This window comes from Sciurus carolinensis, chromosome 3 (genome assembly GCF_902686445.1).
Source record: "Sciurus carolinensis chromosome 3, mSciCar1.2, whole genome shotgun sequence".
Taxonomy (NCBI): domain Eukaryota; kingdom Metazoa; phylum Chordata; class Mammalia; order Rodentia; family Sciuridae; genus Sciurus; species Sciurus carolinensis.
In genome coordinates this window covers 176,297,003-176,553,371 of record NC_062215.1, presented here as the reverse complement: position 1 = coordinate 176,553,371, position 256,369 = coordinate 176,297,003, and the positions used below count along the sequence as shown (strand labels likewise).

Sequence of the window (256,369 nt, the reverse complement as noted above, 5' to 3'; positions counted from 1 at the left end):
TGACTATCTATTATGGTTTTGATATGAGGTGTCCCTGCAAAGCTCCTGTACTAACATGGGAGGCGAAATGATTAGGTTATGAGAACTGAAATCTAATCTGTGGATTAATCCATTTGATGGATTAATAATTTGAATGGATTACTGGGTGGTAACTACAGGCAGGGGGGTATGGCTCAGGAAGTGGGTCACTGGGGGTGTGCCTTGGGAATTATATTTATCTGTATATATAATATTTGAATGTATTTAATTTATTTTATTTTAGTTTAAATCTTTGAATGAAGGAATTATTAGTTTTGTCCTTGACTCATCCCACTCTCTCTCTGCTCCTTGGTTGCCATGAGCTGAGCAGTGATCCTCCAGCATGCCCTTCTGCCATGATGTTCTGCCTCGCCTTGGGCCCAGAGCAATGGAGTCAGTCTACCATAGACTGAACCTCTGAAACTTTGAATCCAAAATAAACTTTTCCTCCTCTAAGTTGCTCTTGTCAGGTACTTTGTTCACAGCAGTGCAGAGTTGACTAACACACCATCTGTCTAACATATACTATAGCTAGAGACCTAGGTTCGCATCTATTTTGTGTAGGTTCAGGCACACATTGGTCAACATCAGGGCTCTACTCTGAGAAGTGTGTTGTTAGGCTATGTTGTCATTGTGTGAACGTCACAAGGTGGACTTACACTGGCCAGAGGGTGTCACCTACTGCACACCTGTGCCATGTGGTACAGCCTAGCACTCCAAGGCTGCAAGCCTGAACAGCATGCTCCTGTGCTGATGGTAGGCAAATGTGACCCAGTGACATTTGTCTGTGTAAACATTCCTAAACACAGGACAGGTACAGCACAGATCTGATAGAAAAAGGCAAAAATGGAGGGTACTTAGCATGAAGGGAGCTGCGGGCCCGGCAGGGCTCTGGGTGGGGGAGCGGTGAGTGAATGTGAAGGCCCGGACCTCACTGTGCTGCAGTAGACTTTGGGAGCACTGTCCCATAAGCCACACTATGTGCTGCGGTAGACTTTGGGAGCACTGTCCCATAAGCCACACTATGTGCTGCGGTAGACTTTGGGAGCACTGTCCCATAAGCCACACTATGTGCTGCGGTAGACTTTGGGAGCACTGTCCCATAAGCCACACTATGTGCTGCGGTAGACTTTGGGAGCACTGTCCCATAAGCCACACTATGTGCTGCGGTAGACTTTGGAGCACTGTCCCATAAGCCACACTATGTGCTGCGGTAGACTTTGGGAGCACCGTCGCATAAGCTACACTAGGTCGAGTTAACAATTTTTCTTTCTTTAGCAAGAAAAACAAACCTTATATAACTTTTTTTCTTTGTAAACTTTTAAAATGTTCTTATTTTGAGTTTTGTAATCACAACTTAAAACAAACACTATACAGATGTAGAAAAAAACTTTATATCCTTCTTCAATAATCTCTTTTCTATTTTAAAATGTTTTTAGCTAATTTTTTTTTTTTTTTTTGCCCTCGAAACTTTGTCGTTGCTGTTGTTGAAAACAAAGACACAAACACACACATTAGCCTAGGCCCACCCACGCAGGCTAGGATGGTCAATGTCACTGTCCTCCACCTCTGCCTCCTGTCCCTCTGGGGGATCTTTGGGGCACTGACACACCCTGAGCCATCCTCTCCTGTGACACCGAGGGACCCACTGAAGGGTCTTCCTGAGGAGGCATCTCTTTTCAGAAGTAAGTCCTTGGTAGATTTTAGTTTTTCATCGTGAGTTTGCTTGCAGGCAGATGATGGGCCACGAACCTTCCTCACGACTTGAAGCCTTTTTAGGAGCTTGTTGGGGTCTGCCAAGGCTTCTGCTGACCCTTCACTGTGACTCTCCCGGGGGCTTCTGCGCCTACGGTTTCCTTATCCCTCGCTCTTCTTCAGTTGTGTTCCTGCTCCAGTTCCAACTTCTCACGGGTCCCTTCCTCGGAAGCCACCTCTGGAAGCTCCAAATATCACCCTCAGTCACACCCAGGGTGAAGTTGCTTCATCTCGGTCCCAATAGGTCTCAGACCTACTGCTGAGTTTTGCACTTTTCAGCTTGGAAAATCCTTTGGAGTCGTGGCGGAACCTCTTGAGTGTCTTCTTCCTCGTGCCATCTGCACCCTCCCTGGTGGTGTCCCCAGCAAGGTTCTTGGTGAAGTCATGGACACAGTCCTTCTAGGATTGTGTCAGAGCCTTAGTGTACCCTCAGTTGCAGCAACGACCTTAAAAGCTTCTGTGACTCCTTGAGCCATTGGTGGGATCAAAGAGATGGAGTTTGGAGGAAGAAACACCACTTGGATTTGGGGATGAGGCTCCTCAACACGAGGAGGCTGTGCGGGAGCATTATCAACAACGAGCACACTCTGGAAAGGTCTTTTGTCTCCCAACAGTGCTTCTCTGGCATGGCAATTCAGGAGGGCATCTTGGAAGGGAGCTGAGAGGTCCAGGACCTCTGCGGCTGTAGGACACCGGTGTGCTTGAAGGCCCTGGAGCTCTCGTGTGTGACAGTGCTCTCACAGGCGTGCATTCACTGCCTGCTGACGTTGGAGCTGCCCTCTCGTCACAGGGCATGCACTGTGAACGCTGGTGGGAATGCAGGGGCACAAATCTGCTGCGCTGCCCACCCCGTAGAAGTAGAGCAATGCAATATGTATGGGGCAGAATACTGAATAATGACTGAAAACAACTGTAAAGGCTCAGGTGTCTACATTGTGCATTTTATTATTATTCCGCTTATGATAAAAGTTTCCTATAAAGCAACTTGCTGGGTCGTGCTAGCTGCAGCCTCACACATGGTGTGTTGGCTGCGTCTCTAGACAGTGGCGTTTTCTCCTGTACTTGAGTCAGTCTGTGTTGTTGGGTTCCTCGTGGCCTTGACAGCCACAGGCTAGACCACAGAGCCTAGATGTGCAGGAGGCTAAAATATCTAGGTCCGTGTGGGTTCATCCTGTGACATTTGCACTGTGACAAAGTTGCCTGACACCACAGTGCTCAGAACACACCCCTTCGGCAAGCCACGTGTGGCTCTGTATGGACCTCCTTTTGGTTCTGGAGAACCCCAGCTAGAGAGGAGTGAATACTAGACTGTGACGCTGAGCAGCTGCTCACTGACGGGGATCCCGTGCCCTGAGCCTGATAAAAGGCATCCTGTGCTGCTGAAGAGGAAGGAGGACCGCTCCCAGGGAGCCTCCTGTGATCGGGATTCTGTTCCCAGCTGGGAGCCCAGGGCAGGGAGCACCACCCAGGCTCCCGCTTACTGCCATCAGGAGGACCATCAGGGAAGACCAGTCAGAGACAGGAGTGGATGCCCAACTCTCCCCTGCCCTGCCGGCCCCTCCCAAGTCAAGGGCTGGGACACTTATGAGCGGTGAAGTCGACTGACCTGCTGGAGGAGTCCTGCAGAGCCGGGCACCTCCAAACCAAGGGGGTCACACTCCTGATGGTCAGCCAGGAAGGGAGGACTCCCACTGCAGCTCCCTCTCTCTTGCCCCGCCCCCCCAGCTTTCCCCATCTGTCTTTTCTCTCTCTCATCATACCTCTCTCTCCATCCAGCCCGGTTTCTGTCCTTCCTCCAGCAGTGCCTCTCCCCAGCGTTCCCTCCCAGTTGCTTCCTGAGTTCCGTCAGGTCTCCTGGCTCTGCCCGCCTTCCCATTCCACGTCCGGGTCCACATCTGTACTGGCCCCTCTAGAGCGGGCCTTTCTGAACCCACCAAGGCTCCTGCACGCACAGATTTCATTCAGACGTGCAGAGCGAGTTTTAACCGTCTGTGGAACATTGGGCTGGTTTTCCCATAGGTTCTTGGCTCCTGGCTTCCTGGGGCATGCTGTATCCTGAGGATGGGAAGGCGAGGTCTCAATTCCCCCTGCATCTCTGAGAACTGTATTTCAGAGCTACAAATCAGACCCTGAATTACACTCTCAGGAGCAAGACCAGGATCTGAATCTCAGCTTCGCCACTAGTATTTAACATCTCCTGATTTCAGGCTGTGTGTCTGAGAATGTGTGACGACATCTGTGTTTAAGGATGTGAGATTATGCCTGGCACTGAGTGGGTGGGTGCTCAGGATGAGGGAGGTGGCCCACCTGACAAGAACCTGTAGGACAGAGCCTTCGTGGGCTCCAGCAGGCAGCCAGCTCAGATGTCACAGCCCTGATGTGAAGGAAGGAAGACTACCTTCTCTAAATGTGCTCTTTAACAGCAGCCAGGACCCTAGGTCAGGCTCCGAGGCCACTAGGGGGCGCCTTGAACTCTGTCCTTCCTTCATGAAAGAATTCCAGACCCATGGGTCACTTTCTAAGGAAAGCCCAGCAGAAACCCAGGCAATTTTCCAAGGGGGTCAAGGGCCCATGGAGTCCACAATTGTGCTCGAGGGCATCTGTGAATACCAAAGGCCTGGCAGTGAGCAGCTCTGCCCTTTGAAGAAGATGGAAAATCCATCAGGCTTGAACTGTGACAAGAATTAGCATCAATTTCAGAAGGAACTGGATAAGACAGAGCCATAGCCTCAAAAAAATCTGCCTTTTATTAAGATTGAAAAAGACACAGGAAAATATTTTTAATGCAACGTAAAGTGAAAAAGAACCAGGAAACTGATTAGGGATACATTATGATTCCAACTATGGAAAAAAATTATACCAGAAAAATGCCGTGGGGACATAGAATTAGGTGGCATACCTGGGAGCAAAGTTTTCTTCCTCTACTCCCCAAGATTTCCTTTACTGACCACATACTACTTTTGTTATAACAATAATTAGACAGATAAAAGCCAGTCGTGTCGTGTAAAATCCCACTGGAATGGCTGGGTTCTGCAGACGCCCCAGGACTGTGCCCCTGCCCACCCCATCAAACGTCTCTCAACATCCCTAAGAAAGAGGCCAGTGTTTTTTTCTTTTATCTTCTTTTCCCAGCTGAGAAACAATACAGGCTCACAGTAGAATTCAACCCACACCAAAGGACTTTCTGCTGGCCAAGACCTCACTCCTGTTTCTCCAGGGCCAGTGTCTTGTGTAGTCTCTCAAATTTTTCTAAGGACACACCACCCTATTTTTGCAAGGTTTTTTTTTTTTTTCTTTTTTCTTTTTTTGTTTTTAGCATCTTAAGCACCTTTTCTTTTTCTCTTTATGGGATTTCTAATTTTTTTAAAATGTCTGTCACATTCTTTTAAAGACACATACACACAATGTTCTACCAACCTCCTACAGTGGAAGATTGAGGTTGCTTGCTGTTATAAGCCAGTATGTTCCCAGGATAAACCCCACAAGAGAACTGGGACCGAGGGTTGTGTGCATGTTTCAGCTCTGCTTGATGACGCTCTACTGTCTTCTAAAGCAGTTGTACCAGTTGACAAGTCCATTGTGGGTGAGAATTGGGGTTTCATATCTCCTTAGACTCAGAGGGGCATTTGTGGAGTGTCCCACTTTAAGAAAGTGACATGGTTGGAAACCCTCCTATTACAACTGGATCTTGAATGTCCCCCGGAGGCCCATGTGTTGGAGGCTTGGTCTTCAGCCATGCTGCTGTTGGGAAGTGTTGCAACATTTATGAGGTGGGGCCTCGTGGAAAGTAGTTAGGTCATTTGGAGTGTGCCCTCGAAGGAGAGACTGAGACCCTGGCTTCCTCCTGTCTCTCTTTGATTCCTGGCCACCATGAGGTGAGCAGCTCCTCTGCCATATACTCCCACCATGACGTACTGTGCCACCACAGCCCTAGAGTACCAGGGCTGAGTGACCATGTGCCCACATAAACCTTTCCTTCAGAGTTGATTATCTGGTATTTTGTCACAGTAAAGGAAAGCTGACTACTGATGAAACCAATTTAAAAAAAAAAAAGGGTCTTGGTGACTTGTGTTTCAAAAAGATTGTCTTTCATCACAGTATTCACTCAAAGAATGAGCTCTCCTCTTGGATTTATGATATGATTTGAATTTTTAAAAAATGTATACATTCATTTTCTAGAACGCTGGCTGGGTTTGTTTCGTGCTGAGTATGAAGGGGCTAACCTGCTGGCCTCTCTGTGGTCTGTATCTTCATTGTGCTAAGCCCACACATAGCATGTGAAGTCAGACTGGCCTGTAATATTCTACCTACCCAGTGTCGTAACTTGGTGACCATAGCTGTCACCCCTCTCCTGGTTTTTCTCAGGGTCAGATTTTACAAAATCTAGACTGAAAAGAACTTCCAGCTTCACCTCCCCCCAAACTTGTCTTGGTCATGTCACTCCCTGATGAACACCTTCTGTTATGGCTTAGATATGAGGTGTCCCCCCAAAGCTCCTGTGTTAGTGCAGCAGATAAAATGATTGGGTTGTGAGAGCTGTAACCTCATTAGTCCACCCTACTTTTAATGGACTGCAGGCAGGCAGAGAGTGGCTGCAGGAGATGGTCACTGGGGGCATGCCCTGGAAGGGTGCATCTACTCTATGGACCCTTCCTCTCTCTCTCTGCTCCCTGATGCTGCCATGAGCTGAGGAGCTGTTCTCCACTGGGCCCACCCGCCATGATGTTCTCCCTAACCTTGGGCTCAGAGCAATGGAGTTGGCCACCTATTGACTGAAATCTCTGAAACTGTGAGTCCCAAATAAACTTTCCCTCCTCCGAGTTCTTCTTGTCAGGTGTTTGGTCACAGTGATGAAGGCTGACTAAAGCACCTTTCCAAGGTTCCTTGCCTGTGGGGCAAGGTTGGCGTTCAAGTTCCTCAGAGGCTCTCAGTCAATCCCGTCTGCTTCTTTCCTTATTCCATCCTACTCCTGGGAGCCGTGGAGCCCTTCCTACTCAGTGCCTGGTTCTAGCATCTTCCGCCAGCTCTGCCCACGATAGCTGTGAACCTGGTTTGCAACCCAAATCTCAGCCTGAGTCTCACCCCTCCTCCCTGACCACAGTCCTCACCTCTGCCAGCCCAGCGTCTGCCCCTCCACCTCGTTCTTCTGGTCTCACTTCCATAGGCTCAGTGGCCACACTGCCAGAGGGCCCTCCAGGTCCCCCAGCCCCTTCTCTCCTGCCACACCTGCCCTGAGAAACTCCAGCCAGACTCTCCTCCCGAAGGGACTGGGAACTGTTCCAGAGAAACACCCCTCCCAAGTTCAGTCCCAGCACAACCCTTGCTTCCAGCATGGTGGCCAGAGATGTCCCTTGTCTCCAATGGCTGCCACATGAAGGTTTCCTTACCGCATCTCCCCATGCTCCTCAGTCCAACTCACTTCTAGAAGCCATAAAAAGTTCAAACCTCTAAGCCAGGTGAGTGGAACACACCTGTAACTCCAGGCTGAGGCAGGAGGATTGCAAGTTCAAGGTCAGCCTGGGCAACTTAGTGGGGTCCCGTCCCAAAGTTAAAAAATAAAAAGGGCTGGGGATGTAACTCAGTGGTAGAGTGCCCATGGGTTCAATCCCCAGTACCAGAAAGGAAAAAAAAAAAAAAAGAGAAAGAAAGAAAAAGAACAATAAATTCAAACCTCTGACTTTCCTGCCCACGAATGGATGGGTCCTCCGGGTCACCTTCCCCTGCAGCCGAGTCTGCCTCCTCCCCAGTGTTCCCTGTTCCTCCAGGGTACTCTTGCCACCTGCTGGGACCAGCTTCCAGAGCTGCCCCTCACTCCTGGACTTTGTTCCTCTCTTCCCCACCCACTCCTTTTCCTCACTCTAGAATCAGCCTAAGGTTTTTCCATCTTACAAGAATGAGAATTAAAAAGGCTTCCTGCCTGAGGTCCGCAGCCTTGGCTATGAATCTTCAGGCCTCATCCCAGAGCAGTTAAATAGGAGTCTCCAGGTGGAGCCTGGACCTCGCCAATGGGTCCTCTGCACTTGACTGACGATCTTCAGAGGAAGTTGTCCTCACTCAGTGTCACAGTGTCATCACCTCCTGTGACAGACTCCCGTGGCCCTCATGAAACCTTCCCCACCCCTCTTGGTCCTCATCTCACTGACCTCAGCAGGTGACCCTGCAGGCCTCGCTCTCCCGCCCAGTTTTGCTCTTCCCCCAAGTCCTCCGCCCTCCTCCCCGACCGTCTCTCCCCCAGCCTCTCATCCAGGTACCTCCTGGCTTTTGTTCTCAGCCTTATCCTTGGTCTAGTCCAAACCCTTCCAGGCCCTCTTCCCCACCGGAGGCTTCCAAATCTGTGTTCCAGCCCTAACCTCGTTCCCGGGCTCCCAGCCACACTTCCTGCTGCCTGTGTGGATAATCCTCTGGGAACTTACACCCTACTCATTTTTCCATCTTTACATCAAAAACCTGTTCCTTCACATGCATCGCCCATCCAGAGCACTGCCACCAAACTGACTTCTCCTGCGCCAGAAAGAGGTGACATCCTCATCCCCACCCCCTCTCTCACCACCCACACCCGATGGATCATGCGGTTCTCGAAGGCCTTGGAATCCTCTTCCTCCGAGGCAGCCCTGCCTCCGTCCTGCCCTGGCGTCACTTGTCCCTGGGCTATTTCAAGAGGCCTCCCCTGGCCTGTCCTCCTTGGGCACTAACCCGCCTGCATGGGACTGTCCTGCACACCCACCCGGGCTCTCTTTCTAAAATGCAACCCTGAGAGCCACGTGGCAGGGTTCAATCCCGCGGTGCTGCGCCAACCAAGGATGAGATGCTGGCTCTGGGCGGGTCACGGCCGCTCCTCTAGCCGGGCACCTTGCTGACTTCCTGATCCCCACCCCAACACTCCCTCGCACCCAGTACCACTCAGCCAGCACCCCGTGTGCATCTTCTTGTCCACATGTTCCACAGACGGCGGCCGGGAGCCTGTCCCAGAGGTGCAGCAGGGAGACCCCTGCCCTCCTGGGGCTCCTGTGTGCACTTGTTGCCCTGTGCCCTGAGACTCGTCCAGGGTCTTAGCCCCCCGTCACAGCTTGTCACTCTCCTCCTTGGCCAGGTGAGGAAAGGGTGGACTGAGCCTGGCCTCCCGGAGCACCCTCCCCTGTGGGATGGTGGCAACAGGTCTTTCTGTGCCTCAGTGACTCGCTCTGTGAAATGGGGGTGACCATAGTAGCCGGTCTCATCCAGTCGCTAAGAGGATCAAGTGGGGAGCACTTGCAGAGGGCCTAGGGCAGGCCCGGTGCAGGGCAGCCTCTCAGACGCCGCTTCTGCCTCTTCCCCTCAGCATGTGCAGAACGTGGGAGTTCAATAGATGACTTCCGGCTGGACGGATGGAGCGAAAAGTCAAGTCCTTAGCACATTGGAGTTTAGGTTCTCATGGAAAACCAAGTGGCCCTTCTACTATAAGACCACACTTGGAATGTCACTGGAAGTTCAAAAAAGAAGAGAAAATCCCCACGTGGGTGTCACGTGGCGCAGGTAACAACATCTTCCTGGGCTCCTCCTGACCCGAGCCTCCTCAGGCACTGGGGAGAGCTGGACTGCGTAACCATCAGGTGCAGGAAGAGATGGCGTTGGGACTGGGACCTTTGAGCTTCTGGTCCAGGGTGGAGTTGGGGAGGGGTCTAAAGGGCCCTCTAGAGGGTGTGACTTTGAGCAAGGTGACACCAGCCTCCTCAGGCCTCTGTGTTCAGAAGAACAAAGTTAGGCCAGGTAATACCCAGGGCCCTTCTGACCGTGATTCTAGAACTTTCTCTGTTTGTTCACTTCTGCCCTTTTCTCTAGACTCTAAAACCACATCTGGGAGAAAGCAGGGACCACAATTTATGAATTAAAGAGCAAATGCATGACTTCATATTTCTGGAGTTCAGGTGTTTAAAAGTATCAAACAGATGGTGTGGGAATGCGGCTCATTTGTAAAGTGCCTATCACTTGTGAGGTTCTGAGATCAATCCCTAGCACCGCCAAAAAAAAAAAAAAAAGTGGCTTAAAGAAGAAAGTCACTTCAGGTTACTTTAACTCACAATTGAAGTTTGTGCTCTGTATTTACAAATAACACATTTTGGCAGATTTCAAGTGTTTTATCTTTGGTTCTTTAATACCTTTTAAAAGGATTCCAGTAACAGAAATAATCCCAAATAAGGACCAAGATTTACTCACAAAGATGTTCATCTCAGTGTTATTTATAACAGAAAAAAGTGGTGGTGACTTCGGCTCCCAACACTGAAACAGCAGTGAGGTAGTCCATGGCGTGTCTCTGGCACATCACCTTTTGGTGGCAATAACTGGGAGGAAGTGCTGACCATGTAATGTCAGGTGTGTGGGGCCAGGGAGAAAGCAGGATCCTACCTCAATTTCAGAGCATGATCTTAGTTTGGGAGGAAAAGGAAAATTCACAGATAAAAGACCAGAAGAAAATGTGGTTAGTGGGATTCTGGGTGATTTTTTTCCCTGGTTCTTCACATCTCCAAATGTTTGGCATCTATTACTTTGAAACATTCTGCTAAAAGCAGTACAAAATCGGAGTTTGAAAAAGTAGTACCTTGCCAAAAGTACAGTCAGCTTTCTCACCTCTTCTTGAGCAGCACATTTAAATCCTGGAGGCCTTCCTCTCCTCTTCACTCTTTGGGGATGAGATGTGGATGGCCGTGTGGTCGCGGCCCTGAATCCTCACGATGCAGCACAGGGGCTCTGAGCTCCCTGGCTCTTTTTGGCTCTTGGGGAGTCGCTGCCTTCTCAGGCTGTCGACAAGAAAGGGTGAATCTGTTTCTCAGCTCTTCATACTCTGGCAATTCTGCACCGAAGGGCTGACAGACTGAGCCAACATTGTCCCACTCCTCTGGTGAGGACAGTGATAGGGCCTCCAGTGGCTCTGGGCACAGCTATGAACAGGCAAAGCAGGACTCCACTTCCCAGACCCAGAGACCCTGTGTGCTTCATGGATGTTCCAATAGGGATGAGGGAGTCTTCTGGAACAGATGTGGGAATGTGGATCTGGGATCAGAAAATCCAGTTGGTCTCCTGACCCTGCCTCTAACTAGCTGTGTGAGATGGAGGAAGTCACTGGACCCAATGGGACACCTTTTCACCCACCTGCCAATTGAGTAGGTCAGACTTTATATACTTTAAGGTCACGTCCATCTCTAAAGGGCTGAGATTTCTTGACTTGCTGTTATGACCTTAACTCTAAGAACCAACAGGTTTAGATTAGTCTTTATGGCCAGTATGCTGATGCCTTGGTCTCAGCTGCTGTGGGAGGATCAGATCCTCCTTATCAGCACCACTGGGTTTAGTAGACCACACTGCCTCCATTCCAGTAGGGCCAGGCTGTGTGACATCCCAGGTGACAGCTCTGGGGACCTGCTAAGTCCTCTCTCTCCTCACCTGAGCCTCACTTGTCTTCAGCTGGGGCCTTCTTGGCTTCAGTCCCTTAGCTAACACTCTTCCCAGGCCTCCAGGGAAGTCTTCCAGGAAGACACCGGAGCGTCTCCATTAGAAGGAACTACAGGCCATTTGGGGGAGGGGCTGGAATGAGTCCCAGCCAGGAGGTTCCTTTAGGAAGAACAGACATGAAGAGCTGTCCCTGAGAGGAGAGGCCAGAGCTGAGCCTCTACATGCACACGTGTACGTTAAGGCATGTGTGTGTGTGTGTCGGCATGCATGTGTGTGCTCGCGTGTCTGCACCTGTGCACACACGTGTGCCTGGCTTTGGCAAGGTCAGAATTCTTCCGGGAGGAAGCAGACTGACGTGGCTGTGGCAGGCCCCACTAAAAGATGACTGATAGCTTTTTCATTTTCTGTGCTGACTTCTCGTTGGCTAGTGTACCCCCGTCCTCACATGCCTGATAAACGGGGTGGCTTAAGAGAACGCATGTTTCTTCTCTTAGAGTTCCGAGGGCAGGCTCCAAAGTCAGTGTCCCGGGCTGGAGTCAGTGGGAGCAGCTTCCAGGTCCTGGCAGAGGCGGGGGCAGAATCCCTTCTGCCTTCCCGCTGCTGGGGCTGCATTCCCTGTCTTCATCAAAGCCAGCAGCACAGCATGTGGCTTTGGGGTCACATGACCTCCCTCTCCAGTCACCACTGCCTCTCATAAGGACACTTGTGATTATGCGTCCACGTGATCCCCTTCAGGATAATCTCCCATCTCAAAGGTAAGGACGTCTTGTCTGCGAAGTCCCTTTTGCCAAGTGAGGAAGCATTCACAGCTTCCAGGGATCAGGAGAGGGACACCTTTAGGAAGGCCATGATTCCGCTGACCACATGGGCTTCCTCAGGGCCTTGGCTTGCCTCCCTAGTGGCAGATGTTCTAGCTTTCGGATCCCCCCTCCCTGCAACTTCCCCTCCTCAGTGGCTCCACCCCAGCCCAAGGCCATATCAGGAGGTGATATTAAAGATGGTGTCCAAAGAGACGGTCGCACAGGCTAGTTGCTCAGCGGGGAGGCCGGCCGTAGGAGCCTCAGTCAAATGTCTGCAAGAACCAGGGCCACAGGGCTCCACACCTGGAGCTCAGTTCTCCCTGGCCTGAGCTGAAGGAGTGCCTGGCTTCCCTGAATCCTGCTGTGTTGGGTTCTGCTTGTCTGTCCAACAGCTGGGATGTTGACAAGGGCTGGTTCCCCAGTCTCCAGCTGGGGTCTGGCTCACGCCGGCCCATGCACATCCCAAGAATTGGCTGGACTCCAAGTTGGCCTGTCCCACTTCCTACCTCACAACATGTTAAAAGCCTGGAACTCTGGGGTAACCGATCTGGGGCCACCCTCTTGAGCTCCAGAATGACTCCTGACTTTTGCACACCAGCAATCCACGCTTGAAGCACAACTTTTTGCATTTGTGTATTCATCTATTTGCTTAGAAAGTGGCTTTTTGGGACAGGTGGGGGAGGGAAGGCCTGCTGGCCCTGTGTGTCAGTCTGCGTGAATGTGTCTTTGAGAATACTGAATGGTTACAGTAAAAGTTATGCCCTAACTGCACTAAAAGTATCACAAACTAGATCCTAGAACAGATAAAGAATGTTAGTGAAAACCTGGTGAAATCCGAATAAAGACTAAAGTTAGTCACTAGTCACAGATCAACGTTAATCTCTCAGTTTTGACAAATGCACCAGAGTTATGTAAGATGCTAACACAGGGGAAACTGGGTGTGGGGTATCGTCAGAACACTCTGCTCTAGCTTTGCAACTTTTCTATAAAATCTAAAAGTCTTCCAAAATAAAAAGTCTATTCAAAAATTTCATTCCAAAGTTTTGAAACCTAATAGTATACATTGCTGTCAAACTTAAACTAGCAAATGAATGATTCAGTTCCACTTTTATCTTTTAATGAGGCAAGGTACATGGATCTCAAGTGGACAGCTCATGGGATTTCGTGTTTGGAATTACCCCCATCACCAGCCCCAGATCCAGAGATCTTTCTGGAACCTGGAAGTCTCCCCTCACACTCCCAGTCAACAGCTCCTGCCACCGGAAGTGGCAACCCTTCTGATTTATGTACCATAGTTTTACCTGTTTTTGTGAACTTCATATAAATAGAAAGTCAAGTATGTACTCTTTAATAAAGTATAGACTTTTTTTTTTTCTTTTTGGTACTGGGACTTGAACTGAGGGGCACTTAACCATTGAGCCACATCCCCAGCCCCTTTTTATATTTTATTTAGAGACAGGGTCTCACTGAGTTGCTTAGGACCTCCCTAAACGGCTGAGGCTGACTTTGAGCTCCTACCTCAGCCTCCCACATCCCTGGAATTACAGGCGGGACCCCTGCACCTGGCTAAGTGTACACTCTTTTATGAAGTTGTGGGCTGTGCTGGCTTCTGTCACTCAACACACTATCCGATGATAGTTCATGCAACGGTGTGTGACAGTAGCTCATTTCTTTATTATGCCTCTCGGGTCAGGCACCACCTCTGTTCCTGCCTCACCTCCACCTGCCTAAACAGATGAGTAGCTTTGCCAGAGAAGTAAATGGCGCAGCCTCTGGCACAGTCCTTGGAATCTTTGTCTTGAAACTCCCAGCTGGCCCAGGACAGTCCAGGTACAACTGGACTCTCACAAGTGTCTCCGTTGGATAATACACCACAGGGTCACCCACCTTCAGCCTCTGAGGTCTGCTGTCCTGGCCGCCACTCAAGTGCTCTAGCTCCCAGGCTCCGCCCACCCCAACCTCTTTTGAGTGGTTCAGAGGACACCAGGTGGTTGTCCCCGAATGGAGGGGCTAACATCCCATTCCAGGCCCCAATTCCTCGCCCTTTCAGCTGGCTTTCTTTTCTTTTCTTTTTTTCTTTTTCTTTTTTTAATTTTTATTGTAAACAAATGGGATACATGTTGTTTCTGTTTGTACATGGAGTAACAGCATACCATTTGCATAATCATACATTTACATAGGGTAATGATGTTTGATTCATTCTGTTATTTTTTTCCTTCCCCCCGACCCCTCCCACCCCTCTTTTCCCTCTATACAGTCCCTCCTTCCTCCATTCTTGCCCCCCTCCCACCCCCCATTATGTGTCATCATCCGCTTATCAGTGAGATCATTCGTCTTTTGGATTTTTGAGATTGGCTTATCTCACTTAGCATGATATTCTCCAATTTCATCCATTTGCCTGCAAATGCCATCATTTTATTATTCTTTATAGCTGAGTAATGTTCCATTGTATATATATACCACAGTTTCTTTATCCATTCATCAATTGAAGGACATCAAAGTTGCTTCCACAGTCTGACTATTATGAATTGAGCAGCTGTGAACACTGATGTGGCTGCATCTCTGTAGTATGCTGATTTTAAGTCCTTTGGGTATAGGCCGAGGAGTGAGATAGCTGGGTCAAATGGTGGGTCCATTCCAAGTTTTCTAAGGAATCTCCATACTGCTTTCCAGAGTGGCTGCTCTAATTTGCAGCCCCACCAGCAATGTACGAGTGTACCTTTTTCCCCACATCCTCTCCTCAGCTGGCTTTCTTACAAACCCCACAAGGAGAAGCAGCATCCTGACATGAGGCCAGTGCCTAGGACCACCAAGGGGACCAAAACCATGCCTTGACACCACCCCCCCCCACTTGCCCAGACAAAGATGTCACTCAGTTGTAAGAACCTTTGACTGTTGTCACTGTGCCAATTAGAAGGGCTCTGGCAGGAGCAAGGGACAAATTTTCCACAAGACACAGGACAAAGGCCGTAAAAATTCCCAGGGATCAGAGAGGTGTCAGCCTCCTCCGCCCAGGCTGGGCGGGGGCAGCCTTCTCTCTACATCTGTTTCAAGGCAAGAACCACAAGCCCAGCACCCTAGCCGTCTCTTCAGTGTCACAGGCTCTCCCTGTCACCGTGAAAAGCAAGTGTCCTAAAGCAGCCCTGTACCAGGAATCACAGCTAACTGCCCCCACCCCACCCAATTCTTCCAAACTATCTGATCCATCTGAACCTCATTCTTGCCTCCAGCTACACCACCTGTGCAAAAGCAAAATGCTTATGACTGTAGTGGTGGCCCCCAAATTTACACCCGCATCCTAACCCCCAGCATCTGCCAACATGAGCTGACTGGGAAAAAGTGTCTCTACAGATGTAGTTGAGCATCTTGGAGGTGAGCTCATCCTGGTTTGTCCAGTGACAAGCTTCCTTGCGAGTGACTGGGGAGAACACGCAGGAGAAGCTCATGTGAAGACTGAGGCCAAGACGGGCGCCAGGTGGCCCCAAGAATTGCCGGGATCCACCTGAAGCTGGAAGGGGCAGCTGGAGGGAGTGTGGCCCTGCAAACAGCCTGATTTCAGGCTTCTCGCCTGTGGAGTGGCGAGGACACGTTGCTGTTGTTTTATGCCACCAAGTTTGAGATAATTTGTTGTGGCTGCCCCAAGGAAGGAACACAGTGACTTAAGTGAGCTTGATTATTCTCGACCCTGCCTAACCTTTCAGCAAAGCTGTTTCCCAGGCTGTCTGCTCTGAAGTATCAACAAGAACACGCACACAGACACACACACACACCACTCTGCAAATCCACATCCTCAGCTTAGCCTTTCCTCAGGCATATCAGGAGTATCTGCCGGGAAGAAATGGATTGGACTAGGTCATTTATCAAGAACACAAAATAATTAATGTGTGTGTGTGTGTGTGTGTGTGTGTGTCTGTGTGTGTGTGTGGCGGGGGAGACCGACTAGGCAGGCTGAGCTGTGCAGCCTGGCAGTCACCGTGCAGAGCGACAGTCACCGTGCAGAGTGACAGCCACTGGGCAGGCTGTCTTGCCTTGCTGCCAAGGGGCTAGGAAAGCCAGACTTCTTTGATTTCTGGGATGTAAATAGAACCTTCTGGGAAGACTGGAACAAGGAAGGAGGCAAAGAGCCAAGAAGCAGACTTCTCTGCACACTTAATGGAGGGACCCAGAGCTGACCTCCGGGGACACTGAGAAATCCTCAGCCCCGCCATGGGCACCTAGACCTGGGCCGGGCAGTGTGGCCAGCAGGTGGCTGGCTCCCGGAGCTGGGACTTGGGCCGGGAAGGCCTGTTTCAGGGTGAACAGGAGGAAAACAATCTCTGCGTAGTCTTCTGCCTCGTAGAGACACCCGAACTGGGCCGAGCCGTCGGGGCCGCGCCCCATGCTCTGTAGGTCTGAGTAGGCGCAGCTGCCAGTGGCCAGCAGGACAGGCTGCGACCAGGCAGCAGGCTCGGGGGGCCTGGTGTTGAGGTACACGCCCAGGTTGCGCCTCCGCCGGGGGTCAGTGGGGTGAGTGTAGAGCAACCACTGGGCTGGGCAGCTGGGGCTGGGGAAGGCCACCACACTCCCATGACAGCCGTGGGGCGGCTCGGGCAGCTTTCTGGCCTCCTGGGCCCCCCAGAAGTCCAGCCCCGAATTGGCACTCTGGGCCTGCACCCGGGCCCCGTGGGAGCTCCTGGCATTGAGGTACACCACCCTGTGACCCCTGGGCCCCACCTCTGCCACTTGGCACTCCAGAGAGTCTTGGCCCACGAAGTTCCCCCTCTGCCATGTGCAGCCGTGGTCATGGCTGAGGAAGCAGAAGGCGGCTGGGGAGGGCGTGTGGAGGTGGGGAAGGTTCCGGTAGGCGTAGGCGGGCACCACGAGGCTCCGTGTCTGGTTGTGCAGCTGCAGACAGTGCCCAGGGCCCACCGCAAACGTGGCCCACTCCTTGTGGGCTGGGCCAATGGCCGAGCTGGTGATGTCGCTGGCCGGGCTCCAGGTCTTGCCGTGGTCAGTGCTGGTGACGTGGCACAGCCGCACCATGTTGACCCCAGTCTGCAGCTGGTGATGCTCAGAGACCTGCCCAGGGACGGCAATGAAGAAGAGGAAGAGGGTCCCGGTCTGCTCGTCGTACAGGGGGCTGGGGTTCATGGACCGGTGGCCCTCCAGCTGGGCTTGGGTCACCAGCTCCTGAGCTTGCCACTGGACGTGGGGGAGGGGAGGAAGGAGAAGCGGTGTTGAAGCAGGCGACCCAGTCAGGAGCCACACTCGGGGGTGGTGGGCGGTGCGTCTCACCGGCTGGACCAAAGCCAGGAGAACCGGCACCTCTTCACCCCCACTGAGACCCCCTCCGGGCACCGGGCTGGAGGCCCCCTCCCACCCCACCCCGCTCCCTCCTGGGGCCCACTTTTCACTAAGCAGCTCGGTTACTTCCACTCCCATCAACGCTCATTTACAGATGGTCACAATGGGCCAGGCCCGGAGACACAGCTGACTTGGGCAGAAGCCCTGACAGCGTCACCTGGTGTCCTTGATGTACCAGCCCAGTCCAGCTTGAACTGCAAAGCTTTAGTGGAGGCCTCAACACACCGACCAGTGCAAGACGGAATCTGTTGACCCCTCCCAGCTCCTACACACAGTACTCCAGTAATGCAGCCTACGAGGGGGTCGCCCCAGGACATGGAGGGCTCATACTGACCTTCTTTAATGCCCGTCTGCCATGCATGCCACGGCTCTGCCGTCCATCCCCACCCATTGACAGTTCCCCCCGTGAGGGATTCTAATCCCAGATGCTGTGCCCAGGCACTGCCTCATCTGATCTCCTAACCCTGGGGGACAAGTGTTAGTAATGCCATCGCACACCTGGGGAAAGAGAGGCTCCCACAGGGTGGAGTGGCCCAAGGCCATCCCTCTGGTAAGGATGGAACCAGGACTTGAACCCAGGTCCATCTGCTTTGAATCCCATGAATATGTACCATCATCATGTGTCAACCAAATCCAAACTTTGCTTTGAATAACTACTATGTAGTAATGACCACAAAGTAATGATGATAATAACAGTAAACCCTTCAAATATGATAAGTCAGCCTTGGGTATCTATCAAGATTACGATTTGGAACTTTTGGACACAGCAATCACCCCACCCCGCTCCCCAGGTTAATTGCACTCAAAGACCCAGTTATATGGTAATGAAATGTTCCTCCCTGGGGTCTCAGGATGCTGGGAAACTCAGCTGGTCAGCAATAAAGCAGAGAGCCAGGCCAGCAGGCCCTGCTCTCTGGTGAAGCTTGGCGGGGTGCCCATGGGTGATCACTAGGATTGCTGAGGGTATCCCACCGCTGAAGGGTTCCTGCTCCCTCTTGGGCTTCAGCATGTCTGTTCTGTCCCCCGACCTTGGCCATGGAAGGATCAAATCACCCGCGTTCTGTGAGATCCAGGCCTAGATCCCCTGCCCACACCAGCAAAGGGGTGTGTGTGGAACAACCCCAGCGGAGTGACCAAGCACGGCTGCCTTACCTGGACCCGGTGGGCAGCCGCGTCATAGTCTCCTCTGCGCAGAACGATCAGCTCCGCGTGCTCGTCCTTCTTGCTGGTTCGCTTCTCCGCGAAGGCCAGCAGGGTCTTCTGGCGGGCCAGGTAGAGCAGGGCGGGGATTCTGTAGGCATGGGCTCCTGACTGGAACAGGCTCTCCCGCTGCAGGACTGGGCAGGGCGCCATGGGGCTAGGGGGCAGGCAGAAAGGGAAGATGCATCCCTGCAGCCACACCCGTGTCAGGGGCCAAGACAGGAGGCGCTCCCGCCACAGGTGGGCCAGCCCTGTGCAGGGGGCCATCCTCTCCCCACCGACTTCCTTCTCCTTTCACACATTCCAAGACCCTGTCTGCCCATGCTGCACGTGCCGCCTGGAGCTGGCAGGGCTCCATTCCAAGACTCCGTGGGAGCATTTGGAAAGTGCGCTTCGTATTAGATGTTTGCTATAAATTAACCAATCTCCTTACGAAACACTCGGCGGCTTTGCCAGAACCAACGTGAGTCTGATGTTAAACCTCGGGTAGGGTAGGGGCACGCGGCACTCGCAGTGTGGCATTCTGCAGCTGTCCAACTGCCAGGAAATGACACATGGGAGTTGCTTTTTATAACTCCAGAGCCCTAGAAAGTTGTTTTAGAAAAAAAGAAAGAAAAAGCCTCAATTCTCAGGGCTCTGCTCCTCAGTTGCCTGGGGCTAAGTCCCAGCACCTCCGCCGTGTGGGCTGAGCCCTGGTGCAGGGAGAAAGAGAGACAGCCTCCTGACTGCTACCTGGCTGGGAGGAGCCCCCAGAGGTGCACGAACAACAACAATAGGTATCCAGCTGAAAAGGGCAGGCAGGGCAAGGAGATCGTGGCCTCTCCTTCAGGGACACTAATTCCCAGCAGGCCGCTCGTCCTCAGCAGAAACAAGGTGCCCTGGAAGTCATCTCCAGGAAGGCAGGACATAAACACCAGGTGGACACTATCGTAGCTGGGGATAGCAAGGTTGCTGAGCCCCTGGGGTCAGCTGAGCTTTCCCCGACCGCACCTTAGCCAGCTTCTCCCTCTGCTCAGGGCCCTTCCTGACAGACCTCCTGACAGAACCCCATCAGAGCTGCCAGCCTTCGGGGGAGCCCTGTCCACGACGTGGCCTCTGGGGACAGGCATGCCAGTGTGGGGTCGGCAAGGGGCACACAGGCTTTCCTCTCTATATCTTTTTTCCCACCCTGTACATGTATTATCTACTTAAAATTTCATGTTTTTTGAGTCTATCAGTCTATCATGTCTATCAGTCTGTTATCCAAGTCCTCGTGAACACTATTATTTAGACAATGTGAAAATATAAAACCCAGAGGGGCCAAAGCTACACCAGAAAAGAAGAGCGCTCTTGCCTGACAAGGTCGGAGGCACTGCGTCTTCGTGACCGGCCTGGACCGCGGACTCTAATCCGAGAAAACAGACCCGGTAGAACTTATAAACTGCACATGGGGACGGACCAAATCTGATTAAAAGTTTTAAAAACAGGCAGGAGAAGATGCGGTTCAGCTGTGTTCTCTTAGGAACTTGATCAAGGGCCTATTTCAGTGACACGCAGTTGACTCTGGCAAACACGTCCCTGATGAAAACTCAACAGTGTTGGTATAATCTGACGGCGAGGTTTACATAAAAAAATGTCCTCAGGGCCCAGACTTTCTCTACCCAGTACGATGAGCTGGCAACCTAGGGGGTCAGCCGAGGACATTCACCAAGAAGCTCCAACGGGGACAGCAAGGTGGCGGAGTCTGGAAGAGGACTCCAGTAGGCGAGCAGGTCCCTGGGGTCCAGAGGGGACCACCAAGTAGGAGTGGGGTGTGCACGAAGGCCTAGGCAGGGGAAGGGGGTGGCCTGTAAGGTGCATGTGACAACAGTTGGTGGATCCAGCTTTAGAGAGAAGACGGGGCTGGGAGAGGTGGGGCCTCGGGCTGTGGCACCCTGCAGAAATGACCATTCCCAATTTGCACCATCGATGCACAAATCCGTATCACATACAATTCAGTTTTTAAGAGCAGGATTCAGTGGTGTGTTAGGATTTTCATAAGATTGGGTCCTGGTAGAGTCGGGGCCACCGTGAGAAACAGGCCCCCTTAGGACTGAGGGCCGTCAGGCTAGCTCTCAGTCTTGTGGGGTCAACAGCCGTACAAGGAGATCAGGAGGGAGGGGCACCGGTGGCTGACGCTGTGGGAGTGAGGTAACACTCCAGGGTGGAGCCTGGGGCTCAGCTCAGCCTCCTGAGACCGTGGTCGGCGGAAATGCCAGCTGCAGCCAGGCCGCCGGGTCTGTAGTTCTGAAAAGAATATCAGAGACTTTCCGGGTGACGAGGGCAGCAGCAGGTGGTGAGGGGCAAGTTCAGGTCTAGAATGGTCACCAAGTAACCCGCAGTGACGTCCAGCATAGTAACGCACAGCCCTGGGTGGAGATCTAAGTGGGCCATGAGACGTGTCACCTGAAGAAGCACGCAGGCAGGACTGGCGTCCACTCCACATGTGACCACGTCAAAGACCGAGCCCCTGGCTACCCCGCAGGTGCCAGAAGGGCTGTTCCCCTTGTCCTTGCCTCAGCCAGCCTGGGCTCTCTGTCCCCAGTGCTGGCTCCCTCTGGCAGAGCAGACATCCTTAATAAAGCCTCACCTGCACCCCATTCCTTCCAGGCCCATCTCCCCTTCTACAACCCTGGATCCAAGAACTCGAGTTCAGTAACCACTAACTGATTCCAGAATATTTTCATCACCCCATGAGCAGTCACTCTCTATTACCCAGTAATCTTCTCTTTCTCTCTCTCCCTCTCTGGATTTGCCTATTCAGGACAATTTCTATAAGGCAATTATATGTGGTCTTGTGTATGGCTTCTTTCACCTATCGTGATGTTTCCAGGGTTCATTCATGTTGTAGCTCATAGCAGTACTTCATTCCTTTTTATGGCTGAGTGCTATTCCATTGTATGGATATACCACTGCTCTGCTGTAAATGTTTGTGTCTTTCCAAAATTCGTGTTGAAACTTAATCCCCAGGTGGGGCCTTTAGGAGGTGGTGCAGTCCTCAGGGCTACGCACCTATTAATAGGATTATGGCTCTGATGAGAGGGCTGGAGAGAGGACCCTTCCTTTCCCTTCTGCCAGCATTTGTTCCCTCCAGACTAGGCAGCACAGGACACCATCTTAGAGGCAACGAGCAGCCCTCACCAGACACTGAACTGCCAGCACCTTGTTCTTGGACTTCCTAGCCTCCAAACTGTGAGAAAAAAAATTCTATTGTTCGTAAATTACTCAGTCTGTGGTATTTATTATAGTGGCCCCAAATGGATGGAAACAACCACATTTATTTATCCATCATTTGACGGACATTTGGGTTGTTTTCAGTTTTGGGCTATTGTGACTAATGCTGCTACGGGACATTCGTGCCACGTTCTGGGTGGACATGTTTTCCATTCTCTTGAGTGTGTGCCTAGGAGTGGAATTGCATGGTCACATGGTGATTCTGTTTGACTCTTTGAGAACCGCCGGAACCTTCCACAGTAGCTGTCCCATTTAGGGTTCTCATTGGCAGACGAGGGGCTCCAATTTGTCCACATTCCCATCAGCTTGGTTACCTTGCCATTCTGAATCCAGCTGTCCTAGTGGATGGGCAAGGGCATCTTGGGATTTTGAGTCTCTTCCCTGGTGAGAAATGATTCTGAGTATCTTTGCTTGGGCTCACTAGCACAGAGCTGCTGTTAGCCTGGAGGGAACGGGAAAGGTTTTTGGCAAGGGAGTGATCCAACCTGATGATTAATTTTTAGAAAGTCTCTCCTGTTTTCAGGGGGAAGGATGAGGGAAGTGAGTGTGTTGCAATTTTCCAGGTGAGAGCATAAAATCCTGGGGATGCAGAGAGAGTGGTGACTCGGGGAGCCCCTCTCCTGTAGACAGGGACAGCAGAACCAACAGGCTTTGGAGGGCAGTTTAGGAGTTGAGAATTGGTTTTCACAGTGTGAGTCTTCCAGATTCCTGCTTTTGTCTCCAACCTCCTCAGGAGGCGACGGTTTGACTCATTCTTGTCCCAAGTACTCATTGTGTCCCCACCTGTGCCCAGCAGTCCTTCTGGAACTCGGGCTATGTCACGCAGCCTGGTGGAGTTTGCATTCTGTGGGGCTGGGAGGGTTACTATTGTTGCCAAACCCCTAGATGATGCTCTGGAGAGCCAGGGCCCACCTGAGCACCCAGCAGGCATTGCTTCACTGACCCGCACATGTCCTGCCCTCTGGACAACCTCGGAGACTCAGATCCGCGCGTGCAGGGCTGTGGACGCCCGCTGGCTGCAGCCCCCACAGGCCTCTGATCTCTAAGCGTTTGTCCCTTATGTGTTTAAAGACAAAGGTGTGCCCAAGGAAGTCAGGGGAGGGGGACGTCAGGGTCAGCTGAGGGCTGACCCCTACCCCTGCAACCACCCTGCACTGGCTCAGACTCTCACCCGCCCTGGCAGTACCCACCCTCGAATACTAATGCCAAACACCCGAGGTCCTCGCCAAGCGCTGGGGGGCTCTTTCGTACTCACCCATGTTTTCTCAATGCTTGCAAATAGTATTTATCAATTGTGTTACTTTGTAAAACATTTTGTTACTTATGATTGACAAACATTTGTTCATTTAATCCTCATGACACCCCCATGAAGTAGGTGTCTTTAAAAGCCCTTTGTACAAAGGGGAACCCAAGTTTGCTCAGCCCTTAAGTGGCCAAGTGAAGACCAAAGACGCTCCTGACCCTGCGGCATTTCCGCCCAGAGTACTGCCACTTCCTGCACCGGGGTACGTTCCCAGGGAGGCTCCGGCACCCCTGTGGACAGCAGGAGCACCTTGACCCTGCTCTGGCTCCAAACGTGGCAGTCACTGAGGCTGACGCAGTAGGAACAGAATTGAGTCAGTATCAAACTTGGGACACTGACACTGGTTCCCCGACTAGAAGGGAACTGGGTAGGGCGGCTGCAGAGGCATCATCCGCCGCTGCTGGGCGAGCCCGACGGGGCTGGTGGGGAGCCAGAACCGAGCGCCTCCTGGAGCCCAAGCCAGGCTCGCTGTCGTAGCCAGGCAGTTAGAGAGATGATGCTATCAGGTTGAACTCTGAGAAACTACCATATTGTAGGTCAAAAATCGTGGCACGGAAACAATTTCATAAGGCCTCACTAAGGATACCAGAAGCTGACCTGCTGGTGGCCTTGCAGATGCCACACCCAGAGCCCCACATCCTACACCAGGAAGTTCGCTTCTCCCACACGCCGGGAGGCAGGCATCAGCCCTCCCCTCACAGAGGTGGGGGAACTAAGAACTGGGTCAGGGAGGCGAGAGATGGCTTCACCAGAAGCTCACCGTCTGGGCTGGTGGAGACCGGGGGATCTGAGCCTGGATCTGCCAGATTCCACAACCCACGCTCCCAACCACTGGACCCTCCTGCCACAAGACCCACAGCTGGCTGGGACTCTAATATCTGAATGTTCTGTGAAGTTCCTTCCAGAAGACATACAGCAGAGGGTCCCTGCGCACCTTCCCTCCTTCTCCTGTTGGGAGCACAGCTTGGCAGGCACCTTGGAAACCAGAGACCTCATTGCCAGCATTCACTTGCCAACTTCAGGGAGAAGCTGGAGAACTCACAAATCGATAATGAGCACCTTCTGTGTGCAGGGAAACGATGAAGAGCCAAGCCCTGGCGCTGCCCTCCAGACTCCCGCAGTCCCAGAGAAAAGCCACTAATTATAGGGAATGAGGAAGAGGTGCACTTTGCTGCTTTTCCCAGAGGAACAGCCTTTGTTCTCGAGTCTAGTTTCAGGTGGGACATTGCCTGTTGGCTCCTTCCCTGGAATAGTGCCTTCCCTCCAGGGGGCAGGCGGCTGCTGTGTTGGGCCCCCTAACAGCACAAGCAGCCCAAACCCGTGGGGCCACCAGCCTCCCAAATGGTCAGTTTCTTTCCCCAGAAAAACCCACTCAGGAGTGGATTCAACAACTCAGCTGAGACCCGCACTTGCTGGCACTCCCACCCCCACGCTGACCCGGGCAGCCAGGCCTCCTCGGGACGTTCAGACCAGCAATCACTTGAGGGCAGAATCGGGAGTGCTCCTGAGATGCTGACCTGATCCTCCCCACACGTTCCCCACCCTTCATGTCCTCTAAACATGCCAGAATAGAGTGGGGTGCTCCACCAGTGGCCAGTTGAGGTGCCACAAGCTGGTAGACTCATCGAAACTGCCATCACCAGTGACTTTTCCAAACATCGCACCACCAGGTGAAAATTACCTCATAGGAAGAGCTCTTGTTTATGTCAACAAAGGAACATGTGGGTCGATTAAGAGATAAGCCTACCTCAGGGAGGTGTCCAGGCCGGAGCCCGGGGCTGGTGGTGAAGTCGGGGTGCGTGAGCAGAGGCAGTGGTCGCCTGGCTGGAAGGCCTGCAGGTCTCCCGCGTTGCCCTGGCTGCCCTGCCGGTCGCGGGCCCCTCTGTTGGTCCATGCCTATATACTTCAGGGAGTCCTCACGTCTGCCTCCCACTCGTTTGACCAAGCACGCGCCAGCGACGCTGTCAGCCCTACAGGCCCAGCCCCGGCCCAATTAGGAGGCTGCCTCTCCTGAGCTGGGAAGAAGTCTGCCTGAATCAGAATTCCATCATGCCTGAATCAGAGGGCGAGCCAGGCAGCCTGAGTCAAGTTTGCCTCTTAAAAATGGATGCATTGAGCAACCGATGGGCACAGAGGGAATGGACTCCCCCAGGCCTGGGAAGGTGCAGGATTAGAGAAGTGCATGGGACATGTGCACAGGGTGGCCAGCAGCACAGCCTTGCACAGAGGCCACCGCACCCTACACAGAAAATACTCCTGCCACCAACCGCCTGTCCAGACTGGACAGACGCCACCATTGTCACCAGTCCCGTGACGAGGGTTACTTTCCCAGCATGATTTGCACAATTCCCCTCCTTTTGCCTCTGAAGTCTCCCTCGCCCTGCCCCTTTGAGGATGCCCATGATTCCCATTCGCAAAGCCAATCCCAGATACATCTCATTATTCTCCAGAGTCTCTCTGTCATTTAAAGTTTGACAGCTACAGAGATCAGAGAACTTGGTTGCCTTGTGAGCTCTGCAAGCTGTATCTAGAAGTTTCTGATTCATCATGGGTGGCTGATGAATGCTCATCAGTAAGCAGATGAGTGTCACCTTCCAGGCGGGGTGACCCACCTGAATCCGTAAGCCAGCACACGGCAGGCCCATGAGCTCTTAGCCCTGCTGACAAACCCCTTTCTTCCGTATCCACCGTAGCCATGTCCAAGGCTCCATGGCTATTCCCAGGGTACAAGTGGAAACCATAAAGCACCTTGTCCCAGACCACCACACACAGCACATGTGAGGCTACAAAGCTGGAAGAGCCAAAAGGCAGTCAAGTTCAGTTCAAAGCACGCTTTCTGCTTAGTCTTAAGTCAGAAGGTGGGGGAGCCTCCTTCTTTTCCCCTTCCCTCGGCTGGACAGTCCTTTCACAGTCTCTTCAGTCGGCTGCTCAGCTCCAAAGGGTTTGCTGGCTCACACTTGCCTCGCCCCTCTTGTCCTGGAAGGTCGCCTGACTCCCCCCAGGAAAGAACTGCTCCAGGTTCCTGCTCTGGTTCCGCCCTCTCGCCAGTTCTGAGAGAGAGGGTCAAATCAGTCTGATGTTGGAAATTATCTTTGAAAACCCCACGCAGGGGTCAGTTCTCAAGAAGGGTCCCCGAAAACCACTGGACTCGGACCTTCGTCCATGGGAGGCCAGGTGATCCTCTTGAAGCTGACGCCCTTTGCATCCTTATTTTTCTGCCAGCTAATTGACGGGGCCGTGGACGAGTTGTTTTTAAGTGTGTTTAGTGTAGAGGACTAAAGAAACCGAGACGCATACAAAATGGGGCATTAGACAGCTGATTAACTGAAATCATGTTTTAAAGGCTAGATAATGCAAGAAAAAATGCTGAGATGACATGAATTACAAAAAATAGGACAGGAGGTGCTGTATTAGCTAAAATATGCTTTTATACATTTATTATATACTTAAAAGTCTATATTAAAAAAATGAAAACAAACAAAATAAGTATTGCTACATCCCCCAAACTTAGTACAGTGTCTCAAACAAAGCAGTTAGTAAATATCTGTTGAATGTAGAATGAATAAACATTGTAATTAATTTTAATTAATAGGATTACAAATGATGTTTATTTTCTTCCTTGTGCTCTTCCAAGCACATGCAGATTTTATTATCATTTAAAAGTCATCACTTTTTAAATAATTGTAAGTAATATAGTGAAAGACTTTGAAATCCAGCTCCTGGGTGCTCATGGCTCTATCCGAGACAGATCACCAAGTGGGAAAATATGATTTCAAAAGGACCTAAAGGGTCGGTACACATGGACCTGGTTCCACACACAAATTTTTAACTTAAGTTTGACCACAAAGTTGCAATTGATTAAATGTTCAAAAATATTGATGTTGGAGGGCTCAGTCTGTATCCCCCCAGCATCTACTCCCCCAAAATACCAGTCCTGTGCAGCCAAAGCATGCGAACTGAGGAGGAGCAGAGAAGATCCTCGTCCAAGTCTCAAGCTCCACGAGCTCATTGTTTAGGTGGGGAAGAAACTAACCCACAGGAAGAAGTGAAGGCAGGGACCCAGCACAGTGGGCCAGAGGGCAATGGTGCAGATCGAGGGGTGGGGTGGGGGTAGAAAACCTCCTGGAGGGGCCACAAGAGCCGGCGAGGCCAGGAAGAAACGCAGAACGTCCAGGAGCAGACACAGCGGTTCAGCCGAGCGCCCAGGGCCGGCTCCCAGCGGGCCCCGAGTCTGAGGAAGGGTGCCTGCTTGCCGGGTCACCGTGACTTTGAGGTCATCCTTTTCTCCTCGAAGGTTTTTTGTTTGTGTTTTCTTCTTGGATACTGTGCAGCTCCGTGGGGACCGTCCAGGGTGAACCAGTTCCATTCACCTTGCCTAGGACTCAGTGTGCTCCTTAAAACGCTGAGCTCGTGTCCTTTGGTTCTGAGAAGTCCTCAGAGTTTTCTTTGAATATCATCTTTCCTCCACGTTTAATTCTCTCCTCCTCAACAACCTGCTAAATGCCTGTTGGGTTTTTTTGATTTATTCTACTGGTGTTTTTAAACTTCTTTCATCCTTTCCATCTCTTTACCTCCTGGTGCTTCCTTCTGGGTGACTTTTGAAGATTTATTTTCCACATCTTTGAATAACTTTAAGTTATTCCCAGTTAGGAGTTTTAATGCAATATTTCTTAGTCTTATAATTTCTACTTAGTTCTTTGAATCTACTTTAAAATTTTTTTAAATTGTCTATTTTACTTCTTTTTCTCTTTAAGCACTTCATACATGTTTTTAGCTTTACATACAAGAATTTATTTAATTCCAACAGCGACCCTGTGAAACAGGTACTGTTTATCATCTCCATTTTACAAAAGAAAAAATGAGGCAAAGGCTGGTTATGTAACTAGTCCAAAGTCACGCTGTTAATAATTGGTAGAATTGGACTTGAAACTAAAAACAAAGGAGTTTGTGCTGTTATGTGCTGAATTGCATAACCCCCAAATTCCCATGTTGAAGACATCATAGGTCTTTAAAGGTAAAATGAGGTTGTGGGGAGGGGCCCTAATCAATGGACCAGTGTCCTTATAAAAGGAAGATATTAGACACAAACATACACACAGAAAAGAGAAACCATGTGAAGACAAAGAGAGAAGGCAGTCACCTGTGTGCCAAGGAGAGAGACCTCAGAAGCAACCAAACCTGCCGGCACCTTGATCCTGAATTTCTAACCTCCAGGACTGTGAGACAAAAATATTTCTCTCATTTAAGTCCTGCCAACCTGTGGTGTTGTGTTATGGCGGCCCTAGCAATACATCACCTTCTCCGCACACAAATGTTTTAACCTTTTCCTCCAGCCACACTCAGGTATTTTTGGATGCCTAGCTTGCTCAATCTCATTATTGTCTGACTGTGAACAAAAGAAATTTAATTGTCGTACTTTGGAATCTCATGAAAGTAATAATTCGACATACCTGTTTTTTATTTTTGTATTATTTCTATTTCCTCATTTGTCAACACTCCCATTTTTGTGGGATTCCTTTCTTCTGTTGGGCTTCCTCAAGTGTTTTATAATTGTTTTACAATTTTTGTGTGTGAGTTCATCTTCTACGGGAATTATCTTTCCAGTGTGATGCCCCACTCATGCCCTGGATTGTGGAGCCCTCCCCTTAGTTGCCTCTACCTGTCTTAAGGGTTCGCAGGCTCTCGAATTTCTTTTTCAGTTTCCATCTTATAATTTCTGGATATCACAAGGGGCTAAAAGTTAGACCCCATGTGTGGATCTAACTTGTTCTTCATTTTCTTGGGTAATTTTATTTCTACCTGTGGCCTGGAGCATTTTTTCCATTTCTGAGCTGTAATCCCTCCTCAAGCTTCCTGCTGTGTTCAGGTCCAGAGACTCTGATTATTTATTGTTTCCCCATAACAGTTAATTTAAAACAAATAAGCAAGATAGGGACAAAGTACTCAGCTCACCAGGATCAATACAGAATCACCTATTTGGGCTGGGGAGATAGCTCAGTTGGTAGAGTGCTTGCCTCGCAAGCACAAGGCCCTGGGTTCAATCCCCAGCACCACAAAAACAAACAGAATCACCTATTTATTTGTGTCACTTGGAGATTTACCTTTCTTGATTTAGAATGGAAATATATATATATATATATATATATATATATATATATATATCACAAAATTATGTCCAGCATTTCTGTCTGTTCAGGAAAATTTGTGTGACCTTGGACAAACCGACTAACCTCTATTTATCTGGATTTCTTGTTATAGTCTATAGAAATGATTAAACAAGTTTATCCGGGAAAGTGCTTAGAACAAACTCACAGGTAGTCAGTACATGTTCGACACATTCCTGCTTCTAATCAGTTATTTTTCTTGACCAGGTCTAGCCTGTTACCTTTAAGTTTTATTATATTTTTTAATAACCACAGGAATTAAAAAAAAATTCAAACACTTAGATTCTTCTCTTCTTCCAACTCCTAAAAGCAAACTCAACCTGAGAAGTTATCAATAAAAAAAATTCTTTTATAATGAATTGAACTTATTACACAATGCATCATTTTAATAATCACTTTAAATCAATTGGTTTGTGATTATTAAGCCCATTAATGGTCTATCAAAAATGATCACCCAGGAAAGCATCATGAAAGCTTTGAGTCAAGGGCACCCAGGCCTTAAAATGATTTCTCAGTAGCACCCCAGAATATTCCTACAGCAGGACAGCAGCCAGCCAGTAAGCACAGAGAACTCAAAAGTGCGCTGAATCAGAAAACCGCCAGGACAATGACACAGGACAGCATGCGCAGGCTGTGACCCTGCACGTGTGTGCGTGAGGGACGGGGAGGAGAGAGGGAGAGACTGTGCCCCGATGGAACGTTTCTGGAAGGGTACTCGTGAACTGTTAGCAGAGGTTATGTAAAATGTTTTTCAGCAAGAAAGCGACAGGAGCAGGTCTGTGTCGGCAGATCCAGCTGAGTACTGAGTGGGGTGGGCGGGGAGGGCAGAAGTGAACTGGGGAGACGGAAGCCGGGACACCCTGCAGTAGTACTGGGGCCGACTCTGTGGTGACGGAGTGGAGGAGAAGGGAAGCTAGGTGCAGTCTGGAACACTCCCAGTGCCCCCCAGGGCCGGGCAGTACATGTGCTAGGTGCCCAGTAAATGTTTGAAACAAACAGAGTCCAGTAGGCAACTTCAGTCCCTGCAGGCATCCCACTGGGCCCCTCAGGACCCCAGCCTCACTGACCCACCGCCGGTGCCTCCCCCTACTCAGAGTTCACTCCCTCGGCTCTAGGTGGGAAGATGGGTTCCCAGGCAGGTGAGACCAGGCCTCGCGCCATCCTGTGCCTCTTCCTGCCCTGCCCACCCACGAGTGCGAAAGCAGTTCCCACTCCACCCTCTTGCCCCTGACTCACTCCATCGCAAGAACCAAATAGTACGTGAGGCAGACAGAACTCTGAGCCACGCCGTGAAGGGAGCGAGGACCAGGGTCTCAAATTTGACAGCCAAGGGCCAGCTGAAGGAAGGAGGAGAACCCTGGGACAAGCACTCAGCAACGCCTCCTCAAGCCCCACATGGGTGAAGGCTCTACTGGACGCCTTTGGTGGCAGAGCTCAGTGAAGTGGAAGTGGGAATAATTCATTTATTCTGGTATCTTAGGAGCCTAATGTGTGTTCTGCTCAAAAGTTTATTGAATGAATGAAGGGGTGGATGGATGGAGGGACTGACAGATGGACAAACCCATGGATGGATGAAATGAGGGATGGGTGGATGGTTGAGAAAGTACTTAGATCTGGCTTGCAGAGACAAAACTGAAACCAACATTTTGTGACAATCAGATGACTGTAATAGACAGCTTTCCATGATGGCCTCAGCGATCCCCCTCCTGGTATCCATGCCTGTGTGTGATCCTCTACCTGTGAATGGGGCTGTGACTGAGGAATTCCTCCTAAGGAGCAGAATGCAGCCAAAGTGATGAACTGTCACTTCCACAGCGAGATCGCAAGAGCCTGTGACTGCCATCTTTCTGGGCTCCATGCCCACTCTGAAGAAGCGAGTCGCCCCAGTGGAAGGGCCCACGTGGCAGGAGACTGGGACAGGCCTCCAGCCACCCACCAGAGGGGAGCTGAGGTCCTTGGGGAACTCAATCCTGCCAATAGGCCCAGGGACTCCCAGTGGGGCCTTGAAATGAGACCTCAGGGCTGCCCCGCCTCCCCGTTCCCATTGATTGCAGCCTGTGAGAAAACTGAGCAGAGAGTCTGTGCCCAGATGCCTGACCCACAGAAACCAGATTGTAAGTGTGTGTGGATTCATGCCACCACACTTTGGGTTAATCTGTTACCAGCAACAGATAGCTAAACAATGGTTCATTTGAGGTTTGTATAAAGATGGGCATTGTGGAAATTAAACTTGGCAAATGATGATAGTGGTTAAGAGCCCAGGTTTTTGTACTGAGTTTGAATTCTGGACCCTCAACATACTAGCTGTGTGATTTTGGGCAAAATGATGAACTCCTCTGAGCCTGTGCTTCTTTTAAATGGGCCTAATTCTCTGCTCACACCGACAGCACCAGGATTATGTAGATTATGCTCTGAACCTAGCCCCGGGCCTGTCATGCAGTGAGCACGGAATAGAAGGAAACTGTTTGCAGTAATGATCAATAATGATGACGATGGGGCAGGACTCCTCCCAAAGCAATAGTGCTCCTGCCTTGAAGTGGTCAAGCCGAGGCCAGACGGTCATGAGCAAGAAGAGAATGGAATGTCAGAGCGGACCCCAAAGCCTTCCTGAATCTCAGAGTCAACAGCGGGCCCGGCCCAGGCCAGGTGTGCCCAGGACCTTCTTGGTGAGACGACCTGTATTACCTTTCTCCAGGGGGTCCTGCCAGCATTCCCAGCCTTCACCTCCAGGGGCACCTTCCCTCCTGCATGGCCTCCAGGACAGGTGTATGGCCACCACCCTGGCTGGGCCCTCGGCACCCGGCAAGGTAAATACAGGAAGTGATTGTTATGGGCATGGGGCCAGCTGTGGGCCAAGGCGAGTCTGAAGGTCAGGAAGGCTTCCTGGGGAGGCTTTTCCCAGAGAGGACAGAGCACTTTCCTGTGGCCCTCTGGGACGGCGCAGAGAGCCTGTGGATTTACCTGGGCACAGCAGGTCTGCTCTGTGGCTTCAGCTCCTGGCAGCACAGTGGACGGGGAGGAAGAGCTGTTAGGGGTCCAACCTCCAGGGGCTCCTCGCTGGCAGGTGAGCGAATGGCTTTGATTTTTCTTAATGAAATGAGATGAAAATAGAAATTAAATAGAGTCCCCCGCGGGGACAGGCAGGAGCGTAGAGTGCCACACACCCATTTGCTGAGAAAGCCTGGCTCTCAAGCTCGAGATCCGGGCTGTCGTGCCTGTGCCTCACCCCTCTGGGGTCTCAGTTTCACATCTGTGACACCCAGTAATGATTCCTTCTAGCTCGTCTCCTGTCTGTGTGGGGGCAGTTGGGACAACAAGTAGGAGTGGCTGCCTGACTTGCAGTGCCCTGTACCTGATGAGCCCACAGGGCCCCCGCTAAATTGCAAGGGCTTCCACCGTGGCAGCACCGTGCTGAGCCCCACGGGCAGGCTGAGAACAGGGCTGGCGCTGCCCTGCCACCTGCCCTGGAAAGAAACGTACGTGGAGACTGTGAAGTGCTTGAATCAGTGACGGAAGTGCACCAGGGCAGCAGAAGTCATCCTCAAGTGACAGACCACTGCTCCAGGGCCATTTCAGTAGGACCAAAGAACCTACCCCTCAGAATCAAGCCAAAGCCTGGTGGGACTCCGCTGTGGTTTCCTCGATGGGAGTTGGAAGGCTCTGATTTCCATCTTGATCAAGTCTGGGGATGTTCCCAGGCCACTGGCTGCATAGAGCTGGGACCGGCGATTCGCGTGCTTTGGGCTATTCTGCAGCTTCTGCTGGTCACTGACATATTTTTGCCTTTTGGGGAAATGAGGATCTTAAAGCAGTGAGACCGCTGGTGGGAGTGCTCCGGGTGGGTCCCTTGTCACCCACCCCTCCCCTCCCCTCTGTTTTCCCACTTGATTTCCCCTCCTTTCCCACCTGCCCATGCCTCGGGCTGCCTCAGGCCCTGCTTGGCACTGTCTCCAGGGAGTCTTGAGCTTTCTGGTCCATGAAGGTTGACAGTGGACCACCTCTCTCAACCCCACTCCCCACTCCACCCCTTCCTGACCCCAAATTGCCTTGGAATCCCCCCGGGGGTCTCTGAAGTAGAAATAGCAGCCCCAGCCCGAGGGACAGATGCTTACCAGCTCCACTTCCTCAGCCCAGAAAGCTCAACCCCTGAGCAAACCAGCCTGGAATGTGTGTGACCACCGAGAGTCCCCAAGGGGTCCACATCCAGCCACCCATGCCTACTGGCTCCAGCAAAAGACACAGGGGCCAGTGTCTGTGTCAATAAACCAGCGAGCGGGCAGCCCTGTCAGCGGTGACCCCACCCTGGACAGGCATCCTCTAGCATTCCCGGCCCCCGGTGCCTCCCCAGCTAAGGGCGGCTCGACGCTCTGAGGGTAGGCAGCCTTGCCTCATTTTATTGCTTCATCCACCGATTGCTGAGTGCCTGCCATTGTGAAGTTTGGAAGGGGGCTGGGGACACAGGTGGGATGATGGTGGTCTTCAGACAGGTGGAGGGGATAAGGTAGGGCTATGCCCCCGCCTCCTGGGACCAGGCTAGAGGGGAGCTCAGACCACGCCCTGACACCAAGGACAGTTATTGGGGTCATGGAACTGAGAGATCCCTGCTGAGCTGATCCTGAGTGTGCCTTTTCCAAGCCCCCTAACCCCCTGTGGAACGTTTAGGGGGCTGCTGGGCAGAGCAGGTTGAGCCTGGGAAGGAATTTCTTGTTTCTCTTGTCCACTTTTGGAGATATCAGATCACAGGTGGGAGCTCCGCCTCAGGACTGGAGGAAATGCCCAAGGAGGCCACCAGCTTGTCCCTGCTTCCTCTGGGTGACAGCAGTCCCTGAAGCCCAACTCTCTGGGAGACACCACTGTGTCTCAGCAGTCTTCCTTCGGGGAAAGAGCTCGGTGGCTGATGGAGGACCTGGGAGCTGGGTCAGGCCGGCGTTCTATCCTTCCACCTCAACTTGCCTGAACTTTGGAGTGGGAAAAAAAAAAAAAAACCACATGTTCAAATGAGAGGGATGTGGGTCATCCAAGGAATGACCAGGGAGGCCTGCAGGGAGGAGATGACATTTGAGCTGGGCATCTTTGAACAATCTTATATCACTTATCAATTATTTTATAGGAGGTCGAGGATAGTAGACGGGTATAGCTTTAAGGCTCTGACTTGAAAATAAGTCTGCCATTTTCCCCACACTCACCCTGATTGAACATTGCAAGTTCTTTAAATAGCACGTTCATCCAATGGCATATTCCTGGTGAAGGGAGAGCACAGTCTTGGCAAGGTGGGATGGAGCCTCCCAGGAGAAGCATGAGAAGGGTGGGGATGTGAAGGAACAGGTTTGCTGGAGCAGAGGGAAGGTGGAAGGGATGCCCCAGCCCGTGACACTTGGACCCCAGAGTTCACACAGGTCAGAGTGGGTGGGTGCATGGCCAAGGTGTCTCATGGGAAACTCATCCCTCACTTCCCTACCCAGCTCTGTGGCTCTGCCTCAGTCACCTTCAGTCTCAGCTGGAGCTTTGTGCACCAGCCTTGGGATCTCCCAGGACTGGAAGCTCTGATCATCAGTCACCCAATTTTGGATGAGCTTAGAAACATGGGCACTAATTCATTATTAATGAGTGTGTTTCCTATTAAAGACAAACTTCAATACCCAGGCTTGCTGGAAGGACAAGCAATTTGGACTGTACCCTTATTAAAACAGTTAGGGATGGAGGGCGATAAGGAAGGAAGGGGAACATGGCCCAAGGACCTTGACCCCAGTTCCCATCCGGAAGTGGCAAGAGTCATTCCCAGGTCTGTCTTGGGAGCCTTGCTCCACCCTGTGTATGCATTAATTCAGCCTGCTAGTATGGACAGTTCAGTCCAACACGACCGTGAATCCTGAGAAAGCACTTCCTTCATCCGGGCAGCAAGATGGCCTGTACTGCTCTGGGCCCTGCGAGGGGAGGTCCAGCAGGGGTCAAAGGGTGTAAAACACTTGCCTCTCCCAAGTTCCCACCTTCATTTCAGTTCCCAGCTGCTTCCTTCTGGCTTACTGCCCTCCTAAAGAGTAGGAAAACCCCATGTTTCTACTCAGAGCTAATCCAATCAGCATTCTTGCACCCAAACAGATTCCTGTGCAATCCCACCAGGGGCAAAAATTTCCAATTTTTAGAACATGGGCTCTATTTTTTCATGGTGCTGTCTGGTTTCGAGCCCACTGGGAAAGCGCAAGCATCTATAAAGACATGTTTTGCTCTCATCTGAGTGATAAGAACATTCCAGGGTGGATTCTTGGGGGTTGGAGGGAAGGCTTCTTTCTGCTGAGCTCCTTTTCAGGAAATTAGCTTTGAACCTTAAAATAATTCTCAGGTTCCTTGTTTCTGGATTTAAAAGGACCTCTGGCACAGGGACAAGTCTTCATCAGCAGTGCCTGTAGCTCTCTGTGGGTTTCTGGTCTCTTTGGAGTTTGTTCCAAGTCAAAAGCGATGTCCCTTAGAGTCGGTTAACTTGGGTTCCAAGTCAAAGGTAAGAAACGTTTCTAGCTCAGGGTCAGAATGCAGCCACGTTGACGCTCAAAGAGAAACAGACCCACCAAGATTGTTTTGGGGAAAACATTGTTATAGCTGATCTCTGTGTTCATTGGAGAAATATCTCAGAAATTGCCAAAGAGAAGTGGCATGGGAGGTTAACCGGAATCTTTTCATGGGAGCACTATTTAGGGTCAGGTCTTTGTGAATGCCCTCCCTTGCTGGGTCTTCCCGGGCATGAATGCCTGCTTATTGTCTCCTTGACCCACCCTTGCTTTCTTACTGATTCTGGGCACACTGGGTCCTGGAGGGGTTGCCCTGGGGCTCCTGTAGGGTTTAGCCTTTTGTAGGAGGAGTGTGATGTGAGCAGATAGGCGTTGAGACATGGAGGGAGTGGTCCTGAGGGTCAGGGACCTTTAAGTCCCAGCTTCGAACCTGGATTCATGGACCTGGGGGCGGGGTAAGGACAGCCTCGGGGCACTGTTCCCTAATCCCATGCCCATGTGGGAACACACGTGAGGAGCTGCTCTGCCAGGTCCAGCCTTCCTGTTCCCATGGGGCAAACAGAGCCTCCCAGGGCACAGGGAGCAGCGGTGGGTGTATGTGTGTGTGTGTGTGTGTGTGTGTGTGTGTGTGCACCAGTTTGCAGGGAGGGGGAGAAAGTTGAGTGTGAGACTCTGGCAGCCCCAAAACCAACTAGCTTACTGGTGAGTTTCCCACAATGGCAAATGGATCCATCCATGTCAGCTCTGATCCACACTAAAGGCTGCCCAGGGAACTTTTGAGGGCAACAAGGCCCACGCTAGTCTTGAAGAAGGAATGCCTCTGTTGATTGACAAAGGAATGGGGAAGGGTGATCAGCGTGCACCTCCCCTGCCAGCAGGGAGGACGGGGTTTGGAGGTCTACACGCAGACGGATGCTTGGGCACCCAGGAAGAAGGCCACGACTTATCTGTGCAGACCTTGAGCAGGTGGGCCGGTGGAGTCTCTGCTTCCTTGTCTTTAGATACAAGAGCGTGGTGAAGCCGTTTCTAAGTCCCTGAGTAGCCAGGGGGTCGTGGACAGAAAGGGGTGTCACCAGTCATAAACCACCCAACCCTGCATCCGTGGGGCAGTGTCTGAGTACCCTGACCCCGAGACAATCCTTGGTCGGTCACTCCGGGCATGGTGAGTGGGCTTGGAATTCTTTGGCCTGGTGCAGATCTAAACCTGCATCGACCACACAGGCCTTCATCTGCCTGGAGACTCCTCGGCTTTACGTGTAGGTGGAGGGCGAAGGCTTGAAGAAAGTGATGGTGGAGAGACACCATGCGTAAGGGCACAGCAGTAGGTGCCCCGTGCTGGGAGCCGGTGGTAGGGGTGGGTGAGGCATAGCCTGGGGCACAGGTAGGGGTCCAGGCTCTGGGGGCAGAGCGGGGTGCTGTTAATAGCATGCTGAGCAGTCAGGTGGGATCTGACACCTCAGCACGCAGCACACAGTAAGTGCTCAGTAAGAATTGCTTAACAAGCAACCGCAGGCTCCTGAGAAGCAACGTCCACGCAGCCCTCAAGAAAGAGGCAGAACCGGGCAAGGGAAACCAAGGCAAACCCAGCGCAGGAGACAGCATAGCTGTTCAGAGGAGGAGAGGCCCGGGAGCCGCTGGGTTCATTCTGAGCACTTGGAAGTCATAAGCAGGAGCACGATATGACACAGTGGGGCTTTATTTCAGAAAACCAGACTTGGGCACTTCCTGCGGTTCCCAGCAATTACCCCCTCTTTCTGCCTCATGGTCCTGATGAGCATCCTCCATAGCACTTGAAGAGGAAGGGGGCTTTGTCTCTAAAAGCTGCACAGTTCTGGGGCCCGAGGGCATGTTGCTGCCCAGAGGAGCCCTGAGTCAAGATGCAGAAGCTCTGCTGTGAAGTGGGCAGGGGCGGACCAGCTGGAGGCTGCAGGCTCCCCAGAGGATGCAGGACATTGGGGGACATGCAGATGTGACGGTGTCGGCATAGAGGGGTCTTTGGGAAGACAGGAGGGGGTCACTGAGGAGAAGGGAAAGGAGTAAGAGGACTGCAGAAGCGGCTGGGTAGGGTCCCCCCACTGTCTCCAGCTTTCTCAGGGACATTTGAGACCAGGTCAGCAGGGACCGTAGGAGGCTAGAGGTCTCAGAGCAGACACGACATGACTGCTACAGAGAGCAGGGGGACTTGCTGGAGAAAGCAAGCTGACTTGTTGACCGGTCTTGCATAGTGATCACGAATCAACTATGACATCTGTCTGCTCTTGACCAGGCCAGGAGGCCAGAAATGCCAACATACATTAAGTCCTGCTCTATTGAAAAGAAGAAAACTCAGGGGTCACAGTAGTGACCAAGTGGGAGCAACTAACTGGGCCTAGGGCACAACCTCTGACATTTGGTCAATATGACTTGAGCATCTATGCTGTGTGACCTTCGAGGGCATCAGAGATCCCCACAGCTGGAGCTCAGTCTGGGGGTTCCTGAGTAACCTGCTGCCACTTTTGCTTGGCACTTGCTTGTCATGTTGTGACCATCTGGCCTGCTGGTTCATTCCCCCACTAGGCCGAGACTTTGCACCTTCGTTTGCCCAGGGCCTGGCCTGGGAAATGGGTACTCAGTAAATACTTGCTAGGTAGGGGAAGGAACCAGTGGAGGAGCAGCCACGTGGGTGGACTTCAGCAGGGTGGGCAGGGCAGGGAGCCTTAGAGGACATTAGTGAAGAGGACCCGGGGAGGGGGCAGCAGCTACCAGGTGACGCTACAGCAAGAACCCCAGGTTCAACCAAGGCTGGAAGCCATCATCAGAACCCTCAGGAGATGGGTGGAGAGGGAGAGAGAGGATGCAGGTGGCTCAGATGCAGGCCAGGATAGCCTGTAGGGAGGGGCACCCAGGGCTCTGCTGTTTCAGGGGCCAGAACTCTGGAGACGGGGCACTCCCCTCCGTGTGGGGAGGCCCCAAGCACCTTCCAGAGTCGTTCTGTGTGCAGCAGGCATGTCCTGCCAACCCCCCAGAAACGTTTGGGTCATTTGTGACTAAAGCGCAGTCTCAGGGACGCAGGGAACTCGTGTCAGAAAAACAGGACAGCAGCATCCCAGGACACTGGCTTGCCGCCCTCCCGGGGCTGGAGGAAGGCTGTGTCCTGCCCTGGACGTTGCCCACACTCTCTCTGCACACATTCTCCAGGGAGGGTCTGCCTCACAGAGGCCAGTCCAAGAAGGTGGCGGCCACCGGGGTGGTTGGAAGGCACCTGCTCCATGTCCCAACTGGTCTGAGTCCCGCTGCAGGGCTCCCGGGGAGGACCTCAGAATCTGCGTCTCTGTAAAGCTGCTGCTCAAAACTGACCATGCAGGCAGGCAGCGGGAAGAGGGCCTGGTTCAGGACCGAGGAGGCTGGTGACAGTGCTGGCTCAGCCAGGTTAGCTCAACCCTCCGATTCTTGTCACTCAAACCCAGAAGTTGCAAAAGTAAAAGGACTTTATCTGGGCCTTGGGGATTGCAGATTGGGAGACAAGGGCTCAGGGAGCAGCTCTGTCTCAGGATTCGGAGGAGGGCAGGGAAAGTGGGCGCTTGTATGCTGTGAAGGATCGGGGGCCGCGTGGCCCACAGAGGACTACGCAGGAATGGACCCGCTGAAGGGAATGTCCGTAAGTGAGAGTCCATGACCTCTGGGTGTGCACCCTGAGACCCTGAGCCTCTGGGCGCAGTGCGTTTGTCTGGTTCAGGTGGTTGCAGAGGCCTGGGTCAAGGGTGGAGGTGGCCAGGTTCACGTGCGGGCAGCAGAGGCTGGAGCTGCGCGGGTTGCTTCCACATGCGCTCCGGTCTCCACTTTGGAAAACGCTTTCCGAGTTGCTTTCGTTGTAATTTTCCTTTTATTTTCACATTCCTGAATGTCAATCGTTTGCCTTCCATGTTTACAATTTTTTTACTGCACCCGTGTGCCACCTGTACTGTTGAGACTTTGCACAGATTGGCTTCAAACGAAATTCCTTACTTTATTTATTTTCATCCTGAGCATTAGTGTCTGCGAAGTCACAGGTGTGATATGCAAATTGGATTTTTTTCTAGAACACATAAAAATATGCAACAATTACATTTTTGAACATCTGACCTCTTAAAAATCACCTTGCAGGGCTGGGGCAGTGGCCCAGTGGTAGAGGGCCTGCCTCGCACGTGTGAGGCCCTGGGTTCCATCCTCAGCACCACATATAAATAAATAAAATAAAGGTATTGTGTCCATCTACACCTAAAATTATTTTTAAAAAATCTCCTTGCTGCCACGGGTTCAACTCCCATTCAGCTGGAAGGAGGACGGGGACCTTCTAGAGTTTGCCCAAATCCTGTAACTATTTTAGATGAAAGTCAGTTGAGAGAAACCACAGTCCTTCAACGCCCCTGCCCTGATAGTTTGTTTCTTTAAAAATGAAACCAAAATGGAAATTCTGGCCTTTGTGCCCTGGTTTCCCTCCATGGCTCTGCCTCCCTCCAGCGTTCTGTCCCCATGGTCTGTCCCTGCTCTCTTCTCTGCCCACCATCAAGGGCCTCCATGGTCTCGATTCCTCTGGCCCACAAACACTGGGCATAAACCTCAGTTTTCCTGGCCTTACCCAGGGCCTGAGCAACTCCCACCTACAGGCTTCTGGGGAGACTCTGGCATTTTGAATGCTTCTAGCACAGATACGAGAAGGTTCCAGAGGGGAAGGGAGGCCAGGGAAGGTTTGTTTTGTGGACGATGAGAACTGGTAGGAAGTGGCCCCCTGGCTGTTCTGCTGAGCCCAGGTCAGGGTCCGCCTTGCTGTGGGACCCTCAGGGTCATCGCGGTCTTCACTTCGCAAAGAGGGATTCTGATGGGCTCAGCCCAGCCTCTGGGTGATTCCTCTGGGACCAAAGGTCCACTCTATTCTGGTCAGTTATGTCCTGGGGTTTAGGCCGTGGCACCCGGGCTGCCAGCTCTCTAGGGTTAGGAGAGGCACAAACTCCCTAAGATGGGAACAGGAAAGAAGGATGGCTACCTCTAGTACAAATACTGGTTCCCCAGTGCCATTTTGAAAAATTGGGTTGGCCATGGAGTCTGTGGGAGGTATTTAGGGCTAGATGAGGTCATGAGGGTAGGGCCCTCATAATGGGATTAGTGTCCTTATAAGAGAAGGAAAATAAAACCATCTCCCTCCTCTCCCCATGCACACACTGAGGAAAGGACTCATGAGGACAAAGGGAGAAGGCGGACCAGGAGGAGGCCCCTCCCCAGAGCCCAACCCTGCTGGTCAGACTTCCAGCCTCCAGAACTGTGAGATAATAAATTTCTGTTGCTGAAGTCCCCCGCCTGTGGCATTTTGTTATGGCAGCCCCAGACTAAGGCACCAATATTGGCCCTGTCATTTTTAGTAGGCTTTTTATAAACCCCCTTGAACGTGGGCTAATGAATGAGTTCAGAGCCGCGGCAACATGCACATGGTCCCGCTACCAGAGCCCAACAAAGACCCAGTGTAGGGCAGGAAGCTCCGGCACGTAAACCTCCCAGTGTGGCTGTGGAAATGACTGCCCACTTGCCCAGAGTCTGTTTTCCCTGCCTGGGCACCTGGCAGGCCTGGCCTCCTCCCTCTGGAACAAGCTGACCTTGCCCACAGGCGGATGGAGCTTGCCAAGGGCGGCAGCCTGAGGCGGCTCACCCTAGGAGTGGTCTTTGTCCCAGACTCACTCCCTCCTGTGGCTCACGCCCTGTCTGAAGGCAGACAGGGGCCCACAATCACTGCTGTAGGCAGGCGACTGCTTAGGAAGGTAGGTTGAGGTGTCCCCTCTTGCCATCCCCTCTGAGCAGCCGTTGTCACCAGCATGCTCCGTGCCCTGAGGGGACGGGCTCCCAGCAGCTCCACCAGCCAGCCCCCTGAGACAGGGCACAGATTTTGCTGCCTGGGACAGAGCTGGGGGTGAGGTGGGGGAGCTGATGGACATTTATATTCTCAAACTCCACACCCACTTTTTATACTGAACATTCTATATATTTTACCACCTTTCATTCTTTTATTTAAAATATATTTTTAGATAACTTTAATTCTATATTCACCAAAAAAAATATAAGAAATTTAAATAAGTAGAACGTTCCTTCAGTCCCAAAGGCGGGAGGAGCAGCCTGGGAGAACTGCCTCTGGTTGGTCAGGCACGCCAACACACAGAGGGCTGCAGAAGGGACAGAGGATGATGAGGTTGTGAGGAAATTCTCTTCTGCCTGCTCTGCTGGGGCCCCGAGTGAGGGCCACAGGGGTCTCACTGTGGGACCCCTGTGCTCAGCGTGGGTGGACAGAGTGCTCTCGCCGAGGACCCAGGCTGAACTTCGTGGATGAACTAGGAGGTGGTGTCACCCGGCAGATGGATTCCAAGGCTCCAGGGGCATGTCAAGTACCAAGGAGACCAGCCCCAGATGTGGGGGGCACACCTTCTCTCCCCCATCTAATCTCGGGTGTCCTTCCGCTGCAGAACCTCAGAGGAAGAGAGCGGACTCACCTCACACCTACGGGCTGCCCAAGAGTGAGCTGGAGGAGACCACCGCCCCACCTGCCCTCACTCACTAGGGCGCGGGGGACAGGCCTCCACAGCCACACTGGGGAGACATCTGTGCCTGCTTAAGCCCCTCGGGGGCCCAGGCGCCCCTGTGGAGGCCGCACACGGGTAGAGAAGGGTCTGGCCCAGCAGACTGCAGTCGGCAGCCTGGAGCTCAGTTTCCGGAGTGAGCCCCACTAGTCTTGTCCTGGCCACCTGCTGCTCCGTCCTGGGCTTCCTGCCCTTGATCTTTGTTCTTTGGTGAGGACAGCTGTGTGGCCATCTTTCCTCGGGGACCTGGCAGCCCCAGGTTGAAATCCCACCTCAGTCACTTAGGAGCCATGTGATCTCAGGCAAGTTACTGAGTGTCCCTGAACTTCAGACTCCTTGTTTGTTAATAGAGGACAAACAATAGTCACCTCATCTCCCTGTCCCAGGGATGTTGTAAGGAACAAAGAAGTCAGGAAAACACCAGAACCGAAAGAGCTGCGTGTCCCTCTGGGAGAGTGGAAAGAACAGTCTTCGGCTCAGGGTGTGTCCTCTCCAGGAGGGTTTGGCTCAGTCGCCGCCTTCTCCATGGTGGTGACATGGTGGTGTGGAAGGGAGGGAGTCGACTGACACTATGTGCAGTGTGACACTGGGGCCCTTCTGCCCACGGTCTGACCCATTATGTTCCAGAAATCTCCACTGTGGGCCCAAGGAGGGTGCCTATCCCGAAGGGGTCAGAAGGCCCTGGCTGGGGTGTCCAGTGCTCAAACCAGGAGGTCCAAGGACTCAAGGCACAGGGTCTTGGCAGGCACAGGACCACAGAGAATTAAACGCTGTCTCTGGATAACTACAGAAGCCCTGTCAGCTCAGGACTCCGAGCTGGTCTTGACCTGGCGCTGGGAACACCAGGGTCTCCACACCATCCCTCCAAACCTCCTGCCCCTTAAAGAAGTCCAGAGCAGCAACGGCAGGCCAGGCTCCCTTTCCAGAGAAAGGGGATTCTCCAGGTGCAGTCCCCAGCTGCTGAGAACCGTCACAGGGCACGTTCTTCCTGAATCGAGCCCTGTGTTAATCCTCCAGGGGACTCTGTGGCTTACCCAGGTGAGAGCCACTGCTGCATAGGACAAGGACCAGTTAGAACAACTTGGGACAACAACATGGACGAATCTCACAAGTGTAATGTCACAGAAAGAAGCCAGATACCAAAAAGAAGGTCTGAATGACCCCGTTACATAACCACCCAACCGGGCAAAAGGAGTGAATGCTGTTAGCAGCGAGTTCCCCACAGCAGGGTGGACGGGGCGGGCCCTGGGGAGCTCTGGGCGGCAGCAATGCTGTCCTTTTGAATCTGGTTCTGGTTACAAAGCATGCTTGTTTTGCAAACATTCAGTAATCGGCACTTAATACGAGCACTTTCTGTGTCCTGCTGAAGTTTTAAAATTATTTAACCATGCCAAGGGCTACACTAGATTGCCACCATCCCCTTCACTGTGCATCGTCATGAACGCTGACGAGTGGGTGACATCACACGGGGTGACCTGGCCCCACTCCAGAGAGCCACAAGTCAGGCATTCTATTACCCTCGATGGAAAAGGTTTCCCAAATCCAACCTAAAAGCAGCCTCAACGGACCCAGGCCAAGCTGGCTAATTAGAACCAGAGAGAAGCAGCCGAGGAGCAACACAGCTAAGACCAAAGCTGCCATTTTTGGTAAACGCTGCTGCTTCCACATTATTCCTGGTCTGTAGATGGTGTTTCCAGAAAATGAGCTGCCTCAATCACCTTGCTGGGCATTTCACCTGGAGCTCATCTTTGGGCTAGTCCAGGAAGCCGGGTCTCAGGAGGGGAGACACAGGGTGCATGTTTGATTGACTCTGTCCAGGGCTGGAGTCAAGGCCAAAAGAAGAGTCTGGTGCCACCCGCCAAGGAGCTTTCCAGGCCTTGACAACGTGGAATGCGCCTTTGTGGCTCCGTTGCCTTCTGCCTGTAGACCGCGTAGATCCAGGTCTGCTCGGTGGCCCTGCTGAGGGCCACTCCCTCACCACTGGCCTGCTGTCTACTCAGGGTGGGCAATTAGTTAACAGCCACACAGGCGAGCCACCTATATGCTGAACTAGGAACTCAGCCCCAACTAATTGCCCCCAAGTGTTGGTCAAGGGATGGTGTGCCTCTCCTTCTGAAAGGCCTCTAAAGTCTCCCTTGGCTCAGGCAGAAGCCCTTCTGCGTGCTCTTATCAGCCCTAGGATTCAGGATCCCTGCCAAGCCAACAGGAGGCCCGAGGGAAAGCAGCTGGCCTGACTCATGAACCTTGGGGGCCAAGCCCAGATGACCAGCCCTGCCTGTCCCCCTGCACTGCTTCCCCGAGTGTCCAATGGCAAGACTTGGGAACACCTGAATTCTTTCTCAGTATGTCTCATGGCTTGGGAGGAAAACATGTAGTGCTTGATTCCTTTGCCGTTTACCTGGAAATTTTATTTTGAGGATCTAAACAGGTATTTCCCCTCAACTCTTAACCAATGTTCGGAACTTTCATTGGCACGCTTCCTTCTGGCAATAACAACTTATTTGAGATGTAATTTGCATCTCATACAATTCACCCATTTTAAGTGTACAATTAATTGGTTTTTAGTACATTCACAAAGATGTGCCTCTGTCACCAAATCAGTTGGGAACATTCTCTTTTCTTCCCAAAGGAAAACCTATTCTCATTAGCAGCTACCAACTCCCCGTTTCTCACAACCTCTCAGGGCCCAAGCACGTGTAAGAATCTACTTTCTGGCTCTGTGGAGCTTCCTGTTCTGAATGTCTCATGGAAACGCAATCATGTGGTCCCTAGTGAATGGCTTCTTTCACTAAGCAAAGTGTTTTCAAGGTTCATTCATGTTATGGATCCCATCAATACTTATTCTTATGGCTGAATAATATTCCATTGGGTGGGCATTCCACGTTAGTCATTCACTATTGGGCGGATATTTGGGGTATTTCCACTTGTTTCCAGTTATGGACTCATGTTGCTTTAAACCTTTTTGTACAACCTTTTTGTATTTATGTATGTTTTATTTCTCTTGGGAATATGCTTGGGAATAAAATCCCTGGGTCATCTGATAGCTCTGTTTAATCTTTTGAGGAACTACCAGACTATTTTCTAAAGTGCAGTATCTCAGGGTTCCAGGTTCACATTCTCACCAACAACTGTTATTATCTGTCTTTATTCTAATCACCTTGGTGGGTATAAAATGAGTATAAAATGGCATCTCGTTGTGGTTTTGCTTTGCATTTCCCTGATGACTAACAATGTTGAGCAATGTTAAGTGCTCATTGGTCAGATTTTCTTTGGATATTCTTTTTCAATGGATTTTTAAGAATTTTTTTTTATACATGATTTCATGTTATCTGTGAAGAGAGATAGTTTAATTCTTCCATTCCAATATGAATAACTCTTTTCCCCCTTGGCTAGCTCTGGCTAGAAGCTCCCTCACTATGTTGAGAGTGGACAACCTCATCTTCAGTCCTTCATGATTAAGTTTGATGTTACTGTGAAGTTTACAGATGCCCTTTATCAAGTTGAGAAAGTTTTCTTTCATACCTGGTTTGTTGAGTGTTTTATCATGAAAAGGTATTGAATTTGTCAGACTCTATTTGAGGCCATAAGTCCATCGAAATGATCATGTGGTTTTTGACATTTATTCCATTCAAATGATGTATTACATTAATTGATATTGTAGATCAAACCAACCTTGCATTCTTGGGATAAATTCTATTTGGTCATATTGTGTAATCCTTTCTGTATATCTCTAGGTTCAGTTTACTAGTATTTTCTTGAGGACTTTTTCTTCTGTATTAACAAGAGATATTGGTCTTGTGACATTTTTGTTTGGCTTGTAATCTGTTTTTTATAGTTGCAAGGTTTTTTTCTATAAAATAACATTTTGCAGATAAGAATTCATTTCTGAAATGGTCATTCTATATGAATATCACATTCCTTTTTTTATTGTAGCACTTCATGGCATTTAAGATGAAGGCTGTGTTTTTTACCTGTATTTTCAAATTGTCTGAGCTAATCTAATCTGTCTGTCCTGCAGATGAACTTCATAATAATTTCTTGAAAACATTCTGATAAGTTTTCTGTATTTTGGAAACTATTTATTATCATGAACATAAAATTTGCTGTGAAAAATAAAGTTTATTAAGTTAAAAACATTATGTATTACCTTGGTGAAAACTGACATCTTAAATATTCTGACTTCCTGTCCAAGAAAACCCCATACTTCTCTAAACATGAGAGCCTTTTTTCATCTATCAGATTTTTCCTTTTGTATAAGATGTTGGTATTTATCAAGATGGTTTTCATATGGGAGTTCCATTTTTAATTTTTTTTTTTTTTTTTTTTTTTTTTTTGGAGCTGGGGATCGAACCAAGAGCCTTGTGCCTGCAAGGCAAGCACTCTACCAACTGAGCTATCTCCCCAGCCCATTTTTAATTTTTTAAAGACATTCATGTGTTCAATAGTTTCAGTTGGATCTTTTGTTTTTTCTAGGCATAAAAACTTTATCACTTATAAATCATGATTATTTCATCTTTCTTTCTGATAACTTATTTGCCTTATGTCTCATTGTGTTGGTCCAAACCTCAAGAACAGGTTAACCACGATGAAGTTTTTCCCGCATCCTCACCAACACTCGCCTTGGGTCTTGACGGCAGCTGTCCCACGAGGCAGGAGTGATGCCTTGGGGTTCTGACCTGCAGTCCCCCGGTGATTAGGGAGCACCTTTTCATACACTTTTGCCAGATTTCCTGTCTTTGTTTCTTAAGAACTTTAAGGCACACATCAGTCACCCGCCAGCTTCTTCATCTCACTGGTTACTATTAGCATATTAAGTGGAAGAGCCCCACGGACCCACTGTGACCTGGAGCCTCGATTTTAGCCTCCATTGCGAGGTAGCTGTCTTCCCTCTGTCTGATGGTGCTGGGATTTTAGTGGGAAGCTGAGAGCAGGGTTAGCTCAAGCTACTGGCTCTCCCAAGATTCACTCTGGTCTTCTGACAATAAGAGACAGATTCTGAAATTCCCTCGCCCATGTGAAAGAGGAGAGGGAGGAGGTGGGCCAGACATCAGGCATGGGGGAAGGTTCTCTCAACCGGTCCAAAGAAATGCTTTCTTTTTGCAGTTTGACCATCTCAGGTGTTCATTACAGTAACAGAAAGCTCTGGTCCTGGTCTTTTTAGCTCTGTCACGCTCCAGCAAACAGGGAGGTGACTGGGGGATGCTGGGGGCTTTCCCAATTCTCCCATTCACTCCATTTCCCAATTCCTCATTGCCTGGTTTTTGTTCATTAGGCCCCTTACACTGAGCACCTACTATGTGCAAATATGCAGACTTACAAAGCATTAGTTTTCAAATCTCCTGTTCCATGAGCTTATTTTAAAATTCTCTCACCTACGCCTTTTCTGGAAACATAAAATTAGAATCATTCTTTAAAAAGTTCCATTGTGTGACCCCTCCCCACCCTGCCCTAGGCCTGCCAGGCCTGCAGGCTCCCTTCCCAGAGTCCCTTCTCCCATCTCCTTCGCCGCACACTCTGCCACCCTTCCCCCATGCTCATCTCTGGCCACTTCTGCCATCTGGGGCCTCTCACTTGTCTCTTCACCTCTGGCTTCGCTCCTGTGTCAAGGGCTCTCTTCATGATGAGGGTTATGTATAGAAGGGTGCCCCGGTCCTCCCTGGCATCTCTTCCTTCCTGTGAAATAGAAGTTCTCTCAGCTTCTCTGAACCACGGTCCGATCCCCAGGCCTCGGCTTCCTGTGGCACCATCAGGAGAGGGATGCCGTGCGCACTTGACCTTCACTTCTCTGCATGTGAATTTCGCCCATTTCTAATCCACTTCCTGTTTTGCACGTGGATGTTGCAGGCTGCTAGGTGAGTGGCCGACAGCAGCCCGGCGAGGGACCAGGCAGCTGCTGGAGTTCAGAGGCCTGGAACTCAGCAGCGGTGTGGACTCGAACGTTCGAATCTCACCGTTTCAGTGTTCTCAGCTAGGAGAGATGCTGGTGGATCGGAGACTGTGACTGGGGCTGGGCTGGAGCTCGTGGCAGAGCTTTGCCTAGCACGTGCGTCATCCCGGGTTCCAATCCAGCACTGCAAAAACAAACAGGCTGGGCTGGCGCTCAGTTGTTACTGTAATGGTTACTCTAACCCCCTCTTACCTTTCCAGGTCACTTCCTGGTTAGTTCCAGCCCTAGGCTGGATCCTGCACAATGGACAGTTTTCAAGTCCAGTTTCCCAGCACGGGGGCCATTTCTCTCCCATCTTGGGCAGAGTCTCCTTCCAATTCCAACTCGCTTTCCCAGAGCAGTAGTTCAACAGCCTGATGGGAAGCCAGGGTTCACCTTTACTTTCCTCCCTCATTAGCCAAGAACAAGCCAACAAATCCTGTTCAGAAAGGGGACTCCCATCATGCCCTGCCTGGCTCCCTGGCTTCCGTCTTCAGGTCTTGCTCAAAGGTAGCAGGGAGGCTTCCAGGCCACCACCTGACCCAGCACCCCCACCCCACCCCGACACCCCTGCCGCTACCACCTCGTTTCCAGATAGGAGAGGCTCCTGCCTGTGCCCGTCCCTGGGCACCAAACCACCACCGTCTGCACTGGCCTGGTCTTGGTTCTGAAAGGTGCCCACTTCCTTCCCTCATGGCTGGGAGACGTCCCCTCTACCTCCTGAAGCTACCACTGTCCCCAAGTAGCCACGACATAGAGGGGGCAGAGCCAGAGGGCGGCAGGGCCTTGCTCCAACACCCCACCCACCCTTCTTGTGCCCCCTTTCTGTCCCCCCCCAACTTGCTCCCACTTTCTGAATTCCCACTTTTGAATTTCCCGAGATCCTTCTCTCCTTCTCTTCGGGTATTTCTCCCCGCTCCTGTCCTCTGTGCAAACTCAGAACATGCTCTCTGCGAGGTGTTGGCAGCTCTGGCCTTTCACAGCCATGGTGGGTGTTTGGGATCCGCAAACGTCCTCTGCTCCAGTACCTTCTTGCCAGCCCCTCTCTACTGCCTGAAATCCTTTGACCCAGGAGGGAAAGAAAGTCTTTGCTATTGATATCCAGGCAAGCCTTGCCTTTACCTGGGAGGTGGCCAAGCTCCATTCAGGACCAGGAATGGCTGTGAAATTGCACAGGTGTCCTGGGATCTGCGACCTGCCTCTCCTGTAAGGCTGCTGGCGGGTGAGGGTGGCCTCCAGGAGCCCCATCCCTCCTCTTCCTGAGGGGGCCTGCCAGCCCTTTCTGTTATCCTGAGACCCCCCCTCACTCTCCTCCATCTCTCAGGCCTCCCTTGCCACAGGCTCACCTAGATGGCTGGCAGGTCTCACTTCACCACAGTATCCTGGGTCCCCTCCCTGAAGAGATGGGAGAGGCCTCAGGGTCACTTGCTGAGCCACTGCTCCAGGTGCTCCTGGCTGGAGCTGCCGGCCCTTCCCTGGAAACTCCTGCTCCCTGTCGGGCCCAGGTTGGAGCCGAGGGCCAGCTCCAGGGACTGGCCTCTGGTGGAGTTCCCCAGCTCAGCTCCCCTGGAGCTTCGGCCTCCCTGTGACCTGCTCCTCATTGGAACCTTCTCTGCAAAGGATCCTCCCCCTCCCACTGCTCTCTGCCTTGTAGCCATCGCTCCTTCCCTGACCCCTGCGAGCTTCCGGAAGGCTGGGCCTCCTCCCGTCGAGCTGTCCAGGGCGGTCAGCTTCGCAGGCGTCTCCTGCAGGCTTGCTGAAGGCCCTCATTCCTGGGTGGGAATCTTTCCCACTGCTTTCTTCATTCCTTGGGAAGAAGCAGAAGGGGATAGTGGAGGACAGCACCTGCTCCAGCCCCCTGTCTCTACTCCTGGACCCCCTTCCTGCCGGCTCCAACCCCCGGGTCTTCTTTTGCCTCTGACAAAGATGCTTCCCAGACCCAGCCAGAGGGAGGGCGGCCATGGAGGAGCAAGCCCAGGTGGCTCCTCCCTGCTCCACCTGCTGTGGGTGCTGGGTTCTGACCCTCTCTACCTTGCTTGAGGTGGATGCTGGGTTCTGACCCTCTCTACCTTGCTTGAAGTGGTCCAGGGGCTGGCAATATGGGCGTTCCCCAAGAGCTCGTCAAAGAATGCAGCCTCAGGGCCACCCGGCCCTCCTGAATCAGAATCACAGTTTCAGCCAGATCAGGTGGTTTCTGCAGTGAAAGTCTGACAAGGCAGGTCTGGAGCTTTGCTTCCTGGCCCATGTGTCCCCCTGCCCCACCCTGGGGACTGGCTTCAGTTGTCACAGCGGGCCTGCAGCCAGCTCCCAGTTCCCTCCCACCACCTTCCCTCAAGTGCCCTGACCTCTAGGCTGCTGACTCATACAGGAGGCCCTGGCCCTCCGTCCAGTGCTGAGGCTCAGCAGACACCCTTGGCTCATGGGCCTGAGCCTCACCATGAGCGCTGAGGGACACAAGAGATGGCCGCAGCTGCCTCTGATTCACCCAGGCCCGTCTGCTGCCAGTATGTAGAAGAGTTTCTTTGGCCCACATTTTCCAGAGAATGAGTCAGGCAGATGGGGTGTGACCCCTGCCTCACCATTACCAGCGGTGTGATCCTGGGCATGTAACTAGAGCTCTCGGGCTGCAGCTTCCCGTCTGTAAAGCGAGGTTAAGGACGGTATTGACCTCACGCGGTGGCCGTGGGGCTCGCCTAAGGTCATCTGTCCATCCATTCTTTGTTGTGAACAGCAAAGGTTCACAGAGTGCTATCGGGTGCCCAACAGACAGACCAGGGACCACAGACTGACAGAAAACACACGTGTTCTTATGTGGGCTGGTGGTCACTGAGGTCTACTGAGTGGATGGATGGATGGGTGCTCTGCAAGCGTGCCCTCACTCCTGGCCCCTTGGTCACTTCTAGTCAGAAGGCTGTCCCCATGCATCTCCACCCTGAAGTCAGTTCTGAATCAGAAAGACACAACCACTGAGGAGGTCGAGGGAAACATTAAGATGGGGTGGCATGAAGGGCCACCAAGTCTAACGGACACAGAAGAACCCAAGCAATTACAAAAAGATTCCAGGCCCTGGTGTGGTGGTGCACACCTGTGATCCCAGAGGTCTGGGAGGCTGAGGCAGGAGGATCGCGAGTTCAAAGCCAGCCTCAGCAAAAGCAAGGCGCTAAGCAATTCAGTGAGACCCTGTCTCTAAATAAAACACAGAATAGGGCTGGGGATGTGGCTCACTGGTTGAGTGACCCTGAGTTCAATCCCTCATACAAAAAAAAAAAAAAAAAACAAATTCCAGACTTAGAGCACATTGGCCTGAAATAACCAATAATTGAAGCAGGATTAGAGTTGTTTTTCAGGGAGTTTTACAGGTTCTGAGTGTGTGTGTGTAAAGTTCTTAAAGATGGTAAGATTTGGGGATACATTTTCTCAGGGCTCAGAGCCTTCTCATTTAAAGAAAATGACTTGGATGGCTTAAGATCAATCGCAGGCTCTTGGACTGTTGTCATACCGCCAGTGTCCTCTAGGGTACTCTGAACCTTCCTAGATCATTGCACTTGAGCGACAAAGGAGCTGCCAAGAACCCCAACCTGCTGCGTGCGTCCTGGACAGGAAACTCAGGGCTGACTTGCCCAGTGCTGTGATTCCAGGCAGCTGGAGGCAGGAGCCTGTCCCCTGGTCGCCAGCCCAGGGCCCTTGGAAGTACGTCCGGCAGCGATCCATGCATCCTGGCACTGCAGAGAATGCCTTTAACAAGCCAGTAGAAAATGCGGCACACCCAGCTGAAAGGCCCCCCGCTGCCTAGTCCCACCTCCATCCATGAGGATCAGAGCTCAACCAGGAGGGAGCTTACGCAGATCAGGGGTCCCCAGGGGCTGGGCTGCAGGGCAGTCAACTGCAGTGGAGCCCTCAAGAGCCCCCTGGGGCTGGGACTTGATGGCGTGGGGCCCATGAGCTTTACTGGCGTCAAAACTCACAAGGCTGCACACTAGACAGGGCTCCTTCTACTCTGCATAAATCATACCTCGACCTTTTAAAAAAATGCAGCCTAAAATGATAATGGTGATGATCACGATAATGACAATGATCTCGAATGCCAAAACAGTCCAGGTTAGGGCCACACACCTAGGCCTTTGGGACCTGGAAGCAGGAGGAGGCCACACAGGCACATTATGTAACCCCAGCCTGTGGGGCAGCCATGGGGTGGGGGCCCTCGGCGTCCCCAGCTGTCTTACATGGCTCTATCATGGACTTGGCTACCAGCTGATCACAGGAGGCTTGTCCCCAGGGCTCATCTCTAAAGGCACTATCGTGACACCTGTCCCTGGCTGACACCTCTCTCACCTTGCCTCGGCTTTCGAGTCTACGTGTGCAAGTCCCCTCACGATGCTACCCTGGCATTCTTTCCCGTGTTTTTGATGCTCTTTTTCTGTAGAATTAGTCAGGAAATGTTTACTTGAAAGTTAGTTATACGGACCACTTTAAGCATTTTCTCCAAAGTGCATCCTACAAAGAGTATAAACAAGCCTCAATTATAAAATGATATGTGAATGTATCCAAATTACAGTGGTTAAGCTGCAATTTTCATTGACAAAGACGTGGTTGGCAGGATGTGCAGATTATTCCAAATTTCATCAAATCAGAATGGGAGTGTAATTCCATACTCTGAATGGAATATTTAGCCCAATGACTAACTGAAAATTGTTCTCTTTTTATTCTAAAGCCCTCAAAACCAGCAAAGTCTGGGGAGGTTGGGAACCTCCAATTCTTCTGCTGAGAAGCCATTAGCTCTATTTCCATGGAGACCACAGAACTGGAAGATTTGGAAAAGTCCTGGAAGAACTCAGGGATTGATTCATGGAAGGTTGACAAGGAATCAGCCAGGGTGAGACCTGAGCTGCTTCCAAAAAAAGAGGAGAGGCCCCACGCTGAGCCAGAGAGCCAGGACAAAGAACCCCGCCGCCACATGCCCCTGCAGAGAAACTCCATCTTCAACCGCACCGTGAGACACAGAAGCAGAGCCAAGGTCAGAAGTGCCCCTGAGCAGAACTCCAGCCAGCTGGCAGGTCAGTGCCAGGGACAGAGGTCGAAGCTGTGCCTTCACATCCCGTTAGAGTGATTAGTGCTAGAAGGTTCTCATGAAATGAAAGGAGAATAAAAGACACTGAGAATCTCCAGAGGCAGGCGTAACAAGGTGGCCGTTTTGAAGTCACTGTGTGCAGGATATGGATTCCCCGACACGAAGGCATGTCTCACTAGGAGAACCTTGATCTCAATGACACAGTCGGGCTGACTTTTACTTAAAGACCAACAGGCTAACTTCCCCAGTGGCTCATGCCTTTCAGGAGGGGGGATCAGACCCCACTAAGGAATTTCCTCAGGGGTGACATTCTCTCCTGTCTTCTCCCTGTCACTGTGAGGATCAGAGTTTCTGCTGTCCTGAAAATGAGTGAGAGTAAAACCTTGGGTCTTCTTAGCACCAGGACCCCTTAGCCTCTTAGACCCATTCCTGGCACATTTTGTCTGCCCAAAACATATTTTTGAGCAGAACAAAGCCCAGAAACCTTTACCCCTGGGGTGTGTGAAGGCTGCAGACCCCCTCCCTAGTGATCTGCCCCCAGTGCTGCACATGAAGATGGTCTCCTGGCCCCTGGGGCATGGCAGCTGCTGCCAGGCGTATGTGGGAGGCAGCGACCCTGCTGGTCCAGGGGCTTCGTTACCTCATCCAAAGCTATCCTTTAGCGAACATCAGAAGCTTTTGCCTAAGTGAAGCTATTCTCAAAAGAGAGCCATAAAACAACAGTGCCATGGTTTCTCTTGATTCTGGGGTTGGTCAGGGGTTCCCCTGTCTAGGCCTGATTTCCTGACCTCTGCTGTCAGCCCATGGCTCATCTGGGGCTGGAGGACTAGAAGGTGGCTCAGCTCTCTGTGGCCAGCAAGTGGCCCAAGGAGGGCCTCAGCCCCAGCTGGTGTCTCTTCCTCCCGCTTGTGGCTGGGGCTTATCACGCGGCAGAGGATTCTCGGAGGCCAGGGAAGCTGCAGGGCTCCTCCAGCTTCACTCAGAGCATCATGGCCACTGACAGTACATTCTCCTTGTTAAAGCAGTCCCCAAGGCCAGCCCAGGCGAAGAGGGATGGGGAAGCCAGCCCCACCGCTTGATGGCGGCAATTTGTGTTTGCTGGAATCTTCCAGAAACACTCACAAAATCCTGTGTCCAGAACCGAGTGAAGTGAGAGCAACACAACTACTGAAGTCCTGTAGTCACAGGGTGACTGGGACCAAATCACCCCTCAACTTTTGTGTGTGCTTGAAAATGTCTACCAAAAGTTTAAAACATACCTCACACACAGAGGAAGTTGGAGTCTCTGCCTTCAGGAACCCGTGATAGAATGATGTCACTTTTTTGCAAGCCTCATGCCAAAGTGGTAAAGGTGAAGAATGAGACCTTTCTGGTGGGGGTCCGGAAAGGTTCCCCCAAGAGGATGGCATTTTAGGAGAGTCTTGAAGGATGAGTAAGAACCTGGACAGACAGGCAGTGGGGAGCCAACTGGGTGGAGCACGGGTAGTCCAAAGGGGCTGTGCTAGGCAGGCATTCCCAGGGCAATCTCACCACGCCCACTTTGCAGATGAACAAAGCAACACAAAACAAAAGCCAAATCATAGCTGGTGAGTGGTTCAGCTTACACTGCAGTTCAGATCCTCTAGTCCTAAAACGTGTGCAGACAGAGAAGTGGGCTAGAACACTGTCCAACAGAAATCTAATGCAAGGCACGTTGCTTATTTTAATTTTTCCAGTGGTCACATTAAAAAATTATGAAGAAGCAGGTGAAATTAACTTTAACAATGCTTTTTATGTAACCTAACATATCCCAAATGTTATCATCACATTGTGCAGTTAATCAATGAGATACTTTACATCCTTTTTCCACGCTGCCTTTGAAATCTGTTGGGTATTTTACATCCCAATCCTCTCAATTTATTTGCCAAATTTTCATCAGAAATACTTGATCTGGATTTAGATTTCATAAAATGTACAGTCGGAAGAGTAGATTTACAAATTGTTCCTGGGACGCTGGGCGCAGGGCGGTTTCTGCAGTGGGAGAAAAACCGGGCGTGGGGCTGAGTCTGAAATGACAGGGTCAATGGGAAAGAGCCTTGGGTCTGTGGCGGCTCCAAGCCCAGCCAGAAATGCTGATCACGACAGGGTCATCTCACCTCCTGCCACCCCCAACGGCACCACTGATGCCCAGCCCATAGGTATAAGATGCATGGCTTTATTGTCAAGATCAATTCCTCCTTTCTCCTCCCTGGCATTAGATGGCCCAGCATTGCCTGACCCCAAATCCAAGGAGAAAATGCTCTTTTCCGTCTCTCTGATGAGAAAGGACACAGGACGGACGAGGAACTGTTAAGAGCAGACAAAAATGGGCTGAGGCTGCTCTGGTCCACTGTACAACCAGAAGTCTCGTGCTGTGGGTCCACAATGTGGGACCCGGCTCTGGAAGGTGCAGGACACTCCCCTGCCAAATGGGGGCCTTTCAAAAACATCCTTCAGCATTGCCCCCGGGCCCACCCAGGGGTGATGTGACAATCTAGGAGAAGGCAGCTGAACTTAGTGTTTAATGTTGAAAGGATCCAGACATCATGAAATCAGCTGTGAAAAGATGCACAGGGTGTAGAGGATTTTGTCCGATGGAAATGATACCACCAGGGTTCTGGATTTGTTTTCCTCAAAGATGTTACCAGGTTTCCTTCAGGGGTGAGAGGAGAAAGCACCCTCCTCACTGCCCTTACCTCCCCTTCCAGGGTGCCAGTCGCTGTTGCCCTATTCTTGGAATTGCCTGTAGTCGGGAGATGAGTATTTTCTAACTGGCTCCATTTCTCAAATTTCACAGATTCACAGGAAAATGGGAAGTCTGTAAATGAGCCCCTGACCTTGAATCTTCCGCAGAGCAGAAAGCCTCTCTGGAGGATACCAAGACAGATGGGGCCGGGAGCCCAGAACCAAAGGTAAGCCATGGCAAGCCACCAGGAAGGGCGGTTCGCACGGAGATGTGGCGGGCATCAGTGCCGTGAAGCCCGGCGGGGCGGCGAGGGGTCATGTTTTAACAGACCAATGACTCATGTCAAAAAACAAAAAGTAACTCCTCTGTTTCCTCATTTAAAAATAAAAAGGGCCAGGAGCAATGTTGCTCATCTGTAATCCCAGCTAGTCAGGAGGCTGAGGCAGGAGGATCCAAAGTTCAAGGCCAGCCTGTGCAATTTAGCAAGACCCTCTCTCAAGATAAAAAATAAAAAGGGCTTGGGGCGTAGCTCACTAGTGGAGCTCCCTGGGTCCAATCCCCAGTACTGGGGAAGAAAATCCTTGCTTTGCACGTTTGAGGACCTGGTTCAATCCCCAGTATGAGAAAACACACACACACACACACACACACACACACACACACAGGCACATGCAACCATTTTTTAATTTCATCACAAAAGAAAGTTTAGATATTATATACATTGAGAAATGGAAGAATAAAATTGCCTGAAGGATAGAGGAAGGGGAGGGGCCAGGGTCCCTGTACCCCCTTTAAGGGCGCACCCCCATGTGACCAGAAGACTCCCACTAGGTCCCTCTTCGTGAAGAGGTGGGGGACCAAGTCTTTAATACATGGGCCTTTGTGGGACACCTTCCCAAACCATCGTAGACTCTGCTTGCTTTGCACTTATCAATGGAGGTTTCATGATCTAAATCTAACAGGCCAAAAAATACCATCATCACTGCCAACAAAAGCCCACCTGTCACAAGACCAGTAACAGTGAAGGGGACTCAAGCACTTATTGCATGCAGAGTTCCAAATGTCCTACCTCGAGGTCTTGTTGTGATTGTCACTATGTTAGTGTCTTCCCAAAGGTCATTTTAACTTCTTTATCAAATGTCGTTTTATGTCACACTAAATGTATAGATCTTGGGTCCACAGCTTGCATGCATACTCCTGTTGAAAATAAAAAACCCATATGCACATATGACCATCAACCAAGTACAGTGCACGCCCTTGGCCCCAGGAGGCCCCACAGGCCCCCGACATGACCATCCTCTGCCTTCCAACACCATCACATTAGTTGCATTGGTTCTTAAACTTCATGCAAATGGGATCACACAGCATGTACCCTGTGGCGTCTGATTTATTTTACCCAACATAATATTTTTTAGGTCCATGTGGTTCAGATTATTTTTTTTTATTGCTAAGAAGTAAGACCACAATTTGTTTATCCATCCATTCTTTTGTTTTTGTTTTTCTTTTGGGTGCTGGGGATAGAACCCAAGGGTGCTTAACCACTGGGCCACATCCCCAGCCCTTTTGTTTTTTATTTTGAGTCAGGATCTCACTAAGTTACCTAAGGCCTTACAGGGTTGCTGAGGCTGGTTTTGAACTCATGGTCCTCCTGCCTCAGTCTCCCAAGCTGCTGGGATTACAGGTGTGAGCCGCCATGCCTGGCTTGTGGTAGTGGATATCTGGATTGCCGGTTTCCAGCTGTCTTCCTTTCCTTTTAAAGAATAATCTTAGTTGGCTTTATTTTCAATTCTAGAATTGGGCACCAGTTCATTCCATGGGAGAGAATAAGCATTCCTCCACTTTTCCTCTGCCATGAGGGTAGTTGCCATGACATCCCCAGATGAGCCTTTTTGTGGATGTACACCTTCGTTTTTCTGGACTACATCCCCAGGAGTGCAGTTGCTGGGTCTTAGGGTAGGTGTATGTTTAACTTTTTTAGAAATAGTCAGATTAGGGCTGGAGCTGTGGCTCAGTGGTAGAGCGCTTGCCTGGCATGTGTGAGGCCCTGGGTTCCATCCTCAGCACCGTATATAAATAAATAAACAAAAGATCCATTGACAACCCAAAAATATTTTAAAAAAGAAGTAGCCGAATAATTTCCAAACATGGTTGTATTCTGTCACCCACCCACAGCGAGGTATCAAAGATCCCTTGTTCTGCTTCCTCTGCCACACTTGGAACCGGCGGCCTCTGTACTTGCACCTTGCTGTACATTGTGGTTTCTCCGGTGGTCCCAATGTGTGTCCTCAGTGACCACCATGTCGAGCATCTCCTCACTGGCCTTCCAGTATTTTCTTCACTGTACTGCATGTTTATTTGCTGATTATTCATTTTTTATTTTTAATTTATAGTTTTTTATATATCCCTGGTCAGATATTCCAAATATATTTTCTACCAGTCTATAGCTTATCTTTTAATAAGCAGAAAACTTTGATTTTGAGGCAGACTAACAGCAATCTTTTTTATTGTTTATTATTTTCTATGTTATCTAACAGATATTTGACCACAGCAAAGACAGGAAGAAATTCTGTGTTTTCTTACAGGATTTTATGTGTTTAGCTCTCATATTCATGTCCCTATGGTCCATGTGGATGTCCAGTGACTCCAGCACCATTTATTTAAAGAGTCTCTGTCCCCCTCAATGAATTATATTGATGCCTTTTTAAAAAATTCCCTAACTGTAGATATGTGGGTCTATTTCTGGACTTTGATTCTATTTCATTGATCTAATTATCTATCCTTATGCAAACACCAGAATGTCTTAAATTCTGTAGATTTTTGCAAAGTCTTTAAGTCTGCTAGAGTAAGTCCTCCTACTTTGTTCTTTTTAAAGATAGTTTTGACTATTTTAAGTCTTATATTTCCATATACATTTTAGAATCAGTGTGTCAGTTCTACCCCCCCAAATGTCTGCTAGAATTTCAGTTGAAATTTTATTGTTCAGATAGATAAATCTGGGGATCTTTCACACTTAAATACTGGCATTTTAAATTGTTTAACCTATGAACACATCCTAGCTTTCCATTTATTTGCTTATTTTAAAAGCACAGCAATGATTTGTAGGTTTTAGCTTAAAAATTTTACGCATACTCTAATTAAATTTGTTCCCAGGTAGTTTATACTTTTTGATCCTATTTTCAAAGCCAGTGTTTGTCATTTCGTTTGTAAATTGCTTTTGAGCAAAATACACTGGTCATAGGTAAAAATATAATTAATTTTTCCGCATTCACCTGGCATCCAGTGATCATGATAAACTTGCTTATTACTTCTCATTGCTTGTGCGTCCTTTTGGATTTCTGTGCACACCATCATGCCATCTGTAAACACAATTTCACTTCTTTCTTTCCAGTCTTCATACCTTCTATTTGTTTTTCCTGCCATATTGCACAAGCAAGGACTTGCATTACGATGTTGAATAGAAGTGGTGACAGCAGACATCCTTGGCTTATTCCCTGGTCAAGCTTGCTTTGATTGTGAACATCAGAAGCCCACTCAAACTTTTTCAAGTGAAAGAGGGATACTGTAAGAGTGCTGAATTCTCAAAGACTTCAAGTGCAAGAGATGAAGCCCATCTTCACAGGAATGGAAAGGGCGTTGAAAGCAGAGTCACGTTATGCTGTTCTCCAGGGTCACTAGCCCACTCCTCCTTACTTCTCTGGTGACCCGTTCTGTTCTCCTACATATCTCTCAGACCAGCTTCTTCTCTTGTCTGTCAGTTTGCATGTGACCTTCATGGCAGCCTTTGTCAGTATGACCTTTCAACTTGCCTCCCCATCCTCTGGGAGCAGGGGCTTCCTTTCATCTGTCTTAGAGAAAAAGAATTTCTAGGGAATAGAGTCCAATTGGCCATCCTTGGGCCAGATGTTTATCTCTAGAACAATAAGCTAAAAGAACAGGGGACAGGATTAAAGGAGCCCGTCCACATCATCAGCAGGAAGTATGTGGGGGAATTAAGGAGAGCCGGCATTATGTAGAGTCCAGGTCTCACACACAGAAGAATGCCAAAGGGTACTTGGGTGAGGGGAGAAGCAGCAGACAGAGGTAATGAGTGGGGAGTGGAGGCTGCAGATTAAGGATTGGAGTCTTTGAGACCTAAGGTGGGTGTAGAAACCAGCCCTCTAGAGGTTTAGGAGCTTGGGTGGTGCTGATCTAAGGTCAGTACCTCTTTTCAGAGGTTCTACAATAGTCTGCAGCTCACCCAGGGAGATTCTGCAAGTCCTCTTCCACAGTCCGTCAAGCAGTGGGAGTCACAGTGCTACCGGGAAGGGTGGCAGGACAGAGGCACAGTGGCAGTAGAAAGAAGCTCTGCACAGAGGATTGTAGGGGAAGAGCAGGGTGGGTGGGGGCTGACGTTTGTTACATGCACCCTCATTATCCCCAATTCACAGAAAAGAAAACCAAGACTCGACAAAATTCAGTACCTGGCCCAAGTTTGTACAGCTAATGAGACAGCCATACCATGAACACAGAGACCCCGGGGGCTCCCACAGCCCAGGCTGCCAATGGGGACATGGCCAGGGTACTCCTGGCTATGAGAAGGAGGTATCCCTGTTAACCTGGCTGCAGGGGCAAAGGCCAGAGGCCTAGGGATCCCTCACCCCCAGCACAGCACTGGCCTTGTTCCTTCCTCAGAGACCCTTAGTCAAGTTGAGATGTCATAAGTTGGGTCTTTATTTATGCATGTGCAATGTCATGAATCAGGGTTCTAATCCCCCAAATCCTCTCATGCCATGAAAGCACCAAATTTATTTGAATACATGTAATATTTAATATATATTTATTTGTGTATAATATATTACACACATAGTAAAACAACACGTGCTTTTCTAACCTGATATTTAGTGTGTACAACTAAGTCACATCATGAAATTTCGTGTGGGCAATTTTCCTGCGTCAGCTGAGTGAGCATCAGCCTTCCTTTCCTGGCAACCGGCTGGGGGCGCTGCAGGCGCTCTCTCCCACCCCTCGGGGCCGTCAGCCTGCACTAAACTCAATGTCACATCAGGGCAGTCCTCAGCGGGCAGCCAGGGCAGCCTCAGGGTGCACAGCTCTGCTCTAACTGGTTGCCAGATATTGTGACTATTATCCCTAGATCCTACTCAAAAAATGCCATGAATTCCTTTAATACCACCAAGACTGCATCTTTGCTGATGCTGGGTGAGAACCAACGTCCATGCTGAACACGGTATGTGTTTCCGTGGAAATGTGTAAGTGGCATGTGCCTTTACCCTGGGGGCAGCTGGTCAGAAGTTCACCAATGTCTGTTTGGGTTATTATTATGAGAGTCTTGCTGTAAGAGAATCTGTAAATACCAGGGACAAATACTGAACTATTGGGGGCTGCCTCTTATTCAAGGAAGCTGCTTGGGGGTTAGTTCATGAACAACCATTCAGGGCAAGAGAGGAGCGGAGGAAATGTAGCCTGACTCCAACCAGTCGTGAGCTCCAACTGCCAGTGTAAGGAGATGCAGGAGAGAGCCATGGGTTAAGTGGCTCCATGCAAATGCCATCCAAACAGGAGTTATGCCCCAGTTTCTCATCGAACAAACTGCAAAGGAAAGCCACAAGGAGGAGGAGGCAGTTGAAAGAGATTAGAGAAAGATGGGGCGATTGCTGTGTATGAATCTTATTTGAACCCTTTCACAGACAAGCAACCTGTGTGGGAAAGGTTCAAAGATGACCAGGGACATCGGATGACTGGACGTCGAACGATGTGAAGAAATCCTTGTCGATTTCCCTGGGGGCACTAGTGGCATTAGAACTGGGTTTTAGCGACATGTAACTCTTCCATCTTTTAGAGATACATCCTGAATGTTTTGGATAAAATGATATGATGTCTGGCATTTGCTCCAAAATAATCCAAGCCAGGGAAGGAGTGGGTGGAAGTGGAGATGAAGGCCAGGAGTTGAGAGGTGTTGGAGCTGGGTGGTGAGTCTTTGGGGAATTCATTATACTTTTCTGGCGACTTGGGTATATGCTTAAAATTTTCCACAGTAAAAAGTTTAATTTTTATTGTTTGTTTTTTAAAGCTTAATTATTTTATTTTATTTTTGTTGTGCTAGGGGTTGAGTCTGGTCCTTGCTCAAGTCCTCTACCACTGAGCTACATCTCCTGCCCACTAAAGCTTATTAAAAAAAAAAAAATACACACACACACACACATATATAAAATAAATAGCAGGGGGCTGGGGAGATAGCTCAGCTGGTAGAGTGCTTGCCTCGCGAGCACAAGGCCCTGAGTTCGATCCCCAGTACCGCAAAAAAAAATAAAAATAAAAAGAAATAAAATAAAATAAAATAAATAGCAGAAACTCAAGTTAAGTGACCCTTCATCCTGATCTCCATGGCCTTATCTCTTTATCCAAGAGGTTGCAGAATCATCAGCTCTTACTGTTGACCATAGTGGCCCCAGGGGCATTGATTCCAGGCTCCTTGGGGCAGGACCCGCACCAGGTTTTCTTCCCTCCTGGGTACCTGGCACATGCCTGAGATACACCAAAGGTGCTCAACCCTTGCAAATGATTGCCACATGCATACATGCAGACTCCCAAGCAGAGGCTGTGACCTTTGACCTTTTGAAGACACACCTATACAGTCTGGTCCAGGAATGACCCAGGACTGTGGGGAACAAGGGTCTTACAAAACCAAGTCACATGTCACCAAAACAGGTGACTGCTCCTGCAGGAATGTAGCTTCCCTGACTCAGGGACCCGCCTGCCTGCTGCCGGTTAGTGAGAAGCTTTTTTCACCTTCTCTGCCCAGACAGAAGACCTAGTGCCTCCCAACAAAGGCACCAAGGGTGCCTTGTGAAGTGACTTTCCCCTGGCATGCCTCCACCCTGACCCGGCTGCTACCTGAGGTCCCTGCACAGACCCCCACCACACACACACAAGCTTGTGGACTGTAGGCAAAGGCACTGGCACTCAGAAGACTCTCAGGCCCCTTGGACACAGTGACTGAAGCGAGGCTGGGAGCTTCAATTTCTGAATTTGTTTCTATTTTTACACTGTCTCAGAACAAATATAACTGTGACTTATGTTTCACAGTTTATGCAGCTAATTTCATATACTTTGACAGCTATATCTTATTTTCAGCACTTCTGAGTTTTTTCCCCTTCTGGAAATTGAAGGGCACATTCCCCACCTCCCCACAAGGTCTCATGGACGTCGGATGCAGGGCAAGGGGCCCTCTCAGGCGTGGCCCTTGAGGGACACCTACCTACACCAACAGCAGGCGCTGCCCTGCTGTTGAGAGACCCAAGCCGGCCGGAGACCAGACAGGCTCAGGAGCTCGGAAGGCATGAAGGGGTCTGGCAGTAGCCTGCCTGGGGGACCGTACACTCCTTGTCACTTACAGTAGCAGCAGCAACAACAGTAGCGAAGTCCGCGGTGGCAGTGCAAGGGCGGACGCCAGACGAGGCCGGCCCGCGGATTGGTGCACTGGCCGCCGTCCTTAGCTCGCTGCGCCGTCCACAGGGGCTTGCTCGGCCCTGCCTTGGGTCTTCGTGCACCTTACCTGTTGGTCTTTTAAAACTTCAGCCTCCTCCCTCCACACTGAAGGTCCGCCCTGGTTTTCCCTGCTCCTGTTGCCTTTTTAATGTCCCCTTGTGTTTTAGTTTCCAGGAGTCACCGCTGTGACCTTCTGGCCCTCTGGCTTCACTTCAGCCAGATCTTCCCCCTCTTGTTTCATGTTATCTTACTATTTAAATTCCTAATGGGGGGAGTTATTTTGTTTCTTATTTCCTTTTAACTACAAGCCTTTGTGCGCTCTTTGATTTTGCTTACTTGACTGATGATGACTAGCTTTTCAGTAATCTAATTTTGATTAACTTAGACCAAATTTAACTGTTTTTCTTAAACTACTACTTCATGCATGATATCAATGACAACTCTGTTCCTTCTCTTTGTCACAGCTTTGTATCATGTTGGTCATATCTTTTTCTAATTATTTTGAAGTCTCAATTCGAAAATTTCCCCTAACAGTCTGGCTCTGGGGAGGACGTGGAGGTCGAGTTTGTAGACCGGGACCTGTTTCTCTCAGCTTGGAAACCTGAAGGAGCTCAGCCGGGTCCTGGGGGTGGATCCTGGACAGTGTGGCCCAGTGGGCGGGGCTTGGGTCCTGTTCCTACCGCTCTCAGTTCGCTTGCTATTGCGGGAACACAAGCCTAGAGTGGGTCTTTTAAAAAGAAAAGGAACTCGTCTCTTGCAGTTCTAGAGGGGCGCCACGCACGGTGAGCACCTTCCTGCTGCATGTGACACAGCAGGGCATTGCACGGTGACAGCGCAGGCCTCTCTTTCTCTTCTTGTGAAGCCACTGCTGCTAACATCAGGACCCCACCCTCACAACCCCGTCCAACCTCATAAACTCCTCCCAGAGTTCCCAGCCCAAGGCAGCGGATGGACAGATGAACAAGTGAATGGCCTGGCGGGAAGCCCCCGCGCCCCGTCCCAGGCGGTAGAAGAAAGCGCCGACCTTGAGTCTGAGGCTGTGATCCGGGACCAGCTACCCAGGGCTCCATGCCGCCAGCGCACAGCCTGAGCTGCGTTGCGCTGGACCCTGGCCGCAGGTGAAGTCGCTGCACAGGCCGTCTGTCCTTTCTCCACACAGCAAGGGGAAGCGGGTAGTTTGGAGTCAGCTGCTCTGAAACAGAGATCACTGTCTGGGGCAGCTGCGTCCCCCCTCCACTTGAGGCGTCCACTCGTTGTGAGTTCACTCATTTGACAGATATTTATTGAGCACCTCCACTGTTCCGAGCGCTGGTTCCTATCAGAAGAGTCCTTATTTGGTGACTGAGGTGACAGCAGACACCTCCCAGGCAGTCTCCCAGGAAGCCCCCGGGCCACAAAGCCCGTCGGGCCTTAGTGTGCAGCTCTGGTGCATACCTGCTTGGCAGTATTTCTGGGTCTCAGCTGTCCCATCATGCCCCGTGGAGGGATCGGCTTATGTCCCAGAGCCCAGGCTGATTTCAGGGGGAGAGCCTGGCCCAGGGCAGATACCCCAGGCAGGTAGTGGGGACACTGAGGACTTTGGTCTCATTTCCTCAGCTTCATGAAGGGGCCGGTGTCAATGCTAGCAACAAATGTGCTTCACACTTTTTAAAAAAAAAAAGCATGTCAATCATCTTCTGACTTGACCTATCTTTTTAGCAAGTTGGTTGTATAGGAATAGCCATCTCAAAGCTATTTGGATAATATCAAGAGGCAGTAGACCAATCACTTTTCAAACACAGTTTGATCGAGACAATTGATCACATTCCCAAGACTTTCCAGCAGTAAGGTAGTTGAGTCAAGAAACAGGGACCCCCAAATTTTTGTGGTGAATAACAGCATTTCCAAGCAGAGTGATATGAAATGAATGGAAGGAATATTAAAAATTGTAGCAGTCATCGAGAGAGGAATCAATACCTCTATTCAAACGGTTGAGCTGCTCCTGGAGATCAGCTCTGGGAATCCCAGCACTTATGTCCACAGGGGACCGGAGAACAGTGTTCAAGAAAATAAAGTGAATGCCTTTGATCAGAGGTACTCCTAGGCTAGGTACGGTGATACCCGCCTATAATCCCAGGGTCTCGGGAGGCTGAGGCAGAAGGATTGCAAGTTCAAAGCTAGTCTCAGCAACTTAGCAAGGTCCTAAGTAAGTCTGTGAGACCCTGTCTCTAAATAAAATATAAAAAGGGCTGGGTATCGCGTTCCCTCTGCCCGCAGAGAGAGACACGACAAACGTCTGAAGCTTTGGAAGTTTATTGTGCACAGTCTTCCTTTCTTTCCCTCTTTTCTATCCCTTTCTCTCTTTTCTTTCTGTCGCTCTCTTTCCCTCTGCTTAACTCTCGCCTGCTCCGGTCGCTCTGCTTCTCCCGCTCGGCTCACACCTGCTTCGGCCGCTCCGCTTCTCCCACTCGGCTCTCGCCCTCGCTCGCACTCTTCTTCCTCGCTTCTACTCCTACTCTCAGCTTCTCCTCTTCTCTCAGCTTCTTCCCCTACTCCCCCACCCCTCAAGCTTATATACACTTCAACCAATCAGGGGAGAGCACACGAGGTAAACGCGTGGACAGCTGCAGGCATAGAATAGGTACACGAGGGGGGCATGCTCTAATCACATCGTTAACTAGCCAATCATTGGAATTCGCTGGTTGTTTACTGTATAGCTGGCCGCTTTTGGCTCAGCGCCAGGCGCCATCTTGACCGTGCCCAAGGCTGGGGGTCCCGGAAACCCCGACAGCTGGGGATGTAGCTCAGTGATTGAGCACCCCTGGGTTCAATCCCCAGTACAAAAAAAAAAAAAAAAAGGATTGGTCAGTGTATTCCACAGGGTACCCGGAAGAATCAATGGAAGAGCGTGTGGATGGCAGGCTGATCAGTCCTAGCCACAAGGCAGGAGCATGGTAAATAGTGTCCTTTGGAACTGGACAGCTTGCCTCTCCCTTATAAGAACATGGTTCTCAGGTTTTGTCCTGGGAGTTCTTGCTTACATTTGCAGACCTCATCGGCCTTATTCTGGCTTTATTTCTGAAGATCCACCTTAATCATCAGGCAGAAGCGCTGGCAAGCAGAGTCTTTGCCTGAGGCTCCAACCCCAGTGCTCTACCTCCTACAGAGCCCTGCTAAGGCCACTGGAAAACCCCACAGCCCACCTGTCCTTTGGAGAATCTGGGTCCCCCTGCACTGCACCACGCTGTCCTAGGGCTGGGTGCTGGGACTCCACATCTGTATTTTCCCTCCACTCTTTGGACTCTGGCAGAAATGTCTCCCTGAGCTGCATTTTGATATCACGCCGCTGGCCTGTGTGAAGCAATGCCATAAAGAATTGCCACTCAAGCTGCCCTGAACACCAGCACCACTGAGCACGTTCTTCAGGCAGAACAAAGGCCTGTGGGAGAAGGACTTGTTTTGCCCCTAAACAATGAACTGGGGAATGGAGAGGGGGTGTGGGCTGTAGAGAAGAGTGACAGATGTGGCCCTCGGCATGCTGGTGGCTCTCAAGAGCAGTAGCGCATGCAACCCTCCCCACTTCCTTCTCTGATGTGTTTAATTGGCGCTCTTGGCCCTGAACCTGACACGCCAGTCATGCAGCTGTAAAACCTCTAAATTAAGATCTTGACTTGCCGTGTGGAAGAATAGCAGCTCTTCTTAGCCAGGTTTAATTACAATGCCCAGATTCAGGTCTTCCCAGGTTGCAAAGTGGTGTGTATGCTGAGAAGGCTGTCCCGCCTCGAACGGCAGGCAGCTGAGAACTGTGTGTGAACAGAAGGAAGGACGGGCTGGAGGCTGGCGTCGAATAGCAATGAACCTTTGCATCTACAAAGGAGCCCGGGAGGTGCCTAGGTTGAGGCCTGTATTCTGCAAGCAGCTCAAGGCCCCCTGGAGAGATCGAAAGGACCAGCAGCTTTGTCAGAAAGGTCTCAATATCTGTCCACTTTGGGATCCACTCTGGTGAGTGCCAACATAAAATGGGACAGTGGAAATGGTTGTCTTTGTCACTTTTGTGGCAAAAAGCTAAAGGAACGTGTAGTGGCTCACCTCCAAGTTGGCCCCTGATGGCCCCTCAGCCCAGTATTCACACCTTCCTTCTGGTGTAAATCAACTCATGCCAGATCACCTGCTCTGGCAGCTTCCAAGTCTTTCCATGTTGTGGGGACACTCATGGTGAGGGCAAGCAGATGCATGAGCTTAGAAGTGGAGCCAGCAGCTTGACCACAACCTCAGGAAGGAGTGACAACCCCAGGCTCCCTGACCCACAGGAGCTAGGGGACAGAATCAATGTCAGTGTAAGCTGCAAAGTCTTGGGGATGCTTGTTACACAGCAATAGGTAACCAACACACTGGGAATATTTTAGAAACTAGGAATAGTAGGTAATTCCACTTTCGCACATCCCATGCTAGGCAGAATGCTGGCACCAAGTCCCCCAATCCCTGCCTATCTCCTGTCCCCATGCCTGGGAGTGACCTGCCCTCCACCCCCTGTACCCTCCTGAGGCAGTGACCAGCAGCAGCAAATCCCAGCTGCCTGACTGAAACAGTGGGGGGACCCTGGGCTGTTCATGCTAGGCCTTCTCCCCACCCTGTCCTGCTTCCCACTCCCTCCTTGGCCGCTCCTTCTAGCTCTTCCTTCAAGAATCACTGCACGTGAATCTCAAGGGCACCTGACCCATGACCCCAGGGTTAAAATCCAGCCTCCCAGAAACAAGGAAAGGTCTTACTGAAATTTCTCTTGAAAATTACCAGATTCTTAAAGAAATACTTCCATTCCCCAAATTAGCAAAGAGCATTTTTAAACAAAGAAAATGGATGTTTACAATTTTAAATGTGTAATTTAGCCATTCATTTTTCAAAAATTATTTACTAGGCCTCTAGGATGGGAAGGACAATAAACAAATTGTTTAGAGACTATGAAGACAAGATGTTATGCCCCCAAAGAGAACAGTCTTTGGAGAATGTGCCCGTGTCGGATCATCAGCACCTGTGTCTGAGGCTTTGGCTTTCTGTATGGCATCCTCAGAGATGGACAGCGCCAACTCTGTGGCTGGGGCCTGACCCTCTCATGTTAGCGAGAAACAGTCTGAACTGATAGACCAGGTGAGTCTGGTTTTGACAGTGACAGTTTCAGATCAAATTGTCTCTGGCAGGGGTAAGGGACAGACAGTGGTGACAGGACCTCCCAGAAACGACCCATGTTCCCAGGAGCTGTTCAGAACTGAGGCGCCTCCCCTCCCCCACCCTGTTCACGTGACCCAAGGCATGTGCTCCATCTCCAGTGAGGTTTTGCCCCTTGGTTGCCTCTTCTGGAAAATCGAATTCTGCTGTCTTGCCAGCAGAGGGAGAGTTACCAGCACCCCGCCCCATACTCAGGGGAGACTGGGCTGGGATTCGGTGGTCAGTGGCTGCTGCAGAGCTGACCCTCAGCTGCATTCAGTTCCCATCAACCATCATGGATGCTGGGACTCACGCATCCCTCCAAAATTGGTTCCTTCCCGAGGAAGTGGGCCATGTTCAGTGTGTATCTCCACATGTACAAAACTTTCACACAAACAGCACAGCTCACTGCAGTTACAAGTCAGCCGGGAAAACAAACATCCTACAATCGAAACCAGGAGGAAACGTGAATAGATCATTCACAAGAGTATGGGAAAAATCAACTTCACTTGTAAAGAAAAATGCAGAATAAAAGAAGACATCATTTTTCAGCTGTCAAATTAGCACTTCCAAAAGAAACTCTAATACGGATGCCGGGAAGGGTGTGGAGGAACGCCACTGGGCAGACGGGCTTGACCTCCGCAACTTCATGATGTAGGTGAAGAGCAACCTTCCACCAAAACTCTACCCTGCCAGACGGAAACCAGACGATGAGGTTTAGCACTGAGCTGTGCTCAGCTGGAGGTGGCCTATGAATGCTCACTGAGCACCCACTGGGATCCTGGTACTTTGTTCTGGTGCTGGGATTGAGCGGCGAATAAAAGGGAGGAAAGCCATGCCTCTGTGGGGCTCCCAGGCCAACCGTCCCAGCACCCAAAGCCCCCAGCTTGGAAAGGCGACTGGCAAAGGTCCTCCCTCCCTCGGCCTCTGTGCCACCCACCCCCAACATTTTATAGCTCACTGCACTTGAACTTGATTTTTAGTACATTCCTTTAAATCAAATGTGCTACTTCTCTACTTTATTTTTCCTCTGCAACTTGTGTGTGTGTGTGTGTGTGTGTGTGTGTGTGTGTGTGTGTGTGTGTTTTGCTGGGGATGGAACCCAGGGCCTCACACATGCTGGGCAAGTGCTCTACCAATTGACTATATACCCAGACTTTCACCAAGGTTTTAGGAAAAAAATTTTTTTTAGAGAAATTGAAAGACTAGTGCAGTGAACTTTCCTATACCCTCAATCTAGATTCCAAAGATTACTAATCTGCTGCATATCTGGATTCTCTTTTCCCTTTCTCCTTCCTCTATTTTATCTAAATTTTATGAAAGTAAATCACAGACAAGATAATTCTTCACTCCCAAATTTCTAGCATGCAGCTTAGAATAAGAATGTCCCAGGCTGGGCAGGGTGGCACACTCCTGTAATCCCCATGACTCAGGAGGCTGAGGTAGGAGGATTTAAGTTTGAAGCCAGTCTCAGCAACTTAGAGAGGCCCTAAGCAACTCAATGAGATCCTGTCTCTAAGTGAAATATAAAAAAAAGACTGGGGATGTGGCTCAGTAGTTAAGCACCTCTGGGTTCAATTCCTGCCAACAACAACAACAACAACAAAAAAAAAGTCCCTCAACACAATTATAGTGCCACCTCATACCTAAGAAAATCAACAGTCATCCATAATAAATCTGATACCTACATTCAAAGGCTCCCCAATCTTCCTCAAAATGTCTTTGGAGCTGGGCTTTGTGAATCAAGTCTAATCAGTCGTCAGTCACTGCATTTGATGATTTGCTGTCTTTAGATTCCTGTCATCTAAAGGGACCCTCCATTTTTTTCCATGCCTGACTTTTGGGAAGTCCAGGTTTATGGTCTCATGCAATGGTCCCAGGATGGACTGGTCTCACTACTTTCTCGTGGACTATTCAACTTGTTCCTTTACTCCCGGTGTAGCCTTTAAACTGAGCATTCTCCTTGCTTGATTAGATTCAAGCCAAACATTTTTAGCAAAATGCATCCAAGTGTTGTATACTCCAAACTGCATCCACATGGGACACTGATGTGAGGTTGGCTCACAATTCCCTTTTATGAAATTTGATAATTTGGTTAATTTAGAAGTGGCCAGATTGTTCTGCAGTAAAGGTACAATTTTGCCTTTTGCTGCAAATAAGTTATTAGTATCATGCAAATATCCTCTTTCCTGTTAAACTTTTACCCAATGACTTTTTAAAAATTTTTTTATTTAGTTGTATATGGATACAATACCTTTATTTTTATGTGGTGCTGAGGACGGAACCCAGTGCCTCACACGTGTTAGATAAGTGCTCTACCACTGAGCCACAAGCCCAGACCCTCACCCAATGACTTTTAACATCAGACAATGATCCTTCCTGCGTCAACAATTACATCGGGAATTGCAAAATAGTGATGTTCTGGCATTCTTTCTAGTTATCTTAGTTAATTTGCTTTTGAGGAAAAAAACCTCCTTTGTTTTCTCATTTATTTTGTTATTTGAGTCCATCACTATGGACTCGTGGTTGTTGTTGTTGTTTTAATTTGATGCATGTAATTCATCACTGTTATATTCCTTCTAACAAACTGCCACAAACGTGGCCAGTGAAAGTCCCTCCAAGCTGACTGTGACATCTCTTTGATGTAGCTCCTCCTGGCTTTGAGTACTTCCTTTCTGACTGAGTGAGGTACTTCATTTACTTTTTCCACATTCTGTATCCCAAATGTGGAATCAGCCTTTTTTCCAAGGACCCCTAGCTCCTTTTGGTGGAGAATGGTATTTAGAAACCAACAGTTGAGTTCTGAGTGTGCTCATTACCACGGGTAGGTCAATGCTTCTGGGGCACTGTAGTGCACAGACCTAGGAAATGGTATATGTGTGTGTGTGTCCATCCAGTGCCCAGTGTTCCTTCCTTCTTAACTCTACCTGTTCCATATTGACATCTTCCTTTTCTGACAGTAGATATATCATAGAATATTGATTTGTTTTAAAACTTCAGAAGATTTTCAAAAGTACTCTACCTGTTCCATAACCAATAGCAAATCTATTGTATTAGTCTCTTAGGGATTCTGTAACAAAGTTCTCAGAATTCTAGAGACCAGGAGTCCAAAGCAAGGCATTGGCAGGCCATGCTCCCTGGGAAGGCCATGGGGGAGAGTCTGCTCCCTGCCTCTCTCCTGGCATCCAGTGGCCACTATGACCCTGGGCACTCCTTGGCTTTGCCACATGCATCATTCCAATCCCTGGCAAGGTCTTCAGGGAGCTCTGTCCCAATTCTCGTCTTCCTATAAGAATACCCTCAATGGACACTGAATCCAGTATGACCTCATCTTAACTTGATCACATTAGCAAAGACCCTACTTCCAAATCAAATCACACTCACAGGTAGCAGGGTGAGGACTGGAACATATCTTTTCAGGGGACAAATTCAACCCACCTTATCTACTAAGTGAAGTTTAAGATTTCTTTGCTTCTTCTTTTTTACTTTTTATTTTTTCAGTTCTAGAAAAGATTTCAAAAAGGGTATTTAGTACTGTGCTTAAAAATCACTCAGAGCTGGGTGCGGTGACACACGCCTGTAATTCCAGCGGCTCAGGAGGCTGGCACAGGAGGATCGTGAATTCAAAGCCAGCAAGAGCATGGTGCTAAGCAACTCAGTGAGATCCTGTCTCTAAATAAAATACAAAATGGGGCTGGGGCTGTGACTCAGTGGTCGAGTGCCCCTGAGTTCAATCCCCAGTACCCTACCCCGCTGCAAAAAAAAAAAAAAAGTCACTCGAGTTGACTGTATTTGTTTATTTGGAGGCTGGGGATGGACCCAGGCCTCCTGCATGTCATGCACTTCAGCCTAGTGGCTCTACGGGAGTTATATCCCACCAATATCCTTCCCATAGGGACCAGGGCTGCTTCCAACACACGGCTCTCAAAAACGATGTGGCAGTGCATGAGCTGGGGCATGCCTAGCATAGTCCCCAGGGCCTGCTGCTGCAGGGCAGGGGCAGCCGATGTGTGACCCCAGGAGTTTTTGTCCATTTCTCTCCCACAGGGGCTGGATGGCTTTGTCCTCTCTGCAGCAGTGCATGCCGGAGTCTGTTTCCCTGACTCTTAGTTCAGTGGTCATGATGGATTTCAGTCCAGAATCTCAGAGCACTCCATCTCGATGACGGCCTCAGTGGAGAGGCAGAGCGTGTGCAGTGCTGGGACTCGGCCTGGTGTGGGGAAGGGCGATGCCTGCTCAGGTGTTCTTCCGTTCAGCTGTCATTCCTCTGACTCATGCTGTGGAGGAAGCTCTCCCCTCTCCTGGTAAGATCCATCACTTCTAACAGAAACACTCAGCTGGAGACAGGCTGGACTCGCCTTCTTTTTCAAGAAACAAATGCCAGTTTCACAGTAGAAGCCTGTATTTCTGCAAGCCAAAGACCCTCCTTCGAGACCCCATGGAGGAGGAAAGAAGGACTATTAAGGACTGTCTTTATAGCCTAAGCTCAGCAGAGAAATGGGCTCGGAGATCCCACTGGCTGTGATAAATAAAGGCCATTCTAAGGGCAGAGCAACATTTTAGAAATAGCAATGACTTTACACGCAATCTTCACTGCGTGGAAACGAGACATGGCCTTAAAATTAGGAAAAGCAGCAGCCACCGGTCAGTCCAGGAGAGGGGCAAACAATGGGTGGTAAAGAGCAACAACGAAACTCACTGCTTGGCTGGTAAACTGACTTTCTCCCTGGAAAATAATGGTCCTTTAACCTAGGTGCAATCACCTTTTAAAAGAGCAGAAAGGAGAGAAGTTTATATTAATGAATGAGAGGAAAATGGTTTGTAAGATGTTTCTGTGACTGTGATTTATTGAGCAGCCCTGGGAAGGTCGCAGATCAGCCTCACTGAGCAGATACGTTCAGAACCTCAGGGCAAGCCTGGTGCCATGCCCAGCACAGGGGGGGACAGAAGCCAGGGGCCACGCCCAGTCTCCATGCACAGCCCAGTAGGCCTGAGAGCTAGCTTTCTAATAAAGTGATCGGGGACCTGAGGATGCCCAGCCAGCTGCAGGTGGGAGGAGGCAACTGCACACAGCTGGAATGGAGCCCTGGTAGTACCAGCTGGGGTGGGCCCCACTGCCCCTGCTGATGGGCAATTTCTTATGAGTACTCTGGTGATACCATGGCTTCAGTAGAAATGGCAGTCACATTCTTGTTAGGACTCGTACACATGGATTTATGGAAGGAAAAGGAATTTCTGGAAAAGGGACTATTTTCATAACCAGGCAGATTGGAATATCTGATAAGTGCCTTAATGTTAATGATGTCAGGAAGCAATTACTGTAAAATTTGAATTCGTGATTCTTTTCTGAATTCATGAAGAGCTTTTTCAGAGACAGATTTATGTAACAAATTGAGATCCCCTCCTGCCCCCCCATCCTCAGGTACGTGGAGAGAATACCAATAGCCCCGCCCCCTTTCCCAGGTTCATCAGAAACCCTCGTGGTGACGTGAACACTTTGAACTCATGCTCTAAATTTATGCACATTAAGCGATTGATGTTGTTTTTAAAGTAACTTTCCTCCCTTGTTACATAAGTGACACATTTATTGTAGAAAAATTTCAAACATATGAGTAAAAAGAGGAAAATTCCCTCAGAATCCAGCCAACCAGCTACAAGTAATGCAAAATATTTTTGGTGATTGTTCTACCAGTCTTTTTAAAAGACTGTGTACATGCTTAAAATTCCATACATAAAATTCTACTTATAAACCAAATAAGACCACACTACCATCCAGTTTAGAAGTCTACTTTATTTAAAATATGAACATTTTTCCATATTATTAAATATTCTTCTAAAATGATTTTTTTGTTTTGGTACTAGAGATTGAATCCAGGGGCACTTTACCACTGAGCTACATTCCCAGTCCTTTTTTTATATTTTATTTTCAGACAGGGTTTCACTAAGTTGCTGATGCTGGCCCTGAACTTGTGATCCTCCTGCCTCAGCCTCCTAAGTGACTGGAAATACAGGCATGTGCCACTGCACCCAGCTCTTCTGAAATCTTCTTTTAATGGTACAATATCCCATAATTTAAATAGTCAATCTTCTGTTATTGGACATCTAGGTGGCTTCAAATATTGCACTGTTATAAATAACAGTGTTATTATTAATAACACCATTATAATAGACATCCTTACAGGACTTTTTTTCCCCCACAGACTTAATAGTTTGTTAGGATTCAGTTCTAGAGGTAGAGTCTCCTTGCCAAAGAGCATGAACATTCATGGATTTAAGGTATGTGTTGTCAGATGGCCCCTGGGGAAAGGTTAAATCAATTCACACTTCCACTCTCAGAAGTCAGTGACAATTTCCATGCAGTGGTGACCACCAGCTGCTCATTTTCAAAACTCTTGGATTGCTGTGTTGCTAGTATGTTCTGGAATGCTGTGCTTTTTCCCTGTCGCATCTGTGTATTTGGTGCTCATTTGTACACTGCTGTGGCGGTTCCTTAACAGACTCTTTGAAGTGGAAATACCAGCAGTAGCTCAAAGCTGTGAAGTTCAGGGGAGAAAGGTATTCTGTCGACATTCCAGGGGCAGGCCAGGGCTGGCATCGAGCTCCAACATCTCAGAACACGGCCCATCGCCATCAAAAGCATACCTGTCTTTCTAGGAGACCCCGAAACCTTGAACCGATAGTCCTGGTAGCTCATCAGAGAGATCCCCTTCTCCAGGATGCGAGGGCAAGGTGGTTGTTTCAATAGGAAATAGGAAGCTCTCTCGGGACTTCTTAAAATGGAGAGTATTTCTCTAAAATTCAGAGACCTTCCTGGAATAAGGTCTGGACCCTTTCTAACTACTAATTTTCTTGACTGCCTGCTACTCCTTCAAACCTGCTTGTGAACAGACAGCTTTTTCTTTCTGGTTCACACCCTAAGCAGCTTTGCTATGTCTGGCGAATGGCCAAGGAAATGCACTCTCCATTACCACCATGAATGTATCGCAGCGCTAAATGTAGCCTACCTAGAGAAATGATGATGATGATGATGACGCTGTCTCTTTCTGTGTGTGCAGCACACGATAGTTTGCAAAGTGCTCTCACTAACACAGGACTAACTTAGGTCTGACTGTTTATAAGAGGACTTGGAATGAATCAACTTAGATGGAGGCGGGTGGCTAGTCTTTACATTCCGAGCTCTGATTAACAATCTCTAACCCCCGTGGCACAGCCTAAAGTGTTAACTATGTGCTCCTAGACAACCCCTAATCTTATTTACGCTAAATTCCACCCCACATCTTTGGGAACCATGGTGTCATCCTGTCAGTACCCCTGCTTCAGGTTGCTCCTATTGGTCAAAATCCATGACGCTGACCACAGCCCAAACCCCAGGCCCTGTGTCAGCCTCCTTGGTTAGAAACACTCCACAGAAACCCATACTTCTGGCCCCCGCTTTCCAGGTTCGGATCAGCACATGAACCTCATGGCCACTTATCCATGAGTTGTTTTGGGGAAGCTGTTTTGGGAAATACACTTCCATTTATTCTATACCTGCAAATTGTCTGCATCTCATAATTTAAGATCATGTCCACCATTTGTCCCAGTCTTTTAAGGATACTGCTAAGAACATGTGAACCATCAAAATGCTTTGGAAATTCCAATGTTTCACTAGCCAAGCAACATCTTCCAGGCTGCCTCTCATGTTTGGAAGTGGAACAAACTTTCTGGCCACCTATTTTTGATTCAGAAAATGTACTCATCATAGCAATGTCAAATTTTCGGCAATTAGGCCCTAGGATTATGGGCCTGCTTCCCGGAGTGGCTGAAGCCATCCAGGGCCAGCATTTCTCCTCGAACCAGACGGGGCTTTGTCTGCATCTCCTCACCCCTCCAGCCTTTTTCCTATTTAACCAAAAGTACAACTGTCCACCCTGGCAACCATGTCCAAAAAGGACAAAAACAAAAACAAACCACTCCTTGCCTCACCAAATACTAAATCCAGTTTCAATAGGTTTGGGGACTCACCACCACAAATCCAGCTGCCTCCCTCAAGCCTGCAGCACCAGGCCCTGCCGCCGTTCCCTGCCAGTTCCCAAAGAGGTCGGCCAAAGAGACACTCCTTGATCAGAGGCCCAAGATGTCAGAGCAGGGAAGGCCAGTACACAGCAAGGCCCCCGTGGCCTCTTTCCTGAACATGCTGGGGATTGGAGATGAGTGACATTTTCATAGCTGCTCCCCAAAATCTCAGCAATAGCAGAGAGGTGACAGCAAAGTGAGGGCCACGGGAGTTCTCAGGAGGGACCCACTCTCGTCTGGGCAGGGCCAGCCTGGACTGGACATGAACCCCATTGAGCTCAAGTTACCAACAAGGCACTGGGGAGTCACTGAAGATAGCAGATGCTGGGATCAGTGATGCTGGAGGCTAATTTACCTGGCAGCCATGGTTAGGGCAGATGGAAGGTGGAGGGGAGACAGGGGAAAGGAGGTTGGGGAGGAAAGTGACGCCACACGCTAGGTCAAGCTAGAGGCTTGCAAAGGGAGGCCCAGCCCCAAGACACCCTCACCACTGACACCAGTGGCAGAGCTTGGGGATCTGCAGGTCACCCTCAGTTTTCATCACTGGGACTCGAGGAACCCACCGAAGGTGGCTATTCTCAGCATATGGTCGGCTACCCAGAGGCGTCCAAATTAGATTCAGCCAAGGGAAAAGACAGGCAGAGACCAGGAGAGTTCAGCGCACGGAGCATCCCGTGGTCTCCTGGGGTCAAGGGCAATGCTGACTTCCCTGGTAGCAGCGAGTGACAATATGCACCGGGCACTGTCAGCCTTGGTTGGCAATCTTGGGGTGAAATCTTGTCACCCATCAAGTGTGAGCTCCGGGCTTCTTGGAGCTGCAGGGAGAGGGCCCCTCCAGACACAGCCTGTCCTTTCCTTCGCTCTCTCCTTAGCTGTGGGGGCCAAGCAACTCTGGAGGCTGAGCTGTCTGTAGATGCTGCTGTATCCACCTGGGTTAGTTTTATTGATTTTCAAAGCAATTAGAAGTCTTTTGAGATTGAAACTACTGCTTACATATTTAAAAGATAGTTAATTAAAAGCTATCAAATGACTGTTTCTACAAGTTTACAAGTTGAGGAATGTCTTCTAATTACAAAAAAAAAAAAAATAGAAAGAAAAAAAAATCCAAGGTATTTTCCTACGAGATTAAGGATGCAAATGATCTTAACACTTGGTAGTCTGCTAGCAACCATGTGCACCTGGAAACAGGATGAGTAGAAATTTGTAGTTCCTGGGAGGGGGTGCAGCTCAGAGGCAAATCGTTTGTCTAGTGTAGACAAGACTCTGGGCCCAATCCCCAGCATGATTTATACATAATTTTCCATAAGTAATTCGTATATGTGTGTGTGTGTATGTGTGTGTGTGTGTATGTGTGTATGTGTGTGTGTGTGTGTGTGTGTGTATGTGTGTGTGTGTGTGTATGTGTGTGTATGTGTGTGTGTGTGTGTATGTGTGTGTGTGTGTGTGTGTGTGTGTATGCAGTTCCTTATTCCACACAATGTAGTCTTCATTTACTATCATATGTTCCCAAATTGGCCACTACCCAGCTGTCAGATCTTGTACTTGTCATTTAGCTCTCAATCCTGCTTCTGTAAAATTGAACTGTTGGACTACATTATCCTTATGTTTCCTTCCTCTTCTAGAAATTCTCCCTCAGGATCAATAAAAAATTTATAAACATAAAGATTCCTGAAAGCTGAGGTGGCTACATAAATTTTAAAAATCCACTTTGTTGCCAAAGGAAGAAATCAATAACCCTCAGATTAAATACCTAAGATAACTAGATATGTCTTTTTGAAGGCAGACCACTAATCCATTCACAAATATTTAGAGAGCACCTACTATGTGCTAGCCAGGTACAAATATTTGAATATTTCTCAGTACTTTATTTTGTGAATGATTCAGAGCAAAATGTCAGTTAGGCAGAGATTTTAATAATAGGCTGCCTAATAAGCACTAAATATGATAGAAAATAGAACATGGGAATTAAGCTTAAGGTTACATGCCTCAGAACTCAGTGACTTTTCTAAACCAATTTTATAATTAAGGTGATATTTTTAGCTTATTTTTCAATTGGAAGATTTTATCATGCTCATCTTAATATATGTAATTTCAGTTTGATATTTTCAGATTTTTTTTTTAAAGTTGAATCCTTTCTTTTTGGTGCAGCAGAGTGGGAAGGTAACAGCTTCCCTTTAGTGTCACAGGAAATTTAAGGGCTGACACCGCCATACCAACCAACAGGCCCTACCCATGGCCACACAGTGCTCTTCCCAAGATCCCCTGTGAGCAGAGCATTACAGTGCCAGGCCGTGAGGGCCGTGAAAGCAGAGGGGGCTGCAGGGGACAACCCTTCAGGTGGAAGTCACCTGGTGGGAAGGAGCGCTTAGAAAAGCCACTGAGCCTGGGAAAGTATGGAGAAGCCAAGACCTCAGAAGAGCAGGGGAGGGCAGGGCCCACCCCCTGCTGACAGGTGTGTGGAGTGGCTGATGGCTTTGCCCTCAGGAGACAGGACTCCAACAGAAGTGCTTAAGTAGGGGCAGAGGACAAAATGAGACCCATAGTTTAGAAAGCGGAGGAGAGAAAGAGGGACCAGGAAGAGAAGAGACTTCAACAGTCCAAATACCAAAGGTGAGGGTGCTGCTCTGAGGGACTCTAGGGATGCAGGGAGCATGTTAGCCATTGACACATGGAGAGACAGGAGGCACGAAAGTCGAGACCACCTGGAAGGTTCTCCCTGGCCTCCTGGCAGAGTCCCCAGGCTGGGGAAGAGCAGCCTCCACCTCTGTTTTGAAGGGCTTGACCCCCACTCCCAAACAAAGAACTGTGGTTTGAGCCACACAAGGGAGCCTTGGCATGTCATGCGTGGGACCAACCACAGAGTGCCACAGCATGGGCAGCACCCCATCAAGCAGTGGGGGCATTGCCATCCAAGTGGCCCCTGAAGGTGGGACCACCTCTCCACTGGCCCTGACATGCAACCTGTCAGGCAGAGAGCACGTGCCCTGCTTCAAGATGGCATCGAGTTTGCCTTACCAAGTTCTTTTGCTTGCTTGGGTCTCGCCCTCTTTTTCTTCTTTCCCACTCCTCCCTTTTGTATTTTAGAATATCATAATTTGTTTGGCTTCAGAGTTTCACAGCTAGAGAGGATTATTGCCTCAGGACAAATCAGACTTGAGTTTCACCCATATTTGATATAGATGATATTTAGATGAGACTCTGTACTTCAGAGTTGATGCTGGAACGAGGCAAGACTTTGGGCTTATTGGGATGGAATGAATGTATACTGCATGCAAGGACATGAATCGTGGGGCACAGGTGGACTATTGTGGACTGAATGTTTGTGTCCCCCAAAATTCCCATGTTGAAAATCTTACTTCAAATATTATGGGGCTAGGAGGTGGGACCTTCGAGAAGGTCCTTTATAAGGACGTGCCCTCATAAACGGGACTGGTGCTGTTTCACAGAGACCCCTGGGAGGTTCTCACCTGCTTCTGACATGCGGGGTACATGAGAAGCCAGCCAATGGCAACTCAGATCCTCCCAGCACCTGCCCGGGTTGTCAAGCTGTGACCTCAGATCCCCAGCCTCCAGGGCTGTAGAAACCAGTTCCTGTCGTTTCCAAGACGCCCAATCTATGGCATGTTGTCATGAACAGAGGATATCCAGGTGGACATGGCTAGTGAGTAGACAAAAATGCGGGGGAGAGGGAGGACAAGCTGGGGGTTCCTGACTCCATGTAAAGCATTCCAGAAGGCAGGTGCTTGACTTGGAAAGAGACCTGACTGGTGTCTCTCAAATATCCTGAGGCCTGAGAGCAAGAGGCATCGAAACTGTCCATTCAGGCCCCTCCCAGAGCAGAAAGCTGAGCGGCAGCCTTGGGAGCTGGGTTTCAACCAAGAGCAGCATACATTCCCAAAGCTGGAGCAGGGCAAGTTGAAAAGGGCAGGGGCAGGGGCAGGGGTGACCCACTGGCACCTGGGAAGGGCAGTTCCCTTCCCTGCAAGAGGCCCTTGGGCCTAAGCTTCCTGCTTTCCTTGGCCTGCCCAACCCTCTCTGCAGAAGAACACCTGCCTTGTTCCAGACTGGCTAAGGATCCCTGAAAGCCAACCAATTGACAGGATCTGAACCCCTCCCGCCAGCACTATATGCCTTAAAAAAAAAAAAAAAAAAAAAAAAGATTGTGTTAATTTTAATTTTAACCAATGTGAAGGGGAAACTGCAGAGGAAGACTCTCCTCACTTTTCTCGGTCCCCATCCCCACCCGCCGGGGACCCTAAGCGTAAAAAAAAAAAAAAAAAAAAAAAAAAAAAAAAAAATTGGTCCTGACTGCAAATCAAGACTGCTTTACCTGGGAGCCCAACAAGGGAAGCAGGCTGCCCCAGAAAAAGACACTGTCCAGTGTGCCAGTGGCACGCAGGATGGAATCCTCCAGATTTCCCAGGTCACTTCTGGGCAGGCAGCAGGATCACGGGGCGGAGGCAGTTGGCTTGGTCTCATGCCCTCCACTGCACCTCGCGGAGGGGAACATTCGCCTCCTCCTCGTTTCGGTCACCTAGTTTTGCTTTCTGCATCCGTGAGCAGACCCGACTACCTAACGAAGGAGCGGAGTCCAAGAGTCAACGTGACCAGTCAGGGAAACCAGGCAGAGGCTGAGGGGCACTTCGTTTCCCCTCTTGCGCATCCAAACCCAGCCCTGGCCCGCCAGGGTCTCTGAGTAGCTGGGAGCCGGTGGTCCTGCGGCCAGACCCGCAGGGGGAGGGGTCTCCGCGCTCGCCCCCTTCCCATTCTAAGTGTCAGGAGCCAGTGCGCAGGGGTCCTGGAAGACCCGAGTCTCTGCCTCGCACGGGGAACCGAGGGAGGCACCTCGAGCGCCTCGACACATTCCCCAAGGCCGGGCTCGGGACAGCTGAGGCAGGGTCGCCAAGCCGCCAGCCTGCGGGAAACTTCGCAGGGTGCCCGACGTGGGCAAGGGGGCGGTTCAAGAGTACTGGGGCACCTTCCAGGAACCCGGCGGAGCAGCGGCCACCGCACGCAGGGGCGGCAGGCGGAGACGCCTCTCGCGGGCCCCACACTGTCCTGGCTCTCTCCGGGTTGGAAGCGGTCGCCGGCAGGAGGAGGCGCCGCGGGGCGCGGGGTCCCAGGCGCAGTTCAAGCCGCGGGGCCCGAATCGCTCCCGGCCCGAGCGCCCCCGCCCCTCCGCAACCCGGCCTCGCCCCCGCCGCGCACGCCCCTCCCGCCTCCCCCCGTTGCCGTGGCAACCCCGGGAGCCTCCAGGCGCGCGCGCGCCCGCGGGAGCGCTCGACAGCGGCGGCGGCGGCGGCGGCAGCTCCGGCTCCAGCCGCGCGCTGCGACCTCACTCCGGAGCCCGCGCGTCGCCCCCGGCCCAGCCCCGGGCCCCAGCGCGGCCCCCCGCCGGCCCCTGCTCCCGCCCCGCCGCCGGCCCCCATGGAGCTGCTGGCTGCAGCCTTCAGCGCCGCCTGCGCCGTGGACCACGACAGCTCCACCTCGGAGAGCGACGCGCGCGATTCGGCGGCGGGACACCTGCCCGGCAGGTGAGGACCGGTGGTCATCCCGGTTCCAGCGCGCTGCTCCCGCGTGCTTCCTTTCTGCTTGCGCCCCAGCGACGGTCACCGACCCGCAAGGCCTATCCCCAGTCCCTGGGCCACGGGTCCCGCCGCTCCCCACTCCTACGCGGGCCCACGTCGGGCGCGCATCCGGCAGGAGTAGGGCTGCTTCCCTGCCCCAGCCATGGCACCCCAATTGCTCCCCAGGATCGCCTCCAGTGCCTGTGCCCCGGACGCCCTGGGCGTGCGCGTCCCGCATGGCATCCTCTCCGCCTTTAGTGTCCCTGGGACTGAAGGATCGGGCCGAAAGAGCCCGGGGTCTGAATGACTGCGAGGAGCCCGGGGTGGCCTGCCGGCTGGGGGACCCGTCGGGGCGGCCTTTCGGCGCCACGGAGCGAGCGGGCAGGGCGCGCCAAGTTTCCGACGACTGCCCGCGAGCTCGAAAAACATGAAGGTTTGGGCGGGCTGGTGTGGGAATGAATCACCCCGTCGCGCCCTGGTGCAGGGACAAAAAAGGCCTTTGGGCCCGCCCGGCTGGGACGGGCAGTGGCTGCTGTGGCCCCTCCGCCTGGACGGCCTGAGGCAGGGAGCCGTTGGCCAGCAGCCGATTGTGCAGACGCCTCTGGCAAGCCGACCAAGGTGTGTCGTTGCTTAAAAATAACCAGCCTTGCCGTCCTCCCTCTCTGGCAGCGAGTCATCCTCCACCCCGGGAAATGGGACCACGCCCGAGGAGTGCCCGGCCCTGGCGGACAGCCCCACCACCCTCACCCAGGCCCTGCAGATGATCCATCCCATTCCTGCCGACTCCTGGAGAAACCTCATTGAACAAATAGGTGGGTGTCCCTGGTTGCCACAGAGCTCCGTTTGGGAAATGTGGGTGCCAGGTGGACACTGGGAATCTTCTGGCTCAGGGGTTGAGGTTTTTGATATCTGTGGTTCTGAATGGTCCATAGTCAGAACTGCCACATTTTATTAGTGCTGTGCTGTTGGTCTGATTTAGCAAATGAATTTCTCTCCTGCTGATTCTGGAGAGGTCTGTTGTCCCTACCCTACTGAGCAACAGCTCTCTGTCCAGTCACTTCTGCTAGAAAGACCAGAGGTGACGCAGTACTGCGGAACCTTGCAGAATGAGCCTTCCTTGAGCTCCAGGCAGGTGGTGGCCTGGGAAGGGCAGGGAGTGGCCTGGGAAGACCAGGGCGTGGGCTCAGAGTTAGAACGGAGAGGCAGGTGTGTGGAGGGCCTGCCTCTGGGAGAGCCAGGCTGACTTCCAGAGACTTGGCAGGGCAGGAAAGAGAAAGTAGAGAAAGAGGGAGCCCCAGAAGCCCCTGAATTAGGAAGGGAAACCTCTCCTGGAATATGGCCCTGGGAGACAACACACAGGGAACAGCACACGAGGGTCCACCTCCTACGGAGCACCAAGAATTCACAGAGGGGGCTGAGACAGTGTCCAAAGAACTCCAGCCGTTGCATTAAAAAATTGATCATGACATCAGATTAGTACTCATATCTCACCAAGGGCACCAGCGAATGGACCTGGAGTTTCCATTCATCTGCAAGTGGTACTGGCTGCTTAGAAAATATTCTTCCATCTTACCAGAGCAGCTGACAGTCTACTTGTTAAAATAAAAATTCTAGATTTGGAAGTTTTCTTACCTAAATATACCATTATTGCCTGTAGTCCCAAACACTGGAACAGACAGTGTGTCCTCAGAGTGGAAATGGAGCTTCTGTCCCTACAGGAGACCTGGCACTTGGGAGACCTTTCAGTGCAGCCCGCTCCTGGCTGGCAGGGAGCTTTCTAACCAGACCCTGAGAGGAGTGAGCCCCTGGGAAACTGAGGGGGTGGAGTGTGCACTTCATGCTGTTAAGCTGCTCCTACTCCCAGAATTTTGTCTCCCTGCATGTCAGGTAGAGGGTGGTGGTGGCTTTTCATTTTGTTTGCTGGGGAAGTGGAGAGGGGCCAATCTGAAACTGATACCTGATTTTGAACCCGGAGGTGCTTAACTATTGAGCCACATCCCCAGCTCTTTCTTGTATTTTATTTAGAGACAGGGTCTCACTGAGTTGCTTAGGGCCTAAGTTATGAGGCTGGCCTCAAACTTGTGATCCTCCTGCCTCAGCCTCCTGAGCTACTGGAATTATGGACGTGTGCCACCATGTCTAGCAGAAATTCTGATTTTGTAACAAAAACTTTCTCCCAATACTCTGCCACTTTGTCCTTTGTAAGAGAGCCACCTCCCTCTGTCTCAGCATGTGATGGAAACTTTGGCTTCCCCCTCTTGAAGGGGCTCCTCTGTGGCTAGGATCAGGGTCATGATCAGGAAGGAATTGGGGTGGGGAGGGTTCAAAGCCCCCATCTGCTTTCCAGGAGGCTGAGTGCTTCCCCTGGAGCTGCAGAAGCTCCAGGCTGGAGTCAGGGCCCCTGAGTTGTGCTTCTGCTCTTCGTGGGCCTCAGTTTCCTTTCCTGAGAGACAGCAGAGACTCTGAGGTTCTGAGCCTTTCCTCCCACAGCCCCCTGTATCTGCTGGTGTCGTGGGGAGCATGTTTCCCTGATTCCCATAGGTCTCTATGGATGGGTGAGTGACAGCACAGAGCTGTCCCATGTCATCTCACAGCCTTCACTGGAGACTCGATGCCTGTGCCGAGCCACCCCCGTCCACAGCCCAGCTGCCCTCAGCTATGTGAATGAAGTGGTCCTTTGCCGGGTGTCAGGAAAGGACAGCAGGTTCCTGAGGACATCGTGAAATTTAGGGGACAGAAAGTAGAATGAATTTGTTTGCATTCTGTGGACCACTGTTTTGGATTTTGCAGGGGCCACCACTCAGGCCAGACAGAATGTTTAGTGAGTACACAGCTGTCGTCACACTGGCTGTGGTCCCAGAGGTCACAGCCTGAGCCCTGGAGTGGTGTGTGTGTGTGTGTGTGTGTGTGTGTGAGAGAGAGAGAGAGAGAGAGAGAGATTGCCTATGCTCAGCACATAGAATTTCTCACTAAATTCTAAATTAATTCCCTGCCCTTTACACAATTGTATTTGAAGAATTGAAAGAAAAAGGAATCCTCTTCAGGAGGAGAGATATGGAATGACTCAGGAGGCTTTGACCCGAGGAGCTGGGGCTTACCCTCCTTCTCCAGCCACCCTGGTTCAGATCTTTTAACAAGAAGAGTTGGGAACTGCGCTTTCCATTTGCACATGCATGTAATACCAAGTGCCAGGGTTTATAGGGAAAGTTAACTTCCATATAAAGTTGTGCTTACCGAACACACAAATATAAAATAGGAAAGCATGTCATATTAACACTACAGGGATCTGGGGTGTAGCTCAGTGTAGAGCAGTTGTCTAGCACATGTGAAGCCCTGCATTTGATCCCCAGCACTGCAAAAAAAATTTTTTTAAGTACAATACACTGAATACAGAAATTTCTCAGATTAACATGTAGCTCCCAGATAAACCTACTGTATTTGGTGGTCTGAATTCGATTATACAGTAATCTGAATTTAAGGCAAACAAAAGGTTATGAAAATAGTTACAATAGCATGTCAGATAACTCCATAATCATAGTAACTCCAGAAAAAAAATTGCAGTTCAAATTTATGTTCTAAATATATACCTCAGGAAAAAGTATGCATTTTTTAAATTCTAAAATTATTTTGGCTATAATTAACAGAATAGCTACCAAAAAGTGATCTTAAATGATGAAGGCAGCCCATGTCAGTCAACGAGCTGAGAGGCGGGAAGGTCCAGAGTCGGTTCGGCTCCCAAACAGGCACCTGGGTGCTTCTCCTCCTCAATGTCCTGTCAAGCCCCAGGCTTCATATCCTCTAGCAATGGTCCATGGCAGCAGGAAGGGCATTGTCCTTTAGTGTTTCCTGGGGAGGGACATCTTTGTGAGAAGCCCTTAGACTATGTCTCCTTTTTCTTTCTCTCCTTGACCAGTGTCTTAATCCATTCCAACTGCTCTAAATACCTTTTTGGTTGCTATAACAAGACGACTGAGATGGGGTACTCATACAGAACAGAGATCTATTAGCTTACGGTTCAGAGGTCTGAGAGCATGGTGCCACTCTCTGCTCAGCTCTGGTGAAGGTTCCCTGGTAACATAACATGGCGGATGGCGGTGTGATGGGAGTGAGCGTGAGAGGCGAAACCGCCTGCAAAAGATTCTGGGGCCAGGCTCACTGTTTTAGAACCCATTCTTTTTTTCTTTTCTTTTCTTTTCTTTCTTTCTTTTTTTTTTTTTTTTTTTTCAGTTGTAGATGAACACAGTACCTTTATTTATTTATTTTTATGTGGTGCTGGGGATCGAACCCAGTGCCTCACATGTGCGAGGCAAGTGCTCTACCACTGAGCCACAAACCCAAGTCCCAAGGACAACCCATTCTTAAACTGAGTTTCTTGTGGAGCCTTTAAGAGGAGGTGCCCATGGTCTGGATCCTTCTACCAGGCCCCTCTCAACTCCACCACACTGGGGACCAAGCCTCCAGCATGGGGACAAGTCCTATCCAAACCATAACACTGGGTGATTTGTTATGGTTCTGGACGTTGGGAGGTCCAGGACTGGAGCTCAGCTGATTCCACGTCTGGTGAGGGCTCAAGTGACCCTTTCCAGGAGTCCTCACGAGGCAGGAGGGACAAGGCAGCTCCCTCCAACCTCTCTTGAGGGCAATTTTCTGTTCATGGAACTCACTTCCCAAAACACTTCATCTCTTAGAACTACCGCCCTGGGCATTAGGTCCCAGCATATGAACTTGCTGGTGCCACATGCCCATGCCCAAACCCAGCCTTGGCAAGGGGTGGGGAGCTATCCCAGAAGATGTCCCTCAGTCAACACTCACTCACTTCTCGGAGCACAGAATGGATGGCACCCAAACCAAACCCCTGCCCTACCCCTGGAAAGCCAGGGTGTGAGGGATGGAGGAGAGGCCCTGATGGCATCTCCGCAGCGTGATTAAGGAATTATTCTCGACCAGCTACCCACAGTGCTGATGTCTCCTCCGAGCACAGGCGCCAAAGAGAGAAGCTGGAGGGAGTGCTTGCGCCTGCGTAGAGATGTGCTTCGGGACCAGCAGAAGGCCTAAGTTAGACACTGCGGTGAACCTTGGAAACTGCATGTTTGAGGACCTACTAGATGCAAATTAGGTATTGAAAGGTGAAACCAAGTGGAAGCTCCATAAGCATCGTGTCAGAAGCTCAGGAAGACAATTAGCTTGATGGCACCGTCATGTATCATCACTGAGCCCATTTATGTGGTGACATTTGACTGTCCTTACAGATTTTCAACCTGAGTTGCTTTTAGCATAGACTGATTTTCATTCCTTTGTCAATGAACTCCGTATTGTGTTCTGCTGGATGGTCATGGAGCATCCAAAGTCACCTAATTTAATCCACAGATGGATTTCTGAGGTTCCTGCTCATGTAGATAACTTCTCCAGCACATTTACCCGGATTCAGAGGCAGTCTGCTTCTCTTTCTTACCCTTTCCTGCTGTTCGGACACACCTAGCATTTAGATAAAGAAAGAACGCAGCTCTCGTCTGACCTGCGCTGAAAAGGGAGCGCTTTCCGTGTGGTGCATTTATCCACACCAGAACTTTTCTGGAGAATTGTCTTTGTTTTATAGATGGGCAAACCTAGGGGTCCTGGCCACTGACCCCAGGTCAGACAAGTAAGTCCAGCTGCCCAGCGGGGCTTCTCCACTGGGGGCACCACCCTATCACCAGCCACAGGCTCCACCTGTGTTCCTTGTCCTCTCAAATGGTGCCACCTTTTGCGGAGCTGGTGACCTGGATTTTACCCAGTACCAGCCATTGCTCTTCCTTGGACTGTCCCCGCATCGGGCTCTGTGCTCTGTCCCCACCAGCACTTTACTTGCCATCCTGAGACCTGCTGTGGCCTCTCCTACCAGTCCGTGGTTCTGCTGAATGCAACCCAGGCATGCTTGCCTGAGGTCTCCTGGGGCCTCCTGGCCACTCGGGCAGAGTCCTGTCTCTGTGTGTGACTGACAAGACCCTGGGGCTGACCCCTGTCCCAGATCCTTACGGAAGGCCAGGTCATGTGTAGGGACAGGACCCTCTGCCCACAGCCAGAAACCCTGAGTGGGGTTTTCCTTGGGGAGCTGCTGCATTTATGCCGACCCCTCTGTACCCCGAGTCTTCCTTGAGATTTGGGCACGTTTATTTCGGCACTGGCTGGCGAAGGCATCTGAGGTTGTGCAGAAGAGATGTGTCCCTCAGACTCTTCAGGTTGTGAGACAGGGATTTTTCCCTCAGTGTGGACATTCACCACTACTCCCATGTCCCGAATGGATGTGCTTGAGGGCTGATCCCGAAGCATCCAAAGCTGCGGAAAGACCCCTGCTGGGATGTGGACATATAGCTGGGACGTTCCAGCTGTGCTTACCCACACCAAGGGCCCCCTTCCTGTTTTGCGGCGTATACATGAAGAGAGCACGCATTCTTTGTGTTTTGAATCGGGGGCTTTTCTTATTAGTTGGAGAAAACTTGCACATGCCGGTCTTCCCTGTGAGGGAGGTGAGGCTGTTTGTGCTGTGGTCTGGGAGCCTGTGCCCAGGGGGCGGGGGAGTCTGCCTTTCTCCATGTGCTCCTCTGTGGAGTGACCCCTCGAAGTAAGAGCGTGACATGATAGTGAGTTGGAATGATCGTTATCAAAAATCTTGTTCTTTTTAAAATGGAACCCTTTTTGATTTCAGGGCTCCTATATCAGGAATACCGAGATAAATCGACCCTCCAAGAAATCGAGGCCAGGAGGCAACAGGATGCAGAGCTACAGGGCAGTGCAGACGGGTCCCCGGCCAGCGAGGACACCCCGGAGGAGGAGGAGGAGGAGGAGGAACCGGCAAGCCCACCCGAGAGGAGGGCTCTGCCCCAGATCTGCCTGCTCAGCAACCCCCACTCGAGGTTCAACCTCTGGCAGGACCTTCCAGAGATCCAGAGCAGCGGGGTGCTGGAGATCCTTCAGCCCGAGGAGGTCAAACTACAGGAGGTAAGGGCGCGGGGGCTTCTCTTGGTCCCAGCTGATGGGGGTACTTCCTCTGGGGGCTGAGGTCCTGCTCTGTTCCATCAGAAGGATGACTGGCAGGGTTCGTCCATCAGGACACGTGGGGAAAGAAAGCATTATTTCATGGGCACTAAAAGCACCCATTGCCTCTAGGACGGCCCTGCCCAGGGCTGAGGCTCTGAGGCTCTGAGGTGGGGCGTGTCCTCAGGTGGGAAGACGGTGTTCGCGCACCCTTCTCTAGTCCCGTGGGTGTTCCTGGTACAGCACCAGGCGATGCTGAGCTTGTCGTGACGGTGAAATCACCCCAGCCTCCTCTGGGTGACAGGAATCTTCTGTACTTTTTTCATTCCTGTTCTTGTCCCCCAACTTTATTTTGGGGCCATTTGAACTTCAGATGAGTGGGGCCGCTGAGAGAAATCCCCGGGTGTGGCCACCCCCGCCTTCCGAAGTGCTGCAGAAATCAGGGCTTGAGTCTCCCGCCCGGGTCTGTGGTCCAGCTGCTTGACTGACCTGGGGCAGGCTGAGGCAGTCACGGGAGTGCCTGGGTCAACTGACAGGGAGAAACGGTGGAACAGGGACAGAGCAGGTGGCTGGGAATCTCAGTGCTTATTTTAATTGAACAAAGAAAGTTGTGTGATTTAGATAGAAAAGGGTATGGTCAACAGTGAGGAGAGAGGATGGAAAGGAACCGCGGACACACGTGTGTGTGAATCGTATTGTGTGTGTGTTTGTGGGGTGCTGGGGAGGGAAGCCAGGGCCTTGGGTGTGCTAGGCCTGTGCTTTGCCACTGAGCTACACCCCGACCCTCTTGTTGTTTATTTAAAAAGCACAACAGCCCAGCTGCTTGGGAGGCTGAGGCAGGAGGATCTCTTCAGCTCAGGAGTTCTAGGCCCTCCTGGACAACATAGTGAGACCCATCTCTTTTTAAAAAATTAAAGAAAATAAGACTCAAACATGGTAGACTGCATCCATTGTGAATGATCAAGACAGGGGATGGCTCCTGATCTGCATCCTCTAACTCAGACTCCGTTTTCAGGGTAGGTCTGCTGGTAGGGAAGGTTTGATAAAATCGGATTTTTGAAGGACCACCAGGGATTCACCTGGGTGACCTCTTGCCCAGTAGAATCAGGAAAAATGTGTTTAAATGCTGACATTCCTCTTGGTTCTTGAGTAGGGGTTTGTAAATGGCTTCATCAAAAGCTTATCTGTTTTATGAGACTTCTGATATAAAGCGTAGAGTTCAGTCATGATGTGTAGAACTTAAAAGAAAGCATAACCCTTTCACAACATAAACGTAGCCAGAGGCAGAGGAAGAGGGCCCTTATACACTACATAGAAAAGCAGAGCAAGCCACTAAGAAGCACAGGAAACAGCCTGAAATAAGGTGGCAGAATTGATAACAAGCCCGTCAGTTGTAACAATAAACGTAAACTGCTGAAGCTCCTCCATTAAAGGTGGAAATCCCCCCACGGGCTAGGAAAGTAAATGCCTTTGTAATTATCGGTAGAATCACAGGGCCAGCAAGTTAGCTGAGCGAGCAGGAGTCATCTCGTGCTGTTGAAGGTGTCCTTTACGTGGATAAAGGCACGACTGTAAGTATTTTTAAATTGCATCTGTAACTCACTGCTGCACTTTCATCACCTTAAAAAAAATGCAAACAAACGTGTCGTCCTGGGCCTTTTCTTTGACCTGAGGTTCCTGTGGGAGGACCAGCTTCATCTAATTTACCTCTCCTGATAAAGCACAGCCTTAAGGCGTCGTCCGATTTTGGAGTTTGGACACTCAGGGACGCTGTCCCCAGTGTTGCCCGCGAGGTTTTGGCCTCACCTTAGCGGCAGCTGGATGGGTTTGGGGGTGTTAGCAACTTGCCCTCCCTGGACCCCTCAGAGCTTTCAGCTTAGTTTTTACCGAAGGACCCCCGGGGCGCCGACAGCCCCTGGTTCTCAACGCCAGGTGATATCCCGCATCTCAGGTCAAGTTGAGGGAGGGACGCAGGTGGCTGTGGGGCAAGAGGTGTGTGCGGGGTCTGCCCAGAGCCCTCCATGGGCCCGCATGGCGCAGGTGGCCGCGGCAAGGCAGGGAGCACAGCTGGCTGAGGAGAGCTCCTGCGCGTGGCCTCCTAGCGCCCACGTGAGAGGAGCTGCAGGAGAGGACCTCTCAGATGAAGTGCATTTTAGACGCTAGTGGATCCCGCCACGTCACCGTGCAGTAGGCGTCTGAGTGGAGCATCCCGAATCCGAAAATCCGAAATGTGAAATGCTCCCAAATCAGACTTCTGGGGTGCTGACAGACCACAAGTGGAAAATGGACACCCCGAAACTGCGCTTCGTGTGTTAAATCATTTAAGATATTTTAAATGAAATTGCCTCCAGGCTGTGTGTGTGAGGCTTTTTGAAACATAAATGACCTCCACGTTAGGCCTGGGTCCCATCCCCAAAATACCTCATGGTGTCTCTGCAAGCATTCCAACGCCCCCCAAACCTGACGCGCTTCTGCTCCCAGCATTTGAGATCGGGACCACTCGTGAGGGCCATTTCCACCGCCCTCCCGCCTCCGTTCCGAACGCCCTGGCTTTCTCCGACCTGTTGGATACACTCCTGCCTTGCTTCCCCTGCCCGTCCCCGATGACTCGCAAGCTTGAACACCTTTTCATGCAATTATTGTTTCCCTTTCCTTGTCTGTTTTATTTTTCGTCCTTTTTAATTGGTTTGTTCACATCGGTGTTCTTGATGGTGGGCAGCCTGCCATGGGTCCTGGGTGTTGACGCTCGCATGGAGTCTGGGTGGGGATGGGGCAGGTGCTTTTCATTCTCAGCTCCACTACATCTCAGCTGTGTGACCTTGGGAAATACATGTGACTTCTCTGTGCCTCAGTTGCCTTATCTGTAAAATGAAGATGCTGTAGTTCATTTTCTGTTGCTAAAATAGTACCTGAGACCAGGTAGTGGATAAAGAAGAAGTTTACATGGTTCCGGAGGCTGGGAAGGTCAAGATTGGGTACTGAGTCTGGTGATGGCCCAGGGCTGCTTCAAGAGAGGAGGGGCAAGAGAGGAGGCAGGCAAGAGAGGAGGGGGCACTGAATTCCCCCAAGAGCTGATCCCCTTGAGAGGAAAGCACAAATCCACTCAAGAGGGCCATGGCCACACGCCTCCCAGCACTGCTGCAGCAGGGTGGGGTCTCCGTGTGAGTCTTGGTGGGGACAAAGGGATTTCCCACTGCAGGGGTTCCCAGCAGCCACCTCTGGGCCTGGGCAGTTGCTGTGGAGCTGGCCGCCTGCTCTGGCTTTGCTGTGAATTCTCTTCATGAAAATCTGTCACTCTTTTCCCTGGAGTCTGATCCGATGCTCCTGGATCAGGGAGGCCGATCCCCACAGCACAGTGGGAAGGTCCCCCGTGGGGACTGCTGTGCCCTGGCATGTGGGGTCCAGCACACAGAGCCTGGGGCCGCCCTGCTCTTGTAACCCTGGCCCCAGCAGGAGTGGCCCCACCTCCAGGAAGCAGTGGGGCCCGCGGGCCACCAGTGCCTGAGAAGGGACAATGGCTGCCTGAAAATATTGTCCCTGGACTCTGTCCTCTCAAGCTGTGGTGGACACTGACTGCTGGACACACCACCAAACACTGGTTCTCTATTAATTAAACCAAAACGTGCAGCCTGTTAAACGGTGGTTGCAGGGTCCAGGCCAGAGTCTGTCACTACGATTCCCTGCAACGAGAAGTAAACGCTATTACAACCTCAAATCAGAACCGTGGCCGCTGCTTCTAGCCTTGGAGACGAGGATGTTCTAATATTTGGGACCGTTTCAGAGATGGGAGGGCGCCGTGTGCGCCAGGCGGCGGGATGGGGCGTGGGGGCTGCATTCGGGTAAAAATGCTCCCCTCCGGCTTTCCTGACTGAGTAGGGGAGAGATGCAGACCGGAGGAACTTCTCCGGGGCCAGCCGGAGGCTCTCGGAGAAGACCCCCAACACGCTCTGAGGAGACCGCTGGGGCTGACCCCAAGAAGAGGCCGTGTGAGTCGGAGGAGAGGAGCGGTTTTCCAGGAAAATACAAGCTCCCCAAACTGACTCAGCTGTAGTCCCAGCTGCTCTGGAGGCTGAGGCAGGAGGATCACTTGAGCCCAAGAGTTCAAGGCCAACAGAGTGAGACCCCATCTCTTAATTCATTAAATAAATTTTAAAAATAAAAGTGGTAAAAACACACAGAACTCACTGGCAGAAGAGATGCTGTGCTGATGGTTCATGTTCCCAGTGCTGGAGAGCCGCTGTCACAGCAGGAAGAACACTACAAGGGAAAGGTCCCACGCTGTGCTGGCGCGGTCTGTGCCTGCAGTGGTCGCCAGCCTCAGCATAACGAGGTCCACCGCTGAGTGTCTGACCAGCTCAGGCCTCTTGCCCGTCAGTCCGGACAGCCGGTGGTGCTGGGGCAGAGTTCAAGGGCTAGACAATGACCACTGTGGGTCTCGGTCAAGACCACTCAGCCCTGCTGCCCAGGTGGGACAGTCGTGCGCACAGGAGGGCCTGTGCCGCGTGCAGGAAAACCCGATTTACTAACCCACGGGCTGCCCTTTGCCAATCCCCGGGCTCCAGCCTGAGAAGGACGGAGATGCACTCACTATCCGAAGGTAGCACGATCCTGATCACCAAACCCGACCTTCACAGACGCGGACATGAGAAGCAGTTTAAACCCGCGGTCCGAGGTGAAGACGTGCTGAGAGGCTCCTCCCTCAGGAATCAGTGGGACCCAGAGCCCGGGGCCGGGGCTCCGAGGTAGAGCGCTTGCCTGGCATGTGTGAGGTTGGTTTGGTTCTTAACACCACATAGAAATAAAATCAAAATAAAAGTCCATTGACAACTGAAAAAAAAAATATTAAAAAAGATCAACAGGAACGTGGAAGAGCTGAACACCATGAACCAGCTGGAGCGAGTGAACTTTTATAGACCACTCCACCCAACCATAGCAGAGTACGGTTTTTTTCCCCCCAAATACACATAGAATAGTCACCAGGGTAAACCATATCTCGCCTGAACAAATGCATAAGAACTGAAATCATACAAACTGTTTTCTGACTCGAGTGAATTAAAATAGAAATCAGTCACATAAAGATAACTGGAAAATGGCTGAGGGTGCAGCTCCGTGGTATGTACTTACCCAGCATGCACAAGGCCCTGGCTTCCATCCCCAGCACCACGGGGAACAAAATATCCAAACACTTGGAAAATAGACAACACACTTACAAACAATCCCTGGGCCCACTAGGAAGATGAACACACAAAAATTTGCTATTGTCACATATGTTGGCAAAACCCAGATTTCAATCGATTAAAAAGCTTTTATTAATAAGAATAAGATAAGCACCCCAAAGAAAAATGGGCAAAAAAATTCACACAGAAGGAGAACAATGGCCAGTGAATAAATGAAAAAGAAACCAAACTCACTAATAATCAAAGAAATTCCAGCATTGAGTTACTTACTGCCTTCTGCATTTCAAAATAACAGAGATTTTTAACACATAACTACATTTAAAGCCTAGTGCTGAGTTGGGTGCCGTGGCGTACGCCTGTAATCCCAGTAGCTCAGGAGGCTGAGGCAGGAGGATCATGAATTTAAAGCCAGCCTCAGCAAAAGCGAGGCCCTAAGCAACTCAGTGAGACCCTGTCTCTAAATAAAATACAAATAGTGCTGAGGATGTGACTCAGTAGTCGAATGCCCCTGAATTCAATCCCTGGTACCCTCCCCAAAACAGCCTAGCCCTGGGGGGATTTTTAAATGAGCATTCTCTAACATCACTGATAAGAAGAGTATAGCAATAATTGTACCAAAATCTCAATAACATTATGTTTGTACACTTTCCAGAATTTCTCTCTAGAAATTTGTCTTGCAAAATAATCCTATGTGTGCAAAAGTATTTATTTATTAGGATGAGGGAAAGAAACCTAAATATGCAAAGCAGGGGAATTATTTAGTAAGCCAGTATATAGCTATTCAAAGACACAAGCATTAAAAAAACATGTTTTCAAAGAATAAAATAGCAAATATTCATGACATATAACTTTTTTTGTTGGTTTTGTTTGTTTTAGTTTTGGGTTTTTTTGGGGGGGTACCACGGATTAACTCAGGAGCACTCCACCACTGAGCCACACCCCCAGCCCTGTTTTATATTTTATTTGGAGATAGGGCCTCACTGAGTTGCTCAGCACCTTGCTCTTGTTGAGGCTGGGTTTGATCTTCCTGCCTCTGCCTCCCAAGCTTCTGGGATTACAGGCGTACACCACGACGCCTAGCAGTATATATATATATAAAACATTTTTAAAAAGTGAAATAGAACATTCATCTATAATAGAGTGTACATAGAAAATTAAAACTCCGTACATTTTTGCTATTTCCCCCGGATCAGATGAAGATATTTGAAGACAAAGGAGGCCGATCGGAGAAGCCACGTAGTTCCATTCAGTGGTGGGACGGAGGACACACAGGCTTCAGTGTGTCTGGCTGAGTTTTTGGAGTTGACTTTTCATATTTAAGAGGTTAAGGTGAACTTTCTGCCTTGATAATGAACACAAAGCTGAGCTCTTCTGATTCTGCGTTCCCACTCTTTGGGGTCCTGTGTCAAAGCAGGCCGGGCGGCCCCTGCTGTGCAGCCGGGTCTGCCACCAGACTCCTCTCCGTCTTTCAGCTGCACAGCTCTGGGTGAGCTCCAGGCACACGGGAGGACGACCCACCACCGGGTCTTCCGGCAGACCTGAGTCTGAATCATGGAAGAATCAGGATTTAAGAGCAGAACTGTTCCTCTGTGAGCAGAAGTCGGCTGCGGTTGGAGAGCGCCCCGCGGAGGGCTTTCTCCGTTTAGCATTGGTTTCCTGACTTCTGAAGCTCTTGGTTCCCAGCCTCCTCTGGGCGATGGTTTTTGACTTGCTGAGAATGAGACCGGTGGAGAAAGTAGTTGGAATAAATTCAGATGAAAAGGTCAGGAAGGGCAAGTTAGGAGGGGTAGGCTTCCTGGTGGGCAGGTCAGGGGGCTGTTCCAGAACCGGTAGGAAGGGGTGGGACACAGAATCAAAGAATAAAGAGCGAGGAGGAGGAGAACGTGACCTCGGAGGGAGGGAGGGCGGGTGGAGCAAACCCACTTGATGGGAGACAGCCTGCGCAGCCACTCCTTCAGCCTGGTGGTGTGTCCCCAGCTGGCAGGACCTGTCTCTGCTGGTTGGTCTCCAGCACTGGGTGTGTAGGGCTGGAGACGGGAGCAGGGAGTGATGTCTTGAGAATCTCCAGGGGAACAGGGACACACAGGTACTCTCAGGTGGGGCAGCTGGCCAGGCTGACACGGGGGGTGACGGCAAGTCCCCAGCATGCCCGGACAGGCTTTGGACCCTGTCGTGCTGGGGCAGAAGGGAGGTGGCCCAGTCAGCGTCTGCTCGGCCCCTAACACCAGCACTGGGGTTTATGCTGCAGCCTGCTTTCACTGCTTAGGACTAACATGTATTTCCTTTTTTGCCCCCAAAAGAAAAAGAAAATTGCTTAGGGTTTTTAATATGATGGGCCTATCAGAAACATAAATTGTGATTGCTGTGTTACTAACCAGCCTGCCCTGAATCTCTGTCTCTGGGAAGACCTTACCCATTCAGCAAGAGCGTTCTAACTGGGAGGGCCTCTCTTAAGGTGGGTGGTAGCCATCACCCCAAAAGTCAGATTTCTCTTTGATCTGATGGTCTATTTGATACAGAAAACGAACACCAATAAGTGTTTTAACCAAGTAGTGAAATTGGCAGGTATCGTTTTTTGAAATGAATATTTTGGATACATGGTTTATGCAGAGAAAGCATGAACTTTCTGAGCTGCCGGGGTCCCTCCTCCGCCACGCGTTACGTGTTCGGTGTTCCAGGTAGAAGGCGTGAGCATGCACTGTTGCATCAGTGATAAGCTGCTGTCTGCATTGCTCTGAGCCCAGCTTCCTTGATACTTGGCAAAATACTTATCATGTCTCTCTAGAGCAAACTTTTTTTTTTTTTGTACCCGGGATTGAACCCAGGGACACTTACCCACTGAGCCACATCCCTAGCCCTTTTAATGTTTTTCTTTTGACACAGGGTCTTGCTAGTTGCTTAGGTCTTCACTAAGTTGCTGAGGCTGACTGAAGGTGAGAGTCTCCTGGGCTGCTGAATTACAGGCTTGTGCCACTGTGCCTGGTAGCAATTCTTTTTTTTTTTTTTTTTTTTTTTTTTTTGCAGCTTTTTGGGGCTCTGTTGTTTTTATGTTCCATTGTTTATATGTTCCATTATTTAACCAGTCCCTGTTGATGGACATTTGTAGTTAGAAAGGATGTGTCTCAGGGATGTTCGTTGCAGCGTTATTTAAAATCATACAAAGTATGAACGAGTCCCGATGGGGACTGCTGAGTGGACTGATGGGTTACAGGACACATGTTTGTAAATTGGAGAAGACACCGCCCTGCTGTCCCCACATCTGACTGCGGTGGGCGTGCCCACCCCCACCATCAATGTAGCACATGATCCAGCGATTTTACCTCGACTCTCCTGCTGGATGAAAAGTGGATCTCGTTGTGGTTTTAATCTGCATCCCTCTAACTGTGAGGAAGAATGAACATGGTTTTTCATGTATACCTATTTTTAATATATAAATTTTTTGCAAACTGCTTTGTTACTGGGTCGTCTTAAGGAAACTTAATAATCAGCCTGTGATGGCCTTGCCAGGGCTGGGCTTGGACTGGCAGTGGGTGCTGGCACCTGCACCCAGGGCTGCTGTTAAGTTGGGGCTGTGCCTGATCACACAGCAGCACTAGAAGTAGTTGTCACTTGGGCCCCCGCCCACTGGCACCTGCCTGGGCTCCGGGACCTTGCCCGTGTCACCCGGGCGGGGCCGGCTTAGCAGGAGCAGTGGTGGACACACCTGGGGCGTACTGTGGTTATTGGCAGATCTCAAGCGCGATCGTCAAGAGCTGAGGGGGCCATTTGGGGGCCCAGCTGTGATTCATAAAATCTGTATTGGTCTCCGAGTCGTCCCCCAAGGATGACGATCCTAGGCTGGTGGAATACACGCCCGAGGGGCGAGGAGCCGCCTGGTGCAGCCTGGCCAGAGCCGGGGCCGTCAGGCAGCCTCGCACTCGCACCACGCCCACTCACTCTTAGCGCACGCTGTCCTGCTCACGCGCGCCCAACCCTGCCTGCTCCTGGCGTGCCACAGCCGCCCAACCCCAGGGTCTTCCTCACACCTGCTGTCTCTGCTCCCCGGGGCTCAAGCTCTGTGGTGGCAGCAGGGACTGTGCCTGGTCACCTGGGAACTCAGGCCTACACCCTGGACACGCAGATGTCCCGTGAGCACTCTAGCACCAACGGATGCTGGAGTGAAGGTAGTGAGCAGGCGGGACGGCCTGCGTCCCTTGTTAGCCCCGTTCACCCTGCAGAGGCCTCGGCCGCTGATAGTGAAGTTGTGTGGACGAGGAAAGGGCGACCATATTGTCGTCACAAATACCCTGCCAGAGGAGACTTTGCAGATGACTGATCGCCTATAAATGGATAGCGAGGGGGCGAGTGCTGGGTGAAGGGGCCCAGCCAGCCGCACGTCACCCCTGGGAGGCCAGGCCTGGCTGCCCTGTCCTCCGGTGTCAGGATGACGATGCCTGGGTGGCACTTGCATGCGTAATCGGGGTGCTGTGGTCAGCAGACCCCTCTCCTGTGCTGCTGTGGTTTGGCTCAGCGCCTGCCCCACACCCATGACGCCCGCCTGAATCAGCTTCACTAGTTGTGCGTGCTTGCAGCTTGGGAGCCGCAACGGCGTGACGTTTTCTTCAGAAACTTAAATTTAGTAGCAGGAAAGTGAGTTCCCAACTGATCTGTGGCAGAGAAGTGGCCTCCCTTGCGCCAGGCTGGGTGTAGGCAGAGGGAGCAGACCAAAGGCTAGCTGGGGCTCAGTGCTGGGCCGTAGTTGGGCCCCTCGGGAGCCCAGGCCCGTGCTTTGTGTGGATGCTCATCTTAAGGTGGACCGGGCGGTTGTGCTGCAAGGACGGTTACCGAGAGGCCACCACTTGGATCAGCGTCTTGGTTCTCACTGTCATGGTCTCAAGTCAGGTGCAACCTGGTGGCCCCGGGCCCGTAATTGGTGGCTCAGTCCTGGAGGATGTCACTTTCAACTGGGTTGCTGGGCAGGTCTGCCCTGCAGGACATCCCTGACTTACAAATCTGTCCCTCATCCTACAGTGCTTTGCCAGGCAAGGCTGCAAGTGACCGCAGACACCCAGTTAACCCTGCCCGGCTGCAGTCTGGCACGGGAGGGCCCGGGCAGAGCCTAGAACTCGGAAAACCCACGATTGCGTCTCAACTCCACCCTGGAGGGTGTGACTTTGGGAACTTTGCTTCGGCTCCTGCTTCCTTCTGTGCCTGCTTCCTGGGGGACCTTGGGTTTCAGTGGAACAGCTGTACGAAGCCCCCTCTCCCCAGGGCCTGTGCATTCTCCCTCCCTCCCTCCTGACCCCTGGAGCTGGAGCTTGCTGGACCTGGGAAGGGGCCAGAGCCCCTGCCATCACCACGGCTCTGTCCTCCCATCCTCCTCTTCCCCGCTGTGGGGTCTCCAAGGACTGCCATGACAAATTACCACAGCCTGGCAGCACGGAAACTGAAACATATTCACCCATAGATATGGACGCCAGAGGCCTGCGGTGGGGCTTCTGCAGGCCACTCCCCTCTTGGGGACAGTCCTTGCCTCTTCCAGCTCTGGCAGCTCTGGGCGCCCCTTGATGTGTCGCACCTCCCAGCCTTTCCTCTGCCCCGTGTGTATTTGCGTCACATCTCCCTGTCCCTCTGTTATGGACATGCCTGGCATTAGGTTTAGGACCCACCCCAAATCCAGAATGCCCTCACCCTGAGATCCTTAACTCACTCACATCTGCAAAGACCTTTTTCCAAACCAGGTCACATTTCTTCACAGGCTCAGGGGACTAGAACATGGGCATGGCCTTGGGGTGGGGACACCACTCAACCCGTCACACTGTCCCTCTGGGGACGCAGCCACCCTAGGTGATAAACAGTGGAGGATGACAGGGAGAGGAAGGTGGGGAGGTTCCAGCTGGGCTCAGGAAAGCCACGGAGGTCATTTGTAAGCACTGAAGGCAGATGGGCCAGGGCCGCTGCCTGCGATTTGCAGAGTGACACTTGGGAGGACAGAGTTTGGTCAGTTTTGTTGTGTTCACAGCCTCAGTAGATAAACAATAAATAAATATGCACACGTGTACATGCACGCACACACACGCACGAGCATGTGCACTCACACGCACACATGTACGCACATTCACATGCACACATGTATGCACATGCACACTCGTGCATTCACACACATACACACATGCACATGCATTCACACACATGTACACACACATGTGTATGCACATACAGATGGAAAGGAGGTGCCTTAGAAAACTTACTATAGATTTCTCTTTTCAAAATGAAGATTGCACTATTTATTACATTGTAAAATTCAACCTTAAAAGAAACAATATAGGCTCATTTTCTAACTTTCAGACAATTCAAAAAGTAAAAAGGAAACAGTCACCCCAAATCCCTCCCTGCTGGTGCCCAGTGTTTCATGGTGGCCCCTTTCCTTCTAGATGTTTTTCTGACCATGTGGAGTCGGGAACCCTCGACCCACTGACTTTCCCTCCTGACCGCAGTGAAAGGGGACAGGAGCCCCTTTGCAGCTGCCAGCCCCATCCTGTGGCTGACCTCGCGTGCTATCCCTTGCTCCGTGTCCTGGACCTTGGCTTGTCCCCCACTGTGCACATGGCAAAGGGTCGTTGGGAGTGTGCTCTCACAGGGGGGTCGCTGAGCCCTTGCGCACAGGGCCACTTGCCTCCTTGGGATGGGGCACCATTGCTGTCCCAGACCAGCACAGGGCAGCAGCCAGCTCGCAGGCCGCTGGGCCTCTCTGTGCCTCTGAGCCCAAGAAGGCACTTGGGCCTCCCTGGATGGCAAATCGAGGCAGTGACCACAGGCTCCTGTGTCCTGTCCCCGCCTCCCCTGGCAGGCCATGTTCGAGCTGGTCACCTCCGAGGCCTCCTACTACAAGAGCCTGAACCTGCTGGTGTCCCACTTCATGGAGAACGAGCGGATGAAGAAGATCCTGCACCCGTCGGAGGCTCACATCCTCTTCTCCAACGTCATGGACGTCCTGGCCGTGAGCGAGCGGTGAGAGCCGGGCAGCGCCTCTGACCTTCCCCCTCTGGTGCCGCCTGACCCACGGGCTGCTCTGCTTCTGATTGTTTGGGATTTTCCATAATGAAATACAATTGATAATGACAGAAATCTGAGATCCACCTCCCCTCCCAGCAGGGTGGCCAGTGGGTGCCGCAAGTCCCTTCCCGTCAACCACACATCCTAGGGTCTCCATGGAGCCGTGGCCTGGAGGATCCCCACCCTGAACTGGGGCCGCATTGAGTGGGCCCCACTTGTCCACTGCATCTCTCCCTCAGGGGGGTCCTCAGCCAGTCCCCTGGCTGGTCAGTGTCCCCTGGGCCCTCCTACAGGTACAAAGCCCTGGCTCATTCCCGTGGGCCGAGACTTGCCAGGGTGCGAGGGCCGCCAGGCCTCGGCCTCCCCCGTCCTATGGATGGCGCGTGCCCTGGTTGTGGGAAGTGGTTTTGGGAACTGGGCTTGTGGCTGGGCTGGCTGAAGTCACGGTGAGCTCAGTGGAGGAGGGAGAGACACCCATTGGTTCCTTCAAAGAAGAAATGAACTCCTGGCATTTCATCAGGATAAGAGGCCCCTCACCAGCTCACTGAGGCCTGGGCAGCTTGGCTGCGAGAGGCCACGTGGGGGGCGCTGGCCAAGGCTGCCCGCAGACGTGGGCCCGGGGTGTGCCACCTCACACGTGGCCTCTGCCCCATGGCAGCCCCGTCTGGATGGCTCTGGACTTGAGGGCTCACCGAGGCACGAGCAGCCTGCGCGACACCACGGCCTCTGCCTCTGCACTTCTTATCCGTGTGCCGATCCCTGTGTCCCTGTGGAAGGTCCAGACAGACGTGCAGAAGTAAAGACGCCTGGGCAGGGAGCCCTGTGCGGTGGCCCCCGGCTTCCTCAGTGACGGGCACAGGGCAGCCCGGGTTCCCCGTTCCTCCCTCCCGCTGTGGGCCATGCTGAAGCTAGTCCCCGTGGTCATTTCACTGCCTCCACAAACGCAGACGTGCGTACCAGGCAGGGGCGAGGCGCCTCTCTCCCCTCCCCATGCTTGCGTCCGTCTGACTCAGATGTGCCCAGTGTGCTGCCTGTGTGCAGAGTACGGGCCAATCTCCTGGACCCGTGCGCTGCTCGGTCCCCAGGGCGCGTCCTGAGCCGGCTGCCCTTGCAGGTTTCTGCTGGAGCTGGAGCACCGGATGGAGGAGAACATCGTCATCTCCGACGTGTGCGACATCGTGTACCACTACGCGGCCAACCACTTCTCCGTCTACATCACCTACGTGAGCAACCAGACCTACCAGGAGAGGACCTACAAGCAGCTGCTGTGAGTGTCCCCGCCCTCCCGGTCCTGGGGGGCACAGGTTGGCCAGGCTGGTGACAGCCTCCAGACCTGCCACCTTCCAGGCTGGACCAGCGCCCAGACCTGGCCCTTCCCGGAGCCTTGCTCCACTGGACCCAAAGTGAGTCAGTTGTATCCCCCAGGCCTGGCCCAGAACACCAAGCAGAGCCCTGTGCACTCAGGAAAGAGGGTGAGGCCAAGAGGACAATTCCAGGGCCAGGAGATTGAAAAAGGAGCACTGAACTAGCAAGAAGGGCCAGGCCAGGGTGGAAAGCCGTCCTGGCGGTCACCCCGCAGTGGCCTTGCCTTTATGGCTAATCCACCCGTGTCATGACTTCTTTGAGGTTTCAGTTGACAAGATGATGTTTCAGTCACCTTGCCTCTGTTGAGTTTTTGCATTGGTCACACTTAAGGTGCTGGGGTCAGCCAGGAAGGCACTGAGCTCCACTCGGGAATGTCGAGGGACTTTCTGAACGGTGTCAGAGAATGGTGTCCCTGTCAGAGAAAGGCAGAACTTCTGAGAAGCCTTTATTTGGGGAGGAGGAATTAGGATTGCAGCCGGGACAGACACGCAGGCTGAGGTGACCTCTGGTTTGTCCTGAGAACAAAGGCAAGATCGGGGTTTCCTGAGGACAGAGGGGTCCTCACACATTGCGAGAGCTGCAAGCTCGTTCAGCAGAGGATGCCATGCCATGCTGGTCTTGTGGTCATAGTTCCGAGGACAGCTGCTAAGACGAGAACACAGCCTCAGACACAGGGTGGCCGGCTGCACTGGCCTCCCAGGGCAGCTCCCGAGATGAGAGCCGGTGACCGCAGAGTCCTCTTTGGCCTCTCAACTCCATGTCAGCCGGTATGAGAAGAATGTTTTCACTTGTTTACTCGATGTCCGTGTAGTGCCTGACGGTGACACTTGGCTGGCTTTTCTGCCAAACCCTTTGGTTTACAGGTCAGCGTTTTGAAGTGTGCGTATCCAGGCGCTCAGGTGCTCGGAATTGGAACCTGAGGGCCTCAGGACGCTGTTTCTGAGGTCGGGCATTGAGAAGACAAGCACCCAGCGGATAGGTTCCTAGGCGCAGCAGGGTCCAGGAGACCCTGGGGTGGCCTTCCCCATGCCACGTGAGCATAGGCCACCGGCCTGAGCAGCAGCGGCAGACCCACTGCCCCAGCACGTGCCGCTGGGGCCTGACGCTCTCCTCCCACAGCCTCCCCGGGCCTCATCAGTGCCGGCCCGGCCCACCTGTCAGAAATAGCTCAGGCTCTCCTGGCAGGTGATCCGAGCCTGCTGCCTGTTCCCGTCACTACGTGGGTTTACCTCGCCACGGTGTCCTGCTGAGTGAAATCATCTAATTGTGTGTCTGATTCACAGACTTGGCCACACAAAGACTTCTCGCCCTCCCACACGCCACATACTTTGCAGAGACTTCCTGGGCTGGGCCTGCGCAGGCACTATTGTTGTTTGACTCGTACATGAGCAGTTTACTTCCCATTGAGGGGGGGACTCGACACGTTTTCCACACCCGTGGTTTCTGGCCCCGGGAGGCTGTCCCTGGGGAGGAAGCCTCAGTTTGCACCTCCTGCAGAAACCCACCGCTGTGTCTTGTCCCCAGCCAGGAGAAGGCGGCTTTCCGGGAGCTGATCGCGCAGCTGGAGCTCGACCCCAAGTGCAGAGGCCTGCCCTTCTCCTCCTTCCTCATCCTGCCCTTCCAGAGGATCACGCGCCTCAAGCTGCTGGTGCAGGTGCTGCTGCCCCGCTGGCGCTCGCTGGGCCCCCGTACCACGCGGTTGCCTTCGGTCATCCCAGAGCTCTGTCGGCTTTCTAGGGAGTCCATTAGTTCCACAAGTACTAGTTAAGCTCCTACTGTGTGCCAAGCATCTCCCTGAGGCGGGGCTCAGCTGGAGAGACCAGCAAACACACACAACCCAGAAGTGGTTGTGACCATGAGGACAGTTATGGGGTCACCAAGCAGAGGTGATGCCCTCACCATTGCCAGTTGCGGGGGCAGGCAAAGAAAGACAAATGACATTCAAGCCGAATCTTGGTTTGGGAGGAGCCAACCAGGCAGCCATCTGAAGGAAGGAGCATTCTATGTAGAGAGGACCCGACACACAAAGGCCCTGGGGCAGCAGGGTTCATGGACAGAAGGACCAGCCTTGAGCCCAGGAACAAGGTGGGAGTGGCCCTGTGGAGGTGTGGGCGGAGGCGAGTGAGGGGCCTTGGGACATCCTCTGCGTGGTCCTCACCTGATCTGATGGACGCTTTCCGGGGCTCTCCGTGGCAGCTGCAGAGCAAGGGCGGAGGGGAAGCGGTGCCGGGGAAGAGGTGTTACCCTTGGCCTGGGGGGTGTGAGCCCTGGAGCCCTGCAGGGCACTCAGTGAGCTGAAATCAGTGACAAAGGCTCCTTTTAGCCTGAGCAGCTCGGTGTCCCCAGGGAGGCCAGGAGGGCGGAGTCAGGGCTGGAACTAGTGGGGCTGGTTGAGCCCTTGAGCAGCTGAGCATCCACGTGCAGGTTAGAGGGAGAGGTCAGGCGGGTGCTCTTGGCCTCTGGGTAGTATTTAGTAGAGGAGACCACCCAGGACCGAGAGGAAGAGGCAAGACCAGGCCTTGGGACAGAGCCCCACCTGCCTGAGAGGGAGCAACCAGGGCGAGGGAGGAACCAAGACAGGTGCAGCCACAGAGCCTGCAGAGGGCAGGACCGGCGGGGCCGCTGCAGCCGGCCTCCCGGGCCAGGACCGCAGCTGGCCGGTGTGGCCGATCCGGTCCTGAGCCTTGGAGGCCACTGCAGCTGAGCAGATGAAGGGGCTGTGAGAGGCCCGCTGGGGCTCCGAGATGATGCTCTGGAGCCACAGCTGTGGAAGGTCAGAGGTCAGGCACCCGGAGGCGAAAGCCAAGGGGCAGCTGGCTCAGGAGCAGAGGCGAGGCGGGAGGCGGCTGGGAGGGGGCCTCAGAAGCACAGGGAGCAGAAGAAGGAGGGGTAGCACGTGGCCCAGCGGACTCAGCCGTGGGATAGAGGACAGAGGAAAGCTTTCAACTGGGAAAACCGGAAGCAGAGATAGTGACCGTTTCTGCATGCAGAGGCAACAACCATGAAGGCATTCTGTAGGAGAAGAGCGTACATGGACAGATAAGACCTTAATCATGTGGATGGAAGCCAGTGAAGGGCTGAAACCCACCTGAGCAGGGTGTCGGGACCCTGGGGAAGGGCTCAGAGGAAGTGTGTTCAGGGATGCAGTCCACCTGGAACTGCAGCTCAGCACCGGGGGCTCCGGGGGCACCGGGGACACGCTGAGATGAGCTCGCAGCAGGCCAAAGGACCAACGCAGGCCAAAGGACTGCCGCTGTCCTCCATGCGAGGCCCCCAGTGAGACCCTGTGGGATGGAACTTTTGCTTTGATGAGAAAAGACAGTCTGGACAGCACTGGGAGCCGGGAGCTGGATTTGGGATGCGGGGAACAGTTAATGCGGGGTTTGTGACCAGCCCCGTGTGGGGAGGAAGGAGCACAGGTCTCTGGCCTGGCTGCTGGGAGGGAGGGCCGGGAGGGGCCCAGGAGAGAGGCGGGCGATGCCCTGGTGCTTGGTGGCCTGGGGACTGGGAGGGGAGCCAGACACCCAGACCTCCTGGGACAAAAGCAGGTTGGCACAAACACTGGACCTGGGAGGAGGGCCAGGCAGAAGCCCTGCACAGCCCACGGCTCCCTGGCACAGGGGAAAGCGCCCTGGCATGACCTTCTGCTGATTGAAGAAAATCGGACATTTGGAGAAAAGGCAGTTGATTATTGACCGGGCCCACGGCACTCTGGGAAGGGTTGGGGAGCCGCGGGCGTTTGGCGCCCGCTGGGACGGGGCAGACCTGGACCGCGTTATCCTACACCTGAGCGGGTTTGGTCTGGGGACTCTCAGGCCTGGGCGGCAGACTCCACCCTTGGAGTGTGTCACAGACACAGCAGGCGCTGGGCTGCCTTGGCAGGAGGCAACCATGGCCCAGGGGGAGCGGGAGGGAAGGTTGGAGGCAGGAAACTCAACTCCACCTGTCCCTACCCGCAGAACATTCTGAAGAGGGTGGAAGAAAGCTCCGAGCGCGAAGGTACTGCCCTGGATGCCCACAGGGAACTGGAGATGGTGAGTCCCTTCCTCCTTTCATGTGTCCCAGCGGGCCACTTCCCCCACCTAGGCCACCCTCCCGCCAGTCCCCCGCTTCAGAACACGCGCCTCGTTTTAAGATTCACTTTTGCAATCAAGAAAAGTCACCGGAGCTAAAAATGCATCCGATGGTGCTTAAGCAGAGCTTCATCCCTCGAGACCCCTCAGCACCTTCATCCATTAATTTGTTCATGGTGGATGGGGCAGCAGCCACAAGGCACTCGGGGACATTCTTTACCTCATGGAACTCTGCCACCATCCACAGGACCCAGGCCTCTGTCAGCTGCCTGGTGTTGCTCATGGCAAGTGTCAAGGGACCCCATGGACCCCCGGCTTGTCTTTGCCTCTTTCCTCAAGTCAGATGCAATCTCTTTTCCCTCCCATGGGGGGACTTGTACGTAGGCAAGCTCTTTGTCCCAACCCTGTCCCTCCACACCTCCTTCCCATCCCTCAAGACTCATGTGTCTCTTGGGAGGACTCATTGGCTGTGCCCCAGAGCTCTGGGCTTTCTCTGTGGGTGATGGAGGGCCTTCTCCTGATCCTCAGAGAGAGGGACTCCTAGAAGTGTCCGGAGGCAGCTGTGTGGGAGGGGTCAGCGACCCGTCTGCATCCTCAGGAGCTCCTGGGGCTCCGTCCTGTGCTCCGAGGCTGGCATTACTGCAGCGGGGAGCCAGTTTGGGGCTGCTGTGTGGGACGGCCCTGCTGGGCTCTGGGCTACCATGATGGTGAGAGCAGGTGTGGGGAGTGTGACTGTCACCCAGGGACAGAAACTTCTCCTTTGGTGGACCTGTGGCACGGTTCTGGGCCGTGGCGGGACACCAGGACTCCTTAGCTCAGTGCGGCCCGTTCCCTGTTTGGGCAGTACTCCTCCTGATCCTTTCAGGGCAAAGCTGCAGCTGCCAAGGGACTGGTCAGGGAGGCTCAGCCACCTGCTGGCTGGGCCACCTGTCAGGTGTCTGTCCCCAAGGCAGCGCCTCCGTGCGTACCCGATCCACGTGCCTTGGTGCCAGCCACGCTAGGCTGCGGGAGGCGAGTCCCCAGGCTGCCACGCCTGTCAGAGGCCGCATGCCCCAGACAGGTCTCCCTGCCATCAGCCCAGGACAGGGGACACTTTAAAATAGGTTCTTTTCTGCTTTCATGTCCCTTTTGCATTTAACGAAAGGCATACTCTGTTTCACATAGCTTACTTTTTTAAAGTAGATGGCTTTCTTCTAATTATTGAAAGTAATGCTCAACATAAGAAAATCCAGAAGACACTCATGAGCAAAAACAAGAGCACTAAGGTGCCCGGCCGTCCTGTCCCCAACTTCCAGCAGGCCTCCATGCCCTCCCCACGGAGCCGGCACGCACACGCACATGCACACGCGTGTACACGCACGCACACACACACACACACATGCACACACTCTTGCTTTCAAATGGGAGTTTAGTTTCTGGCTCCCATCAGTTTAGTGGATGCAGAGTTCATGGCGTTGTCCGTGGTTTCGCGGGTGTTCGGTGATTACTTTATTCAGTCCCACATGTTCCCACGCGCGTGCAGCCTGCCGCTGCCCTGGGCCCCACGAGCCAGTGCAGATCTTTGTTCCTTCAGAATGAGGACCCCGCTTGCTGGGTTCGCGGGGTACCATGCGTACCCTCGGCGGGCAAGAGGCCAACCTGGAGCCTGTGGTGCTTCTTCTAGCCCAGCTGACACTGTGGCTCATTGTGAAGTGTCCTCTGGGGACAAGGCGTGAAAGGCCACCAGAGTCTCAGGTTTTCACATAGAGAAAGGACTGGCTGGGGATGGCGGGTGGGCTGGCCTGAGGCAACCCCTCTCGTCCCAGGTGGTGAAGGCGTGCAATGAGGGCGTCAGGAAAATGAGCCGCACGGAGCAGATGATCAGCATCCAGAAGAAGATGGAGTTCAAGATCAAGGTGAGCCTGGGCGGGAGTCAGCCCACATCTGCCCTGCGCCCAGCCCCATGTGCCCAGACCTGCCCCAGAGGCACAGGGGGCACCCAGCCCGGGCCACCTCCCTGCCCCACGGAAGCCAGGGCTCCTGGCCCCGCTCTTCCTCTAGAAGCGCTGCCTGCCAGCCCCAGCCCCTCGTTACTGACCTTGAGCAGTCAGTCCATGGTGAGAATCATGGCTACGCCAGGATTCTCACGTCTGAGGATTTTCAGGCTACCAACCTTCCCCCCAAACTTTGCACAAAACTCCAGCCATTACTGAAACCCCGAGGACCCCTGGAGCCTGCAATTCTGGTGACGGGCGCCTGGCATACAGCGCCCCCCAGGGGCCCCAGAGGTGGGCCTGCTGTGGGAGCTGAGCCCCATCCTGTGGGAGAGGAGAGGTGTTTTCTGGGCTGACGCTGGTGCCCCACTCCCACCCTGAGCCACACAGCAGGGCGAGCGCCGTACCCTGTAGGCCGGGCCTCCTCCCTCTTTGGTAGCTCTTTCCTCTTCCTTGTGAACTTAGCCACCCCAGCTCTGCATGAAACATGCAGCGCACATGCCCACACACTCAGTGCACACGCCTATTGCACACATGCTTATGTGTGTAGTGCACACATGCAGTGCACATGCTCACATGCAATTCACACACGCAGCACACACATGCTCACACTCAGTGCACATACCTACTGTACACATGCACACATAGTACATACATGTAGTGCACATATCTCACACACAGTGCACACGTTTATAGACAGTGCACACACAGCACACATATGTTCACACTGCACACATGCAGCACATGTGCTCGCACAATGCACACACAGCACACATACTCACACACTCAGTGCACACATACTCACACACTCAGTGCACACATGCTCACACACAGTACACACACACAGCACACACATGCTCACACAGTGCACACATGCTCACACTCTGCACACACACAGCCCACATACTCACACACTCAGTGCACTCATGCAGCACACACATGCTCCCATATGCAGTGCATACACTCGGCGCACACATGCTCACACAGTGCACACACACAGCACACATGCTTACACATGCAGTATTCACATGCAGTGCACATGCATGCATGGCACACACACAGTGGTACACTCACGTATAAGAAGCACACAGCACACACATCAACAGCACCAACACATGCCCCAGAAGCCCATGTGTGGATAGGTCCACACCACAGCACACATGCACAGAACACCATGCGTGCGCAGAAGCACACATACACATAAAACACACTCACTCGAGGGACACAGATTCACACACACACTCACACCCGCTGCTGCGTGCCTGCACCGGCTGCCCTCGCGTCACTCTAGTGTCCCCGTCACGGTGCAGGGGCCGGGGCCGGCAGGAGGGTGCAGACCCTGACCCCGCTGCCCCCCGCAGTCGGTGCCCATCATCTCGCACTCCCGCTGGCTGCTGAAGCAGGGCGAGCTGCAGCAGATGTCGGGCCCCAAGACCTCCCGCACCCTGCGGACCAAGAAGCTCTTCCGAGAGATTTACCTCTTCCTCTTCAACGACCTGCTGGTGATCTGCCGCCAGATCCCTGGGTGAGCGGGTGCTGAAGGGCACACCGTGGGCCCAGGAAACCAGGGAGGTGGCAGGACAGAGCTCGGGCTTTGGTGTCAGGTTTGGAGGTCTGCCCTGCTGCTGTCCAGTGCGGGTCTTTACCTAGCCTTCAGGAGCCTCAGTTTCCCCTGCTGTGAGGGCTTTACTCCTGCTTAGCGTCCGGCACTTGGGCAGCACTCAGCGGGGCAGCCACTGCCTGCCTCGTGCCCCGGCTGGGAGACTCCTGGGGGACAGGCCTGCAGAGGCCCTGCAGAGGGCATGAAGAGGGCCGCCCCCAGCCTGCCTGACCGCCCGCCCACCTGTCTCCCGCGGCCCCCAGAGACAAGTACCAGGTGTTCGACTCCGCCTCGCGCGGCCTGCTGCGAGTGGAGGAGCTGGAGGACCAGGGCCAGACGCTGGCCAACGTGTTCATCCTGCGGCTGCTGGAGAACGCAGATGACCGCGAGGCCACCTACATGCTGAAGGCATCCTCTCAGTGAGTGCCCGCCCCCGCTCGGGCCTGGCCTCAGCTGCCCCAGGCCTGCTCCCAGGTGCAAGGAGGTCCACGTCCGGCCAGCCCTGTGGGCGGGGCTCCCCCAGGGCCCGGGCGGGGGTCCGCGGTGTGCAGGTGTGTGCTCCCTTGGGCCTGCGAGCCTGGGCGGCTGACCAGGGCACGCCCTCCTCCTGCTGCCCCTCACTGCTGTGTCCCCGCTCTGAGCTGCCTGCCCCGCTGCCCTGCAGCTCAGAGCTCCCACAGGACCCACAAAATCAATGTGGGAGGGACGCCTGAGCGCTGCGGCCCGCTCCCTGCCGGCCATCGGCCAGCGTCTTCTCTGCAGCAGCCTCACCCCTTGCAGCTGGTCCCCAGGCCGAGGCAGGGCGTCCCGTTAACCCTCGCTGCCCCGCTGCAGCTGACAAGCCATGGCTTCCCCTGTGTGCCTCGGATGACTTGTGGGGCCTGGTGGAGGGCTCCTCTTACTGCCTGGCTTCCTAACGCACCCCGGGGAGAACCCCTGGTGCAGCCCGTGCCAGGCTCAGGTGCCGGCCTGCGGGAAGGCTGGGGCCACTGGATGGGTTTGCTCTTGCTCTGCGGTTGGGGCACCGTCCTCTTCCCTGTGCCAGGAGTGAGATGAAGCGGTGGATGACCTCTCTGGCCCCCAACAGGAGGACCAAATTTGTTTCCTTCACATCCCGGCTGCTGGGTAAGTCACCGGCTGGCTTCGCAGGGGCTCTCTGGGCTGCAGCTTCAGGCCCCATCCTGGGCAGGAGCTTAGCACCCACCAGGAGTGTGTCTTCCCCAGCTTTGCCAGTGTGGGACGGTTCACTTGAAGACAGCGGTCACTGGGTCTTAAGTGACAAGAACCATGGGGACACAGGAGGAATTTGGGTCCAAACTCCAGGGCTCTTAGCGGGTTGCTGCTTACCTGGAAAGCACTTAAGATCTAAAGGCACAGGAGTCGTCGTTCTCGGCTGTGGCCTCTTGTCCTGAGCCCCCAGATCACCTCCAGGGCCACACCCCAGGGCCGTCCCCGCCAGCTCTTGCTTCCCTGGGTGCAGAGTGGAGCAACCATGGGGACACACCACCCCCTCTCCCTCCCGTCAGACTGCCCCCAGGTCCAGTGCGTGCACCCGTATGTGGCCCAGCAGCCTGACGAGCTGACGCTGGAGCTGGCTGACATCCTGAACATCCTGGAGAGGACAGAAGATGGTGAGGCCCCCGGGGACTCTGCCCTGGGCTGTGCGCCTCTCCCAGCCCAAAGGGGAGTGGGGTCCCAGCCCCACATGCTGGGACAGACAGCTCTGCTGCTGCCAACCAGCACTGGGCTCCCTGGGACATTCCACCTGAACACCTGTGATCCGGCTCCATGGGCCCTTCCCCCGAGCAGAGATGGGATTTTTTCGGTGTCTGTTTGCCTCCCCAAGAGTTGTGAGGTCCCACCTTCACCCCCTCCCAGCAGGCCCAGCCCAAGCAGGTGTTCCATGGCTCCCCCCCTTGGATGGACCTGGTTTCAGCCCTCCCATCACAGTGGAAGGGAGTGTGACCAGAGCCCCCTGCCTCAAACCCGTGTGCCAACAGGCCTCCAAGGAAGCCTGTGACCACCAGGTTCGGAGCCCCCTAGGGACCAGGACCCCTCACACACACACAGATGACATCAGCACCAAATGAAGTTCCTTCCCAGACCCTAGAGAATTTAATTTTATTTCATTAATTTATTTACAATACTGAGCATAGAACTCAGAAGTATTCTACCCCTGAACTACTTCCCCAGCCCTTTTTAAATTTGGGTGTTGTTGTTGTTGTGGTGGTGGTGGTGGTACTGGGGATTGAACCCAGGGTAAGCATTCTAGCAACCGAGCTGTATCCCCAGCCCCTTTTCAAATTTTTATTTTGAGACAGGGTCTCACTAAATCACTGAGGGTCTCACTAAGTTGCTGAGGCTGGCTTTGAACTTGCAATCCTCCTGCCTAGGCGCCCAGTCACTGGGATGGCAGGCACGACTGCTGTGCCTGGCTCCCCTCCCCCGTTTCTCAGCCCAGGCTAGATGGCCAGGCCCTCTTCCGGGAGGCCTCCTCTAGCCAGGCCCCTTCTGGCCCCATTCCAAAGTCCCTCGCCAACTGAATACACACCCGCCTCCAGGTGACCTGCAGAGAGCATGCCCCAGACCCCCCAGAGCTGGTGGGTATATGCCTCCAGGCCCAGCAAAGATCTCTGGGGGAAGGAGGCTGAGCAAGCAGGGACCCAGAGCACCGTGACTCAAGGGCCACCAGCTCAGAGGCCACCCTCAGCTGGCCACACTGGCCTTTGGGAAGCTGAGACTCTGAGAGGAACTGATCAATAAGGAGATGATCTCTAGGTCCAGGCTAGGTAACCAACTGCTCAGCTACCACCCCAGTGGGCCCTTTGGATACCTGACTTTGGGGGGTAGCCTTTCGGGGCTCGAGGCCTGGTGTGGATCACTATGGGTTCCAGAATGGGCTCCAGAGTCAGTGGGGAGCCCTGTGCCAGAGCCCGCAGCCTGGTCCTCTGCACACACCCCTGCCTCCCCAGCTCACGGGTGAACCTGACCTGAGCCCTCGGGCAGGGCATGCCCAGCTGCTCCCTCTGGGAAGGAGTCCCTCACCTTTGCTCCCCACACAGACAGGAGCCCTGGCTTGGGGCGCCTCCGCCCAGGCCCGGCCCCTGCCCCATGGAGTGCCTGACCCTGCTGCCTCCTCCTCAGGGTGGATCTTTGGGGAGCGCCTGCATGACCAGGAGAGAGGCTGGTTCCCCAGCTCCATGACCGAGGAGATCCTGAACCCCAAGATCCGCTCTCAGAACCTCAAGGAATGTTTCCGTGTCCATAAGATGGATGACCCTCAGCGCAGCCAGAACAAGGACCGCAGGAAGCTGGGCAGCCGGAATCGGCAGTGACCGCTGGCCAGGCACCAGCCTGCACAAGGAGGGGAGCGGGCAGGCCTGGCAGGACCCTGGCCGTCAAGGAGGGCCTGGGGAAGGACGGGCTGGCACCCCCAGGGTGCCACAGAAGGAGCCTGGGTGTACACCCTGTCCCTGCCACGTGGCCAGTGCTCGCGCGTCCTGCCCTCCTTCACCTAGAGGCTGGAGCCGCCACCTCTCCCGGTCCTCGTGAAGGACAAGGCGTGTTGTCAGCAGTATTTACACCACCCCTCTCTTGCCTCTTCGCGGGGTTGGGGGACAGGCATGCTCCAGAGGCCTCCCAGGACCACTGGAGTCCCTGAGCCCGGTGTCCCTGGCGGGCGAGGTGGCGGGTGACGACCGTCATGCCCCTGCACTGCACGTGCCCTTCCCTACCTTGGAAGCTGCAGAACCTACCAGGCACACCGATGGGCTGCCTTTGCCTGACAGAGCTTGATGAGCAGCTCTTGGTCTCCGGCTCACAGGACTGAGACCAGCCACTTGTCCTCCCTTGCCCCTGCCTCTGCCGCCTCTGGCTGCACGGCCAGGCCCTGCTCCGTGGCAGGCCTACCAGAGCTTGGCTGAGGGCCCATGTCACCTCTGGCTCCTTGATGGGCTGGATGTAACTTGTGTCTTCTGGCCCCTTAAGGAGCCCAGGTGTTTTATGGAATGAATTGGTCACTGCATCCTGTATGGTTATGGTTCTGAGAAAAGCAAATACCATTTTTTGGCTGCATTAAAAGAAGCATCATGTATAAAACATAAGAGGTGAAGGGGTATTCTGTATTGCCCTGGTGCAGAGGAATGAGGCCTCTGGTTCTGGGCTGGGAGAGGGAGCACCTTTCCAGGCCAGTGGGGGGAGGCACGTTCCAAAGGAGGGGACTGAGGAGGCTTCCAGGGGAGCGGAGAGCAGCCAGGGTCAGGTCTCCAAATGGAAGGGGCTGAGCCTCCACTCCAGCGGGGCCATTGGGGAGATCCTTTCACTACATGGAATTGAGAAGAACCTTGGTCACAGGGGCACTGAGGTGGTCCCAAAGTGGGGGACCTCCCTACCTGCCCCAAATGTTGGCTTTGGCCACTTCTTCAAGCCTTCAGTAGCAGCCGGTTACCAGGGGCTGCGGTCCCTCTCCTGGCCTGGCTGGCCAGCAGAGCTACCTCATCCCCACTCCTGATTCTGTCCCTGAGCGTCCAGGGCGTGTGCACCTGGGACCAGGAACTCTCTGTCAGGACACTGTCCACAGAACAGGCCTTGGAGTTCGAGCCAGTGGGATTTGGTAGCATCTTTCCACAGGCCACAGTGGGGTCCTTGGCCTTCCTGAGACCTCAGACCCTTTGAGCATCCCTGGGAGCATGTGTCACCTGCAGCAATGCGGGCCAGCTGGGAGCAGAGGGCCCTGGGCCCAGTAAACAGCTCATGCTCTGGGGACCTTGATGCAGCCCCACTGGGAGCATCTGCACCAGAGTCCCACAGGAGTAGGGAGCAGAGGGGCCCCTTTCTGAGCCCTAGGTGGGGGAGGGGACTGAGATAAGGCCTGGGGTGGCTATCACCCAGGCTTTCTGAATCCAGGAGCCGTATACTGAGTTGGATTATCTGCTCCAGCAAGGGTTTTGGCTACTCAATGGCATGTGGAATGAAATGATTTCAACAGTTTCATGAAAATCGGTCAGTTTTATAGCACTCCTTTATAAGCCGGCCTTTTAACCCATGATGTGCTCTGGGAAGTCTGCCAGAGCGGAAGCTGTTCCACAGGCTTCTATGGGGCCTGCGCCCAAGAATGTGAGGGTGAGGAGGGTGCAGGTCTGGCTCTGGAGTATCCAGGAAGAATGGTCTTGGCAGAAAAACGCCCCCAGTGAAGCCAAAGAGGCCAAAACAGTTTTGAGGGGAAAAGGGTTTTTAAAAAAAGGTGGGGTGGGTTCCAGCAGCTTCTCTCCAGCATCCCTGCCCAGGCCTTCTCCAGCTGCACTAAACCATCCCCAAGGGATAGCTTCTACCCGCTGCCTCCATGTCCAGCTCCCACGGGCCCCAGGGTGGGGCCAGAGCTGCGCCTCTGCCCACGTGCCAGCCACTGTAAACCTCAGGATCAGTCCTCTCCTGTTAAGTCTGGAGACAGAAGGCAAGGCACAGGCAAAGTGCAGGGGGCTGGCGGAGGGGCAACAGGGTGGACAGGTTCCAATAAGGACAGCTGAGCTTGGAAAGGCCAGCCCAAGGGACTCTCCAAGTCCCTGTTGAAGCAGCGCAACCCACCCAGGCCCAGTGGGAGGGTGAGGAGTATGGACAGCGCTGATAGTACCCAGCTTCACCCCTGGCTTATCCCACTCCTGGGGCAACCCGGAGTAGAGGGGCTGTGAGCGAAGATGGGGCCCGTGCTGAGTCTAAGTCAATGGGTGGCAGCGTCACCCAGAAAAACTGGGCTTTTGCCTGGGAGCCTGAAAGCCCTCCACATCCCCAGGGTCTCTAGGGGCAGGGGACAGGTTCCCTAGGGCTATTCTGCCCTGCCAGCCTCCCGCTCCCTTGGCTTCGGTTGCTGGGCGGTGTGTGGACCTGCCCAAGGTGCTCGCGACAGGAGCAGGGCCCCGCGAGCTGGAGAGCGGCCTGCCGTCGGCTTGCGGAGCGCTCGCGCTCCAGCACCAGCGCTCGGCGGCCGACCCACGCACGCGCCGCGGTTTTGCGCGCACTCTCCAGCACATCACGTGCACGCGGGCTCGCACGCGCACGTGTCGCACGCCTCGAGCCCTCCACCACGTCGCCGCACACGCAGCGCTGCCGCGCACTCTGGAACACCTGCATGCGCGCTCACACTCACGCGCGGGCGCACGCGCAGACACAGGGCACACGGGAGTGCAGCCGAGTCGCGCCGCGAGCGGGCGCGGCTCATTTATTTGCTTCAGGAGGTGGAAAACTTTCTCAGCGCGACGACCACCAGCGCCAGCACCACGCAGGTGGCCAGCAGGGCGGCGATCACGATGGCTGCGATGGCACCGGGCCCCAGCGAGCCTGCGGAGGACGGAGACCGCGTCAGCCCCGACGCCGGGCGCGGCCGCCCTTCCCTCGGCTCCCCTTCCCCTTACGCCCTCTTCCCCAAGCCCGTACCGCCGCCCTGGTCCAGCCGCTCCCGCGACGTGCTGTCCTCGGGGCCCGGCGCAGAGGTGGGAGCTGGTGCAGCGGTGAGCGCAGGCTCCTGGCCGGGGCTGGTACTCTCCATGGGACCTTCTCCTGACGGCAGCTCCGGCAGCTCGGCGGGTTCGTTCCACAGTGTGGGATCAGGCTCCTGCGGACCCTCGGCTGCAAGTTCAAAGACAGGCGGTGGAGCTAAGGTGGCACATCCCTTCCTGGTGTCAACTCAGGGTGTTGTGTGCAGAGCTCCGAGTTCAACACCACACCAGCCCGCCCATTTCACAGCTAGGAAACTGCAAAATTCACACCCAAGTTTGAGAGGCCATGTGTACATGGCCCCAGATGCCTCCAGGGGCCAGGGGTTAGGCTGCCCCTAGCCAACGTGAGGACAGATGGATGGGGGTGGAGGCTGGGAGACCTATAGGCCCTCAGAAAGAGACTGAGCGGAGGTGGCAGCATAAGTTCAGGGCAGTGGAGGTGGGTCCAGGACCCAAACCTCAAGACCTCCTTCACCTGGGGAAAGACTGGGAACCGGGTCCCAACCTACCTGGGGACCCACCCACCCCTGTGAGGGCTTCACTGCCACAAGGAGAGGCCCACCCCTGCCCTGAGACAGGTGACCCTGCTCCTCCTGGGCCTAACTGGGGCAGTCCGCCACCATAGGGCAGGGGCTCTCCCTCTGCAACCTGAGAATGGAATCCAGCACACACCTCCGAAGAGGAAGGTGGAGGAGGGGAGGAGCTGCCGGCAAGGGAGGCCCACCAGGAGGCCCACCAGGAGGCCCACGATCCAGCCAGGCTCCTGCAGCCAGCTCTTCTGCACGAACCCTTCTCTGCTCATGGGGTTGGGAGTCAGCAGGGTTTGGGGGACACAGAGACCCCAGAGAGCAGGAAGAAGATAGCCTCGGTCCCACAGGGAGCGCAGGATGAGAGGCCTGGTAATAATCCTCTCCCTGGGCCCCAGTCAGCCTCCCCCACCCCCCCACCCGCACCCTCAAGACAGCTGGCCTGTGGAGCTCCAGAGCAGCCCAGGAAGGAGGCCTCAGAAGCCCAGCCGAGTTCAAGACCAGGGTGGTAGGCAGGCTCCAGGCCTCCTCCCAGCTTGCCCATCCCACAGCGGGGCTTTCGAAGAGCCAGGGCTACCATGGCCTGCCCATTACTGTGACGGCGCTGTGATCCAGGGATGCTTAGTCTCCAAGCAGGTCCCTAGAGTGGGCTTATGGGATGTTTTGTCACAGCATGCCATCTCATTGACCCCAGCTGCTTGTGGCATGGGGACCATTCTTATCCCGGTTTCAGGAGCAAGAAGGTTGAGGCTCACGTGGAACATGGTCTGCAGCCTGTGGACAGCGTGCCGAAGGCTGTGCTTCCTGGAAGCCCATGGGAAGCTGCAGTCTGTTAACAGCTGGACTGCAGCCTGCAGGTCCCTGTGCCCTTTCATGCCCAGGGTCTCTATCCCTGGACGCTCCCCTAGGCAGGTCCTTGCTGGGGCAAGCTCACCAGCTCCAGGAGAGGGGTCCTCAGAGAAGACACAAGGGACCTCTGGAGTTTCCTGCCCATCTCGGGGAAACCAGGAAGAAATATCAGCCCCTCATAACTGGGCCCTTCAAAAAAGTCAAGACCAAGAAAGGCAAAGGAAGGTGGAGGAGGAGACAGGTCAGTGAGCCGTGTTCCTGGATGCAGGGAGAGGGCGGGCCTGCTATAGAAGATATTTGGGATCTAAATAGCTCTGTAGCTCAGGGCCATGTCAGTGTCCCTCTGGTTTTGACAGCAGACTCTGCTTGTATAAGACAAGGTCCTTGTTAGGAAACATTTAGAGGCAGAGCATCATGTCTGCCACTTCCTCTCAAATGATTCGGTATCCACGAGGCAGGGGCGATGCAGCAGAGTGTTGGTGGCTGGTAGATTTAGGTGAAAGTTCTACTGAAGTTCATTGGATTTTTTTTTTTTAACTTGTCTGTGAACTTAAAATCTTTTCACCATTAAATGTTACCAGGTCCCTGGCTCCCCAGACCTGCCCCTGCCACCACCTCAAAAAGCTTGGACTGGTTCAGTTCTGAGGCCCAGTTTCCAGGCAGGGACCACTGTCACATTCCCCAGGGCTTCATTGAATCAGAACCCTTTTCAGAAAAGATCTCTGGCAGTCGGGTGTGGTGGCGCACACCTGCAATCCCAGCAGCTCGGGAAGCTGAGGCAGGAGGATCGTGAGTTCAAGGCCATCCTCAGCAATTCAGCGAGGCCCTAAGCAACTTAGTGAGACCCTGGATCAAAATAAATTAAAAAGGGCTGGGGATGTGGCTCAGTGGTTAAGCAAACTTGAGTTCATTCCCCAGTACCAAAAATAAATAAATAAATAAATAAATAAGAATTCCCTGGCAAGGAGCGTCCAGGAGCCTGACAGCAAGTACCCAGTCTTGGCCATCCACCTCTCACAGGACCCAGGGCTGACCTGCCACACTGGTGTCTGGCTGTCGCTCTGGCCCCACCTTGAAGATCACCCTTGGGGGAGGGGGAAGCGGCCTGGGCAGGTCTCCCATGTTGCAGCCAGGAAGGGCAGGGGTCCACAGCCTCAAAGCTCCCATGAAAGGCCCCAGGGGCTGGGCAGAGAAAAGGCCAGAGTGTGCCTATTGCTTGGCAGGCCCTGAAGTCTAGGGTTCACAGACTGCCTGTCTGCCCTGAGAAATGGACAAACCACTGGCCCCCTACTTGTTCACCACATGCCCAAGACAGACTGGCAGGCAGGCACCTCCCTGTCCCACCACTGTGGCCAAGGCTCACCTCTGATGTTGGGCATCTGGCCAGGGAGGCCGCCCCAGGGCTTCTGGGTACCAGGCTCAGCCGACCTGGGTGGTGCCTGCCGACCTGGGCCACGGGCTAAACTCACCCCAACCCACCAGCAAAGGACCTCATCTCCATCCGCATTGCTCTTTTCTGAACTTGCAGGGAAGGAAACTTAAGGAATACAACTTAGAGGCACTCGCCCATCCTCCCCCAAAGTGGTGTCGTCGGCCAGTTTGCCCGCAGGAGGAGGAGTTGCTCCTGTGAAGGAGGGTGAAGAGGGCAAAGAAGAGCACAGGGGGACCAACAGGAGCACAGTGGAGTCCCCCAGTTCAGAGAACTGTCCGGCAGGCCAAGTGACAGCAAGTGAGGATGGGGAAAGGGGAGATGTGGTGTTGGTCGCCTTGGCAATGGTGGGACCCAGGACTCCATGGACAGTGAGTGACGGTGTGGGCCTTCACACTGGGATGAAGCCAGCAGGCACGCTGGGGGCCTGGTGGTGCTGCCACAGGCCTGGGCACCTCGGGCTCCCCAGTCACCCTGCCTTTCAGTAAATAAGTTTGTTTAACACTCGGTCTGACCACAGGGCCCTGAGGCCAGGAGCTGTGCTCACAGGCGGCCTTTGTACAGGGCCATGAAGGGCCTTTTCATCCCTGGCCTGGCCGCCCGCCCGCCCAACCTGGCTTACTCCCGCTCCCCCCACCGTGGCTGCAGTCACTGGCTCCTAGCAGGGAGGGTGGCAGACCAGCGCTCCTTCCCATCCTGCTTGCCATAGGACCCCAGCCCAGGAAAGAGTCAGGGGGCCTGCCGGGCCTTGAACTCATCTGCTCAGAGCTCCAGCCCAGAGCCAGACCCCAGAGTTCCCAAACAGCCTTCTTCCCAGAATAGCTAAACCCGTCTCTGGGCGGGTTGCTGTGCTCTGGCCCCTTGCCCATGGGTCCTGCCCGTTGGTAGCGCATGTGGAGGAAGAGGGAGGTGAGGCCAGGTGAGGACCTGGATGTCTCCAAAGCCCGTCCTCCCATGTGTGCACAGTCTGACCTAGACTGGAGGAGCCCTGGGCTGGGAGAGCCGGCAGCCCCTGGCCACGGTGCAGGTGGGATCAGCAGTCTCCCTGAGGTGGGGCTGTGGGGGTCTCAGCCCTGAGGTCCAGGTAAGGGAAACACCTCCCTACAGTTGAGGTCACTTCCCCCAGTTTCGGGCCATCAGATGGGCTCCCTCAGTGGGCACTTCTGCCACCAGCAGCAGGTAAGGTACTGCCCAGCCTGTGGAAAGAGGTCAATCTGCCCAAGAGCACCTGGTTCCAGAGAGGGGCCAGGGTAGGTCAGATTTGCACTCCCCCAGCATTTACTGAGCACGGACAGGATGCCAGGTTCTTCCTGAGGGATCCCATGAACTCCTGTGAAGCCTTATGGCCCCCAAGGGGAGGCGGAGCAGTGGTCTCGCCCCCTGCAGATGAGGAGAAGACTTGCATGGAGAGGCGGGGACAGAGCCAGAGGCCAGGCCGCCGGGCCACCGTTACATAGGCCTTCCCGATGCAGAGCCAGGGGTTCCTATCAGGGGTTCCCATCAGCTCTCCCCAGGCCACACTTTCACAAGGGAGATCACTATCTCCCCTCACAGATCCACAGACAACCCCACAGCCCAGACTGCAAGGTCTTGAGACACTCTGGGTACAGAGGCAGGCACCCTCAGTACAACCGTTGGCCAACGGAGGTAGAGTGTTTCTTCCAAGAGCAAAGTCTGCCTGTGCCCATCGCACCTTTCTCTCAGACTCGGAACCCAGCCTGGACCAGTCCTTCCCAGTGCAGGGTCCCCGAGGGCTGACCGGGGCTTTCTTCTTGCTGACCCCAGACGTGGTCATTTTGGCCTCTGTTCAGAGCCTAGGTCCCGTATCTGCACTGCAGATCTCAGGTCTTTTGCCCTCTCTGAAAATTTTCCCATGATGGAGACATTACCTGGACCTTCACTCTCTCTGAGCACTGCAGAAAACCAGCCGGGAAGGGTTTGCAGGGCTTAAAAGGTAACTAAAAGGGCTTTGTGGTCTGCTCAGCAACTGGGCCTCCAACCCCTTGGCCACTTGCTCTGTGCCCGACACTCTCTCCTGCCTCCCAGACCTGGGAGCTTTCAGATGTTTGAGTGCTGGACCTCGTGTCCCCATATAGCTCTGTGCCTGGCCCTGCTCTCCAGGTTGCCCTCCTACCTCAGAGGCCATTGTCCTTGTGGTTGAGACACCCATCCTGTGCAGATGCACCCAGTTGGACTCTGAGAGCTTCCAATAGTCACCCAAATGGCCTCCACCCCAGGAGACACTGAAGATCAGGCTCCAACATAGTTCTTGACCCCAGAGGCTGACAGCAGCTGGGCTGAAGGCCTCACCCCTTACCTGTGAGCACCGCAGGGGCCAGGACCCCAGAGATGAGCAGAAGCGCCATGCGAAGGGCCAGGAAGGATGCCATCCTGGCGGAGAGGGAGTGCAGTGTGAGCCGGGCAAGAGGACTGAGCTGTTGCACTTTGGGCAACGGGAGAGAGGCATCAAAGAGCTGGGAAGGGTTTTCATCAATGCAAACTCTGTCCTCCTGGGACACCGTGCCCGCCCCTCACACGCACGCGCATGCGGACACACACACACACACACACACACACACACACACACACAGCAAAAGCTCACAGAACAGACCTGCTCTCCCAAACTCAGGAGCAGCCCCACCCTTGGAAAGGGAAGGAGGAAATTGCTCTCTCCCTCTCTCTTCTCTCTCTCTCTCTCACACACACACACATGCGAGGATATGAGGATACACACCTCCCACACATATTTCTGAGCCACTGGAAGTGAGAGGTTTCCATACTTCCTGGTGCAGAAGAATCACCCAAGGTCCTCAGAAGCACAGATGCCCCAGCTCCGTGCCAGGGACTCGGTGTACATGCTTGCTCGCACTGTGGCCAGGCCTGGAGCCCAGCTCTGCTCATGGTGGGCTTCTCCATGCTGGGCGGCAGGCTCTGCACTTGAGGTTTGCAGAGCTGGTGAAGAGGTGCATTCACTTTACAGCACTGTCGATCAGAGACCCCGGCAGCTCTCTTCTTTTCTTCACAGAAAAGCCCGTGGCCTTGCGCCTGCGTTCTGTTTTTGCGGGCACTCTTCTCTGGTTTGGAGACTTGAAACCCCACCTGTACATTCATGCTGTGACCCTGGCTAGAGCCCCGCTGCCCACTGCCTCACCAGCAGCTTTGTGGGGCACGTGGCAAACAGCTCAGTTCCCCGTGTCGAGAACGTGGGCCTCCACTCCTGCTCATCAACAGGCTCCCCGTTCCCCACCTCCCAGAGTGCCTAACTAGAGTCACCGAAGGTCTCTCTTTCCCTCACTCCCTGCTCCCAAGTCCTACCACCATCCCCTACTCTGCACCTTCCCTGGCCCTGCTCACCTCCGCCACCCCAGCCTGCCATGTTCCTTCTGGTCCATCGGCCTGGCCTGGGTTTCTTGACATACCCAGCTTGCTCTGGCCCAGGACTTTTGCACTTGCTATCCCTCTCACTGTGTGGCTACCTCTTTTCCATCCAAGTCTCAGCCCCGCCAACCTCCCCATACCTTTGATTTCTTCTTGGCACTTATATTTTTATAAAATTATCCTGGTTTTTTGATTGATTTTTTTTCACTGAAGAAGTTTTTATTGGCCACAGCCAGCTGCTCCTGCTCCAGCAGCAAGCACCTTCTTCCTTGGCAATGCAGTCTTTTCTTATGTGGTCCCATGAATGCTTTCTTCTCCTCCATAGTCTGGAAATGGCCATGCCAAACTTAGAAGTGGTGTCAATGAACTTAAGGCCCTCCTTCTCCAGAGTGCACCGTTTGGTCTGTACCAGTAAGGACTTGCGTAGGATGAGCATACACTTCTTGGTCCCCACCACACAGCCTTTCAGCATGACGAAGTCATTGGTCACTTGACCACAGTGGACGAAGCCACCCTCTTGTCAGACAGGTCAGAGTCAGTGGAAGCTTTATTCTTGATTAGTTTGCCATCCTTGACGAGGTAGCCCTGGCCAGTCTTGTAGACCCTCGTGCTGATCCAGTGCGGTGACGGTAGCCTTTCTGCCCAGCCCGAGCCAAGGATGCCAGGCTCCTATACAGGAAACCTTGTGCAGCCCTCAGTGGTTCTTGCACGACAGCTTCTTGGTATGCCAGTGACTGGTGACCCCATTGTAGCCTTTGCCCTTGGTCACACCAGTGACATCAGTCATCTCATCCTGTCCAGACACCTGGTTCATAGTACCTGCTGCTTCAGCCTCTCTCGGCCCAGTCCAATTTCTGAGCCTGGATCTCCATCAGGTGGACTTTCTTCTGGAGCAGAGGAAGCAGCACATCTGGGTGTGGGCGACAGAGCAGATGACCTGGCGGTATTTCTTCATGCTGCTGAAGTCCTCCATTTGCTTCTTGCCCTTGTCATCCTGCCGCGTCTTGTGGTATTTGGTGAGGGCCTTCTTAGATTTGTGCCAGTTCTTATAGACGCGCCTTTTGCACTCATCACTGACGTGCTCAGCAAGAAGGTCTGGAAGGCTCAGAGGCCTCGAGGGGTTTCCATGTAGCCCACAGTGCCTACAACCATCACGGGTGGTGTCTCCACTACGGTCACAGCCCCCACAACCTCCTTCTTGTTCACCTTGGATCCTGACCTGTGGACTTTCTGCATGATGTGGGTCATGCCAGCCTTGTACCCCAGAAAGGCTGTGAGATGGACAGGCTTGGAAGGGTTATCTTCACCTTCCCACGATGCCTGCTGCTGCGCTTCCCAGGCAAGAAGCCCATGGATCCAGGTCTGGGAGCAGAGAACTTCCTGTGATTTATCTGATGCCAAATCCCGCCGGTTCAGCTCTGTTTTGATTAATTTTCAAAGGCACAACATACATACTGTGAAGTGCACCAATCTTGTTTACAGATGGATGACTGCTGTAATGTATACAATCTCCACCCAAGTCAGTAGAAAACACTCCCAGCGTGGCAGCTGGTCCTCCCCAGTCAGTAACTCCCAAAGTTCTGTCCTGTCTGCCATTCCCTAGATGAACTGGATGAGTCCTGTGGAGTCAATAGGTCACCTTGTGTGAACTGTTGTCTGGCTCCTTTGGCTCAACACTGCCTGTGAGACGCATCATTGCTGTATGTGGCAGTCACTTGCATATTTTTATTTCTGAACACTATTCAGTTGTGGGACTGTGTCACGGTTTACCCACACTCTCGCCCCTTCACCCACATCTCGTTGGGTTGCCTCCAGCTTGAGGCCTTTCTGAACACAGCTTCCATGAATGAGCACTCTCCTGAAGTTATTTTGTGAACCTGGGCAGTTAGATCTCTTGGTTACATATGTGAAGACAACTCCTGGGTCCCAGGGCAGGTCCATCCTTGCTTCTGTACAATGCTGAGCAGTGTCCCTGAGTGTCCTTGTTTATATTCTCCCAGCAGTTGCTCTATGTCCCCCCCAGGGTCGGCCCTGCCCGTCTTTGTCATCAGGTAGTTATGTGCCTCACTGTGCTTTTAATTTGCCTTTCTAGGACTGTGAAGTCAGGGACCACTCCCTATTTACAGGAATAGCCTCTTTTGTGAAGGGTCTGCTTCATTTTGTGTGTATATTTATTAGGGTGATCTTTCAAATTTTATTTCTGGGAGATTTTTGTATATTCCAAACAAAAACCCTTGGTCAGACATGCCCAATGGTACTTTGAGGTGAAGTGCTTATTGGATTTTTTTTTTTTTTTTTTTTTTTTGCCTGCCTTCACCCTGGGACCGTGCTTCAGGACAGTGGGGGCTACTTTGTTTCCCAGTGCATCCCAAGCCCTAGCACTGCCTGCAGCAGGAACTTAATGCTGGAATTCCATCGGCAGTCTTCTGGGGTGGACCTAACACCTTCCATCCAGCCCCACTCTCGCCTTTCCACAGTGTGACCTCATGACCCCATGACCCCAGTACTCTGCTGCCCTTTTGACTTCCTGTTACCATCTGTCAGCAGCAGGCACAGCAGGAGATGGAAGACGGGAGAGAAGGAAGAGTGACTCTCTTTCTGCTTCAGGTTTCCGAGAATGTCCTATGACATTGGTGACAAAGGTCAGGTGGCTAGCAATTAGTCACCGAGTACCAAGTTAGTAAGATTTTTCTAGTTTGTATTATTAGAAACCTGGAGAAGGTGTGGCAATGAGTTCTGAGGTGTTAGACTAAATGGGCAGGGTGTGAATACGACATTGGCTCAGGTCACACGTGTTGACAGGGCATGCTTACTGGGGATCCTGAATCCAGTGTCCTAGCTCCGGTATTGGGCAGGACTCTGACCGTTTGGTTGGCTGATGGAAACCTCGACTCATTAGTAGCCTAGGTGTCATGAGAGAGAGAAGCCTAAGTTAAGGAAGAGGTGAGAAGCCAAGAGCTTAGGAAGAAAGGCATGCTGGGGTGCATTTCCCTTAGGAGGTGAAGCCCACATTCTCCAACCCCAGTAAGTTCTCCATACGTTCCAAAGTGCACTCTTCACTGAGGCACTGGGAGGTGCCTTCAGAAGGAGATCAACATCTTCCAAGATGCCCGACACTGTTTTTGGTAGGCTGAGGATGACTGGATCAGTGATCCTATTACAGCGGTGGCCAAGGGGCAGCATCGGCCTTCCAGAAGCCAGGTGGATGCAACACTGCACGGCTGGATGGGGATGTCTGACCCCCAGAAACAGATGGGAGTCTACTAATGTACCACTTGATGAAAACAGGTGAGCAGAAACCTTATTTACACAGAGCACGGAGCCTCTCCCCCAATTCGAAGGCCCAGAATCTCGATAGAAAGGGAAGCAGCTTATCTTTAAGATGACACAGTGTAAACAGCAAGTCTCCTCCAAACCTTCCCTGAAAGTGTTGGCAGCAGAGGCTAGGAGAGCTACGCCCTACGGGAAGAGAGTACACTCACTTCCAGGGATCATCAGACACAGGCTTGTGCTAACACTCAGCCCTGGATACCCTGAATGCCTCTAGTCACCAAAGTGTGAGCTCATAGGTGGAGTTTTCTTCTGAATCCATTCCAATGAATGAGAGGTAAGGAGGGGAAGTTGTCCAGGGGCAAGAGTGGGCAGCAGAGAACCCACCCTAGGGTGACAGGACCAGGCATGAGCCAAGCTCCACGCTCCTGGTTCATGCTCCATTGGTGCATCAGACTTCACTTATTAAGCACGAATTCCAAACATAAATTAAGAATTTCAAGGAGCTAAGGCATAACTCAGTGGTAGAGTGTGCACTAAGCATGTGCCAAGGACATGGGTTCAATCCCCAGTGTAAAAAAAAAGAAAAACTTCAAGACAGTGAGTGCAGTATTCAATACTGAGTATTTAAAATGATTACCACAGCTACACTAAATGGAAAAGTAATTCCGAGCCTAGAACAAAGTCTAAATTACAGATTGTTACAACAAATAACTTTGTACATATGTATTCTTGTAATTTTCTTTAAACAAATACAGTCATGCGGCATTTAACAAAGGGGATAACCTCTGAGATGCACTGGTAGGTGATACTGTCATTGTGAAGACAGCATCGTCACACAAACTAAGACAGCTATGTCGTCCCTAGGCAGTATGACCTCATGGGACCTCTGAGGTATGAGGTCTGGCGTTGAGCATCCCATGACCATATCACACTAATTAGAAAGCTTGTGTCTCATGGTGGTGTGAGTTAGCAACTACGAAACTACTTTGGGGTATTCTAGGACTGAGCAAATGAGGAAAGAGCTGACTCCTGCACCACCGGGTTAGGGGCACTGACCCTTTGACTCTCTAAACACTTCACTAAGAAGCTAGGGTTGAATGGGGGCCTTACTGATAATACCAAGTTGGTTAACATATTTCATTTTTTTGTTTTTTGGTACTGGGGATTGAACCCAGGGGTGCTTAACCATTGAGCCCCAGCCCCAGCCCTTTTTAATGTCTTATTTAGAGACAGGGTCTTGCTGAGGGTTAACACATTTTATATGTTATATATATGACACACAGTAAAAACTATGCAAGAACTGTGGGAGATCATATTTTTACTGGAATATGGACTTTACTTGAGAGACCAACTTCTCACATGAGGTGACCAGTGCTGCACAGCAGTTTTTGTTTATGTTGGTACCAGGGACTGAACCCATGGGTATTTAACCACTGAGTCACATCCCCAGCCCTTCTCATTTTTTATTTTGAGACAGGGTCCCACGGAGTTGCTCAGGGCCTAAGTTGCTGAGGTTGGCTTTGAACTTGCTGCACAGTGTTTTAAGCAGCTACTTGAAACAAAGTTCACCCCAATAGCTGTAGGCAGTGGCTATGGAAGTCTTACAGCAATATAATATATACTAGTTAATATTACGTAATGACTTAACAGTGTCTTCACATTTGCTTACATTTTTCTTGATACCCTGTATGGTAAGTGCTCAAGTTTTGATACATTTTCAACATTTTACAATAGGTGAATATATTTATGGTAGTAAATAATTTTAAAATAAAGTATTATCTACATATACTTTATGCATTCATGATGTACCTTTTCTTCAATTTTTCTAATCTGTTTGCACATTTTTACAAACTGTCACAAATCTCCAAAAGATGAATCCATGTATAAGATGACCCACACCATTTAGCCTATGTTGTTCCAGAGTCAACTATACCCTGAGGATAATAAAAGCCAGGTTTCTCACTGGGAAAATGAAATAAAAATGAGAGAAGATCAGAATATGGCGTCACACTGGAATTGAAATCAGAGGTATCACCAACTGGTGGTAGGTATTGATAAATGTTATACAGATACATGCATATATGTGGACATAGCTGAACTCACATAAACCCTGTCTGCAGGAACATTCTTGAATTAGTGATACCCCAGTTGGCAGTGAGAGCACCCAGGGCTCAGATTTTGGTTTTTGGATACTATTCCCTACTGAAAGGCACCAGAGCTCCCTGCAGAAACAGCTAAGTCCGTATCTGGGGAAAGTAGACAATGAGCCTAAAATATCTTATGTCAAAAAAAAAAAAAAAAAAAAAAAAAAAAACCAAAACCAAAAAACCAAAAGAAGTGCTCACAGGATGATGGAGATGTGGTAAGAGGACACAGAAGCCATTTCCAAACGCACCATTTGTGCATGAAAAGCAGTATCAGATTATAACTGGTAGTGTATAGAGTGTATGAAAAGCTCTTCTTCACAGTACAATGTTAACTAATAAGTGCAAAAGAAGTGTTGGCAAGCTGGGAGAAGCGGCTCACACCTTAAGTAATTCCAGAGGCTCATGAGGCTGAGGCAGGAGGATCATGAGTTCAAAACCAGTCTCAGGAGCTGAGGTTGTGGCTCAGTGATAAGAGTGCTTGCCTAGCACGTGTGAGGCACTGGTTTGATCCCCAGTACCACATAAAAAAACTAAACAAAGGTATTTTTTAAAAAGTACATTAAAAAAAAAAAAGCCACAGCAATTCACCAAGGCCCTAGGCAACTTAAGTGAGACCCTGTTTCTAAATTTAAAATAAAACAAAACAAAAAATAAAAAAATTAAAAAAAAACTGGGGATGAAGCTCAGTGATTGGGCAACCCTGGGTTCAATCCCTGGTACCAAAAAGAAAAAAGTGTTGGCAGCATCTTATATCTTAGTAATAACTGTTCAATCAAGAAGTATCAAGAGATGATGTGAAGCTAGTGGATACATTGTATATGTGTATTTTTAGTTGCAGGAGGATGGTACCTTTTATTTATTTTTAATGTGGTGTTGAGGATGGAACCCAGTTCCTCATGCATGCTAGGCAAGTGATCTACCACTGAGCTACAAGCCCAGTCCTAGTGGATACATTTTGATGAGGAGATGGATATCTACATAGCCTCAGTGTTTACCATAAAGAGAAAGATTGTTACTTTACAAAAGTACAAGCACCAGGGTATTTGTACCAGGTACTTGTACAAGTACCAGGCTCCAACCAACCTCATGTGCCTCCGACTGTGGTGCATTAGGAGCACACATCACTTGGAGCATTTCTCCAAAATTAGTCACCATCAACCTGAGAGGAAATACCACACAAATCCAATTTGAGGGCATTCTAAAGAAAAATTGCCCTGTACTCTTAACAAATGTCAAGGTATGAAAGATAAAGATACCGAGGAACTGCTCCAGATTAGAAAAAGCCTCAGCAAAGGAGAGACACTCCAGAAATACGACAGTTCAGTATGCAGTTCAGTGATTGCAAGTTTCTCCTTAAGACACCTGTGAAACAACTGGTGAAATCTGAAAGCAGCCTGAAATTAAGAGCACCGCATCATTAATTTCCTCATTTTGATAATCACATTGTGGTTAGGTAAAAGAGAATGACCTTGTTTTGAGGAAACACACCTTCGAGTGTTTAGGGATAAGGGGCAGAAGGTAACTGACTTAAGAGCTGGTTCACTTAAACGTCGAGCCTGGCACAGTGGCGCACACCTGTTGACCCAGCAGTCGAGAGGCTCGCCGTAGGTTCACGGAGCTTGACTGAAGTCTGCGTACCTAGGTTGGTAACTCTATTCCCCATACAAGCCCCACTATGCTTGCATTTTAATGAGGGTCTCCTTCAGTCAAAATGCAAAGAGTTGGTTACTTGTCACAAAATGTCAAGAAGCCATGTATTGGCAGTGCCCACACTCACATATTAGCAAGTTGGAGCTGATGGGAACCTCCCAGATCTGACAGGCGAGGGAGCGCAGCCCACCTCAGGCTATAGAATCACCTGGTGATAAGTAATTTCCAACGTGGGGCCCCACCCAGACTAGAAACTCTAGGACATGGGGTGCAGGGATTGATTCTGTTTCAAGTTCCTCAGATGCCGGGGCCAACCCCTTCATTCCACAGACAAGGAAACTGATGCCCAGAACAATGTATATAGGAGGTCTGATGTGCAGCCAACCTCATGGGATCCACGCCACAGTGCCTCCGGGTGACATTTCTTTGTGCAAAGTTTAAGCCATCCACGGAGGCACTGACTTCTGTCTTACATGCTCCACTATACCCATGTATGTGCCCAGACCACCTCTCACTTGCAAAATGGCCTACAAGTGGTGTTATCAAGCGTGCAGGTGCTGGGAACTGTACTATATAACACACTGTAAGTTACTGATCAGACAGGGAAACAAATATAGAGAGAAAGCTGCCCCCCAAGCAGGTATGCGACCAACATTCAAGTCTGACTGTGGATTCCAAGGCCTCCATTCCCAAACCACTCCCAGGTTTATGCCACAGAGTACTTACCCACCAAATTCCAGATTCTACATAGTATTGGAAACTACACAGCCCAGCTGTTACCTGGAACGTGGTCTGAATCCCTTGCCCTGCACAAAACAGAAACCAGAGCCTATTCTGAATCCCTTCGCCAGAAAGGCTAAAATCCTCATCCACGGGCTAACCTGGGGTAGCCACCAGGATTCTTTTTTCTTGGTCAGCATACACAAACTCAACTACTCTATGTTTCCCACTTCAAAATAGATAACAGAAGAGATGACTGTGGTAGAGACTGCCAACACAACACCTGTTCTTCGCCACTTCTTAGTGACAGAGTTCTAATGGCATTTGGGACAGCAAAGCACTCAACCAAAATCCCCAATTTCCAACCTTTCTTGCAAGTAATTATAGTTATTTATCTAAATTCTGACTGGCTTAAGAGTTCGGACATTGACTAGAGGTCCCAAACAAGCTCCTTTAAAGGTGCTAAGCAGACAGGTATGTTCCTTTTGCCTCAAAAAGCAAACTCCTTTCTCCTGCCTGGAATAGTCATGAGTGACTGTTAAGGATGGTGAAACAGAAAGCACTCAGGCCCCTGAACCACCATGAGCCTTGAACCAATGACCTCTGATTCCACTTGAAAAATAAACCAACTCAAGTCGCTGCTGCCTGATGTCTTCTGTTATATACAACCAAACCCAATATTGGGCCACTGAACATCTTCAGGACTACTTCTCATGCTCATGTAGAGCAAAAAGCATCTGCTGCCCACTGACCACTCCAACATTGGGAGGAAAAGCAAACAATCTTTAAGAAATCACTCTCTGCTTCATAAGTTCAGCTGCATTGAACCAAGGGTCAAAGCCATTCTGAGTTCCATCCCCATGACATCACCACTTTGCAGCAATGGCGGGGGAGGAGACAACAGCTTGTAGGGTAGAGCAGATTAGCAGCTCCCCTCTCTTCCTTCCCAGCACTGATGCACTGTTTCTCCCACCAAACGAAGCATAGCTAGGGCTGATACTTCAGTTGTGAAACATTCCCACTTGTTAACTTATGGCTGAAACTTTCCTCTTGGTGTCTTTGGGCTCCCAGTCCAGAACTAATAAAAGCAAAAGTCATACATGGCCATTGTTCTCAGGGAATCTAACATCTGTAAAATGAGCATTGCACATCTGGCTATTCCAGTGTTCCCAGACCCCAAAGTCTCTGCAAGCATTGCAGCTTCCTCTCCAGAGTAGACTGAACTCAAGCAGGACCAAAGGCACCTGAGACAGGCTTCTGTTGTGGGTCTAAGTACCAGGTAGGGTGTGCTCTATTGCTCCTGGTTAACCCTGCAGGTCAGCTGTTCTCCTGCCAAAATTCTACTTCAAAGGTTTCAAAGGACCACTTTTGTTTCATTAGTCACATTATCTTTATTACAATGCAGATAGAGGTATTTTGTATAAAGTTGCCAATTTTGTCACCAGGTCAATTTTAAAATACAGTGTAATATACATCCTATATATAAAATAGAGCATGTATGTGTATGTATATGTAAATAAAATGGTTGCCCTAAAGATTATTTAAATTAAGACCAGAATTATCAGATCCATCCTGAAATAAAACAAACAACAACAACAAAAAAACATTTTGTCTTGAAGTCAATGAAAATAAAGTGCTTGATGCAGATGGCTGAGTTCATTTTATGCAGTCGCTTTCCTCGAAAGAGAACTGCTGCTCATCTGCAAGGTCACCTTACCTTCCACCAAGCAGGTGTAAGAGGTCTATGTTCCACCCTCCCACTCTTAGAATCTGAATAAGGCATCACAGAAGCACCCTATGTTGCTCCTGAGCATAGGTCAGAAAAGGTAATACTGCTTCCGCCTGGTTCTTTTGGGGACGTCCACAAGTTGCTACCACCTCAAGAGGATGGAGAGACTTCCAGTCCACAGCCAGCATCAACTGCCAGCCATACAAGTGGGCTGCCTTGGAGGGCCCACCTCACTAGTTAAGCCCTTATACAAAAGCAGCCCCAGCTGACATCTGACCACAACCACAGGAGACTCTGCAAAGAACCATCCTTCCCAAATTCCCCAACCACAAAATTACCAACAAATGAAGTTGTTGTCAGCCAATTTGGAGGCCATTTGCTATGCAGCAATGGTGACCAGAACATGAACTATCTTGAGGAAAGTCTCCATAATCAAATGGAACATTTTTTAAATCTCAGAATTGTAAACAATAATGTACAAACACAGCTGGTCCTCAGAATGTGCAGGTTCTGTACACTTGGAGGCAGCTACCTTGACTGGAAAGGTTGGGACTGCCTCTGTACTGAACATGTGCAGACCTTTTCAGTTCATTAGTCCCTAAACAGCACAGTGTAACAACTACTTGCAGTGCGTTTACACTGTGCTAGGCATCAACAGCAATCTAGAAAGGATTCGAAATATCCACCAGGACGTGCATACTTTAGGAAGGTGAGGTTTTGTTGTCTGTGGAGTTCTGGAACCAATCCCCTGTGGATACCAAGGGACGACTCTAAAACTTCGGAAGGGTCTAGGGGTGTAGAGTTCAGTGGCAGAGTGTGTGCTTAGCACACACTAGGTCCTGAGTTCCATCCCCAGCAAACCTCCCTCTCCCAGCAAAAACAAAACAATAACAAACAACAACGAAATGCAGGAGGAGTGAAGGAAAAACCTCTGTAGAAGAGGTGAGAGTGGTGGCCATAAGCAAAGGTGGGCATAGAGGGCAGAGCTGAGACAGAAACACGCCTGACCAGACCAGTTTCATTTTGCTGAGCAGCAAAGTCCTCAGACAGAAACAAGTTTCCTGACTAAGCAAATGGAATGTTCCATAACTAAAACTGACTTTTGTTCTGCTCATCTGCCCACTCCACTTCTAATTTTTTAAAAACTTAATTTTTATTTTTCCTGAATACATAGCAGTCTGCTTCAGAAAAATATGGCCAGCTCTGGCTGGGGCACATTCAGAGGGTGTGTGTCTGTGGTCGAGGGCGGGAGCAGATCCACAGGGAGGCAGAAAGTCAGTCAGAGGAGGAATGCCACTGATCAACTCACCCATGTTTACCTTGAGCTCTGTTCTCCAGTACATACCCAGCCAGTGCTCCACAGCCTGGCAGGGAGAGTCACCTCCAAGTCCTGGGCGCTCACTGTGGCTTGGAGCTGTTCCATGCTGCCAAAGGGAATGATTTAGTGTAAAACAGCCTCGACAAGGAGGGGTACAAGGGGTACACTCAGAGAGAACCAACCACATTTTATTTAAGTTCTTTTTTATTTTTCCTCCACACTGGCAAAAGTTCCGAGGGAGCTTAAAGTTTTGTAAACATTTTAACTATCCCTCTTCCCCACCCCCCACTTTTGAATTTACAAAGCAAAGGAGAGTAGGAGTCCCAAATTTTAACGGTCCCCATCTCCTCATGCTATTTGATCCAAAAACTATATACAAGTTTGTAGCAGTCTCTGTATAGTTATTGTACATGTTTAGGAGGGAGGGAGGCAAGAGAGGAGAGGGAGAATGGTGATCCAAAATAATAAAAATAGAAACAAAATATAATCCTCCAAAACTAAACTGCTCTCGGAGCAGCTCCAGCCTCCTCCAGGCGCAGATGACAGAAAGGAAAGGTGCTCCACCTGGCCGCTGCCCCACCACGGCACCTCTCACAGGCACAGCCAGCCCACAGCTCCCCTCCAAGGTGCGACTGGCCATTCTGGGCGATGTTGTGTGTGTGTGTGGGGGGGGGGGGGAGCGGGGTGGCAGCAGGAGGAGTGCTTGTTTATAAATAGAGCTCAAGTACAGATCTACTTGAAGAGACAGGGTGCGAGGAGGCCAGCACCAGAGCCCAGAGCAGGCTTCTCCACCCCATTCTCACCCACCCCTCCATCCCACTGCTTCCTCCTGTGTAGTGGTTTCCATGGATGAAGGTCTTACATACGGTCAGGTTTTGTATGTTCTCTTTTCAGAAAAGGCAAGCAACTTGCCATCCCAGAATCTTTAAACAAAACCTGTTCAGGGCCACAGCAATACACACACGCAATTGCTCTGAGGAACCAGATGAAATTCCGGGCTTTTATCAGAAGCGAAAGTTTATCCCTATTCAAAATGAAATTATACAAATTCATACATATGGTAAAGATCCTAGCTGCCTCTTAAACGAGACAAATTTTCAGCAGAAGGGCCCAAAACAAACTGGTCCTAGTCCTCTGAAGTAAAAATATTTATGGGAAAAAAAATCAGTTTTTTTAAGAAAGAAAAATTAAGAATAAGTCCCTCTCCCAGGCCATAGGGTTTCCTTTGTCCAATCAGGGTGGAGTATGCCAGGGGAGAAGTCAGCTTGCTCAGAAGTCACTATCTAATGAAGAAAAACATAAATCCTTTCTCCGAAAGGATGTTCGGAAAGAACAGGCAAGGGGTGTGCAACATCAAACCAATCAACCTAAACTCCACCCAATCGGGGCCTCCGTGATGCAATCCGAAGTTAGCAGTGGCAATGCAACCTCCAGACTGGGAAAGCTCTGGCTGTCTCCGAGGACACTTGAGTCACAGTCCATGGGGTGTTCTGTTGCTGGCCAATGTCTGTCAACCATTAACTCTCTTCATGATTGCACCAGTTAGACCTTTTGCCCTTATGGGGGGGAAAAAGAAGATAAAACAAAACAGAAGGGGAAAAGTGACAAGAGAAGTAAGCTGCTCTTGGCAGATCCCAACATACTCTCTGGGAGGAAGTAGATGAAATCACGGCACAGTGAAAATGTGCTGCCAAGATCAGCCTTGCTGGGGAGCAATCCCACCTGTCACCCCTGACACAGGGTCTGGTCCACTTGTGTACAGTCTGAGATGCTCACCAACAAAAACGGTTTAAGGAATCTTGGACACAAGGGGCTAGAAGAAAAAGCCTGAGATGATCGGTTCTGTGATTTGTTGCAGAGTGATAGAGAGTAAATGATGAGTACGTGTTGTGTCCAAAGGTGGAGAATCCATGGTTGGCAGAGAGGAGAGGGAGGCGAGTGCCTGGCAGCTGTTCAGTAGTCATCCAGAGTCTCGATTTCACCCATGTTGAGGCGTTCAGATGATGCATTGACTGAAAACCCTGAGGAAAACAATTAGGTATGAGTGCACGCCCAGACAACCAAGCAGCTCAAACGCTAGGCAGTGGGCTGGAATATGAGTTTGGTTTTGAATCTACGGCAGGGGTGGTAAAGGGAGGCAGAGGAAGACAAGGAGGCTTACAAAGGAAGGGATTTCAGTTAGCCATAGCTGATAAACCCAAATGGAATTTGGCTTAGAAAAAGTAGCACACGTATACACACAGAGGCCACAGGCAGTGCTCACCAACACCACTGACACTTCAAAATCTAATACCACAAGTTGCATGTAATTTAAACAAAGTCTATAATCAAAGTTTGATAAAGATGATCATGAACAGGGCTTTTAAATTTGGAGTTATAGCTCTGCCCTACATAAACCCAAAGTGTTTCAGTTGCTGTCTGAAAACCAAAAGCAAACAGGCGATGCCCTCCATTCCAAAAGAAAAACCTGCCCCAGAATCACAAAGTAACAGTTCATTTCATAGACTGTTTGGTCTGTGTTCTGTTTGGCAGGTTCTGCTGGTATTGGGTAGGTTTTTCACACCCTCTTTTCTGTTCTTCAATATTAAAGTTTTCAAACAAACACACATTTGAAATGTTCCTATAACAAACAAAAACACATTACATAATAAAACAGCTTAGTTAACTGACTAAAATAAATCATCGTTTGAAAAAATAAGCTTGCCTAACCAAGGAAGCTGTGGTCCAAGCTGCTGACAAGTATTGACACAGAGAGAAGCTAGGGCTCCAAACCCACCTGAGAGTCCCCATCAACTGTGGGCCTGTGACCTGCAAGACCTTCTTTCCCTTGAACATAGTGAAAGGTCAGTGTTCACATGACATGTGATAGAAAACAGTGAGTTATATTAACACAAGTAAAAATGTAATTAAAAAAAATAAACTAAAAATTTATTTTAATCACACAAAGACAGGAAGGGACAAGTCTGTAGCAAAATATAAAAAGCTAATTACTTGATGCTGTGTGTTGATTATGAGGCTAGGATTAGCAGACATGATCTTGTTTAATTGTCAAAAACCAAAACAAAACAAAACAAAAAAACGGTAAGGTGTGTGCCCACCTTCCCCATGACAGAGGCAAGGTGACACAAATGAGGACTACCCCACCAGGCCTGGTTCTACGGACCACTCCTGATAGGTTCAGCTCAGACTCACTCACATGATTTCTTTAAGGCTTGTGAGGTTGTTCTCATAGGAAAGCCTGATGGGCAGAAAATGCACTGTGTGTGGGTATTAAAATCCAAGTGCAGGCTGCTGAGAATTCTAAGAATCAGAGTATAAGAGAGGACACTGAGGAGTAAAACAAGGTGGGGCTCCCTCTGCTGGCTCCTCCTTCACTGGGTACTTACAGATCAAATTAGAAACACTTTTCCCCATTTTATGCATGAGAAAGTTGAGACTGATGAGTAGTTACTAAGTTTTGTCAAACAGTAAATCTACAAGGAAAATAAAAATTAAAAAGTAATAAATGGAAATGAGAGGCATGAGGCAGAGATAAGCAATTATCAGAGGAATTTTCATAAGGAGGCTTAGTTGAACAGTGAATTTCATGGAATGGTATTCAACTCTTTATTTGTTTGTCTGCTTTCCTTCCCCTTTGAGATTTACAGAGTCCTTAAACTTTACTCTAGGGGACCTACCCATCTCCCACTCACTTACAGGGGGATCTTTAACTCTCTTCCTTTCCCAGGTCTGCAGTGGAGGATAGGAATACAATGGAATACTTAATCCAGTCAGACCTCATTTGCAGAGGGACCTTTTATCCCTGACAGCATCTCTCAAGTCCCAAAGCTAAACTGCCAGGTCCTCTTAGTTAGAACCCACAGTTAGAAATCTGTCCACCTATTTCTGTCCAAACTGAATAAAATATTGTATCCACCTTTACCATTAACTTTAAAGACAGGCAGGACAAACAGAAGAAAACAGAATTTCACCAGATCTCAATGTCCCCAAACCCAGCGTTGAGTCACTATTCACAAAGGGCATTCCTCAAAGTCAGGAGTCTGTGACTGGCATGATGTTTCCCTCAAGGCAGGAATCCTCTGGAGGCAAGCAAGGATCCTCCCTAAGGCAGAGGAGGACCACACCTGCCTCTTTGCCAGATACCAAGTTCTCCCATGCAGGCCTTCCCATCTTACATCACACAGACATTTCCCACTCAGCCCCCAACACTTCACCCTTCTCACTTGGCCCATGCCTGCTCCACTCCCAGAGCTCATCATATTTCAACAACTGGTCACACCAATCATCTTGCCCCCAAAGCCAGAAACCTTTCCGCTCTCCCTGGCCAGCTGATTCTATGCTCTCAGTTTCTGAAGTCCACCTAATCTAACTCTTCCCATCTTCACTGCCAAGACCCTACTCCTAGTTATCATTTATCTTTAACAGTCTATGTGGCAGCCTGTTAACTAGTTGGCCTCCACACTGGGCAAACATTCCAAACTGCCAGCTCTGCCAATAGACTCATTCTATTACAAACATGATTTTCTAACAGCCTATTTTACACTGACAAATAGAAAATAATTTTAGTTTCATAGCTGTTTGGCCAATTTACAAAACAGGCAGCTTAGAAGGCTTGTTTTTCCTGAAACACCATTCTCATCTTTCCTACTAGTCTTCCAAAATCCCAATTCAGATGTTATCTTTTCAGGAAATTGCCTCATATGAAGACACTAGTCCTTAATGTTAGACAAGAATAGCTGAACATAACACAGAAAAGCAGAAAGCAAACCACAGCACCACCACTCAAAGCTGTACCACTGGCAACATCCTAAATTTCCTGGGTCTTGGTCTGCTCAGTAGGAGAACTGAGATATTACCTCACAATGAAGAGTCATTCTGAGAGTGTTAAGATACTGATAGTAGATACCAACAAATATTTGTTCTTTGAACACCTGATCAGACTTATGGCTTGCTTCCAACAAAGTAAACAAAATAAACATAAACTGGAACCAAAGTTTCTAATTATTTTTGCTATTTTCCATTATTACTATTTTCCAACTAAACCAAAAGGCCCTCCAGGGAAAACCATATACTAAACATGAAACAATGCTTTGAAGTTTAAAGTATCATTAAGTTTTCTTACTCCAACGGCACATTGAGTCACAGATTCTTACTGGGCACTAAGATAACCAGCAAATACTGGCTATTTACTTTGAACTACTTAAAAAATAAATCTTGCTGGGCAAGGTGGCACAAGCCTGTAATCTCAGTGGCTCAGGAAACTGAGGCAGGAGGATCACAAGTTCAAGGTCAGCCTCAGCAACTTAGATCCTATCTCTAAATAAAATATTAAAAATAAATAAATTGATAGATAAAACAGCTGGGGATGTTGCTCAGTGGTTAAGCACCCCTGGGTTTAACCGCCAGTACCCACCCCCAAATATATATCTTTATAACATATCTTGAATCTTTACAAGAAACACCACAAAGACTCCCATCTGATCACTGTTATTAGCTATACTCCTCACCGCCCAGCTAGGGCTCTGGGCCTGTGCTCACCTAATAAACTGGGATCTGCTCGGACCATCTTCTGCTTTTTCTTCTTTTTACCACTTTGCACAGCCTCAAAATTGGATTGTTGGTTGTTGCTTTGATTGGTCTGAAATACTGAATGGAGTGTACTGTGGTTCATCCCCCACACAGAGTCCTGTGAAATGAGACAGCATAGCTGAGAATACACAGTAGATGCAGAAGTGGCTGCCCTAAGAGAAGGCTGATATGCTTTCACCTTATCAAGTGTGAGTTTGAAAATAAAAGGTCTATCAAGGTTCTGGCACCACTGAGACTGAGAGTAGGCCACTGAGCCACCAGTTCCTCATTTGCATTCGATATCCCACATAAGCTGATGTCTCCACAAAGCCTTTCCTGGGAACTCCAGGTCTTTTCCCTACTATGCCAGCAGAGCTGTCACAAGTTCTCTAGCATACATGGCCTGTACCACCCTAGGAAATGAAATATACAACAAACAATCATGAACCAGAATGCAGTGTGGCAATGTATACCCTTCACCTACCCAAAGCAGGTCTCCCAAATCAGAGGATAGGCCAAAGACCAAATAGCAGATTACCAAAAAAGGTTAAAAGTCTTGTACAACATTCCTATCAGCAATTTCTGGAGGGATCTGGCTCCATATACTTCCCATAAGCTGGTCAGACTCTGATAATCCACCAGCCCTTTGCATTTGCTGGGCTTCCACCTTCTGGCCTCAGCCCTGGTGGTCACTTTATAGACCTAGGTCCCTTCTGCACTACCACCTGATGCCTTCTCTTCGGTGACCTTTCCTAGTGTTGGCCCAGGACTAACACCTTTCACTTCTTCATTCACCCACCAGCCTACCTATGCAACTTGGACTCAAAATGTCTTGCCCTTCACTGTATCTTCTGTATTTCCAGATGTGACCTATAGACAAATACTTATCATCTCTAGTAAAAGAATTAGAGGATTTGAGGATATTAATATTTTTATGCCTATGAGCCTTGCCAACTTCTCTTTCAGAAAATATACAACTGATCCTCAAAGAGTTCACATTTATGACTTCACTGGTTTTCTAAAATTTATTTGTAACCTTAAAATCAATACTCAAAAGCATTATGGACATGTGCAGAGCACATTTGAGACCCTCAATGCAAACATTCCCAGCTGAAATAAAACAGGGAAATATCCTTTCCTCATTTCCTCCACACAGGCATCTTTTTTAGATTACTTAGTACTGTATTTTTCACATTTTTGCACTTTTTGTTAATGATTTCATTGTTTAAAATGTCCCAAGTATGATGCTTAAGTGGTAGTTGGTGCTCTGGGGTGTGCTGCACCTTCTGGAGAAAACGTGTGCTAGATAAGCTTCACTACAGCTATGACTTACAGAGCTACTGGCAGAGTTCAATGTTACCAAGTCAACGAACATTAAATAAGGTATCTTTAAAGAGAAACACATATTAAACCAGAGTATGTATTGATTGGATGATGAAAATAATGTGACCAAAGGCTCACAGGAATCTAATGCTGTATATTTTTCAGGAGCAATGATTCAGTATTCGCAGAAACTTTATGCAATAAAACTACCATGAGTGATGACTGTCTATATCTTTTACAACCCCATCAACAATATGTGATGTGTCTGGCATGCCACAGAGTTGTCAATTCTGGGCACAGGTCTCATATTGAGCCAGAAAACCCTAATTTTTGGGTCTGTGACATGTTGAAATTTGCAGACTAAGATGCATATAGGAATCAAGAAAAAAAATGAGACTGGGATGCCAAGTATAGAATAAATGGTTGTATTCGCTAGCTGGGATATAAGCAAAGGTCTCCAGATATGTAGATTGAAAACATGAAGTCTACATACTTCAAAAAGTTTTGGTTACTGGATGTACAAAAATGGAATCTTTGCCTTAATTTTCATTTCTCTGGTTACTCAACATTCAAAAGCTTTAAGACTTGAAGAGATACTTCATACACTAGATAATGTTATACCTGTGGTGGTGGCTGTTGCTGTTGCTGTTGCTGCTGCTGCTGCTGTTGCTGCTGCTGCTGTTGTTGCTGCTGCTGCTGCTGCTGCTGCTGCTGCTGCTGACGTTGCTGGTTGACTTTTTGTTTGGCACGACGCTCAAGGAACTGCTTGGCAAACTCCTTGGCCTCAGAAGTATCTCCTAGATAGGCCCTGATATAATCATGGACCTCATAAGGAGATTCTACTTCTTTCAGGAAAGAAACAAATGTGGGAACTGCAATATGGGAAGGGAGAAGTAGTAAAGAGTAATGATGAAATAATTACATACCACATAGGAAAAAATCAGTTTCAGGTTTTAATACAGTGCCACATCTAAAACAGATGTTAATGATAAACTTCAAAGGTGTGCAGCTATTATGCTAAGTATTCTTTAATCTTTACATTTCTTGTTGAAGTGAAAAACATGTTATCAAGATGCCAAAAATTATGTGTGCTTAATTTCACTAAGTGATATGGTTGTGACAGTTACTTGTCCAATACTCAAATGATTTGGGGGTTCATTCAATCAATATTAACTAAGTACTAAGGTGTGTGCCAGGCACAACAATAAATACTAAAGATAACCTATATCCTCCTGGAACTTATAATCCACTGAGATACGTTGACAGAAATCAAATGGAAACTGCAAATAGCGTGGTACTGGAGAAAAAGCCCAAGTACCAGTGTTAGATGGACATGAGTTTAAAACCTGATGCTGAAATCTGCTGACTGTGTGACCTTGATAAGTTACTTAACCATTCTGAGCCTCTGTTTCCTAATTTATAAAATGGGGATAATATCACCTACCTTGTAAAGGTATCTTTAAAGATTACTACAAAAATTAATTTACTGGGATGTTTTATCCCTAGATAGTGCCTAGCACATGGTAGGTGCTTAATGGATGGTAGTCATTATTATTTATGACTGTTTTCTATGTAGACTTCCAGACCATCAGATATTACTATAGTGCTGCAGAAGAACCCTTCAATTCCTTTACTGTTGTTTTTAATAGATCTTGGCTTCAGATTCACTATCAGAGTGAACTAGTTCAACTTGTTCTATTCATTATGGGAAACCCTCCTACCTGTACACACTCATCCATCTACTTTCAACAGTAAGGATGAGACAAGGGAATTTATGTCCATCTAAGAGTCCTCTAAACAGCTGACTATGAATCACTTTTTCTTTAAATTGTGCTGAAACCTTTTCACTTCCATACATAGTTGTATCCCACTCAAAATAAGTCTCCTTGCTCTGTCACCATCCCTACCCCCTCCCCAAAGTAGGAATGGAATGATGTCACATCACCTCACTCCTCTTGCCCAGGCTGACCTTGGTCACCACATGAGGTTAGCTTCTCTTGGATTGATATAGCTGGCAAAGTCCCTCATGAAATGAACTGCAGGGAACTATGGCCTCTGTCTTATACATCAATAAGAGAGCACAGGATGGCATCTACTTTCTGATAATCACCCATAACCTATCTGAGCTTAGTAATAGTAATAAATACTATTAAAGAGTCAAGTTTTTTATGACAGGTGCAGACTTGACCTCCTCATATTTCATCTCCTAAATTCTGACCCAGTATTCCAATCTGCCAATCTGTGGGTCCTGCTCTGTCATTCCACATGCTGGGATTCCCTCCCCAATTCTTACCATCCAAGTTATTTGCCGTATTAAGGGCATGAAGCATCTGTTCACACCACTGGGTAAATCCATCTTGGGCTTTATTTACTCCCTGAAAGAGCTTCAGCAACTTTTCTTCTTCTTCTACTTTCTTATTCTGCCGGTTAGACACACCTACGGATTTACTAAAGCAAAACAATAGGGCGATATTATATTCCCAGGAACTGTTACTATATGATTATACTACAACACTATAAATAATGTCTTGGCAATATGGGATGGCTGTCTAGCAATCCAATTCTTGGCTTCAAAAAACTATTTGGATGGGATACCCTCTTAAAATCTAGCCTCAGCTAATATATGCTAGTTTGTGAATATAAATGATGAAATTCTTTCTATGTGTCCTTAGGTAAGTTATTTGATTTTACTAAGCCTCAGTTTCCTCATCTGTAAAATGGTGCTAGAGCACAGTGCCTGGCAAAGATGCTCAGTAAACTAACACATTTATTGCCCTTTTAATAACACAGTAGGACCTCATCAAAAAGTATCTGACAACACTACCATTTATTAAGTATTTACTATGTGCCAGGCACTTTACTAACTACTTTGCATATATTTATTATATCTTTACAACTATACCCATGAAGTTGTTATTATCATCTTCATTTTACCGATGAGGGAACTAAGGCCCAAAGGTCACACAGCTAAGAGGTGGTAGGTACTGGGATTTAAGTTCAGGTATTTAAACACTAAACAACACTGTCTACTGAGGAAAGAAAGATGAAGAGGAAATGTAACTCATTTGCCATAAAAATAAACAGGTTTAAGGTCACTGCAGAGGTATCTGTAATACTCATTACAGTCTCAATAACTTAAAGATACAAATTTAGAAAAAAAAATGCGAAGATGTCTAAAGTGCTAATACTTGGAGAAATGTTCAGAAATGAAAAAAAATTAAACTATTCCTAATACTTAAGTAGTTACCACTAAGAAGTAGTTACCACTGAGAAGCAATGGATTAAGTGCTTAGCAGAAAGAGCCTCAAGTAATACAAATGTGTTTCTATGAGTAGGAAAGCAATCACCATAATTACGGCTCATTATGATTACAACTCATATTATGAATATATACTATGATATAGTTTAAGAATTATAATTCATGTGCTTAGGAATGAAAACTCTAAGTACCTTCCCTGTCCCTCAAACACCCCATTTCTACTGCCTTCACCTCCCAACCAATCAAGGTGCATAAATGTCATCATTTTGAGCCTACCTGAGACTGGCGTTGTTTTTATTTTTATTTGTTGAATTCCTAGGTCCCACCTCTTTCACTGCATCATCCCAGAATCCCATGTTGGAGTTTTTAGTGTCAGCATTACTCCAGATACTACTGACTAGGTCAGATGCCCACTGGTTAGGAGGACCAGTATTTATAGAGCCCCAAACAGAATTCCCAATGCTGGTGTGCAGGTTGGAATGCTGTTAAAAAAGAGAGAAAAAGGATTATGATTAACAATATTTAAAAAATAAAACAAGATAGTCCATGAGAGTCAGAAAAGATAAACTATCACCAGTCCCTACAAGAACAGCTTAGGAAAATGAACCCACTGTGTTATTCCGGGCTCTGTTTGGTTGCTGGTGCTGCTGTTGCTGCTGCTGCTGCTGCTGCTTCTGCATCTGCCTGGCCTCCTCCTGCTGGATCTCCAGAAGAGACTTCGTGGTGCCTGCAGGTTTGCTGACATTCCCCCAACCTGAGAGTTTCTGCTGCTGCTGCTGTTGCTGCTGCTGGAGAGCTTTCATCAATTCCCTTTGCTGACGCCTTTGCTATTGCATAAGAACAGAAGCTGCCTCAGGATTCCTGTTTTCAGTAAGTTATAAACACCCAGCATATTAAACAAAATGGTAATATACAGTGGCTAAAGAATATCAACTTGAAGGGGTTAATTCTTTTGCTGCAAATAAAGGCATAAACTGGTACAGGTAATAAGAGGAGAAGAAAAAGATTGAATGCAAAATTACTTCTTAAAAATTAAGTGGACATTTTGATTAAGCATAGAAATGAAATACATGTTTTTACTTGCCAAAGCCCCCAAAAAATGTCAGTATATTTGCATTTATATGTATATAAATATATATCAATATATCTGTTTATTTAAAAGCATAAGCCAATAAGTATAGAGAGAACGAACATATTTTAAAAGCTAGAAAGTAGATAGGTTAGTAATAACTGGTGTAACAGACCCAATAAATCGAAACCTAAGTAAAAGAAGCTCAGAAATGAGCAGATTCATACAGTAAGTTCAGGAACAGGTGGTGCTCAGTATCTCAACCAGAGGAAGACTGGCTGAAGTCTATAAACATAAGAAGGACCCCAGACTGCCTCTCTCAGCTCTCTCTCACCCCAGCAGAAAACTAAACCCTTTCAGTTTTCTGTTTGGAAAAGCCAAACCAGACTGCTAGATAATTCTATGCAGAAGCTGACCCACTTACAGGTACCAATAGGTGGAGGCATTCCCAACTTCTCCAGCAGAACAGCCCAGAGAGAAACCACTACAGGGAAGACTACCAAGGTGTTAAACACATCAGAAACTTCTATCAGCATTTTAGTGTCTAATTTGTAAATATGAATAAAAACCCCAGGATTATTAAACATTTACACATGTTTCTAAGACAAAAGCCAAGACCAAAACAAACATACAAAAATAAATGGAAACAAAGAAGTGAAAATAAGAGCTGGCTTTTAAAAAAACTATCAAGTCATATGCTCCTAAGGCAAAAGAAAAAGACCAAAACAAATGTAAAAAATTCAGTAGAAGCAAACAAAACAAAGGAAAATAGAAACTGGCTTTTAAAAAGCTATCAGTATGGGCTGGGGTTGTGGCTCAATGGTAGAGCTCTTATCTAGCATGTGTGAGGCACTGGATCCAACTGTCAGCACCACATATAAATAAATGTATAAAATAAAGGTCTATAAACATATAAAAAAATTTTTTAAAATGCTATCATCAAGTAAAATCCTTAGAGAGGTAAGATGGTACATTTCATAAAACAAAAAAGCTCATAAAAAGAAATACTTAAAGAGAAAAATTGGTACTAAAGAGAAATTTAAACTAGATAACAAATATTAAAAGTTCAACAGAAGGAAAGACAAAATTGAGAAAAAAAAAACCCATCAAACAGTTATAAAGACAGGCGGAACACAGGAGAAACTCAAAATCAGTCTCAGGGTGGGGGATAGGAGGGGTGAATGGACAGTTGAATAGCACTGAGAATGTCCACACTGGAACAGGTGAGGGGGTCCCAGAGAGAAAGCCTCCAGGGGAAAATAACGAAAAAGCCTTATCCTGAGGTTTCTCCATGTGATAAATATGTACTGAGTAGCATTTTACACCCTTTGTAGGGTATAGGAAGAATTAAAGGTTCAATGAAAATTAATGAAATGAAAATACACTAATTATTAATTTCAGGGAGGCAAAAAAAAATGAATGGGGGAGGGAAGGAAAGAGTTGGGGAAGACTGGCTGGGGGAAGAGAGTGTCCCATGATTCTTATTCATTACAACTATTATTAATTTTTCACTTATAGAAACAAAAGTTACTTGAACAATTTCTAGCCTTTTAGAGAAAGATGATTCCAGAAGAATAATTCAATCCTCTTTTCTTTTTAAATGAAGGTGGAAGATAATTTTCAAGGTATAGAATTATTTTAACTCACTGGATAATGTCAAGCATACTAATGATAAACACACAAAGACAACTTCTACCTCTCTCCGTGACCACCTATTTCAGTGAATCAAAAACAGTAACTTGGGGCTGGGGTTGTGGCTCAGTGGTAGAGCGCTTGCCTAGCATGTATGACACAGTTCGATTCTCAGCACCACATATAAATAAATGAATAAAATTTAAAGAAAATTTAAAAACAATAAAAAAGAAACACTATTAAAACAACAAACAAACAAACAAAAAAACCACTAACTTGTACTCTCCAGCAATTTGATTGCTCTATCTTAAACTAAACCCACATAAAACACATTCTTCAGTACTTTGTTACTTCATGTTGCCCTTCCAAAACACACTACCTCACAGCAAATGATCCATCATACCACCCCCAATATCACCTGTGACTCCCTCACTCTCCCATCCTCTTTCCTGAGTTATTTTTCTCTCTGGTACTTCTGACCCTCCAGTAGGTTTCATGTTTTCCTTAATTTCTATCTATCATCAACTAGAGGGTATATTCATGAAAGCAGACAATTTTGTCTCTTTTGCACTCAGCAACATCCTAGACTGTGAGACAGGAGATACCCAAGAAGTATGTGTTGAGTGAATCACTAAATGAGGTACTTGATGGCAGGTCTACTGAATTACTCATGTTGCCCTAGAGCTCTATCAAGAACTGTTACTCTCAACTTTTTCTAATCTTTGGTATCCCTCACATTCTAATGAACTTCAGGATACAGAATTAAAAGCAGAAATACATTATTTTCATCATAAGCTTTTCTATGCTAGTTGAAGAACTCAACCTTTAGAGAAAATGTATTTTCCATTTTAAACATCAAATTTACAAAAGGATACTTACACAAAGCTCACCCATGATTCTGAACAACCTATGTTCTCTTATTTGGGGGCTATTCTCAAGAGACACAGAAAAATACTTACGAAAACTGTACATCTATGTTACCTGATCCTAGTGTTTTTAGATCCTTAATATTTGCCAAGCTGACATTATAGGCTGAAGTGTTAATAATGAACATACAATTCAGACACAGAGCAATTCTGACAGTAATCCCTGTATTCAGAAACTACTAACTCATAATGCACTCTAGATCCTCTGGGATACCATTTAGCCAGACTACTCTTACTTGAAAAATTTACCTCTTCTCGAAGTTGCCGTTCTCGTTCCTCTTCAAGTTTTTGAATTTCAGCCAATGACAGTGTGGCCTGGGACTGACAAGCTGTTGTATTAGACTGCTGGCCCCATGTTGAAGAAGAGGGGAGCTAACAAAAATAGGAAGGCAGGAGAGTCCGTGAGGAAATGTGGACAGGAAACTAAGGCAGCAATGCATTATGTACAGTTAGAACATTCAGATTTCCCTCAACTCCATTCACAAACATTAATTTCAAAATTCTTTATCCATTCCTTTCCCGTACTATTCTCTCAGTTGGTTTGCTTCTTTTGCTTCCGTTTAGTCATTGCCCCAAACTAAGTTTCTTTTAAAACAACTGAAAACACACATATATACACTTAGAGTTGTTCTGCCATTTGGGTGGCAAAGTTTTTACACTTGGCATTGACATATACAACAATATATAGTCACAAGGAGAAAGGAGTAACCAAAGAATGACTAAAATGGCTTAAGAATTTTTAATCTAAGAAGGCAACAAAGAACACGGTGTATTACCACCCAGGGAACAGGTTAGGGACAAGATTTCTGAAGTGGGACTTGAGAAGGCAGAAAATGAGAGATGCAGGCAGAGTTCTCACTCTATTTCTTTTGCGGGGGCTGGGGGGAGGGTGGTCACAGGGATTGATCGGGGCACTCGATCACTGAGCCACATCCCCAGTCCTATTTTGTATTTTATTTACAATATGTACAATATTTGAGTTGCTTAGTGCCTTGCCATTGCTGGGGCTGGCTTTGAATTCATGATCCTCCTGCCTCAGCCTCCTAAGTCACTGGGATTAGAGGTGTGCACCACGGTGACCAGTTAGTAGTTCTTGCTCTTTTAGGAATGAACGTCACTGCTAACCAGGCTGTAGCACTAGTCATGAACACTTAGCTATTTTTTTTTTTTTTTTTTTTTTTGGTGGTGCTGGGGATAGAACCCAGGGCCTTGTGCTTACAAGTCAAGCGCTTTACCAACTGAGCTATCTCTCCAGCCCCACTTAGCTATTTTTGATCAATAATTATTCTACTTTTCTCTATTCTTTAAAGTTACTGACTAGAATATAATTTAAGCATGTGGGTCCTGAAACCTCAAGTTCTCAAAGCTTGGTTATTCTAAGACAATTCCTTGTTCCTCTTGGTCAGAAAATGATACCCCTTAATTTGGAGCATCTTATGGTTCTTAAACAAAACAACAAATAATTCTAATTAGACTTTAAAGGTATCATCAGTTTAAATCATCTTCCATATTGCCAAAGAACAAATGAATGCCTTCAACATTGCTAAACATAATCAACTCTTAATATTTTTTGCCCAACAGGATAGGCAGTAGGGCATTCTCTCAATATGCACCTGTGTAGGGCAAGGGATGGGGAAGCTACAGAGGGAAGCTACCAGAGAGAAGGCAGGTGGGCACAATGTAGGCAAAATTGAGCAGAAACTTTTCCCCCCCAGGAAATAACACATTTGGAAGGCACTACCAACATCATGTAAGGTGACAGATTTCAACCTTGGCACTACCACCTAAGGGACTCTATAAAAACAGAGATGCCCTGTCAGGGGCAGGCTCTGAGGGTCCCAGAGCCGCACCATGGCCTGATCTCTAAGATGGCGCCTGGCAGCTTGCCAGACATAGCTGCACTCATATTCAAGTTTTAGGAAGTAACTCTGGTTGGCTGTTGTACATGAGGCAATCCTGGTATCTCCCTGGAGACTGTTCCTTGATAGGCTGACTTTCCTGGTAGTCTACTCTCTGATAGGCTGATGTTCTCAATATAAGTCTGAGACTTGTGGAATAAAGTCCTTTTTGGTTCCTGTGATCAAGAAGAGCTCTACCATGCCCAAATATCAAGCAGAAGATCCAAAAGGAAACCCAATATGTCTACCTTCGAGATCTGATGCAGTCAATCTCCTTGTAACCACAGATGTAGTCTAAAATCCCAGTGTATATACATTCTCTCTCCACTAACCCCCATCTATTTGCACACATACACAGGCGCACACTACATATATACATACAAAACATATACTCTGTATTTCACAGATCTGCTCTCCAGGGTAAAGCAGAACAAAAACTTTGTGCACTGCTGGTGGGAATGTAAAAAGGTTTGGAAAAGAGTCTGGCAGTTACCTCAAGTGTTAAACACAGAGTAATCATCTGATTCAACAATTCCATTCTTAGGTTTTATACCCAAGAGAAATGAAAGCAAACATCCACACAAAAGCTTATACGTGAATATTTAGAGGAGCATTATTCACAATAACCAAAAGGTGAAAAAGAGTTCAACTGTCCAAATAAATGAACAGATGCACAAAATGTGGCATACCCATATGAGAAAATATTTATGCCGCCATAAAAATGAAGGTTTCTACATGCCACAACATGGATGAACCTTTAAAATATTATATGAGATGGAATAAGCCACACAAAATAGAGAATAGGCAAATCTCTGGTGGCAGAAAGTAAATTAGAGGTAACTTAGGGTTGCGGAGGTCAGGGGTAGAATACAAGATCAAAAGACATAATAAGGTTTCTGATGGCGGAAGAGGAGTGGTGAAAACGTTCTGAACTCAATTATGTAACAGTTGCACATATCTGTGAATAAATTAAAAATCACCCAGTCATACACTCTAACTTGAATTGGAATGTGAATTATCTCAATAAAGCTGTTTGAGTTCATCTTCTTTTAGAATGTTTACCTGCAAAATATTTCTAATCTTCATTAGAGGGTAAGAGGCAAAAACCAGACACACAAGATCTAGAAATTACCCGTCAATTTGTACCCGACACCCAAATTCTATCAGTCACCGTGTCCTGTGATGCAGACTCTTAGAAGATCTGTCATCCTGTTCATGGCTTCAGGAGCCAAAGATATCTGCTACCAACCCTCAGGGAAACCCAAGGCAAGGAACTCAGCCTCTCAGCTTTTTCCTCTTTGGTAAATAGAGGTATCAATATCTACTTTGTAAGAAAACTTTGTAAAGATTAAATGATATAACACGTGGAAAGTTGTCACTACTGTGCCTGATGCAAAACAAGCACACAATAATTAGTGACCCCTCCCCTTTCCAAACTTGAATCAAATCTTTCCTCCCTTATCAATTACTAGTCTGCTAGTTTTGTTTCCTCCATGTCTTATCTTCCACTAAGCTTTCCTACAAGTCTGATGGTGTTGTTTCCAGTGTTCTCCACACCTTTAAATACTAAATCTTTAACAGGGTGTGAATAGTCCATAGCACAAGGAAACCTGTCCATACTCAACTCACACTTCATATATACTCCAGCAATAATAATCAGCTTTTTAAATTTCCCCAAATGTTCCACAGTGTTTCTAAACTCCATGCCTCTGCTCACACTGACTCCTCTCTCACAACCTATCCCTGATACTGAATGTTTAACTTAGAAAATTTTTCCTTCCCTGAAGGCTGTTGGGAAGGAACCATTTTCAGGAAACTTTCCCATGTATCCCAGATGGGCAGTGCTTCTCACAAGTGTCAGACTCCTCTGGAGAGTTTGTAAAAACACAAGCTCACTGGGCTCCACCCCTACAGGCTTGCACTCAGTAATCTTCGGTATAATGGCCAGAGACTACAAGTCCAGTGAGTTAGCAGGTTACCACACTCAGATAACTACTGCCTTAATGCCATCTCTCACCCTACGCTCATCACAAAATATTCTAAATTCCTCTTTATGCTTTTATCCTGTGAGCTTTTTGAAAACAGGGAGACTAAACTTTACTGCCAACTGCAGACCTAGCATGAAGTTATGCAGCACCTTCTAAAAATCTGCTCCTCCTTTCCCAGTTTCCATTTTCATTAACAGTTCCACTACTTTCCCAGCTGCTGAAGGCCTTACTGTCTGGTAGCCACTCGGCTTTTGTCTTTGTCCTTCAGAATCAGAGGGACAGCCTGCTGTTTGCTTGCCTCGGGCCAAGTCTTCTACCTCCAGTCCCTATTATTCGGAGTCTTACCACCATCATTACACCCTCTTTATTAGGCTCCCAGACTTTACTTTCTCCTTAATTCAAATGATGCTTTGAGCTCTCCTAAAATAACCCTATGTTCACGATTTCTTAATATGACTTTCAATAAACACCCATGGACAACTGTGTTCAAGCCCTGTTCCCATTTACATAACCAGATGCTGGCATTCTGCCGATTCTTTGAGTCCATGAGCACTCCGAGGGGCTGGCTTTCCCCCTTTAATCTTTGTCTCAGTTTTGCTAACTAGTAATGGAATGGGCACTTCAATAATCATGGAGCCCCATGAAATTTATGGATCAAACAGATCCGCCCACCGCATTGCTGCTTACATTCCAGCCCCTTCTGTTCATTTCTTTCTTGTTTACGTTCTTATCAAACACTCAAAGTAAATACACCGTGTTCTATTTTGTTGAGGAAGAAAACATTCAGCAGTAAAATTCAATAGTAAAGAAAATGCAGTTTTACTGCTACTGATGCTACCAGCACCTACAGTAACTAAAACTGGTTAGCAAGTGGCTCCTCTCATTGCTGTCTTGGGCTCTACCTTCATCTGCGCCAGCTGCTGCTGCTGCTGCTGCTGCTGCAGCCTGCGCAGGGCCTCTTGTTGCTGTTGCCTCTGGCGCATGAGCTCCTTCTGCCGCTGCAGCTCCAGCTCTTTTCTCTTCCGCTCTTCCTCCTCATGCCGGAGTCTGGCTGCCTCCTCTTCCATTCGCAGTCGGTTCTCCTCTAATCGACGCTGGGCTTCTTCTTCTTCCCGGGCCCACTTGGCAGCCTCCTCTTCCTTTCCAGAAGGAAAAATTAAAGAAAAGGGGGAAAAAAAGGTATTAATTGTATGGGAAAAAATCTGAATCACTTTGGAAAGCTTCTATCAAATGGCTTATAAAAATGACAGAAGAAACCCTGTTTAGGATAACGTAAGACAGAAATGTTTTGTTTTGCTTTGCAGTACTGGGGATTGAACCTAGGGGTATCTACCACTGAGCGACACCCCCAGTCCTTCTTATTTTTTATTTTGAGACAGGGTCTCACCAAGTTGCCCAGGCTAGCCTTGAATGTACAATCCTCCTGCCTCAGCCTCTGGAATTACAGGCATATGCCACCATCCTTGGCTCAGAAATGAGTTTTATTTTAAAACAATTTACAGTACCCACAAAGGCCTGACATGCTCCAGGAAGCAACTTTAATGAATTTACAACTGTCACTTTGAAGGTATATTGATGAAAAGCCCTGACCTCAAAGTGGCTTGCAACTAGCTGCAGAAGTCTCCTGAAAAGAATGCTCCATTTGAGGTTCAGTGAGCTTTCCAGGGTGTTCAGTGAAAGGAAGTACCAAGATCTGGCAAGGATATTGGTTACCTTAAAACTTCAGCCAATTCTGGAACAAGAGCAATTTTTTTTTTTTCTTTTTGTAGTTGTAGACAGACAGCATGCCTTTATATTATTTATTTTTTTTAAGCAGTGCTAAGGATCAAACCCACTGTCTCACATGTGCTAGGCAAGTGCTTTGCCACTGAGCTACAGCCCCAGCCTTAGAGCAATTTCTTGAGATGACTTAATTCCACCATTGGTTCTCATTCTTTATGGCCCAAAGACACAAAGTTCTTTCAAAACATCTCTCGTTGACCCATCCTTCACCTTCAACTTTTCTCTCACGTCGGCTCATTTTCCTTGATTCCGTCCCTCAAAATCAGTCCATTATTCCCTCCCAAACTGTTGTTTCACTATTTAAAAAAAAAAGAAAAGAAAAAGGGACTCCTTGCCTTTGTAGTCTGTTTACTGTACCTACAATGTTCTGTCTCACCCATGTAACACATTCTATAAGACTTAGGTCAGATGTCAATCACTCTAAGGGGACTCTGGGAGGTGGATTTCACCTCTGCCTTTTCATTATGCCCAAATACCCTTTATCTGTCTCTTCTATTTGCTTCTAGTACACCTGGGGCAGTTTCTGTTTCTACATAGCCAGCAACTATTTCTTTCGATCTTCTTCCTTGCTAAGTCTCCTGCCGCATCAGAGATTAAAAAGGTCAGTTTTGCTTTGAAACTTCCAATATAACTAGGATAAGGGTTGCAGATTTGATTTAGACCAAAGAATCATCTACTAGGAGATTTCTAAGGAAGACGTTCTTTCCAGACAAAAGGAACAAGGAACTAGACAAGGATCACTCCCTTTTGTACACAGGTTATACCAGAGTAAGATACTCAAAATTTCTAAACATGAGATGAAAAGTAAATTAAGACACAGCTACACCTGTAACCCCAGAAACTCAGGAGGCCAAAGTGGGAGGATTACAAGTTCAAGGTCAGCAGGAGCAACTAAGAGAGACTCCCATCTCAAAATAAAAATAGATGGGATATACTCCATGGTGGAGCACTCATGAGTTTGATCCCCAGTAATACCCCTCCCATGACTAGGACCAACTATCTTACATGTAATTATAAAAACTGAACAGATTTCAAAGACTCAAAACCAAAACAGTTGAAGAAAACAATTATGGTTATAGTATGAATCAATGCAAAGAAAAAAGAGTAAGTCAACAGAGCCAAAACTGGTTCTTTCTAAAGACTGATAAAACTTGATAAATGGGCAAGACTAAGAGTCAAAATGAGTTTATCAAAGGTTATTACTCTGTGCAGTGGCTCACACCTGTAATCCTAGCTACTCAGCAGGCTAAAACAGGAGGATCACAAATCCAAGGCCAGCCTGGGCAACTCAGGAAGACCCTACTCAAAAATAAAAAGGGCTGGAGACACAGCTCAGTGGTAGACTGCCCCTGGGTTCAATCACAAATTCCCCTACCCCAAAAAGTGGCAACTTTGTCAGAAAACACAGATGACAAATACTGATGACACAAGATAAAATAAGAACCCTGATTCATCTTAGAGCTTAAAAAAAAAAAAAAAAAATTCACTTAATTAAAATCCTTTCCACAAAAAAAATTCTAAGACCAGATGGTTTCAATGGTGAATGCTATCAAATAGTCAATGAAGAACTAATGCCAATCTTACATAAGACTTTAGAAAATAGTAAAAAGTATTATTTTTCAACTTAAGAGAATAACATAATCTAACACCAAAATGTGACAAACACATTTTAAGAAAATTATAGCCCCTCATGAATACAGATGCAAACATCCTTAACAAAATAGTAGCAAATTAGGTTAACATATCAAACAGGAAACACAAAGTTGGTTTACCACTCAGTCAATATACCAGAACATGAACAAATGAAAAAACAACTATCATCAATAAATGAAGATAAAGCAATTCACTAATTCACTATCTATTCATGAAAAACTTTTTCAGCAACTAGGAATAGACATAAAATTCCACAGTCATATAACTTGTATCTACAAAACACTTTCAAAATTTTTGCCTAAGGGATTGCTGGGAATTTGACCCAGGCTTTATATATGCTAAGTGTATGCTTTACCACTGAGCTGTAATTCACAAACCCCAAAACTTCCAATATACTTAATGATGAAACACTAAATATCTTCTCACTAAAATTAGAAACAAGACCATCCAATGTCCACTTTACTTTTACCCAAGACTGGAAAAGGAAGAATTAAAACTGCTTCTACTGGATCAGACAATAGTTCACACTGAAAATTCTAAGGTATCACCTAAAACACTCTAAGCAATGAATGAGTTTTAAAAGGTCTCAGGATACAAGATCAATACAGGCAAAACAAGTGCAACCTATAAAGAAGCAACAAATAACTGGAAAACAACTTTTTAAATTCCATTAACAACAGCATAAAATTTATTTAATAATTTAATAAAAGTTGTTAAAGTTCAATAAATTTAACAAAAGTTGTTCACAACCTCTAGAATATTACTGAGAGAGGAAAACATCAATAAAAAGATATACCATATTCATTGACTGGAAGATTCAATACATTTTAAAATGCCAACTCTCTCTAATTTGCAATGATTCAATATAATCCTATTTACAATCACAGCAGGCTTTTATTTGTACAGAAAATAAGATGATTTTAAATTTTAATGAAAGGCAAAAGATAGTTGAATAGTTCTGAATAAAAGAACAAAGCCAGAAGTCATGCTGGATTACTTCGAGACTTACAAGAAAGCTATAGTAATCAAATCAATGAAGTTGGGCATGCTGGCCCTTATCCCAGCAGCCTGGGAGTCTGAGAAAGCAGGAATCACAAGTTTGAGCTGAGCTTCAATAACTTAGGACCTAAGCAACTTAGGGAGACCCTATCTCAAAATTTAAAAAAATAAGGGGGAAGGGCAGCTAGGGATGTGGCTCAGTGATTAAGCATCCCTGGGATCAATGCCCAATTTAAAAAAAAAAAATCAGTACATTACTTATTGAAGAATAGACAAGTTGATCTGTGGAACACAGGAGTCCAGAAAAAGAATCATTCATACACCCAATTTTGACAAAGGCACCAAATAATTTTGATGGAGAAAGGAAATACTTTATAGAAAATAATGCTGGTACAACCCATTCCTCATACAATACACAAAAAACAATTCAGACTTACTTGTAAAACTAAATATAAAGTTTTCAGAATAAAAAAAAAAGCAGGGTATATTCTCAAGTAGGTGAAGACTTTATTTATTTATTTATTTTGAGAAAGACAAGAAAAACAAAACAAAACAAACCCAACCAAAGTAGGCTAGGAAGGTAGTTCAGTGGTAGAGTATGTGCAAAGGCCCTGGGTTCAATTCTCAGCACTACCCATCAAAAAGGAGCGGGGGTGGGGTGGTGGTGGTGGTGGTGGAGTGATCTGTTTATCAAAGATGTCACTAAGAAAATAGAGAAGCCCAGCCTGGGAAAATATGTTAAAAACACTTCTCTAAAAAAGAATATGTCTTCAGATATAAACAATCTATATCTAAAAATAATACCTAAAACTATAAAATTTAAGGAAAAATACAGTAAATTGGACATTATCAAAATTTAAAACTTAAGTGTTTCAAAGCATGCCACCAAGAAAATGAGAGAATAACACAAAAATAAATCCATGAATTCAGAGTTGGTTGGTTTTTGATAAAGATGCTGAGAACATACAACTGAGGAAAGGACTGTTTCTACAATAAATGGTTCTGAGAAAACTAGATATTCACATGCCAATTGAAATCAGATCCTCATCTTATACCATATACTGTAACTACTGAAGCTGGGTGGTTTATGGGAATTTGATGTACTATTCTGTTTATTTTATATAAACTTGAAAGTTGCTAAAAAGATTTACATTTTTCATCATTATAGGTGAGCAAAACCCAGATAGACCGATTTTGTTTTTACCCCAGAAAACAGATTTTCATTTAGTGATAAAAGGAATTTAGAAAGAAGTAACAAGAGCCAGTTACGGTTCTGGGCATGATGTTGCACACCTGTAATCCCAACTACTTGGAAGGTGGAGGCAGGAGAGAGAATTACAAGTCCAAGTCTGGCCTCAATAACTTAGTGAGACTATTTCACAAATAAAATTAAAAGGGCAAACTGTAGTTCAAAGGTAGAGCACTCCTGGGTTTGATTCCCAGTATTGATAACAAAAACAAAGAGCCAATTAGGTTTATTTTAGTAATTTTCAACAACCTGAAAAGGCTTTAGGTAGGCTATGTTAACATCCTAATTCCTAGCTTCAAAGAAGCAATTAGAAGGAAACATTTGGCCACCTGCTTGCGTAACAATTCTTCCTGCTTCCGCCTTTCTTCCTCTTCTCTTCTTCTTTCCTCCAGTCGTCTAAGAGCTTCTTCTTGCTGTTGTCTTTCTTCCTCTTCTCGCTGTCGCCTTAATGCAATTTCTTGCTCCCTCTGGCGTCGCAGAGCCTCTTCCTGAAGAAAAAAAGGGTAGGGGAGCAAGGTTAAACTTGATTTACCTATTGGTATCATATGGATATGTCATAATTTGGAAAGTAAAAGATGACATGCTAAGTCTCTGTGAATAGTAAATATAGTAAGTATATAATAAGGATCTAAAATAAGAAGTATTATGTAAGTTGAAGAAGTGGGCATATAAGAATAAATAAAGTTGTATTTAAAATATTACTAGTTAAACTGCCAATACATGTATTGTGATACATGTCTAACATGTCTATTCTGGCTTTTCTATTAGCTACATCATTTACTGATTAACCCTAGGGGCTACATTAGAACTCAGGCTTTGCTTTCTCCATTGGTACCATCAACCCTTATTTAATCAGCTGGAAACTTAAGGCATAGAGGTCAAATCAACATAGCCACCAAAAAATTCCTGGTGAGGTAAGAATAAGTTCTTCCAGTTAAAAGTACTAAGAAAGTCATGTGTGCCAGAACATGTTCTGGAAAACAAAATCCCACCAATATCACAAGTATAATACAGAAAGGCATCCTGCAGTCAATGTCATTTAAGGAACATTGTGCACCAAAGAATTAAATGGATCTCTTCACTGTGGTACGTCTCAGAGCTTTTTAATACTGTTACACAGTATAACTCAGAAATTTAAGTAGTTCTCATCTCAGTATGGATCCTTTTGTTCTCCACAGAGCACTTCTTAGGGCCTTGAAAGTGGGATACATGCAACAAAGGCTAGACTTTGGGGTCACTGAGGAGTGGTTTCTTCCCATTGGAGTCTATATACTTATAAAAGCCCCAAAAGAAAAATGGACCAGCACATGAACAGAAATACAGTGAAAAAAAAAAAAAAACACGAAAAATGTTAAGCCTCACTAGTTATCAATACTTCAGGAAAGACTTAGCTACAAAGATTTTCAAACACTCTTATATAAGAGTTAAGAGGTAGGAACAAGACTCATATCCAACAACGGGGAATTGGCTAAGTTATTATAATTCAGAAGATAAAAAAATTTCATATAGCCAGCAAATATGACAATGTAGTTAGAGGTATATTGACACAGACTCATTAATGTCAAGAGGTAAATTATAAAACACTTAAGTAAAAATGATATATACTTTAAAAAGTATACAGTTGGCCCTTTTTATCTGTGGTTTGATCAAACCATAGAATGAAAACATTTGGAAAACAAAAAAATGTAGCTACGCTAAGTCTATACAAACTTTTCCCCTGGTCATTATTCCCTTAAAATATAGTATAACTACTCACATTATATTTACATTACGTTAGGTATTGTCAGTCATCTAGAGATGGCTAAAACTACACAGGAAGATGTGCTTAGGGACCTGAGCATTTGGGATCTCAGGATCTGTAGGGGTCCTGGAACCCATCTTCTGCAGATACCAAGGGAGAGCTATATATAGTTAAATGTAAGGAGTTTTGATTTTTATTTCCCCCTCCCTATTTGGAAACATGACAGAGTAGAAAAGGGAAAGATTAAGAGATTAAGGGAAAGAACAGAGGGCAGAGGTCTAAGTCAAAGAGAAGAACAATTTCATAAAGTGTATTTCAGTGAGTAATCATGTGAAAAGATGCTCAATATCACCAATCATTAGGGAAATATAAATCAAAACCACAATGAGCTATGGCTTCCTACCCAGCAGGAAGTCCCTCAGAAAGAAAACAAAAAACAAAAACAAAACCAGAGAGTGTCACAAGGATGTGGAAATATAGGAATCCTTATGTGTTGTTGTAGGAATGTAAAATGGTACAGCAGTTGTGAAAAACAGCATGGTGGTCCCTCAAAGAATTGAAAATAAAATTAGCATATGATCCAGCAAATCCTCTTTTGGGTATATATACGAAGAGTTTTAAGTATGGACTCAAACAGGTATCTATATATCAATGTTCATAGCAACAATATTCACAATTGCCAAAATATCAAAGCCATCCAAATATTCATCAACAAATGAAGGGATAAATAAAAGGTGGTATCTACACATATTATACAACCTTGGAAAGGAAGGAAATTCTGACATATGCTACAACATGGAAAAACCTTAAACGAAATAAGGCAGTCACAAAAAAGATAAATGATGCATACTTCCATTTACGGGTATCAAGAGGAGTCAAATTCATAGAGAAAGAAGAACTGTGGTTATGAGGGACAGAGGGAAACAGGGAATGAGACTCCCTATTTTATGCGTAAGGCATTTCAGTGTGTAAAGATGAAGTAGCTCAGCAGGCAGAGAATGGTAAAGTCCCACAACACCATGAGCGTATATAATGCCATGAAAGGAACATTTAAAGACTATACATTTTTAAAAAATACATATTTTTTAGATGTTGATGGATCTTTATTTTTTATTCATTCATTTGTATGTGATGTTGAGAATCAAACCCAGTGCCTCACATGTGCTAGGCAAGCACTCTATCACTGAGCCACAACCCCAGCCCCAAGACTATACATTTTATGTTATGTATATGTTATTGAGATCTTATTTTTTGAAAACCCACTTGACTTTTTAAAAAAATATCTTATGCTGCTTACCAAAATAACTCCCTCATGTTTTTAGCAGAAAGGTTAGAACTTCTGAAATTAAATTGATTTATAAAATGCAGGAAATCATGAAAAGAAGTGAATTCCAAGAACAAGACTGAAGAATACTCCTTACATGGGCACTGGTAGGTGAGTCTTTTAAAGTTTTAATCCCAATTCTGTTACTACCTCCCTGCTGACTATGGAATGGAAATGAGCAGATCACCCAAGTCCTACTCCAACAAGACAGTTCCCAGAGATTTACCTGTTTCCTTCGGGCAAGCTCTTCTTCCTCCCGCCTTTTCCTCTCTTCCTCCTGCTGCCTCCGAAGAATTTCCTCCTGTTGTCTCCGGAGCTCTTCTTGCCTCTTTCGCTCCTCCTCTTCCCGTTTTGCCCTCATTTCTGCCTCTCTTCTCTCCTGCTCTAGCTGGGATTACATGAGAGTTTTCTCAGAAACTTGAAACCAAGCACAGGAGCACCCCAAAAGCACTGAGCAGTACTGGCAGAAGCTGGGAGGTGCAGACACTGCCATTCACTCAGTTGCTGGTGCTGCAACTGGGTGATGAAACCCTGCATGAACTCTAAGCTCTGACGAGCCACAATAACCACAAGAAGCAGGGCGTGGTGGCACACGCTTGTAATCCCAGCGACTCAGGAGGCTGAGGCAGGAGGATCGCAAGTTTGAGGCCAGCCTGTGCAACTCAATGAAACCCTGTCTCAAAATAAAAAAAAAAATAAGAAGAACTGGAGATATAGCTTGGTGGTAAAGCATCCCTGGGTTCAATCCCCAGTACCAAAAAATTAAACTGAACGAACTCTCCTCCATTCTGGCCACCTCTCTGCTCCACACTGCACTGCAGACAGAGAGTGTCCAATATGAGAGTAATATTAGAACTCTCCTGGGGTGGCAGGTCTGCTATTTAATCTCCCTACAAAGAATTTTCTGACATAGGATCTAACAGTGTGGCTACAAAATTTCAAGAGCTACTGTGTAAAGCTGCTAGAATGGAAAATGATACATACAATTCTTTAAAGTTTCAAGACCTATCGATTAACAAATTTTATCACATATAGTTCCCAAACAGAAATCAAATCCAGCACCGAGTCTCCAGTCCCATTGCCACAGCTATAGTTCAGGCCTTCACATTCTTCACCCATGTTCCTAAGAGTCTCTGTATTACAAAGTTTCACCTCATCTAGCCCTGCCTACCTTCCCTAGCTCAATATCCAATTCCAATCAAAAATAAAAAAACATTCCTAGATGTAGATTTAATAGCACTCTTCACTCTAAAAATAAATTCTAACTCCTTAATATGGTATGTGTAAGTATCCTCACGACCTGTCTCATGTTCTTTAGTCTCCTCTCTTGATCTTTTATTCCTCAGATGCACCTGTCTCTGAGTCAGACCAAATTACTTCACTGCCTCCAGAGTCCAGCATCTTCTCCCTCACTTACAAGTCTTCACTGGTGCTAGTCCTTCAAATACAATTTAAGTTTCACCTCCTTGTATTCTCTCATCCCTAAACCCTTCAACTGGGATAAGTCTTACTATTCTTAAAGTGGAAATTTACTCAGGTATTACTATCAGAAATGTGACCCAATTCCTGATCTCAAATTGGGTAGCTGAGTCCTATACTCTTGACCACACTGTGCTACTTAGAGTGCTAATAGTATGTGCCCTCCCATCTCCCACAGGACAGAAAACTCCCCGAAGGACTCTATTTTCATCAGCTATATTCCCAAAACAAAGCACAAAGGAACCAAAAGATGTTCAAGAATCCTATGAACTATGGGGTCTCTCACTCATTTAGGGGAAAAGACCCGAATCATGCATCTTGGGCCCTCTAAATAGACTGTTACTACCTCAGGAATGCATTAAGTGTATAATAATAATAATGAGACTCACTTGAAGGCATGAGAACCTAGAAATCACTACATAATTGCAACAGGAGTTGGCACAGATATCCTCTTTAATTCCCAAATTCAAGTTTCCTAGGCTCCTCTAAGAAATGTGACTGGAACACAGGATCTAATGATAATGTCCAGCTTTTCAGTTTCATGTCTGTGGATACCAGGAAAAGACTACGAAGATTCAATGTGAGAACTCAAGCCATAGATCAGGAGTTCAATAAACAATGCAGTAGATATTTTTCCACAATCTTAGTATTTCTATCAAATGTTCATACTAAGAAAAATGTAACTAAAGTACACATATAACCATGATCGTTCATGTTAACTATCACCCACTCATTAATTTTATTATATATTGAGGCTGTTTTGTGGAAAACAGGACACAAAAAGGATATAATATGAATGTACTTATACCAGCTAAGCAGCAGTAAACTAAAAAGAAAAGGTATAGCTAGCAAGAGAGAGAGACGTGAATTAAGAGAAATGCTTATGTTCTGCAGCTGGAAGGCATGCACTGCTGTGGTGGAATGAGTTCCAGACCTTTGCAGCTTTGGCTTTCTCCAGCTGCTGAAGCTGTTCCAGGGCGGGGCCTGGTGTTGGGGTTTCTAGGGGAAGATCCCATACACTTCCGCCTTCCCAAACTGTAAGACAAAGGGAAAAATGAGGGAAGTCAGAGCTTATATGTATGAGCATAATGAAAAAAACTGCTTTTCTGGGCCTGAATGAGCTCTATCAAACACGTCTGTTTTGCTTTTAAGTAGACTGAACTGCCAGCAGATTCTAGTTTCTATCAATATCCTTCAATACATCTAGAAAGTAAGTAAGTATAGGACATTTATTGGGAAAATGATATCAAAAGGTAAAAGCTTGCAAAAGCTCTATAAAGGCATCTGTTCATATCCCCAACTTTACAGAAAATAAACTAGTTTTAAAACTCCCAAGGGCATACAGCAAGCAGGTGGCCATGCCAAGACTTCAATCCCAGTGTGTCCGATTCAATTCCATAGACTTCCAGTAGCCACACAGTCTCTTGCTACACAAGCACTAGACTTAGGTGGGTGCACATTGTGGAGATATTAAATGCCACTGAACCATTCATTTAAAAATGATTACAGTATGAATTTCATCTGCAGAAAGAGAGTCTGTGTTATAGCTGGAGCTGGGGAGGTCTCTGGCAAGGTTGAAGAGGTCTCACAAGTTAACATTTGGACTGGGTGATCTAAAAGGCAGCACAGGGTCATGTGGAAATGACAGATAAAGCCTTCTGGCAGTTTTCCTACTGCCAACAAGGTTTGCTGACACCACTTTTCAGCATTCTCTATTTCCTACATTGCCATTACGTTCAACTTATAAACCATTTAAATACTATCTATATAAAGCCAATGGACTTTAAAAGGATGGTGAGTGCACACAAAGCCAAAGAAAGAAATTGTTTAACAAGGTACCTAGAGTTTCCAAAACACTGGAGAATATTTTAACATCCTAACTATAAATGACTTCCAAGAAAAAAATAAGGTACACATAGCATGGAAAGTTTTTGAAGGAGGACAATCCATCCTTTCACTATCATAACCTGCAGAGTCAGTGTTAGAACTACAGTTTTATAAGCTCAACAGCTCTAAGGAAACTCCATCAGTGCTTATGGCTCCTGAGAATTTTCAACCAACTCATATCTCTTATAAGAACTACTCATTATTCAACCTTGCCATACCTCTGCAGACATTAGACCTTAAGAAAAAAAAGTACTTACTTCACCAATATCAAGACTTCTTAAGAAATCTAACAACAAATTTTCTAATTTGATGCAAAAAATATCAGAGAATGAAGGAAAGTATTCATTTCAAAGCATGCTTTTTTCTTTCCTATATTTCTGAGCATCTACAATATTAATTACATCATCCATCCTTAACTCAAAAGGAGAAATCACCATTACTTATATTTTCACTTGTGCATGTTTTTTCACTCTTGATTAAAGAAACCAAAAGCAATTAAGACTTTTCCATTAAAAATTCTTAACAGTATATTTTTTGAAGGCCTTTTAAAAATACTTATATTTTTAGATGTTGATGGACCTTTATTTTATTCATTTATACATGGTGCTAAGAAGACTCAAACCCAGTGCCGCACGTTAGGCAAGTACTCTACCACTGAGTCACAACCCCAGCCCCAAAAGTGTATTTTTAATACCTTCAATCTTCCTCTGTGATCTATTAATAATGGAACTTTTTGTTAATATTCAAAACAGAAAGAATACAAATCTGAAACATTTTTTAAAAAACTGAATTATAAATTTTTATTACACTTTGTTTACCTGTAGGCTGTGAGGCTGCTGGCTGAAGTTCCCAGATAGAGCCAGTATCTGGCACTGACACAGACCTAGTTACTGAGGGAATGATGCTCTGATCAGATATCCTGCAAAAGGGAAATTAAAAAATTAACATGTTCTTGTCACTTGCAAAAATAAGAGGAACTTCTGGATTACTGTAGGTTTTCCAGGTTGTTTGGTCAGCAAACTACCAAAACAGAGGCACAAAATAGAGAAACAAAAATAGAGGCACAGTGATCATACTTCTGGAATTGTCTATAATATTAGCAAATATTGGTTTCTAAATGACTATTATAACTACTGTCTTTTAAAAACCCAGATCATCTCAACGAAAGTCACAGTGGTGACATATTATAATGAAAAAGTCACAAAGTCTGCGCTTTTGTCTCTGAAGTTTTCCATGTGTTAGGTTAACCAAGTCCTGTAGTCTCACAGGATCCCAGTTTGCCTATCATTAAAACAGAACACCAAACTGCTTACTTCATAGGATGGGTTAAGGTTCAAAGGAGAAATGTGAATCCTTTTGATTAAATTGGACAGTAAGGTTTTGAGAGCAGTAACTGGCACTCTTCAGGAGCTAAGGTAAATATCCTGAATCATAATGTGAAAAAGCAGAAACCTAATACTTTCTGCATAATTTCCTTTTCTTTGCACCTACCTTAATGGTTTTTGGGTTCCAGAAAATCCTAACTCTACATAGCATTAATAATATATTTTTAGAGTTATCATGGATAAAAGTAAAATTAAAATCCTAGACTATGACTTTTTGTTACAGATTCCATAATATTATGCTGTTTCTCAAGGAATAATGTTCTTATTACTCTTTGGTTGTTATTCAAAAGTGTCCCCTGAGTTAAAAAAACCAAACAAATGCTTATGTCCAACTAACGTACTTTTTAAAACTATTTTGTTTTTATGTACAATATGCAGATATGGGTTGTCTGTTGATATTCTGACACCAAATTTCCTTTCTTTTCTTTCACGTCTGTGAATGCACACATGGGTGCATACACACACACACACACACACACACACACAAAAGGTGAAACATAATGGAATGATCACCAACCTCATCTTGAGAGCCTGGAACTGTTGGAGAAGAAGAGCCAACTGCTGCTGTTGCTGGGTTGGCAAGGTTGTTTTCTGTTGTTGATTCAAAACCTGTGCATATTGTTGTCTTCAAAAAGTTAAATAAATAAATAAATAAATAAGCGTGACCCTACGTTTATAGTTGACTTGAATGAGACACTCAAAGACAAAGTTCAGTTCTTCATCACCCCAAAACCATTAGAAATAGCAATCAAATATATTTTATGATTCTTCATGATGATTAACAGTCACACAGAAAAGTAATTTATTACAAAAATAACTGAACTCATAGATGACATATTTCTGGTGAACATAGATGTGTTTCTAGCAAAATCCAAAAGCAACAACAACCCCACAAAATGCAGAAAATTGCCAAATGCCTTCAAGATGAAAACAGTCCCTTGCCAGATTATAAGTGAAAAATAAAACAGATTTAGCAGCTATTTCCAAATGAAATACCCTCTGCAAAAAATAAAATCATGTGTATAAAAAATCTTAAATTTGAGCTGGACAAGGTGGCACATGCCTGTAATCCCAATGGCTCAGGAGGCTGAGGCAGGAGGATCGCGAGTTAAAAAGCCAGTCTCAGCAAAAGTGAGGCCCTATGCAATTCAGCCCTACAAAACAGGGCTGGGGATATGGCTCAGTGGCTGACTGCTCCTGAGTTCAGTCCTCAGTAACCACCCTCCACCAAAAAAAAAAAAAAAAATTAACTTTGTATGTCTCCACTTGGAAATTTTTTTCACTAGATCTGAACAGGGCCAAAGAGCAAATATTTTCAGTTTTGCAAGCCATACAGTCTCTGTTCTACTACTCAATTCTGCCTTTGTGAGGCAAAAGCAGACACAGACATACTGTAAACAAATGGATAGATCTATGACCCAGCAATACTTTTGCCTATTAAAAAAAAAAAAGCAATAGGCCACCAAGGCCAGACTTAGACAACCTGCATACCAGAGCAAACCCTACTTCTTCTATAAGGGGAACGTGCAACCTGGGTGATATCGTTATCATTTCAGCCTACTCCTACTAGTATAACTTCTTCCTGCCGGGTTACCTACATGTTGTCTCTGTGCCACTGAAAGTCTCAGAAGGCACTAAGTTCTTCAAACATTTATTGCCTCTTCCTTTAATAAATACAGACCTTGAAAATTATAACTGTGTCATCTTCTGCAAAAGTCTGGCATTTAAAAGGTAAGATAAGACTACAGTTAGAATGTATAGTGGTCAGCATGCCACTAGTAGGCTATTAAAGATCATGGAAGCCTGTAGCTCTCTGCTGTAAAGGTGAGAGAAAGGGGAACAGATACTATCTAAAGATCCTTTGATGCTACAGTATGTCATGCTGCATTATTGCTTACTGTATCAAGAACTGCTGGTACTGGAGGTGCTGCATCTGGTACAAGGCTGTGAGTTCCTGCTGCCTTGTCAATCGTTCCTGGTCCAACTCCCCCTGGGGGTAAAGGGGTGGAGGAAGAAATAACAAATTGCAAAGAACCTAAAACACATTTTGTATATATATATCTGAAAGCAAAATTAATCCAAGACCTCAAACTCTTCTTTTTGCCCAAACCCTTAACTAAAAGCTCTAGCATCTTTAAAAACTAAACAATGCCATCTAGTGGAATAAGATGGTGTCTTAATTATAAGAGATTACTTAAGGTGAGGAAGGGTCAGGAGGTACCACCAAGAGATAAGAGAGGGAAGTACTATCAAGAAACCTCCAAAAGGAACTCTTTGGGGAGAGGCCTGGAACAACTTCAAGAAGGATTCCCCAGCCAAAGATTTAAGTCCCCAAAGTATCCTGAAGCAGCAGTGATATTTGTTTCAAGGAAAGCCTCAAATTTAAGAATTTTATGAGCCAGAAAACAAGAGGCAATTGGAGAGAAGAGGAGGATAATGTGCATTCAATCTAGCAGTCACAAGAAACTCAAAAGAAGCTAAGTATGCTGAAGCACAGCAGATGAATGAAGTAAAAGTTCTAACAGGAGCTTAGAGAGGTAAGGAGGCAGACCACAGGTAGGTCAGGGTAAGCTGTTGTTTTTCCTTTATTAACTACCTCTGCTAGAAAGGTACTGAAGAATTCTCTTTCACAACTGCACATGAGAGAGAGAGGGAGGGAGAGATCTGAAAAGGCCATTATAGCTCAGTATTCAGTCTCCCATTATCATTTCAATTACCTTCAAAGAACTACCATTCCTTTCTTATAGATATAACACTGGGGTGTGTCTCAAAGAGAACCAAGTGTTCCTGTGTCTAACATGTACTCCAAGTGAGCTAGAAGGTACTCACCATATGAGGAGGGGGAGCTGGGCCTGGAGAGAAGGGCACTCTTCCCCACATCTTCATAATATCACCAAGAGGTTGGAAGCTTTCATCACATGCTCTCTTCACCAGCAAAGACATAGTAAAGTAGCCAGCCTGAAACCATTCTGCCATCTCCTGATTATTAAAGGGACCTATAAGAATACCAATTAAACAAAAGGGCAGTAAGAATTCCTTTCAGAATCAAACAAAAGAAATATTCCCTAGGTCTGATCTTCAAAAGATTTGGGGGGGAGGGGTACCAAGGATGCTCAAGGTGTTCAACCACTGAGCCACATCCCCAGTTCTTATCTTTTTTTTTAAGACAGGGACGTGCTAAGTTGCTTAGGGACTCACTAAGTTGCTGAGGCTGGCTTTGAACTTGAGATCCTCCTGCTTAGCCTCCAAACCACTGGCAAAAGATTTTTTTTTTATAATACCATAATTTACCTCTAAAGGTGCCATATAGGCTTCTAACTAATCAAATAAAAGACATAATTTTGAAATAAGTCCCCTGGCCCTGCTTTTTACAGTGCTGGGGATCAAACTCCAGGGCCTTGCACATGCTAGGCAAGTTCTCTACCACTGAACTACACCTGTAGCCAAAACCCTGTTTTATACATCTCAAATTCACAGCACTGCTTTAATTATTATAAGGAGCATCATTGTCTTTATCTTATTTAATCTCTATAACAATTCATTTGTCAAAAAAATATGATACAGGGTTGGGTTGTGGCTCAATGGTAAAGCACTTGCCTAGCATGCATGAGGCACACTGGGTTCCTCAGCACCACATAAAATAAATATAATAAAGGTATTGTGTCCATCTACAACTAAAAAATTTTTAAAAATTTTTAAAAAGTATGATATAACTGAAGAGAGTTAATATTTGGAGGACTTTTTATCATTTGAACACAGAAAAAATAAACATTCAGGGCTAAACACATTCTCCAATTTTTATATGCTTCAAGACTAGTGAAGGTAGGACAAAATATTTATAAATGAGAATCAATTAAATTAAGACAAATTATAATTTACAAAAAAGAAATACAAAATAAGATCCTTCCTAAATATAAATACAAAATTTCTAACAAAACATTAGCAAGTAAGAATACGCAATTTACACAAAGGATTATACACTGTGACCAAGAGCAGTTTATTCCAAAGATGCAAAGCCTGTTTGATATTCTAACACCAATCGATGTAATTCTACTATATAAAATGGGTAAAGAAGAAAAATCACATGATCATATAAACAGACAAGAAAATCCATTTGATAAGATCCTACATATGATAAAAACTTAGAAAACAGAATGGAAGAGTACTTCCTCAACTTAATAAAGAATACTACAAAAACCCTGTGACTAATATTATACTTAATGATTAAAGATTGAATGTGTTCCCTCTAAGAGAAGAACACAGGATCACACCACATTACAGAATAAAGGGCTGAGAACAAAGAAATAAAAACTTCCACCATCTGCAGATGACATGACTACTGACCTGGAAAACTAACCCAAAAACAGAAAATAAAAATCTCCTTGAACTAATAAATGAGTTCAGCACGATCAAAGGATATAAAATAAATACCCAAAGTTCAATTGCATTTTGTTTTTGTGGGGGGTCCTCAGGACTGAACCCAGGGGCAATTAGCCACTGAGCTACACTCCCAGTCACCCCTTCTTTTTTGTTTTTCAGATTTTGAGATAGCATCTTACCCCCCCCCCCTTTTTTTTTTTAGATTTTGAGATAGCATCTTGCTAAACTGCTGAGGTTGGTCTTCAACTTGCAATCTTCCTCCCTCAGCTTCTGGAATCACTGGGATTACAGGCACACATCACCACACAGCTATGACTGTATTTCTATACACTAGCAATGAATAAAAAACACTGCAATTAAAACCATAACACATTTACAATCAAATACTCAGATGTAAATCTAACAAAACGTGCAGAATCTATAATGAAAACTACAAGATATTGATAAAAGAACTCAAAGATATCTAAATTGATAATGGACTCTGTTCATGGATTGGAGGGCTCAATGTGGTAAAGATGTCAATTCTCAACTTTATGTGGAGATTTAACATAACTGCTATCAAAATCTCAGCAAGATATTTGGTAGAGAGAGGAAAGACTATTCTAAAATCTATATGGAAAGACAAGGAACTGAAGAGATAAAAGAAATTTTGAAGAAGAGGAATAAACTGGGAAGAATCAGTCTATCTAATTTCAAGACTTAGGGCTGGGGAGATAGCTCAGTTGGTAGAGTGCTTGCCTTGTAAGCACAAGGCCCTGGGTTCGATCCCCAGCACCACAAAAAAATAAAATAAAATAAATAAATAAATAAATAAATAATTTCAAGACTTACTGTTTAGCTACAAATAATCAAGACTGTGAAGTATTGGTAAAGAAACAGACACATGATCAACAGAAGACAGTATAGAACCTAGAAACAGACCCACACAAATGTGTGCAACTGAATCTTAACAAAAGTTGAAGGAAAGTAATTCATGAGAGGACAGACTACTTGGTCCTGAAGCAATCGGACATCCATCAGTAAAAGCAAACCAAACCAAACAAAACTTGACAGTATGTCTCATACCTCACATAAAAATCTAATTCAAATGGATCATAAACTTAAATGTAAAACATAAAACTTTAAAAAACAAATATAAAATCTTTGAGATCTAAAACTAGGCAAAGAATTCTTAGACTTAACACCAAAAATAATAATCCATAAAAGATCTACTGGGTTTCAGTAAAATTTAAAAAGCTTTGCTCTGTGAAAGACTGTTAAGAGGACTAAAAGAGAAAAGGAGGATTGGGAAAAAAAATATAAGAAAACCACATATCTGTTGAAGGACAGTTATCATGACTCAGTAATCAAAACTCTCCTGACAAAGAGAAGTCCTGCACCTGCTGGCTGCACTTAACACCAATTCTCAAATTAAAAAAAAAAAGAAAAATCAAAGAGAAGGGAAGGCTTCCGAGTTCACTCTGTAAGTTCAAAGTCAAACAAATACACCACAAGAAAACTACATACCAAAATCCTTTATGAATATCGATACAAAAATCCTGAAAAAACACTACAGCAAAGCATATTTGGCAGTATTTGAAAAGGATTATACACCTAGTCATGTGCAAGTTACTCCTGGATTTACAAGGATGATTCAATATATAAAAATTCATCAGTGTGATACACCACATTACAGAACAAAGATGGGGATCACATATTATTTCAATCAATGCAGGAAGTGTTTGACAGAATTCAAAAAACTTTCACAATAAAAAACAGCCAACAAAGTAGGAGTAAAAGGAATACTACTTTAAAAACACAATACCATATGTGAAAAACCCACAACAAACATCATATCCAATGGTGAAAAAACTGAAAATAAATCAAAACACACATATACTCAAAGCCCTTGCTTCTCAGGTATCTCACATTGTAGAGGGATGTGAACAATAAATAAATATACATAATGCCAGGAAGAAATATATAATATTAAGGAGAATAAAGCAGTCAATAAACACTGAAAGAGTGGAAGGGGAGTCAATACATTGGAAAGAACTTACAGGGTGACTTCAGTAAAATACTATCCTGAAAGTGACACTGATATAGTCAACAATCAACTTCAGGTTAGAAGAAAAGATTTCAAAGGCAGAAATAAAGAATCCACAAATATTCTGAACAGCTTTCTCTCCCAATCTAAATTATATGCCACACACAATCTTTTAAGGGATTCATTTGTATTATAGTACTATCTTTTCTCAGACATTTTTAGTAGTTCTCTACGCTTTATATGAAGAACACTTAAGCAAAACATTCAAGGTCCCCAACACCATTGCCATCATCTTTTGATGGTCAAGGAGACTGAAGCACAAGAGAAATACAGAACTTACCTGACTACTTCACCAGCTTGGATAATGATGCGAAGATAGTGTTAAGCATTTTACTTATGCCACTGTTATATTAGTCATTATATTCTGCCTTGTGTTCAAATTATTTTCACATATATATATTTTCATATATATAAATAAAGTCTGCTGATGGCTTTCCTATTATGCAAATTAACATTAAATAAATCCCCTTCTAAAGATATTTTGGAGGTAACAGCAGACACTTCAGCATTTAAACTAGAAAGGAATAACTTACCTTGAATTTCTCCCTGAGGATCTTTGTAGTACCACTTCTGCATTGCTTCATGCATCAATGGAATTGACACTCCTTTAGCTCTGTGCTCCTGCAGTTTTGATGCCAGTCTCTCATCATCTAGTGCACTGTCCTGGAGATAAGCCACCATCTTCTCAGCTTGCTAATAACAGAAAATCAAAAACACATCAAGGATACAAATGATCCTAAATCAATACTTACCCATGTTATAATGCCCACCTTTTATTAGACTACTTGATCTATGAAAGACACTGCAAGGAACAAAAGCAGATAGCAATTTTCCCAACAATACCATGAAATAGGTACTCTGTCCCCATTTTGCAGAGGGGAAAACTAAGACTCAAAGAATGTCAAGTCTTGCCCAACATTTCAAATGGGTAAAGATCAAAGTCCAGGTTCCTAATCAATACACTAATGAAGTTTTTCTTTTTCTCTTACAATCTAACTTATGCACCATACAAACCTTTTAAAGGATTTTTAGACACTGATCAGTTCTAAATAGAACAAACTAAAATCGGGGATTTTAATAAAACAAAAGTTTCAATTACTACAATTACAAATAAATTTTTAAAGAAGTTTTACTGGGCTTGGGAGATGCTCAGTCGGTAGAGTGCTTGCCTTGCAAGCACAAGGCCCTGGATTCAATCCCCAGCACCGCAAAAAAAAAAAAAAAAGTTTTACTAAGACCCACACTCCTTTCTTTCAGCAGTTCCTCTAAGTATCCCAGCATTAAAAAAAAGAAAAAATATTTTGCAGAAAGGCAAGCTATCATTTATATATCAGTGGTACATAAAATCTTAGGGAAATCTAAACACATGAATATGATGTTAACATCCCTAATATCCCTGTTATATTTGAGGCAAAAAACACAGATGACAAGGTACCTATCCAAAGCTGCTTTTATTGGCCATTTTTGGCATTCAATTAATGTCCAAAAAGACAAAAGAAAAGTAAACAGCTAAGGGCAAACTCAGAAGAGCAAAAAATAACCTCACATAATGACTACTACATAGCAGAAACTTAAAACCATGAAATGATTTGAAAGACAATTACTCATACAAATAAATACAAAATAACCAACAACTTTTCCATTCCACTTAAATCTTATGCACTAAAGTTCTATATTTGAATATTCATTTAAGGGTTTCTAATTTTTATGGCAGCATGAGACGAGATGAGAAAGAATAACATGATTTTACCTGCTCCAAGTGTTTGAGACCCTCTTCATCATCTGGCTCTGTAGAAACACTGCCCATACCAGGAGCACCAACAACCGGCATCTCAACTGGCCGTGGCGCAGGACTGGGAGCAGTAACAGGAGGTGGAAGTATGAGGAGAGGAGAGGCTGGGTCTGGAGGGAGCTGTGTCAGGGGCTGCTGGATGTCAGGAACCATTTCTAGAGGAAGAATTTAGACTAATGAAAATCCGTAAAAATACAGAGACTCTTGTTAGGCTAACTCAACATCATTAAGTTGGGCAGCCTGCTAAGTGGGCCCAACAGAAATGTGACCCCTGTCATGAACACTGAAGCCAATGCCTATGGAAAAGTGTAGTATTGTCCCTAGAATGACAGTATTATTTCCATAGGATGATAGAAGATAATGGTTAAGAGGTCCCTAAAATGTCTTCCTACAGCGCCTACTTGTGTCACTCACACATATATCCAATAGCTAGAGCTGGAACTCACGGCAACAGTCAGTCTAATCCCCTCCTTATGTGTCCAAGTAGTAGAGACTGTTACCAAAGCAACCAAATTTTCTCAAAATGTGCCATACCTCATCTGAACCTCCACTGAAAATATCAGCAATCATAAGTTAAGTGCCTATACAAGTCATAATATAATTCAATACATTACATGCTTTATTTAGGAGTCTATGTGACTAGTGCAGGATGCTCTTTTCAGTAAGAGTAGAAATTGTAAAAGCAATTTTGTCTTGGCTACTAGTTCTACCACTTAGCATGCAGGAATTTAAGAAGGAAAGGGAGAGCTGGAGGGTGTAGCTCAGTGGTTAAGCACTTGCCTAGCAAACGTTAGGCCTTGAGTTTGATCCCCAGCAAACACACAAATGCAAACACACACACACACACACACACACACACAAACAAAGGTAGGTTGAAGGGGTGGGGGTTCATGGAAATAATCAAATACAATTTCAGTTTCTCCGCTGAAACCTTGTTTCTTCAGTTACAGAGAGCTTCTCCAAATTCCTGATCCTCTCACTCTGCCAGAGTTTTTTTTTAAAGGATAGTCCATACATGTGGTCTCCCCTTCACCACCATCCACAATTACTATAAGACTTCTACTCTTTCACCCCAGAAAAGCTGCTCTCTCAAAGATAAGCACTGGCTGCTGATTCAATGACTCTTCCTCATCTTCATCATCTACTCTTGTGGGGAGAGGGACAGGGGGGACTGGGGATTGAACCCAAGGACATTCTATCACTGCACTACATCCCCAGACCTTTTTTTTTTTTTGAGACAGGGCCTCACTAAGTTGCTGAGGCTAACCTAGAACTGCAATCCTCCTGCCTCAGCCTCCCGAGTCACTGGGATTGCAAGCATGCACTGAGACCAGCTCATCACCCGTTCTTAGAACAACTGCTACTATAAACCTGTTTCTAAGCAGAGCTCTTCTCTTTCCTTGGTTTCCCTACACTTTACTCCCCTGGTTCTACTTTGTGCCTCTAAAGTTTTTTCTCTGGTTCCCCTTTCTCTACCTTAACCCTAAACATTAGAAATACTCAGGTTCTGTTCTCAGTCCACTTTTCAATCTTTTTTTTTTTTTTTTTGGTGGGGGAGGGGGCAGGTACTAGGGATTGAACCCAGAGGCACTTAACCACTGAGCCACATCCCCAGCTCGTTTTATTTTTTATTTAGAGACAGGGTCTTGCTGAGTTGCTTAAAGCCTCACTAAATTGCTGAGGCTGGCTTTGAACTTGTGATCTCTTGCCTCAGCCTACTGAGTCACTGGGATTACAGGCATGTGCCACTGTCCAATCTTTTAAGTTCTTATTTTCTCTGACCCTAAACTAGTCCTATCCAGCTATAATCCCTTATTCACAACTGCTCTCCAGCATCTATAACTTTTTTCTTATTAACACTTCAGAATCAATGTCCAAAATTGAATTTTCTCCTTTCCCAAATGTGTCCAACTTTCACTCTTTCACTCTTTCACTCTTTCACCATAATCTTCTCAAGCATCTCAGACATCTTTTCTACCCGGATAGTCAGTGACTAAGTCCTATCAATTTTAATTTTTAAATCTCACCTGCAACCATGTTCCTTTTCAGGTGCACTATCGAACTCAGCGTGATTGCTTAGGAGCCCAAATGAGCACAGTGCAGCCCCAAGATACCCCATACACAGCTGCCAAATCTAAGTTCCAACTCTGTTCCCTACCAGCCTCCTTTTACCTCACACCTCATACTGTATCTAAATAAAAACAGAAGCAGATTCTTACTATTGTCTCAGTCAGTCCTACTTCCTCATGTAAGGTCACTGCTCCCTTGTACCAGAATGCCCTCCCACAACTTATCCAGTCACAACTGCATCTCCATATTCTACTTATCATTTGGAGATGAGTTCAAAGACTACCTGCCTCCTGAGGCATTCTAGGTGTCTGCCAATAGTGAACTTCTATTGTTATCTTTTGCTCTGGGTTATTGATATTTGCATGACTTAACTCCCTGTAGACTATAAATATGGAATACTAACCTTTAATGTACATCTATGAAGATTTCTCAGAACATACATGTCTGCTCTCAATCCTAAAATGTAGAGTAAGACCTTCAAGGTATGTCCTTTTAAGAAGGCACACTGCAAATAATTCTGGGGTATAACTGAGGAAAAACTACAATGATTCAAACAGGTCTCAAGCAGCATAAGTTCCACAGTTCTGTTGAGTTCATTTATCTATTCATTCATTCATTCATTCGTTCATTCATTCAGCTTTATGCTCTACATTAAAAAACTGAAAGGAAGTTCTTGGTTCAAGTTCTCCAAGTATTAAATCTAATGAGAAAAACACAACAATAACAAAAAACCCAGGTCATTAGAATAGTGTGTGAGAAACAGTGCTGGTTGTTTTTAAGAAACAGAAGAGGGGCTGGGGAGATAGCTCAGTCGGTAGAGTGCTTGCCTTGCAAGCATAAGGCCCTGGGTTCGATCCCCAGCACCCAAAAAAAAAAAGAAAGAAACAGAAGTAGTAATGACACTCTAGCTTGGGGGATTGGGGTGAAGACATAGCCTTAGTACAAGAGAACAGGGCACGAATCAGGACCTCGAAGCTTTCAGGGTGGTGAAATGGAGAACAGGGGAAATGGAGAACAGAACAAAAGTAGCATCCTTTGAGGCAAAATGCTGTATCAGGTGAACATGTTAAAGGGTGTGAATTTTCCCAAAGAATTAATCAAACAATCCTTTAACATCAGGCATCACAATGTCATTTTTTAAATGTATGTTTAAGAATAATCATGGAAATAAACATTAATAATTGCCTAAAAAGGCATATGAGCAGTTCAAACCAATACAATAACATTGGAGAAGATAAGGGAAAAGCTTATATTCTAGCAAAGGTGATGGAACATCCAGAATCATCCATGCACTCTTTTTGGGCCTCTTTTGGAACAGTAGTGTTTTGGTGTAAAAGTTGTGCACACAAATAACATTACAAGAAGGGAAGGTAAACTGTCTGAATTGGGAATTGAACCAATGCAGAGAATTCCAAACTCAATTTACATGTGATGCCAGTGCAGCTATGTGATAACATCCTAGGGAAGTGACATTTCTGAGCTCCATAAATTTTATTTTGGTGAATTGTGAGATGAATTCATATGTGGGAAACATTGTTTAATTGCATTTACTGATAAAATCATCTATTCTAGTAATTTACCCACCAGAAGTAGTTCTAGGAGGCGTAAGTAGAAGCCTGATATATCAGTGATCAGTGGCCTTGACAGAACCCTAGGTTTGTCTACTTTCACAAATACATACCATCCCCTCTGCTGGGCACCTTGCCTGGTAGACTATTTTCCGTCCGAATCTCCTCTTCAGCTTTTTCAATTTGATCAGTTTTGGATTCATCTTTCCTCTCAAACTGTGGTGTTGTTTCCTGAGACTGATGTTCTGAAGGAGTACCGGGTCTAGCAGATGATGATGAAGTTTGGGGTGTTTCCTCACTAGCTTCTGGAAAATAAAGTAATTTTAAATGAATTTAGGAAAATTTTGGTTTGTTAGGTAAAAAAAGGTAAAACACAAAAATAAGCCTTACCAAGTCCTACTCTATCTACTTTCTCTCCCTCTTTCTTATTGGTCTTATCAGGTTCTTTGGCCTCTTCATTAGGGCTACCCTCAGAGTCAGAGCACTCCTCCCCTTCTTCCACAGGTCGGAAGTCCATCTCCTGCTCTTCAGGAATAGGTTCTTTCTGTACTTTCTGTAGCAAGAAAATAAAACCCAAAGTCAACAGCATATTTGGCTTTGGTAGAAGGGCAAGGTCTGCCATGTCATTTAAAACAAATTTCTTACTTTTAAAGAGAGGAATGCTCCAGATGAGTCAAACGTGCCCATTTCTTCTTCAGCATCCTCTAAGCACCATTCAGGTAAACTATCCCTGTCATCATCTATGCTTCCACTGCCAGAGCGCACCCTTCGATAACCCCGTTCATCATCCCGATCTCGAAAATCAAACTCAAACCTCCGACGACGTTCCATGTGTTCCCGCCAGCCTGCAGAACGAGGGCCATCTGAGATGAGGAGGAGGACACAAACCTTAGAAAAGTCTTATGACATATTTGAAACAAAATCATGGATAGGAAATAAAGAAGAAAACTACAATTGACAACAAATTCAAATGATCAGTCTTCTAAAAAGAAAATTAAGCGAATTGATATTCAGAGCTCAGAGTATATATGTCATCACTAAGTGACAACAGTACTGACATTCATCAAATACTGAGCCATGTAACATATTCTAAAGCTCAGAATATATAATTAAAACAGCATATTTAAAAGACACTTTATCCAAAGTAAGCACTTTTAATGTTTTAGGTATCCAAATAACATGCTGATTAGCTACTCATGTGGTCTATTCCTGAGACTTACTGCACTGGATATTCTTCCATACAGAAGTTTATGCCTTCCTTTTAAGTCTTAAAGCATTTTTTTTTTTCTTGAAAATCTCATCCTTTATTAACAGCAGTTCCCTATTATCAATGAATACCAAATTCATCATGCCTACCTATTAATGCCAACTTTTCATTTCTAATTTTGATTCCCAAGAAAAAAGCCATGGAATTATAGCACTGATTAATAACATTACAGAGATTTTATGTGGTCCACTATCCTAAATACACAGGTTAAGAAGAAATTAAAATTCTGACAGAAGTAACTGGCAAAATGGCAAAACAGAAGTAGAATTCAAGTCTGCATCCTCTGCTGCTGTTTTCACAATTGCACATTTACTCTCCTTTCCCCCTTTCTCATCTCTTAATTCTCCCTAGAGAGTTTTTCATTTCTGTGTAACACCCCCAGGCACATTCCTAAATCCACCCTAGCACACTATTTATTACAATTACTTTCCAACAGAAAAAAAAAAAAATGCCTAAGAATAAAAGATCCAACTTAAGGTATTTTTTTTTCTAAAAAAGAAATGCAAATACTTGTTAAAATCTGTCAAACTTAAATCTAAGACAGTATTAAAAAGAAAGGCAGGTTTTAACCCATAAGAATTTTCTACTCTTGATTGTTTATTCTGTGGAAGATACACTACAGAAATAAGGTAAAAATGAGATGGTCTTACTACTGATGCCATATTTTCTAGAGCTAATGATATAAAAATTAAACTGGAAAAAAAAAAGTAAAATTTTAAGATTCCTAATACAGGTAGTATCTTATAAAACACTCTCCAAAAGATATTCCCACAACCCTACTTATAACAACAAAATATTACTTTCACCTTCTATGAAAGCAAAGGAATTTATGCCTAGATTGCTTAAAATGTAAATCCAGAGCCATAACTCAAAAGGAGTCTCTATGATCAAATACTGAATTCCAGAGTCCTCTGTCTACTACGATCATTTCTAAACAGTCTAAGTATGCACCATGATAGGAATCTATCCTTACAGGCACCTGGCTCATCTTTCCCTCTTACTAAGTTTCCTAAGTTCAGCTGGCTGAGTGGACGCTTCACTGACTTCCACACTCCCAACTCTACCCACATCCAATTGTGAGTCCTACTGTCATAAAACTATATCCGAGAAAGGCAGAGTGGTGCAAGCCTATAATCTCAGTGACTGGGAAGGCTGAGGCAGGAAGACTGCAAGTTCAAGGCCAGTTTCAGCAACTACATCCTATTATTGTTATCTTATCAATAATTAACAAAATTTTGCTAATGAAACTAAATATAACATGTGAGGCAGACAGTTTATTAAGGTAGACCACTGCTTTATAGACCTTAACATGTGAACTAAAGTTAGACATTATTTTCAAAAGATAAACTCATTCAAAATATTTTAAATTTTACTCAATTTTTAAAAGATTTACTATAATCTAAAGTGTTGAGTTAACCTACAATGGCTGCTATAATCAGAATGAACATTCACTATGCTAGGCATAAAAATAAATGGCCTTCTTTATTAAAAAAAAAATATGATTTAGGTTAATTTTTTAGGTCCCTATTCTCTACACCCCCCACCACACAAATATGAGGAAAAAATATGTATTTATATGGGAGGCGGTCATGGTGGCATAAGCCTGTAATTCCAGTGACTCAGGAGACCGAGGAAGGACTACAACAGGTTTAAGGCTAGCCTCAGCAAGTTAACAAAATCCTGTCTCAAAATATAAAAGGGTTGGATGTACCTCAGTGGTAGAGCACCTCTAGGTTCAATCCCCAGCATATATAATATATATGTGATATGAATATAAGGGGGAAGGTGTATAAAGATTTTGGGAAGATTGTGGAGTTGATGAGAAAACTGTTATGAAAGTTAAAATTATGAAATAAAAAAAGATTTAGAAAAGATGAGGAAAAGAATATATAATCAAGTTTTAAGTTGGGGTGGGGGTCAACACAAGGTAACACTAAAATTTTACTTGTTCAAGTCCCTTAAATAGAATCAACATCTGACATTTGGGCTCAGAAACACGGTTCATCTTCCAAAACATTCACCTTGTTTGTTTTTGACCAGCTGGAATTTCTCTTCTTGCTCAGTCCAGATCCTATCCATTCTTCACTGAATGCTTATTGGGAACGTGGTCTACAAACCCTTCTGTTTACAGGCAAGCTCAACATAAAATGCCACAATGCCTTGAAGAGAACTATAACATTTGGTTGTCCAGGATACCGACTAATGAGAACTGCCTAAATCCTGTGATGTAAACAATGCCCACTAATGACAGAAAACTCCCCCAAGAGGCAGCCATAAGCATTTGGCACAAATACAGTATGACTCAATTCAAAGACCAACCTTACTATGTTTCTACCTACCTATAAACCCATAAAATACTCCAAGTGCCTGTATGTTTACTCAGAACTAGGTTAGTGGCTTTGCTAATGAATTGATTTTTTAAAATAAAAAACATTTACATTCTTATAATTTCCTCTATTAGAGATAAGCTTCTTTGGCATATGGTTGATAAAAGATTATTATAAACATGAAATTCAGAGGGCATATACACATTCTTCATATGCTTGATTTCTGCATGACCCCACAATTCAAGCAACAGTTGCATTTGATTATCATGAGGCATGGAATCAGCACTTTGGTAGGGGATGAACTTTAACACAAAGCACCAGTGTCTTCAATTACCAGCATATCTAATGTCCAAGAAGAACAGTTTGAAGCATTCTTAAGAGTCCACAAGAAGAACTTAAAAAACTACTTATCGCTACTATTCTCTCTCCTTTTTCTGAAGTTAGAGGGACAAAAGAATGAACTTGTGACTATGTCTCTGACCTGGATTTTAGGTTTGTTCTTCAAATAAGCACAAATCCCATTTTCAAAAGAAAAAAAAAAATTGAAAGAATAAAGCTTTTCTTATTCAGCAAAAGTACCCAATTGTAGGGAGGACACACTTGTAATTATACACAAGTGTATAATTATACACTTGGAATAAAAAGTTTTTATTTTCCAACCCTCCTCCCCATTTTAAGTTTTAAAGAATGCTAAAGATAGATTAAGGGTTGGACAAAACTGAATGAAACCCTCTCACTTTTGTAGTTGTGGGCAGGTGCTTCCCATTAAATTATACTATTTGACCCAGGAAAATAAAGTGATTTCAGTCAACTGAATAGATGGGGGAACTTTTATGCTGAAAATTTTTTTAGTAGTAATAAGACTGAATATGATGGCATAAATGACTCCTCTTTTTTTTTTTTTTTTTCCTTTTTTTTTTAAAAACCAGTTTACCTTTTCCACTTAATTCCTAACATTTTCATCAAGGTCTTACATTTCAGTTTCTTTGTGGTTTTATATAGCAAAATTCTTACCAGGGCTGTGAGGACGCCACCTCTCTCCATCTCTTCTTGGTCCAGCTAGTCGCCAACCTCCATCTTCATCTTCTCCATTTTGTTCCTCTCTAAAGATACGCCAATTTTCACTTTCTGATCGTATAAATTCATGCTTTCTCCCTACTGATGTTGGTCCACTTTCCTCAAAATTTGGTCTCCCTACAAACAAAATTTAAAAACATGGAATAAACATGGGCCCCTGCCAGCAAAGATTTTTAGAAACAGCTTGAATCAAACTTTCTCCAAATCGTGTCCATTTCAATATTCATAAGTATCAATAAAATAACCGTGGATATATGTATATAATTTTAGCCACTTTCCTTAAAGTCGAATACTCAAAAGACAAGGCAATTATTTCTTAAACAAAAATAAAATGTGCATTTTTTAAAAAGGCATGCAATGAAAAGTGAATTAATGTTCCCCCTCCACAAAACCCTCAGTCTTACTCCCCAGAAGCAAGTGACACCAGAAGTTTCTTAATAAAGCCTTTCATACGCAGTCCGTGGATACACTTAAGCACCTACACTCAACTCCCTCATCCACACACAAAAATGGATGAAGGATATTGTACAAGTCATTTGTAACCCTTGCTATTTTCACTTAAGTGTACCGTGCCCATCCTTCCTTACTAGCACATATTTTTAACACAATATTTTTTACTACATGAGTTACTTTAATTTATATAAAACCAACCTGTACTGGTGATTTTGCCTAAGCAGGAAACTTACATATCTTAACCTCCTTTATTCCAAAATAGATTGTAAATACAAAAAGTAGAGACTATGGGTTCTACTTTCCCATTTACTTGAGGACCTGGTGCAACATAGGCATACAACAAATTGCTTCTGGACAGAAATCAAAGCTGAGCCATGTTTAACTTACTACCCCAGAGTTACATTAATGATAAGAGAGTGCCTGGTATACCAAGTCAACTGAACTGGTACTTTTAAGGACAAGATAATTCTAAAGTGTGCAAACTCTTTTGAACCCCATGAACCAACACCTATATTTCATAGTATCACATAAAAATCTCACATTAAAGTAGCTGAAAATCCAGAATGACACTCACTGATACTTTCTCAGTCTACAACAACACATTCTCTCAGTGGCAAATCCTCTTTACTAAACCATACTAAAAGCAGAAAGAAAGTTGAACAATGGCTTGTGATAATGAGGAAATTCTGATTTATCTTCATCTTATATCCCACTTTACAAATAATTAGATTCAGCATCCTGTAATTACCCATATGGTTGTTAGGCTGTTACCAGGTATTGTTCTGTTAAAGAATAAAAATATCTTAAGGATTAAAGGGGGCATTATCTCCTAGGAAAAACACTACCTGCTTTCTTATTGTGATCAGCAGCCTCTAAAAGTGTTCCAACAATTCTTGTCTGCTGATTTTCCCTTAAATATAGGCTGGACGTACTGACTCATTCCTAACAAAATACTGCTAAAGGGATGAGATGCCCACCTCTGATACTAAGTTTTAAAAGACTTCTATCTTGGAGGCTCTGGAGGATGCTTCTCTGTTACATGGTGGGGCAGCCCTATAGAGAAGTTCACAAGGCTGAGAACTGAGGCTTTCTACCAGAAATGTGAGTGAGTTTCTAAATGGATCTAAATCCAGAAAAGTTCTGATGACTGAAACCTTCTTAGAGATCTGGGCCAGAACCACCTAGCTAACAAGCCATACTGTTCATTGAATCCGGGCTCACAGAAACTTAGATAATAAATATTTGTTGTTCAGCCATTAAGGTTTGGGGTATTGTTACATGGTTATAGACATAAAAACTCTTGAAGATATGATTTAATTTTCCTAACAATCCTCACTAGTAGAATTTATTTTTTTCCATTTTATAGCTTAGAATATTGAGGTTCAAAGACACAACCTAAGAGAATTATTTAAAATCACACACCACTCTTAAATGAAGACAGGATTCAAATGTTAATCTTCAGAGCAGATAAAAAGTGTAGCTATATTTACAAAAGAGAAATTTAAAGAAATTCCTAATGTATACAAACTGGAAAATAATGGGGAATGGCTTTTATAATAAAATCAGTCAGCTACAAATTTATGCCAGGCACTGAGCTGTGACTTGGGACATACAGTGCTAGTCACAGGATGCAAGAGCTAGGTAGGTGAACCACTCATCTTTACCATCTACTTTTACACCAAGTCTCTGAAAAACTAATGAACGTACCAATGGCAAAATGCATAATTCATCAAAAGCCAGTTATCGCTTTCATAGTATGATAAATATTGTTTTATTAAATTAAAAGTTATTAAAATACTAGTAATCCCACAATTTAAAAAAAAACAAATCTATTTATCTGTGATTAGCTTTTATATAACTTTTTTGTCTGAAAGAGAGAGAGTCTGACCATGTTGTCCAGGCGGGCCTCAAATTCCTGGACTCAAGTGATCCTTTACCTGTGACTACATATGCATGATATTACTGCACCCAACATAACTTCTTTATTTTTATGAAGTTGCAATCGTATATCTACTATTATGTAATCTATTTTCACCTGTAATAGCAAATACTTCTCTATGGTTATACATCTTCCTAATAATTCAAATGGGTACATACTAGTTATAGCTTGTTGTTGTAGCATAATGTACTATCTGTTTTACCCAATATTTTTTGCCAAGTATTGATAATGAGGCAAAAAAAAAAAAAAAAAAAATCTGTGTGCCTGTGTGTTTTGCTTTCTTGAACTATTTCTTATGGAAAAAGCTTCAAAAAGTGAAACTACCAGCTCCAATGACAGACTTAATGTAGCAACACAGCCTACTCTATGAAGGGGGAAAAATAAAAGTCAAACCACCAGACTGTTTGCATTATAAATTCTAAGTGCTACTTCTGTTACCGTATTCTAAGTAAAACTTCTGTTACTATAGCAGTTTTAAAATGGTTCACTAATGTGGCTCAAATCTAATTTTTCATGAGGTTTTCTCATGTTGTTTTCTATCTTTATTTCCCTTTATGTTAAATGTTTGTTTGCATATTTTTTCCTAACCTAAGAGTATCTTTGTAACAAGTACTTTTCATATTAGTAAGAAAAAAGAAAAATATAAAAGATAGGATAGGGTAAAATAGAGAAACTCAAGGAAGAAAAATACCTGGCCTTTCTATTTACCATAAACTAGCTTGTGATAAATTGCTGAAAACTTATACCTTATAAAGTTTGAATGACTATTATGCCATTCCTTGTTCCAAAAAGGATTTGATAACAAAAATTTTGCACATAAAGAGGAGTATAGCACCTTTTAAAAAAAAGAATGATGATCTTGGAATTGCTGGAACCTGTTTTAAATTCTAGCTCCAATTATGATCATCATCATCTGACTACTAAAGACCCCGCTCTTCACTGTGGGGAATAGGGGTAGTCTGAGGTAAAGCAACCTGAATTTACATGACCCCTGGTACTAATAGTTCAAAAATCTGAAACAAAGACGTTCAAATTTTGTTACCACATGATTATTTCCACAAAATAATTTCTAAAAAATGAAACATGCTTCTTCATATATCAAATATTCATAATGAATACTACAACAGAAAAATTTAGATGATGACTTCTCTGATAAACCAAGGAGAATCAAAATTATACAGTTCTTATATCCCACATGTAAGAGCAAGTAAGTAGAGTTCTGCCTTCAGAAGTCACAGTCATTTTCATAAAAGAAGGATGGAAAGGATTCAAGAACTTGGAGTGGACTTGACCCATCTCCCTCCTGCTCCCCTTTAAAAGAATCTTTTAATTCAAATATAACATTCTTACAAAAAAGTACACAAATGACAAATACACAATTCATTAAGTTTTCTGAAGGCAAATATATGCATATAACTACTACCTGAAATTAAAAAAAAAAAAAAATCCTCAGGAGCTCATACCCTTCTTGTGCCCTCCCAACCAGTCCTTCCCAAAATAGGCACCATTGACTTCTATCCCCTTCATTTTGCCCCCTTTGAACTTTTTCATATAAATGGACTATTCATTTACATCTGGTTTCTTTAGCTGAACATCATGAGATTCATTCAGATCACTACAGAGAACAGGAGTTTATTCTCTTGTCCTTAATGCTGATGGACATTTGTTTCTTGATTTTCAGTATTATAAATTATGCTTCTATGTACATTCTTAGCTTCCAATTTTGGTGAAAAATGCTTGCATTTCTATTGGGTATATAACACACCTAGGTATGAAACTACTGTATCATAGAATGTTCAACCTCTGTAAATTCTACAGAATATTTTTCCAAAGAAATGGTACTACATTGTCATTTGATTGATGGTTTTACTTAAATGTTTAGCAAACATGAACAAGAAGACTGCCTCCTCTATGAACAAATACAATTAGACACCTAGGATTAAAAACAAAGAAAGACTTAGACACAGCACCTGCCCTCCAGGTCCACAGTCCAGAGACATACATGTAAACAAATGACCTGATAACATTACAGTTGACACAATACATTGCCAAATCTTGTTGATCTTCATAATAGACCCAATAGATTAATTCAAACACCACCACCTCCACTGTTCCTCTGAGGAAAGGGATACCTGCAGGGCGATTCCCAAGATCATACAGCTGAGCCATAACCGCACTGTCAAACAGAACCAAAGTGTTCAACCTCCTTATTTAGGGTTCATTTCTACTACACTATTCTTAGTGGTTTACTCACAAATTAGGCCCACTGGCAATAGTCAGAAATTCTTTAAAAATCTGAAACAGGAGGAAGAAAATCTAGGATGTAAGTCTATAAGCACTGAAAGGGTAGTAGACATGCCATGTGTTCTATAACTTGTTGACATCTCTAAAAGGGAGAAAACGGAACTGTTTGTTCTGATCTTCATGCAGAAATGATTTCAAAATGTCTATCCCTGAAAAAAATAGTAACACCAACAAATTTTCAACATAAAAATTTTACTCTAGAAATTATTTGTAGAAGAATAAAGTGGATTCAAATACCACCATAAAATACATATTTCCAATTACTAATGATTGAAGTATGATACGAAGAATTGCTCTAAAATATGAAAATAAATTCTTTCTAGCCTAATTGATTATAGTAGATTTGTGTTTGTATTAATTTGGGTGATGAGCAGGAAAGTCAAGGAAAATTTCATCTATGTAATTTGTTTTAAAATATACCTATTGGAATATTCCTGATATAATGTAAAACAAATGATAAATATTAAAATAATTCATGGGCAATTTAAAAGTATCTCAGGCTCCTTTCATGTCTAAAAATGCCAGCATTCCACAGTAAACAGGGCTAAAATGAGTGAGGGACAGTCACATGGCACTTTTCAGCATTCAAAAATCAAACTTTTCTTTCTGTAATGTATCAGCCCCATGACAACATTGAATAACAGAGATCTTACCTGACTTCTTCTAAAAATCTTAACAGATTAATTTATAATAAAAACAAATCAATTTAAATCTAATTGAATAACTTACAAATTCACACCCAAACCAAATATTCCTAAACCTACAGTCAATGAATGAGCTCAATACTGTGAATCCCTGAACTGGAAGCCCACTGTGAGACAAGATACGTTCTCAGTTTTAAGGTGTCTACCAAGACCTTCAAAGTTAAAGAAACAAACGGAAACTTTGTTTTTTTGAACTCGATACAGCAAATGTGACCATTTTATAAGGAAATTACACTACCTACATAATACATTTTATGTTCTTACATCACAGGAACTTTATATATAAAAAGTACTAAGATAACTTATGTCATACAACATATATAAATGTCCCCAGTGATAGTAAACACTTGTTTCTGCCTTAATGAATTAAATCTAAGTAAGATTCTTCTAAAAATAAAATTAAGTTAAATGAAAACGCAGTGTTGGTTTCTGCCAGGTCTGATTGAGTGGACTTCCTGAGGAGAAAGAGCAGTAAAAGGGCACCTGCGTGCATGTCTGACTCACAGCCAAAAATGGTGTTTATGGAAAACTTCAGATGGAGCAGAGAGGCACTCAGCCAACAAAATCTACAGCTGTGAGACTTGGAGCTTACAAGTGCCCAATCTCCAAAAGCAAAAGTGGAATTATGGGACAGACTTTGAAGCTTGTTTATGTGCAAATTTTTGTAACAAGTGATTTTGTATTCCTCTATTCTGATACATATTCTCTGAACAACACTAAAAATAGCTGCTAGCACTAAACCAAACAGTGAAAGGGAATCCCACCCAAGTGTTGATATTTACTCCCCCTCCCTCCTGCAACACACTTGTAAACATAACTCTAAGATATCGAAATTTAAATTCTAATTCCAGAGATCTGCAACTTTTCTCTGAGCCTAACCCCTGAGGCTTAACAATCTACTCTGCTTGTTAATATGGGACCTGAAAACACAGCAGTTCTTGGCTGGGGAGGTTGCGGCACATCAGAATCTCCTTGAAAAGGCGCCTGGTACAGGTAGAGTCTCCTCACGCCCCTAAAGCTCTTGTGCTCAATCAGAAGCCACCTACCACTGGGAAGGCAATCATTGAAGCGGGGCTTAAACATGCAGAAATGGGAAGAGATGAGGCACTTCAAAAGCAAGCTAAATACACTGCCTAAGAAAGCAAGCCAGAACCACAGGGGATATACCTGAACACAGAGGCAGAATACTACACGACAACAAATGCTTTGCTGTTTTCAAGAACAATGTGGCATAATTGTAGATTACACACTAGACTACTTCAGTCAGAAAGAAAATCAAATACCTTTAGAGACAGAGAGTTGGATTTAATAAAGAAAAATTTATCTGATCTTGGCATCTGGCTTAATCATTGTAATTCTGAATAAAAAACAAATCAATGAATGAAAAGATATCCAGCATTTATCTTCATTCATAGAAAAGATGCTTTAGAGTCATCTCCAATCACCTTACTACCAAATACCCAAATCAGAAACCACCAATTCTGTTCAGATGCGAGGGCCTGTATGTTTTAGGGTAAAGTTGACATATCGTTGTACCAATAATGATTTTATCCCAGCTAACTTCAACCAGAAATGAATTTAAACATTCTGGATACAGTCACAGGAGTGCTTTGGGCACTCCAGCACTGGTGTATAATATCCACACAGCTAGCAAACAGGAATCATTGTCTACAGAAGATCAAATTGGAAAAACACAGGAATCAGAAAACATCTTCACCTAAGACATTTCTTTCTTAATAGAGGATCATTTTTATTAAATAATTTTTTGTCTCAATATATTATAAAATGGAGGCCCCTCACCAAGGTGCACCTGTAAATCCAGCAACTCAGGAGGCAGAGGCAGGAGGATCACAAGTTTAAGGCCCACCCTGGCAACTTAGCAAGACCCTGTCTCAAAATAAAAAATAAAAAGGACTGGGGATGTGGCTCAGTGGTAAAGTGCCCCTGGGTTCAATCCCCACTACCAAATGTAAACTAAAATCAGGCCGCTAAGTTGAGTAAAATCTTTTACTATCTTGTCTACTATAATGTTTATTTAAAATGCATGGCAGATACATGAAGTGCTTCTGCTTTCTGGAAACCAGTGTGACACTGTAGTTGCTCCACCATGTTTTTTTCCCAATCAGATAGCTGGGAAATGATATAAAATATAATTCCTACTAACACATGCAGGGAATGAGCCTCACACCACAAGTCCCTCCCTTAAGCATTTACCTTCCCTTGTTCTGAAGGTCAAAGTTTCCAATGCTGTGTCTGAACTTGTACTGAAATGTTTGGCATTAATAAAACAAAGAAGGAATTAATATATTTTTTAAATTGTGGGGGGAAAGAGAGGAATCTACAAAGGCGGATTTCCTTAAGTAGCATTATATTAGTCTACATTAATAATTTTCCCAGCAGGCCTTCCTTGATTTTACTTTGAACAATCACAGTCTTTGTTTCTTAGATCCTCTTACGTGTGACATTTGATCAAAGTTTTAAAATCGGCAGCTAACAGAGAAGAAAAGTACTGCTCCCTAAGGTATTACACAAAGCCATGCTCAGTTCATTTTGAGGCTGCTACAAGTTGAACCACAGACATTTCCAGCTAAACATTAAGTGTTGAGTTACATTTTATGTACCCTGAACACTGTATTTTACCCTACTTCATCACACTTATCAGGGAAATATCCCCTAAATATTACAAAAACAAGTTTTAAGAAAGTTCAGTTCTTTCATACAGGTGTGCTGTTTAAAGATAAATACAAAGCAATAAACAAGTATTTTTATTCCCAAGTCACGGTCTTTTTACACAATCATCCTAGAAAGTTTGTTTCCTTGAATTAAAAAAGGAAGACAGGAAAGGTATCAGTTAACTAAATCACTTATATTACTAATTCTGGAATTAGTAGTAGTCATTCTGATGAGATGGGATAGGAAAAGAACACTACCAAAATCAATGCATTAATTTATGACTAAACCCTACGCCTTATAAAAATAAATCTTCCCCAAAGAAAATAAGGGAAAAAAAGATTAGTGAAGGAGATATCTCACACTTTAACACGCTATATAAGGAAAGACGGCTGAAAGGAAATCTTGTAGGGAATTTTATCCCTTTGAACTTTCAAATAAACTCTTAAGTAAGATTATGCAAACTTACTAAAAACCGGTCCTGATTAGAGGGAAAAAATGCACCCCTTCTCCAAGTCAGTTCTGGAGGCTTTCTCCAGAGTTGTTAAGGTTTGTGTTGGGTAAAGAAAGACCTCCTAACAAACCAGCATTCTTTTCCACATGATCAGAGCTAATTGGCCCCCCTGCAGACTAAGTGACCAATCACATCAGCTTCAGCTGAAACCAGCCCCCACAACATTATAAACACAGGAATGTAAGCTGTAAAGCCAGTCCAAGAAGAGAACCTACAAACTAGACTTGTAGATTAAAGCTACCTGACCAAAAAGACAGACTGTGCAAGCCTCCTCAGGACCTATCTTGGTATACAGACTGACCCACAAAAGAACTGGTGAGTACATGAAATATTATTTCTTTCCTTAAGTGGAACAGGGAAAGAAAATGACCATCAAATAGAGACAGAGCTAGGTTACTTCCAATAGATTTTTAAAAACAATTATCTATAGGGTCATACATTAAGGTTCTTTTTTTCCTTTTTCCTTAAATTTTAAAATTGGAATAACAGCCCTACTAAAAGCATTACTGGAAGTTCTGTTATCTTATTATATGTACACTAATTCTCTTTTATAATATATAGCTGTCAACGAGAAAGGCCCTAGATAAAATTCAGAGGCTTTAAAAAAAATAATAAATGTGTTTTTTGGAAGGGATTATAGGAACACACAGAAATGCCTAAAGAATAAACCACTTTGTTTTAGCTTTTTCAATCCATGAAAAAAGTGATGATTATTCTAATTTTAAACTTCTTTTTAAACAATAAATTTTTACTGAAATTTGTGAATGCTTCTGCAAAATAAAAATTAAAATATGAAAGGAAGTCTGAGCTTATATAATAGGGTTAGAATTCACATTGTTTGCCCTAATTACGGCAGGAGAGATGATTACAAGACTCTCAATATAGTCTTAAAGAGTTTATATCAGATGTGAACAAATATTGTTATTTATTTAACATTTGTTAAGTACGCTGTATCCAACTATTTCAAATGAACTACAGAAGTACTTTAAGTTATGGCAATAGAAAATACATAATTTTAAGGGCTACAACCTAATGAGTAGAATGAAAATATTATTTTGATTACTAATGAAGTTTTTTAACTATCACTTTTAAAATAAGTACTGCTTTTTTTTCTCTACCAATTTACAAACGGGTAAATATTTTACAGCTCACACATAGAAATACAAGCAAACTTTCCCAATATTCCATTCTATATTCTATTGGGATCAGCTGATGAGTATCATATAAATACAAACCAAGACAAATACATTCAAAAAGTACTCGTTGGGGGACAGTAATAAAAATCACTTGGAATTATTATAGTATACACATATTATATATTTATTAGGCACTTTTAAATTTGATGTAAAAGTCCTATAATGTCAGGCCACAATAATCTTATTTTTTAAACTGTAAGTAGATATAAAATCATAGAACAAAATTAACGAAAACCCTGTATCAATTGAAGGAATTAGGAATAAGTTTATAAGGAAGCTTTAAGGAATAATATTATTTAATTCCCCCTCCCCATCCCATCTTTTTTCATCTAAAGACACCTGGCCAGGTGGCTTACCCAAGATGACACACCCACATAATCAACAGAGACAGAACCTGATAGTCATAACCCTCATTCTGTGTTCTTCATATGCAACCACAAGAGTCCAAAGAATATTCTTCCAGGTAAACTGTTAAGTGAGAATCAAAATCACTTCTCTCAACACAATCCAAACAAGATACAGCAAAGTATCACTGTTTTGATACTAGTCTTTGGGCTTCCCTGGTTTTGTTTTTTTTCCATGTTACTTAGTTGCTGGAAAAAAGAATGAAATTGTAAAGAATCTAGAGTATAAGACTGCTACAAAAACGGTAGTTAACAAGTAATGGCCCTGAAGAAGCTTGAATGAGAATAATTAACTTGTAATGTACAGTGTGTAAAGAAAGGCTCTCTAGATTTTAGAATATTCAGGAACAAAATAGGTTGAAATCAAGAATAATTGTGTAGATCTTCTTTCTCAACCTTTTTTGAAACACTGAGCACACTTAGTAGTGTTCACAGGAGAGTGGTTCCAAAAGCAGACCAAGCACCAGCAGCCAGCACCAGCAGGGCTTCCATACAGGGAGAAAGCAAGGCATAAAGGACAACAGAGTGTTCGTACCCTCTGTAAAGGGAGTTGACTATTCTTTCATTGTTACACCTTTCCTCTTCAAGTGTCAAAATCTTTTCTTTTAAAGTATGCTAACAACATTGCTTTTAAAAGTATCTACTTGGCAAAATATAAATCTAGCAATGCTACAAAATAATTCTCCTTTTCTCACTGGTCTGCAAAAACAACTAAACTAATAATTCTGATTAACCTCCAAGTCTTGAAAGAAGTCTTCCTTACCTGAAAACCCAGTTCTTACCTATAAATCAGAGGTCTGAACCTAATAAGCATTCTTGAAGAACAAATAATTCTATGGAGGCTCTTGAACAAAACTAATCAAATAGAACATTGTGTTTTTCACAAAGCCTAGTCAGGTCAAATGTCTGTTTCTGAAGCAATGTAGCACTGGCTCTGGAGTGCATGGGATTAACACCCACCACTAACTGCCTTAGGATCTTAGTTTCATTACCTGTGAATGGGAATAATAATGGTATTTTTTACTAGGAAAGTTAGGAAACATGATTAGTAACAATAAGGCAACTTACACTTACTGAGAGCTTATTCTATACCAAGCATTGCCTATTGCCTTCACATGAGCAAAAGACCTGTGAAGTACTTGTTATTATTCCTATCGCATAACAAATGAAACATTAGCTTATATTATTAACCATTACTGTCATGAGAAACATGTACAAAGTTAACAATGGTTAGGTTAGTTTAGTTATAATATGAGTTTGAGGGACAAGAGGAGCATCTACTGAAAGTGCTAAAATTCTGGCTACTGAAGACTAGTTTTGAAATACAATACCCAATCATCTTGGAAAATATTTTTATTTGATTAAACTATGAATAGACAGCTTATTATAGTTTTTTTAAAAAATTTAAACTGGCTTTGCACTGGGACAGACTTGAGATAATAATTCAAGATAACCCAAAGCACACTCATTTGTCTTGCATAAATTTCTAAGCCTAAAAAATCTGAAAAATGGGAACAGTTAATATCTACATTGCTGAAATAAAGGTCTAGAGATAATACAGGATAAAAACACCCAGCACAGTGCCTATGAATATTTTGTTATTATTACTGCTGTTCTTATTGCTAAAAGGACGGAGATCAGGTCTTCTAAAACATTTAAAGAATCTAGATCCACAGTGCTCTGGCTGAGGTGAGCAGGCTCAGCAGACTGGCAGGTTAGGCCACAGTTGCTGTCACCACTGTCACGGTCAACAGCAGCCTTGATGTGAACTGGGCTAGGACTACCATGCTCGAACCCCAGAGTACTCAGTGCTATGTGGAGACTGTGTCTGGACTAGCCATGAGCTGTGGGAGCCAGAGTGGAGTGGGGCTACCTACTTAGCCCCAGTCACAAGACCTCTCTCCCAGGTGTTTCCTGCAGGGCTCTGTGATCAGATTCTAGGGGTGCCTGGGTTTACCATTCCAGTGGCAGGTTCTTCCTGACAGCAAGGAACCGAAACATTGCCTATTGCAGGGTGAGGGATAGGCCCCTTACCCTGAGTGGGCAGGGCCACTAACCCTGTTCTCCCAAGGGCTCCAGTCATTTCCTTCTGTGACCCTCTCTCTGGGGGGCTGCCCTTAAGCTAGGACTACTGGAGCAGAAGTACATGGATGATATCAGGTCCCACCCACAATATCTATACCTGAGAGCTCCCCAATCCTCACACCCTTCCAGCTATTTCCCAGTTCAAGCAACCTGGATGGCCCCCCCCCAGAACCTGTGGCCCAAGTTGGGGATGGGGTTGTGGTCTCTGGGTTAAAGGTAGCCTGCTGTGGAAGGAATCACAAGTGTTTGCTGAGTCATGCTCCCCACCCCAAGCCCTCCAGGGGAAAATCCCCAGGAAACGGCCAAAGCTCCAGCACAGACAAATAGAAAGGGAAGACACAACCTTGGCCTTGGCCACCAAATGCTGGGGGCTCTTGAGGTCAGGAGGCTGAGGCAGGATCCCAAGTTCTGAGCTTGGTAAGGGTTGGAGGAGGGCTGTGGTTCCCAGTGCTGCCCTTTCTTGTTGCTTCCCTCTCCAGCCTTTGACCCCTGAGCCTTATTCTATCTCTGTGGCAATCTCAGGGAGGGGTTGGACCCCAGGGAGGACAGACACTCCTAAGGCCTGGGGTAGCCCCGCCTTATGGAGTTGGCCTGCAGGTAACACTAGAGGCACTGCTGCCCCCTCCCATCAGGTTGTCAACCCCTGACCCTGAGCTCTGCAGGGTGTGGCTGGACTGGGGAGCTCGGAGCCTGATACCCAAGGACTCTGTCCCCCATTTCCTGCAGAATAGGGCTGGATGGAGTGAGCACCAGCTGGATGTCCTTTCCCCTGGGATCAAGTGCCTCTCCTGCCTATCCTTAAGTGGGAGCTACAGGAGGGAACAAGGAGAAAATTAAGGCAGACTTACACACCTCTGAAGATGCCATAGTCAAACCTGGAGGTTTCCTTTTGCCTAAGGCTACTGGGCTGACTTGAGGCTGGGACCAGGCCAGCTTGAAAGGGCCTTTGGCTGCCCACTGCTCAAGATGTCTGCTTCTTGGCAAAGGTCTGGCCTGGGCCTGGCCACCCAGGCCCTCTTAGACCGCTCCACAAAGGACAAACCTATTTAAGCCCTCAAAGATCAGCATGTGGCTGGCCCTCCCCCCAGGGGCCCTTAGTTCTGGCCCACAGCCTACCCATTCTGTTCCATGTGCCCCACTCCCCAACACTCTCTTTCCTAATCTAAGAGCTGCCACTGAGAGCATCCTTAGCTCCCCGCTCATCTGCCACCCACACCAGTCCTCTGGGTATTGCACCTTCTCTTGCATTTCTGGATCTTCTGGGTCATTCCTTCATCCAGCAAGCTCAAGGCAACTGTACCCATCATTAAAACAAAACATGGGGCTGGGGATGTAGTTCAATGGTAGAGTGTTTGCTTAGTATGTGTGAGGCCCTAAGCGAGATTCCCAGCACAGCAAAACAAAACAACAAAAAAGAATCTAGCAAAATAAAGATATGGATTAGGGGTGTGGCTTAGTGGTAGAGTGCTGACCTAGCCATGGTTCAATCCCCAGCACCAAAAAAAAAAAGGTCACACCAAGAAAAAAACACACTAGATAAAACGATTATGATAACTTGCCAGGATAATAAGTTATAAAACATTAACACATGGGTTGGGGAATATAGTTCAGTTGGTAAAGCACTTGTCGAGCACATGCAGGTTCAATCTGCAATACTCACAAATCAACCAATAAACAAAAAAACTAAAAACAGTAAAACTATTTTAAAATAAATATGAAGCTAAAATGACTAAATAAATTGAACAATCATCCCAGTGTTCAACCAGTAGTTCAAACCTAAGGAAAATACAAAAGACTGTCTCTAGTGTCACTGAAAAACAAAATTAGCCTCTGGACAAAAGATTGCACATACCCAGCTGGCCCAAGTCTAATTCCAACAACAGAGAGACCATCTCCACAGCCTCAAAGTCCCAAGACACAGGAAGATCTAGTAAACCCACATGACAGCCTTGCTGCACAGGTGTTTAAAGGCCCTTCCTAAGCATCATTCAAAAGGCAAGAAGGAGTATGCAATACCCCCAAAGTATCTACTTCTGAAAGAAGAGTCAAATATAAACTCCTACTAGTACCCACCTGTGGCAAACAGAAAGAGGACTCAAGCAACAAGCTACATTTTCTGGTCTGTTCCAGGCAGTCTCCATACAGAAGTCTTAGATACTTGTCATACATGCAGGGATGGTTACAAGGAAGGCACACATTATATTTCTATTCATCACACAGACAAAAGCATAACCACTGATGAAAATGGTTCACAGCAGAAAATTCATTATCTTATTACCTATTAAAACTGTCATTTGACCCCTTACTTGATTACTCTGATTCATAACTCTGGAAACTTTTTCCTCTGGCTTACTTGCTTTTGAAGGTGGTTTTACTGGGTCTGGGCATACAGTTCAATGGTAGAACACCTCCCTAGCATGTGCAAAGTTCTGAGTTCAGTTCTCAGAACTGGAAAAAACAAAAACAAAGTGTAAGTGCTATCTAGAAATGTCCTACCTTGAATTTTTTATTTTGCCAAGAAAACAATTTTCTCTCCACCCAACAATCTAGTCAGAACCTAGAATATTCAGAGACAACAATCTATCAGCCAGGGCAAAAAGAATCCATGAATATCTCTACAGAGAGACAAAACAAAACCCATCAAGAAATAGGCTAATTACTATAGGCAATAAGTACATTAGAACTGTGGAGCTCTAAAAATTTATCACAAACAAGCCTTGTCCTACTACTAGACTGGCTTCAGAAGTTTTGCACACAGTTTAATAGTATGTTTCCAAATGATTTCTATTTATTCACAAGGAAGAATATTTATATGTTTAAACTTATTCCTTTTAATTATGAGTTATTCATACTTAAGCTATTAATTATACATAATATTTGCTCACATCAATAAATACCTGATACCTGGACTTGTGCAAAGAAGACATAGGAGTGTTAAATAGGCACAAATCATAACCCTCCCTCGCTTCAGGAATTTCATAATGTACTTAGAAAATGTTAAAACATCAAACAATATTTTAACAGCCACTCATGGAAATTGAAGAAATAACCTTAAAATAAGATTAACTACCAAATGAATGACTCAGTCAGTAGATACTCCCTTATGGAATGGGAAAGTCTGACCAAGATAATCAAGAGAAGCATTCTCAAAGCAGAAAGTGAAGGAGGTTTCAAAATTCATGAATATTAACTATAAAAAAGGGAAGGGCTGACTAATTTACTCTTGATTTCAGAGAATTGCAGCCTGAGATGGAAAGCAGTAATTGCAAAGTCATTGCTCCTCTCTTAAGTCAGAGATACCGAAGGATGGTCACAAAAGATGGCCACAGCACACTTCAGATGGATGGTGCTCAAAGAGGTCTTGCATATCTCCGAGATGCATGGGGAATCCTAATGGACATGCGCTGGCGCTGGGTGATGCTGGTCTTTTCTGCTTCTTTTGTTGTCCACTGGCTTGTCTTTGCAGTGCTCTGGTATGTTCTAGCTGAGATGAATGGTGATCTGGAACTAGATCATGATGCCCCACCTGAAAACCACACTATCTGTGTCAAGTACATCACCAGTTTCACAGCTGCATTCTCCTTCTCTCTGGAGACACAACTCACAATTGGTTATGGTACCATGTTCCCCAGTGGTGACTGTCCAAGTGCAATCGCCTTACTTGCCATACAAATGCTCCTAGGCCTCATGCTAGAGGCTTTTATCACAGGTAATTGTCTTTGTTCTTAAAAAACAAAAAAATGCAAGCATTTTGGAAAGGGCATAGTCAGATACATAGTGATTCTGTTACAGGATAATTTATTTGTATCATTATCAGGTAATGCCAAAGAAAGAAAAAAAAAAAAAACATTCTAGGGTCAAACAACTGACTGTAAAAGGAATTTGACTCAATACTTAAATTTTACCTACTGGAACTACTTAAGATAAAGGGGAGGGGAGTGGGGATCATTATGACACTAATTTGCAGGAATATCCCATGACCAAAAAGTATTAATAGAAAGGTCTACAAGTAGTTTTTTGCACAAGCTAATCATTGCTAAATAAATGAATAAATATGTTCAATGCATATTTTGACAGTCATATTACCTAACAGAAATTTGATTATTTTTTTCTGCTTCACTGTGCTAGAATTTTCTCCTCTGAGATCATCTATTCAACATTTACTCAACACTAGTAAACCCACAGCACCAGAGGAAGCATTCTATGTTAGAGAACAAGTTATGTATGCACATCTTTAGCAAAATTCACTGGAAATATGGCCAAAAAGATCATGAAATTTTGCTTATAAACCACTTAACATGTAAGACTCTAATAAAGTAGGGCTTGTGTCCTTTTTATGTGGCATATACAATTAAAAAAAAAAAAGAACAGAAAAACAGGTTTTAACATACTGTCCAAAAATAATCTGAGAAAGTAAGCACTGGCCTCCCACAGGGTGATCTGGAATGAAGACCCAGAGTGTTAGCAACAGGCTCTACACACCTGTAACAAATTGCTTAACTTCCACAAGAGTTCTTACAACTGGGTCAGTTCTTGGATAAAATAAGGGAATCTGTGAATTTAGATGGGAAAAACTTAACAAATTTTTCCACTAACCCTTAACTGAATTTATCATTTCCTTCAATTACGAATGTAGGCAACAAAATATAAGTGTCCAGTGCTACCAGTAACTTTGATACAAACAGAATTACCGATATTTTCAATATCAACCAACAATACTTAAAAATCACAGTGTTAAATCCACTGCTAGATTTTGTTATTTAATGCATTAATAAAGAATATAAGTATTTTGTATTTTTTTAAACATTTAACTGAATTTCAGTATATTTTGTTTCTTTTGTATTCATTTTACTTTGGAGGTGGGGAGGGTGTACTGGGAATTGAACCTAGGGGCAATTTACCACTGAGTTACACCTCAGTCCTTTTATATTTTTTATTTTGAGACAGGATCTCACTACATTGCTTAGGGTTCTCACTAAATTACTGAGGCTGGTCTTGAACTTGGAATCCTCCTGCCTCAGCCTTGCAAGTTGCTGGGATTACAGACATGCAACACCGCACCTGGCATTCTGTATTAATTTTACCTGTAGGAATTTAAAACATAATTTTGAAAAGGATTGCACAGGCCTTACCAGCCTGCCAATGAGATCTATTGGCACAAAAATGGCTACAAAACCCTCATCTATAGTTAGGGTCACAAGGAGGATGCACTTGAAAGGTGTGCTAAAATCCCCTTATGGCCAGTCTTCCCAAATAAAAAGGTTTATGTAAGATTCAAGGTTTTAAAATTCTTCAATGTATCAGTCCTTATACTGGTCCCTTCCTACCTCAAAGTATTCTACTTTGAATTCAGCTCCACTTCAACTTGAAGTCACCTGGTTGCAACCAAATTACATTTATTTTCTATAACTTTTTTAAAAGTAGGGATATGAATATGGGTAATGGTCAATTCTTTGACTCTGTAAAAAACTAATGATAAAGTTTTACATTTTTATGTTACAAAATCAATTATGTTTACCCATTTTGAAATCATGGGTTTTTTTGTTTTGTTTTGTTTTGTTTTTAAGAAATGTATGTATACTCTGAAAAATTCTTCAGGCAAATGAGACCATCCAAATTAATTAAAAAAAAAAAAAAGGTTAAATTCCTGACTCACCGGAAAGCATAGCACCAAGAAATGTATAATTATTTGATATACTCCTCTCATTCAGAAAAGGTTATTCGTATTTAACATCTTCATTCTAAAAACATTTCAATGATTTCTAATTTAGGTGCCTTTGTGGCGAAGATTGCCCGGCCAAAAAATCGAGCTTTCTCAATTCGCTTTACTGACTTAGCAGTGGTTGCTCACATAGATGGCAAACCTAATCTTATTTTCCAAGTGGCCAACACACGACCCAGCCCTCTGACCAGTGTCCGGGTGTCAGCTGTACTCTATCAGGAAAGAGAAAATGGAGAGCTCTACCAGACCAGTGTGGACTTCCACCTTGATGGCATCAGTTCTGAGGAATGTCCATTCTTCATCTTTCCACTAACTTACTACCACTCCATTACACCATCAAGTCCTCTGGCTACTCTGCTCCAGCATGAAAATCCTCCCCACTTTGAACTGGTTGTGTTCCTTTCAGCAATGCAGGAAGGCACTGGAGAAATCTGCCAAAGGAGGACATCCTATCTACCCTCTGAGATCATGTTACATCACTGTTTTGCATCTCTGTTGACCAGAGGTTCCAAAGGTGAATATCAAGTCAAGATGGAGAATTTTGACAAGACTGTTCCTGAACTTCCAACTACTCTAGTCTCCAAGAGCCCAAATAGGACTGACATGGATATCCGTATCAATGGACAAAGCATTGACAATTTTCAGATCTCTGAAACAGGACTGACAGAGTAACACTGATTCATGGCATCCTATTTTCTAATGTATTAAACATACCCAGCCAGTATGCAGTTATTTCTCCTTCACTGTATCTCATGTTTTCTTTTTTTTCAATGCTGATTATATCTCTCTGATCACATCATGATAATCATGCCTATACCCCCCGACACACAAAAAGGCTGAGCTAATACACATCCTGAAAACAACATTCTACCTTTCAAAGTTTGTATCTGTGGTTATCTGCTGAAATCGATGTGACTCAACTTGACAGATACTTACACAGAAATTTTGCTGGTGAATTTGTAAGGATATGGTATGTTACCAGTAATGAAGGGAAAACGGACCATGAAATTTAACACAGCTGAACTCTAAGAAAAATCAACCATAAATCTCTCATTTTCATCTGTAAATTGAAGCAGTATGATTTCAAACCTAGTTCCCTGGGTGGAAAAATTATTTCACAATATTTAGTGAACATCCTTTTACAACTACTATTTTTTAAAGATAGCAAAGATCATTCCCTCGGTTCTCAGTCTATAAAACAACTATATCATATCCTAAACTTTTAATGGCTAAGAATGAAAATTAAAAATAACAACAGCACAGATTTATACATAGACCTAAAAGCATTTGAACATGACTCCCAAACACATGTACATATTCATATATTTGTGACAGAAAGTGATCAGAATGAGTAAGAGAAGCTCCAACCCAAACAAAACCTTCAAGGTGATATTTTTGGAAAGGAGATACAAATTTATGTGTGCTTTAAAACTCACCTGCATAATAATCAAATAATGATTTAGAACATATAACCACTTATTCATCTGAATGGCTTCTAACCTATGTAAAAAATTTTCTTCCTACCTATGACTCATTCAATGACATGAAAAACCATGATGGTTCTAAATAGTTAATAAATATACACATATATTTAAGTTTTTATAGATATATAAAGGTTTAGTTAGATACAACTCAACTAGGGAAAAAAATCTCCGATAAAGCAAAAAATAATTAGGCAACAAAGTATTTTCAAACCCAAATTCCTGTTTCCAACATCAAATAGTTTTTTCTATAAACACAAAATGAGTGTTTATTCACCAGTAGGAGGTTGGACTAGATGATCTCTATTATTTCTTTCCAAGTCTAAAGTTCCATGAAAATTATGCTTTTTCTGCCCTGGTTTTCATTTTATATACTAAAATGAATACTTTCTCTTATATCCAGCTTAAGACATTTCTTCAAATTATTTTCATTTCAGTTAAAAAATGAAACTGTCCTCAAGCAAAACAAGAACCAAAAGCAAAGCCCTATCAGATTTCAAACAGATTGTAGTTGCTCTTCTTTTCTGAAATTTCCCTTATTCAGGCTCATGTGGAAAAGTGAAAGATTAACCTTCCCCACTGGTGATGACCCAGGCAGGAATCATTTCTTGAAATAAATACTAGCTGAGTAAAGGCAAGCAGTTGTAAAGAGAAGGGCACAGCAGCAAGTCACATTTTTCTACTCTTTGACTAAAAGGAAAAGAAAATAATGAAGAACTTTGGAGTGGTCTAAAACTGACAATAGCAGAAGAATATCAAGAACACAGGAACGTAATTATCACGAACTTTGCTGGTTAAGAATCTTAGGCATTCATTCTTAAGTAGCAGTCAGACCAACAGATTTTTTTCCCCCAGTCCAAAACTATTGTAACATAACAGCAGGAATTCTTATTTCATTTATAATAAATTAACAAGATTTGCCTAACCTATGAAAATAAACGCAGTATCAAAGACTCATGTGGTATGTTTTTTTCCTAAGAGCACTATGTCACCTACATAGAAGACAATTTCAACTGTTGAGTGAAGCTGTTCAAGGTGATACAACATGTGAAAGTAAGGCCTGGGCTCTGAGTTTCCCTATAGATGCTTCACGATCCCCATTCAAGGCAGATGAGTCTCATATCCCACTTAACTGTTCATGCATAAACTTTACATAAACTTGACATCTGAAAAACTAAATGTGACTTCCCCTACACACTCCCCCCTCCAAAAAAACTGCCAGTTAAAATAATACTACTTTAAAAATATTTTACAACAAAAAAAATGTGATCAAAAACTTCTGTGCAGGGGATAGAAAGTTTTTGGGAGCACTATTAATCATTTTTCAGACTCAAAATCTCCAATTAAAAATTAAGTTTTCTGTAGAGACCATTAGCCTCCAGGAAAAATGGAAAGAAAGAGAAAGTTACTTGGAAGTACAAATGGCAGCTCTGCCCTCTAGGGCTGTGCAGTTCACTAACTATGGAACTAAGTAAGTACTAAAGTAAGTCTTAAAAACTGACACAGATGGTCTGACAACTCTAACAAACTGAAGTCAAGTAGTTTCTAAAAATCTTAAGGTTCCAGATTCATGTATGTAAAACCCTATATTACCAACTGCCATAAAGATTCTACAACCAAAAATTTCTATGTCTATTCCCAAGTATTTCACACCAAAATGCACTAGTCAGCATAACACTTGGTAAACTTATTTACTGGTATTGTGTGGATCATTTATTTTATATTTTTAACCCCACAGAATCATACTACAAGATTATCACAAGAACTGATCTCCCCCTGTACAGCAATCAATTCCTACTGAAAGGAATTACAATCCCAACAACACAGGCCTTTTTCTACCTCCACATTGTCCAATGTTATTCACAAGGTTATACGTGACTCCTACCCCAAATATTAGTAATTCCACCATTTCCCTTCTCAAATAAAGCAGATACAGAGGGTGGGGAAGCCCAATTCAGTGATAGTGTTTGCCCACATGAGTGAGGCCCTGAGAAGAGGGGGGCGGGGGAGCAGCAAGTACATGATATGACCATCTCTAATTTTATAAGGAACAAGTCATTCTGGTGCTTGAATTATCTTAATTTGATGAACATCTCACAATTGATTCACATATCAAAGTGTTCCAACAAACTAGTTTAATACTGCTATTCTTGGAGAATATTAAAATATAATTATAAACAATCTTTTAATCCATATTATTTCCAACAAGATTAGGTAATGAAAAGAGAAAGATCAGAATCCTTAGCACAGTTAAACTGAAGGAGCACCTTATCAAAAAGCATTCAATAAAAGCCACTATGAAGTAAAAAAACAAGGGCATATATGTTTGTGTGTGTGTGTGTGTGTGTGTGTGTGTGTGTGTGTGGAAACTGCCATACTTCCTTATAGTAGTAGCTAGCATATCAACCTCCTTAATGTTCTTAAACTTCATGTCAATTTGGTTTTGTGGAATTCACCTTTTCAAAGTTATTTCTATGGGGTACAAAAGAAAACAATCTATGTTTAATAGAGGGAGGCTAGGAAAATTCGTTAGATTAATATGAGAACTAAAAATAATGATGAAAAAGAACTTTCACTCATTCCCATCACCAAAGTGTGAATAATTATCAACAAATTCAGAAATTCCCACCCAGCAAACTACTTTCCAAAGGCAAGTCATTTTCAGACAACTCTAATAATTAGAGAATGTAACAAATACCTTCCTCCTTGAACCTTCCATCTTTCAGTCCCTTTCTGTCCTTGAGACTCATGCAGATCAAGTCTAATTCCTCTTTAACATGATCATTAAGCAAATATTTGCAGATATTGCCCTATCAACCCTGCTCCCCACTCTGCTCAGTCCCCAGCCTTGTCTCCTATATAAACAGCCCCATTTCCTTTATGCAGTCCTCATCACAAGGCTTCAAATGCCTGGGCCACCTACTTCAATATACGGACCCTTTCAAGGTGTGGCTCTGGAAATAAACAGAATGTTTAGGATGACCTGTGACAACATAAATGACAATGGGCCTCTCCACCCGAGGACACTTTAGGTCTAGCAAATCCTGCCTCAGCTTTGAGGTCACCATCATGCTACTAACATGAAGCATACAGTCAGCTGAGAGAGCTGAACCTTTTCCAAATAAGCTGCTACACACAGTTACTCCATAGTTTAAATTCATTAACTTACTTATATAAGACAGCTTTTTCTGCTGTTCAATTTTCATTTAATTAGACTTGGTTTTTTTGTTCCACCTTAAGTCTGATCCCAAGTCCAAACTGTACCACTCTACATCTAGCCCTCTTAACACTCAATGATTTGCAAACCTAATCATCACACCAATGTCTTCCAAAGAAAAGGGATATTCATTTAGCACCTAGAACAAGGCCTGGCACACAATTAGGAACTCAATATTTATTGAATGAATTAATTTCACAGACTCTCATTTAATCCTAAAAATTCTTCAGTCATCATTACCTTCTTTTATCATGAGATTAATGAACATCTCAGAGTTCAGAATACCCAATCTTTTGATTCCAAATCATGTGTTCTCTACACTAACCCTCACTACCTCTCCATACTAACTGTAAAAGTATTAAATAAGACAGGTTGGGAGCAGAGGTCCTGACAAGTCCCCCAAGACAACACTCAACTAATAGTCTACAATATAGGTAAAGCTGACAATAAGTTATCCACATAGTCTGATTCAAATTTCTTCATGCTACACTCATGTAATTTTTTTTCAATTAATAAAGCTAATATTCCCAATGTCATGTAAATGAATAATAAATAGAAATTACTGATACATTTAAATGAATTTTATATGGAAACAGTAAAGCAAAAGTCATTGTTAAATAACTACTTTGTTCTCAAAACAGTCTGCAAATCAGTCTATGAAAGGTATTTACATATTTACACATTTTATGAGAAATGCTTGTCACTATCAGATACAATAACACTGAAGAATTTTTTTTGGCACCTGTAGGAATTCAGAAATTGTATAGTAATTTTCATAACCACAGCAGTACTATGAATTGGCTTTTTCTCTCTCAAATACTAATACCTGCAGACAGTTTATAAGGTAGTACCTTTAATCATTCAGAAAGCCCATCTTAACATTATAAATTCTTTTATATAAACCATGATTAATTCATCAACACTGAAATCCTGTTCCCTTATTCTCTTTCTCTTCAGTGAGTTCCTTAACAATATAATTTAACTGATCTTTTCTCAAAACAAGAAAATAAAAAGGTATATTAAAAAAAACCTGAAGATTAAGCCTTTACTACCAAAGCAAAGATTCTAGCATTTTCCCTATTTCTTCTCATATATGAGGTGCTATCTATCCTAAGAATTACTAGATTCATTCCTATCGGGAAATTTCAATTCAAAAAAGGGTCCTAATGCCAGGAACAGTAGTATATACCTGTAATCCCATCTACTTGGGAAGCTGAGACAGAGGGTCACAAGTTCAAGGTCAGCCTTGGAAATTTAGCAAGTCCTGTCTCAAACTAAAAAGGACTAGGAGTATAGCTCAGTGGTAGACTACCCCTGGGTTCAATTCCCAGTAGTACAGAAAAAAGGGGACTGGGGCTAAGGAACAACACAAGCCTTATAGAGAACACACGAACTTAACAAATTAAGTAAATCCTAAATGGATGCATTCATCATCCCTGGTTTCATGCAATGGAGACCTGAAATAACCATGAAATTCTAAGGGCAAGCAATGCTACAACCCCATCTACTGGAGAGGTGTAGGTAATGAGTCAATTTTTAATAAATTTTTCCTTTCCTGTGAGCCTTGGAGGCCCACAAAATATTTCAAGAACTTTACTTACCTACATCTTTTCGCCCTGGTTTTTCAAAACGTCTGTCACCCCTAGAAAAGACAAAATAAGTTTCAAACAAGGTTTGTCAATTATGTATAGACTTTCCATCCATAGCATCGCTTTCCTGTATTTCTATTAATACCAGTTTTTTTCTTTCTTCAAATTAGAAAACAAATGCATGGTTACTGCCTAACTTTTAGAAAAATACAGGAAAGTAATACATCACAAACCAAAAATTAGCTTCTATTAACCTAGAATATTATTTATTTTAATTACATACATTGAACAAGAATGTACTTCCCCATATCATTGAATATGTTCAAAATCATCCAACTTTAATGGTTATATAGTATTTATTGTGTGCACATACCATTATATAAGGGCAATGACAATGTCTGACTTGCTTTCAATTATTTTATAGTATAAATGTCAACAGAGTGAACATCTTTGTCCACTACCTTTGTGCAACTGTCCTCACTCATCTGACAGACTTCATATAAAGTCACAAATACCAGAAGGAAGATGCTTTTATTATGCCAACAAACAAAATGGCAATACTTTCCACTGAACACTAATCAAAAAGCAAACTGAATTAACTGTCATCCACACTGGCATTAACTAGAATGCTTCTTCTTTTAAATAAGGATCATTTAAAAATTTCTCACAATTTGATATTTGATAATTAACAGCATTTAAAAAGAATGATACCTTATAACTATACAGAGGCTTCTCTGCAGAAAACAGAAAACAAGGAAGTTTTATATACCAAGGAATCTTTACACAAGATTTTAATCCTTTGTTACCTTTCCTCCCAGCTCTGTGATCTATGCATTTCCCTGCCACCTCCTCGACCGAACACACCCTCTACTTCATCAAAACTTCTTTGGTAGAAACCACATTCACCTCTACCTCTACCTGAAAATAAGAAAACAGAAAAAAATGGAAAGTGAGAAGTCAACAACCAGCACGTTTGACATGTTAGATTAACCTCTGAAGTTCTGTCTCTGCAAATAAGAGGTCTACTTTTAAATATTTTACAAGGCCTGATGGATCTTCACCTGTGGGACCAATGACAACACTGAAGCAACTACCCACCAGAGGCTGAGAAAAACTAAAGGAAGAGTCCCACAGGCTGGGATTGTAGTTCAGGGATAGAGCACTTGCCTAGCACATGTGAGGCACTGGTCGATCCTCAGCACCACATAAAAATAAATAAATAAATAAAATAAAGGTATTCTGTCTATCTACAACTTAAAAAAAAAAAAAAGAACACTTAAAAAGAGTCCCAGTTCTGAGCAATAATCAGTATTAACATAAGCTCTTTAATAAAAACTTCAACAGTGAAATTCTAAGTGGATCCATAAACAATTACTGCAGATTAAGCCTTGTATTGAATTATTTTCAAACAAATTGACAGAAATCTTAATCTGAAGAGTTTATGAAAAGAGAAACCACAGCACAAAAGTCAAGCACAAATGTTAAAGTAATTTATCTAATCACAGAAAAAGGATAATTTAATAGGGTCAATTCCAAAACTTACCAATTTCATGAAATAATTCCTTTGAGGTCAAAAAGCACCCTTTACCCTCTGCTCAAATCTTGAGATAAGGAAAAGTATCAGGACTCAACTCCAACCACAGAGCTGCTTAGTGTAAGGATATAGGGATTGAGATGATCTAGTGGTCCAAATATAAACTGGACTTTACTAAAGGTAATTTGGCTAAATCTACCAACATCTGACTAAACAGTTCTACTGAAAATTTATCCCAACAGAAATACTTGCACAAATTTGGTCAATCTTGGACTGCTTTTCCAACAGTAGTTAATCAGATAATAGTAGAGTTGAAAACTAACCATCTACCCCTAGAGACATCCTTACCAACATAATGCTGTCACAGAGCAATCCATTACTCACATGTTTGGGGTGATGTTGGTATAAACAAACCTACTACACTACCAGTCATATAAAAGTATGGCACATATTACAGTGTACAGTCCACAATATTTGGTAACAGTAATAAATGACTATGTTAGTGGTGTATTTATTATATTACACTTTTATCACTATTATAAAGCATACTCCTTTCACTTTTTTAGTTAAAAAAAGTTTACTAGGCTGGGTGTGGTGGTACATGCATGTAATCCCAGCAACTTGGGAGGCTGAGGCAGAAAGATCATGAGTTCAAAGTCAGCCCCAGCAACTTAGGGAGGTCCTATGGGATCAATGAAATTCTGTCTCAAATTAAAAAAAAAAAAGAAAAAGAAAGAAGAAGAAAAAAAAAGTGAATGCAGCTTAGTGGTTAAGCACCCTGGGTTCAATTTTTTAAAAAAGGGGCTGGAGTTGTGGCTCAGTGATAGAGCACTTGTCTGGCATGTGTGAGGCCCTGGGTTTGATCCTTGGCACCATATATAATAAATAAAATGAAAGATCCATTGACAACTAAAAAATATTTAAAAAGTATGCCATGTTACACTGGCGGCAGCCTCATATACCTCATGTTTATTATTTCTCTCACATGCAACAAGGGGTCAAATCAAGCAACTGATCTATACCATCTAGGTTTGCATAAGTATACTATAATGCACACACAAGAATAAAACCAAAATCATCTAATGCATTTCTCAGAATGTATCCCTTAAGTGGTACATAATTATACATGTATATGAAGGTGTTTATTGCAATTCTTAAAAACTAGAAACAACCTGATCAATAAAGGACTGGCTATAAAAATTCTGATAAGTCAATATAGAAGAACATTATGAAGCTACAGAAGACAAAGCACTGACACTAACTCAAATCTCATTAGGCTATTGAATGACAAAAGCAAACTATAGAGAAATGCATATATAAATTATCCCAATATTGCTATACAGTTAGGCTCAGGAAGAATAAATATTCAATTGCTGGATCTGGAGGCAAAAGGCAAAGTATGCACTTTCAGCTTTTATACTTTATGTACTATTTTCCTAACAAATGTACACATTTGTATCCAATACACTGGTGAGAAAAATAGGAGGAGGGGTAGGGGCTGGGGGGCGGTATACTTATAACTAGAGGAAATTTCAGACATCATCCCTAACTCAATTTCTCTCACAGTATAAAATGACCCAATGGAAAATGATTGATCTTTTTAATTGTTTATTTTGTGGTGTTGGGGATGGAATCAAGGCCCTCACATGTTAGGTAAGCACTCTACCACTGGACTGTTATCTCCAAAATGATGAATCTTAAATAAAAGCATGAATGTTTTCCAAAGTCAAATAAAAATGAGTTAAATAATTATTCCAATTATTCAGGCAATACTTCTACTTCTTCCTTACACTCTATCAAGAACTAACAGAGTACAGCTGCTCTTTTATATGATCATATTATGAAAATAATGCACAGAATTGTATGTGGGTAATCTTAGGAACTTTGTTGACTAGTCTAAGTATTCACTTCTTCCTCTGTAAAACTGAAATGAGGACCATGGTTGAACTGTACAATATTAAAGTTACCTTTTGGTTCTATCGACTTCGTTTAAGTCAACTCACAATTTAAGTACCCTTCCCCTTCATGAAATGTATATATTTTATTTACAATTCTAAAACAGTGCAATAAAAACTATAATGTAAAAGTAGGGTATTCCACAATGATGATCTGGGGATGAAAAAAAAGTTCCCTCTCCTTTTAGAGAACAATTTTCTCAGGAAAACCATTACACATGTATCATCTTAAAGAAAAGATTTTATTCTAGAAATTCATGAATATAAAAAATAGCTTTCAGGTAACCAGGAAAATATATATGAAATATTTTCTGCCAATACTAGCACTGGCCCTGATCGGGCTTATGAGATTGAAGCTTGATTAATGGGCATATAAAAAGAATCAGAATCTATAGCTTTCCAGTTTGTCAAATTTAAATCATCTATATATATGGTTCCCATAAATAAGAAAATATGATGTGATGAACCCTTCATAAAGCTAAACTTAGCCAGGCACAATGGTACACTCCTATAAGCACAGCTACTCGAGAGACTGAAGTGGGAAGATCACAAGTTTGAGACCAAATAAAACAAATAAACAAGGCTGCAGATATAGCTCAGTAGTGAAAAGCTTGACTGGAATGCATGAGGTCCTAGGTTCAATCCCCAGCACCACCACCACCACCAAAAAAAGGACTATCCTGTTGTCTGAAATTTCACATCATTCTTTTGGGAATTTAAATATGCCTCTTTTTGATAATGTTGAGGACAGTGGTTGATGGTTGTACAGATCTGTTTTATTTTTAAACATTCAGACCAGATAAAAAAGAAAGATAACATTATATTGCTTCCTCCAACCATTTGTTTAAATTTTACTACTTCGTAATTACTTAGAAATCTGCAAGTCAATTTTCACATTGTTTCCTCAAGTTGGAGACAGGATAATCATCTAAGGTTAGCTCTGCCCATGCAGAGAAAAGTAGCAAAAATCATTATTTAACCACAAGTTAAAACTAAATAATAAGTGAAAAATACAAAACCGCAGATTTATAATTACAATCTTCTTTTGTAAAATGAGCTACAAGATTATTATAAAGAACTACAGGTGGGTGTTTCAATGGCACTAAAAGTATTTTTCACCAAGTTAAGTGCATTCATGTTTCATGGCTTTTCATGTTATACACTAATTTAGTCACTTAATTCCTCTGTGTCACAGCATGTCTTTTAAACATGCTCTATTTAACTTCTTAATAAAAGAGTTCTATTCTATGCGATAATCCTCATTTCAATAAAATCAGAAAGCAGGAGAACTCACTCATCCACTTGTTTCTCAGGACCTGAGGTTTTTTAAAAGGCCTGGAGAGACTAGTTCATATTGGCAGCACACAAAGTGAGCGGGGTTCACACTTCTCCATTAAGGAGATCTCTCTCTGACAACCTGAAAGGCACTGGAGGCAGAGTGGCATGGGTGAAACCTCTCCTGTCACATTACGGCAGGAAAACACAGGAAATGCACAACTAGATGCCAGAGTTATGAGGGTCAGTCTCATTTCCAGACACTATCACACTGGCAAGAGGCAGAGATCTCAGGCAAATTCTGAACCACAGGAACCTAGCCAGGCAAGCAAATCTAAGTTGCCTAAAGTGCTTCTGAAACAGATATTCCTCGATCTCACTACCCAAAGTTCTGTGGCAGAGGTATTTCCTGCAAGTTCTATAGATGAGTGTAACAGCTCCTCAGGTTAACAACCACTGCTCTAGACATGAATAAGTAAATTAAGAAGAAAAAACACAATCAGGTAATGGTACCTAGAAAAACAAGTGAAGAGTTTTAGTCAGTCTGCACTATTCACAACACCTGCATTCCCACATTCTAAATGAACTACTAAAAGAAACTTAATTGGCCAAGTGCGATGGCGCACATCTGTAATCCCAGTGACTCAGGAGGCTGAAGGATCACAAATCTGAGGCCAGCCTGGGCAACTTACCAAGACCCTTGGCAATTTAGCAAGGCCCTATCTGAAAATAAAAATAAAAAGGATTAGGGATGCAAATTAGTGGTAGAACGTCCCTGGATACAAAAAAAAGAAACCTAATTGTGTATAAATTACCCTATTCATAAGGTAAAATCTTAAAACTAAGTTGAGAAAGGAATTCAGATACCCCATACTCGTGATCATGCCAATCTGGAGGTGTAAGATGTGGGGGCAACCTTCTCTGTCAATGCAGACACCTCATTCTTCCACTTCTAAAGCTTTTCGTAGAGAATACTACAAGATACATTCGTACCACTTCTGTGATTTGATCAATGTAGGGTTAAATGCTCAAATAAATTTTTATATTATAATATCATGAATGTCCTTATTTAACAGAAAATCAGTGGACCCAAAATAAGGAGCAGATATTAAAGAAGCAAGTAACAAAAAAACACAAATTAAATGTCTTAGACATAAATCTATAAAACTATGTTACATAAATAAATGCTGCCCAATTGGTTTTTGTTCTATTCCCTGAAAGGTACTAGCATTGATGAGATAATTTTTGCTGAAGTCCCTTTATGGCTAAGGTCATTCTTGGCACACAGCTCTCATATAGAAAGTCTATGCATGGAGGCCACAGGGGCCTCAGTGCTGCTTTAGCAGCCAAGACCCTTTAGAAGAACATTCTGGCTCCCAAAGTATAGGACCCTCCCAGGGACAAGGAACATGGATGACTAGAATTTTTTCACAAAAAATGGGACTGTCCAGGCTCCCTCATGCTCAAATCTCTACTGCAGGAATTATGCTCCTCTGCTCCAAACCAGGGACTGCAGAGAAGATGCCTTGAAATATGGTTTAGGAATGACAGGTTCAGGGCATTTAGTATGCAGTTAATGTCAAAGAGCAATTGTTTTGTTTTGTTTTTTAAATCAGACCTTAAAATATTTAGTGATTTCCCTATCCTCCTCCTCCATCATAACTTTTTTCACATGAAAGCTCGCTCACCTCTCCCTCTTGAAGAACTTCGACCTCTAGGAGCCCCCACCACTGTTCCTCCTCCTCCTCGTCCTGTCAATCGCAGGACAGCAGCACTATTTACAGACATGGAAAAGTTTCTCTGCCAAAAAATAAAAAAAAGAAAGAAAAATGGATAAAACAGACAAAACTACATGATGCTTCTCCCCACCTCCCACTGCAAGTATAAAAATATCATCTAATTACTATTAGTGATGTGAAACCATAAATACACAAGATGCAGGAATAATCCAAAGCCTAGTTTTACCTGACAATTTCAAATTAACATTTCAGATCAATAATAATGAGAACTAATGCTTTACACAATGCTAGGTACATTGAGGAAATACACAAGCAAACTAAAAGTTACATGTATCTAGAAGCAGACAAGATAAACAGGCAACAGAAAAACTTGGTAAGAGATTTGGTTCAAGCCCTTAACTAGTGAAAAAAGAGAAAATCAGAGACAGTCATAAAGTCCAATACACCTGTAATCCCAGGAACACAGGAGGCTGAGGCAGGAGGATCACAAGTTGAAGGCCAGCCTCAGCACTTTAATAAGACCCTCAGCAACTTAGTAATACTCTGTGTCAAAATAAAAAAAGAACTGGAGATGTAGCTCAGTGGTAGAGCACCCCTGTGTTCAATCCCCAGTAGGGGGTGGAATCTGATGCAAGAGTAGAATGATAAAAAGAAAAATTGTCTTTTCTGCCTCATTCTGTAATTCAATTCATACTTTAGTCCTAAGTGGTTTTCACTGGTTTTTTTATTATGATGTCAAATCAATTGAAATGATATCCATACCTCTCTCTTTGGAGACTATAGATTGATTTAAAAAAAAAAAAAACTTCCACTTTCATTATGAAACTCTCTTCTAATTCTAGGCCATTTTTTCACTGCTTGTCTTTTTCAAAATTTTATTCAGAAAATGTGTTCAAGTAAATTTTAGAAACTGTATCAATATAAAGTTGTTTTCTTTCAGTTTTATAGGTATATGATCATACAACCAAGTAATACCAAAACCAGACTTGAGATGTAACTGATAACTGAGAGAAAATGAGAGAGAGCACCTCTCTAACCAAAAACATCTATTTCAAATTATATTTTAATAAAACTAAACTGGCTGAAACAGATATAACTTACCTTTTGCCAGAGTACTGAATAATGCCTCTAGCTACTATATGACATCCCCAAAAATGGGATTAATATATTATACTACTAAAAATATAGGTCAGAGCTAACTGCATTTTGTATGCCAGTATCCCATACAAATGATCACCTTATTATCAAACTATCACAAAAGCATAAAACCCAAATACACCATCCATGAGTCAGGGACAACTCATGTATTTTCATACACTCTTTAACATTACTATTAAAAGTGCAAACTGATAAAATCTTTTGGAAAGTTAATTTCTCAAAGTGTATTTAAATGCTCAAGCCTATGACACAAAAATTCCACTTGTTACATATGCAAAAAATAACATAAGTAGAAAGATCTTTAATTGTAGTTCATTTACCAAAGCAAAAAATAGAAACCATCTATATATTAACCAATAGGAGCTAAATGAAAAACCACAGGCTTGGAATTCCACACAATTGTTTACAAAAACAAGGAAACTCTACTTCTTAAGTTGAACCATATGAAACAATATTCAACAATTTCTCATCCATAAACACTATAATTTCCTATGGCCAGGTTAATGTTCAGGGATACAGGGTATATCTGTAGTTAGGAGCAGAAAAGCCAGACTTCCTGGGATTGAATTCTGGCTCCTTAACTTCACTTCTTTGTGCCTCATTTTCCTCATTGTTACAGTTTGGATTTGAGGTATCCCCTAAAAGTTCACATGAGACAATGCAAGAAAGTTCAGAGAAAAACTGGGTTGTGAAAGCCTTAACCCAATGAGTGAATTAATCCCCTAATGGGATTAACCCAGTGGTAACTGGAGGAGGTGGGGCACTGGGGTTTACATTTTTGCATCTGGCAAGTGGAGACTCTCTGCTTCCTGATCATGACATGCGCTGTATCCCTCCACAGTTTCCCTTCTGCACCAAGCCTGCTGTCTGTGGATTGAAACCTCTGAAATGGTGAGCCCTCAAATAAACTTTTCCTCCTCTGTAATTGTGCTGGTCAGATTCTTTTAGTCACTGCAGCAAAAAAAGCTGGCTAAATCACTCATCTATATAATGTGGATAGGAATATTTTTATCTACCTTAGGGATTTGTTGCAAGTACTCTATACATTCAATGCCAAGTATTTAGAACACTGTCTGGCACATATTAAAAATTAAATAAGTATCTACATTTATCTTTTAGAGAGATTCTTAGGTTAAAACTGTAAAGTGTAAAACTGTATGCACAGCATGCTGCCATTCATGATGTGGAGGGGTTTAAAGAAATATACAGATGGTTGTACATGTCTTAAACACCCCTGGAAGGGAACATAAGGAAAAAACAAAAACAATGGTTACCCCTGAGGAAAGTAACAGTAAGCAAAGTTTAGTTCTCCATTATTTGTGCTTTTTCAATTTTTCATATACACATGTATTATCTATTTAAGAATACATAAATGAAGTAATTTTCTTTCATATCAAATCAATAAAATACACCAACCTCCTCTAAGGTTTCTTCCCCACTTTTATTGGCAGTACTAGGAATTGAACCCAGGATTGTCCACCCACTGAGCTACATCCCAGTCCTTTTATTTTGAGACAGTCTCACTAAGTTGCCGAGTCTGGCCTCAAACTTGCAATCCTCCTGCCACAGCCTCCCAAGTAGCTGGAATTAATAGACATGCACCACCATGCCCAGAGAATTTACCAATCTCATATCAGATACTTACAAGTGTAGTAAAGAGAATCAAGCTTCTCAAATTGAGCTACATATTCAAGAGACATGCTAAACCAAAAGAACTGGAATATCTTTGAACAATAATTTGGTTCTAAGAAACCACACACACACACACACACACACACACACAGAAGAGAGGAAGAGGGAGAGGGGGAGAAAGAGAGAGAAACCACTGTTTTATGGTACTGGAGATTGAACCTAGGGATGCCCTACCACTAAGCTACAATTCCCAGTTCTCTATGTTTTTTTTTTTTTTTGGGGGGGGGGACAGAGTCCTACTAAGTTGCTTAAAATCTTGCTAAGTTGCCAAGGAAGGTCTTAAACTTAAGATCCTCCTGCACATGCCGCCATGCCTGGGGAAAAAATACTTTAAAGATAAAAGATCTCTGTCAGGAAACACACAGCAAAAAGTTTGCTTTACATTACTGTAAAAATATTTACCTACCTATAGGAGTACTGAAATAAAAGGTATATACAACTTTGGTCTATGAAAATCTACACAATCCCTGGAGGGGTAACTTGACCATTCAAAGGACAAACATCAGAATTTTAATAAATCTTTAGTCAGGCATAAGCATTTTATCCCACATATTTTATAAATAACATAAAGCTACCAAGTAAGTATCAGGAAATTCTAAATAATGCCATATAAATGCTTCTAAAGACAGGACCCTAATGATCTTCTGTGGTTGCAGTGAAAATCTCCCAATCCTCATATTAAGGCTGGATGAACATAAAATGCAGGTTTTAACACAAACACTTCTGTTATAAAACCAAAATTAAGACCTGTTCCTTAAGTTGTTCTAGAACTGATTTTAGTGTGTAGGTGGAATGTATACCTAATTTTATTCTCTCTAAATCAGTAACCAACTGCTACTGGTTAACTCCTATTAATCAACAGTTCCCAAAACACATTTGTTAAATAATCTTTGATTTTCCGCATGACTTATACTGACACTTACTACATTCTAATTTCTTAGAAATAGTAAGAGAGATTTCTGGATGATACAATTACTTACTCTGTTGATTAAAAGTTCACCACGTTTTGGTAACTAGTAACAAGTCATCCTCCCTATTCATTTACTCAGCTTTTCTAGCCCAGATAAGTCTCTAAGAAATCTAGGGAACTGTTTAAGAAAAAATTCAAAAAAAAAATACATATGTACATATATTTTATATATATATACACACACAAACAACTAAAGAACAGAACCAAACTAGTATACTGAACTACACAAAAATTAGCTTCTGGGGCTAGGGCTGTAGTTTAGTGAGAAAGCACTTGCCTAGAATGCATGAGACCCTGGGTTTGGTCCCCAGCAGTACAAAAAAAAAAAATCTTAGCTTCTGTCTTTAAACAATAAATGTAATTTAAAAATTCAAAAAACCTACAGGGCACAGCTATGCCAATAGAAATATAAGGAGCTCACATACATACTATAAAGCAACAAGAAAAAGACCCAAAAAGAAAAATTGGCAGATAAGAAGAAAAAGATTAACAGAAATACAATCAATGAACAAATATCTAAAAAGCTTTTCACTGCTATGGGCAAAAGAAATGAAAACTACAGAAATTTTTTCCAAATTTGAAGGGAAGACTTTCAATAAACATATTTAATCTTAGAACAACAGAATAATGTTTAGTGTATACCATCACTCGAATTAAAAGGAGGAAAATACATATATATGTTTGCTTGCAACAGTATAGAAGAGCTGGGTACAAAGAACCATAACCCAGTGATTCTACTACTATAACACGTAAGAATGATCACTGCAGAGTTTCAGGCTGTATCTCACCATAGAGCACTTCCTTAACAAGCACAAGGCCCTGGGTTTGATTCCCAGAACCAGATAGGAAGGTGAGGGAAGCACCAGGTATGGCAGCGCACACCTGTATTTCTAGCAAACCAGGAGGCTGAAACAGGAGGATCCCACATTCAAAGCCGGTCTCGGCAACTTAGCAAGACCCTGTTTCAAAATAAAAAACAAAAAGGGCTAGAAATGTAGTTCAGTGTACCACTGGGTTCAAGCCCCAGTACAACAACAACAACAAAAAAAAAAAAAGGGAAGAAAAAGAAGAATGTTCACTGTAGCATAAGCTACAGTAGCAATAGCAACTAAAAACAACCTAAATATCCAAAAAGCATGGACGGAAAAGAATTGTGAACATTTCTCACAGCAAAGAATGTACTATAAAGCAGAGATGAACAATCTAGACCTACATGTATCAACACTGATAAATCTAAAAATCAATGTTGAAAAAGAAAACCTACACAATAAACGTGTGCTACCATCAATGTATAATGTGTAACCCTATAAAATGAAAATGTTTTTATGGCAAATGGATAAATATGTAATTAAAATATAAAAACATGAATAAGAAAAACCAATTCATGGTAACCTCTGGGAAGGAAGGGAGGTACACTCTAGGAGGTTTCAACTATATGAGAAAACTTATTTCTTAAAACCAACAAAAAGGACAAAGTTGGACGTGGCGGCTCACTCCAGCAACTTGAGTGGTTAAGGCAAGAGGATGATGAGTTCAAGGCCAGACTCAGCAAATTAGCAAGACCCTATCTCAAAATAAAAAATAAAAAGAGGTTGGGTGCAGTGGCAAGAAATTTCAGCAATCACTGGAGACCTTCTTTCCAGTGTATAGCATAAAAACTGTTTTGTCAATGAAAACATCTGTTATGATCCTAGAACATAATGTGTTTTATGAATAAAGATGGAACTAGCCTGACTTAGAAGAAGGTATAAATAGCACAAAATGTGTTTATAAACTTTGGTGCTAAAAAAAAAAAAAAAAAAAAAAAAAAAATCACTAAAGATGACTATCACATCTTTCTCAGATCTTAACACAATTCTAGTAGAGATCTGTTTTAATAAGCTGCTCCTTCCTGATAGAACGGCTTCATCCATGCAAAACATGGCATGAGTTAGAGAAGAAAATACCCAGGATTATCACAAAACATAATGATGAGAATGTTCTGCAAGTAAGATAGCAGTGACAGTTGTATAACTCAGTGATATACCAAAAGTCACTGGTTCGTAAATTTCTAAAAGCATAAAAGCTATAGCGAGTGAATTAACTCATTAAAATTATTTTTTTAAAGTCATAAAGATTTTCATTTAAACTGGTACTCCAGCATTCCCACAAAACTCATTTCTCCATTGCAGTAAAATCATAAGCTTCTTGAAATCACATATTTATCTTTGCACAGGACATAATGCACTATGAATAGGGACAACACAAAATTTGTTACTTTTCAGCACCTGAAGTTTTTCTTTCTCACAGTACCATGAAAAAAGGTGACAGAAGAGTTTTAGCTGCACTTTGAAATGAAGAGCATTTTTCTCTAATAGGCCAGGCAAGGTGGCACATGCCTATAATCCCAGGGGCTTAGGAGGCTGAGGCAGGAGGACCATGAATTCAAGGCCAGCCTCAGCAACAGCAAGGCACTACGCAACTCAGTACACCTTCTCTCTAAATAAAATACAAAACAGGGTGGGGATGTCACTCAGTGGTCCAGTGCCCCTGAGTTCCATCCTTGGTGCCAAAAAAAAAAAAAAAAAAAGAATGCAATGGTTGAGAATTCAGGTTGGCAATGACTTATGAAAAACTATGCTATTTTGCAAGTATGAACTTCTTCTCCTTACCCCTCTAAAAATAATACTCTTCTCTACTTGAATAAGTTATAAGGGATAGTTCTCATTGTCTTTAAGGATCAAGAAGCATTTCTCATCTCTACATAATACTCCACAGCTTCAGATGCTAAAGCAAAACTAGGCAATTCAAATGCATCCACATACCAAGAAACAATAAGAAGGAAACAGACCCAAGAAGACTCGAGATAATCCTTGGGACCAAAGTAGTATCTTCCTAGTTTCACGACCTAACAGGAAGGAACAAAGGTCTGACCCGAGACTCAGAGCTAGGCACAAACCTGTTCTTCTTCTGTAAAGGGTACCAGAGCCAATGGTGGCAGGGGCTCCTCCTGTAGGATAGGCAGGAATTCTTTATCCAAAAGGTCTGAAGGTATCTGTACAACAAACACATGATCATGAGATTAATGCTATTCCTCCAACTGAAAGAAGATAAAACCAAAAAAAAAAAAAACACTCTGCAACTATTATTATTATAAACTTAAAATTTATTCAGTCACAATAAACTTCTGTTAATTATGCGGTACTTCAAAGAGTCAAATATTGACAAATAGGGCTAAGGGTTTAGCTCAAGAGTAAAGTGCTCACCTAGAACACACAAGACTCTGGCATTCAATCCCCAATCCATATCTATACAAATTAAAAACCCCAGTCACACTCCCTCTCCTCCCATGAGACAACCACTTTTGGATTTGGCATTAACTCTCGTATTCCAGAGTACACAGTGGAGGAGTAAAAATCTCCACTTTTAACTCAAAGCAGATGGTAAGGAGAGTTTCATAAGCAACTCTATCTGTCCTTAGCAACATTAAAATTTAAGAATCTCCATCCATTAATAAAAGAAAAATAAAGTATACTGAAAAAAACAGATAACAGTATTTCTTTGTGTTAAGTCTACACTATTTCAGCTTAATCACTTGTAAGTGACAAAAATACAGTGTTAAATTTCAAGATTTCTCTCCACTAAAAATATATATTTAACTCAGAAAGGGAAAGGATAGGAACACTGCTCCTCCTCTTGCTCCTTGCTTCTAACTGTAAAGGAAAAGAAGTGTAATATAGAGAAGGGAGAAATTCTTCATTTCTCAGCCATCAAACTAGGACAAAAATAGAGAAGAAAGGGAAATTAAAAAGAAATTAGCTAGAAAAGGCATGGAAACGGCCTAGCATGTGCACGGACCCGGGTTCGAGTCCCCGGCGCCCGCGAGATGAACCGATAAGACGAAAAGGCATGGAGCTCCTGCTGTCTCCTGCTGTGTGCTTCTGTAAGGACACTGAAACATCATCTTCTCTAAAAAGAAGAGAGTCACCACTATTAATATTATCGGTTTTCAATGCAGGAAAAAGGTAAGATGGAGGAAAAAAGTATAGGTCAATGCACGAACAGAATATATATTTTTCATATATCAATACATTGCTGTACAAGTCTCATTCACAATTTTATACTCTTCCTACTTTCTTACCTTGTTGTCTTTAAGAAAAAGTGCTAACATTTCTTCTCTGCCATAGCGATAATCTGCTAATTTATACTTCGGCAATGCTGGAGAAAGAGGAGGGGATGTAATACTCCCACCACTGGATAGAGCTCGGAGCCTAGAATAGGAAAAACAGAATACAAAATGAAATGGCAAATATTTTGGCACTGCGGAGTTTGTACATTATATAATACACTGTAAAAAAAATTCATTTTAGTTCCTGAGAACAGAAAGAAACCTTGTTATCTTAAGGTACCAAAGATTTGACCTTGACTACTACGTGCTGTCACAGCAGAGAGAGAGCAGTTCAGTAAGTGGTAACTCAATAGGCACTCCCTATGGAAATTCCCTAACTTAAAAGGTGTCATGGTATGTTCCTTAGAAGTTTGGGAGTTAGGAAAGGGGACATTTTATCAAATTCTAAAAAAATGAGGTACCACTTTTTATCCACTAGATTCATAAAAATTACTAAGTCTAGCAATACCAGTTGTTGGTAAGGATATAAAACAAAGAAAACTCTCAAGCAGTGCTGAAGATCATTGAAACAAGGAATCACTAATAATTACTAATTATTTAACGCCTATTAAAAACAGCTAATCATTAATAGTTAAAATATTTAATAAAGCATGTGACATAACAGCAAAATACAAAGGCTTACAATAAAGATAACTTTTGTATAAAATGTATATACCCAATATAGGTTTACACTGTTTACAGACATACAAAATACGGTAAAAGCACAGAAACATGGAATTGTCAAAAACAACAGGAAAAGTTTATATCTGCAAAGGAAAGGAGCGTATAAAGGGAGCCCTAGTTGTACCTGTAATAGCCTATTTTCTCAATTTGGTGACAAGTACATGGAAGTTTATAATTGTATATACCTGTGATATTTCACAGTATATTTTAATAAAGGCAATTACTACATTAATTGCTAAGAACAAAAATTAAAAATACACTCCAAGCTGACATTGCCTCTAAGGAACAGAAATGGGGAAGAAGGAACTGTTTTGATTTTTAATAATGCTTTTATGAAAAAAAAAAAACAAAAAAAAACAAAACTCAGCAAAAAAATGGCAAAAGCCAGATCCTACTGCAGCACTGTGTCAAAGAGCATGTGGGAAAACTAATATTAGAAGCAGCTAACAATCTTGGGACTACCCAAAATTCTATAAAGGTGATAGATGTGTGTGTGTGTGTGGGGGGGGGAGGTGGACAAAGTACCTTAAGTGGGTTAGCCAAAGGGGAAATTCAACAAAAGCAATATAACTTACAAATTGTTACGCTTTATTCACGAAAGCAAAAGAAGGGAGTGATCTACTGAATTATTACACTTTAGAAGCCAGTATGAAGGCCAGGTAAAGCACAGTAAATATTTGCATATTATTCAAAAGTGGCAAGAAAAAAAATATATGACTACTAATATAAAAATATATTTCCACATAGAAAATCCTAAAAAAAGAAAAAAAAAAAAAAAAAGGTGAGACTAAAGGGGTTTTTTCCAATGTTTCTATTTTTTTGTTCTACTTAAAAAAAAAAATCTTGATACCACCTTCTGTTAATATTTTAGTTCTTTTAAAGATAGGGACTTTTTTAGAAGTCTGGTTTTGCTGATTTCTCCCATGATGTAGTTTTAAATGTTTCTCTATCCTCTGCATCTCATATAAATTGGCAGCTGGGTATAGAGACTTGACAAATGTGGTTTCTACTTTTTTGGCAATACTTCCTATGTGGTGGTGTATTATTCCATCAGGAGACATGCAGTGCCTGGTTGTTTGTGTGATGCTAGCAGTCACTGAGGGTTGATGCATAGATCCCTAACTTTACCAAGGTTGTTGTGAAGTGATTCTATTCTATACTTCCTTCTTTATTTGCTGGAGTATTTCTGCAAAGAGCAAGTTCCCTCTTATACTATTTGGTCTAGTTATCCAACGGTATAGTTTATATAAGGAAGGAAGGAAAACAAACCTTTATTAATTCCTTTTTGTTTTCAAAATAATGGCTTGGTTTACTAGCATTCTCCAACAATAACAAAATACTTTTTATTAATATATTTCATTTGCTGCAATTACTCTTAACAATGTTCAAATTGCCTCATCTTTGACCAGTGGCAACTCTAAATTTATTCCTGGGTCCTTCTAACTTGACTCCAGTAGCCTGCAACAGTGTCTGCTCTATCTGGTATGTCAAAATATTCTGGCTTATCTTGTGTTATTTCTTGCCTTAGAACTGGGATCAACCATTTCTTCAAGGATTTTTGTCTCTATTTAATAGAAAGGCTGCAATCTGGGTGCTAAGGATGTTCATTATTACTGGATTGGTCTTTTTTTTCCTTTGAAATTATTTTTGGGCTTAGAGCTCATTTAGCCCAACCCCCATAAGACAGGTCAAACCACCAGGTAAGAAAACAATATGCCCTCAAAAGAGCCATCAGAGCTCCACAACGTTGGGCTGTCCCCTGAAAATGCAGAAGTAACATCCCCTGAAAACTGAAGCTGGAAATTTTATACATACATTTGCCTATGTGATCTCATTTAAGTTTCATAACCTCAAAAAAACAGATATGAAAAATGAAGCTGAGGGGTTACACTGCTGGCCCATAGTCACTGTCAGGACAAGGATCAAGCCCAGGTTTTCATGGCAAAAAGGGCACAATCTTTTTAATCATGAGGTCTGTAAAGTGTTTAAAAATAGCTACAGTTTATTTACCAATCTTAAAATATCCATATATTTTTACTAGATTTTAAAGTATCTTCCTTATACCAGGCTAACATGCTTCCCCACAGCTTCTACCACTGAGGGCACAACTAAGCCCTCTTCCAAGTGAAAATCATACCAGTCCTGGCAAACTGTCTCACCAGAGACTCCCCCTGGTGGCTTAACATCTCTAATTTCTTCAAATGCTCCTCACAGAAAGGTTCCAATTCCATTTACCACCCTATCCTTCCAATGGACCCTGGACACTTGAACAATTCATAAAGGTTCCAGCTCTACTGAGAGTAATGTGATTGAGAAATCCTCCAGCTGCTGAGGAGAGACTGAGAAAGGCGACAATGATTCAAATTAAGAGGGTCCCTTGTGTTAGAAGAAAGACTGCACTGACTCGGTCATCAACAAGTTCTGAGTCCTCATGCAATATACAAATTCTTAGAAAAACTGAAACATATCTGGGTTATGTCCCTCCCTAAAAATCCATCAGCAGTCTGTCTCCTCCACACAACCCTCTCTTCTAAAACTCCAACTCCTCTCTACATGCTTCCCATTTCTAAACACATCTAACAGTGATGTTTAATGCAGCATCCCACTTCTAGCTCTTCACCTCTCCTCTTCATTCCACAAGTATCCCCACTTCCTTACTTCCCATTCAAAACCCAGTGCCAGCTGGCTTCTTTTATCACTCCACTGGTCTACAAAGTTCATCAACATTGCCAAAAGCAAAGAAAATTGTCTATCCTCAAGAACTTCACCTTCTTGGCCTATACTGAGATCTGTTACGGGAGGCCCTGTCCTACCTCAGGTAGTAACTGATAGGTGCCGCAGCAGAATTCCTAATACCCCCATACCTGCCCCATCTACACTTGCTAAGTGTCATTCAAAATCCAAACTTCAGCTTATAAAAGCAATGTGGAATGTCAATATAGATGTGTGAACGTTTGGGAGTCAAAAAGCTTTTCTGTGTAAGTTCATGATTCTTAAGTCCAGCTCTGACCTCTCCTGCAGAGGCAGGTCTTCGTATAGAACTGTGGAGAGCCCATCAGGGTCAATATGCCCAAACCTTACTCAGTTCATTTATCCCAACCTCCATTTCCTGAGGCAGACAAGAATGCTACCTAATCAGCACTAAATAATAGTCTGGGGTTTATCTTTTACTCCCCTCACCTTCTACTATCTTCTATACCACATACACATCTTAATAAATCCTAAGTCTCTCAAGTCATATATTTTGTTTTGTTTTGTTTTCTAAGTTGAGAATTGAATCCAGGGATGCTAAACCCCTAAGCCACATTCCCAGCCCATTTTGTTTTTTATTTTGAGACAGGGTCTAGCTAAGTTGCTGAAGCTGGCCTCAAACTTGTGAAGAACCTGCCTCAGTCTCCCGGATTACAGGTGTGTACCCCTGCACCTGGCTTCTTGATCCAATAACTTCATTCTAATTCATACTTTTATTTTTATAACAGCATCCTAAATTACATAATTAGTCTTATTTCATTCTGCACATTATAAAAAGTTTTATTTCAAAAGCAAATCTGAGTAAAACTCTCTCCAGTTCTTTATTGGCACACAATAATCAAACAAAACCTTAAGATTCTTAAAAGGGTCACCTCCGACCTCATTTCTCTCACATTTCATGTTATAGTAAAATCTAATATAGTAGAGTTCCTCTTAAATCTACACTTTCCTGCCACCTTGTCCTTACACATGCCTTTTCTGCTGTCAAGAATACTCTTCCTAAACATTTTCACCAATGGAGGAGAGAGGGATTCTAGGGAGAAGAAAAGTGCAAAGAACAGGGAAGAAAAGGCAGGCTAAATGAGGAGACAAGAGTTGGAATGATAGTCAAGAAAGAAAGCGGAGAGGCTGAGATCTAGACAGACACAGAATACAGCAGGCACTTGATAAAGTCTTCTGAAATTAAATCTTAGTATTCTCTTCTAAAATATACCTTTAGATATAATTAACTACCCCTATAGTTTACTACTTCTTATAGCCTTCTGAAAACTGGAAATTTTAACACATTCCATCCTCCAGAACTACTCCATTTTTCCACAATTACACAGATTTTGAATAGTAAGCTAACCATCTCAGTTTGCATTCTCCCCGCCACCCCAACCCTCTGTTCCCAAAAAGACATAAATACTTACATTCAACAAACATTTAAGTGTCTACCTCTGGGGTACACTAAGCTAAACAATGGGTTTAGCAGAATTCAGAAATACAATGTCTCTCTTAATGGAATTAGTGCTATCTGAGGCAAACATAGAAAGAGATAAACCACAAAATGGTAACTATTTTTTTTTTTTTTTTTTAAATCTAAACAAAGTGTTCTGGGGCAGAAAACTACCTCCCTCTTTTGCAAGGCAAGACCTGGGAAGACATCCTTAAGACCAATGGAGAAAGGAGACAAAGGAAACCCTGAAGAAATTTCCTTGGCTCCTTCCCCATAAAACCAGGTCTACAATTTCTCTCCCTATAATAAAGTTCTCATCTAAACTTATCTGAGTGGATTTTTTTTTGATCATCACAAAATTCTATAAATTCCCAAATAAAACAAATAAAGCTGTATGTTTTATAAATGTCTCAAAGTATTCATTTGCCAAGAAAAAAAATAATGGGATTCAAATCAACATGTTACCAAAAGCTCTTTGGGTGGTAGGATTAAGGGAAACTTAAATTTTTAATTTTTCTTTCAGTAATATTGTTTCCTCCAGGTTTTCTGAAATGGGTCTGTTTATTTTGTTACAGGGACCAACAACAAAAAATTCCCAAAGACCTAAACCAAAGGGATTTAGGACCAAAACTTATCAAGATAGTACCAAGTGTTTTGTCAAGGGTGAAGTAAATTCACAGGGGATGGGAATTGAATTCATCAACCTGCCCATATATCATCCCAAAACCTTAAAAATGAAAACTTTTGATTTAATAATGCCACTTTCAAGGAATTAATCCAAAGAAAATGATCAGCAATACAAACAAAACCATTCAAGAAAAAAATATATACATATCACTTACAATAGCAAAACATTTAAAACAACTTTACTTTGCAATAATTTACTCATTCATTTAACAAACATTTATTGAGTGCCTAACTATGTGCCAGACACTGGAGATACAGCAATGAACAAGCTATACAAAAATCCAGACCAAGTACCTGCCCTCAATGGAGCTCACAGTCTAGTGAGGGTTGGAGCATGGAATATAAAAAACAAAGAAAATAAATGCATAAAATATTTGGCATGTTACACTCTGATACAGACCATGAATAAGACAGGGAGGGAGGCAGAGACGGGGGTGAGTTGTAGAGATGGGTCAGGAAGGTTTAAGGTAGTAGAATTTGAGGAAAGGCTTTGAAAAAATGACTCCTATTTTATACCTAGAAATGATTAAGTTCTCCATTAAATCTATCACACCCTTTTAAACTGCTTTGGTGATTCTGTGATATAGCTCTTTACTTTAAATATAATCTAAGACCTAATGATTCTGTCGTGGTCTAAGTTTCTTAAGAGTCCAAGTCTACAGGGTGTGATCCATCCCCATCGCAATCTTCAATGCTCTCCCATCTTCACAACTGCCCCCCAAGAATGAATAAATCTCTTCATTTTGTGCATGTATTATTAAACATTATGTTTTACGTTATTCATTTAAAAAATGATTACCTTAGCAATGAGATCATCACTAAATGATTCTGTATGGTTCAGTTACACTGACTCAATGTAATAACTCTAACCCTTGATTCTCAAGTACTTTGAAAACAGCTCCTTACCTCATGTTTCATAATGAACATGTTACATGCAGAAAAATATGGTAGCAGTCATACTGTAGCTTTCTAGCTCAGGGCTACTTGAGTTATTTAAGGGACTCATTTATTTCCTTTTGATAGACGGTATAAATAAGAAGTGCCTACTCAGACCTCAATTCTTCAGTTTCACAGCATTTCATGTGACTGAGAGAAGGCTCCTAAATTCTAATGCTTATCAGGTAACAGAGGTAACAATTAGATAAAGCTACTACTTAAGGATTTAAAGAACTGGCAATTTCCCTCTGCTAAAGTTCCCTCAATTAAAATTTTTGTATGAAACATTGGGCTGATCAAACTAAACACCATCAAACGAAACTCAGAATACCAATGTAAAGGAAGATGTGTAAGATGCTACTGACAGACTGGGTCATGACACACTAAGATGACTGGTTGGGAACGTATGGCGAAGGTTATAAGCCAGCAAATTTTTCCTTTTTCTTTCTTTTTTTTTTTTTCCTTTGCCCCCCCCACTCCCATTTTTTCTATAATGGGCCAAAGAGAAAATAGTTAAGTTTTGCAAACCAGATGGCCTCTGATTTAACTATTCAACCTTGTCCAAGTAGCATAACAGTAGTCAGATAATATGGAAACAAATAGGTACAGCTGTCCTCCAATACACCTTTATTTACAAAAACTTTATTTACAGGTCACAATTTGCCAACCCCCAATATAAGACATTAAGCTAAATATGAATTAACTCTACAGTATCACCAGTTTTGTTCCTCCTTTGTTCCAGTTAAATTTCTAGTGTTGCTTTTTTGTTACGTATTAACAGTGAGTTTTTTTTTAAGTTTCTTAAACTACCTAATAGTTTTAATTATGTTTTTACAAAGAAAAAGACATGAAGGTATATAAATACAAAAGAAGCAAATTACAAATTCTAAATAATGACAGAAGAGCTACACACAAAATGCTTTACAAAGTGAACTATAGTAATTTAATTCACTTGGTAAAAGAAGTTAATGAGGTATGAATAAAGATTTAGCTATAAGAATGTTCCTTAAAAATATTTTTAAGAATAATGAAAAACTGAGACTAGCCTTTATATGCTATCTGGAGGACTAGTTAAATAAATAAATAATAGTACATCCATACAATGCAACTATTTAATAGAATAGGAAATATTTATTGATAAAAAAGATGCTTTGGATTTAGTGATTTTTTTTTTAAAGTTACAAAATTTAATGCACAGTTATGATCCCATTTCTGTAAAAATAAATGTACACATATACAAATAAGATACATAAAACCACCTGGAAAGATACACCAAGATATTTACAGTGGTTACCCATGTATGGTAAAATTATGGTGATTATACCTTCTTCTGAATTACTTATAATTTCTAATTTTTCTAGAAACATGATCTAATAATAAGAAAATTAGTTTTAAAATATAAAATAATCACTAAAAACAGGTACAATATTAAGTCAACATTTTCAAAATAAACTCTCCAAGTATAGGAGTTCCATCAGTTCTCAGGACTTCAAATAGTGATTTCTCCTCAGTCTCCAAATGCTAGCTATAAAGGTTAAGAAAATCTAGGAATTACATATAAAAAGAAATGTATACAACAGGGCAAGTCCTCAAATAGAGAGCTACTACAGGATCTGCATTACTTATCAAACCACTAGCACCTGAATAATCAAGGATGTTTAAGACACTACTCCAATTTATCTACTTTAGACACTGCCTCTGACATTACCAAAGGGGTTATTCGAGGTATGAATAGAAAAAGTAACTATCATTATTCACGCCACTGAAGAGAGGATCTTCAATCACCAACTTTTGGGGAAAAGGAAGAGGGGGGGAAAGTCACACTACAATGTGATGGATCTCAAAATTCCATGAGAATTCCATATTCGGGGTCCAAACACATCTGTAAGAGACTCAAAGGTCAATTAATTGTTATTATGGAAAATGCTAACTTAATCCTAGATGGGCTACTGCTAATAGCCAGTATATTTCTGGACCACCTGCCTAGCCCATCAATAAAACAAAATTCAAATAATATTTCCCTACAAAATGATTTTTCAAATGCTTCTATGAATAGCAATCAAAACATTGTAGCAGAAAACATACATATTAAAATGTTACAATTATATAAAATTTAATATGCACAAAAAAATGTACCTAGATAAGGGCTCAAACAAAAAAACAATTTTCTAGGGTGGTGGAGCTAAAGAGAGTTTTAATTTCATTACCGTTAGTTACATAACCAGACCAAGAAAAACATTCCAATGAAGTATAGAATGCAGTCATTTACCAAATATAATTTATTACTAGTTTTCAACTAGGCACATGAAGCAAAGTCTCAAAAACATGTACATGTAAACACCACCCAGTACCTGATCAGATACCTTCTATTGCATTAGTCATACAATATCAAAAAGGATGAGACTTTGAAAACTCACCATTCAGGCCCAAAGTTCAGAGTCTGCGTCTCCGCTGCCATTCTTCTCCGTATTTTTACAAAGAGTTTTATGTGGGAAGAAACCTGTTAAAGAGAAGAATATCTCCACAAATCAGGCAAGATTAAATGCAGAATTCTCCAGGTCAGAAAGCACAGCTAAGAGTTCTTTGCTTATGTTCCTCTCAACAGAAGTAACAAGAAATTACATTTTTTAAATTCCTATTTATAACAGTATGCAGGCAAAATGAAATGAATAAATCCACCCTTTCCCTTCAAATCATCATCATCTTATGTTTATCTGGGAAAGGGAGGACGGCATAAGTTTAGACTTCTAAGACAGAAGCAGACTATGCAGAGCATTTGCGGCAAGTTAAAGGATTTTCTCCTTTAGTTTTTATTACTTCCTTGCAAAGGCTTCCCCATCACCATGAGGGACAACAAAGATTACTAAAATAAGGACCCTCCTCACCTACCTCACAGCCATCTGCCACACCTATTCCCCAATATCTACTCAGCACTTTACACTTAAGTGATGCTTTAAAAAATCACCTTGGATCATCAAGTTAAAATAATAAGCTAATAAATCTCATGAGTGAAATTTCAAAACCAACTGTAAAGCCAGGCACTGTGGCACACATCTGTATTCCCAGCTTCTCAGGAGACTGAGGCAAAGGGGTCAGGATTTCAAGGCCATCCTGAGCAATTTATCAAGACCCCATCAGGCAAGGGGATCCCACAATGTTAAGAGATTAGAGCTTAGAAAATGGATAATTAAAGCTATAAAAAATTGTAAATATAGTCATGCATGGAGGCACATTCCTATAATCCCAGTAACTCAGGCGGCTAAAGAGGGAGGATCACAAGTTCAAAGCCAGCCTCACAACGTAGCAAGGCCTTAAGCAACTTAGCAAGACCCTGGGCTTGGAATGTGGCTCAGTGGTTAAACACTGCTGGGTTTCAATTCCTGGTACCAAAAAAAAGGTAAATATACCATAAAATATTATTAAAATACATACTTTCTTTTATATTTTAATTTTACTGAAGTTAGAATGCATCTTAACTAAAAGTTATAACTGCCATTGGCTGTGTGGCAATTGTGCCAGTTGTCTGCACACAGGCTTATTTTTAGTTCAACTGCTGCTTAAAAAGTCTTCAAAATGATTACAAGATGATTCTGCACTGAAATAAAACTTACTGTATATTACAAAGGAAACAAAACAACTGTGGGATATCGTGAAGTAACTATCCACAGTTGGAGGAATAATTCCAAGTGCTTCACAGGACATAAGAAAGAAAACAAAACACAAGCTGCTCATGCACTTACTCTGCAAACCATATGGTCACGTGAAGTTACCCTGAAGTATTCAAAAGGGTTAAAAATTTACTATGCACAGTGGTAAGCATTTGTAGTACCACCTCTCAGGTGGCTGAACCAGGAGACAGCCTGACCCTAAGAGTTAGGGGCCAGCCCGAGCAACATAGTGAGATACCGACCTCTTAGAAATGAAATAAATAAATAAGTTAAAAATCAAACCACTTATAATGCTTTTAAGAGATTCACAATCATCAAATCACTGAATTTAAAATTGATAAGAAAATACTAGAGCACTCCCTTAAGAACTGCTGCATTGTCGATACTTTGAAAGACACTACTGCACTGGTGAGAAGAAGAAAGGAGGGAGACTTCCACAATTACTAGCTGAAAAGTGATCTGTAAGAGTCAGACTTGCTGAAAACCATCTTCACCAATTTATTTCACTTTTACTTTGCTATTATAATATAGGCATAAGTGATATATAATAAAAACCTACAGTATTTGCTAAATCTAATAACTTTTTCCAGAAATGCAAAATAAATTAAAAAATAAAAATTTTAGCAATTAAGAAAAGTTTGTTTAAAGTTTACTTGACAGTATAATCTCTAAGAGCCTCGCAACTGATTCAATTGAAATTATGGTACATCTCAACTGAAACAATCCAGTAAAATACCCACTGTTAAAACAAGTATCCTGCTTACCAAACTTATGACCTACTTACCATAAATCAATTCAGTATGATTTTTCTATGGACCTACTTAGCTACTAAATAGTGCTGTAGAGACTATATCAACCAAGATTTTTTTTAATAATGCAAAACTTGAAGGAACTTTTCCACCATTTTAAACTCGACCTAGCCAAAGGTTTTTAACCTAAAGGACTTCTGATCATTGGAAAATGGTTCTGAATTCATAAACAAAGTCAGGGTATGAACCAGACTGAAACTTGTGAAGTGATTAGATTCCAATTAAAAGTCAATATTGGAAAAAAAAAAAAAGTCAATATTGGGGGCTGGGGTTGTGGCTCAGTGGTAGAGTGCTTGCCTAGCACTTGTGAGGCACTGGGTTCAATTCTCAGCACTACATAAAAAAATAAAGATATCATGCCCATGTACAACTAAAAATAATTTTAAATATAGTATTAAATATTTTTTTAAATATCAAAATATTAAAATCATGCTTCGTGATTTTTTTTCCTTTTTAACTTACTACAAGGCCATCACACATGGTCAGAGTTTGTGTAACTATAAAACTCTGGGGGTACCATTAACACAAATGATACAAATGAGTCCCTGGAATTGTGTAGTGTACACTTGCCCAAACACAGGCAGCAGTCTTGAACTATAAGAAAAGCCCTGGAACAATGTGCAAGGAAATCCTGTTCCAATTAACTTTATTATCCATCTTATACACAAATCTTTAGGTACTGCAAAACTACCATAATGCACATTAAAAAGCTCATTCGTTTTTTTAAATACCTTATGCCGGGAACCCAACTGCCATTTACAACATTTCCCTAAGAAAATTATTTCTATTGTAAATTTCTAAAGAACTCTTCAGAACTTAATAGTAAGCCAAGTGATTTAATTATCAAAGACCAACACTGCCCTGAATAAGTGCTCTGTTCATTCTCCTTTATGAATTAAAGCAGGAAATCTAAGAGGTATGGCTGTTGAAGACCTTTAACTTAAGCTCTAAGTACTGTACTCTGAATTCTGAGTTCCCCATCCAGGACTGTTCCTTCCCAAACAATTTAAATGAGCCCAGATATTTACTGGAGAGAATGTCTTACACAATGTCTCTTAATTATAAATTAGGTTGGAAAGGAAACTGCACATTATTTCTAAATACTATCTTCTAAAGTGAAAAAAAAAAGAAGAAGAAACATAAATAGTCTTTTCTAAGGATGTTAGTGAGGTATTGAAAGGAGAACAGGCTTCACCACCTCTCCAAATGTTTTCAGTTCAAACTCCTAAAAAGTCTTGTGGTTTTCAGCTCTAGATTTACAGAACAATTCAGGACTGTGAACCAGTATTCTGGTACTCTACCACACTACTCTACCTCTCTAGACTGTATTCTCAAAAAATTACTTCCTCCTCCTTCCTCCATGACTAACACTAGCCTGATATTTTTTATCTTTATTTCCTTTCCAATACATTGACATTCCCAAATTTTCACTTTTCCTCTTTTTTCATGTTCCTCAGAGTACCTATGGTTCATTTAACTATAAACTCTGTTCAGATACTATCTTGAACTTTTCTGCTCTACAGTGGTGAGCTGTATTAACCTAAGGGTAGAAGCCACAAACTTGTGGAGTGGCAAAGAGGACACACAGGGAGCGGGAAGGTCATTATAACAAAAGCAATGAAAACTCTCCCACAAATTTCTAAATAGCCCATTGACAGGGGTAGATCCCCACCCATGTCCTAAAAATTACAAAAGAAAGTTACACTGAGTCCCAAAAGAGAAGCACCCAAGAACCCTTGGAATGCAGGAAACACCTATGAACCTTTGAAATGCAAAACAAGCGTTTATAGCCTGTAACCCCACTACTCAGGAGGATGAGGCAGGAAGATCTCAAGTTGGAAGCCAGCTTGGGCAATTTAGTGAGACCTTTCAAAATGACAGAACATTCCAGGGTTAATACCTGCTACGGCGCTAAGAAAAAAAAAAAAACAGAAAAGAAAGAAAATATGCATTCGTGAGCAACCCAGTCCTTGTCCTTAGCCTGAGCTGTTGCTTGACCCATGCTCTTGCCTGCAAAAAGTAACATGAAGGCAAAACCAAGGACACCTATGCAAAATTGTATAACTCTGCCCTGACTTCACCTCCAGTCCTACCCCTAGCAACTGTCCATAATAAAATAAATACCCCACACCAAGGGGTTACTGTCTTTGCCTCTGAAAATGGCCCACAATATCCTTGGAATGTATAGTCCTTGCTTTACCCCAAAGTTTCTCATTGTCCAGAGGGCCAGTACCCTCCCTTGAATGTGTATTCCTTACTTTATTTACCCTAAAAAAGACATCTCTCCCTGAGATAGTCCCCGTTCTTTTTTTTAATATATTTAAAATTTTTACAGACTGCATTTTGATTCATTATACACAAACTCTTCATTTCTGTGGTTGTGCTTGATGCAGATTCATACCATTTGTGTAATCATACATGTACATAGGGTAATGATGTCTGTCTCATTCCACTATCTTTCATACCCCTGCCCCCTCCTCCCTCTCATTACCCTCTAGGTAATCTAAAGTTCCTCCATTATTCTTTTATCGCCCACCCACCCACCCCCATTATGTATTATCCACTTATCAGGGAAAACATTTGGCCTTTTTGGGGGATTGGCTTATTTCACTTAGCATGATAGTCTCCAATTCCATCCATTTATCTGCAAATGCCATAATATTATTCTCCTTTATGGCTGAATAATATTCCAATGTGTATATATACCACAGTTTCTTTATCCATTCATCTCTTGAAGGGCATCTAGGTTGGTTTCACAATCTAGCTATTGTGAATTGAGCTGCTATAACCATTGATGTGGCTGCATTACTGTAGTATGCGAATTTTAAGTCCTTTGGATATAAACCGAGGAATAGGATAACTGGGTCAAAAGGTACGTCCATTCCAAGTTTTCTGAGGAATTTCCATACTGATCCCCAGAGTGGCTGCACAAATTTGCAACTCCACCAGCAATGTACAAGTGTGCCTTTCTCACCACATCCATGCCAACATCTACTATCACTTGTGTTCTTGATAATAGCCATACTAATTGGAGTAAGATGAAATCTCAAAGAGTTGTTTTAATTTGCATTTCTCTAATTACTAGAGATGCTGAACACTTTTTCATATATTTGTTAATTGTCTGTATATCTTCTTCTGCAACGTGTCTGTCCAGTTCCCAATTCTCTCTTGAATGTGTATCTGGTTAAATAAATCTGTGTCTGACTAGCACATGCTGAAATTATTTTTCATCACATATGTCAAGGACTTCCCCAGGTCCTGAGTTAGGTCCTTATTCTGGGAATTCCCAAGTGACACCACTGTTTTCACAGTTTACTGATCAGTCAGGCTTCAAATGACCAGTCTTCTGAAACTCCCTCCTCTCTTCTAGCCCTCATATGCAGTCATTCTGCCTCAAATTTGGTTAATTCCTAAAGATTCTTCTTACATTCTTCTTTTGTTATAGTCCAAACCCTTTTAACTCACATCTGAATTATTACAATAAAACTTCTAATTTGTTTCCCAGACTAAGCCTCAAGATCAATTTCCCTAAAGCACCACTGCGGACACAACATACACTTTATTTTTCACTTATTTATTTGGGGGGGTTTGGAGGGGGTTACCAGGGATTGAACCCAGGGGTTCTTAACGACTGAGCCACATCCTCAGTCCTTTTTATGTTTTATTTTGAGACAGGGTCTTGCTAAAATTACTAAGGCCTCTCTAAGTTACCGAGATTGCCCTTGAACTGGCAATCCTCCTACCTCAGCCTTCCCAGCTGCTGGGGATTACAGGTGTGTGCTACCATGCCCAACTTCACAGTGTTTTTAAAGAGTATAGGGCTGAGCATGGTGAGATTTCTGTCTCAAAATAAAAAATTAAAAATTAAAAGGGCTAGGGATGTGGCTCAGTGGCAAAGCCTCCTGGGTTCAATACCCAGTAGCAAAAAATACATACACACATACATACATCATATATACATACATACATAGAATGTATGATCAAAACTCCTAGTATTTCAGGTTCTTTTTTTTTTTTTGCGGTGCTGGGGATTGAACCAAGGGCCTTGTACTTGCGAGGTAAGCACTCTACCAACTGAGCAACATCCCCAGCGCGTATTTCAGGTTCTTGACAACACATGCCTATCCAACTCAATCCACTATTATTTTATCACTCAACTGAAAATCAAATAAGAACTTTCTGATATCCACTGCATTTAACTTGTTTTTTGGTTGTACTCATGTCATTCCCTTTCCACAGAAGTCAATTCACCCTCCCTTAGAATGGCCTGTACGAAATCAAGGATCCATTTAAACTACCTACTCCATAAAATATTTCTCAAAGTAGAAAAAGCACTGCTGCCTCTGGAAAAGAGTGTCTAAAACAAAGGATTCAGAAACAGAAGGGAATCTGTAAGATTTAATACTTGGGGTGAGGAATTTTTCATATCTGTATTAAAAAGCCTAAGAGGAAGCAGAAAATAGAAACTAATTTTGGAGGAAGAACTTTGAATATGGTTTTGGAAAAAATAAATGTAAGGTGCCTAACAAGATGTCCAAAAGACCTTGAACTGGAGCTGAGTCCGGATAGGGAGACACATATTTGGCAATGAATCCAGAAAGCTACAACCAAAAACTCAATGAGGTTACCTCAAAGCAAAAATCAAGAAGATACCAACACAAGGGACAAGAACAAAACTTCAGCAAACAATGTGCAGAAGAATACAAGAAAGAGAAAGGCATATAGTTAGACGTTTCCAGTTCAAACTTTTGACTTAAACTCAACTTCACTGACTCTAGCCTTCTTCACTGAAGGTACCCTGGATATACTGTTTTCACTATACCTACAACACAACAAATATTAACCTCCAAAAAGTTAATGATCACTCTCACCTCCCTCTATTCCCAACTCCCAAGGTAACATGTTAACAGTCTAGAAAGTGTCCCTCCATGATTCTACTCACATTCAAACATGCATTCACATATACATGGAAGGGCAATTAGCCATCTACTTTTACAAAACTAGAATGATACTACCTACTTTTTTCAGAAACATGCATTTCTCTCAGTATATTTGCAAGGAATAACCCCTAGTAAATAGATATAGAACTAAGCCACAGATTTTGAACGTTATATAACGTTCTACAGAAATGGATACTTTCCAATTTCTTGCCATTATGAACAATGCTATAATAAAACAATCTTTTATATTTATGCTTTCACTATTGGACAGATTTCCAAAACTCAGTTTACTCAAAATACACAGTATGATTTCTTTAAAGAAAATTATTCAAAGTTCACGATAGTTCAACATAATACACACTATTCATTTAATACCGTACTTTAAGTTGCACACTGTTATTTTTGTGATGGAATTTTGGGGGAGATGGGCAGTGTTGGAGATGAAACGGAGGGCTTCACACATTCGAGGCAAACACTACCACTGAGCTACACTTCTCAGACTCATACTATTATTTTTATTAAACTTTTCACTTACATATATCTTGACAAACAGCTAGATTTTAAGTTTTTAAAAGACAGGACTCCGTTCTATACTCGTGCTTTGACTCATTCAGAATGAAAACAGTAGTTAAATATAGTAACCATTAAAATATATGCTAAATTGGACACAGCTACTCCAGAGGCTGAAGCAGGAAGAGCCCAAATTTGAGAACAGCCTGGGCCTCAACTTAGGGAGACTCTGTCTCAAAATGAAAAGGGCTGGGACTGTAGTTCAGTGTAGCACGTGTGAGGCACTGGGTTCAATCCTTGGCACCACATAAAAATAAATTAGTTAATTAAATAAAGGCATGTTGTCCATCTTCACCTACAAAAAATTTTTTTTTAAATCATAGAACTATAAACAAATATCAATTTTTTTAAAAAAAGGAACCCATGAACAAACTACATGCACAAATCAGTTTTAAAAAATAACAAGTCTGGTGCTTCTTATCTTCCTTCCTTGAGTCTGAAAAAAATGCCCAGTTCATCACTGTTCCTTTGAATGGGCTAATACAGCTTAAAGTCAAAAAAGTTAAAACAAGAAAGATATTTACACTGCAAAATGACATCTGGTCTTCAAGTCAGAAAACACTCATCAAATACCTACCAAGTGCCAGTCTCTGCTGGGCCCTAAGGACACAGGGGCATTGAACTCAAGGAATAAGAGCTCTCAAGAGAGAAACAAACCTAAAACAATTCAACTAAAGGTCAAGGGGAAAGGACCAGGAAAGGCTTTAGTGGAAATGACAGAAGGCACAGGAAATGAAGTCTGAGAAGCAGAGGAGCAGACTAACTGAGTTCAAGCAATACAAGCAATTCACATCTACAATGGCTTACCAAAAAGAACAAACTATAGGAGGTGGGACTGCAGAGGTCTGCAATGATGGGGAGCCAGGCCTGGAACTTTTCTTAAGAGTGTCTAGGCTGCCAATTTATACTGGTGTTTACTTAACTATATGTATTGTATTATACCACCATATAAACAGTGAGCTTTACTATGTGTGGCATTTTAAGACAGTTAGATAAGGACCAATTCATCATTTTACAACTAGGAACTTCCTAAATTTTAGAAGACTAACCTAACAGATCATTTTTACCTGAAAATATATTAAATTAGAGATTTTTTTTCTGAAAAGCATATATGTTCACATGTTACTAAATACACAACAAAAAATTTTGTGGAAGAATGCATAAAAACATAAGTACTTCTCTGAGAGGGACTGTTGGACTGGGTGGTAGAGCACTTGCCTAGCATGTGTGAGGTCCCTAGTTGGATCCCCATTATAGCAAGAGGGGAAAAAAAAAAAAATTAGAGAGGGGTTGGTATAATGGAGTAGACAAGATTTGTTTCCTATTGGGCAATCTCTTGTAATTTTAGACTTCTTGTCACATATATCTTCAAACAAATTTTAAACTAGTAAAACTCCATTAAATATTACAAAACAAATACAAATAAACAAACACTCTGACTGATTTCCATAGTGAAATTTTATCAGATTTAAATGATGGCAAATCCTCAAGGATTATTGGAACTCTTATTTTCTTTAGACTTTGCATTTTCTGATTTTCCAATAAAGAGCACTGGGAAATGGGACCCACTCCCATCTGACTTACTTTTTTAATTCCAAACTGTAAAAGGTTGGAAGTCATTACTACTATAGGCCACCTAAAGGGACATGGGATACCCATCCTGATCTCTCTTACTCCATAAGCCTTTACAACTAGGCCCAATTTTTCTACAAAATAATGCACTTCACATATAGGAATTTATAAGGTTAGATTTTCTAAAGAAAATCCTGTATTTTCTTTGATTCGATATAAAAAATCTAATGGATTCTGGTAACATTTCCTGGTAATTCCTAATCCAATTAATAAACAAGAAATACTGTAGCAATCCCTGGCATCACTATGTCAGTCTCATAAAAAAGCAATTAAATAAAAAGGGTAATAATCACAATGTTATAAGCACTAAACTATATAAAGTAAGCTCTGGGAATATTGGGAAACTAATCCTAAAATAAAAGGAATAACACTTAAGATGTCTAGTTATAATAGCTGCTAGCATTTCCTGACCAATATGTACTTACTAAGCGTTAAAAGTGATTTTATGTATTCTCTTACTTGAGATAGATTTTTTAGCCACATTTTGTAGATGATAAAATAGGGCACAAAGAAGTTAAGCAGCTTGCCAAGTGTTAAACCCACATAATGAGGACTCCAAAAATAAAAGCTACAAAGAATGAGACAAAGTCTATAAGGGTAAGGTAGAGAGAGAGTGGTAGAGGGAATGCTAAACAAAACACAACTTAAGTGCTCTGGGGCAGTAAATTGTGGAACAAGGCTAAAAAATTGAAAATTGGTAAAGAAGAGGTCAGATCACATAAGTCTTTGTATTTTACATCTCAAGGCCAATGAAAGGCTATGAAAAGTTGGGCAGGAAAAGTGTCTGAGATGAAAACTGTACTCAGAAAGATCACTGGGGATAACCTGGAAGAGAATGAATTAGCAAAAGCTAAAAAGGAAGAGAGGGGTGTTTAAAACTCCATCACACATCACTGAAGACACATCTTAGAATGGTTTGGCTTGTGATTTTTCAGTTTTAAAATAGTACAAGTTATTCTATTCAGTAGGAACTATACTTCAAATTCACCTTTTCCCGGGCAATACAAATCTTGCAATACTGAACCAGCAGCAGTGAACTAGTTTCTAGTCAGCCACAGAATTATGAGGGATAACAAGTGTTACCCTATAGTGCCTGTACTGTGTTGCCAAGTTATAATGTTCAATATAAAGTGTGCTAAACGCATTTTAGACTTACAATATTTTTAACATAGGGTGAGTTTATAGGGATATAGCACCATCATATGTCAAGATGCATCTGTACCAGTAGGGGAGAAAAAGGTAATGGTATAACTATTTATTGATATGAAAAGAGCTATAATTACTAAGAATTTAAGGTAAGTTACATAATACAGAGAATATACCTATGTCCAACACATTTTTTTTTTTTTTTGCGGTGCTGGGGATCGAACCCAGGGCTTTGTGCTTGCAAAGCAAGCACTCTACTGACTGAGCTATCTCCCCAGCCCTGTCCAACACATTTTAAAATACATTGTTTATGTAAATATGCCCCCAAAATATTGATGTAAAAGAGTGAAGGAGTAAAAATTTTCCATACTTTACATGAAAATACCCACTAATAAAGCACTAGTAGAATTAAAAGATAAAGAAACTTAGCAAAAAAAAAAATGTAACTGAAGTCTTTGAGAAGCACTAAAAGAAGATTTCAGAGAATAAATGGGGGAAAAAAAAAAACAACAAAAACAAATAACCTTTACTCCTATCCCACTGTGATATAAAAAAGTAGATCCAAATGACAGGATGCCTCCAGAGTCGTTTGCGTGAGTGGTTTTGGGGGTTTTTTGGTGGGGAACTGAGAAGAAATTGAAGGGAATCACGTTTGATGGCCTGAATTTTTCCAGAGAAGTGAATGACAGAGATGATGACAGCATAGGGTTTGAGAAGAAGTAGACAGCTGCTGCCCTAAAATAGTGTTAAAAAAAAAAAAAAAAAAAAAAAAAAAACTAAGAATGGTTAATTTATTTTAAAAAGTAATAATCATAACAAAGTCAATACAGAGAGTTTCCTCAGTTTCCCCTAATGTTAATACTTAAAGAACCACAGTACAAGTCAGGCACTGTCTGTAATCTCAGTGATTCAGGAGGCTGAGCAGGAGAATTTTAAGTTCGAAGTCAGTCTCAGCAACTTAGTGAGGCCCTAAGCAATTTAGCTAGGCCCTACCTCATAAAACAAAAAGAGCTGAGGATGCAGCTCAGTGGTAAAGCACCTCTGGATCAATCCCCAGTATCCCAAAAGAAAAAAAAAAAAAAAAAAAAAAAAAACCGTACATTCATAAAAACTAAACAGACCAACCAACATTAGTAAATCACTATCAACTCCAGAGATTATTCAGATTTCACCAGTTTTCCCAACAGTGTTCTTGTTCTGTTCCAGAATCCAACCTAAGACAACTCAATCCATTTATCTGAAGGAGATCCCAGTCAAGATAGGGCACCTATTTGCAAGGTGGTGGGCTTTTCTCTCCAACTTAGCAGCCTACATATAGGACAGAGAAAGCTGACAAAAGAACTACAAGTGGGTTAACGTTTTTTTGGTTTGGTTAGGCTTTGTTTTTTTGGGTTGCTTTTTTGTTTTTTTGCAGTGCTAGGGATTGAACCCAGGGCCCTTGTGCTTCCAAGGCAAGCACTCTATCAACAGAGCTATAGCCCCAGTCCTGGGTTAAAGTTTTGTCAGCACAGTGAATGCAAAGAATAAAAGAGCAAAGTGGAGAGGGCTGGCAAAACTGTGACTGAGGCACCATGGTGAAAAAAGCAAAAACAGAAGTTGACATGAGATTTGGTAATGTCAAAAAGAAGGTATAATAGGAATAAAAATGAGGCACCTATCCTAGGAGAATCTACAGAAAACCTCAGAAGACAAAAGGCAAAATTATCAGGGCAAGATGAGCTTAAGAAGGCCTGAAAATATCTTATAACTAACTAGCTTACCACAATGCAGAGATTCAAAACAAAATGACATTTCAGAGAAGTCAATATGAAGAAAGAGAAGAAACTGAATCATATGAGGATAAGACTACAACAAAGGATGAATAACTAGAAAGACTTTCATTCCAGACAATGACAGGCAAAGATAGGAACACATGGCATAGTGGAATTAGCAGTCCCCAAGGATTCTGGGAGAACTTGTCCTAGTATCTCTGAAAGACAGAATCACTCAAACCTTTAAGGAAGGAGTCAGAAAAGGATGGAAATAGCTTCTGAGTGAACGTGGGCAAAGCATTCTGGTAGTTCTGAGATTATCTTAGATATCTTTCTCAGGCTGAAACCAACTATGTCAAAGTAGATGACAAGGCTGTCTCATTTTCCTCCTGTGGTCTTTTCTCTCCCTGGACATATCCCAGTTCTAAGGATAAGGACTCCAAACAGAGAACTATCCACAAATTTTAAAGAGTTGGCTTAAAGAGACCAGAGAGCGCCAGATGCAATGGCACATGCCTGTAATCCCAGCGAGGCTGAGGCAGGAGGATGGCAAGTTCAAGGCCAGCTTCAGCAATTTAGCAAGGCCCTAAGGAACTTAGTGAGACCCTATCTCAAATCAAAAAATAAAAAGGGGCTGGGAATGTGGCCCAGTGGTAAAGCACACTTGAGTTCAATCCCTAGTACCAAAAAAAAAAAAAAAAAAAACACCAAACAGAACAAACCCCTGAGAGAATACTTCTAAACAACTATTTCTGACTTTGTCCATTACTCAAAATTCCTTGTAAGTAAATTCAAGTAATCTATTCCTTATACAATTATTATCAGGAAATCTATCTTCTTCAATAAACTGCATCCTTGTACTTGATGTAATGTAGTTCGGCCCTTTTGTCAACTTTGAAAAGACTGTGAGCTAAATTTACCCCTATTGTTGGTTTTTTATTTCTGATTATTAGTATAATTAGTTTTACTTTTCTGTTTTTCCATGGTTTTCCTGGATTCCTCGTCTTTTTTCAGTCTTTCTTTGGAACCTCAACTATCACTTTGTACATACAAGTGCATTTTCAAAGAAGGGGAGAGGGAAGAAATCAATCTTACTGTTGGGTTTACAACAAAGAGAAGACAGACTCTGGTCCCTCTCTTAGTCTACCTTAAGAAGAGCACGGAGGAGAGAGATGACTTCTGGGTTCAGATAATCACTATCAACATGAAGAAGTGATAAACGCTTGTGTTAAGTTTCACCTTGACAAACACAGCAAGGAGAAACCAAAGCAGATGCAGAATCAAAATATGGCACAGCATCTCATGGTTCAACTTTGAAAGTGTTCCCTAATACTGATTCCCAGAAGTCTTGACAGACTGATTAGCTACCACCAATGTTCTACTAAAATGTCCAGTACACTGTCTTAAATAGACTTTCAGTGAATAGTAGTCTTTATGATTGTTATTACTAGGTAGATAGGTAAATTTTGATTGTAAAATTTAATCTTTACATTTTGAATAGTTATGTCAGTGGGTTCTGTTTGCATATCTTTTTTTTTTTTTTTTTTTTTGCAGTACTGGGAGTCAAACTCAGGGCCTTGTGCTGAGCTATCTCCCTAGCCCTGCATGTCTTTTTAAACATTTTTTAATCCAACAAATATTTGCTTGCTTTGTTCTGGGTGCTGGTCTTGCCCTAGTGGTGAGCAAAACACATACTGTCATACTGTCATGCCACTATAGTTTAGTGGGAGAGGCACACAATCACATCTAAAGTGTGAAGTCTTTCTGTTCTTGGAAAAAAACAGTTTTAAACCCTATATATTTCTTGAGCAAGTGTCATGTTTGGCAGAATGAACACGAAAAAACCTGAATCTGCCCCATTCTCTACCTCTCTATTCTAGCACTCTTCACAAATACTAAATAAATTAATAGTTCTATCCCCACTTCAGCAGTGTGCTATTTTCACTTGACCAGATCTGGACAAATGTAACACACCATTACTAACTTCATTAGTGCAACTCAGTTGAACCTACTTCAAAAGAATTTGGGCATTATCTATTAAATCTAAATACATGCCTACCCCATGTTCCCATAAGCCACTGCTAGGCATATACCCAAGTGAAATGAACTCAAAGTTTACCCAAAAATCAGATTTAAAGTAGCTTTATGCAAAATTGCCAAAAACTGATATCTGATTATGTCCATTAACAAAATGTCCAGCAGCAAGTGCATAAATTGAAGTTTATAATAAAATATTACTTGACAATTTAAAAAAAACTGCTGATAAAATATTGCATAAATCTCTCAAGAGCTCCCAGCATCTTTGGTTCCGCAAAGGAAATCAGTCACAAAAGAATACATCAGGTATGATTCTGTTTATGTGATGATCAAGAATTGGTAAAATAATCAACAGTGAAAGATGTCAGAAAAGTGCTCTCCATAGGCCGGAGAGATAGCTCAGTCGGTAGAGAGTTTGCCCTGCAAGCACAAGGCCCTGGGTTCGATCCCCAGCACCGCAAAAAAAAAAAAAAAAAAAAAAAAAGTGCTCTCCAAGGGAAGTAGGGACTATGAACTAAGAAGAGGGAACCTTTTGGGGTGCTAGAAGTGTTCCCTATCTTAAAGTGGTCATTACAGAGATATACAAAAGTCAAAATTTATCAAACTCTATTTCAGATTTATGCATACTTACTGTACTTTAATGCTCTATTTTCTTTTTTATTTTTCTGGTACCAGAGACTGACCCCTAAGGTGCTTACCCACTGAGACATATCTCCAGTCTTTTTTATTCTGAGGCTGGTCTCTAATTTGCAATCCTCCTGTCAGCCTCCTGAGTCACCAGGACTGCAGACATGTACAAGTGCACTCAGCTCAATTATATTTAAAAAGGTTAAATTAAACAATGAATGGTTTATCCAGAAAAAAAATGGTACAATTAAAAATATTGCAGTGGTCATGAAACTAAACTATTTTAAATGCAAGCTTTCTGATAACACATATTCATTTCATTCCCTAAATTTTGCCATAAAATTCATACCACCACTTTGATAAAATGATCTACAAATCTGTCAATCTTTAAGATCATAAAAAAGGACTCAGAATGCATTTTCTCAAACTTCATAAAAGAGCTAAGTAAAAAGATGCAAAGTAAAAGTCCAAACATGAAGGAGAATCACATACACCACATCACTTATAATAGACTAGAAAAAATAGAACACTCAACAGAATACAGTACAATAATGTTTGTACATAAGCCATACATATACCAAATAATTCCAGCATCTCAGGAGGCTGAGGTGAGAGGATCAGAAAAGAACTTAGCAACTTAGTGAGGCCCTAAGCAACTTAGGGAGACCCTGTCTCAAAATAAAAAATAAAAAGAGGGAGGGATGTGACTCAGTGATTAAGCACCCTGTGTTCAATCTCTGGTATCAGAAAAAAAGATATGTTACTGAGAATAATGATTTTTCCTCCATTTTCATAACCTATAAAAATATTCTTGAATTGCTTTATAACTAAATGTTTTAATTACCACAAAAAGCATATGCCTGGCCTTTATGAAATACTTCTACAGCCCCAACATAAACATCATAGAAAGTTGCAGAAAGTTAAATATTCTTTTCAACATTAATTCAGTTTAAAAAAAAAAAAAAAAAATTGGCGGGTACCGCAAATTGAACCTGAAATGCTTTCCCACTAAGCCACATCCCCAGGACTTTTTTTATTTTTGACACAGAGTCTTCTTACCAAGTTCCTATTAGCTTCACTAAGTTGCTGAGGCTGGCCTCGAACTTGCCATCCTCCTGCCTCAGCCTCCCAAGTTGCTGGGATTACAAGGCAAGCACCACTGTGTCCAGCTAAAAAAAAAAATTTTAATGAAAAAATAAGACCCAGGAGAGGTGTTCAAGCGTTTTGGGACATTAAGCAGGAGGCGGGAAAATGGCTCACAAGTTCAAGGTCAGCCTCAGCAATTTAGTGACACTATCTCAAAACAAAAATATAAAAAAGGCTGGCAATGTAGCCCCAGTGGTAAAACACCCCTGGGTTTAATCCCCAATACTAATAAGTATATAAATAAATGGAAATCTTCTACTATAGCAAATATTAATATGTAAATTATTAACAGGTAGACATTTTTAGTAACAAATATGATCTGTTAAAACATTTACTAATTACAAAATTTCATGAAGCAAAATTAGGCTTGAATTATTCACTTTATTATTAAACATTTAAACTAAGGAACTAAAAACAAAGAATATATTTTCCAGATATTTCCAGGATTATCTTTTCAAAAATTATATATGTTCTGATCACTTCTCTTCATCCTAAAAGGAATTTAAATTCCTAATTTGTAATGTGGCAAATACTGCAACCTAGTACAACTATGAACCGTTACACATACTATAAAATCAAAGTCAATTTTATTCCTAATAGTCCAAAATCAAGATCAATCCAAATATTCACTCACAAATAAATGGATAAACAAATACTGTAATAGTCCTACCTTGGAATACTCTTTTTTGGCATTAAAAAAGCAAACTACTGATATGTGCAAAATGAATGAATCACAGACATTACACTAGGCTAAAGAAGACAGACGCAGGCCAGGTGCAGTGGCACACACCTGTAATCCCAGCAGCTGAGGAGGCTGAGATGGGAGAAACAAGAGTTCAAAGCTAGCCTCAGCAAAAGTGAGGTGCTAAGAAACTCAGTGAGACCCTGTATCTAAATAAATACAAAATAGGGCTGGGAGTGTGGCTCAGTGGTCAAGTGACCCTGAGTTCAATCCCCGGTACAAAAAAAAAAAAAAAAAAAAAAAAAAAAAAGGCAGCAGCAGCCAGATGCAGAAATGTATGAATCTGTTTACATAAAATTCCAGAAAAAACAAAATTAATCTAGTCCTAGAAAACAGATTAGCAGGGGAAAAGACAACAAAAAGCTGGAGAAAATTCCAGGGGTGCAGGGGTATAATGTTAACTTGATTGTAGTGATGGTTACACAAGTAATACATTTGTCAAAATTCATCAAAATGTACACAATATGAGTATACTTAAAATGAAGGCCTTTCAACATACAGACCTCAAAAAAAGTAGATTTTTTAAAAAAGACTAAGCTGGTTTGGGGATATAGCTTAAAAGTAGAGTGCTTGCCTAACATATGTAAAGTCATGGGTTTGATCCCCCAGCACCACCAAAAACATAAAGAAAAGAAAGAAGACTGAGCTTATTGAAAATAAGTAGACTCCCCTCAAAATAAAGTTTAAAATTCAGTTCTTCAAGAGGGACAGGCAGAATACAGTGGACAAAACATGACAGGGTATAAATGTTAATGAAGCATCAAAGTCAACATAGATGGTGACAGATCATGTCGATAGTATGTGCTCTTGATATGAGGTGATGTAAATGGCACTTTATCTCTTCTGTGATTTTTCTTCCCCAAAACCCACAATTCCGGTCTAACCGTGAGAAAAACATCAGACAAACTCTAACAGAGAAGCATTCTACACAATACTTGACAAGATCATCAAAATAAGGGAAATCAGGGAAGCCATCAGAGGCAAGAAGCGTGTAGAAAGACAAGTCTAAACATAATATGGTATCCTGTCCTGAAACAGAAAAGGACACTAGGTATAAATAAGGAAATGTGAATAAATGATGAACCCTGGTTAATAACAATGTATCAGTATTGATTTGATAACTGTAACAATGTACCACAGTAATGTGTTAACAAAAAATTGTTTGTACTATCTTCTCAATTTTCTATATATCTAAAATAGTACCAAAAAAAATAAAGTCAAAAACAAAGGAACCAAAGTTGTAATGAAAAGGTCAACTTTTTTACATTAAAAAAAAAAAAATGCAGTTCCTTGGTTAACACTTGTCACATTTCCAGTGCTTGACAGACACACATGGCACAGCTGCAGTACTCAACAGTGGAGACTAATAGTTCCATCATAGCTGTAATTCTGTTGAACAACACTGATGTAAGTTATTTTTGAACGAATTGTAACTGATCACAACTTCCACAAATCACCATCTAGCAACACTAAAAACCCTCCATGAGGGCTGCAGATATAACTCAGTGATAGAGTGCATGCTTACCATAAGCTAGGCCCTGGTCAATTCCCAGCACCAAAACAAAAACAAAAACAAAAACATTTTTTTTTTTTTTTAATTTAAAGATGTTTTAAACCCAATGATATATTTATTCCAATTTGAAACAATTTTTAAATCATTTTTAAGAACACAATGTAATTGTAAATATAATACTGAGAACTGTTCAAAACACCAGTTCACAAAGTAGATCACATGCAATGTCAAAATAACATTCACACCAAGGGCAGTGGCACACACCATAATCCCAGCAACTTAGAGGAGGCTGAAGCAGGAGGCTATCAAGTTCAAGGCCTGCCTGGGCAATTTAGTGAGACTGTCTAAAAACTTTAAAGAGTTGGGGGTATAGCTCTGTGCACTTATCTAGCAAGATCCACATCCAGGGTTCCATCCCCAGTATCACAAAAAAAATAAATAAAAAATTGGGATTCTGGAAAACTTTTATTTACAACCAAAAGTTTGACAGTTTTCCAATACTTAGACTCTTAATAATTTAAAAGTTTTTCTGATGAGTACTGATATTAAAGTTTTTTGATATTATATAAAATAGCTGCTCACTGTACAAGACTATTGAATTTTAATGTTAGAGAACAAAATAATTCACTGATATACTTCAGATTTCACAATGCAACAAACCTTTAAAAAACTGCTACAGGGCTGGGGTTGTGGCTCAGTGGTAAGAGCACTTGCCTAGCATGTGCAAGGTACTGGGTTTGATTCTTAGCACCACACAAAAATATAAAGATATTGTGTCCATCTACAGCTAAAATATTTAAAAAAATAAAAAACCGTGCTACAGCTGGGCATGCTGGTGTGTGCCTATAAACCCAGCAACTCAGGAGAGGAGGCTGAGGCAAGAAGATCACAAGTTCATAGCCAGCCTCCACAACTTAGCAAGACCATAAGCAACTCAGTGAGACTGTTCTTTAAATACAACATAAAAAGGGTTGGGGATATAGCTTACTGTTTAAGTGCCCCTGGGTTCAATCTCTGGTACCAAAAAAAAAAAAAAAAAAGTACTACTTATTCAATTTTAGCACTAATATCAAGATATGCAATTAATCTGAAAAAGCTGTTAGGATACTCCTTTTTCAACTACATATCTAACTTAGAAGGATGATTTGTCTTCATACAGCTCAACCAAATAAACAGCAACAGACTAAATACAGAGGCAGATATGTGAACTAAGTGCCTAATATAAAGCCAGACATAAAAACAATTTGCAAAGGAAAAACAATGACACTCTTCTCACCCAATTTCTTAGAAATGTGTAAGAAAATAGGTATTCTTCATTTAAAAATGCATTTAACAATGAGTTTATTATTTTTAAATGAATCAATTTTTTAATATTTATCAATGATGAACATAGACAGATGTTAACTAAAAAAAATTCTTTGAGGTCTTCGATAACTTTTTAGAGCATTAGGGGGTCCTCCTGTGGCTTGAACATGTCTCCCAAAGTTCTTGTGTTGAAAAAAATCCCAGTCCAAAAGTGTTAGGAGGTGGGGCCTATTACAGGCAAGTAGGTCACAAGAGCTCTGCTCTCATGATTGGATTCATGTTGTTAACCAGGAAGCTAGTTAATTATCCCTAACATGGGTTGTTATAAAATTGAGTTTAGTCCCTTATTGCTCACTCACTCTTTCTCTTTCTCCTTCCATCATGGATGATGCAAATTGCAGGCCTACACCAGATGCCAGCACCATACTCTTGGACTTCCCAGACTCCAGAACCATGAGGCAAATAATTCACTGTTCATTATAAATTATCCAGTCTCAGGTATTCTATCATAGCAACCAAAAATAGACTAAAGCAGGGGTTGGGGTTGTGGCTCAGTGGTGAGCACTCGCCTAACATGCATGAGGCCCTGGGTTCAATCCTCAGTACCACATAAAAATAAAGGTACTGTGTCCATCCAACTAAAACAAAATATTTTTAAAAATAAAAATAAAAAAAGTTGGGGTTGGAGATGAACCTCAGTGGTAAAGTACCTGCCTACCACGTGTGACTTCAAGTTCAATCCCCAGCACCACAAAAAAAGTGACATCTACCTCAGAGGAGGAGGAAAAAAATGGCAAGAAAAAGAAATATAAATTAATTAAAACAAACACATACATATGGAAAGCATATTAAGGGGCATAAAAATATCACAAATGAGGACACCAAAACCCAAACATGACACTTGCTCAAGAAATATATAGGGTTTAAAACTGTTTTTTTCCAAGAACAGAAAGACTTCACACTTTAGATGTGATTGTGTGCCTCTCCCACTAAACTATAGTGGCATGACAGTATGATAGTATGTGTTTTGCTCACCACTAGGGCAAGACCAGCACCCAGAACAAAGCAAGCAAATATTTGTTGGATTAAAAAATGTTTAAAAAGACATGCAGGGCTAGGGAGATAGCTCAGCACAAGGCCCTGAGTTTGACTCCCAGTACTGCAAAAAAAAAAAAAAAAAAAAGATAATGCAAACAGAACCCACTGACATAACTATTCAAAATGTAAAGATTAAATTTTACAATCAAAATTTACCTATCTACCTAGTAATAACAATCATAAAGACTACTATTCACTGAAAGTCTATTTAAGACAGTGTACTGGACATTTTAGATTTTTAATTCCCATGACAACCATGGGGGAAGGTAAGGCTCTAAGAGGTTAACTTGTCTAAAATTACATGTAATAAGTGACAGAAAATCAAAACCACATCTCTCTGCTCAAAAACATACAAGTTTCTCACTACCTATTCATATGGGGCTCAATACTGCTTGGTTACCTTCCTTTCTACTTTCTGGCAATTTTCACTGGAAACTCTTTTGTGGAAAGATGCTTCCTCTGCCTTTTCCCAATGTTCCATTCTGTTCCGATATCCCCAAATTCTCATCCCTTTGCATCATTCAATTAAGCAACATATTAAGCTCCCTACTGGGGACAAAAGTATGTTCTTATAAAATACTATCAGAAATCTCATTAGGAAAACACTATGAAAGTCTAAAGTAAAGTGTCAGTTTCCAGAACACAAATAAGGTTCTCTGACCCATTCGTCTTGCAGAATGGCCTCATACCCAGTTACACAGAGCACACGTGGCCATGGTTTGGACAGCACCACATCGATTCCCAAGGAACTGGTCCTGAGAGTCCCTGGAAATCACCATCTCATCAAGGTCTGAGTCATGATTTTCTAATTAGACAGCACTAGACCCTCAGCAACTTAGTGAGACCCTGTCTCAATTTTCAAAAACAGGCTGGAGATGTGGCTCAGTGCTTAAGAGCCCCTGGGTTTAATCCCCAGTGGGAGGGAGGAAAGGAGGGAGGGAAGGAGGGAGGGAGGGAGGGAGGAAGGGAGGAAGGAACCAACCAACCAACCAACCAAGACAGTACGGTTGTCAATTCCTCATCAGTCTCTACAACTAAAAGACCTATACTAAAGAAACTAGAGATCCCAAGACTTTTTCCAGGCCCAGGAGAACTTGAATAAATGGAGCTTTGTCTCCAAAGAACATCCTGGCTACTCAAGATCACCCTGCTACCATTACTATCAGTGTCTCCATAGCTTCTGAACAATATGTAAGCATTTCTCTTTCTTCCTCCTTTTAGTGAAAGGATAAGAATAAAATTAGCAAAAGTGAACTATTCTATGAAAAATTACAATGCCATGTTATCTGATAATCTCACCACAAGCCAATGTTTTCCAGAGAGGAATACTCAGTTTATAAAGGTTTTACACAGAGTACATTCAAATAATGTCTTAACTCAATGTCCAGATTTAAGAAAATGCACAATTTGAGAAAAGAATGTTTAAAAAAATTCAGCTGCAATCTACTAAAAAAATACCCTGAGGGCTGGGGAGATAGCTCAGTTGGTAGAGTGCTCGCCTCCCAAGCACTAAGGCCCTGAGTTCAATCCCCAGCATCGCCCAAAACAAAACAAAAAAAAAAAAAAAAAATTACCCTGAAAGAAAAAGTATCAGAGGAAGTCACATCTATGGTCTGTCACCAGACATATCACTCAAATCACTTTTACAGTGACATGGGCTTTGCATAGTCCTACCTAGGCTTTGCATGAAAAAAATCTACATATTGGTCTGGAATTGTAGTTCAGTGGTAGAGCGCTTGCCTGGCATGTGTGAGGCACTGGGTTTGATCCTCAGCTCCACATAAAAAAATAATTAAATAAATGAAATAAAGGTATTGTGTCCATCTACAACAAATAAAGGTATTGTGTTCATCTACAAAAAAAAATCTTTCTTTTTTTAAAATCTAGGTATCTATCCTCCTACAAAGGCATGTCTTTGGTTCTTTCTCTGAACACATGTGGATTTGGAGAAGTCTGCGGTCACCATGCTTCCCATGGGCTCAGGATCAATCATCACACACAAAAGGAAGGGGGGGGGGACCTAGATATCTGAATGTTAATAAAATTTAAGTAATTTTACTTATTATTTTACTTATTTCTCAAGAAAGATATAACCAGTATTTAAAACCTACAAACACAAACAAATAAGACTTCAAAGACTTTCAATAAAAAAATTTACTGCTGGGCATAGTGGCACACTCCTATTATCCCAGTGACTCAGAGGCTGACACAAGAGAATCACAAATTTTAGGCCAGCCTCAACAATTTAGCAAGATCCTACCTCAAAAAATAAAAATAGAAAGGGCTGAGGATTTAGCAAGTGGTAGAGTACCCTTGGGTTCAATCCCCAGTACTGCAAAAGACAATAATATTTGTTAAAAAACTGAACTGTGGAGGTGTGGTGGTACACACCTATAATCCCAGCAGCTCAGGAGGCTGAGGCAGGAGGATAGTCCTCAGCAACTTAGAGAGGCTCTAAGCAACTTAGTGAGACTCTGTCTCTAAATAAAATATAAAAAGGGCTGGGGATGTGGCTCAGTGGTTAAGCGTCCATGGGTTCCATCCCTTGTACCAAAAAAAAAAAAAAAAAAAAAAGTCTAGAAGCTTCTAGGTGAATCTGCCTAGAAAAGCCATCACTCTATCTTCTCTAAGAACCTGCACCTCCCTTAGGAGTCGGATCTTACAGCTCACAGTGTTTGCAATTCTAGACCCCAACCCCATGCCAAACCTAACTAGACCAAAGGCAGAAGACTGAACCAAGTAGAACCAATCAAAACTTTCTTCCCAGGAATTTAAATTTAGACATTGAGCTAGCAATCAACTGGCTAGTGGCACTAGACCTGGAGTTCATCTGTGGCTCCAGGAACAAAGAGGTTATTTTCTTACACTAGTTTGTCTACTTTCTTCCACTTGTTTGTTACAGCACAGAAGGCCAGACAACAGAAAGACAACTAAGTCAGGACAAAGAGACAGAGGAAACTTCTGAACAAGTGGGAATAAAATGCTATCTAAACTACCTTGGTTCCTGAATACATCCCAATTTCTGGTTCACATTCCTCATGAAGCCAACTGTTCTTGGGTTCTTTCATGTAACTTGGCCCCTCAGCATTCCTGACCCAAAAGTATGCCTCTTCCTGTTTCCTGCTATCAAAAAAATCATTACAACAGTTTAAGATGCAAATTCACACCAGGATCAATGTAGAAAGGGTATGTTATTCTTATAGTTCACAAAGGATCTAAGAGATACCACAAAAGAAATTTCTAATCACTATCCATAACCTCAGGAAAAATAATAGAAACCTAAAAGCAAAAATCAACTTTTGATAATGAGGATTTAACTCAGTAGTAAAGCACCTGCCAGAGCACTTGCCTGGTATGCAAGACCCTGGGTTCTATCCCCAGCACCACACACAAATACACACACACACAGAGAAATCACCTATTAAGCCCTCAACTTTGTGCTCCCCTTCCAACTTACCTGTTCAAAAGTTCTGCTGGTTCACAGCAGGAGGTTTGAGCAGATTTTCAGGCCCTTTTAACACTGTAAACAATAAAAGTATTAATGTAAATCATCTAGAAAACTTTAAAAGTATAACTTTTTGTCATAAATATATTTCACAGGAAATGGTTTCCAAACCTGGTTAAACTATTAGAATAGAATCACCTGGTATGTTTATAATAAACTAAATTTCCTGCTGGGCATGGAAAGCCTATAGTCCCAGCTACTAGGATATTGAAGTAGGAGGATTACTTAAGCCCAGGAGTTGGAAACCAGTCTGATCAATACAGTGAGAGTCCCATCCCCAAAACAAAAAACTAGATTCCCTCACATCTGGAGATCTGGGTAACACTACAGTGGAAATGAAAAGTACAAATCCCTAGCTGATTCTCATGAAGCAGACAAATGACTGCCACTACAGGGCTTCAAAGAAATTACTATTATTGGGAGTTTCGTTCAAAACCACATTATAGCCAGGCACAATGGCACACGTCTATAATCCCAGTGGCTCTGGGAGGGTAAGACAGAGGATTACAAGTTCAAGGACAACCTCAGCAACTTAGAACCTGTCTCAAAACACAAAAAGGGCCTGTGATGTAGCTCAGTGGTAAAGTGCCCCTGGGTTCAATCTCCAGTACTCATGCCCCCACCAAAAACAAAACAAAAAATATAAGGCTTAGGCGTTAATCTTTAAAGCATATCTGACAGAAAATGACAGTAGCATCATGGCAATGTGCATCCAATGCAAATAATCACTGTGCTCCCAGAAATCTGACCAGTGCCAACAACATGTCCATGGAGCAAAGCTCCAGGTGCACTTTCAGCTCCAAAATTATAACATGCCTTTAATCCTGGGCTGAGGCAGAATCTTAAAAATCCACAAGATGGTGATATTTCAGGTGACAAGGAATGGACTAAAGTACAGTAGCCTCAAGTGGTTTCTTAGCTAAAATCAAGATGCTTTGAATACTATCAAATAATAATTAAAAATTAAAGTTGTTAATTTTATTAACTGCAAGAAAGCAACCTGAGAAAGTCATTTCCACTTTTGATTGAATTTTGCAAAGAAAATTAAAGTTGTTAATTTTATTAACTGCAAGAAAGCAACCTGAGAAAGTCATTTCCACTTTTGATTGAATTTTGCAAAGTAGCCATGTTATAATGTTCAACTATAGCCCCGCACCCTACCTTTTTTTAAGAGCAAAAGTAAAACTGGGGAGAACTAAATAAAAAACTTCTATAGGCCTAACTCAAGAGAACAAGTTCCAGGGTATCTCCTACTATAAGTGTAAATTAAGTTCGAGTTAATGAAACCCTGTTAACAAACAAGAAAATATAAAACTGTGTTCTTAATTACTTTAAAATATGTAACACCTCATATTTTATAAATATATTTATAAAATGAAGTTCAGTCAGTCAAGGGAATAGTCTCCTCATTTTTCTATTCCTACCCCTCTTTTCCCAACCTCACACCAAATTATGGGCAATTCATCAATAGTATCATTTTACATTCCTGCATAATTAATCTAGTATATTTCTCATTCATTTGTGAACATGACGAAATGAAAAAAACAATAATCTGGTCAAGAATACTGAGCACTTCCCTAGCATGCATGAGGCTCTGGTTTCAATCCCCAGAACCACAAAAATAAATAAATAAGGATTAGGACAAAGTAAACTTATTCAGAAATAAAAATTTCCTTACATTTTTGAAAAGAATAACTCTTCAAGGCATTAAAAATAAATGGAAACTCCAAAACTTTATCATCATAAAATACTAGTAAGAGTCAAAGAGAGGGGGGAAAAAGAAAGAAAACCTTGGGTTCAAGCTTTTAGAACAGTGAACAAAGAATGTTAAGGTAATTCAAAGAGTTAAAGGAAAATGGACATTTAACTTGCCTCTATGATACCTGGATTAACACCAACATAGGCTGTAGATTCAACCTAATGAGACTGGTCCCACTATAGAATAAAACAGAAAAGTACGTAAAATTTAATCACAAATATGTAAAATTTAATTAGAGATCTGCGAACAAACTTAGTTTTTGACATAAATCAAATGACACAAATATCTTTTAGAAGAGCAAGGAACAATAGTAATCTTTCCACCCAAAAAGGTCCTCTAAGACAGCTATCACTATCCATAGTATCATCTTCCAGTGTGAAGGTCAATAAAAAGAGAATAGACATATGAAGTATTAAAATGCAGAGTCATGAGAACAAATGAACTGATATGACATCAAAGTGTTAAAATTTGGAACTCTCATTTCAAAAATTCAACAAGGAACAAGAAGGAGAAAGGCAATTAGCTAAAATACTACCTCATCACTACCATCATTGACTGTGTCCCCTTTCATCAAGACGCTCCATTCACACACTGACCTTGTTTATTTCTGTCTTCACATGATTTTGAGGCAAACCTACTACAAATTATTCTTCATAGGGAAAAAAAAAAAAATCACCAAGAACACTTCAAATCTGAAGTATTTAATTCTTCCCAGTAAACTAAAATGAAAGGACATTTATGAACACTGAGGAATAAGAATACAGGGATAAACTGGAAGAAAATCGTAAAAAAAAATTTTCCCCAGTCTATTAAGTATTAGATTAATTTGAGAACTAGTCTTAAAGGTAAGAGGAATAAAAAAAATCAGAAAAACAAGTTTTACACATGTGAAATGCCTTATAAAGGAAATAAATTCAAATTAGTGTGAGAGTCCCTGTGGTATTTACAACTAGACAAAACAATATAGAATTAAAAGAAATTCTTTACAGATCAATAAAAAAAATAACCTGCATTGACATACTGATTCTACCTCATTACATTCCTTTAATCATCTATGTCTAAACTTCAGAGG

General features: G+C 44.8%; 5 protein-coding genes and 1 pseudogene across 15 annotated transcripts; 2 read left to right on the top strand and 4 right to left on the bottom strand.

Annotated features, from left to right (window-relative positions):
* Window positions 1-14,616: 14,616 nt before the first annotated feature.
* On the bottom strand, window positions 14,617-25,057 carry Neu2 (neuraminidase 2). 2 transcript variants are annotated; one of them, XM_047545989.1, is made up of 3 exons: window positions 24,845-25,057; window positions 18,495-18,699; window positions 14,617-17,057 (listed from the first exon to the last, which is right to left on the bottom strand). In XM_047545989.1, exons 2-3 carry the CDS (start codon window positions 18,693-18,695, stop codon window positions 16,149-16,151), a joined length of 1,110 nt encoding a protein of 369 aa, XP_047401945.1. In that variant the 5' UTR covers window positions 18,696-18,699; window positions 24,845-25,057; the 3' UTR covers window positions 14,617-16,148. The 2 variants fall into 2 exon arrangements, with proteins under 2 accessions (XP_047401945.1, XP_047401944.1); XM_047545988.1 differs by having other exon boundaries at window positions 14,617-17,180; window positions 24,845-25,056.
* Window positions 25,058-32,191: 7,134 nt separating this feature from the next.
* Ngef (neuronal guanine nucleotide exchange factor) lies at window positions 32,192-114,645 on the top strand. Of its 6 annotated transcripts, none has more exons than XM_047547301.1 (15): window positions 32,192-32,325; window positions 52,980-53,322; window positions 56,152-56,266; window positions 82,998-83,140; window positions 89,014-89,306; window positions 101,349-101,509; window positions 102,669-102,821; window positions 104,444-104,573; window positions 106,879-106,953; window positions 108,798-108,887; window positions 110,327-110,490; window positions 110,829-110,984; window positions 111,611-111,690; window positions 112,092-112,196; window positions 113,710-114,645. In XM_047547301.1, the coding sequence occupies exons 2-15, from the start codon at window positions 53,055-53,057 to the stop codon at window positions 113,898-113,900; spliced, it is 2,124 nt and encodes a 707-aa protein (XP_047403257.1). In that variant the 5' UTR covers window positions 32,192-32,325; window positions 52,980-53,054; the 3' UTR covers window positions 113,901-114,645. The 6 variants fall into 6 exon arrangements, with proteins under 6 accessions (XP_047403257.1, XP_047403262.1, XP_047403259.1 ...); XM_047547303.1 differs by lacking the exons at window positions 32,192-32,325; window positions 52,980-53,322 and adding exons at window positions 57,833-57,993; window positions 72,754-73,010; XM_047547306.1 differs by lacking the exon at window positions 32,192-32,325 and having other exon boundaries at window positions 53,180-53,282.
* Window positions 114,646-116,774: 2,129 nt separating this feature from the next.
* Snorc (secondary ossification center associated regulator of chondrocyte maturation) lies at window positions 116,775-122,251 on the bottom strand. The gene is made up of 3 exons (XM_047542936.1): window positions 122,179-122,251; window positions 116,995-117,186; window positions 116,775-116,898 (listed from the first exon to the last, which is right to left on the bottom strand). Exons 1-3 carry the CDS (start codon window positions 122,249-122,251, stop codon window positions 116,789-116,791), a joined length of 375 nt encoding a protein of 124 aa, XP_047398892.1. The 3' UTR covers window positions 116,775-116,788.
* Window positions 122,252-122,658: 407 nt separating this feature from the next.
* Window positions 122,659-124,932, bottom strand: LOC124979550 (60S ribosomal protein L3-like; annotated as a pseudogene).
* A 10,116-nt stretch (window positions 124,933-135,048) lies between these two features.
* On the bottom strand, window positions 135,049-255,473 carry Gigyf2 (GRB10 interacting GYF protein 2). Of its 4 annotated transcripts, XM_047543342.1 has the most exons (29): window positions 255,411-255,473; window positions 253,491-253,553; window positions 229,467-229,549; window positions 220,527-220,656; window positions 219,345-219,440; window positions 212,536-212,647; window positions 206,890-207,001; window positions 206,096-206,136; window positions 181,743-181,922; window positions 177,780-177,997; window positions 177,525-177,687; window positions 177,248-177,439; window positions 173,455-173,651; window positions 172,238-172,397; window positions 168,068-168,234; window positions 167,137-167,228; window positions 165,756-165,863; window positions 164,672-164,772; window positions 162,901-163,001; window positions 160,714-160,875; window positions 157,752-157,910; window positions 152,642-152,878; window positions 148,103-148,225; window positions 144,838-145,053; window positions 144,503-144,708; window positions 143,261-143,415; window positions 141,589-141,839; window positions 139,615-139,762; window positions 135,049-136,097 (listed from the first exon to the last, which is right to left on the bottom strand). In XM_047543342.1, the coding sequence occupies exons 3-29, from the start codon at window positions 229,505-229,507 to the stop codon at window positions 136,030-136,032; spliced, it is 3,936 nt and encodes a 1,311-aa protein (XP_047399298.1). In that variant the 5' UTR covers window positions 229,508-229,549; window positions 253,491-253,553; window positions 255,411-255,473; the 3' UTR covers window positions 135,049-136,029. The 4 variants fall into 4 exon arrangements, with proteins under 4 accessions (XP_047399298.1, XP_047399296.1, XP_047399297.1 ...); XM_047543340.1 differs by lacking the exons at window positions 253,491-253,553; window positions 255,411-255,473 and adding an exon at window positions 253,030-253,127 and having other exon boundaries at window positions 177,248-177,436; XM_047543341.1 differs by lacking the exons at window positions 253,491-253,553; window positions 255,411-255,473 and adding an exon at window positions 253,030-253,126 and having other exon boundaries at window positions 177,780-177,979.
* Kcnj13 (potassium inwardly rectifying channel subfamily J member 13) lies at window positions 190,591-202,215 on the top strand. 2 transcript variants are annotated; one of them, XM_047543343.1, is made up of 3 exons: window positions 190,591-190,704; window positions 197,308-197,783; window positions 199,846-202,215. In XM_047543343.1, the coding sequence occupies exons 2-3, from the start codon at window positions 197,324-197,326 to the stop codon at window positions 200,466-200,468; spliced, it is 1,083 nt and encodes a 360-aa protein (XP_047399299.1). In that variant the 5' UTR covers window positions 190,591-190,704; window positions 197,308-197,323; the 3' UTR covers window positions 200,469-202,215. The 2 variants fall into 2 exon arrangements, with proteins under 2 accessions (XP_047399299.1, XP_047399300.1); XM_047543344.1 differs by having other exon boundaries at window positions 197,308-197,547; window positions 199,846-200,046.
* Window positions 255,474-256,369: the final 896 nt, after the last annotated feature.

Excerpts from the sequence above, each read along its gene's own strand:
- Snorc (XM_047542936.1), bottom strand. The coding sequence starts at position 122,251 with ATGGCATCCTTCCTGGCCCTTCGCATGGCGCTTCTGCTCATCTCTGGG. Across the intron at positions 117,187-122,178 it reads GGCCCCTGCGGTGCTCACAG|CCGAGGGTCCGCAGGAGCCT; the intron begins GTAAGGGGTGAG and ends TTGAACTTGCAG. Across the intron at positions 116,899-116,994 it reads GCGGCTGGACCAGGGCGGCG|GCTCGCTGGGGCCCGGTGCC; the intron begins GTACGGGCTTGG and ends CGTCCTCCGCAG.
- Gigyf2 (XM_047543339.1), bottom strand. The coding sequence starts at position 253,101 with ATGAAAGAACCCAAGAACAGTTGGCTTCATGAGGAATGTGAACCAGAA. Across the intron at positions 145,054-148,102 it reads AACGGCAACTTCGAGAAGAG|CAAAGGCGTCAGCAAAGGGA; the intron begins GTAAATTTTTCA and ends CTTATGCAATAG. Across the intron at positions 144,709-144,837 it reads ACAGAGCCCGGAATAACACA|CATTCCAACCTGCACACCAG; the intron begins GTGGGTTCATTT and ends CTTTTTTAACAG.
- Ngef (XM_047547301.1), top strand. The coding sequence starts at position 53,055 with ATGGAGACCACAGAACTGGAAGATTTGGAAAAGTCCTGGAAGAACTCA. Across the intron at positions 101,510-102,668 it reads GTCCTGGCCGTGAGCGAGCG|GTTTCTGCTGGAGCTGGAGC; the intron begins GTGAGAGCCGGG and ends CTGCCCTTGCAG. Across the intron at positions 112,197-113,709 it reads CCTGGAGAGGACAGAAGATG|GGTGGATCTTTGGGGAGCGC; the intron begins GTGAGGCCCCCG and ends CCTCCTCCTCAG.
- Neu2 (XM_047545988.1), bottom strand. The coding sequence starts at position 18,695 with ATGGCGCCCTGCCCAGTCCTGCAGCGGGAGAGCCTGTTCCAGTCAGGA. Across the intron at positions 17,181-18,494 it reads CGGCTGCCCACCGGGTCCAG|TGGCAAGCTCAGGAGCTGGT; the intron begins GTAAGGCAGCCG and ends CCCCACGTCCAG.
- Kcnj13 (XM_047543343.1), top strand. The coding sequence starts at position 197,324 with ATGGAAAGCAGTAATTGCAAAGTCATTGCTCCTCTCTTAAGTCAGAGA. Across the intron at positions 197,784-199,845 it reads GCTAGAGGCTTTTATCACAG|GTGCCTTTGTGGCGAAGATT; the intron begins GTAATTGTCTTT and ends TTTCTAATTTAG.